The sequence below is a fragment of the Ictidomys tridecemlineatus genome, chromosome 16 (assembly GCF_052094955.1).
Source record: "Ictidomys tridecemlineatus isolate mIctTri1 chromosome 16, mIctTri1.hap1, whole genome shotgun sequence".
NCBI classification, from domain to species: domain Eukaryota; kingdom Metazoa; phylum Chordata; class Mammalia; order Rodentia; family Sciuridae; genus Ictidomys; species Ictidomys tridecemlineatus.
This window is the reverse complement of record NC_135492.1, coordinates 35,362,698-35,651,055: the sequence shown is the minus strand read 5'-3', so window position 1 is coordinate 35,651,055 and position 288,358 is coordinate 35,362,698. Positions and strand designations below refer to the sequence as shown.

The 288,358-nt window shown below is 36.9% G+C and overlaps 1 protein-coding gene, 2 long non-coding RNA genes, 1 other non-coding gene and 2 pseudogenes across 4 annotated transcripts; 2 read left to right on the top strand and 4 right to left on the bottom strand.

The window, feature by feature from the left end:
• Positions 1-73,081: 73,081 nt before the first annotated feature.
• Positions 73,082-76,821, top strand: LOC144371532 (uncharacterized). Its single transcript, XR_013431483.1, has 3 exons — positions 73,082-73,198; positions 76,460-76,594; positions 76,716-76,821. It is a non-coding gene; the product is annotated as an uncharacterized LOC144371532 (long non-coding RNA).
• A 4,890-nt stretch (positions 76,822-81,711) lies between these two features.
• On the bottom strand, positions 81,712-167,827 carry LOC144371531 (uncharacterized). Its single transcript, XR_013431482.1, has 5 exons — positions 167,619-167,827; positions 164,818-164,952; positions 163,507-164,467; positions 89,570-89,652; positions 81,712-89,421 (listed from the first exon to the last, which is right to left on the bottom strand). It is a non-coding gene; the product is annotated as an uncharacterized LOC144371531 (long non-coding RNA).
• Positions 105,909-106,011, top strand: LOC144371549 (U6 spliceosomal RNA). Its single transcript, XR_013431504.1, has one exon. It is a non-coding gene; the product is annotated as a U6 spliceosomal RNA (small nuclear RNA).
• LOC144371529 (TNF receptor-associated factor 4 pseudogene) lies at positions 122,528-123,737 on the bottom strand (annotated as a pseudogene).
• LOC144371528 (TNF receptor-associated factor 4 pseudogene) lies at positions 122,528-124,716 on the bottom strand (annotated as a pseudogene).
• Positions 167,828-172,081: 4,254 nt separating the features above from the next.
• LOC144371530 (uncharacterized) lies at positions 172,082-251,285 on the bottom strand. Its single transcript, XM_078033858.1, is given in 7 exon segments — positions 172,082-178,554; positions 178,641-180,562; positions 183,514-183,592; positions 188,658-188,784; positions 225,507-225,579; positions 244,148-244,210; positions 251,235-251,285. Coding segments are annotated over 6 exon segments (2,733 nt in total). The 5' UTR covers positions 244,153-244,210; positions 251,235-251,285; the 3' UTR covers positions 172,082-178,027.
• Between the last annotated feature and the right edge of the window lie 37,073 nt (positions 251,286-288,358).

Here is a 288,358-nt window from a genome sequence, read left to right as displayed (position 1 = left end):
AACACCTGGAGACTAAATAATATGCTAGTGAAGGAACAATGGGTTGCAGAAAACATCAAAGAGGAGATTTAAAACTTCTTAGAGGTGAATGAGGACACAGATACAACATATCCAAATATCTGGGACACTATGAAGGCATTACTAAGAGGAAAGTTCATTGCATAGAGTTTATTCCTTAAACAAACAAAAAGTCAAATAAATGACCTAAAATTACATCTCAAAGCCCTAGGAAAAACAATTAATCAACACCAAAAGCAGTAAAGGAAAGAAAAGAATTAAAATCAGAGCTGAGATCAATGAAATTGGAACAAAAGAAGAAAATAAAAATTGACAAAGTGACTGGGAATGGTATCAACATTTGACCCAGCTATCCCACTCCCTGGTCTAACCTAAAGGACTTAAAAACTGCATACTACAGGGACACAGTCATAATGTTTTTAGCAGCACAATTCACAAGAGTTAAACTGTGGAGCCAACATAGATGCCCTTCAGTGGATGAATGGATAAAGAAAACATGGCATTTGTACACAATGGAATATTACTAATCAATAAAAGAAAATAAAATCATGGCATTTGCAGGTAAATGGATGGCATTGGAGAAGACAATGCTAAGTGAAGTTAGCCAAGCCTGAAATAACAAATGCTGAATTTTTTCTCTGATATAAGGAGGCTGACTCATAGTGGGGTAGGGAGGGGGAGCATGAGAGGAATAGATGAATTCTATTTAGGGCAGTGTGGTGGGAGGAATAGGGAGGGGAAAGGGATTAGCAAAGATGGTGGAATATAATAGACATCATTATCCAAAATACACATATGAACACACGAATTGATGTCAACCTACTTTATATACAGAGATATGAAAAATTGTACTGTATATGTGTAATAAGAATTGTAACATATTCTGCTGCCATATATTTTAAAATTTTAAAAATGAAAAGTTGGCTCTTTGAAAAACAAATACATTTGATAAAACTTTATCCATGCTACTGTAGAGAATGAGAGAAATACTCCAATTACTAAAATCCATGATGAAAAAGGAAATGTCAGCATGAACACTAGAGAAATATAGAAGATAAGTAGAAATTATTTTGAAAATTTGTACTGCAATAAAACAGAATACATAGAAGTCATCAACAAATGTCTAGAATCATGTGACTTACCCAAACTGAGTAAGTTAAACAGATCATTTTCAAGCAATGAAACAGAAGATACCATCACAAGCCTACCCACCAAAAAATAAATAAATAAATAAAGCCCAGGACTCAATGGATACAAGACTTCAAAAAAGAACTAACACCAACATTCCTGAAATTATTCCATAAAATATAAAAAGAGGGAGCCCTTCCAAACTCACTCTATAAGGCCAATATCTCCTTGATGCTAAAATCAGACAAACACTGAAAATAAAGTGTACTTTAGAGCAATATCTCTAAAAAGCAGAAGCAAGAATTCTAAATAAAATTCTGGCAAATCAAATACAAAAACATATGAAAAGGATGGTTCATCATGATGAAGTGCTATTCATCCCAGGGATGCAAGGTTGGTTCAACGTAGAGATATCAATAAATGTAATTCATCACATCAGCAGATTTAAAAATAAGAAACTTATGACCATCTCAACAAATGCAGAAAAAGTATTTGAAAAAATACAGCACCCCTTCATGTTCAAAACACTAGAAAATTTAGGAAAAACAGGAACTTATTTCAACATTTAAAAGGATCTCTATGCCACGCCTCAGGGCAACATCATTGTAAATGGAGAAAAACTGAAGACATTTTCTCTAAAATTTAAACAAGACAGGGATGCCCTCTCTCACCCCTTCTATTCAATATAGTTCTTGAAACACTGGACAGAGCAAGTAGACAGATGAAAGAAATTAAAGAATAAGTATAGGCAAAGATGAACCTAACCTAGCACTATTTGCTCATGATATGATTCTGTACCTAGAAGACTCAAAAAACTCCACTAGAAAACTTCTAGAACTAGAATTTAGCAAAGTGGCAGGATAGAAAATCAACACCGGTAAATCAAAGGCATTTCTGTATATCAGTGACAAATCCTCTGAGAGAGAAATGAGGAAAACTACCCCATTCACAATATCCTCAATAAAAAAGATACTTGGGAATCAACAAGAGGTGAAGGATCTATACAATGAAAACTATGAAACACTAAAGAGAAATCGAAGACCTTAGAAGATGGAAAGATTTAACTTGATCTTGAATAGGCAGAATTAATATTATCAAAATGGCCCTACTACCAAAAGCACTCTACAGATTTAATGCAATTCTGATCAACATCCCAATGGAATTCCTCATAGAAATAGAAAAGCAATCATTAAATTTACCTGGAAAAACAAGAGACCCAGAATAGCTAAAGAAATCCTTAGCAGGAAAAGGGAGGCAGGTGGCATTGCTATACCAGACGTTAAACTATACTACAGAGCCACAGTAACAAAAACAGCATGGTTCTGGCATCAATACAGGCTGGTAGACCAATAGGCCAGAATAGAGGACACAGAGACCAACCCACAAAACCACAATTATCTTATATTAGACAAAGGTGCTAAAAATATGCACTGGAAAAAGAGAGCATCTTCAACAAATGGTGCTGGGAAAACTGGAAATCCATATGCAGCAAAATAAAATTGAATCCCTCTCTCTCACCATGCATAAAAGTTAACTCAAGATGGATCAAGGGTCTAGGAATTAAACCAGAGACTCTTCAAATACAATAAAAAGTAGGCCTTATCTCCATAATGTGGGATTAGGATACAACTTCCTTAATAACACTCCTATAGCACAGGAATTGAAACAAAAAAACAACACATGGGATGAATTGAAACTAAAGATTTTTATCAAAAAAACTCAATAGAATAAAGAGCCTACTTTATGGGAGCAATTTTTTTACCCCTCATACATCAGATAGAGCACTAATCTCTAGGGTATATAAAGAACTCAAACGTCTTAACACCAAAAAAAAAAATACTAATAATCCAATCAATAAATGGGCCGAGGACCTGAACAGACACTTCTCAGAAGAGGATATACAATCAATCAACAATTATATAAAAAAATGCTCATCATTTCTAGCAATCAGAGAAATGCAAATAAAAACTAAGATATCATCTCACTCCAGTCAGAATGGCAGCTATTATGAAGACAAACAACAATAAGTGTTGGCGAGGATGTGGGCAAACACCCCATCAAAATTTCACCATGATTTCCTTTTTATTGAAGAAGGGTCCAAAGCAAACAGTTTGAAAATTCTCCTGGAAGGTTGAATTGATATGAAATTAGCCAAGAATTCTGAACTCTAACAGTAAAAGCAGGAGCTATCATTACCAGGCACTAATGCATGTTATAAAATTATCATATTGCAGTAATTTGAGGACCAAAAAAATCACAATGCAGAAATTTCATACGTGACTCCATATGTATGTAAATGTCATTATAAGTGCAATGAAAAGGCCTAGATAAATGTCACCATCTCCAGCAGAGGATTTGATGTGAATGAACAAGACAACTCAACGTGAAGGGAGGTATGGGAAATGGAGGCGCAGAGCACTGGTAGGGCTTGGGGGCAGGACATGCGTGGTACTGGATTATACTCCAGCACCCCGAAGAAGCACATATTGAGGAGGATTATGTTTCAACATTACACAAGAATAGGAGGCTCCTGGATTCCCTTCACACATGGATACATCAAATAAACACCTACTTCTGTTTTGAGTCCCTCTTAAATAAAGTTATAATGGACTGAGAGACCTATGCATTGGACCACTCAGAAAATATCTACCATCTGAAGTGCAGGCAAAGTTGGTGGACACTTGGGCATTAGTCCTGCCTTGAGCGATGTGCCACATAATTTGGACAGAATACCCAAATCCAGTGTCACCCAGAGTAGATGAAGACTGATTGGGGTCACAAATGGAGCACATTGGACACTAAATAACTTGTCGCTGGAAACACAATTTGTCTGGTGCTCATAGAAGAACAAACTAGGTATACACAAGTATCAGGACTGGAAAAGGGATGGTTTTCTATGGCTGTGGAGGGTCATGAGCTTTATCCATGGGACAAGGGCAGAAGGGGAGCGAGATCAAGGGTCCCAGTTTATCCCTAGAAGGGATTTGCAGCATGATCTGCAAACTGTGGTTGCTAACAGTTGAGCTCCTCTCTCGCCAGTCCCTAAGGGTAGACAGGACCAATGCAGTCCACCCAGCAGCCCTGCCTGAGCCCTCTCCCCCCTAACTCAGTAATAACTCCAGGTCTAACCAGTTCTTTCTGGAAGAAGGATCTCCAGGCACTCAGGGTCCCAACATTTTCCCCATCTCATGGACTCCATCCTAACCCACCAAGCTCTGGGAGCAGTGGCAACTGTGCATGTGCAAATCTCCCTGGATCAAAAACAAGTGGCTTCACACTGATGTGCAAGCACTTCCAGGGACTACTATCACCCCCCACCCCGGAGTGAAGGAAAAGGATGAAATCCACAACTCCCTGTTTCTTTCTAGTATAGGCTCACACCATCTTCTTGCAGTGAGCACAGGCACCCGAGGTTCTAACCAATTGCATCAGGAATTCAGTCACCAGCCAAGTAGGACAGCTTCTCAGTCTGAGCCCAGCTTTGGGGAAGGCTCCTATCAAACAGGTGAAGGAACTAGTCCTGCAATGACATAGATATGGAACAAGAGACAGGCGGATGACATGGGACTAGAATATAAGCTTAGTGCAGACAATTTTTTAAAATACCATGGAGTTCTTTAAAGGCTAACAGAGTAATGACCACTCTGGACGCATTTCCAAAGGAACTTGAACCCGTGTGTTCATAAATGGCTGCATGCCCATCGCTGTTCCAGGATTTACAGGAGCCAGGACGAGGGAACTTCTGAAGTGGCTTCTGGATAAGGAGACTCCTCCCAGTCACAGGGCCATCTTCTACTCCCCTGAGAAACTACTTCCCCTCAATGCAACTGCTCATAGGTCCACAGGTGGCTGATATGCACCAGACGCTCAGGAGACCTCAGATGAGCCAGGTGTGGGATCCCTGTGTCAGGCAGAGCCAAACCAGGACCAGGAAAATATCACAGAGGGCATGAGACCCCAGGGACATGCAGTCCACAGGGGGGACACTCAGCGCAAAGACATTCTGAAAAGGTGTCTGGCCTGGGAGAGGAAGGGAGAATACACACACGCATGCATTTTTACAAATGTCAAGTGGTTTTTAGTGCACTTTTCTCTCATGTGAAATGCTCAAACAGAAAACAAAACTTTTGCTTCTTATTTTATTACATTGGGGAGGAAAATTGTCACTGGAAATGTGGACAGGGGACTTGAATTTGAGGAATTCATTGATACATATGTACAGGTTTCATCGGGGAGACGGGTTCTGGTTCTGACTCTTTGCTTCCCTTACATTTAGAACTTTCAGGGGGCCCCAGGCAGGAGGACCACACCTGTAATCCCAGCCACTCAGGAGGCTGAGGCACATGTTCAAGGCCAGACTCAGCCTCTGTCTCAAGATAAATGATAAAAAGTACGAGGGATGTAGCTCAGTGGAAAAGAAGCTCTGCATTAAATCCACTATGACCCCCTGCCCCCCAAAAAAGAAAAGCTGAGGAGGAAGAAAAACCTGAGACCCCTGCAGATCCCAGCCCCCTTGGGTAGGAAAAGGGCCCATGGAGTGGTGATTCTCAGGGTCCCAACACTCTGAAATCCACCACAGAAGAAATTCAGGGAGGAGACTTGAGATGGCAATTTGTCCAGGAGATACCCATGTGTTCAAAAATAAGAATAAAAAGAATCCTACATCTTTAGAAACCTGAGAAATGTAAACTAAAACCCTATCACAGAGAAAAATAAAGTATATCAATGAAGATAGGAAACAAAAGAATTCTAATAAACTCAAGGAGTTTAAGTGCTTCTTAACTATTTGTGGAAACTGTTTTGCTATTAAAGACACATGAGAGTCCCCCACCACAGGGACTTGCTGCAATCAGTTCATATGACCGGGATAATACATTACTAGTCATGGTACATTCAGCTTAAAAATAGTATAAGATACCATGGGTAAGTTTTACAGGGTGCCATATGCAGGTGGTGTTATGTATAACTCTGATGCACCAATAAACAATCCAGCATGCTTTACTCTTAATGGAAGCACCCAATCCTAAATTTCATCCACAAAGTTAAATATATGTAAACTTAACCAAGAGACTTTTGAAGTTATTAGCTAACACGTGCATTGTGAAGCTGTTCTGTTACAATTGTCATCAAGGAATCACGACGTCAAGAGAGTCCACCCACGAACCCACGTGGTTGTAAAAATCATACACTTAATTGCAATGGAAAAGTCATTATCAATCAAACCCTAACAAGCCCAATCTCAGCAACTTAGCTAGACCCGCGGTCAGAATAAAAACTAAAAACTACCAGGGAGAGAGCTCAATGGTAAAGCACCCTTCTGTTAACTATCAAAACAAAAACAACAAAAAAACAAAACAAAACAAAACAAAAAAACAATAAACTCCACAAAACTAGCTTAGGAATAGGCAAGGTCCCTGTTCACCGCAGCTTCCCTCCTGCAGGAAAATGGTGTTTGGAAATTTGATTTCTTTTTTTTTGGGGGGGTGCTGGGCATTGAACTCAGGGGCACTCCACCACTGAGCCCCATCCCCAGCCCTATTTTGCATTTGATTTCGAGGCAGGGTCTCCCTGAGTCTCTAAGTGCCTCACCCACTTGCGGAGGCTGGCCTTGACCTTGCAATCCTCCTGCATCAGCCTGCACCCCCAGCCGCTGGGAATGACAGGTGTGCGCCATTGTCTGACTTGGAGATTGGATTCTTCTTATGGTCCCACCTGTCAATCACCACAGCCCGGGAAGATGCCAGGCTGCCGCGCTCACCTGCCAGAGAGATAGGGCTTGAGCAGGGGCTGAGGCTGCCCCAGGGTATGGGGAGGCTGCCAGGAGTCTTCGCCATGTTAACGCTCTCCACTCGGCTGGCCAGGGGGACAGAGGGGCACTGTCCGCAATGGGCTCAGGCCTGTGGTTGCAGAGAGCCCCCTGAATCAGGGTCAGCCAACTCGGGTTCCCCCCACAGCCGGTCCAGCCAGATGGACTCCCTGCCCCGCCTCCCTCTGGAGCCTCCCTCTCCAGGCACCAGGTGCCACTGCACACTCACCATCCCCTGGTGCCCAGCCCCCAAGCCAGCCCTGGGGAGTTTCGGCTCCTGCATGGCAGAGCCACCCGGGATCCTGGGCACCAGCGAAGCCTGAGTCCAACTGCAGGAATCTGAGTGGAACCGCGGACCGCGGAGAAATAAATCCCATTCTGAGCGCGGAGGCCCACCCCCTGCTGCTGGCTACGCTCAGGATTGGTCAGCGCTCAGCACGGGGGCTTCTGATTGGACAGGGAATCAGTCAGTCTCCGCTCTCCGCAGCCTGAGCCCAGAGAGCCTTCTTTTTGAGTGACAGGGGGTGATATCTGCTCCAGGCAAGGAGGAAACAAGAATGGCAGGGTTTGGGTGCAACTTTTTTCTTTTCCTTTTGAGGTCTCGGCATTGGGTTAGGGTCAGGGTGACCAGAATTCTAAGTTCTGTTGGGTTTTGATGTTAGGAAATTGAAGTCATTTCTTGAAAGTTTCACCACCTGGGCCTCCTCCTATAATAAGACCACCCAGAGCGTCTTTGGGTGCTGACTTGTCCTCTGTTCATCTGTGCAAAATTCTCCAAGCAGAACTGGCCTTTCGCCCCTTGGGAACTGCACAGTGGTGGTGGCTCTGGACTGGGCATTGCAGGCGCCCTGGAGGAGGCTCCGACCAGGTTGGCAGCATGAGCGCTGATGTTCCTCCAGCTGAGTTGAATCTATCTGGAGCCCACGTTGAGGCTGGAGGCAGAGTAAAGAGATCAGCACAGAAGAGACCCTGAGAGCGCAGACCTGGGTAAACCCCAGCTGCACCCAGGCTCCCACACTCTCTGGACACTGGGCGTTGAATTCAGAGGACTTGACCTCTGAGCCCCGTCCCCAACCCTAGTTTGAATATTGTTTAGAGAGACAGGGTCTCACTGAGTTGCTTAGCACCTTGCTTTTGCTGAGGCTGCCTTTGAATTCCCCATCCTCCTGCCTCAGCCTCCCCAACCGCTGCAATGACAGGCGTATGCCACTTTTTTTTCTTTCTTTTTGAGAGAAATACCTGCAGTGGCCACAGGATAACAGCCTTGCACAGATCAAGGCCATCCTGGGTGCTCTCCCTGGTTCCCAGGCAATGGGATCCTGCCTCCTCCAAAAACCAGAGACACCCTGTCCAGGTGTGTATCCTTAGTATCAGCTGAATATGCTGCACTTATCAAGAAAAAAAAAAGAAAGAGACCCTACCTGCTTGTCTTGATGCAAACAAAGCTGATGTGTTTCCAAAGAGAGCTCTGGTCTTGTCCCACCAGTTCAGTGGTGCAAAATGTCACATAATACAGAGAAGACTTCTCCTTAAGAGGGGCTCAAGGGTCTCTCTCTTAAGGAAAAACAATTTGCGTTTGACTGGGAGTCCAGAAAAGACAACTCCAGATTTTCCTAATTTGGAAAATAACTCTATAGACTCAATGCAACCTGCTCCCCTCTGCCTTAATTAATCATGGAGGCCTCGAGGTTACCTGCCCCCTGGGACACCTGCAGATGAAGAGGGGGTCCTATCTTCTCGATGCAGCTCCCTGAACCTCCACCTTCCCACAGGCTCCAACACCTTTGACAGCATCCAATGGGGGAGCGGTTTAGAAAATTCTGGAATGTACCTAAAGACATTTTCTCATCCGGCTATGATGCTATCAATTTGGTCCCATGGTCCTTTTCAGTACTGTTTATCTTCTTGTGTTTTATTGGTTCATCTTAGAAATACATGACCATAGAGTCCATTGTGGTAAACTTATCCAAACATAAAAATATACCTTATTCTCCTTAGGACCCCATTCGTGTGGGTGGCATGATGGGTGGATTCACTTAGGTATTTTCATACAATTAAATAGAAACATTATGGTCACTTCATGCTACTCTCTTTCCTGTTCTTATGTCCCCTCCCTTCCTGTTGCTCCCCCTTTCTCACATCTAGTGAACTTCTCTTCTTGACCCCCATTCCTTGTGAGGTAGATAACACATATCAGGAAAAACATGTGCCCTTTGGTTTTGGGGGATTGCCTTATTTTACTTTAGCATGATAATCTCCAGATCCATTCATTTACTGGCCACTGTTATGAAGTCATCCTTTTTTAAAGCTGAGTAATATTCCTCTGTGTATACACACCACAATTTCTCTATCTATTCATCTGTTGGTGGGCATTTAGGCTGGCTCCATAGCTTAGCTAGTGTGAGTTGTGCTATCATGAACATGGATGTGGCTGTGTCCCTGTAGTATGCTGATTTTAAATTCTCTGGACATATTCTGTGGAGAGGTATAACTGAGTCAGAGGGTGGTTCCAGTCCTAATTTCTTGAGGATTCTCCATCCTGCTTTCCAGAAGGGTTGCACCAATGTGCAGTGCCTCCAACAAGGTGTGAGCATTCCCTGTCCCCCACATCCTCACCAATTTATTGTTACTGTATTCTTGATAATTGCCATTCTGACTGGAGTGAAAGAGAAGCTCAGTGTAGTTTTAATTTGCATTTCTCTAATTGCTAGAATATGATGCCTTTTCAGTATTTTTTAAAAAATCTTTTTTATTGGAGTCAGACACAATACATTTATTCTATCCGTTTATTTTTCTGTGGTGCTGAGAATGGAACCCAGTGCCTGCACATGCTAGGTGAGCACTCTATAGCTGAGCCCCAACCCCAGCCCTCATTTTCAGTATTTTTTACTTTTACTTGTCAGTAACAGCAGCCCAGGTATTTGGGGGACCAGTTTTGCTGCTTTTTTGAAATGGGAACATTTCTCTTGAAGGAAGACTGAGAAGGTCAAGGCACATGCCCACTATTCCAGGGATGAGCAGTACATGGTTGTCTTGTCCAGGATGAGGAGAAGATTATGTGGCTGAGAAGAGGGAAAGAGCTGGGGACACCCTGAGGCCAGAACCCTTCCTTCCCCAATGAGGAAAATGGTTAATTATTCTTGCTGTTACTTTTCTTCACCAAAATGTGAAATTTCCCTAAACTACCAGTTCCACTAAATTTAGGTCTCTGGATGGAGCTCAGATTTGTCTCAAGAAGAAAGGAAAAGTGAATAACCAACCCAGTGGTTTCAATAACCAACAAGCTAGACCTTGGGCTCCTTTGAGACAAAACACTGAGTTTTACCCAATAATTAACCATCCAAAAGCACCCGACTCCCAATTAATGGGGGACACAGAATTGGATCAGTGGGTGTGGGGGTCTGTGGGTGGCCAGCGGCAAGAGCTTGCCTCTGGGGTGCATTCCTTGCATCTGGGAGGTTTTTCAACACCAATGAGATAAATAAAGTGGTGAGAACACAAGCAAAACCCTCTGCAATATTCTAGTCAGGAAAATTCATAAGCACTTTAAAATCATCTTAATGTTTACCCTCAGTCAAATGTGCCTCAATTGGAATGAAACCATTTAAAAAAAGTTGTCAACATGAAAAGTTTCTGATATCTGCTGGTTGTGGATCACTGCAAATCCATATGAGTCCATGGCTAAATACATAAGTAAAAATAGAAATCTAATAATGAGCATTTTCTTAAAACTTCTATCCTGAATACACTGCCCTATGTGCTTTGATACCTAAATGATCATTTAATCATTCCTCTAGCAACACTTGAGGTCCATAAAGAACTGTGGAACACGTCTGGTTGGGGCAGAAATGTTGAGACCAAAAAGAAAGTTACTCTGAACCTCAAAGGAAAAGATTCATACATCACCAGAATGCAGGAATGCCCAAAAATATTTGAAATTAAAAACAGGGTACTGGGGTTGGGGCTCAGTGACAGAGCACCTGCCTAGCACCTGCGAGCCACTGGGTTTGATACTCAGCACCACATTAAATAGAAATATGTAAAATAAATGTATCCTGTCCAACTAAAAACTATTTTTAAAAATAAAGATCAGATTTATGAAAAAGCAACTCATTGCAATGCAGCATTTCTTTTAGACCTGCTTCCTGGACCCCCAAATACGAGCATGATGTGAGCAAGGTTAGAAAAATGGGTGAGAAATTGCAGAAGTCTGATCTGGCCCCATCCTTAGTCCAGCTCCACTTAAATGTCTCTCTCCAAATAGCAACACCTCAGACCACGTATTTGCTGTCTCTGTCATTAGGTCTTTCTCACATTTTTTTCTTTCTTTCTTCTTGTGGTGCTGGGGATTGAACCTGGGACCTTGTGCATGCAGGGCAAGAACACTGCCGACCTAACTGAATCCCCGGCTCCTCACGTTCTTTCCTGAATGTGGATCTGCTTTTCTAAATAGGTGTATCCATGCGCCTGACAAATCAAGTTCTATTCTGCCATGAAGACCAAGGAACCTACTTTTTCTGAGCTGATGTCTCTCTCTCTCCCTGGAATCCCTTTCCATCACATAACCTCTCACAGCCAGAGTCAGACTTGAGCTTTGGAATTGTGTGGGTTTTTTATTGTTTGGGGTATGATATCACACACATCACTGGAGGAAGGTAACCAGCAGCCATGTATTTGTTTAATAAGCAAAGGACAAGGTTTGGAAGCACATGTCTGTAAGGCCAGGTATTTAGGAGGCTGCTGCAGGAGAATGTAAAGTATGAGGCCACAGTTGGCCTGTTCGCAAGACCCTGCCTCAAAATATAATATTCAAAGTTCTGATATTGGGTGAGTCTTCATGAACAATGAAGGGTCAGCTATTATGAAAACAAACAACAAGTGTTGGCGAGGATGTGAGAAAAAAGCACACTCATACACTGCTGGTGGGACTACAAATTGGTGCAGCCAATATGGAAAGCATTATAAAGATTCCTTGGAAATCTGAGAATGGAACCACCATTTGACGCAGATATCCTGTGCAGCCAACCTAGATGCCCTCCAGTGGATAAATAGATAAAAATTATGCATTATTTATACACAATGGAATTTTATACAGCAATAAAAGAATAAAAACATGTGTGTGGGGGAGATTATGGTCTTGTTCTCTTGGTTTCTGACTTTTAGGGAATAGAGTTTTTCTGAGATTCTCACCAGAATCTTTGCCTTTGTCAATGGGGTATTGCAACTTACTTCTGTTTCTTGCTGTCTAACTGTCACGACCCCCCTTGCCCACAAGGAAGACGCGACTCAGGAATCTTCTTTCAGCAGTTTATTCAGGCCCTTGATATTCTTCTAATGATTCTTCTACTACCCGGAATAATAATTGGATGCCCCTCCCAGCCTTAATAAAGCACCTCGAACCCCAATGCAAAGCTGCCACGTGTACCCTTCTCACAGGGTGCTAGAAAATGACACGCCAACTTTCTCTGATAAGGAGCTGGGAACACGCCAACTCTCTTTGATATGGAGTTGTCCTTCACAGACCACAACGGAGCCAGCGCCATCATGTAATGGCGACCACAGTCCGCAGGAACGGCTCACCACAGCTCCCCCTTTTTGTTTCACTAAGACAATACAGGCGAGAGTAGAGGTCCTATCCCACTGTGCAAAAGTGGCTGCATAGTATGGGCCAGCCCCAGGGGGCGCCTTCCCCAGACCTGACACCATATCAGCCGACGCCTTTTTTCGTGGGGCGGGGCGGAGACACGTCAAACCCGCATGCAATAGGACATGCTCCCCTTGAGGTCCCTCTTCTCAATGGATCACTCAAGTGCAGTGCCTTGCCTCGCATCCTGTATCGTGATGATGGTGAGTAAGAGGGAATAGCTGAGGTTGAACTGTGGCCATGCAGAAGTACAACTACAAACAAGTTGGCAGCACCCTGAAAGAAAGGCACGGACTTTAAAGTGATAGATAAAGACCAGTGTGGAAACCCTTCTGCGTGCAATGGCAACAAGACCCGCAGAGTGCAAGGGCTTTCCAGCACTAAGAGAAAGACAAAAGAAGGACATGTCGTACCCAGTGCAATGTTATAATAACTTGGGGTGCAACGACCATGTCAAAGGCACTAGTGTAGAAACCCATCTGCGTGCAATGGTAGCAAGACCGGCAGAGTGCAAGGGCTTTCTGACACTAAGAGAATAATGAGGAAAGACATGTCAATCCCAGTGCAATGTTATAATAACTTGGGGTGCAATGACCATGTCAAAAGTTTAGTGCTTAAGATGCGCAAGCCAGACCTGTGGCGAGTTGCCAGTTTCTAAAGCAGCAAGAGCTTGTATGATCATAGCCTTATCTTGAGCACTACGAGCCTTAAGGCGACAGAGTAACCACAAACAGAGGAACATACCAAAACAACACAGTGCACCAAAAATGCCTACTCCCACCCACTCTTTAAAAAAAGAAAAAGCAGAAGATATCCAATTGGTGAATTGACCCAGAGTCACGGGATCGACACGGGTACTAGTCAAGACAGCTATCTGGGTTAGTTGAGACTGGATCATGTCTTTCGCTTCCATGGACCAATTCCCGGCCAAATATCCACCAATGATGTGGGAAGCATTCCTGGAATCATTAAATCTGACAGAGGTTATACATAAATGTGCACGTTGGTCAATGCAGCCTAAAAGTACTAGGTCAGCCAATTCTTCTACCTGAGCTTGAAGAAAATCTATTCTTTGGTTGGTAGCTAAAATCCCTGACAAAATATGTTGATTAATCGCATTTTGCGATTCAAGTATAGTGGACGTTTGTTGAACAACTTGATTAATAATGGCAGCAGTTTGTACTTGACTGGCCACGGCTACTCCGGCCGTAACTGCTGCAGCAGCAGATGCCGCCATGGCTGTCACTATAGCTGCCGTGATTCCAAAATCTCTGCGGACTCTAAGTAGCTCTACAATAGGAAATTTATCTGGATCCGCAGTGACTGGTATTGGTACAAAAGTTGGAATTTTCATAATTACTGCTACAGTCCAAGAACCATTCCAACACTCAGATAAGAAACAGGGTAGTATGAGAACAATCCAGCATCCCCGACGAGGTGTGATTAGCTAAAAGGAACAGGAACGGGGATTGGATACAGACCATTGCAGGAGGCAATGTGGCATAATGTAACAGAGAGTTGAACGAAACAGATGTAAGCCTATTACCTCGTTCACTCTCCTTAGTAGTGCCAGAAACATTAGCCAGCCAACTTTTGGCTCCTAGTAATTGAGCCAATGTGGAAATATCGGCTGAAGCCCCCTTCTCATTGGAAATGAGCCATTGAAACCAGGACCAACCTGTTCCTGTAGAGGAGTTGGCATTGTTGTTAAAGTTATAAACATATCTCTTCAGAGGGGGGGAAAAGGAGAAACTTTAGCAACTTGATGTTTCTCCCAAGAATGATCCTGACAAGGCGTAAATGTCGGGGGAAAACCAAAATTAGGGGTACAGTAGGGAGAGGCCTTGAAATGAGTGGCATAGCAAGTACTATTAGAAGAAGGAGGCATTGGGATTAATACCTCGGAGAGAATAGCTAAAGTAGTTATGTTTAAAACAGAGCTAGTTGCGGGGGTCCCTGAGCCTGATTGCTTCCCTGAAACTACTTGGCTCAATACAGCACTGAGAATACTCCCTGAGACTCGACTGGACCGCAATGGGTCCTCCCAATTAGTCAAATTTTTGGTCTTAAGGCTAATACAATTAGTGTTCCCAAGGCTGAAACAAAAAACTCCTGTGAGATTAACTTGAGACTGATTAAAAATATTTTCCATGTCCCCTCTAGGAGAGGTACAAGGAGCAGACATCTCACATGAGGTATAAAAAAGAGTGGGGAGGACACTAGAATTACTATGAACTGGCATTGGCATTGGCCATGCCCGTGCCACTGCCCACCACTGCATTGGTGCCATCTATACCGTTGGCACCAGCATCAGAGCCAGAGCACTCATCAGAATGAAGCTCCTCATCATGGGACTGTTGTGGCACCTCCTGCTGCTGGTTAGTAGATCTCGAGACTCTTCTTGTCAGGCGTTCAGGGATCCACAGCGGCTCCGTGCGATCCTGGGGAAAAACACATATAGATCCTCGTGCCCATGTCAGCACGGGGTCAGGGCCGTTCCATTGGCCCGTAAGAACATCCTTCCACTTAACATAGCCAGTCACAGAGGGCTGAGGGGACACATGTCTATCGGCCGCAGAGCGGCCATGAATATCCAAATTCAAAAAATTAATGGTAAAAAGAGCTAAGGACAGGCGTTCTTTAGGAGTGTGGTCAACTCCTATGCCCCCTTTTTGTTTTTCTAAGGTTTCTTTTAAGGTGCGGTGGGCACGTTCAACAATGCCTTGCCCTTGAGGATTGTAAGGCAACCCATGAGCAAGTTGTACTCCCATAGTAGAACAAAAGGATGTAAACTGTCTGCCAGTATAAGCAGGTCCATTATCAGTCTTAAGGGATGCAGGTGCACCCCATGCTGCCCATGCCACTAAGCAATGAGTAATAACATTACGTGCCTTTTCTCCCGATAAAGCAGAAGCATGAATAATTCCAGAGTATGTGTCAATAGAAACATGTACATATGTGAGGTTACCAAAGTCAGGCACGTGAGTTACGTCCATTTGCCAGACGACCAATGGCTTCAATCCTCGTGGGTTTACACCATAAGTAGGAGGATGAAGAAATGTGACACAATGGGGACATTGTAATACTATCTGACGAGCATCTGCTCTGGAGATGGAAAAACGTCTGCGCAGTGTCAGAGCATTGACATGAAAGTTGTGATGAAACAATTTAGCTTTTTCTAAGGAGGAGGCCAAGCATACCAACTGGCTTCTAGTTGCCGAGTCAGCACAGGCATTACCCTGTGATAACGGGCCAGGAAGAGAGGTGTGAGCCCGAATGTGCATTGGATACAAAGGGGCAGTATGGCTACGGATAAGCTGTTGAAGCTGATTAAAGTAAGCAGACACAGCATGGGTGTCACTAATAGCTCCTACAGCCTCCAGAATTTTGAGCGCCTGCACCACATAGATGGAGTCCGAAATGAGATTGAAAGGAAAAGAACACTGTTTAAAAACTTTAATGACAATTTGTAGTTCTACCCATTGTGGATTTCCAGGAGCAAATTGATGCTGGACAGGGGGAGAGTCATTAATCACATAAGCTCCCATTCCAGACTTAGAGCCATCAGTAAAAATATTAACAGCCCCCGGAATTGGAGTGGGTGAAGTTACTTTAGGGAAAATGATAGGATGCTCTTTAACAAAATGGAGTAATGGATGAGAAGGGTAATGATTATCAATATCCCCTTGAAACGAGCAACATAGAATGGCCCAGTTGTCTAGAGTAGCACACAAAACATTAAGTTGAACTTTAGAATAGGGTATGATAAGAGAAGAAGGTGCTTGTCCAAAAAATTGAATGCTCTGTTGAATCCCTCTAAGTGCTAACGCTGCAACAGCATCAGGATAGTATTCTAAAGATTTTCCTGGGGATACATGTGGGTGGATCCATAGTAAAGGCCCATCTTGCCACAGTACTCCAGTAGGCTGCCGCATAGTGGCAAGCACACATAACTGGAAAGGTTTATCACTCTGGAGCCTGCATAGAGTAGCATGTTGTATAGCTTCTTCTACTTTTATAAGGGCCGCTCTGGCCTCTTTAGTGAGGGTATGAGGGGAAGTAAGATCTGGATCACCCTTAAGAATAGCATACAAAGGCTGGAGCACGATATTAGGAATATGTAAATAACCTCTTATCCAATTAATATCTCCCAACAGTTTTTGAAAATCATTTAAAGTTTGGAGATCTTGAGTTCTTATAGTAACTTTTTGTGGTTTTAATATGTCATATCCAATCGTCGCTCCCAAATACTTAATAGAATCCCCTGTTTGAACCTTTTCAGGTGCAATATGTAATCCATACTGAGCTAACAACTTCACCAAGTCTTTATAGGCCTCATAAACTGACTGTTCTAATTTGGCTGCCAATAATACATCATCCATATAATGAATAATCTTGATGGAAGGATATTGTTGTCTGAGAGGTGCGAGTGCCTTCCCTACATACATCTGGCAAATCGTAGGACTGTTAGACATTCCCTGTGGTAAAACAACCCACTCAAACCTTTGATCTGGTTCCTCGTGATTACACGAGGGAAGGGTGAAGGCAAAACACTGTGAGTCCTTAGGATGCAAAGGAATAGAAAAGAAACAGTCTTTAATGTCAGTAGCAATGATATGCCAGCCCTGAGGAACAGAGGAAAGCAACAGCAGCCTGAAACACCCCCGCCATACGGAGGCGGATCGGGAGGCCGCCCATTCCCGAGCCCTTGGTTATCTCTGTTCCCTCTACCTAAACTCCCTAACTGCCGGGACAGCGTTCTTATCTCCTCCTCCTCAGCGTCTTCTGCCTCTGACCCACTTTCGCATGGGGGCGTGCGCAGCACACTGAGATCTGGATACAGTCTCCTCCCGTTCTCCACGCCCCGCACACTCCCCTCTTCCTGAGACACTTCACTCTCTGTTGTTTCTGATTTTTCCTCATGCAATTGTTCTAAAACCTCCTGCCCTTTAACAAGCGCTTCTTGGCATCTGCCATCCGTAAGGCAACTACGGACCATCTTCCAGAGGGGTATCACCCCGCCCTCTAGCATGCCCTGCTCACGAGCAAAGTCAAGGTCTTTGCCTAATTTATCCCAGCTGGGTGTAGTGAGGCTGCCTGAAAATGCAAACCACGGTGCAGCGACATCTACTCTCTGTAAAAATCTCTCTAAGGTACTGCGTTTCACCTCCAGTCCCTTGGAACGTAAAAGGCCATCGAGGGCTAGAAGGAGTGGACTTGAAGTCACAGCACCCATAACGCAACACAAAAAAACACAGAAATCGAAAGTGAAAGTACACAAAACAAAACGAACATACACAGAAAGAAAACAAAAATTCAGAGTGCAATTGCTATGAGATGTAACGCCCTCTCTTTTTACAGAGGAGCAGGTACCTTTTAATGCTCCCTCTTTATGTATAGAGGAGCCTCCGCTTTTTAACAGCGGGTCCCACCTTACCTGGGACTTACCGGCGCGCCTCCCTGACTGCTGAAAGTTCTGGTTCCTGGGTGTTTCTTTGTTTCTTTTCTCCCGGGTTTCGGCACCACTTGTCACGACCCCCCTTGCCCGCAAGGAAGACGCGACTCAGGAATCTTCTTTCAGCAGTTTATTCAGGCCCTTGATATTCTTCTAATGATTCTTCTACTACCCGGAATAATAATTGGATGCCCCTCCCAGCCTTAATAAAGCACCTCGAACCCCAATGCAAAGCTGCCACGTGTACCCTTCTCACAGGGTGCTAGAAAATGACACGCCAACTTTCTCTGATAAGGAGCTGGGAACACGCCAACTCTCTTTGATATGGAGTTGTCCTTCACAGACCACAACGGAGCCAGCGCCATCATGTAATGGCGACCACAGTCCGCAGGAACGGCTCACCACATCTAACGTTTGTGGTTTTCCAATATGAGGTATGAGGTTGAAGTGGATTTTAAGTGGATATTTTTAATGTAGGGGTTCACTAATTACTATTAGAAGCAACAGATGAGCTCAGAACAGTAATAAAATTTAATATCATCAGTTATTTATGTGCATAAGAAAATAAGTAGCAAACATAAAATTAAAGACAGTTCTAATGACCATAATATCAAAAGCAAAATCTTGGGAATTTTTAAAGAAATGTGAACACTTGAACATTTAACATGGCTTGTTTTTAGAAAATATACCATTATCCCTAAGCCACCTTCTTTTTTGTGGTGACCTTAACTCATAGAAAAAAGATAGGAATTAAAACTTTCCCCTCTGATCCTGAGGACAGGACTTAGGTATGGTCTACCAGTGAGCTCTATCATCATTCCATTTTTATTTTTCTTTGAGATATGGTCTTGCCAAGTTAGTGAGGCTAGACTCAAAGTTGTGACACTCAAGGCTCGACTTCCAGGGCAGCTGGGGTTAAATGCATGTGCCATCACAACCCTGGTAGGGATTAGTCTTTTTTGTTTTCTTTAGTTGTAGTGGACTCAGTAACTTATTTTATATATTTATTTTTATATGATGCTGAGGATTGAACCCAGTGCCTCACATGTGCTAGGCAAGTGCTCTAACCCTGACTTCAGGCCAAGAAATTAAATTCTTGACTTTAATATTACAGGTTTGCTCAGGATAATATCTAGGTTTGCAAACGTGAATAATGTCCCCATTTTGTGAGTACAAGGTAGAGGCCACAATGAGAGAAAATGTCTATCCTTATCCTTGGAAGAGGAACATCAACTGTGGATTCACCTGCAACTTAGTATTTGAGGATTTCCCAGATATTAAAAATATAAGCAAAAGAGACATGAGGTAAAGCCTCTGAGGAAGGAGGGATAAGTATTTCAAATTGTGAGGCATCAGATTGAGAAATACTATGCTAAGGTAGCTTTGTATGGAGAATAGGGTCCCACACATTTAACTGTAGGATCCCAGAAGATATAGAAGAAAATAAACCATTTACTGGGTACATTTTAAAAAGGTTATCATTGGTAGGACTTGGTCAGAAGTCATCATTATCACACCCAACCCACACACCCACACATATTACTTCCCTTTTACCTCTTCCCCACTTTAGCAGTCAAGTCAACATCCGCTCCTCAAGGTGCATCCTTGCATTAAGAGAAAGGACTGAGCCACAGTACTTTGGGAATCACAATGGGCACATCTTTGCCTAGCTTATGGCAAAAAGTAGTAAAGGAATGGCAGAGTTCAAGAACATCTCTGTCTCCTTTTTCTCACAAAAAAATAACTAGAGATTTCAATTATAAATTGATGGATGAAGTGAACTTGGAAGTACTGGGTCAAATATTTGGAACACTGAAAATGTAAATGTTCAGCAGCCTAATGTCTTATTTCTTTTTTATCTTTGTTTTTGTTTTTAATGCTGTGGATTGAGCCCAGGGGCACTCAACCTCTCAGCAACATTCCTGATCTTTTTTTGTAACTTAGTTAGAGACAGGGTTTCACTGACTTGCTTAGTCCTTTCCTAAGTTGATGAGGCTGGTTTTGTATCACCCTCCAGAGACACTGGGATTACAGCCATGCACCACCACACCTGGCTAAGGTTTTATTTTATTATTTGCACAAGAGCAGTTTTTCATGTAATATAACCTACTGAATGCTCTCAAAATATTGCACTGTGTGAAAGATTCTAAGAGAGAGCTTATTAACTTTATATTAACAAACTTAAAGAATATTTTTCTTATGCCTTTGCTTCTTTTCACTTGATAAAATCAGGTTAGGACATAGTTTTCTAGTTTCTTTATTTTTTGGGGGGGGTATACTAGGGATAGGTCCTATCACTCAACCACAAAGCCACTTCCCCAGTCATGTTTAATTTTTTTGAGAAACAGGGTCTCACTGAGTTGTATAGGTCCCTATTAATTTGCTGAGACTGTCTTTGAACTCGTGAATTTCCTGCCTCAGCATCCCAAGCCTTTGGGAATGCAGGTATGTGCCCCCACTCCCAGGTTCTTCTTTCTTTTGTAGATGTTGCTTTCTTTTGTTACATAAATTCAAGTTGAATAACAGTATGTTTAACAATATAGATATAGAGAAAAAGCCAGTGATGTAGGTAAGCAATTGAATATATCCACCAGAAAGTACATTATATATTCACCATGGTGTATTACTCAGCCATCAATACAAACTCCTCTAACGGTCAGCAAAATGGATGAAATTGGATGATGTCATGCTAAGTGAAAAAATACACAATAGTGTCACATCTCATATGTTAACTAATATAATATCATGTGCAAGTACAATAGTGATTAGTATGGCTGAGGAGTGTGTGGGGGCATCAAGGGCAGAAGAGGATGTTTGGATATTATGAATACATGTATATGCATATATATAAACATCACACTGAATCCCATAAATATTAGCAATTGCTATGTGATGATAAAAACCATCATCTCTCATAATTATCAAATTCTGCACTAAGAAGACAATCCTACTGTCTTTTGGAATTTCCAGTATATGATTGGATATTATTGATGATGCTCCCTGATAACAACCATGCTCTCCCTACACATCCATTCTATTTTCTTCCAGGCTCTGAACATAGAGTATACAATGTATTTCTGCATCTGAATCATCTCACTTAGCCTAAAGTCCTCCAGTTTGTCTGTGTTATTGGAGAATATTCTTTTCTTTCTGGGGTTTGGACCCAGGGTTGCCTTACCTCTGACAGAGATCCACCATCATTATCTTTTTCAGTTTTAAGACAGAATGATACCAAACTACTAAGGCTAGCCTTCAAATTTTGGCAACACTGCCATATACACCATCCTTATTTTAAAGTTGAGTAATAAGTGAGGTGTGGAGGCACATTTCTTTTGTCATGCTAGGGACTCAATAGGCTGAGGGAGGAGAATCATGATCTTGGAGCCAGTTTCACATCTTGGTGACACCCACTGCAACTTAAAAGACCTTTTCTCAAAATAATTTTTAAAAAACTGAAAAGGTTATATATGTATGTTGATACATTTGTGTGTAAACACAATGATAAATCTCTTTCTCTATTATCTGTAATATACCATAGGTTCTTCTTCCCAAGTTACTGTTTGGAAATTTAAGTTGTGGATATTATGCAGTTAACTTTGGAGGGTAGATATTCCTAAAGATGGATTTTATTTTCTTCAATTGTTGAAGTGGTTAATGTCAGATGTTCATTTGAGTGGATTGAGATACCCAGAGAATTGGTGCGAAAGTCTCTCCAGGTGTCTGTGAGTGTGCTTCCAGAAGGCTGAGTCATAAAGCCTGGGGAATACCTGTAATGAACCTATATATTGGTGTTCAATAGGTTTGATTTGGAAAAACGCTAGAGAAGCAGTCACATGCTTATGCTCCAGGCTTCTTGAAGTCCCCTTTGGGACTTGCACCATTGGCTCTACCTGAGTCTTTTTAAAATTTTTTATTTGTTTTAATTAGTTATCCATGACAGTAGAATGCATTTATATACTTTGATATATCATATAGATGGGATATAATTTCTCATTTTTCTGAGTATACATATTGTAGAATCACATGTGTCATACAGTCACATACATACATAAAGCAATAATGTCTGTTTTATTCTTTCTTATCACCACATCCCCTGCCTTCCCCTCCTTTCACTTTCCTCTACCTAATGTGATTCTTTTTTTCTTTTGCATTACAATTCTTAATACACATATATACCACAATTTTTGTATCTTTTTTATGTAACATATGTTGACACCCAATTCATTCTTCATACATGTATTTTGGATGTATGGCTTATTCCACCATTCTTGCTAATCCCCATCCCCCTCCCTTTTCCTCCCACCCCTCTGCCCTATCTAGAATTTATCTATTCCTCCTATGCTCCTCCTTCTTACTCCATTATGAGTCAGCCCCCTTATGTCAAGGAAATATTCTTCATTTGAATCTATCCATCCACTGAAGGGCATCTATGTTGGCTCCATAGTTTAGCTATTGTGAATTGTGGTGCCATCAACTTTTATGTGGCTGTGTCCTTGTAGTATGATGTTTTTAATCCTTTGTGCTTAGAATGAAGACAGGGATAGGTGGGTCAAATGGAGGTTCCATTCCCATATTTCCAAGGAATCTCCATACTACTTTCCAAATTGGCTTCACCAATTTGCAGTCCCACCAGAAGTGTATGAGTGTACCTTTTCCCCACATCATTGTCAACACTTATTTTTGTTTGTCTTCATAATAGCTGTCATTCTGACTGGAGTGAGGTGATATCTTAGAATTGTTTTCATTTGCATTTCTCTGATTTCTACAGATGATGAGCATTTTTCATATATTTATTGATTGTATATCATCTCCTGAGAAGTGTCTGTTCAGGTCCTTAGCCCACTTGTTGATCAGGTCATTTGTTTTTTCATCTACTGGGATAATTTAAGTCCTCTTTCCTGGACCACAGCTGCTTCATTTGTTTCCTCATATTGTGAAGCTTCCAGCTTCTTGGACTGAGCTCTTACCAGTTTCCCAGTGTTGCCATCCTGCAGGCAAACATTTGGTAACCATTACTCCCATGAATATGTGAGTAATAAAATAAGCTCCCTTCTGTATACACATGTACAATTTTTGTGTATTCTATTTTTCTGAAAATCCTAATAATACAGGCATATTCTCAATGTCTGGGTCATATTGCATCTCTAGTTATAATTTTTGGAAACATCCCCTTAGTTTTTTTTAATGTCTATTCAAACTTATATTCCTAGAAAGGATGTCCAAGTGTTTCTTTTTCTGTATATCTACTGCAGTATGTGTCACCTACCAACATTTTGAGGATTGAGTCCACAAGCGTGTGGTTATATCTCATTGTGATATAACCTGAAAGCATAAAAATTCCAGAAGAAAATGAGAATTTTTTTGCCATTGGTATTGGCAATGGTTTTAGATAGAATATGCAGAGACTGTGCAAGGAAAAACGGCTGAGACTATATAAAGCTAAAAATGCTTCTATACAGCAAAGGAATCAATCAATGAAATGTAAAGTCGACTGGGTTAAAGAAAACCGATTCTAGCCCCATGTCTGAAAAAGCTCAACATCCAAAATATAAGAAACTTACACAACTCACCAAAATTTAATATAAACCCCTCATAACCTAATTTAAACATGGTAAAATACTTAGATTCTGCCCTAAAATTAAACAAGTGTGTAAAGACATATGAAAGTTACTCAAGATCACGTATTAGGCTACATAAAATGATAATTTAGTGTTTCTGCTTTATTTGTCTCACAGGATTATGGGTGCACACTCTCCATCCTTCACGGGGCATTTGAGATCAATTAGCAAAATGCCAGGTTCTCATTTTCCCACCTCATGCTTCCTAATTATTCCATGTTAACTGCCAAGAAAATCTCGAGCCTGGAAAACAACAAAATATAGATAAATTGCTAGATAATTATCAACTTTGAAAATTACTTCAGAAGTCAATAGAATACATTAGTAGACCCAGATGTGAAGAAATGTAAAACAGAACTACAAATCAACATTTAACTTTACAGCTGCTCAAAAATACATGCAGTTATGCTGATATGGGTGCATATGCCACTAGTCTTGACTACCTTGAGGCCACAGGAGGAGGAGGATTTAGGCTAAGGAATTTGAGGTCAAAATGGCAAAAACCTAGCTCTAAAAATTGACCCACATAAAAACCAAACAGTAATCACATTTTTAAAAAGGAGCCTTCATGGGTGATTTCTATGAAACATGTAATTAGGATCAGTAACAATAATTCATGATCATGTCTAAATGTAGAAGAAGAAAATTGACTAATTCTTTCCTTAAGGTGAGAAATACCAGCTAACACAGCATAAGAATGGAAATTGCAGACCATCTTTTTATAGATGTTGATGCAGATATTAAAAACCCCTAGGAAACTGAGAACAAAAACAAAAAGAATGATTGGACTTCATGACCAAGAGGGACATTGTCATATGGGAAGTTTCCAAAAATCATTTTGATAGAGCAAAGCTCTGGCAAATCACTTACTAAATTACTGTAAAACCTATGGCCAATTATGACCAGAGGAAAATTCTTTTTCAATCCACTTAACGGCAGCTATGAACTGTTTTTATACTTAATGGTGTGAACTGAAGTATTTATCAATTTATTTTTAGGAAAAAAAAATGTATGCTTTTCTAACTTATAAATATTGTTTGAGAATATTAAATGATATTTTATAGATCAAAAATAAAATAGCATATGCAGATGATATTATTATTTCTATAATGTTTCTAAGAAATTTCCATGAACTAATGAAACATAAGAATTACTTGAATAATGTCATGGGTTAAATGGTCAACATTGAATCATTTAAATTATATACAGTAGCAATGAGCAGTGTTAAAATCGAGGCACAATCTATTCACAAACATAGGGAAAACAATCTAAATGAAAGTATTAACAAAAGAATTGTTAACTACAAAGTAAAAAATTAAAGTGAAAGTAAAATACAAAAAAGATCATGGAAACAAAATGGGAAAATTGTTAATATTCAATAATTAAAAGTTTGATTTTGGGTTTTAAGGGTTGATAGGCTTCCTCCAGATTAACGCATGGGGTGGGGCCAGGCTTCCTCCTTTAATCTGATATGTATTCTATATATATATATAAGTTAAGTTATTGTTTTATTGAGCTCTATAGTTTCTTTATTCAACTTTTGTTTGGAAGATCTATCCAGTGGTGACAGAGGTGTGTTAAAGTCACCCCAGATCACGTTGTGGTCAATTTGACTCTTGAACTTGAGAAGAGTTTTTTTGAACATAGGTGCCCCATTGTTTGGGGCACATATATTTATGATCGTTATGTCTCGTTGGCATATGGTTCCCTTGAGCAGTATGAGATATTCTTCTTTATCTATTTTGATTAACTTTGGCTTGAAGTCTACTTTATTTAATATAAGTATGGAGATTTCTACTTGCGTTCAAGGTTCATGTGAGGGGTATGATTTCTCCCAATCTTTCACCTTCAGTCTGTCATTTCCTGAGTCTCCTGGAGGAAGAATATGGATGGATTTTTTTAAAATCCAGGCTAATAGCCTATATCTTTTGATATATCTTTTGATTGGTGTGTTTAAGCCAGTAACATTTAAGGTTACTATTGAGGCATGGTTTGTATTTCCAGCCATCCTTGTTTATTTTTTTCTACTTGACTTGAATGTTAATTATTGTTTAATTTTTAATTGGTGTCTACATATAGGATCCAGCATTTTAATCGAACATGTGTAGTGATCAAATCTGTGCAATTTCTACCTTCTAAAATATCATTTTGATGTTTGAAACCTGTGAACTCTTTTTAGAATGTCCACAGTCTAATAATTACTTGTCCGATTCAAACTATGGGCTATAAAACCTAAGAGTTACTTTTCCCTCTTAACGGCTTCTTGGCATTCCTTGCCATCTGTCTCTTAAAACAGATATAAAAAGCTTTTTTAGTTTCTGGTTCTTTGTGATCAACTTTTTCAGCTTCAACATATAAGTGCAAACATACAGGATTTGTGAAATATGAAAAATCACTAGAAAAAGACAGTCTCCCATGGTAAATCCAGAAAAAAGAATATAAATTTAAAAATTGTAGACTATAATCCCAGTGCCTTAGGAGGCTAAGACAGGAGGATAGTGAGTTCAAATCCAGCAACAGCAAGACCCTGAGCAACTTAGTGAGATGCTGTCTCTAAATAAAATACAAAATAGGAGTGGAGATGTGGCTCACTGGTTGAGTGACCATGAATTTAATCCCTGGTACCCCCCCAAATATATTAGGGTTCACGTTTAATCACTAGGCCTTAGTTATTTTGGGGTGAGATCTATATATAAATGGCATATGCAAATTCTTATGAATTTATTTTTTGTAAGTCAAATATTATATGTTTTTATACTATAAGCTTAAATTGATCTATATTAGCATGTAAAAAATAACATAAAAATGCTTTTAGGTGTAGCTGAATGCCTGCAATCCCTTCAGCTCAGGAGTCAGAGGATTACAAGGCCAAAGCTCAGTAACTTAGCAAGATTTTCTCACAATATAAAAAATGGCTGGTGAGATAGTTTAATGACTAAGTTCCCTGGGTTCAGAGGGGCGACACCATCACCCAGCACGTCTGTTGCAAAACACACCCTCCAGTAACATGACTAGCAAACCCTGGGAGAGACTTGACTGAATGAATGGCAGCTCTTTTCGAGAAGTAGATATGAGAACCATGGGTTGCTTTTGTAAATTGTCAGGATTTGAAAATACAGCTCAGGGTTAACACTTACAGCTATGATATTTATATTACAATCATTTTAAGTTTGTCCTGAGAAAAGCCACTAGAAAAGAAATTGTTCTTTAAAGTCAAGAAAGAAGAAGCCCCAGAGGCGCTTCTCTGTGGGCACAAGTGCATGGAGTACTGCATACAGGGCATAGGTTAAGGGTGTCTGCGTGGCAGGCCACTTCTCATGCTAGGCGTGTGAGTGGTAAACTGCTTACCCCATCGGCACAGCTCTGGGCATGAGGCCATGTGTTGCAGTCCCACTCCTTGATTGTTCACTGCAAGAAAGATTAGACATTGCATTGGTGGCCGCCTATATTTTGCTTAGGCACTGCCTGAGTACATATACATGGTAACTGCACAATAAAATCAGGCCTGCTTCCTGATTGGTCTCTGGAGGTCTTGATTAGAGACTCCACAGCCACTCTCTCCTTTACCCTGTTCTGTGGACCTTCTCAGGGATGAGAGAGCCCAAGCACTTCTCTGCAGACCCCAAGCTCTCATTCTGGAATACCTACATGATCCTGCAGGAGGGTCTTTTTCCCCTGACTGAATTTGCGATAAAAGAGTCAAGTTCAGCTTTCAGCTTTCCTGCGTTATCTTGCTCTGTGTGTCTAGGGTCACATTTATCTGTGCATGGTAATGACATGAAAAAGTGAATTTTGGAAAAAACTCTGAAAGTGACCAGGGCAAGATGGGTTTCAAGTGTCCTGAATGTTCCTCTAAGAAAAATTGAATTTACACATTTCCATTATTAGATATTTCAAAAGGTTTTTAGTGATTAAAAAAGAATGGACTAATACATAAAAATATTCTTCCAAATTCTTGTGAATTATATTCACAAGCCTATAATTTGGCACCATGAATTGGAACTTACCAATATATTTATTTGATTTTCTAAAATATTTAATGTACTTCTTTCTGATTATGGTCTCTTGTTTGACACTTACCAACTGAAAATTCTTAACCATGGGAGATTCCATTCTATAAAATGAGGTTTTGAACATAGAACCTCATTTCCCTCTAAAGATTTCAAAATGTACAATTACTCAAACCATAATTGTTCTATGAGTTATGAAGATGACCAAAGCAAGATTATCAATCAAAATATTAAAACTTATTAATTTCATGGTAATAAGTATAAAATTAGTAGTGTTTAAAATCTCTACATGACATACCATATGTCATGTCCCATGAAGTTATTAAATTGAAAAATGAAGAAGTAAAACTGACATTCCCTATAAGAAAAATTGACACATTTTAGCAGGATCTCAAAGAAGCAAACATATTTAGAAGACAATATCCTCATTACACCACACAGAACATGATCCTCTGGGATCCAACAGTTCTAATAAGCCTAGAGGACAAGGTTCTGTGTGGTGCAATGAGGATATTGTCTTCTGAAGATGTTTGCTTCTTTGAGAAGCAAAGAAGCTACTGGAAAAGCTCACTAGGAGATTGAATTCTCTCCTTCAATGTTCTTTTTAGAATGCACACTAACTCTGCTTCTGAGGACACAGAGGTACTTTGTCACCTGAATAAGCTGAGCAGAGCACAAACACTTGTAAGTTTTTTGGAAAAGATATGTTTAAGTTTACTCTCTGCAGATTTGTAATTTTAATGTCTGTAGAAAGGCAAAAAGTTCCCACTGGAGAACACAGAACTGTGGCTTCCCCAGTGGGACATGTCATCTCTCTTAATTTTATTGTCTTGTCTGATGGATAACAGCAATCCAAGAGATCTGGGCTTCAAACCCTTAAAGTTTGCTGGACAGATCTGGGAAAGGATCTTGATTGAGATTATTTTCTGATGTTGATAAGGAAACTTAAATTACTCTAATTCTGGTCCTAAAATTAAATTAGTCCAATCCTGTCCCACAACCTATAATGCCTCTACTGTGATGTGAGGGACTTCTGGCACCCCCATAATTTCCCTGAAGCTCTGAAATGTGTGATGGGCCCCTCTTTTTTAGTATGTACATGGAGAACACCTTCTTGGGGGTAGTGATGGTTTGGTACGTCATCCTTTCGAAAGTGACAGTCCTGTGGCTCAAGCTCTAAGTGAAATATTAAAATTAAGAAAAAAAGAGGAAGACCTATAGGTAACATGTTGTAGAAATCACAGGCAGATGGAATCTCGTTAGAGCCGAGGCAGAGTTTGAGCTGGAGTCCACTCTTAGAAACCTACATGATCAACTCCACCTTCTCTGAGAGAAAACCATGTAAAAAGCAGGCTCAGTCTCCTGGGTACTGTATATAAATATACATAAAAGCATTAAAGCACTGTATTAAAAAAGGATTCCCACTATCTAGAGTCAAAAGAATGGACAGTCATTTCAAGCAGACCCACTTATGTTCCAGTTGTAGAAATCAGAAGATAGTTCTTGAACACTGCCATTATCAACATGTGAAGGGTAAGTACAAGCATTATAGTGAATTAAACATTTATTTTTTCTAGAGGTAATGGAAATTTAGACTAAATGGAAATATATAAAATGAAAACTAATATCCACAGACAGAAATGAGGGATGAGAGAGGTTGGAAAACTGAAGAAGAGAGTCACAATAATTGCCAAAGCAGGAGACCTTCAAAGCCACATGAGAGGGAAACATAAAACAGGAAAAGGGTACAAGTCATTGAACAAGTATTTCAGCATATGAACAGTTAGAAAAGATACATCAGGGGTGGAGGAAAAGAATCCCCTCATGCAGCCCCCATTCTGGACCAGCCACATTAAAGTTTTGTGCCTTCAGTAGATTGGGCTCTGCCTTACTCACTGGCATAGCCTATTAATCACCAATGTGCCACCTGGAATTCTGTCCCTCATACACACTGACTTCCTTGGAGGCTTCTGAATGCGCCATGGCAGAAGGTTGGCCAGTACTCTCAACTTTGTGGAGCCAAGGAGAACTCTTTGGAGAGGTGAAGAATTGCATACCACACCTTTTTTGTAATGTGGACATGCTCTGTAATTACGTGTTGTTGAGTCCAGTCTCTTGGTAGCCATGATTTTTCATAGAGAGGAAAATAATTTCATCTCTAATTGTGAGGATTAGGCCAAAACATACTGAACAAGTGGGTTCCAACCAGTTGAAGAAGGATCTCTGGGGAGCTCACATGGTGGTATTTGCCTGTAATCTCAGCAGCTTGAAAGGCTGAGGAAAAAGGGTCGTGAGTTAGAGCCAGCCTCAGTGAAAAAAATTTACTAAGCAGATCAGTGAGATTCTGTCTCTACATAAAATAACAATAGGGATGTGGCTCAGGGGTTGAGTGCCCCTGAGTTCAATATAACCATTAACAAATATATGAAAAAAACATTCCACCTATCTAGCAATTAGGGAAATGTAAATCAAAATTACTTTAAGATTTTATCTCACTTCAGTCAGAATGGCAATCATTAATAATACAGGCAACAATAAATGTTGGTGAGGTTGTGAGGAAAAAAGAACATTCACACATTGCTCATGAGATTGACTCCAAATTGGTGCAACAACCATGGAAAGCAGTATGGAGATGCCTTGAAAAACCAGAATGGAAACATCATTTGATCCAGCTATCCCTCTCTTTGGACTATACCCATAAGACTTAAAAACAGCATACTACAGGGAAACAGCTGCACCAATGTTTACAGCAGCACAATTCACAATAGTTAAACCATAGAACCAACCTATGTTTTCTTCAACAGATGAATGGATAAATAAAATGTGATATATGTATATATATACATATAATTTCCCCCACCAATGGAATATTACTTAGCTTTAAAGATGAATGAAACTATGCCATTTGGTGGTAAAAGGATAGAGTTGAAGAATATCATGCTAAGTGAAATAAGCCCCACCCCATCCCCCTACACACAGAAACACAAAGGCCAAATGTTCTCTCCAATAAGTGTATGCTAATTCACAATGGGGGTGGGGAAGAGTAGTTATTTAGATTAAGTAGAGAGGATTGCAGGGAGGGGAAAGAATATGGGGATAGAAATGATAGTAGAATGAAACAGACATTACATATAATACATAATATACATAGATGCTAAAGCACTCAACAAGGGCAGGGGAGAGAATAGAAATTCAGTGGATTAGACAAAGTTGGATTGAAGAAAAGAAAAGGGAAATAGGAATACAAATGAGAGTAGAATGAATCAGACACAACTTTTCAATGTTTATATATAAATACACCACCAGGGAAGGTCCACACCATGTACACCTCAAGAATGGAATGCTAACTAAAATGAAATTTACTCCATGTATAATATGTCAAAATTAGCTCTACTATCATGTATACCTAAAAAAAATAATAAATTTTAAAAATGACAAGGGAAAATTTGTAAACCAAGAAGTTTTGTCAGTTAAAAACTCTTCAGTGAATGGTAATGTCATTAAGGTTAAATAAAAGTATAAAAGAGTACCTTGAGCCCATACAAAACAACAATGGTAAATAGAGTTGCTCAAGTCAGTCTGCCCAACTATCAATTACCCCAAAATGTTTGGTTTACACCTTTTTTCTATTTGTTTTACAATTCATCATAAGAACAATACTAACAAGCTGAGCAGAGAGGAAACATTACATAGCAGTGTTAAGAATACTATTAATAGTGCTGTGTGCACTGAAAGCATTCTAAATTTCCTCCCCCATGCAATAAAAAATAATGCAGTTGAAAGATACACTACTTACTGACTACATAACACATACATGTGTTTGTGACATTCAGTATGTGGGCAGCTGCTCAACTTGGCAGGTCAGATCCAATAGATAAGGAAAACTCTCTTCACACCAGACAGTGTTTCCTTGAGTAATACTATGAAAGCAAGAGAGAAAGCCAAAGGGAAAGACACAGGACACTGTATTGCCAGACTAGGAAAACCCAACCACTGAACCTATGTACTGGGGAGTCCCAAAGAGCTTTTCAGGGTCCCAACTAGAAAGTGCTGGGCAGAGCATCCTGTCCACAGGTGACAGTTTTAACTCTTGTTTTAAATTGTATTGAAAGTGAGGCCGAATAATTACAAGTTAGAACAAAGAAAACTTCATTCTAACATCTTGCATGACCTGGTGATCCCCTGAAGAACACCAAGTCCTCCCAAGAACAGGTCAGATCCTAGAAGAGGGAGTGATAGCCTTGAGATGACTAAATAAATTGGGATTCCAATGAGTGAGCCACCCAGCCACATGCATTGAGAAATCCATTCTTTATCTATTTCATCAAGGACTGCAGACACCATTCAATCACGAAAAGGGAAGATCTTTAGTATTTTCCTTAGACCCTTAGAACTGAATCTTCCCTCCTGGCCTTATAAATAGTTTAAACTCTCATATGTAAAATGCAGCCAGTTTTCTACATAAAATAATGTAAATATAAGCAAGAAACCTAGATATTTTACACTTTGAAATAAATAATGGTGTGAATATTATTCTCCTAGAACTTATCATTATATTTCAATAGTTATTTTCCCCAATAAAGTTAAATGAAATGTTGGTGAGTGGTGTTTTGTTGACCAAAAAGGCTCACATATGAAAAGAATATTGTGTTTTTACTTTCTGAACAGGACTTGTAGATGAGAGTCTAGAGGTTGATTTCAATCAATATTGTGTTTCTCTCTCTTTGGTGTAATGGGCTCTTGGAGCTATAAGATCTGAGGAGGGACATCGTTAGTTTATAGTATCTAATAATTACTGGGTTGCAGAGGGTTCTGGGAGACCATGACAATATTAACACAAACAACAACATCTATCTATGATAGATATCTATGCTATCGTATAATCCAATAAGTGTAACAAACCTTATATTGTAAATTATTAAGTAGAATTAAAGGGTCACTAAAATCAAAATATATAATGAAATAAAAAATGTGGGGGCATAAATGCGCCTACAGTATGTCTTTTTCTTTTTACAGTCATCATTTTACATGTTTCTATTTAAATTTTCTACTGGGTATCCAAAACTAAAGAGGTGGTACCAAATTGTGATGTTTTTCCTACACTAGAGGTGAGTATAGTCACCTCAGTGATGAAAGTCATAGAATTCATGAGGAACTGCATGGTTTCTTCAGTCCAAGAGTCAGGATGGGCCTATAGACCATGTGGATTCCCCAGGAAACATTAAGACTCTTTCCCCCTTCAGCAATCCTCTTTATTGCCTGAATACGCATGTTGGCTCCTAGTCTCTTGGGTCTTTCTCCTCTCCCTGATTGGGAGCTTGTATAACTCTCCAGAGTTGTAGATCCCTTAGGGTGTACTGCTACTCTATAAGGTGAAATGTTAAACTCATAATTCAAACTAGGGATATCTGGGCATTATTTTAGTATCCCTAGGTCCTTCCTATAACTCTCTTAATTTTCCCATAATTACAAACAAGAGAGTATATAATTTACATGAATAATATTCTCCAAATAATACTTGATTAAACATATAAAATAATTAATGGAGACTTTATAGCATTATTTACCCAACAGAATGTTTTACTATTGCATCCATCCATTAGCAAAGTGAATCGTGAAAGATGTGTGACCTAATAACATCATTAAATGCATGACAAGGTTAACATTAAGAAATTAACACTTTATTTAGCAACAAATTGCATCTGTAATGAAATATAAGTAAAAACGCTCTGTAAAACTTGCATGGTGGACCATGCTGTGACCCTAGGGATGTGAGAAGTTTGCAAGTTCAAAGTCAGGCTCCATAATTAGTGAGGACCTATGCAACTTAGCAAACCCTATCTCTAAATAAAAAAAGAAAAAAATCAGAGGATGTGGTTTACTGATTAAGTGCCCCTAACTTTAAAGGGCTCTGAAAATTTTAAATTTTGAATTTTAAATTTCATATAAATCTTAAGAAACTTCTGAAATAATCAACTCTGAGAATTATTATTTCTCCAGTTGTGAAAAATGAGACTCTTTAGTAATTTTTGATTTATACTAAAATTATATAGTTTTAGGGATGCACAATTCTATACTTTTATTTCCTTATTTCTACAATATCAGCTAAAGATGCTAGAAAAATTTCAGCAAATGTCCAAAGCAATTACCCATTTTCTACATTTAAATGATTTTTTTCCTCCTAGGTCCCAAATACTTCAAGGGATGGGCTATAGATAAGAAACTTACTACAATTTTTATATTTGTCAAGGTGTTTTTGTAAATATTTTGCTGTTATCTAAGGTACACACTTTGGACAAATGCTACTCCACATTTGCTACAGATATGAGGTCAGTAATTAAAAAATGTTGGAAATTTGAATACAGTCTTGGACACAATCTTTGGGTTTCTATATGCTATAAATCCTCCAGTGTTTTAAAAATGATGGATCAATGGCCAAAAGCTTTACAAAAATTTTTCCACATGTCCTCTCACTCGTATGAATTCTGAGGTGCTGAGTAGGGTGTGAATAATTATTGGAGACTCTGTCACCTATTTTATATTTATATGATTTCTGTGCTATCATATCTCTGGTGTGAAATAGTATTGAACGACTGTAAAATACGGTTGATTCATCCTTAAAGACCTTGATGCAATGTTTTCATTGTAAAACTTCTCTCCAGTATAAAATCTATAATATTTAGTAAGATGTGATCTTCAATATTAAAAGATTTGCCATTATTCATATTTATAGGACTTCTCTCTAGTATGGGTTCTCTGGTGTCGAGTAAGTGATGATTGTTGATTAAAATCTTTGCCACATTCTCTACATTTGTAGGGCTTCTCTCCAGTGTGGATTCGCTGGTGCTGAGTAAGTGATGATATTTGATTAAAACTCTTGCCACACTCTTTACACTTGTAGGGCTTCTCTCCAGTGTGTATTCGCTGGTGCTGAGTAACTGATGATTTTTGACTGAAACTCTTGCCACACACTTTACATTTGTAGGGCTTCTCTCCAGTATGAATCCTGTTGTGGCTATCAAGATTTGGGTTTGTATTAAAACTCTTGCCACACACTTTACATTTGTAGGGCTTCTCTCCAGTATGAATCCTGTTGTGGCGATCAAGATTCGAGATTATATTAAACCTCTTGCCACACACTTTACATTTGTAGGGTTTCTCTCCAGTGTGGATTCGCTGGTGCTGAGTAAGTGATGATATGTGATTAAACCTCTTGCCACATATTTTACATTTGTAGGGCTTCTCTCCAGTATGAATCCTGTTGTGGCAATAGAGATGTGAGATGCTATTAAAAGCTTTGCCACACTCTTTACACTTGTAGGGCTTCTCTCCAGTGTGGATTCGCTGGTGCCGAGTAACTGATGATTTTTGGCTGAAACTTTTGCCACACCATTTACATTTGTATGGCTTCTCTCCAGTATGAATCCTGTTGTGGCGATCAAGATGCGAGTTAATATTAAAACTATTGCCACACATTTTACATTTGAAGGGCTTCTCTCCAGTATGAATTCTCTGGTAATTTTTAAGCCTTGGTTTTTGACTGAAACCTTTGCAAAATTGTTTACATATGTAGGGGATAACTCCAGGGTGTGTCCACGGGTGACAAATTAGATTGGAGCTTTTATTAGAAGTTTTGTCACATTCTTTGCATTTGCATGGCATATCTCCTGTATGAACACTGTGATGTTGAGTAAGGTTTTTGCGTGCATTGCATTCTTCACATTGGTAGGTCTTCTCTGCAGAATAAATATTTTGGTGTTGAGTAAGGGTTGAAAACCTTTTTAAGTCTTTCCACACTTTTTACATTTACAGGTCTCTCTTTCAGTATAAATCCTCTGATACTTAACAAGTTGTAACTTTTCACTAAAATTCTTTAAATTTGTAGAATTTATCACTGTTATACTATCTGCTGTGTTTAAAAAATATATCAAAGCATTTGCCTGCTCAATATCTTCTATACTTATCGGGCTCTTTTTCTCTATAAATTCTCTGTATTAAGCAAGCTCTGCACTGTGGTTAAGAGCCCTTTCACATATCTTACACTTGCAGGTTTTGTCTTGCCTAAGAATATTTTAATGAATACTAGTTTTTGATCACTGAAGCAAGACTTTCCTACATTTTTCATCTTGGTAAATTTTCTTTAGAAAAGAACTAGGATTTCTCTATATTCATAATTTTTATCACCAATTTAAATATACTGGTCATTACTCAGGGTAGAGACATGGCTTATTATGTTACTTCTAGCATTATCTATATAGTGCACTTTCCAGAAATCTGTATCAAAATTGTCATTGAGCAATAGTGGGGAATTAGAAATTTTTCTACATTTTTTAATATTTTGCCCATTTGGGCACAAGGAGAAATTCAAATTTTGTTTCAGAAAAATGGACATTTTATAAAGAAACTTTCAAAAGGTTCACTTTTAAAAATATCTTTTCTGTGCAAATGTTTGACTGTAATTTTAACTCAGTGCTACTTTTATAACTGACCAAGTTAAAAACTGATGCATGGACTAGATTTCAAATTTTCCACTTTGCCTTTCAGTTCAAAAATGGCTATGAATTTATTCTTAAAATACATATAAAACTCCTCAAAATAATTGGAATACATTGAATTTTTGTTTCAGATATTAATTTTCTCTGGTGTCTTTTGACCATAAAATTTTTATCATAAATAGGGACTACTGATTGATTTTGTCTATTATAATACAGTTTTTGAACTTTACTCTCACCTATATTTTCCCATTGTTTTCTTGGTTGTATATAGTCAAAGTCACATTTTCCATATCTTCCCTCTCTCTCTTTTATTCCTTGCTCTGGTAAAATTTTTCGAGGATGATGAGAAGTCATGGCTGTAATAAATGAAAATAACAAACATGTTCACTTACTGTACTGGGCTGAGTATATTTTGCATACCTAAGAAATTAAAGCAAAATATAACATCAGCAGGGGAGTGGGTTATTAAATCAAAGTCTATCATTACTGTAGAAATATAGAAATCAAATAAAAATACACACAGAAAATTACTTTGAAGATTTTCCTAATCATCTTTGTGTTCACAGTATCCAAGATGAGTACATTATTATGGAGAGTAATATAGTAGAGAAAAATACATTGTGTTACACAAAGATTTTCCTCCTTTAGAATATATTTTAAAAATCTACCAACTTACTTCTGTTTCATTAAAGATAAAAATATGAAACATGTGAATATTTGGTGACTGTTCAAAAAGGGGTTTCTGCTTACCAACAGAAAAATAAAACATGGCTAAATCAACTGTAAGCAAAGTTATGAATCACTCAAAGGGAATAGTGAATTATCATTTAAAAGAAGTTTACTGAACTAAACCAACACACAAAAAACAGAATAAAAATTCGTCAAGAATTGTTAATAGTAATAATCAGAAAATGTATGTTGAAAGACTTTCTTTAGAAAAGATCTGAAAGAGTCAAGGGTGGTTGTACATAGCAACATAGGAGGTTGAGCTAGAGGATCAAAATTTGAAGGCCAAAGTAAAAAATGCAAAGTGTTAAATCACCGTTTATTTCTCTTTCCAGTACTAATAAACACATCTCAGAAAATAGAAAATATGAAACATCCAAGCAGCTCAGTTTTCTCCAAGTTGTAAAGACTCAAAATAGGTTGTAATCCAAGTTTAAAAACTCAGGATACCAAGAGCATCCAAGAGAAAAAGATGGGTCACCTAGAAATGTGTAACTATATAATTGTGAAATTCTTAGTCAAAACTTCACCAGAAAGGAAGGAATTCGAGTCTATCTATATTCAAGGGATAAAAGAATAAAATTACCAACCAAGACATTATATTCACAGCTACTATCTTTCAAAAGAGAAGGAAAATGAAGGCTTTAAACATATAAAAATATACACACTATTCATCAACACTGGATCTGTTCTCCAAAAAGTACTAAAGGTAATCTTTCATAATAAAATGTAAGTGCACACCATCATAAGTCATATAAAATTTTAAACATTTCTTGGCAAATACAATTCTATTTTATCGTAATTATGGGTCTCAAAACATGTAATTTTGCAATTTGAAAGAAAAAACATAAAAACAATACTGTTAATAGGCATATATACCTGTAACAAAAATATAATCTTAAAAGGACACATAAATATATTCAATTTTTTAATAAAGTGAAGTCAAGTTGATACTCATACAAAGTATGAGAAGGAGATTCTTCATTTTTAGAGATTTTTTTGGCAAATGCAAGATTACAAAATTCTGATAAAAACAAAACTTGGATATGTGAATTAACTCTAAATATTGCAACTGTAGGTACTCTACAGGATAATCTAAATCTAAGAACACACACATACTGAAAGCAAAAGTATATAATATTGACACAAAAGTGATCGAACAAAACCTGGGCTGTCTAAATTATAGTACACAAATCATAGTTTAAGACAGTTATAGGACATAGAAGACATTTTAAATTTACAAAAAGAAACTTTAAAAAGAGGCAACAGAGAGAAAAGGACCCTTTCCCTAAGTTCTGAATTAAGAGTAAATACATTTGCTACATACTTCATACTTTGCGAACACACAAAGAAAACACTGAGAGGGTTGAATGAAAACAAAGAATCACTGTCATACATAGAGACATAAATCCCCACTTACTGAAAAGGGAAATACAGTGAAGCAAAATGGTAATTGCAAAGCATAAGACTGAAAATATTTTGAAACTACTATAGACTTATAGAATCCCTGTTCTTAATCACAAGTGGGATATTATGCTGGTTAGATCAATTTTATATATTAAAACAAAGGTTAATAAATATTTAAGTGATAGTTATTTTGTAACCAACATGGAATAAATATTTGAAATCAAAAGTGGTAGGGATTTTAAAAAATCCCTAAGTATGTGTCAGATGATCGAACACTCTTTTGCATGGTGTTGTTCAAAATTGAAAGATTAAATTTAAAGATGTTTATACTACTTAAAGTTAACTAGAGGCTCCATGTAGTATTCATCAACCTCCTATTGTTAAAAAAATTTTCCAGACAAATCTGTCCTTTAAATTGTATGAATATCTTCTAAATACAAATAAGACTATTTCCCTGCTAAAAAATATACTAAATGTTACAGTATTCAATTGTAAATGCAAACATGGAGTCAGGTAGACGGAGTTTTTGGTGAGTGTGGCAATAAGCCCTCATATCAATAGCAAATTAAAAAAATTGCACACCAGTGTTGTTACATTGTTATTCAACAGAGCCATCATGGGGGACACAAACAAAATATCCCTTGAAAAGAAAGATGAGCCATATTGGAATATAGAAATTATAGAACTTTGAAGTCAAAGAATTTATTCTAATTATATATTTTACAAAATGTATGTACACTAGGTTAACTGAAATGTCACAGAAAGAATACTGCAGAATTCTATGAACATAACATCTCTAAACTAAAAATGAAGCTTTCTGAAAAAACAGAATAGTTTTGTGATGAAGAGACAGAAATAAGCCCTTGCTTCCTAGGCATTTTTTTTTGAGATGTAAACTTTGTAGAGATATATTGCATAACAATTTGAATTACTGTTACTGAACTGTATATTTAAAATTTTGGAGACAGAAGGTTTTATTTTGTGGTTTTGATTACAATGAAAATTAAAAGAAAGAGAATTGCAACATTTCTCAAAGCTACATTTAAAAGAATGTGGTCTTTATCCTTGAAATAAGAACAAGCTTATCAATATACAAATGATGAGCATGCAAGTAATCTCAGCTACTCGGAAGTCTGAGGAAGGCGAATTGCAAATTCAAGACATCTTCAATAACATAGTGAGAACCTCTCTCCAAATATGAGTGAAGAGGAGCTTGGGGTGTACTTCAGCATGAGAGTATCACTTTCATCAATCCCCATTACACTTGTACATAGAAAACTTCAATTTCTATGTACATGGGCAAAAAGAAAAGCCAATCAACATAAAATTTAAAGAAAAGTCATCGACAAAAGAGGTTTAATATTTATGAAAGCAAAAGCACATATAATATTATTGGCAATACAAACATAAAAAATACATATTTCAGTTTGTGAAGCAATTAACTGATATAAGGAAACCCAGTCCTTAAGAGGGAACCTACTGTATACAATTAAAAAAGAGAAAAAACAATAATATTGTAAATATCTACCAATGTATTATTTTACAAATCCTCTAACTCAAATAACACTTACACCATCTCTCGAAACAACAGTCTTTGTCCAACTTGACATTCATTCCATGGCAGATAATTTCACAGAAAGTCCATTACACATATCAGAAAAAAAAACACTGATAAGGAAAATTTAGTGAAAAAATGTACAAATAACATTAGAGAAACTGACTTGTGATAGTAATGTATTACAATGGGTGGACCTAGAGGTCTTCACAAATGTGCAAAACATTCCTGCAAATAATGGAAGAAGGGCTGGAGTTGTAGAGTATTGTTAGAGAGCTTGCCTAGCATGTGTGAGGCCCTGAGTTCAATTCTCAGCGCCATATATGGATAAATAGAAAATTTATTAACAACTAAAAATATTTTTAAATTATGGAAGAGCTGTCAGATAATATTGACACTCAAAAGGCAAGGGGAGTGTTTTGTTGTTAATTTGAATGTATGGAGGAAAAGCAGGATACTACATAATTTTAAAGCACAAAACACAGGACAGGGTTTTCTATGATAACAAGAGAAAGAATTCAAAGCTTCTCTTAAATATTTTCTGCTGGATAATGTCTCAATGAACCTTTCTGAATTTACGCTTCCTCCCCTACCTCAACTATGTCCTCTGCTATATGTGGGCCACAGGATTTGACATCACTGCATTCCTCTAAGTCAACCATATGTCAAGTGACAGATATATATCATGCCACCAAAGGAAAACATCATTAACATTGTCTTGTCAGCACCAAAAACTACCCCATCTTCTTTATTGAAAGCATAAATCTGCAACACATTCTTGTGGAGATGTTCCCAAAAGATATACTTCAAGGGAAGAAAACTAAATAATGATAATTAGGAATTTTGAAGGAAAGTTATGCTCACCCACAAAGACTAGGTTGCTGTAGTTCTCCAACATCACTTCTCTATATAAATTCTGCTGAGCAGGATCCAGGCATTCCCATTCCTCCTTAGAGAAATCAATAGCCACATCCCTAAATGTCAATGGCTTCTGAAATATAAATTATTATATCAATAGAACATGGACCAAAACATTATTCAGTTTTTAATATAAATTAAGAGTTAGTAGAACTGACTGTCATGTAGGAGAGTGAATTTAATTATGTAATAAGATACTTTTCATTATATAATTCAGAGGAAAATACATAAGTCTAAAAACAGTTTATATATTCCATATCAGAGTGAAGTGAAGGATCTATACCATAATCCAAGCACTGAATAAAAGCCCAACTCCTAACTTTTCTGCCATCAGTGAATGTGAAATTTGGCAGAAATTCCAAATGCAAATCAGACTTGTCAAAGATATTCTCATAAGGTGATTGTGCACAAGGGAGACAAAAAGACTGGTAAAAATGCTTTTGAAAACAGCCTGGTTCCTATTTTTTCTGCTTTCTATTCATAAGATAGATTGAAGTCCCCAATACAATTAGTTTCAAGTATCATGCATGACACATTCCCAATGTGTGAAATATTCATAAAATAACAACATTTGAAGGCAAGTAAAGTGACACTTCCACCTTGTGAATAGACAAACTTGAATTATTTCAAGTTCTATAAGCAGTTCAACTAGTGAATCAATTTGGTACAATAGAATGAACAATGGGTTACAAAAGACTTCAAGGAGGAGATTTAAAAATTCTTAGAGGTAAACAAGAACACAGACACAACTTATCAAACTCTCTTGGACACTATGAAAGCAGTACGAAGAGTAAATTTCATTGCATGGAGTTCATTCCTTAAAAGAAGAAAAAGTCAATAATTGATCTCATATTTCATCTCAAAGCCCTAGAAGAACAAATCAACAGCAAAAGCATTAGATGGCAAGAAATAATTGAAATTAGAACTGAAATTGAATTAAAGGAAACAATTAGACCTTGACAAAAATTTGGTTCTCTGACAGACCTTATGCTAATGAAGACAAAGAGAGAGAAAATTCAAATTACCAGCATACATGATGAAAAAGGCAATATCCCAACAGACACTAGAGAAATAGATAGGATATTTAAAAATTATCTTGAAAATGTATACCCGAATGAAACAGAAGACACGGAAGGCATCAACAAATTTCTTAAGTCATATGATATGCCCAGATTAAATTAGGAAGACATACATAATTTAAAAAGACCAATATTAAATAATGAAATACTAGATGCCATCAGAAGCTTACCAACCAAGAAAGCCCAGGCCCAGATAGATACACTGTCAGTTAAACAAGACCTTTGAAAAAAAATTCAAAAATACCAATATCCTTAAATTTATTTCAGAAAATACAGAAAGAAGCAGCACTTCCAAACTCATTCAATGAGGCCAATATCACCCTGATCCACAAACCAGGCAGGGACAAATAAAAGAAAGAAAATTTCAGGCCAATATCTAAAATGAACATAGATGAAAAAATTCTGAATATAATTCTGCCAAATTAAATACAAAAACATATTAATAAGGTCGTGCACCAAGATCAAGTGGGGTTCGTCCAGGAATACAGGGTTGGTTCAACATATAGCAATCAATAAAGGTAATTCATCACATCAATAGACTTAAAAATAAGAATCATATGATCATCAAGAGACATATAAAAAACATTTGACAAATACAGCACCCTTTCATGTTCAAAAAATTAGAAAAACTTGAGATAACAGGAAAATACCTCAACATCCTACTAGCTCTCTACATTAAGCCTAAGGACAACATCATTCTAAAGGGAGAAAAACTAAAGGCATTCCCTCTAAAAACTGGAACAAGACAGGGGTGCTCTCTCTCACCATTTCTATTCAACATATTTCTTGAAACACTGGCCAGAGCAATTAGACCGATGAAAGAAATTAAAGGAATAACTACAGGAAAAGAACTTAAATTAGCACTATTTTCGGACAATACGATTCTATACCTAGAAGACCCCAAAGCACCACCAGAAAAATTCTAGAACTAAAAATGAATTCAGCAAAGCAGCAGGATATAAAATTAACACACATTAAAAAAAGGCATTTCTATATATCAGTAACAAAGGCTCAAAAAGGAAATAAGAAAACCTACCGCATTTACAGTAACTTCAAAAAAAGAAAACATTAGATACTTGGGAAACAACTTAACGAAAGCGGTGAAAGATCTATACAAGGAAACCTACAGAACCCTAAAGAAAGAAATCAATGTAGACCTTAGAAGATGGAAAGATCTACCTTACTCCTGCATAGGCAGAATAAATATTATCAAAACGACCATACAACCAAAAGCACTATACTGATTGAATACAATTATGAACAAAATCCCAATGACATTTCTCATAGAAATAAAAAAAGCAGTCATGAAATTCATCTGGAAAAATAAGAAGCCCAGAATAGGTAAAGCAATTATAAGCAGGAAGAGCAAAGCAGGTGGTATGACTATACCAGACCTTAAACTATACTACAGAGCAATAGTAACAATAACAGCATGATATTGCCACTAAAACAGGCCAGTAGACCAATGGTACAGAATAGAGGACACATAGACTAACTCACAAAATTACAATTATTTTATATTAGACAAAGGTGCCAAAAACATGCATTGGAGAAAAGATAGCCTCTTCAACAAACGGTGCTGTGAAAACTGGAAATAAATTTTCAAAAAAATGAAATTAAAACCCTATCTCTCACCATGCACAAAACTCAACTCAAAGTGGATCAAGGACCTACAAATTAAACCAGACACTCTGCATCAAATAGATGAAAAAGTAGGCCATAATCTTCATCACATGGGGCTAGGCCACCCCAACTTCCTTAATAAGATGCCTATAGCACAAAAATTAAAACCAAGAATCAAAAAATGGGATGGATTCAAATTAAAAAGCTTCTTCTCAGAAAAAAAATATCTGAGGTGAACAGAGAGCCTACATCCTGGAAGTAGATTTTTACCCCTGAGACACCAGATAGAGAACTAATATCTAATATATAAAGAACTCAAAATGCTAAGCACCAAAAAACCCAATAATTCAACCAACAAATTGGCCAAGGATCTGAACGGACACTTCTCAGAAAAGGATGTAGAATCAATCAACAAATATTTTAAAAAATGTTCATCATCTCTTGCAATTAGAGAAATGCAAATCAAAACCACTCTAAAATATCATCTCACTCCAGTCAGAATGGCAGCTATCATAAAGACAAACAACAAGTGTTGGCAAGGATGTGGCAGAAAAGGCACACTCATACACTGCTGATGGGACTGCAAATTGGTGCAAACAACATGGAAAACTGTATAGAGAGTCTTTGGAAATCTGGGAATGAAAACACCATTTCACCCAGCTATTCCTCTTCTCGGACTATTCTCAAAGGTCTTGAAAACAGCATACTATAGGGTCACATCCATGTCAATGTTTATAGCAGCACAATTCAGAATAGCAAACTGTGGAGCCAACCCAGATGCCCTTCACTGGATGAATGAATAAAAATATGGGGCATATATACACAATGCAATTTTACTCAGCAATAATAATATCATGGCAATTGCAAGTAAATGGATGGTATTGGAGAAGTGAAGTTAGGCAAACCCAAAAAATAAATGTTGAATGGTTTCTCTGATATAAGGAGGCGGACTATAGTGGGGTAGGGAGGGGGAGTATAGGAGGAAAAATGAATTCTACATAGGGCAGAGGGGTTGGAGGGGAGGGGAAGAGGCAGGGGATAGCAGTGATTGTGGAATGTAATGACACTGTTATCCAAAGTACATGTATGAAGACCCAAATTGGTGCCAACATACCTTATATAAAAGCAGAGATATGAAAAAGTATGATATATATGGGTTAAGAGTTGTATTGCAGAAAGAAATGACTACATATACAATGGCATAAATTAGCATGAATATACTTTCTGTACAGAGATACAAAAAATTGAGCTCTATGTGTGTAATGAGAATTGTAATGCATTCAACTGTTGTCATGTATTTAAAAAAATAAATTTTTTAAAAAAGAAAGGTATTGAAACCCATTGGGGAAACGATGAGCCTACTTGGCTATATATCTTAAAAACACAGAGCTGGAAGGGAAGATGCATGAACAACATGAGAAACCAAGAAAGAATGTACCCCAAACAACGATGCTACATTATTAGAATCCATGGTCAGAATAGCAGGATAAATGGGAGAAGGTACATAATTTTCTGTGAATTAAAGGATGATATGAGAGACAATACAGGCAGCAAAGGATCATTTTTATAAAGAGCTACATAAGGAAATACAGAAAGAAAAAGATTTATTCAATAAAGAGATAGAGGTTTTGAAAAATAAAACACCACAAAACAGAGATCCTTGAAATGAAGGAAACGGTAAACCAAATTAAGAACTCAATAGGAAGCATCTCCAACAGAATAGATCACTTGGAAGACATAACCTATGACATTGAAGGCAAAATATATAATCTTGAAAAAATAAAGTTGACCTCAGTGAAGATGGTAAGAAACCATGAGCACAAGATTCAAGAATTGTGAGACAATATGAAAAGACCAAATTTAACAACTATTGGAATAGATGAAGGCATAGAGGTCTAAACTACAGAAATGGACAATCTATTCAATGAAATAATGCCAGAAAAATTTCCAAACATGTAGAGTGAATTGGGAAATCAAATACAAGGATCATATAGGACACCAAATAAAGAAGATCACTACAGGTCTACACCAACGCAAATGATAATGAAAACACCTAGCATACAGGATAAGCAGAGCATTTCAAAAGCACAAGAGAAAGGAATCAAATTACGTATGGGGAAAACCAATCAGGATCTCTGATTTCTGAACTGAGACCCAGAAATCTACAAGATCCTGAAACAATATAAACCAAGCTCTGAAAGAAATGGATGCCAACCAAGAATCATACCCAGCAAAATTAAATTTTGATTAGCATTTAGATTTTGATTCAGATGTTATTTTATGAGAAAATAAAAACCTTCCATCATACACAAAATTAAAAGAATTTACAACCAGAAACCTACACTATAGAACACCCTTGGCAAAAGGAGAAAATTAACAACAATAAAAAAATCAGAAAAGGGTAGTTTCACTCTAAAGGAAAAACCTATCAAAGAGAAACTGACTTAGTTAAATACCAAAAATAGACGAAAATAACTGGGAATACAAATGTTGTCTCAATAATAACCCTGAAAGTTTAGTTACAACTCAGCAATCAAAAGACAGGCAGATTGGATTAAAAAACACCAACAATATGCTGCCTCCAAGAGACTCATATCATAGAAAAAGACACCTACACAATGAAGGTGACAGGTTGGAAAAAATATATCACTCAGGCTAGGGCTAGGGCTTAGTGGTAAAGCACTGGCCTAGCAAATGTGAGATCCTGTATTGGATCCTCAGCACCACATAAAACTAAATAATAAAGGTATTGTGTCCATTTACAAAAAATAAATATTAAATCACATAGTACCACTCACATGGACTGTTGCAGCAAGCAGGGGTTTCCATTCTTATATCAAATAATGTGGACTTCAAGTGAAAGTTAATAAAAAGGGATAAAGAAGGACACTACATACTGCTTAAAGGAACCATACACCAACAAGATAGAACAATTGTAAATATACACACCCCCAACACAATGGTGCATCTATGTTCAAACAGATGCTTCTCAAGTTTAAGGGCCAAGTAGACCACAAGACAATAATTCTGGGTGACTTTAACACACCTCTTTTACCACTGGAAAAATCTTCCAAACAATATCCAGACAGAAACTATAGAACTCAATAATACAATCAACAACTTAGATTTAACTGACATACATAGACTATTTCATCCTTCAACAGGCGAAGACACTTTCTTCTCGGAAGCAAATGTATCCTTCTCTAAAATAGACCATATGTCATGCCAAAAAGGAACTCTAAGCAAATACAGAAAAGTAAAGATACTACCGTGCATTCTGTCAGATCATAATGGAACAAAATTAGAAATCAATGATAAAAATAGAAGCTACTCCTATACCTGGAGACTAAATAATATGCTAGTGAATGAACAATGGGTTGCAGAAAACATCAAAGAGGAGATTTTAAAATTCTTAGAGGTGAATGAGGACATAGATACAACATATCCAAATCTCTGGGACACTATGAAGGCATTACTAAGAGGAAAGTTCATTGCATGGAGTTCATTCCTTAAAAAAAGAAAAAAGTCAAATAAATGACCTAAAATTACATCTCAATGCCCTAGGAAAAACAATTAATCAACACCAAAAGCAGTAAAGGACAGAAAAGAATTAAAATCAGAGCTGAGATCAATGAAATTGGAACAAAAGAAGCAAATAAAAATTGACAAAGTGACTGGTAATGGTACCACCATTTGACCCAGCTATCCCACTCCCCAGTCTACACCTGAAGGACTTAAAAACAGCACACTACAGGGACACAGTCACAATGTTTTTAGCAGCACAATTCACAAGAGTAAAACTGTGGAGCCAACATAGATGCCCTTCAGTGGATGAATGGATAAAAAAAAACATGACATTTCTACACAATGGAATATTATTCAGCAATTAAATAAATAAAATCATGGCATTTGTAGGTAAATGGATGGCATTGGGGAAGATAATGCCAAGTTAGCCAAACCCAAAATAACAAATGCTGAATGTTTTCTCTGATATAAGGAGGCTGACTCATAGTGGGATAGGGAGGGGGAGCATGGGAGGAACAGATGAATTCTATTTTGGGTAAAGTGGCGGGAGGAATAGGGAGAGGAAAGGGATTAGTAAGGATGGTGGAATATAATAGACATCATTATCCAAAGTACACGTACGAACACATGAATTGTTTTATATCTCAGTATATAACATACATTATATACTGAGATATGAAAAATTGTGCTGTATATGTGTAATAAGAATTGTAATATATTCCACTGCCATATATTTTTCATTTTTAAAAAATTTTTAAAATAAAAAGTTGGCTCTTTGAAAAACAAATACATTTGATAAAACCTTATCCATGCTACTGTAGAGAAGAAGAGAAATACTCCAATTACTAAAATCCATGATGAAAAAGGAAATATCACCATGAACATTAGAAAAATACAGAAGATATGTAGAAATTATTTTGAAAATTTGTACTCCAATAAAACAGAAAATATTGAAGTCATCAACAAATGTCTAGAATCATGTGACTTACTCAAACTGAGTAAGTTAAACAGATCATTTTCAAGCAATGAAATAGAAGACACCATCAAAAGCCTAACAACCAAAAAAAAAAAACACCCCAGTTTGTATACAAGACCTTCAAAGAAGAACTAACACCAACACTCCTCAAATTATTCTATTAAATATAAAAAGAGGGAGCACTTCCAAACTCACTCTGTAAGGCCAATACCTTCTTCATTCTAAAATCAAACACAGAAAAGAAAGTCTACTTCAGACCAATACCTCTAAAAAGCATAATCAAAAATTCTGAATAAAATTCTGGCAAATCATATACAAAAACGTATCAAAAAGATGGTTCATCATGATCAAGTGGGATTCATCCCAGGGATGCAAGGTTGATTCAACATACAGATATCAATAAATGTAATTCATCACATCAGTAGAATTAAGGTTCTTATCTTTATGATCATCTCAACAAATGCAGAAAAAGCATTTGACAAAATACAGCACCTCCTTCATGCTCAAAACACTAGAAAAACTAGGGATAACAGGAACTTATCTCAACATTTTAAAGGCTATTTATGCCACGCCTCAGGCCAACATCATTCTAAATGGAGAAAAACTGAAGTCATTCCCTCTAACATTGGAAACAAGACAGGGATGCCCTCTCTCACCCCTTCTATTCAATATAGTTCTTGAAACACTGGCCAGAGCATTTAGACAGATGATAAAAATTAAAGAATAAGTATAGGAAAAGATGAACCTAACCTAGCACTATTTGCTGATGATATGATTCTGTACCTAGAAGACTCAAAAAATTCTGTACCTAGAAGACTCAAAAAACTCCACTAGAAAATTTCTAGAACTAGAATTCAGTAAAGTAGCAGGATATAAAATCAACATCCGTAAATCAAAGGCATTTCTGTATATCAGTGACAAATCCTCTGAGAGATAAATGAGAAAAACTACCCCATTCACAATATCCTCAATTAAAAAGGATACTTGGGAATCAACAAGAGGTAAAGGATCTATACAATGAAAACTATGAAATAGTAAAGAGTAATCAAAGACCTTAGAAGATGGAAAGATTTAACTTGATCTTGAATAGGCAGATTAATATTATCAAAATGACCATACTACCAAAAGCACTATACTGGATAAAAAAAATGTGGCTTATATACACAATGGAATATTACTCATGATTAAAAAAAGAACAAAATCATGGCACTTGCACGTAAATGGATAAAGTTGGAGAAGATAAATCTAGGTGAAGTCAGCCAATCACCCCCCAAAAAAATGCTGAATATTTTCTCTGATATAAGGAGGCTGACTCATAGTGGGTTAGGGAGGGAAAGCATGGGAGGAATAGATGAATTCTAAATAGGGCAGAGGGGAAGGGAGGGCACAGGGGATTAGCAAGGATGATGGAATGTGATGGACATCTTTATACAAAGTTCATTATGAAGACTTGAATTGAGTGTCAATATATCTTATATACAAAGAGAGATGAAAAATTGTAATATATATGTGTATTAAGAGTTGTAATGCTAAAAAGTACATGTATAATGGCATAAATTGATGTGAACATACATTATATACAGAAATATGAAAAATTGTGCTCTATGTGAAATAAGGATTATAATGCATTCCACTGTTGTCGTGTATTTAAAAAAATAATAAAAACCATAAAAAAACATGATCTAAAAAACATCTAGAAAAAAAGAAAACAAACAAACAAACTAACTAACTAACTGAGATAGGATGCACTTGGTGCTACACACCTGATATATCCAGTGGTCTGGAGGCTGAGGTAGGGGGATCACAATTGTGAAGCTTACCCTAGCAACCAAGAGAAACCCTGCCTAAATTTAAAAATAAATAGGCAGTAGTAATTTTAATAAATTAAGAAAAAATTAAAATTTTTAAATGAAAATTTTAAAAGGACTGAGGATAGTGTTCAGTAATAGGGCACCCTGGTTCCAATCCCCAGTTTCACAAAAGGAAAAAAAGAATGAAAAAAAGGTCCATTACAAAGTTACAGAAAAAATATTTTTAAAGTTATAAATTGTATCTATAAAAACAAAAATTCTATTCCTCAAATGACACCATTAGAGAGAACAAGGAGAAGTGACAGATGAAAGAAACAAATTGCCTCACCTTTAACCAAACTCTTCTAAGAAAGAAGAACAGAGACTGTGAGAGAAACACAGGCAAAAGCCGTGAACAGCTCCTTCAAATAGCAGGTATCTAAATGTCCCTTCATCACAAAGCAATCAACGTCTTTAGAAAGGAGGGACTGCACCATAAAGTCACAATGAACACAAATTGAGACAGTGTTGAAGAACATGTGGGGTTATCATGAAGGTCCACAGAAACAGATGTGGACCCTACAGCACCTGTCCATATGGGGACACAGCACGCTCCTCAAGAGTTGAGACCCAGGGCCTGGTGACAGAGAATGTCCATTTGGTAATAGATAAATTATAAACTATGAAAAATAACTATTTCTGGCAATCAGCCACATTTTGTTTGCCATACTGCATACAGTTTGACCAATACTATGAAACACCATGTCAGTTTTATATAGCTGTCACATAAATGTCACATTTCACATATAAGCATACTTAAATAGTACATCTGCAGAATTTGAAAAAAATACAAATTCAGATAAGCAAAAGACTGAATTACACATCCTGAGTATAGATGATAGGACTCCTCATTATAAAGAGGACGGCTTTCCTCAGGTTCATCTATGACAACACCCCATCAAAATTTCACCATGATTTCCTTGTAATTGAAGAAGGGACCAAAGCAAACAGTGTGAAAATTCTCCTGGAAGGTTAAATCCATATGAAATTAGCCAAGAATTCTGAACTCTAAGAGCAAAAGCAGGAGCTATAATTACCAGGCACTAATGCATGATATAAAATTATCATATTGCAGTAATTTGAGGACCAAAAAAATCACAATGCAGAAATTTCATAGATGACTTCATATGTATGTAAATGTCATTTTTATTATGAAGTGAAATGAAAATGCCTAGATAAATGCCACCATCTCCAGCAGAGGATTTGATGTGAATGAACAAGACAACCCAACGTGAAGGGAGGTGTGGGAACTGGAGGCGCAGAGCACTGGTAGAGCCTGGGTGCAGGACGTGCGTGGTACTGGATTATACTCCAGCATCCCAAGGAAGCACATATTGAGTAGGATTATGTTTCAAAATTATACCAGAATAGGAGGCTCCTGGATTCCCTTTACACATGGATGCACCAAATAAACACCTACTTCTATTAAGAGTCTCTCTTAAATAAAGTTATAATGGACTGAGAGACCTATGCATTGGACCACTCAGAAAATCTCTACCATCCAAAGGGCAGGCAAAGTTTGGGGACACGTGGGCATTAGTCTTGCCTTGAGCAATGTGCCACATAATTGGGACAGAATACCCCAATCCAGTGGCACCCAGAGTAGAGGAAAACTGATTGGCGTCACAAATGGAGCACATGGGACATGAAATGACTTGTAGCTGGAAACACAATTTGTCTGGTGCTCATAGAAGAAAGAGCTGGATATACACAAGTATGAGGATGAGAGGAAAGGGGTGGTTTTCTATGGCTGTGGAGGGTCACGAGCTTTATGTATGGGACAATGGCAGAAGGGGAGTGAGATCAAGGGTTCCAGTTTATCCTTAGAAGGGATTTGCAGCATGATCTGCAAACTGTGGTTGCTAACAGTTGAGCTCCTCCCTAGCCAGTCCCTAAGGGTAGACAGTACAAATGCAGTCTACCCAGTAGCCCTGCCTGAGCCCTCTCCCCCCTACTTCAGTAATAACTCCAGGTCTAACCAGTTCTTTCTGAAAGAAGGATCTCCAGGCACTCAGGGTCCCAATATATTTTCCATTCCATGGACTCCATCCTAATGCACCAAGCTTTGGGAGCAGTGGCAACTGTGCATGTGCATATCTCAGAAAGGAGGGGCTTCACATTAGTGTGCAAGCACTTCCCTGGACTATGATACCCCTATCCCAGGAGGGAAGCAAAAGCTGTCAAAAGCACAGCTCCCTGTTTCTTTCTAGAACAGGCTCACACCACCTTCTTGCAGTGAGCACAGGCAGCCTGGGTTCTAACCAATTGCATCAGGAATTCAGCCCCCAGCCAAGTAGGACAGCTTCTCAGTCTGAGTGCAGCTGTGGGAAAGGCTCCTATGAAACAGTCAAAGGAACCAGTCCTCCAATCAAATGGATATGGAGAAAGAGACCCGCTCACATGGGGCTAGAATATAAGCTCGGTGCAGGCATTTTTGAAAACAGCAAGGAGTTCTTTAAAAGCTAACAGAACACCAACAACTCTGGATGCATTCCCAGAGGAACTTGTATCAGTGTGTTAATAAATGGCTGCATGCCCATCACTGTTCCATGACCCACAGGAGCCAGGATGAAGAAACTTCTGAAGTGGCTTCAGGATAAGGAGACTCCTCCCAGTCACAGGGCTATGACCTACTCCCCTGAGAAACTACTTCCCCTAAATGCACCTGCTCATAGGTCAATAGGTGGCTGATATTTACCAGATGTTCCAGAGAACTCAGATGAGCCAGGTGTTGGATGCTCGTGTCAGGCAGAGCCAAAACAGGACCAGAAAAATATCACAGAGGGCATGAGACCCCTGGGACATTCAGTCCACAGGGGGGACACTCAGCCAAAGACATTCTGACAAGGTGTCTGGCCTGGGAGAAAAAGAGGAAATACATACACACACACACACACACACACACACACACACACACACACACACACATTTTTTCAAATGTCAAGTGGTTTTGGGTGTACTTTTCTCTCATGTAAAATTCTCATAAACAGAAAACAAAACCTTTGCTTCTTATTTTATTACAGTGAGGACAGGGGACTAGAATTTGAGGAATTCATTGATAGAAGTGTACAGATTTCATCTGGGAGACGGGATTGTGGAACTGACATTTTTATTCCCTTTCATTTAGAACATTCAGGGGGCCCAGGCAAGAGGGCCAGACCTGTAATCCCAGCCACTCAGGAAGCTGAGGTATAAGTTCAAGGCCAGACTCAGCATCTCAGCATCTGTCTGCAGATAAATGATAGAAGTATGAGGGATATAGCTCTGTGGGAAAGGACCTCTGAATTCAATCTACTATGCTCCCCATGCCCCCCCAAGAGAATGAAAACCTCAGGGGTGAGAAAAACCTGAGACGCCTGCAGATCCCAGCCCGCTTCGGTAGGAAAAGGGGCCACGAACTGGTGATTTTCACGGTCCCAACACTCTGAAATCCACCACAGAAGAAATTCAGGGAGAAGACTTGAGCTGCCAATTTGTACAGGAGATACCCATGTGTTTAATAATTAGAATAAAAAGAATCGAACATCTTTAGAAACCCAAGAAATGTAAAATAAAGTCCTATCAGAGACAAAATTAAATAGTATCTATGATAATAGGAAACAAAATAATTCTAATAAACTGAATAAGTTTAAGTGCTTCTTAAATATTTGTTGAAACTGTTTTGCTAATAAAGACACATGATAGACCCCCGCCACAGGGACTTGCTGAAATCAGTTCATAGGAACAGGATAATACATTAATAGTCATGGTACATTCAGCTTAAAAATAGTATAAAATACCATGGGTAAGTTTTACACTGGTGCCATATGCATGTGGTATTATGTATAATTATGATGCACTAATAAACAATCCAGCATGCTTCACTCTTAATGGAAGCATCCAGTCCTACAATTCATCCACAAAATTAAATATATATAAATTTAACCAAGAAACTTTTGAATTATAAGAGAAAAAGAGTTATTACCTAACATGTACATTGTGGAGCTGTACTGTTACAATTATCATCTAGGAATCACGACGTAAATAAAGTCCCCCCATGAACCCACGTGGATGAGAAAATCCTATACTTAATTGCAATGGAAAAGTCAGTATCAATCAAACCCTAACAAAGACAATCTCAGCAACTTAGCTAGATCCGCAGTCAGAATAAAAACTAAAAACTACCAGGGACATGGCTGAGTGGTAAGGCACCCTTCTGTTAACTACAAAACAAAAAAAACAAACTCCACAAAACTAGCTCAGGAATAAGCAAGGTCCCTGTTCACCATAGCTCCCCTCCTGCATAAAAAGGGTGTTTGGAGATTGGAATTTTTATTTATTTATTATTTATTATTTATTTATTTATTGATTGATTGATTGATTGGTACTGGGCATCGAACTCAGAGGCCTTCAACCACTGAGCCCCATCCCCAACCCTATTTAGAATTTTATTTAGAGGCAGGTTCTCCCTTAGTCTCTAAGTGCCTCACCCACTTGCCTAGGCTGGCCTTGACCTCACAATCCTTGTGCATCAGCCCCCTATCCCCAGCCACTGGGATGACAGGTGTGCGCCATCGCCTGGCTTGTAGATGATTATCCTCTGGTTCCACCTGTCAATCACCACAGCCCAGGAAGATGCCAGGCAGCCAGGCTCACCTGCCACTTAAGACTGGAGCAGGGGCTGAGGCTGGCCCAGAAGATGGGGAGCCTGGAGGGGTCTCTGCCACTGTCACGCTCTCCACCCGGCTGGCCACGGGGACTGAGGGGTGCTGTCCCCAATGGGCTCAGGCCTGTGGACGCGGAGAGCCCCCGGAGTCGGGGTTGGCCAACTCAGGTTCCACCACAGTGGGTCCCACCTGATGGCCTCCCTGCCCCGCCTCCCTCCGAGCCTCCCTGTCCAGGCACCAGGTGCCACTGCACACTCACCATATCCTGGTGCCCAACAGACAAGCCTGCCCTGGGAAGCTTCAGCTTCTGCATGGCAGGGCCAACCAGGATCCCGGGCACCGAGCGAAGCCTGGATGCCAACTGCTGCCTGTAGGTAAACTGCGCAGACCAGGGAGAAATAAATCCCATCCCAAGTGCGGAGGCCCGCCCCCTGTTCGCTGGAAGCGCTCAGGATTGGACAACGCTCAGCACCGGAGCTTCTGATTGGACAGGGCGTCAGTCTCTGCTCTCCGCAGCCTGAGCCCAGCAAACCTTCTTTTTGAGTGACAGCGGCAAGAAGGAGGCCAGAATGGCGGGGTTTGGGTGCAGCTTTTTTTCTTTTCCTTTTGAGGTTTGGGCATTGGGTTAGGGTTAGGGTGACCAGATTTCTAAGTTCTGTTGGGTTTTGATGTTAGGAAATTGAAGTAATTTCTTGAAAGTTTCACCACCTGGGCCTCCTCCTATAATAAGACCACAAAGAGCGTCTTCGGGGTGCTGACTTGTCCTCTGTTCATCTGTGCAAAATTCTCCAAGCAGAACTGGCCTTTCGCCCCGTGGGAACTCTCACGGTGGTGGTGGGGGGGGGCTGGCAGGCGTCTTGGAGGAGGTTCCCACCGGGTTGGCAGCATGAGAGCTGACTTTCCTCCAGCTGAGTTGAATATGTGTCTGGAGCCCACATTGAGCTGGAGGCAGAATAAGGAGATCAGCACAGAAGAGACCCCCAGAGCACAGACCTGGGTAAACCCCAGCTGCACCCGGGCTCCCTCTCCCTCTGGCCACTAGGGGTTGAATTCAGAGGCCTCGACCTCTGAGCCCCTTCCCCAGCCCTAGCTTGAAGTTTAGAGACAGGGTCTCACTGAGTTGCTTAGCACCTTGCTTTTTGCTGAAGCTAGCTTTCAATTCGCCATCCTCGTCCTCAGCCTCCCTAGATGCTGCAATGACAGACGTGTGACACTCTTTTTTCTTTCTTTCTTTTTGAGAGGAATGCCTGTGGTGGCCACAGGATAACAGCCTTGCACAGATCAAGGCCACCCTGGGTGCTCTCCCTGGTTTCCACCAGTCCCCTGGATCCCAGGCAATGGAATCCTGCCTCCTCCGAAAACCAGAGACCCCTGCCCAGGTGTGCATCTTTATATCAGCTGAATACTCTGCACTTGACAAAAAAAAAAAAAAAAAGAAAGAAAGAAAAAAGACAGACCCTACCTGCTTGTCTTGATGCAAAAAAAGACAATGTGTTTCTAAAGCGAGCTCTGGTCTTGTCCCCCAAATTCAGTGGTGCAAAATGTCACATAATACAGAGAAGACTCTTGTTAAGGGGGCTCCAGGGTCTGTCTCTTAATGAAAAACAATTTGGGTTTGATTGGGAGTCCAGGAAAGCCAATTCCAGGTTTTTCTAATTTGTTAAATAACTCCATAGATTCGAATGCACCCTGCTTTCTCTCTGCCTTAATTAATCATGGAGGCCTCGAGGTTACCTGCCCCCTGGGACCCCAGCTCCTGCAGATGAAAGCGGGGGGTCTTTGTTCTCCATGCATCACCTTGAACCTCCACCTTCCCTTCAGACTCCAACACCTTTGGCAGTATCCAATGGGGGAGCGATTTAGAAAATTCTGTAATGTACCTAAAGACATTTCCTCATCCCAGTGTGATGCTATCAATTTGGTCCTATGGTCCTGTTTAGTATGTTTTATGTTTTTCTATTTTGTTGGTTCTTCTTAGTTATACATGATCATAGAGTCCATTCTGGTAAAATTATCCAAGCATAAAATATACCTTATTCTCTTTAGAACCCCATTAATGTGGGTGAGCATGTTTGTTACTGTTTTCTGGATAAATGTCATTTTGACTTGAGTGAAAGGGAATCTCAGTGCAGTTTTAACTTGCATTTCCCTAATTACTAGATACATTGCCTTTTCAATATTTATTTTTTAAAATATATTTTCTAGTTGGAGTTGGACCCAATACCTTTAATCTATCCATTTTTATTTCTGTCGTGCTGAGGATGGAACCCAGTACCTTGCACGTGCTAGGTGAGCACTCTATGGCTGATCCACAGGCCAAGCCCCCATTTTCAGTATTTTTTACTTTTGTTTCTCAGTAACAGCAGCCCAGGTCTTTGGGGAACCAGTTTTGCTGCATTTGTGAATTGGGAACATTTCTCTTGAAGAAAGACTGAGAAGGTCAAGGCACATGCCCAGGATTCCAGGTATGAGCAGTACACAGTTGTCTTTCCCAGGATTAGGAGAAGCTAATGTGGGTGAGAAAAGGGAAAGGGCTGGGGACACCTTTGGGCCAGAAACTCTCCTTCCCCCATGAGGGAAATTATTCTTGCTGTTAGTTTTCTTATTCCAAATGAGAGATTTTCCTAAGCTACCAGTGCCACTAGATATAATTCCCTGGATGGAGCTCAGATTTGTCTTGAGAGGCAAGGAAAAGTGAATAACCAACTCAATGGTTCCAATACCAAAAACCTAGACCTTGGGTTTTTGGGGACAAAACCCTGGGGTTTACCCAGTAATTAACAATCCAACAGCACCCGACACCCAATTAATGGGGGACGGAGAATTGGATAAGTGGGTGTGGGGGTCTGTGGGTGGCCAGCTGCAGGAGCTTGCCTCTGGATGCATTATTTGCATCTGGGAGGTTTTTCAACATCAATGAGACAAACAGAGTGGCGAGAACACTGGCAAAACCCTCTGGAATATTCTAGCCAGGAAAATTCATAAGCACTATAAAAGCATCTTAATGTTTACCCTCAGTCTAATGTGCCTCAATCCGAATGAAACCATTTGAAAAGAGTTGTCAACATGAAAAGTTTCTGAAATCTGCTGGTTTGTGGATCACTGCAAATCCATATGAGTCTATGGCTAAATACATAAGTAAAAATAGAAATCTAATAATGAGTATTCTCTTAAGACTTTCATCCTAAAAACACTGCCCTATTTGCTTTGATAACTAAATGATCATTTGATCGTTCCTCTAGCAACACTTGAGGTCCATAAAGAACTGTGGAACATTTCTGGTTGGGACAGAAATGTTGCGATACCAACAAGAAAGTTTCACTGAACCTCAAAGGAGAAGGTTCATAAATAACGAGAATGCAGGAATGCCTACAAAAACTTGAAATTAAAACCAAGGGCCTGGGGTTGTGGCTCAGTGAGAGAGCACGTGCCTATCACCTGTGAGGCACTGAGTTAGATCCTTGGCACAACAGAAAAAAGAAATATATAAAATGAAGGTATCCTGTCCAAATAAAAACTATTTAAAAAAATAAAGATCAGATTTAAAATAAAAAAAGAAAAGCAACTTCCTGCAATGGAGCATTTCTCCTAGACTAGCTTCTTAGACCCCCATATACTAGCATGATATGAGCAAGCTTAGAAAAATGGGTGAGAAATTACAGAATTCTGCTCTGGCCCCATCTCTAGTCTAGCCCCACTTAAATGTCCCTCTCCAAAAAGCAACACCTCAGACCACGTATTTGCTATCTCTCCCTTTAGAACTTTCTCAAATTTTTTCTTTCTTTCTTCTTGTGGTGCTGGGGATTCAACCTAGGACCTTGTGCATGCAGGGCAAGCACACTACCGACCTCACTGAATCCCTGCTCCCTCACGTTCTTTCCTGAATGTGCATCTGTTTTCTAAATAGGTCTGCTCATACACCTGACAATGATGAAGTTGTTTTCTGCTTTGAAAACCAAGGAACCTACTTTTTCTGAGCTGATGTCCCTCTATCTCCCTGAAATCTATTCTCGTTATACAACCTCACACAGCAAAAGTCAGACTTGAGCTTTGTAATTGTGTGTAGTTTTTTATTGTTTGGGGTCTGATATCACTGGAAGGAGGTAACTAGTAGCCATGCAGTTTTTTCAATAAGCAAAGGACAAGGTTTGGTAGCACATGTCGTTAAGGCCAGGAATTTGGAAGGATGCTTCAGGAGGATATCAAGTCAGAGGCCACAGTTGGCCTCTTAGCAAGACCCTGCCTCAAAATTAAATATTCAAAGTTCTGACACTGGTGAGTCTTCATGAACAATGAAGGGTCAGAATTCCTGTTTTAATAGTCTCCCCTTAGGATGCTGTGTGTAGGTATGTGACTGTTACCTTCCAACAGGACCTAGAGCTATTGCGGGTGTCCACCTGTATTAATAAATAGATCAAATGAAGTGAGTAAATAAGTAAAGCAATAAAAAATCTAACATTGTTGCTGGTTGTGATCCAAGAGATACAAAGGTTATGTTGTGTTTTTTGGATCTTGTGTTCTTGCAAGAGAGGATTTTAGATAATACATAAAATGTAATCAAAGTAGAGCAAAGTTTATTGGCCCAGAAATCACTATCAAGAAGGTGGGAGGAAAACAGTGAGTCTTCTCTGACATCTCTAGGCCTCACACCCCTTTGATCCTCGAGTTTATGGGAGGTGCTGTGGGTGATTCCACAGGCCTGCCCATGGACCAATTCCTATTCTTAAGTGGCAGTAGGATGACACCGTGTTTGTAGGTTCCTAGTCCACATGGTCTTGTCCAGAGACACTAAAGCAAAACCCGAGTGTGTGTGTGTGTGTGTGTGTCTTTGTGAATTTTACTATAATAAAAATTTTATTATGGCAGCTATTATAAAGACAAACAAAAACAAGTGTTGGCGAGGATGTGGGGAAAATGGTACACTCATACACTGCTGGTGGGACTACAAATTGGTGCAGCCAATATGAAAAGCAGTATGAAGATTCGTTGGAAATCTGAGAATGGAACTACCATTTTACACAGTTATCCTGTGGAGCCAACCTAGGTGTCCTTCAGTGGATGAATGGATAAAAAAATATGCATTATATATACACCATGAAATTTTATTCAGCAATAAAAGAATAAAATCATGTGAGTTTGTCGGAGATTATGGTCTTTTTCTCTTGGTTTCTGATTTTTAGAAAATAGACTTTTTCTGAGATTCTCACCAGTATCTTTGCCTTTGTCAAAGGGGTATTGCAACTTACTTCTGTTTCTTGCTATCTAACTTTTGTGGTTTTCCAATATGAGGTATGAGGTAGTAGTGAATTTTAAGTGGATATTTTTAATGTAGGAGTTCACTAATTACTATTAGAAGCAACAGATGAGCTAAGAACAGTAATATAATTTAATATCATCAGTTATTTATGTGCATAAGAAAATAAGTAACAAACAAAATTAAAAACAGTTCTACTGACCATAATATCAAAAGAAAAATACTTGAAAATTTTTAAAGAAATGTGAACACTTGAACATTTAACATGGCTTTTTTTTTTTTAGATTATATATACCATTATCCCTAAGCAACCTTCTTTTTTGTGGTGACCTTAACTCATAGAAAAAAGATAGGAATTAAAAACTTTCCCCTGTGATCCTGAGTACAGGACTTAGGTATGGTCTACCAGTGAGCTCTATCATCATCCCATTCTCATTTTTCTTTGAGATATGGTCTTGCCAAGTTAGTGAGGCTAGACTCAAAGTTGTGACCCTCAAGGCTTGACTTCCAGGGCACCTGGGGTTACATGCATGTGCCATCACAACCCTGGTAGGAATTAGTCTTTTTGTTTTCTTTAGTTGTAGGGGACAGAGTACCTTATTTTATATATTTATTTTTATATGGTGCTGAGGATTGAACCCAGTGATTCAGCCTTCTGGAAGCACACTCACAGACACCTGCAGAGATCTTCCACACCAATTCTCTGTGTATCTCAATCCACTCAAATGGACATCTGACATTAACCACTTCAACAACTGAAGGAAATATAATCCGTCTTCCGGAATATCTACCCTCCCAAGTTAACTGAAATACTATCACACCCTAAATTTCAAAAGAGTAACTCAGGAAGAAGAACCTATGGTATATTACAGATAATAGTGAAAGAGAGATTTATCATTGTGTTTACACACAAATGCATCAACATACATATATAACCTTTTTAGTTTTTTTTTTTTTTACGTCCCCACCTAGGAGCACAGTGGAACATCTCACCACCAAGGAGACCAGTGGCACATCTCCCCACCTAGGAGAACAGTGGGACACGCCCCCAACTAGGAGGACAGTCGGACACGTCTCTACCTAGTAGGTCAGTGGCACACCTGCCCACCTATGAGGACAATGCGACTCGTCCCCATCTAGGAGCACAATAGAACTTCTCCTCACCTAGGAGGAGAGTGAGACACGTCCCCACCTAGGAGGACAGTGGGACCCCCCCCACCTACCCACATAGGAGGACAGTGGGAAACCGCTCCACCTAGAAGGACAGTGAAAATCTAACCAACTAGGCGGCCAGTGGGACATCTCCCCACCTAGGAAGACAGTGGGACATGTACCCATCTAAGAGGAATGTGGGACATCTCACAACTTAGGAGAACAGAGGGACATCTCTCCACCTAGGAAAACAGTGGGACATTTTCTACCTAGGAGGACAGTAGGACATCTCTTCACCTAGGAGGACAGTAGCAAATATCCCAACTTAGGAGAACAGTGGGACACGTCCCCACCTAGTAGGACAGTGGGACACCTCCCCACATAGAAGGACAGTGGGACATCTCCCCATATAGGAGGCCAGTGGGACATTTCCCCACCTAGGAAGACAGTGGGACATGTCCCCATCTAGGAAGAATGTGGGACATCTCCCCACCTAGCAGAACAGAGGGACATCTCCCCACCTAGCAGGACAGAGGAACATCTCCCCACTTAGGAGGAGAGTGGGAAACATTCTACCTAGGAGGACAGTAGGACATCTACCCAACTAGGAGGTCAGTGGGACACCTCCCCACCTAGGAAGAAAGTGGGACCCCTCCCCACCTAGAAGGACAGTGGGACACCTCCCCACATAGGAGGACAGTGGGAAACTGCTCCACCTAGGAGGACAGTTGGACATCTCCCCAACTAGGAGGCCAGTGGGACATCTCCCCACCTAGGAAGACAGTGAGACATGTAAACATCTAGGAGGAATGTGGGACATCTCACCACTTAAGAGAACAGAGGGACATCTCCCCACCTAAGAGGAAAGTGGAACATGTTTTACCTAGAAGGACAGTAGGACATCTCCCCACCTAGGAGGACAGTGGGACATCTCCCAACTCAGGAGGACAGTGGGACACGTTCCAACCTAGGAGGACAGTGGGACACCTCCCTACCTAGGAGCACAGTGGGACACCTCTCCAACTAGGAGGCCAGTGGGACATCTCTCCACCTAGGAAGACAGTGGGACATGTCCCCATCTCGGATGAATGTGGGAAATCTCCCCACCTAGGCGGACAGAGGGACATCTCCCCTCCTACGGGGACAGTGGGACACGTTGTATGTAGGAGGACAGTAGGACATCTCCCTAATTAGAAGGTCAGTGGGACACCTCTCCACCTACGTGTAAAGTGGGACACCTCCCCACCTAAGAGGATAGTGGGATACCTCCCCACCTAGGAAGACAGTGGGACACTTCCCCACCTAGGAGGAAAGTGGAACATATCCCCAACTAAAAGGACAGTGGTACCTCTCCCCACCTAGGAGGACAGTCGGACACGTCCCCACCTAGAAGGACTGTGGGACACCTCCCCACCTAGTAGAATAGTGGGACACGTTCCCACCTAGGAGGACAGTGAGACACGTCCCCACCTAGGAGGACAGTGGGACAGCACCTGACCTAGGAGGACTCTGGGACAGCTTTCGACCTAGAAAAAGAGTGGAACACCTCCCCACCTAGGACAGTGAAACACCTCCCCACAGAGGAGGACAGTGAGACACCTCCCCACCTAGCAGGACAGTGTGATATCTTTCGACCTAGGAGGACAGTGGGTCACTTCTCCACCTAGGAGTACAGTGGAACATCTCCCAACCTAGGAGGACAGTGGGACATCTCCCCACCTCAGAGGAAAGTAGAACATCTCCCCACCTAGGAGGACAGTGGGACATGTCCTCACCCAGAAGGAATGTGGGACATCTTTGCACCTAGGAGGACAGTGGGACACTTCCTCAACTAGGAGGACAGTGTGACATGTCTCTACATAGAAAGTCAGTGTGACATCTTTCCACCAAGGTGGACAGTGGGACATCTCCCCACCTAGGAGGATAGTGGGACATCTCCCCACCTAGGAGGACAGTGGGACATGTCCTTAACTAGGAGCAGAGTTGGACCTGTCTTCATCTAGGAGGTCAGTGTGACATCTCCCCACGTAGGAGGACAGTGGGACACGTCTCCACCTTGGAAGACAGTGGGACATCTTCCCACCTTGGAGGACAGTGGGACATCTCTCGACTCAGAAGGAGAGTGGGACATCTCCCCACCTAGGAGGTCAATGGGACACGTCCCCAACTTGTAGGACAGTGGTACAACTCTGCACCTAGGAGGACTGTGGGACACCTCCCCACCAAGGAGGACAGTGGGAAACCTCACCACCTAGAAGGACAGTGGGACACGTCCCCAACTAGGAGGACAGTCGGACTCGTCTCCACCTAGAAGGAAAGTGGGCCACCTTCCCACCTATTGGGACAGTGGGACTTGTCCCCAACTAGGAGCACAATGGAACATCTCCCCACCTAGGAGAACAGTAAGACACATCCTCACCTTGGAGGACAGTGGGAAACCTCCCCACCTAGGAGGACAATGGGACATCTCCCCACCTAGAAGGACAGTGGGAAGCCTCTCCACATAGGCAAACAGTGGGACATCTCCCCATCTAGGAGACCAGTGGGACATCTCCCAACCTAGGAAGACAGTAGAACATGTCCCCATCTAGGAGGAATGTGGGACATTTCCCCACCTAGGAAGACAGTCGGACTCGTCTCCACCTAGAAGGACAGTGGGTCACATCTCCACCTAGAAACACAGTGGGACATGTCTCCACCTAGGAGGTCAGTTTGACATCTCCCCACCTAGGAGGAGAGTGGGACACATCCCCACCTAGGAGGACAGTGAAACACCTCTTCACCTAGGAGGACAGTGGGACATCTCTACACCTAGGAGGACAGCAGGACACCTCCCCTACTAGGAGGAGAGTGAGACACCTTTCCACCTAGGAGGATAGTGGGAAACCTCCCCACCTAGAAGGACAGTGGGACACGTCCCCACCTAGGAGGACAGTGGGACACCTCCCCACCTAGGAGGACATTCGGACACCTCCCAACCTAGGAGGAGAATGGGACACCTCCCCACCCAAAAGGTCAATAGGATATCTTCCCATCTAGGAGAACAGTGGGACATATCCACACCTAGGAGGTCAGTGGAACATATCCCCACCTAGGAGGACAGTGAGACATGTCCCCACCTAGGAAGAATGTGGGACATCTCCCCACCTAGGAGGACAGTGGGACACTTCCTCACCCAGGGGGACAGTGGAACACCCCCTCACCTAGGAGGACAGTGGGACACGTCCCCACCTAGGAGGACAGTGCGACACCTCTCCCCATAAATGGACAGTGGGACATCTACCCACCTAGGAGGCCAGTGGGACATCTCTCCATCTAAGAAAACAGTAGGACATGTCTTCACCTAGGAGGAATGTGGGACATCTCCCCACCTAGGAGGACATTGGGACACCTCCCCACCTGGGAGGACAGTGGGACACCTCCCCACCTAAGAGAACACCTAAGAGACACTTTCTCGCCTAGGGGGACAGTTGGACACTTCCTCTCCTAGGAGGAGAGTGGGACACGTCCTCACCTAAGATGACAGTGGGACACCTCTCCACTTAGGAGGACAGTGGGACACCTCCCCACCTAGGAGGACAGTGGGACATGTCTCCACCTAGGAGGTCAGTGAGACATCTCCCCACCTAGGAGAACAGTAGACACGTCTCCACCTAGGAAGACAGTGGGACATTTCCCCACCTAGGAGGACAGTGGGACACCTCTCCACTTAGGAGGACAGTGGGACACGTCCCCACTTAGGAGCACAGTGGGACACGTCCCCACTTAGGAGCACAGTGGGACATGTCTCCACCTAAAAGGTCAGTGTGACATCTCCCCACCTAGGAGGACAGTAAGACACGTCCCCAAGTAGGAGGACAGTGGGACATCTCCCGACCTAGGAGGACATTGAAACATCTCCCCACCCAGGCGGACAGTGGGAAATATCCCCACCTAGGAGATCAGTGGGATACCTCTTCAACTAATAGGACAGTGGGACATCTCCCCACCTAGGAGGACAGCGGGACACCTCCCCACCTAGGAGGAGAGTGAGACACCTCCCCACCTAAGAGGTCAGTGGGACACCTCCCCACGTAGGAGGACAGTGGGACACGTCCACACCTAGGGAGACAGTGGAACACGTTCCCACCTAGGCGGACTGTGGGACACCTCCCCACCTAGGATGACAGTGTTACACCTCCCCACCTAGAAGGACAGAGGGACACCACCCCACCTAGGAGGACATTGAAACACCTTCCCACCTAGGAGGACAGTGTGACATCTTCCCACCTAGGAGGACAGTGGGACATCTCCCCACTTAGGAGGACAGTGGGACATATCTCCACCTAGGAGAAATTTGGAACATCTCCCTACCTAGGAGGACAGTGGGACACCTTTTCACCCAGAGAGACAGTGGAACACCCCCTCACCTAGGAGGACAGTGGGACACGTCCCCACCTAGGAGGACAGTGAGATACGTACCCACCTAGGAGGACAATGGGACACGTCCCCACCTAGGAGGAGAGTGGGACATGTTTCTACCTAGGAGGTCATTGAGACATATCCCCACCTAGGAGGACAGTGGACGCATCTCCACCTAGAAGAACAGTGGGACATTTCCCCACCTAGAAGGACAGTGGGACACCTCTCCACTTAGGAGGACAGTGGGACACGTCCCCACCTAGGAGCACAGTGGGACATGTCTCCACCTAAAAGGTCAGTGTGACATCTCCCCACCTAGGAGGACAGTGAGACACCTCCCCACCTAGGAGGACAGTGGGACATCTTCCCTCCTAGGTGGACAGTGAAACATCTCCCCACCCAGGAGGACAGTGGGACATCTTCCCACCTAGGAGATCAGTGGGATACCTCTTCAACTAATAGGACAGTGGGACATCTCCCCACCTAGGAGGACAGCGGAACACCTCCCCACCTAGGAGGAGAGTGAGACACCTCCCCACCTAAGAGGACAGTGGGACACCTCCCCACGTAGGAGGACAGTGGGACACGTCCCCACCTAGGAGGACATTGGAACACCTTCCCACCTAGGAGGACAGTGTGACATCTCCCCATCTAGGAGGACAGTGGGACATCTCCCCATGTAGGAGGACAGTGGGACATATCCCCACCTAGGAGATCAGTGGGATACCTCTTCAACTAATAGGACAGTGGAACATCTCCCCACCTAGGAGGACAGCGGGACACCGCCCCACCTAGGAGGAGAGTGAGACACCTCGCCACCTAATAGGACAGTGGGACACCTCCCCACGTAGGAGGACAGTGGGACACGTCCCCAGCTAGGAGGACAGTGGGACACGTCCCCACCTAGGAGGACAGAGGGACACCTTCCCACCTAGGAGGACATTGGAACACCTTCCCACCTAGGAGGACAGTGTGACATCTCCCCACCTAGGAGGACAGTGTGACATCTCCCCACCTAGAAGGACAGTGGGACATATCGCCACCTAGGAGGAATGTGGAACATCTCCCCACCTAGAAAGACAGTGGGACACCTTTTCACCCAGAGGGACAGTGGAACACCCCCTCTCCTAGGAAGACAGTGGGACACCTCCCCACCTAGGATGACAGTGGTACACCTCCCCACCTAGGAGGACAGAGGGACACCTTCCCACCTAGTAGGACATTGGAACACCTTCCCACCTAGGAGGACAGTGTGACATCTCCCCACCTAGAAGGACAGTGGGACATATCGCCACCTAGGAGGAATGTGGAACATCTCCCCACCTAGAAAGACAGTGGGACACCTTTTCACCCAGAGGGACAGTGGAACACCCCCTCTCCTAGGAAGACAGTGGGACACGTCCCCACCTAGGAGGACAGTGGGGTACGTCCCCACCTAGGAGGTCAATGGGACACGTCCCCACCTAGGAGGAGAGTGGGACATGTCTCCACCTAGGAGGTCAGTGAGACATCTTCCTTCCTAGGAGGACAGTGGACACGTCTCCACCTAGGAGGACAATGGGACATTTCCACACCTAGAAGGACAGTGGACACCTCTCCACTTAGGAGGACAGTGGGACACATCCCCACCTAGGAGAACAGTGGGACATGTCTCCACCTAAAATGTCAGTGTGACATCTCCCCACCTAGGAGGACAGTGGGACATCTTCCCTCCTAGGTGGACAGTGAAACATCTCCCCACCCAGGAGGACAGTGGGACATCTTCCCACTTAGGAAATCAGTGGGATACGTCTTCAACTAAAGGACAATGGGACATCTCCCCACCTAGGAAGACAGCGGGACACCTCCCCACCTAGGAGGAGAGTGAGACACCTTCCCACCTAAGAGGACAGTGGGACACCTCCCCACGTAGGAGGACAGTGGGACACGTCCCCACGTAGGGGGACAGTGGGACACGTCCCCACTTAGGAGGACCCTGAGACACCTCCCCACCTAGAAGGACAGTGTTACATCTCCCCACCTAGGAGGACAGAGGGACACCTCCCCACCTAGGAGGACATTGGAACAACTTCCCACCTAGGAGGACAGTGGGACATGTCCCTACCTAGGAGGAATGTGGGATATCTCCCCACCTAGGAGGACAGTGGGACATGTCTCCACCTAGGAGGAGAGTGGGACATCTCCCCACCTTGGAGGACAGTGGGACAATCTCCCCACTCAGGACAGTGGGACATCTCTTCACCTTGGAGGTCAGTGGGACACCTCCCCACCTAGGAGGACAGTGGGACACCTCCCCACCTAGGAGGACACTGGGACACCTTTCCACCTAGGAAGACAGTGGGACACCTTTTCTCCTAGGTCCCACGTCCTCACCTAGGAGGTCCATGAACCCCTTCCCCACCTATTAGGAGAGTGGGAAACGTCCCCACCAAGAGGACAGTGGGACACCTCCTCACTTAGGAGGACAGAGGGACATCTCCCCTCCTAGGAGGTCTGTGGACATCTCCCTACTTAGGATGACAGTGGGACATGTCCCCACCTAAAAGGAATGTGGGACATCTCCCCATCTATGAGGTCAGTGGGACACCTCCTCACCTATAAGAACATTGGGACATGTCTCCACCTAGGAGGTCACTGTGACATCTTCCCACCTAGGTGGACAGTTGGACATCTCTTCACCTAGGAGGACAGTGAGATATCTCCTTACCTTGGAGGACAGTGGGACATCTCTTCACCTCTGAGGTCAGTGGGACACCCCCCCCACCTAGGAGGACAGTGGGACACCTCCCCACCTAGGATGACAGTGGGACATGTTCCCACCTAGGAGGACAGTGGGACACATGGATTCCACTTCAGTAGATCTTCGTGGGTGCCCTGGAATGTTCCATGTGGTTCTAGAATCCACATTCCACCCAAGTTTCTTGAATCTCCTGACTTTGGTCTTTTCTCAGATCCTTGCCCAGTGGACTAATGGGAGCCCCTGGGGAGTGTGTGGAGAATCGTGCTGATCTCAGCCCGAGGATTGGGAGAAGTGACCCAGGAGGAGGGACACCTCCCCACCTATTCGGACAGTGGGACACCTCTTCACCTAGGAGGACAGTGGGTCATCTCCCTACCTAGGATGACAGTGGGACATCTCCCCACTTGGGAGGACAATGGGACACCTCCCCACCTAGGAAGACAGTGGGACATCTTCCCACATAGGAGGACAGTGGGACACCTCCCGACCTAGGAGGACAAGAGGGCACGTCCCCACCTAGGAGTACCGTGGGTCACCTCCCCACCTAGTATAACAGTGGGACATCTCCCCACCTATAGGGACAGTGGAACACCTCTTCACCTAGGTGGAAAGTGGGACACCTCCCCACCTAGAAGAACAGTGGGACACCTCTCCACCTAGGAGGACAGTGGGACACCTCCCCACCTAGGAGGACAGTGGAACACCTCCCCACCAGGAGAATAGTGGAACACCTCCCCATCTAGGAGGACAGTGGGACACGTCCTCAACTACAAGGACAGTGGGACTCCTCCCCACCTAGGAGGACAGTGGGACACCTCCCCACCTAGGAGAACAGTGGAACATCTCCCCACCTAGGAGGACAGTGGAACAACTCCCCACCTAGGTGGACAGTGGGACACCTTTCCACCTAGGAGGACAGTGGGACACCTCCCCACCTAGGAGGACAGTGGACATGTTCCCACCTAGGATTACAGTGGGACACCTCCCCACCTAGGAGGACTGTGCGACACCTCCCCACCTTGGAGGGCAGTGGGACACATGCCCACCTAGGAGGACAATGGGACACCTCCCGCCCTAGGAGGATACTGGGACACTTCCCCACCTAGAAGGGCAGTGGGATACCTTTCTAGGTAGGAGGACAGTGGGACACCTCCCCACCTAGGAGTACAGTGGTACATCTCCTCACCTAGGAGGACAGTGGGTCACCTCCCGACCTAGTAAGACAGTGGGACCCCTTTCCACCTAGGAGGACAGTGGGACACCTCCTCACCTAGGAGGATAGTGCTGGTCCCTCCCATGGATTCCACTTCAGTAGATCTTTGTGGGTGCCCAGGAATGTTCCAAGTGGTTCTAGAATCCACATTCCACCCAAGTTTCTTGAATCTCCTGACTTTGGTCTTTTCTTAGATCCTTGCCCAGTGGACTAATGGGAGCCCCTAGGGAGTGTGTGGAGAATCGTGCTGATCTCAGCCCGAGGATTGGGAGAAGTGACCCAGGAGGAGTGACACACCTGTATTCCTTTGACCCACAGAACTCTGTGTTTGCTGAACAAACAGCGCTTGTGACTTCTGAACCTGCCTGTGGGCGTCGACCAGCTCCTGAAAGTTGACGCTCCACTGAGGGCCCGCCTGGGTCTTGAAGTTAGAGTCCTGACTGTGGAATGAGCTTTTGTGGAGAGCTCTGAAATCACCAACACTGGGTGTGTTTCACTCACCCTGACAGTGACCATGGGGTTGGTGTCTCCCCGTGAGAGGGGACCGAGGTGGTGGAGACCCTGGGCTTCTGGGAGCACACAGGGTGTTTGGGTCCAAAATCTGCTGGCTCTGGGCTCCATCCCACCTCTGAGACAGGGCAGCACTGCAAGTTGAGTGGCACCCTTTTGCAAGAATTTATTTCTTGACTCTGTAGTGCGTCCACAAGACCCAAATTCAGAACTTGCAGTGAGAGTAGCATCCCAGAGCTCTGTGTTATGGTCCCCACCTACTGGCCTCTTAGCCACAGTGTAAAGTTTCACTCACACCAGCACACAGCTTCTGCTCTGAAACCTAGAGTTGCCCTCTGCCCTCCCATTCCACTCCAGGATGCCCTGTTCCTGTCTGTGTGTGTGTGTGTGTGTGTGTGTGTGTGTGTGTGTGTGTGTGTATTTCCAGTGTCTTGTGGTAAGAAGGTGCTACAGTGAGTGGCAGGTGGCATCATGCCGTGTGGCAAGGCTTCGGGAAGCAGACTGCTATCTTGGAAGGCTGGGGCCATGGTTTTGAGAGACTTTGGTGGTGGCCTTCCTGAGCTGCGGCCAGTTCTCCTTTCTACCAGGCTCACGTACGCTGTGTTTCTGCAGCCTGCTGTGGCCACATGACGCTCTGGGCAGGCTGTCCTGACTCCAGGCCCTGCCACAGCGCAGTAGGTGCTCTGCATACCCTTCTGCCTCGGGAAGCTTCTATGCCTCTGTTGCTGCACCTCTCTGAGGTGACACTGTTAGACGTAGATGTCACCTCTGTCCTGCAGGTGAGAAAGTGATGTCCGAGGGAGGACACCCAGAGCCTGAGGGCCACAGATTGGCCAGGATCTGATGTCTCCAGTCCTCCCGGGGCAGACGGGGCAGAGGTGCAGGTACCTCCTCTCACCTGCCACGCAGGGCTGTGCGCATCCTCTGGAGGCAGCTGGGGGCAGCTGCGAAGGTCCTCCGGGCACCTCTCCTCCAGGTGCAGTCTGTCTTTCCACCACCGGAAAAGTGTTCAGAGGAGTGCCGAGCGCTTCAGTTCTCCTCACTTGACATTCCACGGAAGAGAATCTGGAGTGGGTTTCCTTTTCCCTGGCGAGGGTGTCCTTCCTGCAGGAGGAGGTGCCTGAGCGGTCCCGCCCACGGCAGGGATTGGGGAATTGTGGTGGGAGCCTGTGTCTGGCTCCATCTCCCCTCTGGAGGTCTCACCATAGACACGTGATCTCCTGGTTCCGCTGCCTCCGTCTGCTTCTGTCTACTCCAGTGAGGGCAGCTCTGGGCAGTCGTACCTGGACTGTTGGGTGGGTGGGTCAGGAGTGTGCTTCCGCTTGGCGGGGACCCAGCTCTGCCGTTTATTAGCTGGGTGGACTCAGGCAAATCTCTGAGTCTGCCTGAGCCCCAGTTTCCTCACCACAGAGGGGGATTCCTGGCACCACCCCTACCAAGTGGCTGACAGAGGCTGGAACTTGCTGGCGTTTTGTGACCGCTTCGTGGAGGCCCCAGCTTGGCCTACCCGAGAGATCTCCTTCACCCCCCATCTCAGCAGGCCGAGCTTGCTCATCAAACCCTGGAGAGTTCCTAAGTCCTTGCAACTGAAAACAATTAAGATTCACAGACACTTTAATTTTGGCATGATTTTTTTGTTGTTGTTGTTTTTGCTAATATATGAACTATTTGAGCCAGCAACACAAGAATTGAAAGCATTTCCACAGAGAGCTGGCTGCAGAGCTAGACTGTGTGTGCCATCAGTGTGCAGAGAGCTGGGAAGGGCGGCCACCCTTCTCAGTCAGCCCCTCCTGCCCTTCCCGACCAGCAGCATGACCCAGGCACTGGCCTCCAGGAAGCACCTTGGTCCTGGATCTGATGCTTCTACCTCCCCACTACTTGGAGCCAGCTGTGGATGCCAGCTTCCCTGACTGCCCAGCAGGCAGGACGCTGGCCCAGGACAGGAGCCTGTGGCCTGCTGCACACTGCTGTCCTCTCCTGACCTCACCAATGCTGGCCTTGACTGTTCCCATTACTGCAGTGGGTGGCAGTCTCTTTTATCTTGGGAAATCCTCCTGGCTCTTGATGGCATTTTGAAAGTGTTTGTGGCATTAGCAGGTTTGTGCAGAGACAGTCCTGAGGTCTGTCTTCCCACGGCTCGCCTCTTTCTAGTAGGAGTGAAGACAGTGAAGCTCCCATGCCCACTCTAGTGCCCCTGCACGTCGTATGTGTGGGTAGGTTTCTGCATCTCATTCCATGGCATCCTTGGAACCTGGGGGGCGGGGAGGCTTGGGCAGCAACTGGTGGTCCAGTATCTGGGGTTCCCTGCCTTGCTCTGGCACTATCTCCCCGCCACTAGCTGTGATACCTTGGAGCACAGAAGGTCATCTCTGAGCCTCTATCTCTTTATCTGTGAATGGGTGCCTGAGCTGCCCACTTCCTGGGTTGGATTCGGCATACATGGATGAGCACCTGCAAAATGCCACTCACTACCTGCCGCCACTCAGCATCACACTGAGCTTGTACGTGGGCCTCAGATCCAGGAGTCGCAGTCCGAGGTGGACATTCCCAGCTAGGCAAAGCCTGTGAGCTCCTCTGAGCCCAAGTCTCTTCTGACAGTGTAACTCAAAGGCAGGCCACCTCAGTTCCCAATGTCACAGCTTCTCACTTCAGACCACGGCTTCTTGCCTGCAGCCACCACCTACCTGAGCTGCTCCCTCCTTTCCCTCTGTCTCCAAGCAGGCCTGGACCCACTAACCAGCACTGCTGACCACTCTTCAGAGCAGGCACTGGGGAGCACTGGGGTCTGCCTTCTCTAGTGCAGAAAGGGAAAGTCACTCTTGGCACCCAGGTGTCCTGCCCAGAGCTGGCTCCTGAAGGGACTTGCAAGTGACCTGCTGGCTCAGCTGGCAATGAACTTTCTGGGGTTCCTTGGGAGAGTGGGGGGATTACTGTATTTTCCTACAGGGAAATGGGCTGGGGGCGGGGCATCCCACCTTCCTGTGGGCTCAGGTGGCCATTGCAGCTGCAGGGGTGCTGGGGAGCTGCCTGTGTGTGGGCTCCTGGGGTCATGGTGAGGTGAGGCAGGGGCAGCAGACTGTCCTTGGGTCCTGGGGTGGTTGGGGGAACCTGACTCACTATCTTTTCTTGCAGAGCTTATGACCACGATGGTGTCTCCAGCCAGCTCAGAAGCTCAGGTACTGAAAACAATTTTAAAGACGACTTGATCCTGTGAGAGTGAACCTGCGTTGCGTAATGGACACTCTGACCGTATTAAGTCCTGTAGCTGTTCGTCAAGGCAGCCCTCCAACCAGCACTCCGCCAGGTGACCCTCACAAGCCTGTGTTCTTTCAGGTTCCTGTCCTGTGAGTGTCCAATCCCAGCCGGATCTCAGCTCCCCCCAGCTCAGCAGCCTGAGCTCAGCAGACAGACTTGAGGCTTCTGCACCAGACGCCAGGCACCTGTGGTTGGTGAGTGATGGTCTTGTGGGGACCTCTTGAGTGAATCTTTATGATGTCTGAACACCAGCTGGTGATAGGGAGACCCAGGCTCCATTCCTGGGGTCTGGCTGGGTCTGGACTTATCCCCGAAGCCTCGGGTTGTGCTGCTGGTGCTGTCTGGGACATTGGTCTTTGCTGCCCCCTGCTGGGGCACATTGGCACTGTGACCCCAAGGAGTGTGTGAGTTGAGGCAGCTGTGAGCCCTGAAGGCTGCTTCCTGGGTCTTCTGCGTAACCTACATGCTGAGAGATGAGACCCTAACCTGGCCAACATTTCCCTGGTCTATCAGCAGAGACCATGTCTGATGCAGGGTGGTGCAGAGATTCTGCCTACCCCTGTTCTGAGGCCCCTGCCCCAGACCTGTCAACATATGATTCTATCAAGCGAGGTGACAGAAATGAATGAAGCTTCAGAGGCACTCAGGCAGGTGGAGGGGTGCTGGGTGTGGTGGGCAGCAAGACACCCCTCTGAGAATAGGTGTGGAAATGCTTTGAAAAGTGTTCTGTGTGAAAGGAAGGCAGTGCTGTTGATTTTAACTGGACGGTGACCCTTGTCCCTTCAGGGTTAGTTACTGTTCCTGCATTAACATTCCTTCTCAAGCTGCACAGGCCCGTAACCCCAGCCATGGGAGGCTGAGACAGGAGGATTGCAAGTCACAGCCAGTCTTAGCAACTTAGTGAGACCCTGTCTCAAAATAAAAAGTAAAAAGGGCTGGGAATGTGATTCCCTCAACTAGGGAGGCTAAGAGCGTTGGGTTCAATTCCTGGTACCAAAATTTTTAAAAATAAACAAACAAATAAATCAATAAACAGGTAGGTGTGACTTAGCATGTGCAAGGCCCTGGGTTCGATCTCTAGTACCCTACTCCCCAAACAGTTATCCCCATTTGGCTTTTTAAAAATTAACATTTAGGTGCTGGGGTTGTGGCTCAGTGGTAGAGTACTTGTCTAGCACACATAAAGCACTGGGTTTGATCCTCAGTACCACAGAAAAATGAAATAAAGATTGTTTGTCTACCTACAACTAAAAAATGGATATTTAAAAAAAATTATGTGCTGGGTTGTGGCTCAGCGGTAGAGAGCTTGTCTAGCACATGTGAGGCCCTGGGTTCAATCCTCAGCACCACATAAAAACAAATAAACAAAATAAATGTATAAAAAATTAACATTTATTGTCAAGTGTGAGGGCTACACCTGTAATCCCAGGTGAGGCAGGAGGATCACAGTTCAAGGCCAGCCTAGATAAAGTGCACATACCTATAATCCCATCAACTCAGAAGGCTGAGACAAGAGGGTAACAATTTCAAGGCCAGCCTCAGCAATTTAGTGAGGCCATAAGCTTCTTAGCAAGACCTTGTCTCAAACTAAAACATAAAAAGAGCTGGGGATGTGACTCAGTGGTTAAGCATATCTGGTTTCAAGTCCATATACATATATCTAATATATATATATATATATATATATATATATATATATATATATATATAATTAAAAAAAGGCACAGTAGTGCATACCTGTAATCCCAGCAACTAGGGAGGCTGAGACAGGAGGATTGTGAGCTCAAAGCCATCCTCAGCAATGGTGAGGCACTAAGCAACTCAGTGAGACCCTGTCTCTAAATAAAATACAAAATAGGGCTGGGGATGTGGCTCAGTGGTCCAGTGCCCCTGAATTCAATCCCTGGTATCCCCACCAAAAGTAAAAATAAAAATTAAAAAAAGTGCTAAAATGTAGTTCAGTGGTAGAGCGTTCCTGGGTTCAATCCCTAGTACGCCCCCCCCTCCAAAAAAAAAAAATCAATATTTGTTATTCCTTAAAGCTTCTGAATGTCATATCCTGAAGCAGCCCAGCAGGGCCCTGGCTGTGTCTTCCAAGCTTGCAGTTGGGTTATCAGCAGGGGCTGCAGTGTCATTTGAAGGCTGTCTGGGGGCTGCAGGAGCTGCTGCCCAGACAGCTTCTCTCATGCTAGGGGTATGCCACTCAGAGCCTTGGGGACCACTGAACATCCTCACCACATGGTGGCTGCGTCCCCCAAGCAAGTGGACCAGGAGAGGGCCAGGTGAAAGCTGCAGTGTATTTGACAATCAGGTCTCAGCCATGCTTCCACTATTAATTGCACATGAGTCACCAGATCCAGCCTGTTCCCAAGGGGAGAAGAATTGAGAAACACTTCTTGGTCCAGGAATCAGAGACATGTTTTAAAATTCAGCTTTAACATTCTGGAACTGCTTCTCAAAAGTTTGACTATCAAAATCAGAGCTGGTGGCTGCCAGGCTTGCTCTGGCACACACGGTGCCTCCCCTGCCTGCAGGCCATGGTTGACCTGAAGCAGAACTCCTGGCCATGGCAATGGGCACAGAGCCTGGACCCAAAGCCAGAGGCTCTAGGCCAAGTGGAGAGGAAAGCAGGGTCCAGATCCCCTCCCCTGCCACGAAGCCCCATACGGACGACCTGCTGAAGACCCAGACAGGACGCCCTCCCAGCTCTGTCTCTGGCACTCACAGGTTGGGCCCTGGGAACACAGCTGGCCTTTTGAGCTCTGTGTGCCCAGCACCGGGCTATGGGCTTTATATATGTTACCTCAAAGGAGCTGAAATCCACCCCATGGACAGAGGAGTGAAGCTCAGTGAGGTCCACAACGAGTTCCATGCTGAGCACTGGGAGGTAGCACCAGGCTGACTCTGTGCCATGCTGGATGGACAGGGCACCTACTGCGTGGTCAGTGGAGAGGAAAGAGAGCTCAGTTTGAAGACTTCCAAGGGGAGGAAGATTTGAAATGGACTCTGGCAGTCTTTTGGGGGGAGGGGGGTACCTGGGGTTTAATTCAGGGGCACTGGACCACTGAGTCACATTCTCAGCCCTATTTTGTATTTTATTTAGAGATAGGGCTGAGTTGTTTAGCGCCTCTCTCTGCCTGAGGCTGGCTTTGAACTTGCAATCCTCCTGCCCCAAGTTTCTGGGATGATAGGCATGCACCACAGCCTGTCCTCTGGTGGTGTGGATAAGCCCAGGGTGTGTGTTTTCAGGCAACTAGGGAGCTGGGGAGCATGGGCAGCCAAGGGTGGGGACCGGGAGCTGGAGAGCCAGCAGGGGAGTTTTGCTGCAGCAAAGCATCCTCAGAGAAGGTGGGAGCTGTCTGACTTCAGAAAGCCACAGAGTGCTTGGTTCCAGGGAAGGGATGCAGCTGGTGGGGCCCTGCTCTTGGGCTGCGTGAGCAGGACCCTCTGTGCAGGAGTTCCACCACCCCGTGGAGAGCCTGGCCCTGACTGTGGAGGAGGTGGTGGGTGTGCGTCACGTGCTGGTGAAGGCCGAGATGGAGAAGTTCGCCCAGGACTAGGAGCTCTTCAGCAGCCTGAAGAGGGGGAAGGTAAGGCCTGGGGACAGCTAAAGGTGGATCTCTCCTGATGGGAGGTCAGGGGCAGGCCAGTGTGGGCAGGACCATGGTTGGCCGTGAACACAGCTGAGCCCCAGCATGCCTTCCCTCACAGATCTGCTGCTGCTGCCGAGCCAAGTTCCCACTCTTCTCCTGGCCGCCCACCTGTCTCTTCTGCAAGAGGTGAGCCTTCAGTGCACCTGGCTACCAATTAACAAGGAGGAAGAGGAGTGGGCTTGCGTTGGGCAACCCACGTGATGGTGGGATGTTCTGTCACCTGCCGTGGCTGTTGAGTCCTTGAGCTTTGTCAGTGCCATTGAGGAGGTTTCTTTCCTTTGCATCTGTTAGGGGTGGATTTGTGGGACTCAGCCTCCCCCCATGGATTCCCACAGTGGGCTTCCTGGGCAGAGCAGGAAGGAGCTTCAGTGGAAATAGGGACTTGTCTTTTGAGCATCGATTTCCTTCATGTGTTGTGGGAAGCTAACTGGGCTCTTAGCCAGACACACAGGGGCCCTCTGGGCAGGAGTCTGCCCTTGACCTGCTTGTGGTGGCTCTGTGGGCAGGTGGGTTAACCCTGGACCCTCCTGGTGGCCTAGGAACTCTGTGGGCCTTTCTTCTCAGTAGCAACGCCAGCCTTCCTGTAGACCTGCATGTATGTGCTGAAGCAGCATCTCCTTGGCTTCTCGAGGCGGGCAAGACACATGTGAGGGTTTCTCCTCCTCCCTCCATGCTCCTCCCTGTGACTAAAGACCAGAAGATTGTAGTCTTGGGGAAAAATAGGCTGAGGAATGGAATTTTGAGTTCTATTTAAATTAAACATAAATAACGAGTGCCGTTTTTGACTGAGTGGAATTCCTGACCATGGTGAAGAACAGAGATGCTAGTGAGTAGGAGCCAGCAGGGACCTGGGCCACTTCAACAAGTTTATACATGAAACAATGTAGAGGAAATGAATATTTTGGGTACATATGTGAAGATTCTATATCCCCTTAGGAATTTCGATTGGCATACGTACTATTACATTTTAATATATTAAATATATAGTATGGATTTGCAAACATGAAATATATGTGTCATATACTACCTTGATTCTTTCATGTCCATCTGTGTGGATTTATAATCAACTTTTCACAAGATATTTCTCAGAAATATTCATTTTCTTGACATACATGTTCATTTCTGAGTACTCAAACTGAACTTTGTGAATATTGAGTACTAACCCTAACATTTCTACAGTAAGTGACCCAGTTTGACATCAATGAAAGTATATTCATACGGGACATGATATGTATTTTGAAGTAAATTTTCATTCAAAATTTTTAAATTCCTATTTCTTCAGAAATGATACATAATAGGATGTATCATTTCATCCAATATTCACAAATTGATATGCATATGATTCACTTTCAGTCACTCCCGATATCAGAACCCAGGGATTTCTCCATGTTGCTTTACTTGCTTTTTAATGAGATTTCTTTAATAACACATTACTTTTGAATTCCATCATCATTTTTGAAGCAAAACTCAAACACAGTTTGGTGTAATTAGTAACCCTAATATTACCACTAGATGTATGACTACTTGGATTTAATGTGACCCCACACTTAACACAGACTCCAACAGTGCTAGCTAGGTGCCCTGTCAATGTTTATGTCTTATTTGGCATTAGAAGTGAGAGGAACAGGCTTTCCTGCTCAGTGAAAAAGGCATAAAATCAAAGATCTGGGAAATAATAAACCAGGGAGTGGAGGATTATACCAGATAGGGGAGAGAAAATGAGATAAATTTGACTAGAATAAAGGATTTTGCAGTATTCTTAGAAACTGGCCAAGTTAAATCCTTTATAAAAACAGTTAGTTCTCAAAAGCGGGTTAAACATTTACCTGAAATATCTTATTCATCGGGTGCATTTACTTAGTAACCCACCCTCCATAGATAACACAAATTGTGAAATGTGCTCAGATTCCTAAGGAACAAATGCATACCAATATATTCTCCACGTTTAAGCAAGCTTTTTCACTTTGCTACTCTATCTTTCCTTTTTTGAGTCACACGAGTCAGTGATCCCAAAAGGACCCTGTTCTGTTCATGTTCTAAGAGCTGTGATGCTGATCTGAGGACAAACCCTTTGCAGAATTCAAAGGGAACCCTACCCTCAGATATGCTCTGTGGAATTGCATAGCAAGATAAGAAACAACCTCTTACATGGGAATGCAGATATGTGTGTCCTAATTAAATAATACCCTGTGCAGCCTCTGACTTAATCATATCACAAAATGTGTCCCAAATGTCATCAGCCCCAATGCACACCCAGGCATACGAGGCCAGGACTACAGGGTGAGGCCAAAAATGCACAGTGAAAAAAAATGGCTTCTGAGTTATATCCATGCAGTGTATTTCTGCCAAGGATGGCTGCCAAGCCTCACCTATCTGGTTTGCTCATCCTTTGAAGGTCTGAGTTAATTAGGCAGATGATGGGGGAGTAAGGCTAAAGCAAACCGAAGACATTAAGACTCTGTATGTCCCTGCCAATGGATGACTGCACAGAGATTCCATCCCAGGCGATAGCCCAGGATGCAAAGAACTCATCGAGAAACTCCATAAATTGTCCTGATTATTTAGCATATGTCAAATATGTGAAATCACCATAATAGCTTCAGTTTGCTGAAGTCCTGCTGTAGTTCAGGCACTTGCTAAGATTTCTGCAGTCCTGATCTCATCCTCATAACCAGACCCACAGGGTTTTTCCTACTGTTATGCCAGTTATCAAGCTAGGGAGTGAGGCTTGGTGAGCTCAGTCACCTGCTCAAGGTTCTATGCCTCCTTAGTGAAGTTCAGTTTTATGGCTGGCCATCTCTGGAATTAGTGTGTTCCACCACTACCAGAGATCACAAGGAACATTATGGATGTCCTCTGTATTGTTTGATTCAGTTTCCTTTCAGTCTGCCAGTGTAGCCATTTTTAAGTGTCCAGTTTGGTGACATTAGGGACATTCATACTGCTGTGCAACCCTTATCACCAGCCATCTCCAAAACGTTTTTATTGTGCCAACCTGAAACTCTGTATTTATTTAACAATGACTCCCATTCTTTCTCCCCCCTGCTAGATGCTTGTAATCAATATTCTACTTCCTGTCTCCATAAATTTGAACACTCTAGGCTCCTCATATAAATAGAAACATAGCACATATGTTCTTTTGTGTCTGGCTTATTTCACTTAACACGATGTCTTCAAGGTTCATCCACGTTGTAGAATATAACAGAATTTCTTTCCTTTGTGAGGCTGAATAAGATTCCTCTGGGCCAGTCACGGTGACACAGTTGTGATTCCAGTGGTTCAGGAGGCTGAGATAGGAGGATCGCGAGTTCAAATCCAGCCTCAGCAACGGGGAGGTGCTAAGCAACTCAGTGAGACCCTGTCTCTAAATCAAATACAAAATAAGGCTGGGGATGTGGCTCCGTGACTGAGTGCCCCTGAGTTTAACCCCCAGTACCCCCTACACACACACACACACACACACACACACACACACACACACACACATACACACAGATTCCTCTGGGCTGACACAGAACATTTTGTTTATCCTTTTAGCTCTTGATAGACATTTGGGTTGTTTCTACCTTTGTCTATTACTAATAATGCTGCTAGGAATATCAGAGTATAAATATCTTTCTGCATGCCTTACTGTCAATTATTTTCAATATATACCCAAAGGGGAATTTACTACAGTATATGGTGATTTTATATATAATTCTTTTTGAGGAACCTCCATACTGTTCTCCATAATGATTGCTCCATGTTGAACTACACTAACAGTGCACAAGGGTTCTAATTCATACACATCCATGTCAACACCTGCTATTTTTCAGGATTTCTTTCATTCTTTCTTTAATGCTGCCAAGGAATTGTTATTTTTCAAAATGACCATCCTGATGATGGTGGAGTAATATATGATTTTGAGTTTGAGTTGCATTTCCCTAATGATTAAGGATATTCACCATCTTTCCATGTATTTCTATGTCAAAAATATAACTTTTTTAGAGAAAAGTCTGAGTCCTTTGTCTATTTTTTAATTGGGTTATTTGGATTTTGTTTTGTGTTTTTGTTGAGTTGCAGAAACTCTTTATATATTTTGAATATTAATCACTTATTAAAAACATGATTTTCCAGTATTTTCTTCCATGCTGTAGGTTGCTTTTTTACCCTGTCAGTATTGTATTTTGATCCAAAAGTGCTAATTTCAATTGCATTTAAATGAAAAGTTGTCACCTGTGCAAACAGCATTGTGATCAGGAAGAGATATGAGTGACCGAGATCTTTTATATCAGAGAGCCAAGCACATAAGAGGCAGAAGGTGATTAAAGACACAGGGATATTAAAAAGTGCTGAGAAAAGAGGACAGGAGGAGAGGTGTCTCATATCAACAACAGAGACCTGGAAAGATTTCCAAATAGAAGAATGTGGGAAAGAAACAGAACTGTGATGACTACCCAGAAACACCTTAAGGGAAAAGGATCAAGACATAGCCAGGACACTGAGAAGTCAGAAAAAAGGAGAAGCATCTGCTGATTGCTGTAAGATATCGCTAGGTACATTGGGAATGTTTTTTAAAAGGCTCAAGTGTCAGAAGACCAGCATGAAAATCCCAGCTCTACCCAGATACCAAATGTGGGGTCAGAAATAAGTCATTTAATATTTCTAAATGTCAGTCTTTTTCTCTAAAATGGGGGTAGAAGGAGCTGTCCTTTCTACATTCATATCTGCTTTAAGGGTTAGGTGAGTTCAGGTCATTGTCATAAACTGCAATGAACCGCTCTTGTAGAATTCTAAAAGTCAAGAGATATCAAGCAGAAGGTCTTATTCAGCTGTTTAAAATTTGACCTAATATCTGAGAATTTAAGACATACATGATGTGGCAATCTGGAGGTCCTCAGTGTCCAAGCAAGTCTTCTTAGGGGCAGGGGAAGAATAGAAGCCATTTATCTTTCTTTTTTTATTATTAATTGTTCAAAACATTACAAAGCTCTTGACATATCATATTTAATACATTTGATTCAAGTGGATTATGAACTCCCATTTTTACCCCATATACAGATTGCAGAATCACATCGGTTACACATCCACTTTATTACATACACAGAAAAATCATTCAACAAAGTACAGCATTCCTTTATGTTCAAAACACTAGAAAAACTAGGGATTACAGGAACTTACCTCAACATTGTTAAAGCTATCTATGCTAAGCCTCAGGCTAGCATCATTCTGAATGGAGAAATTGAAGGCATTCCCTCTAAAATCTGGAACAAGACAGGGATGCCCTCTATCACCACTTCTATTCAATATAGTTCTTGAAATACTGGTCAGAGCAATTAGACAGATGAAAGAAATTAAAGGCATAAAGATAGGAAAAGAAGAACTTATATTATCACTATTTGCAGATGACATGATCTTATACCTAGAAGACCCAAAAGGCTCTACAAAGAAACTTCTAGAGCTAATAAATGAATTCAGCAATGTGGCAGGATATAAAATCAAGATGCATAAATCAAAGGCATTCCTGAATATCAGCGACAATTTTTCTGAAATGGAAATGAGGAAAACCACCCCATACACAATATCCTCAAAAAAATAAAATAAAATACTTGGGAATCAACCTAACAAAATAGGTGAAAGATTTATACAATGGAAACTATAGAACCCTAAAGGGAGAAATAGAAGATCTTAGAAGATGGAAAAATATACCCTGTTCATGGATAAGCAGAACTAACATAATCAAAATGGCAATATTACCAAAAGTTCTCTATAGGTTTAATGCAATGCCAATCAAAATCTCAACGGTATTTCTTGTAGAAATATATAGCAATCTTGAAATTCATATGGAAAAATAAAAGACCCAGAATAGCAAAAGCAATTCTAAGCAGGAAGAGTGAATGAGGCGGTATAGTGACACCAGACTTCAAACTATACTACAGAGCAATAGTAACAAAAACTGCATGGTACTGGTACCAAAACAGGTGGGTGGACAATTGGTACAGAATAGAGGACACAGAGACCAATCCACAAAATTATTATTATCTTATATTTGACAAAGGGGCTAAAAGCATGCAATGAAGAAAGGATAGCATCTTCAACAAATGGTGCTGGGAAAACTAGAAATCCATATACAACAAAATAAATCTGAATCCCCTTCTCTCGCCATGCACAAAAGTTAACTCAAAATGGATCATGGAGCTTGATTTCAAAACAGAGACTCTGCGTCTGATAGAAGAAAAAGTTGGCTTCAATCTACATATTGTGGGGTCGGGCTTCAAATTAGTTAACAGGACACCCATAGCACAAGAGTTAAAAACAAGAATCAACAAATTGGACTTACTCAAACTGAAAAGCTTTTTTCTCATCAAGAGAAACAATAAGAGAAGTAAATAGGGAGCCTACATCCTGGGAACAAATTTTTACCCCTCACACTTCAGATAGAGCCCTAATATCCAGAGTATACAAAGAACTCAAAAAATTAAACAATAAGAAAACAAATAACCCAATCAACAAATGGGCCAAGGACCTGAACAGACACTTCTCAGAGGAGGACATACAATCAATCAACAAGTACATGAAAAAATGCTCACTGTCTCTAGCAGTCAGAGAAATGCAAATCAAAACCACCCTAAAATACCATCTCACTCCAGTAAGATTGGCAGCCATTATGAAGTCAAACAACAAGTGCTGGCGAGAATGTGGGGAAAATGGTACACTTGTACATTGCTGGTGGGACTGCAAATTGGTGCAACCAATTTGGAAAGCAGTATGGAGATTCCTTGGAAAGCTGGGAATGGAACCACCATTTGACCCTGCTATTGCGCTTCTGGGACTATTCCCTAAAGTCCTTAAAAGACCATACTATAGGATACTTCTTCATCATTGTTCATAGCAGCACAATTCACAATAACTAGACTGTGGAACCAACCTAGATGCCCTTCAATAGAGGAATAGATTTTAAAAAATGTGGCATTTATACACAATGGAGTATTACTCAGCACTAAAAAATGACAAAATCATGGCATTTGCAAAGAAATGGATGACATTAGAGCAGATTATGCTAAGTGAAGTCAGCCAATCCCTAAAAATTAAATGCCAAATATCTTCTTTGATATAAGGAGGGCAACTAAGAACAGAGCAGGGAGGAAGAGCATGAGGAGAAGATCACCATTAAAAAGGGTCAAGATGGGGAAGGGATTGGGAGAGAGAAGGAAAATTGCATGGTAATGCAAAGAGACCCTCATTGTTATACAAAATTACATATAAGAGGAAGTGAGGGGAAAGGGGAAAAAACAAGAGAGAGAAATGAATTACAGTAGATGGGGTAGAGAGAAAAGATGGGAAGAGAGGGGCAGGAGGAGAGGAGGGATAGTAGAGGATATGAAGGGCAGCAGAATAGAGGCCATTTGCTGCTGAGTGACTGGGAGAGGAGTCACTTCTGCAAAAATGGGGTGTGTTTTCAAGTTATTTGACTGGCAATTGGGGAGGTAAAAGGGATCTTGGTACAGTTGCTTTCCCCCAGTAGTGGATGAGTCATCGCAAATCCAAGTCAGTTGGCGTGATAGAAGGACCCTTTTCTTTAGAACAACTTTCTTTACTAAGGAACAGCTTTACTGAGATTAAAAATTTACATACAATAAAAAAATCATTCTATTAAAGTCTACTCCTATACAATTCTTAAAAGAATATTATGTCCTTATTGCAACCTACTCTTTTCCCTTCCACCATCCCATAACCAAGGTCATTAGTTCTGATGGGGATGGCAAATGTATATAATCTACTCTCCACTGATATTCTAGGGGCAGGTAGCCATAAGACTTAGGGCTGGTGCATCAGAATATCCTGTCCATTTATCTACAGTGGTTGACTCAGGATAAACACACAAGCCAAACCAATCCCGTTAATGAGTACTGTACTTGCATACACTGGAAGACAGAAGAGGCACTTCTTCCTCAGAGGCAACCCAAGTGGACTGGTAATACTGTAGTTCTCCCTGTGGACCTCACTCCCTGCCCCTCCTCCACTCACCTAGTCACATGAAGGAAGTCCATCTGCACTGAGAAAGAAGAAGATCAATCAAAAATAAAATGGACAGAGCCAGGTGAGAAACACACACATAGACACCAATACGTAATGATCAGTCTTCAGAACACAGTTCACCAAATCAACACCCGCCATGGAACCCAGCCCTTGCCCTGTTTTTGCACAGTGAATGAGCTAAGTGTGGTTGTACACATGTATGTGGCTAGAAAAAAATCAAAAGAATATTAATAATTCGTGACACATTAAAATGATATAAAACTCCTATGAGTCTTGCCCATCAGTGAAGTTTTACTGAAAGACCACCAGGCTCATTTCTTCACATCTTGCCAGTGGCTGCTTTTGTGCTTCAACATCAGAGTTGAATAGTGACAACAGAGGCCAGAGAGCCCACACAGTTGAAAACATTTACTGCCTATTTCAGAAACAGTGCATTGATCATTGCTCTATAGTAAAACCAGTACAAGCTCTGAGACCCTCAAATTCTCTTTATTGTCTATACCAGTAGGGGTTGGATCTCTGCCAACATGGATATGTAACCGGAGTAGCCAGCCAGGACCCTGTGCTTAGAAGGGTCTGTGCTTGGTGTAGTGGCCTCTTATCACAATCTTGAGATTCTTTTAAAAATTTGGACAAGAGTTCTTGCATTTTTGTTTTGCACTAGGCTCTACCAATCAACAGCTAGTCCTGGTGCTACCCATGCCATCTCCCCAATCCTTACAAACCTTTCCCTATACTAACAACATTTGACTTCAACATTATAATTTTCAATCACCCTAACACATTAATATTAAATAAACTGATGTTAGAGCAGCCTCCGTGTTTTAATTCCAACATAATTCATAGTCAAAAGCACACATTTTCCCACCTTTATAACCAAATAAAGATTCTCCAAGGTTCATGTAAAATAGCTATAATTTTCTTTTTCATGTGATTTAGTCATTCTCCTTTGTAACTGTTTCATATTTATTTTGTATTTCACTTGTGCCCTGGGAGTGGTGTGACAGTGATTATGCAAGTTCATAAATTGTGAACAAGATCTTAAGGATGGTGCTTGTTATTGAATCATTTGGTTTTGATGATACTTGAAATGAAACTATATATAATGTGCTTTGATATCCCCAGAACAGAGCCATGTTTGGGTCAAGTAATTTATAGCACAACACAAACCACATTGTTTAGGTGATTAGTCCAACCTAAAACTCTGCCCAAAGCAATTTATTATGCTAAAAAATAAAGATAAGAAATACAAGAGGAAGGAGAAGTTAAATCACAAGGGACAATAATGCATTTTCTCCAACATTAATTTATTCATTTTATGTTAGATTTTTCATGTTACCTGGGCTCCTCATTTGTCTTAGATTTCTAACTATCTTTTACTTTTTTTGGGGGGGTGATGTTTACCATTTTTATAAATTACCAAAACAATACAATAATAAAATTGTTTATTGTAGGATTTTTTTTCAAGGAAAAGTAAGAAAAAACATGAACATAAAACCACCTATTGTTTTACCACCCAGAGATAACTATGGTTAACATTTTCATTGCTAACATTTACAATATGTCTTTTCTGATTGATTTTCTATGCACACAGAAAACTTTGAAAATTGGAAGTTCATTGTATACTCTATTAGGAAAGAGTTTGTGTTCCTTTCCCCACTTCTTCATGAGTGTTCTGTATTCTCAGCTTAATGTCTTCATTCTAGAGCATCTATTGAATAAATCCCTATCATTGGACATTGGGGTTGGATCTAATTTTCAGACATTCAAAACAACACTTCAGAGAATTTCCTGACAGTTATATTGATGTGTACACCTGTTTATTTTTTTTATTTCATTTTTTATTAGAAACTAAGAAAAACAATCTTCCCAACATCCATATCATAAGGTTTTTGAATTAATACATATGAAGTCTTAGACCTTAGTTGTTGATATACTTATCCCTATGTATGACTTAACAAATGGCTATGTCAGGAATTATACATGTGATCAACCCTGGCGGACAATAGAGGTAATGTACTAGAACATTTTTCCTACAAACTATTTGGGCATTTAAGTCTCCCGTGTCTTTTCATACCTTTTGTTGGAGGAAAATTTGTTGAATTTTATTCTGGGAAGTTTTAAGGTTGTAAGGTTGTACTTCCCTAAGGAAAGGGGGGTGTCAGAGAGCAGATAGTCCTTCCCTGCCACTTCCGGTGGAGTCCTTTTACTGGTATATCTGTTTTACAGTCTGCCTCTCATGCGAGCATTTCCTTGACCAAGTTTTATGACTAAGAAAAAAATTCAGAAACTCCAAAAGCAAAGAAGTCCCTATTAAATCATCATTATGTCATCTGAAGAGACACTGGGGTTGTTTTTCTTGAAACAGAAAAGCTGCAGGAGGGACAACGCCAATTCTCCTTGGACTTCTGGAAGGGTCACCCTGTGAGTCCAGAGGAATCAGCCAGGGGCACATTTTCTCATGATGTATAGAAGAAGAAAGATGTTTCTAGCAATTCATTTTGGGGCTGGGTTGCCTAGCTTTCCCTTTGAAGATGTCCCAGCAATGACTTTAGACTGTCAGGGACAATACTGAGGGGATTCCCTCAAGAGTATCATGATGGACTGTGACTGCCAAGATGACATCCCAGCTCAAATAGCATATGATCCTTTGTAACACAACAAGCTATTAATGTGTTGCACCCTATTAAACTTCTTGGTGAATTTTTCTTTCTTTCTTTTTTTTTAACCGAACATATTAGATCCTAAGAGCCTGGCTTTAAAAGAATGTGACATAAGTCCACTTAATTGAGAACTAAAAAATTTGAGATTTACAGAAAAATTATAAAAATAGTTACAGAAGTTCCTCAGTAACACTCACCCTGCTTTTCCTAATGTGAACATCGTACATAACCATGCTTAGAAATTGGCCTTGATAGGATGCTATTAATTAGATTAAAGACCTTCTTTTTGATCAGTTTGTTCACTAAAGTTTTTATTTCTAACAGTGAGAAATCTGGTTCTTATCATCTATAATATATTTAGTTATTTGATCACTGCTAGTAGAAACTACATAAGGTAGTTTAAGATGTATTGACATATATCCTTGTGAGAAAACCATTTCCTCGCAAAATTATACCCCTGTTACCCAGAATGACAGAATTTTAGATTTTAAAATGAATTTTAGATGTGTTTTAGTCAGCTTTTTTGTGACTGTGACCAAAGCACCTAGCAAAAATAACTTAGAGGAGGAAAAATTTACTTTGGCTTATGGTTTCAGAAGTTCAGTCCATGGCTGCCTGACTCCATAGGTCTGGGTCCAAGGTTGAGCAGAATATCATGGCAGAGGGGCCTGGCAGAGGGAAGCAGTTCAGACATGATGTTCAGGAAACAGAGATCTGCCTACCAGGGACACAATACAAACTCCAAAGTCATGTCCTCAGTGACCTACTTCCTCCAATCATACTCGACCTGCCTACAGTTACCCCTCAATTAATCTACTGATAAGTTTACAGCTCTTACAATCAAATATTTTTACCTCCAAATATTCTTTCATTGTCTCAAACATGTTTTTTTGGGGAGGATACCTCATATCTAAACCATAACAACATATAATCTCAGCAGTTCTGGCCCTTTATCCTCCTATTGAAGGATTCCCTTATTAATGTCCTTGACAACCCATCTTGCAGGATGAAACTGCCAAGAGGGGATCCCTTCAGGAAGGGTTTTTGTTCACAACATTGTTGTCACTGATTTATCACATTTGACATCTAGCTACAAGCATTTTTCAGGCACTAGGGACATATGAATAATAGGTATCACTCTTGCCTTCAGTAAGAGAATGAGTGACAAATGGATAATTAGAGTATAATGTGGGATAGGAAAGAGAAATCAAATTATAACAACATTGCATGGGATGAATGCTTTGGTAGGGATAAATACTCTGGGGGTGTAGAGTGGGTACCTCGACATGTGGAGTATCAGGGAGATGTTCTGGAAAAGAGGATGGGTAAGCTAAGTTCAGAGGGCCTGGATCCCTAGATTCAATCTTTTACTGTCTCAAAATATTCCAATCCCAAGGAATCAAATTCTCAAAGTGACCAGAGAATCTTCCTAGATATTAAGTGAGCTGATGTGTTGCATATATAAGCTATCTTTGCCTATGATTACCCTGGCTCCTTATACTGGCCTTGCCAGATCTACAGAGAAAATGATATTTTGGCTGTTGTGCAGAGAAAATGTGTAAGAGGGCAACAATGAAAGCTATGCTTCAGGCTGGAGATCATAGAGCTTGGACACACACACAATGAGGAATAAGACTTCATTTCTGTTGTCAGCTGGGTTCTAACTAGCAATCTGACCTTAAGCAAGTTACTTAAACTCTCTGAGTCTCAGTTTCCTCATCTGTCAAAAAGGAAGTTAGGTACCTGTTTCATAGGATAAATGAAAGTGTTAGAGATAATTTATGAAGTGAAGTCATGCAGTAAAAGGATGGCTGCTATTCTCCATATGTGTGTTTGTCAGAGTCCCAGCAGGAAATAGATGGTGCAATCAAATTACAATATTGAATAAAGGGTTTAATTAAGGGATTATTTTCAAAGCTATCAGCAGGGTTCAGGGAAACCAACAAAGAATGATTCTTTAGTGTGCTTTCTATTGCTATAATAAATACCAAAGATCATCAACTTATAAAGAGAAAAGAATTTTTTCAGTTCACCGTTTTGTAGGTTCCATTCCATGATTGGTGGCTCCTGTGACATTTGGACCTGTGGAAAGCCAAAAGGGATGGGGTTGTGGCTCAGTGGTTGAGTACTCCTGGTTTCAATCTCCCATACCAATAAAAAGAAAAAAAAATAAAACAAATTTGAGAATAAATACTAGGAAGTTTCATTGTCATTAGAAGCTGTTACTTACAACTTTTATTATAATGTATGCCTCCAGAGAACAGTGTTAGTGATCTTGTAGCATCGCATGAAGGCAATTCCAATGGTAATCATCTGTAAATGTAATAACAGGGTAGTCAAGATTTGTGTTCTAAAACACATTCTTGCACAATTACTTCCCCATTAAATTTGAACAGAAAGCTGAGGTTGGAAATCAAGATTGATATCCCATTCCTACAAAGTGGCTGTTTAGGTAGAAAGTGAAAATTGTGCTAAGAGCTAAAATCTGCTCTTTGACAGAATTGACAAAATAGTAAAATTCCAATTGATCTAATTCCAAGGGATTGGTGCTCTTATAATTCTTCTTAACAAAAACTATGATTTGGGAATTATGGAGCGATCTCTCAATCACTGATCAGGTGGTCTGGATGGAACAATTCTGATTCAATATAATTCTTAAATTTTTAACTAACTGAATTTTAGAATGCAAGAATATATTAAAGAACATGACTTGAAGAATTTTTAAAGTCAACTCTTAACCTTGTTTTAACATAGGAAATTTAGGCCTCATTTTTTCCTAAGGCATAATAAGTTTTTTATTTTTATAACAGCTTTATTGAGATCTAATTCACATGCCATAAAATTCACCCTTATAAAGTGTTCATCTCATTGATTTTCAATATGTTAACAAAGTTGTGCAACCATCATTACTCAATTTTGGTAATTTTCATCTCTCCCCATACCCATGAACAGTGGCTTCCTATTCCGCCTCACCCCCACCTTGGCAACCACTAATTCTTCTATGTATTTCCCTATTTAGATATTTCATACATATGGAATCACACAATTGGAGTTTTTGTGACTGGCTTTTTTTGCCTAGCCTAGTATTTTCAAAATTCATACATGGTATACAAAGAGATATTTTTTTTCTTTTTTGCCTGATCTTGAAGGACCTTGATATAGTGGGGAGGCTAAAGTTTCCCTGAATCTCTTCGACACTGCTTAATCAATCCATAGCCCACATTACAGAATGATTTCTTAAATTGCACATCCGTGGATGGCCCATCCATGTGCCCTTAGCATGACCCCCCCAGATCCTGATTGACCTCCCGAGATCAATCAGGTTTCCTGACTTCTCATTTCAGTTCCCAGTTCTGTTCCCCCAAGCTCAGTGCAGTCCCTCCTGTCTGGCTGTTCTTTTGTCTCTTTTAGTTAATTTCTTAGATTCCATCTTCAGATCTCAATTCAAGTGTCACCTCCTCAAGTCTGGGTCATGTTCCTTAATTACTTTTCTGCACAGCATTTATTCAACTTGTTATTATACCCCCATCAGTGTGACTATTTCATTAATTTTTATATCCCCCAAGTAGATCATAAACTTTCTGAGAATACAGTTCATGACTATGTGATTCATTTTTTTAAAAAAGTCCATACTTCCTGGCACTGAGGAGGTGGTCCCTTTGTCTCAAAGAATGTCTAAAATATTTTAGTTCAGTTTTCATAAAAAACTTTGAATATTGGAAACTCTTTCAACCAGAATATTGGATTGACCTTTGTTTGACCAGGCTGTGTAATTGAGTTCACTGTTCTTTGTTTAATGTTGACCAAAATGATCAATAGTAGTGGGTAAAAATTATGCAGAGAGCAAAGGAAATAGGGGGTTAACAGAAAAAGGCCCTCTCCCCTATTTAGATTTAAACAGCCCTCATTTCTTTTCTCTCTCTCTCCCTCTTTCTTTTTCCTTCAAATCCTCCCTCTCTCCTAGACAGAAGGAGAGCAGTTTTCAAATTAAATTATAGACCTCTTTTTTTTCCATATGAGAATTAGTATATATATATATATATACTAATATTAGTATAATATATATATATTATATATTATATAATATTAGTATAATATTAGTATATATATACTAATATTAGTATAATTAATATTATATATACTAATATATATATATATTAAACAACCTATATTTTTATAGAACAATAAATGACATGATATCATCTTTTTACAAGGTAATTATATTAGAAAAACTCTTAAAAGTTTTACATAGTTCATTTAAAAATGCTTTAAAAACATATGAAAAATTATGGAAGATCTGTTCTTACACAGAATAATTGATATCCTGGGGGATTAAATAAAATATTCTAGGAATCCTTGCCTTTAGTGCTGTCATGAAATTCAAAACTGATGTTAAACATCAGTCTATGCCAGTGGGCAATCCCACCCCTCCCGGCACTCTCATCTCCATCCCTGACCTGGCCAGGGGATATTTGACCAAATTTGGAGAACTTTTTCTATTATCACAAATAGGGGAGCGGGGAGCCTCTGGCATATGGAGAGTAGAGGCCAAGGATACAGCTTTTGCCATAAAGGGTAACCCAGCTCAAATGTCCGTAGTTCCAAGGTGAGAAACCCTGGTCTATACCAAACAAAATGATGATTAAGTCACAAAGAAATGGTCATTTATTCCTTCATGTGTGAAAAATTTATGGGAATTATTATTTTTTCTTTTTTTGATACCAGAGATTGCACTCAAGGGCATTCAACCTCTGAGCCACTTCTCCAGCCCTTTTAAAAAATATTTAGAGACAAGGTCTCACTGAGTTGCATAGGGCCTTGAAAAGTTGTTGAGGCTGCCTTTAAACTCGTGGTCCTCCTGCCTCAGCCTCCCCAATTGCTGAAATAACAGGCATTTGCCCAGCTACAGGAATTATTGAATCATAAAAGATGACTTCCTGTGTTTACTCAACCTGCATTTATTTAGTAACTATTTCTTGCCAGGGACTAGGATATGCACTACAAATACATGGTTCAAAATATGCAGTATTTTTCACTTAGGTGCTTAGATTTAGGGAGGAGGACACAATTTAAGCATGCTTTGGGATACTCAAAGAGCTTGGTTCCCACAGACAAAGAATACTTTGCCTCATCTGGGAGTCAAAGAGGCGTTCTGGAAGACATAATGTCTGCCTGGACTGTATGTTAAAGTTAATAAAAGTTAGGCAGTAGAACAGAGGGCATTCTTGGCAGAGGGACTAATCCAACAAAAGAAGAGACACAAGAACCAATATCTGCAAGCAATTTGATATCAGTAGCATAGCATTAAAGGAAAAGAGAAGCAAGAGATCAAATGGAAGGAGTGTATAAGACAGATGAAGGATGGTCTTGTGAGCAGGTTGAGGGGCTGGAGGGATGGGGTAGCAAAGCACAGGTTTTAACAAGCAGAGCAACAAGATCCAATTTGCACTTTAAATCACTTCAGTTACCTGGAAGTTATGGACTTAAGAGGTCAAGAGGTCAAGTATGCAGTGGGACCAATTAGTGGTGCCCCAGGTAAGAGATAATGAGCACTTGGATTTAAGCAATGGCAGTAGGATGGAGAATAGGACTTGGATTGACAGTTATTAATGAGGCAGAATCAGCAGGGTGGTGATTGGATGTGAAGTCTGAGGGAGAAGGACTCCCAGAAATGGGGTGTTCCTAGGCAGAGCAGTCTAAGTACAGGATGGAAGTGGAAAAGGAGAAGCTCATGATTTTTTTTTTTTGTGTGTGTGTGTGTACATGTTAAATGATCCCTCCATCAGGTGGCACATTTGAACCCATTGAGAGGTTGGGACTAGAGGTGTCAATGTGGGAAACTTTAGCACAGAGGGAGAAACTAAACTCATGAGAATAATAAAACCATGCAAACACAGCAGGGCTGCCACAGCAAAATAACATAACAAAAGGTTTAAACCTAAGGAGTTACTTTCCTTAACAGTTCTGGAGGCTAGAAGACCAAGGTGCCGTAGGATTGGTTTCTCCTGCAACTTTCTTCCTTGGCCTGCAATGGCTGTCTTCTTGTTATGTCATCAACTTTTCTTTGTGTGCAAACAACACTCTTGCCCCTATCTCTTTTCTTAAAAGGACTGCTGCATTAGGGCTCCACCCTTTTGACCTTATTTAAACTGAAATACCTCTTTAAAGGTCCTCTGTTGAATCACTGCAATGGACTGATTTTTTATGTGCCTCCAAAATTCACATATTGAAATCTTAAACCCCAATGCAATGGTATTATGAGGGGGCATTTGGAAGAAAAATGGATCATGAGGGTGGCACTTTTATGAATGGGATTAGTGCCCTTACAAAAGGGACACTGGAGAGCTTTCTTATCTTCCTGAGGCTACATAAGCATTCAGGAGAAATTTTCTCTGTGTCACCTGGAAGAGGACCCTTACCAGAATCTGCCATGCTGGCACTCTGATCTGGGACTTCTGAGCTCTAGAACTTTGAGAAATTGAAATACATGTGTTTGGGATTTAAGCCATTCAGTCCATTTTTTTAAATAGTTGCCAAAACTGACTAAGCCATTCACCTTGCCCACAGTTCAGTATGTAAATTTGAAGGCACAAATTAGTCCACAACACAGGGTGGGTAGAAACATAAGGACAGTGACTCAGGAATAGAGATCTCAGTAATTCAGGACAGAAAGTTACAAGGCACTAATTAGCATATAACTGTAAATATATGGGGGTGCTTGTGTGCCTTCTGATATCTGTATTTTTTTATATTTTTTTATATATGTGATGATTGTTAGATTTAGAATAATAAACAAGGCATAAATATGAAAAGAAAATGACCCATTCAGGTTTACTGCTAAGATTTATTTTTTTAACACCTAAAATAGTTTAAAAGTAAGACATAGTGCTGTGGGTTGATTTGTATTGTTCAAAAAGATATGTTGAAATTCCAACCTCTGCAACCTGTGGCTGCAAGCTTATTTGAAAGTAGGGGTCTTGGAAGATGTTCTTAATTCAGAGGAGGTTATCCCAGATTAGGGATGTAGGACCTAATCCAAAGACTGGTGTCTTCATTAAAGTGAAAGAAATTTAAACAGACACACAGAGAGGGAAAGTCATGCACAGACAGAAACACAGATAAATTACCATGTGACTACATGAGCAAAGACCAAAGCCAGGCAGGTGTAAGCCAAGGAATACTAAAAATTGCCAGGAATACAAGGAGCTAGGGGAGAGCAAGGAGGAGATTCTCCCTCCAGCCTCCAGAGGAGCCTAACCTGCCACTGACTTGATTTTGGATGGCTAGTCTCCAGAACTAGAACAGAATAAATTTCTGTGATTTGGACCTTCCAGTTTATGGTACTTTTTAATGACAGCCCCAGGAAGCTAACATATGTATCCATGGGAAGAATATTTTAAAAATTTAAAAAATAATAGAAAGCAGATAATAAGTAAAAGTCCCTTGCTTTTAAATTTTCATTATATTTTGGAAATCTTTCTACATCAGCAAATATAGAATAGTATCTTTTTTTAAACCATTGTGCAATGGGAAAATGAATGTCTGGAGGTTAAGTCAGAGAGAAAGGAGAAGACAAAATCTTCAGAGAGATTGGAGGAGAATTGGCCAGGAACAGCAACTTGGAAAGGGGAGGTTTCTAGAAGACCCTAAGTAGGTGCAATAGAGAAGTAGACCCAAGGAAATCAGGATTGAAGAATGTTTTGTCAGGGGTACCATATGAGTCCTGAACCATCCAGGTAAGAATCTCTCAGTAGACCTAGAGAAGCCAGAGCTAATGTTAGGTTAAAGATCTCTTCTCAAGCACCCATTCTCTAAGACAAGGCAATAAAGTTATGCAGAATAAAGCTGGTGCCGTGGTGTTCACCTGCAGTCTTAGCAGCTCAGGAGGCTTAGGCAGGAAGATCACGAGTTCTAATTCAGTCTCAGCAATTAGCAAGACCCTAAGCAACTCAGTGAGATCCTGTCTCTCAATGCAAAGGGCTGGGATGTGATTTAGTCCTTAATTCTCTCTGGGTTCGATCCTTAGTACCCCCCCCAAAAAAAGACAGAATGATACATAGTGAATGTTAGATACAACAGTGGAATAGAGGTAGGAAATGTGATACTTTTTATATCTTATGCAATTATTTCCTATCTCTATTGCACCACTGTACCTAACATGCAATTATATTATATATACACACATATTACATACTATTTATATATATTTCCCCCACCCTTTCTGAGATTGAACCCAGAGCCTTGTGCATGCTATCTATGCAATCCCTCTACCAACAGCTTTCACCCTCAGTCCTGATGTTATATTTTAATGTGACTTCAGAAGTCAATATAGATGTACACTCAGCTTGGGCTCTGTTTGAAAAGATCATTAGTAAAGGTACGAAAAGAAAAACAACCTACTAGACTATTACATTTCATTTCTCACAATGTTGCTTATAATCATGGTCAAGTACAATGTTTTATAACTGTATAAGCATATAGGAACACCCTAACATCTCCTGAGAACTTACATGCTACACACAGTGTCTTACAATTACTGCGTGCTAACCGATTGCTCCACTGGAGCTCCTATACATGGTGTCTTAAGTTTACCTCATTTAATTCTGAAAACTGCCCTCTGAAGTGGGTTTTTGGTACTTTCGTTTTACATTTTAGGACACTATTGTTCATGTAAATTACTTTTTCTAAGGTCACTCAGAAAGGGGAGGGATCACAGTAAAGATACCAGCTCCTGTGACTACTAGGAACCATGTGAGAAGAAGGAGTTGCCCTCTCATTATTGAACAGTAAATCGGTGATAACTGGAACACACTTCTAGCTGCATGGTGGACCCCAAACAGTTGTTCAATCAAAAGGGAAAATGGAGGAGCAAGAAAATAGCAGAGGAGGAAAACTTTTTGGTCAGGTTTGGTCTACTACCTGTAAAACAACAATCAGTAGAGCCACCCTGCATGCTGAAAAAATTTAAATTTGTATCTTAATAAGTAATACTTTCTCACATTCTTACTGCCTCGAAATAAAGGTCAGCTGGGACTGGAAGAATTGATTTTGAATTAAGACTCAGTACAGAGGCCAGATTCTTAGCCTAGATAGACCAAGGTCTAAACATGGTGAGAGGGGCTTTGGGAGTTCAGAAGCTTGTGGGACTCCTGATGCTGTGTGTCCACTTCATTTCATAAGATGAGTTGAAATGTTCCCCTGATCAACATGGCTCAGTGTGAGCCCTGTACCCCTAGAGGATGCTTCTGCTCTCCATAATAAAAGAGCACACATTGAGATCCAGCTAGTATCTTTAAAAGCAAATTTATTGACTCTGCTTAGTATACTGCTAGCATTCAATAAATGTTTTTTTTAATTTGTATTTCTAATAAGACCTAGAATAAATAACACATGTATTAGTTTTTAAAAACATCTTTGAATTGTTGTCAATGGACGTTTATTTTATTTGTTTATTTTTAGGCAGTGCTAAAAATTGAACCCAGTTTCTCACACATGCTAGGCAAGCGCTTTGGCACGGAGTTACAACCCCAGCCGCACATGTATTAGTTTTAAGTTAAATAGAAACACATGCTCTCTCTAAACAGGACAATTTCTCTCCTATCTTTTCCTCTTGATTTTTGATCTTTTGAAGGCTAGAGAGAAGGTTAAATATGAGAGTTAAAAAGAGGATAAGGAAATTAAAAGCAGTGCTTTTATTTATTTATTTTTCAATATTGTATTATTTTATTAAATTCTACCAGATAGTATTTTGAATAAGGTTAAAATAATCTATGGAAATCAGAAAAATTCTTACTTCCATGTTGATTATAATTTGAGTGGGTACAGTGGAAGTTTTTTTTTTTAATTGATTTTATTATTATTTTTTAAAATAAATGACAAAAGTGGAATGTTGCACATAGTCATTGGGACCATGTCTTAGAGTTACCCCTTGTCCTGGCAAGTCAAAAATTATTTGTGAGAAAATGTCCATTTCAACATAGTAAAATAAATGTATTTATTGCTATTTTTTTCTGATTAAATGTTTATAAAGAAAATCTTACTGCCAAGGTAAGAAAGAGTGTCCTTGGCTTTTGTAATATTGCTAATTCATTTTTTTTTTTGATTCTTGTGAGTCACCAGAAATAGCCACCATGCAAATAGTGTTTCTCTCTGGATCCATGAGCCCTATTATAAAATAGTAGTGGAAAGAGTGTTAGATAAATCTTGGAGTAATGAAACTTGACATACAAACCCTACAGGTTTCTTGACAGGAGAGCATGAAATAATGGATGTGAGTGTGTTTTAAAAAAAGTGTTATAAAATTCAATATAGTATTTTTGTATGCCTTTGTTGCAATATTATTTTCCATTGTCTTGTTTATTGATTCTTCTCCACATACATGCATATGAAAAAGAGCATTCATTGTTCTTTTTTTTTAGTCTCCTAAATAAAAGAAATTGGAATTTCTTCTCTTTATTAAAGTAGTATCACTTAGATTTTAATAAAAATTTCAATTTCTCATTTGTTGTTTCTACACATTCCAGGGTGAGCTTAAGATATGCACATCATGTGCTCTCTGGAGCCTTATAATCTTTGAACATATCTAAATGGCATAAATGAAAGGATTTCTTTGGGAGTGACATCTGCAGTTCACTTCCAACTCCATGTATCAATCTGTAGGTAAATTAATACAGTGATATGCCAACATATTATGTCACCCACATGGATACTAATGTACCTGCACTTAATTTATAGATGTCTTCTTTTTTTCTGAGATGGAGGCTGAAATGATTACAGATGCCTCATTCAAATGTATTCTGTTAGTCTTTTTTCTGAGGCATCATTATTTTTTTGAAGCCTAGCCAGTAAATTCTTATATATCAGACAGCCATCCATTTGCAAAAGAAAGATTGAAGAAATAATGCAATAATACATGTTTGAATAGTTTTCATTTTCGAACGATGTATAACTTTTTGTAAATAAAACCAAAGACATGAAACTAGAAATAAAATTAAAATGTGGGCTATATATATTTGCCTCTGAATGCTGCTTGGATAAGAAATGAGTCCCAAGATGAAAGCAGTGTGAGTAATTTCAAATCGAACAGCCTCATATTATTATAAAATTGCATTGATGTAGTTGTAAATACCCATGAAGAATTCTATAAGAAACTTTTGATCTTGGAGGATGCCAGGGCTAGGGATACAGACTGAAGGGGGAATATTTAAGATTTTTTTTAATCCAGTAGATTCTGCAACATAGTCACATCTAATTTACTTAAAATGGAGCAATTAGATTTTTAGGATAAAGTATTAAAAAAGAGATTTGAAGACAAAACTAATTATATTTCCCTACATGGAATATTAGAACTGCAAAAGGGTTGGCATCTATTCTAGGAAGAGATATTTCCACACTCCACTTTTGTTGCTAATTAGTCCCTGCACTCCTTCATCTAAGCCTCTATATGACCTCAGAATTCCTCTTGGCACAGTCCTTCAGGTAGCTTTTAATTTAATTTAATAATTTAATTTAATTTTTTTAGTTGTAGACGGACACAATAACTTTATTTATTTATTTATTTTAATGTGGGGCTGAGGATGGATCCTAGTGCCTCACACGTGTGAGGCAAACACTCTTCTGCTGAGCCACAAACCAAGTCCCTCCAGCGCAGCTTTAATAGACAATTAGAGGTGACATATAATTGACTTTTGTATTTAATCTTCCTATGGAACTTTTCAAATAATCATCTTTAATTTCCTTCAAAACTATGTTGCAACTATTTCTCATGAACCATATGTTCCAGATATTGGGCATATACCCAAATACAAGAAATCTGAATCCTGCCTTCAAAGGATTTTCTGTTTGGGAAGAGAAAAATAGAAGTTAATGGGATTTAACAAAGTGTACTAAAAGAAATGATGAGGTTTGTTATAGTTTGGATTTGGTGTTCCCAAAAAGCTCACGTGTAAGGCAAAGCAAGAAGGTTCAGAGGAGAAATGTTTGGGGTATGAGAGCCTTAACCCAACCAGTGAATCATTCCCTGATAGGATTAACTGGGTGGTGGCTGGAGGCAGGTGGGTGTGGCTGGAGGAGGGGGCATTGGGGGAATGGCTTTGGGGGTCTCTATTTGTCTCTATTTGTCTCTGGAGTGTGGAGTCTCTCTTTGCTTCCTGATCACCATATGAGCTGCTTCCCTCCACCACACTCTTTTGCCATGTTGTCCTGTCCCACCTTGAGCCCTGAGGAATGGAGCCTGCTGTCCTTGGACTGAGACCTCTGAAACCATGAGCCCTCAAATAATCCTTTCCTCATCTACAATTGTGTGGGTCAGGTCTCCTTTTAGTTGCAACAGCAAAAAAGCTGACAAAAAGAGAAATATAAATAGAATATAAATGTAATATAAATATAAATATTTATGACAGCCTCAGAACCTGGAGCTGAATTAAATTTTTTTTCTTTATACAGGATGCCTGTTTTTGTCTTATAACAAACAGAATTTAGTCAGGCAAAGTTTGAATGTTCTAGAATAAGTCATCAACTTTAAAAAAAAATCCTTGGAACACTTTACAATCTTTTTTTTTAGTTGTAATTGGACAAAATACCTTTATTTTTACTTGTTTATTTGCATGTGGTGCTGAGGATTGAACCCAATGTCTTGCATGTGCAAGGCGAGCGCTCTACCACAGAGTCACAACTTCCACGCGCCCCCCACTTTGCTAAGGATCCCTTAAAAAGTGTAGCAAAACTACTAGATGATCTAGTAACTCCACTCTAAGGTACATACCCCAAAGTATTAAGAGTACACATGTAAATAGATTCTGATATACCTGGATTCACAAACATCATTCACAGAAATACCCATTAGGGATCTGTCACTTCATAGCTTACTCTCTGGCTCAGTCCAGCTTGTCCAGAACCTGGGACACAACAGCATCCCTAAAGAGGAGGAAGAACTTGATGAGGGCTATGCAGGGGTTGAGGACAAGGAGAATATCCCACCTTCCCACCTGTTTCCCGACTCCTCCCATCTTCATCTGCTTCATCACCTGTGGCATTGATTAATATTTGCAATGTTCTAGGCACCACAGTAATATTGCATACACACTGATGAAGAAAACTGGCAATGTTTTTTTCTCATGGAAATTTAATTTATGCATGGGATTAGGTGGGGGTGACAAGTGAGAAAAGTGAAAAAATATACTCATTATTTCATTGTATGGCATTACTAAAATATGTTCATTCACTTCGCTTTTGAGGGAGATTTGGGCTCTTTCCAGATTTTTTGAGTTATTCAGACTAAAATTCAAACTTTTTTTGGTGTGTGTGTGTGTGTGTGTGTGTGTTGCTGGGGATTGAACCCAGGGCCTTGTGCTTGCAAGGCAAGCACTGTACCAACTGAGCTAGATCCCCAGCCCCAGACAAGAATTCACAGGAATATTTGTTGACAAGTCTTTGTCCTAGTTCAGGTTACTGTAATAATGTCCCTCAGACTAAGTGACTTAGACAATATTTTTTTCTCATAGTTCTGGAGAGTGGAAGGCCAAGAGCAAGGTGCCAACAGAGCAAGAGCAAGGTGAGGTCGTTTTTCTGGGTTGTCGACTGCTAACATTTTCATGTATCCTAACATATTAGAAAATTGGATGAGAGCTCTCTGGGTTCCCTCTCATAAGAGCACTAATTCCATTCCTGAGAATATACCACCTTAATGACTTAAATGCCTCATATCCTCACACCATTATATTGGAGGTTAGGATTTAAACATAGAATTTTGTTGGGAGACAAATATGCAGTTCAATGCATCTGTTTTCTAAAATTCCAAAGTAACAGGAGGCAGTTTGGTCCTCTGGGACATTTAAAAATGTTAGAGGATATTTCTTCTAGTCATGACTGTGAGGGTTCTACTGGCATCTAGTAGATAGAGGCCAGGAATACTGTTGAATATCCTACAGTGAATGGGACACTCCTCTCAGCAATGACTATCAGGCTAATGTGTCCAAGCATTGAAGGTGTGAAACTTGAGTTAGTTGTATGTTTAACTTTCTTTTTTTCTGGGTGGTAGGGATTGGACCCAGGGCCTTATGCATGCTGGGCACATGCTTTACCACTGAGCTACACCACCAGACTGTGTTTAATTTTTAAAGAAGCTCCTAAAATGTTTTCTAAATAGCCAATTTTGCATTCCCATTGGCAGATCATGAGAGTTGCTCCACATGCTTGTGAATACTTTATGTTGTTGGTCTTTTTAATTTTAGCCACTTCACAATGATAATGCATTGTGGTTTTAATGTGTATTTTCTCATTGATTAATTTAGTTGAACTTTTTTTACTTTTCTTTTTTTATATACCAGGGATAGAACTCAGGGATGCTTAACCACTGAGGCACATTTACAGCCCATTTTACTTTCTCTTGGGGAGGGGGTGCAGAGATACCAGAGATTGAACTCAGGGGCACTCCATCCAGTGGCCACATCCCTAGCCCTATTTTGTAATTTTTTTTTATTTAGGGAAAGGGGCTCCCAAGTTTTGTTAGGGCCTCAGTAAGTTGCTGAGGCTGGCTTTGAACTTGTGATCCTCCTGCCTCAGCCTCCCAAGCTGTTGGAATTACAAGCTTGCACCATCACACCTGGCAATTGAACATCTTTTTTCATGTACCTATTGGCCATTTGAATATCTTATTTTGTGAGATGTCTGTTCAATTTCTTTTTTTGCCCATTTTGTTTTTTTTAAATTGATGTTTTAAAAGTGCTTTATATATTTTACCTTTTTATTGCAAGAAACATATTTAACATAAAGTGTATGAATTAATCATTTTAAGTGTGCATTTCAGTGACACTTTATAAATTTTTGATTCAATATCTTCATCAGATATTTTTATCCAGTCATCTGCTTTTTAAATTCTTCTCCAAGATCATTTGAAGTGTTGATATTTTAAATTAGTTTGTTAATTTTTATAATTTGAGACATGATGTTCTGGTCATGTCTAAGTTTTTTTTTTTTTTTGTAGTGCTGGGGGGTTGAACACAGGGCCTTGTGCATTTGATGCAAGCACTCTACCAACTGAGATATATCTCCCGCCCCAGGGGTTGATTTTTATTTAACTTTTTATACAGTATACATTTAGTCCAGAACAATTTGTTGCAATAATTCTTCTTTTTGTTTTGAATTATTTTGCCACTTTTGTCTTAACTACTGCAGGTTTATAGTAAATCTTGAAATCAGGCGATATGAATTTTTCAATTTAGATTTCTTTTTTGTTACTGTTGTTTTAATTATTCTAAGACCTTAGAAATTCTATGTAAATTTTAAAATTACTTTCTCAATTTGTATAAAAAATCTTGATGAGATTAAATTGAGCTTGCATTGGATCTATAGATCCATTTGAAAAGTTGACATTTTAATATCACTGTTTCTTTCAATCCATAAAGTTCTGTCTCCAGTTATTTGTATTTTCTTTAACTTATGTTAGCAGTTTTGTTATGTTTTCAGTGTAAAGATTTTACTTTTTTTCTAAATTAATTCCTAAATGTTTATATTTTGTTGCTATTATTAATAGCATTTCAAAGTATAATTTTCTGATTGTTGCTAGTATATAGAAATATAATTAATTTTTGTGTACTTACCTGTATGCTATAATCTTACTAACTTCACTTAGTAATTAGTTTTCTGAAAAATGGATTGCTTTTGATTTTCAGTGTAGATGGTGAACTCATCTGTAAATTAAGACTTTTACTTTATCCTTTTCAACTTTTATGCTTATATCTTTTTGTAGGTTAATTGTACAAAGACATTCTGTACTAGCTTTAACAGAATAAGCGAGAGAACCATTGCCTTCTTCCTGATCTTAGAGACAAAGTGTTAATATATTAATACATATTGCATTTTTCATAGATACCCTTTACTTAAAAAAAGAATTTTAATATATTAATACAGCTGTACGTTTTTCATAGACAGCCTTTACAAAATAAAGAATTTCCTTTCTATTAATAATTTTCTGAGTGCTTTTCATACCAAATAAGTTTTGTATATTTGTTGTGATGATCATTGGATTTATATTTGTGTTAATGTGGTAAACTACATTGATTGAATTGATTAATAATTGAATATTGAATCCCACCTCCCCCTTTTTTGGTACTAGGATTGAACACAGGTGCACTCAACTGAACTACATCCCTAGTCCTTATTTATTTTTTATTTTGAGACAGGATCTTGTTAAGTTGCTTAGGGCCTCATTAAGTTGCTGAGGCTGGTCTTGAATTTGTGATTTTCCTGCCTCAGCCTCCAGAGTCTCTAGGATTACAGGTGTGAGCCATCATGCCTGGCACAGACTTTTTTATGTATTTCTAAATTCAACTTACTAATACAGATAGGGTCATGTCTTGATAAATCAATTGTAAGTTGAAAATGCATCTACTGTTTATAACCTACTGACCATTCCAGGTTAGCAACATAGTCCACTGCAGAATGTCCCATATCACCCTCACAATTATATGGCCGATTGGGAGCTGAGGTTCCTTACTGCTGCCCAACATTACAGAAGACTATTGTACTATACCGCATATTGCCAGCCCAGGAAAAGATCAAAATTCAGAATTCTAAGTATGGTTTCTACTGAATGCAGAGCCTTTGTTTGTACCATCACATATATATATATATATATATAGATAGATAGATAGATAGATAGATAGATAGATAGATAGATAGATAGATATATGAAGTCAAACTATCCTTAAGTAAGAGACCATTTATATTTTGTTGAAGATTTTGACATTAGTAGGCATGAGGGATATTAGCCTGGATTTTCTTTTCCCAAAATGTCTTTGCTAGGTTTTGGTATCAGAGTAATCCTGGCATGATAAAAAGAGTTGTGAAATTTTCACTCCTCTTCTATTTTTTCAGTTTCAGATTATTTTTTTCCCTTAAATGTTTGATAGAATTTGTGTGTGTGTGTGTGTGTGTGTGTGTGTGTGTGTGTGTGTGTGTGTGTGTATAATTTCGATCTGGAGTTTTCATTGCAGGAAGATCTTTAAGTTATGGTTAAAATTTACATTCTTAGCTGGGTGTGGAGGCACATCCCTGTAATTCCAGTTACTTGGGAGGCTGAGGCAGGAGGATCACAAGTTCAAATCGAGCCTCAGCAACTTAGTGAGGCCCTAAGCAACTTAGCGAGATCCTGCCTCTAAATAAAATTTTTAAAAGGGCTGGGGATGTGGCTCAATGGTTAAGTGTCTCTGGGTTCAATAACTGGTACCAAAAAAAAATTCAGTAATGTGCTTCACAGTCCAATTAAGTGTCAGGAGTTTTCCTGAAGACGACCTCAAAGGCATATGGCATGTGTTAGTTTTACTAAAAGCCAGTGGTGCAACCACTCCACCTCTGATTGGCTACCATGTTGTCCTGTTGGAAAAGCATAAGAATATGAAAATAGTGACCAAAATTGAAAGAATGTAAGTAGGCATGGGTGCAGTAGCTCTGTCTCCAGAATTGGACGATGGTCTTTATGTAAAAAAATCTGGTAGATTCTGGCTCAGTATATCCATTTGTCTATTAGAAGCTGTTTGAGATCGAAGGGCATTAGTGGAAATAAGCAGATAAAAATCCGGTTAAAATATTTTTGAACATTTAAAACATTTACTAAAATTTGCCATTTAAAAAAAATGTGAAATAGAGTAAAATCTCCCCACCCATCTTACCCTTGTATTCAGTTTTATCCATTCTTTCCACCAGAACCACAAATTCTTTGGGTATCTTTTAATTTCTTTATGAATATGAAAGTAATATTAATATATATTTATCTTTTCTCCTATGGAATATTAAGGAAGTATATTACACATCATGTTCTTTGGGCTTTTGTTTTGTTTTTAGTACCAGGGATTTAACCCAGGAATGTTTTTACCATTGACCACATCTCTTTCACTTTTTATATTTTATTTAAAGAGAGGGTCTCACTGTATTTCTTAGGGCCTTGCTAAGTTGCTGAGGCTGGCTTTGAACATGTGATCCTCTTGCCTCAGCCTCCCGAATCACTGGGATTACTGGCACGTGTTGGGGTTTAAGTGTGCAGAGTTTAGCTCCCTCAGCCTGACACTTTGCAAAGAGCTGTGGCTGTGATTTAGGTCAGCTGAGGCAAACCTCAGCTAGGAGAAGGAAAAGTTCTCTTCCCCTTATCGCAAGCCACAAGTTCTGCATGGTTTGGCCTAGAGGAAGAAGCTTCCTGCATACTGGACCTGGGAACAGTACATTCGAGGATTAGATAATGTCTGCAAAGAACTTTGGGAGGGTACTTATCAATGAACAGGAACAATCTGAATTTAGCTCTGTGTACCTGCTGAAAATGATGTTTGGGCAATGTAGATGAAATGTTACTGAAGAATTAATTGCTTTGTTAGAAGAAGAATATAAAAGAAACTTGCAAATAAACCTCAGCATGCAGTTGCAATTGCTGCCTTGGCTCTGCATCCCCTGTGTCCCGGTGATTTTGTGACCCTTACCCAGGGACCCAAATGCACTAGACGTTCACAGGCGTGTGCTACTATACCTGGCTATAATGTTCTATACTCTACATTTCTCCATTAAAATTATATTCTGGCTGCTTGCTTCAGCAGCACATATACTAAAATTTGAATGATACAAAGAAGATTAGTATGGCCCATTTGCAAGGATGACACGCAAATTCATGAAGTGTTCCTATATATATATATATATATATATATTTATTCTGGAATCTTGTCTAGTTGTATATTTTCCCTTGTATGGATTACTGTGCATAATATTTTATATATCAATCCTCTATTGATGAACATTTAGATTTAAAAATTTCTTTCCTTTTGAAATTAATGCTGTGATGAATAGACTTGTACATATATTATTTATCTGTAGGTTAAATTCCCATAGATGGGACTGCTAGAACAAATAGTATTTGAATTTTTAAGTTGTTAGATATTGCTAAATTGTTCTCCAATATCAAACCCAAATATTTCAAAGGTATTCATTTTGAAAGTCCTTTACAGTGTTCGACTTGCTATAAAGATTTTTCTACACTAGTTCAGAGGAAGGAGGAAGAGGTAACATTTTTGAAATCATTTTCATAAGCAAACTCAAAATTCTTTACTAAATGAAAGAAGGAAATAAAAGCAAATTGTTTTACTATGTATCATGTGTCATTCTTGATTATTTATATAGATGAATCCTCCCTACCATTCTGAACTTGGTTTTATTGTTCTTACTCAAAAGTGCAATGAAAAGTCTCAGAAAGTTTAAATTAAATATTCTATCTAAGGTTTTGCTAAAGTTTGCTCCACAGAATCCAAAAGCTTTTTTTTCCCTTTCTTGAGGGGAGAGACATGTCTCTAGCTGCAGAGATGCTGTCATCATCATCAGACTCATATGAGCAGTGATAGTCAATACATCTTGTCTCTGATTCTTGTGTTAAGATGAAGAGCCAGGATGATATATGTTGACCATCACGTTCTGATTCACCCAAAACTTAGCTAACCTGTGAGACTCATTTTCAGAAGATGAAATCAAGTTAAATTCTCTGGAATAGAGATTTTTCATAGTCCTGTAGAATATCTTATCTAATAATAGCATTTTCTGTTATACAATATAAGATAAGGCAATCAGATCATTTGCTTGAGGATATAAATTAATTGCTGGCAGAAGTTAGTCAAAAGAAAGAATATATGTTTTGACTGGACTCCAGTGATCAGAAAGACTTAATTCAAGCAAACTATTGCTTTCTAGATAACCCAAGGCAAGGAATAACCAGCCCTATTTCAGCCCTCCATCTGCAAAATGGAGATGTTCTTTTAGAGACAACATTGATCACTAACAGTATACTTGGCATAAAATTAGTTATGATTTCTGATGCTGTATGAATTATGTATTTGGTTAAAAAAATATTAACTTTGTAGCCAAATAGACCTGACTTGGAACTCATTTCTTTGTATTGAGTATGTGACCTCGGGAACTTCATTTTTTTTTTTAAGTCTTGCTTTTACCTGAAAAAGTAAGGATTTCAGTGATAACCACCTAATAGATTTATAGTGAAAATTAAATAAATTCACATGAATAAAATGCTTAGCACTGAGCCTGGGAACATAGTATGTACTCATTAAATAGTAGTTGCTAGTCATGGTAGGACTCTATTTCTATCTAAAGATCTCTATAGTAGTAGCTATTGGGGCTGATTTCTGTGCTGTGAGAAACAACTTTGTATGTTTAATATGGCTTCATGCTCAGTTAAATCAAAACGGAGGTAAAGCTCCACCTGACCTAGTCAGTGATTAGCTTTTGCCTTTTCATGTGTGAAATTTTATTATCTTTATCATTGTCTTAGCTTGTGTTACCTACACATCATAAAATTATACCAACTTTTTAATAACTTGTCAGAAACATTTATCTTTTTGACCTTCAGTTGAATTGTAGTAGGATTGCCTGCTGTTGAATACATCTATCTATCTCATGTAATGTGAATTTGCCAGTGTTCAAGTTTAATATTTATACCATGGCCACTTAGGTATCATGAGCTTTGATTCATCCTTGCCACTAGATGGCACTATAATAGAACACATTTGTATAGTTATCCTTTCTTGTCTAGGAAGACATGCCACAGAAAAAGGAGCTGAGGAATGGCCCATGTGAAACTGAAGAAGAGAGGGCTTTGTAATAGGGATATTTTTTAAATGGGGGAATTTAGTATTGGAGTTATATATGGAATTTGAATAGTTTGCTATAGGAGTTTGCTACAGGAAAACTGTGTTGGGGAGTATGTAAAGAAGAAATTGTATTGTAGTGGGAGTCTGGAGAATTTGGGATCTACCTGTGATGTTGGATATATCTTTTAGATTACCTTAAGATAACTTTTGGGAGCTCTGTGTCTTTATTGGGAGAAGATAGCTATCTATCCATCTATTTCTCTATATATAATTATGTTTGGGTCCCTCCAAAAGTTGGTCTTGGAAGTAGTCATAAGAGAGGAGGAAGAATGAGATTGAAGAGCAACAAAGGAGAAACATAAGTCTGATATTTTAACTTGCTGTTGGCAATAAGCTTCAATTCTATTAGAACTTACTAAGTAGCACATAGACTGCCCCCTCTCCCAATCTTCAGCACAATGGCTGGGAGGCAGGAGTGCATATCAATTAGCTCTTGTTTATTGGTCAAGATGGGACTCTGTTCTTTCTCTTCATATAAGTATGGGTTAAGAGAATTTTTTCAAGCTTCCAAGACAGCCATGGGGCAGAAAGTAAAGATATTCAGTAGGGACTAGAGATGAAATCTTACCATCTGAAGCAAATCATAAATTACTATTCCAACCTGGTCAAAATCAAATGTAAGGCTAGGTGGATATGATTCAGAGCACCAGATGTGTCTGCTACAGCTACCTAATAAATCATGTACTCAGTAAATTCTTCCAGTTGAAATAAACAAAAAATTCTAATGAACCATCTGCATCTCCAAATCCTTGGGAGCTACCTAATAGGTAGCCTAGCAAATGCTTAGTGAATAGAAATCTAAATGGCTATTACATGAAATTAAGAAGAAAATATCTTCCCCTTTATATCTTAATATGAAAGAGTTTCCAAATCCTTTAATTCTTATGTACTAGGGTATAGAAGCAGGAGGTAATTATTGCTGTAGGAAAAGGAGTTTGCTATAGGAAAACTATGTGTTGGGGAGTACATAAAGGAGAAATTGTATTGTAGTGGGAGTCTGAAGAATTTGGGATCTACCTGTAATTTTGGATATATCTTTTAGGTTACCTGAAGATAATTTTGGGAGCTCTGTTTCTTTATTGGGAGAAGATAGCTATATATCCATCTATTTCCATATATAATCTCTAATTTTCCTTAAAGTTTCTTCTAGCTCTAAGATATTATGAAAATTATATATGTAGAAGAATATTTGACTTTTTGTGAATGGCTTTTTGTACTCAAATGTATATTTACATTTGCATGCATGACATGATAAGTTGGTAGACATTGGTATTGATTTAAAGATGAGCAAATCTTGATTTTTTAAAAATAGAAGTTTCTTTGGTTTCCAACAAATAGTATGTCATATACGCAAGTAAACAGAAGAAATATTAATATTAAGATATGCATATGTACTATAAATTAAATCTTTTTATTCTGCATATTGTTTAGTCAAGTGAAATTTTCATTCTGAAAAATGGAGTAATTAGGCAGGCAAGGATTTTACAGAAAGCAGAGATCTAGAATTTGCAGCAATATCACTATGATGAAGAGATCAAATTTGAACTTCAGGGCTAGTGAAGGAGAAAGAACTTACAGGAAGTCAAGATCCTGAAGAAGAGTGCTCTTAAAATTCCTTACAAAATTTCTCTTCAAGGCATTAGCTAATTTCTGAACTATGCATGAATGGAGTAAAAGGCTAAGAAATCCAGAAAAAAAATTAAAATGTTAAGAGGCTAAAAAGTTTATCAGAGCTTTAGAAGTCTGGGGAAGAAACAAACAAAAATATAATTTAGAACCTGCCAAAAGTGAAATTTCCAGGCTTTTAGATGAGACTTCTAAAGTGTTATGGCTGATGCTAGGGATAAATCAGTAATAGATAAGCTTTCACAAATTCTTACTAATATGCTTCCATTGTTGGGTGTGATGGTTCATGCCTGTAATCCTAGAGGTTTGGTACGTTAAGGCAAGAGGATCCTTAGTCAGCCTCAAAATAGTGAGGCACTAAGCAACTCAGGGAAACTCTGACTCTAAGTAAAATACAAAAAAAAGTAGGGCTAGGGATGTGGTTTAGTAGTTGAGTACCCCTGAGTTCAATCACTGTACCCTCCCCATAAAAGACTTCCATTATATTAATCCCTGATTCTATCAGGGTTTCCTGTTTCTCAGGAAGAGAAGAGTAACATCTTCTCTGAAAAAATATAAGATCATCCAGAATCTCTGCCACCTCTCATGCGTAATGTCAGTGCTCAATCTAAAAGACAATGGGTGCCAGAAAACAAGACCAAATGACAAAGCTAACAGGATAAATACAAAACAAAAAAAATAGCAATAGAAATAGCTGGTATAGATTTGGGGGTTAACAGAAATATAATCTTTAAAATAATCAGTAAGTTTAAGAAAGTAGATTCAAAACAAAAGAATGTCATCCAAACATTAAAATGTACAAAAACACCATTAAATGGAAATTTTATAGTAGAAAAAAACAAGAAGTCAAAATATAACTGCAGATGAGAAAACAGAATAGAATTAGGGAGCTGAAAATAGAGAATTGAGAAACTGGAAGTTGGTAAGTAGCAAATATTATACTTGAAGTTCAAAGAAGAAAAATGAATGGAAAAATATAGATAATAGCATATAGAACTTGATAAAAATGTAGTAAGGGTAATCAATGTTTAGTTGAAGTTCTAGAAGAAGAGGAGAGAGGAAATAAAACAGGAGAAATAGTTGAAGATATACTGGAAAAATATTTTTTGAAACTGATCAAGGATATCAGACTCAAGAGTCATAAAGCTCTATAAACCCTGAACAGGTTAAAAATAAAATATTCTAAATATAAAATAAAGGGCTGGGGTTGTGGCTCAGTTTTAGAGTGATTGCTTAGCATCTGTGAGGCACTAGGTCCAATCCTCGGTACCTCATAAAAATAAATGAATAAAATAAAGGTCCATCAACAATAACAAAAAAAATAATAATATATAAAATAAAATAAAGCCAAGTCCAGATACAAATAAGAAGAAAAATAAACAAACCCATAATCTTTATAGTGAGAGTTCTTTTTTTTAAATTTCATTTTATGATACTGTTAGGGAAGGAGTCTAAGGCCTCACACGTGCTAGGCAAGCACTGTGCCACTGAGCTATGTCCCCAGCTCCATAGTGAGAGATTTTTTAACATATCTTTCTTGTCAAAAATTCAGTAAAGTGGGGTTGTGGCTCAACGGTAGAATGCTCACCTAGCACGTTTGAGGCCCTGGGTTTTATCCTCAGCACCACATAAAAATAAACAAATAAAATAAAGGTTAGAAAACCTCAGTAAAGCATATAATATTTGAGAAATACAGTGAGCAAATGTGTGTATGTGTGGGGTTATATAATATTGTACAAAAAAATGCCAAGCATTCCACATTCTTTTTTATGGACACATAGAACATTTATAAAAATAAAAACTATATGCTGGGTCATCAAGCAAGTGTTGACAAATGTCAAAGCATTAAAATCATATGGAGTATATTCTTCGATGATACGGAAGATAAATAGTACATGTATGTGAACAATATGAGGTTCATATCTTGAGTTCATTAAAACCGTAGATCAAAAAGTAATGATGTCCAGTTTTCACTGGATTTAATGACTTACTTCCATGAAATAGTGCATGGAAAGTGAAATATAATGACTTACCAGAGGAGCGGGAGCCTGATTAAACATCACCTTACCCAAGAACTTAACATCATCAGGATGAGTTATATGGCTATTCAGTAACCCTGATGGGATAAGATGAAAAGGGCCCTCAGGCTGTGTGTGGTGTTCTTTACAAAGTATGTAATTCCCATCTAATCACATACTCCCATCAAATTCAAATTGAGGGGCTATGTTAGTCAGCTTTACATAGCTGTGACCAAAATACTCAAGACCAAGTAAGAGGAGTCAAAGTGTATTTGAGGCTCACAGTTTCAGAGGTTCAGTCCAAGGTCAGCGGGCTCTATTGCTCTGGACCTGAAGTGAGGCAGAATAGAGGGGCAAAGGAAAGCTCCTGAACTCATGGCTGCCAGAAAGGACAAGGGTGGTAAGAGAAACAACCCACAAGTAAGTCACCAGAGAAATATAACCTGAAAGGCATGTTAACCCCATCACCTACTTCCTACAGCCTACAGTTACCACCCAGTTAGTCCATTAGAATCATTAATCCATCAAATGAATTAATCCAGTAATTAGTTTACAGCCCCCATAATCCAATCACTTCACCTCTGAACATTCCTACTCTGACAAGAATTTCAGGGTCTACCTCATATCTAAACCATAATAGGGACATTCTATAAATTCTATCAGGGATATTCTATCTTGCTAATGTGAATACATTTTTAAATTGTCAGGGTCACAAAAAACAAGGAAAAAAACTTAGAAGTTGTTCTGGACCAGAGGAGACTAAGAAAGAATATTGACTAAATGCAATGCAATATTCTAATTTGAATTACAAAGTGAAGAAGAATATTGTAGTGGAAAAAATGAGAAAAATCCAAATCAATCCTGAAGTTTGGTTAGTAATGTATCAATGTAGGTTTCTAATTTTTAACAAAGGTGCCATAATATAAAACATTAAATAGAAGTGCATGAGGGGTATACAGGAATGCCCTGTATATCTGTAAGTCTAAAATATTCCCCTAAAACATTTATTAAAAATAAAAATGAAAGAAAGATAGGTAGCTCAAATGAGAAATGGGAAAAACTACTTGAGAGGAACATTTAAAAAAAAAGATATTTAAATGCACAGTATAGAAAAGAAAATAAGTCTATTTTCTTTATTGACTATGAGAAAAATGTAAACTAAAACTAAACTAAAACACATCATCACTGTAGATGCTCCATCATAGCTAAAATGGAAAAGATAGAGAATACCAACATTGCTAATCTGACGATGTTGGAAGATCTAAACCGATACACTGCTGGTGGGAGTATAAATTGATAAAATTATTGCATTAAAATTTAGGGGTTAGCTGGGTGCATGCCTGACATCCCATCAGCTCAGGAGGCTGAGTCAGGAGGATCAAAGTTCAAGAGCAGTTTCAGCAACTTAGTGAGGCCCTAAGCAACTTAGTGAAACTCTGTCTCTAGAAAAAATAAGTAAATAAAAGGGACAGGTGTGGTGGCACAGCCTGTCATCCCAGCAGCTCAGGAGGCTAAGTAAGGAGGATCATGAGTTCAAAGCCAACCTCAGCAAAAGCGAGGTACTAAGCAATGCAGTGACACTCTGTTTCTAAATAAAACTATAAAACTAGGGTTGGGGATGTGGCTTAGTGGTCATGTACCCCTGAATTCAATCCTCAGCACCACTCCCAAAAAAGGAACAGGGATGTGGCTCCATGGTTTAACATCCCTGGGTTCAATAGCTGGTACAAAAAAATAGAGAGTAGTGTTAACTAAAACTAGACACTTGACTAACCTACTACCCAGCAATTCTGCTGTAAGTACACATTTGCTACAAATCATGGACAAAATATTCAGTTACTTTATGTATCATATCCCTGAATGGAAACAACCCAAATGTCTATAGATAGATCCTTGTGACCCAGGCATATGATTGAATACTCTGTTGATTAAAAAAAAAGAAAAGAAACTATTCCTACAAACAATATGTATAGATGAATCTCAGACATAAAGACACAAAGATGAGAGGAAAATCTGGACAGAAAACAGCATATACTTTTATGGATTCATTTATTTGAAATTTGAAAGTGATGAAATTAATGGGTGTTGATAAGGTTGATGGGACTGGTAGTGACTGGGAGGGGCAAGAGGGGGCCAGTACTGACTCTGGTAGTGTTCTGTATGTCCAACTCCTCTGTGGGACAGGAGAACATTTGCCATGTCAGAATTCCCAGACTGGTGCCTGAAGACTGTGCACTTAACTGTGCGAACATCAGAGATTCATGAAAGAGTCAAAAGCACAGGTCTTCCAGAAACTTGGATTTTAATATCAAAACATGTTTCCATCCTGATTTATAATGCAAACTATAGTTAATTAGTATATGTGTATTCTTTAAAAATCAAATAGCTACATAGAATGTTATTATTAGAAAACATCTGCACAATACTTTGATAAGTAATTAATTTGTTCTCTGTGCTTTGGGATTTATTTTATTCACTGCATGAAGGGATCCAGCGAGACCAGTTACAATTATCGTACCAAGTACGACCAAATTAGGCAATAGACTCTCCTGATGTTCTAATATTTTGAAATGTAGAGAGGAATATTTGAATACCTAATAAGGCTTTTATGAAATTTGGGGACTTCATAAGCACAGCAGGTTAAGAATACACTTTTATAAAAAATATATTCTATGTTTTAAAAATTTGCAACAGCTATAAAAGATAGTTGGTATCCTCCCATTTCACAGATGGAGGAACTGAGATTGAAAGAGATTAAGTTGCCTTGTCTATTCATAGAAGGGCCATGATTCAAACTTAGATTTAGACTGACTAAAATCCATACTTGGATTCACAATTATCCACAGCAGTGTTTTTCTAAGTATGAGTCATGAGCCATATACATTAAAATCATGTCAGAGGTCTCTCAAGTGTAAATCTCCAGGAGGCCAGGGCAGGCAGAATATTTGGAATTAGAGCCTCATTTTTTTTTTTGTAAAAGGCCCTGAGGATTAAGAAGCACTGCTTTTTGCTCTAATGACTTTGAATAGGAAGGTGACATCTTATTCAAACCTAACCTTCTAAGTTTGGGGTTTACCAGTATTACACATAATAGAAGAGAGCCATGCTCCTTGAGTGTGTACATACAGTTTGTCTGGTACAATCTCTCTCTCCTTCACTATTATTTCATAAAATTTTTAACTAGAAAGCCTATTTTTCTTGCCATAAAATTAGCATTTTAATTCTTTTGTCTTCAAGTTTGTCTTCTTTTTTCTTTTTTCAGGCTTTATTTAATTATGGTGTATTATTGAAAATAGACTAGAATTATGTTAACCTGTGTAAATGTCTTAGAATGTCTAGGGCTAATTGGGTGGTAAACTCAAATTTTGAAAATGGGTGACTCCTTCTAAGTTAAAGGTGCTGTATTGTCTCTTTAAGTCTCTCTATAAAAGCAGTAAAATTTTTAAAGGGTAAATAAATTATTTTTTAAGCATTGTCTCTATTTAATACGAATATGTCCCAGGGAATTTACTGTTCTCCAGACTGTCAGACTTGTCCCTATTGTGTGTTACTGGGACATGGTTAAGATAAATCTTTTATAAAACTGTTTTTGAGATGACCATCTATTTTAAGGTTTAGATAAGTAATATATATTTGACATAAATTTTGAAAGATACACTATATGAGTTTGCATTTTTTGAAAGTCTCTTTTAATTTCTTTTGGTCTATATTAAGTTTGAGATGTTTCCTTCAATTTTAGTTTCCAGTAGGCAAATTTTAAAGGTCCTCTTTATTAATAGTAATTGATGCTAGTTATGAAGATGAGACATCTTTTATTAATTACTGTAAATTTTTTGTATATAGGATAGATGATTTATTTTAATATTAAATGTAATTTGACACTTTAAAAGGAACCCTCGATCTCTTTTTGAGAGAAGGTTTCAAAATATCTTTATCTCTTAGAATATCATCCTTTGAATAGGTGCCTCTTGATTGTCTTCTAGAAAATATGATTCAGGTAACTTTCAGTGTAGAAAGTAGTATATACATATTACCATATTTTTATGGATAATAGGTCCTGTCAGAGAACTTATGTAATGCTAATGAATTTCCAAAAAAAATTGTAATTTTTGTTGATTATAACTAACATGGGACTTTAATTTGGAAAGCATCAGTCCTAATAAAATGTTCTCCCATATCTTACAATATCCAACAAACAGAGGTAATACACAAGAATCAGCAGTGACTTTGAATTAATCAAATTAGTCTTCAAGGAGAATTGTCAAAATTGTAATCTAAGTCAGTCATTTACTATATTTAGGGTTTAATCAAAACATGATTTTTTATTAAAATTAACCCATCTTAAACAGTAAGAATCATTAGGCAATAAAGTCATTCCTTAAAGAAAATAAGCTTAACATTTTAATAGGTCTTTATTATGTCAAAATATGTTAAAAATCTTAGCTTATATCAGCATAATAAAATCAAGGAAATAAACTGAAATGTCCTTGAATTACTCAGTTTATATTTTTATAATTGGGCCAGTTATCTGTTTCTCAATTGTTTTAACTTTCTACATAATCTGCAGAGATAATGATATAGATTTTTCTAATTCGGAAAATAATTTTATTATTAAAATTTAGAATATAAAGATCTTGTTTTAATCAAAGATGATTTATTTCTTCTCTGTGGAAGTATCTTCTTTTCCCTTTAGAATTCTTACTGGTTATATTATGGAGTAATTTTTGAAAATCTTAGAATATAAACAAATTATTGTACATTGATAAAGAGAAATAAAATACAGTTAAATTTTAATTAAAATACAGTTAAAGCCCTTAGATATTTTTGTAGGAATAATTACATTTGTTTTTCAACTTATAAAATTTGTTGAATGATTTGAAAATTAAAAGTCACTTGATTATCTCTTGAAAGTAAGTCTATAGTAAAATAAATTTATCTTAAATATTTCTAATTATAGAGAACATCAGATATATATATATATATATATATATATATATATATACATATATATATATATATTTACTGTTGAAGAAAAATGATTAGATGAATATATATTAACTGAATAATTAGACATGAATGCAAATTATTTTCTGGATTAGCAACTATTTGTTATCCAATACCTAGAATAATACATATTGAGAATAAGTGCATAATTTATAATTGTATTAACTTTTTTTAACAACGTGTTTCTTAAGACATTTGAGTCCATTACAATTTTCTTTGGATTAGTAGTGCACTTTTTTATATTTGTGAGGTCACATAATAAGATATTTGTGCATACATATACTTATTTTTCTAATTATATAGTCAGTGATGAAAATAGCATTTTTTTGCTCATCACAGGGCATGGCTGGCTTTATTTTTTGTGGTGAACAAATGCTTTCTTTTAACCTTCAAAATTGAAAGTAAAATACAAAGAAACATATGTTTGATGCCTCTCATCAATAAAAAAATTATTTAGTAACAACCATATAGAGGAAAATGAAAGATCCTAAAGGAAGCTGTTGAGGGATAAAAAACAATCAAGTTGTTTAGTCTTGAGAGCAAGTCAGGCTTAGGGCTGCAATGTAGAAATCTGTGTAATTAAATTTTGCCTAAAAATTACATTTTGTTAGCATTTACAGGTGGGAATTCATAAAAATGTAGGCTCTATGTAGTTTCAGTAGCAGGTCTGTGTGAAACTGAAAGTACAGGTTAGTGACTGGAGGCAAAATCAGATGTCCTGGTTGAATGACAGGAGAAAGACCAATGGGTAGCACCCAAAAATGGGAAAAGAGGAACCAGGAAGACTAATTGGCTAGCCATGCTTCTTGCTGTTACTGTGGTGATGGAAACAGCTTGGAGCTTTCTGGGGAAAAGGCTTCAAGAGCAGGTTTCATTCTATTTGATTTGTTTGTATTTATCTGACTAGTGTGCAATGGCTTGCTTTGTCTTAACCACCTGTTCTTGCAGTGTGTGTTGTCTTTTTCTTTGTATTTTTGCTTGCAGCACATGGGCAATTTAAAGCAAGTTTTAATGGCAGATGCCAGTGTTACTATCAGATCTTAGGGCAGTTTGCATTTGGCATCCAGGCCAGGTTGTTTAATGGTTAAAAGCATTGCTGGTTGTAGGTCTAGTTACAGACCCCATAGGAAAAGCAGCTAAACTCTTTTGTCCACAGAGGCTGGGTTACAGCCATTCTGATAGGGAAGGACAAGAATGTGGTAAAAAGGTTTAATATAAATTGTTAGAGAACCTTTGTAAAACAGCAAAATAACTAAAAATTAAAAAAAATAAGTTCCCTCTCAAGAAGTAGAAATTCTTTCTTATGAAGTCTCATCATAAATAATCATAATCATAATCATAATCATAATTCTTTTTTCTCTTACACTTTACAAGCATGGATTTCTAACATATAAAACCCTAAAATCTTTACCTATTGTTTTTTAAATGTAAAGATTCACAAAAACAATCCAAAAAGTCCATAAAAATGATTTTCTCATTGGAGAGGACTGAAATTAACAATATATTCTATTAATAATATTAATAATACTTTAAAATTTTAAGGTCTCTAACATTGCAAATTTTTTTTATCTTTCTAAAAATAAAATATTGCCAGATATTTTTTAAAAAGTTCAACATCACAGATTTTTCTTCTAATTTCTTACTTTCTACAATATTGTACAAAATACTCTGAAACCTTAAGTGCACTTAACTTATGAGAAGATTCCAAATTCATTAAATTTCTTGAATGTACCCTGGAGACCCAGTATGGGCCACCAATTGTCAGGTCTAAGGACTAAATGCTCAAGGTGACTCTAGGTGAACTGGGCTGCATGAAATAACCACACAGAGACAAAGAAATACATTTTTCTTTGCATCCTGTGATGGCTTATCTGACCTATGGGGGTCCATGGATACAGAGAGAAGTATGTGCTTAGTCCTTTTATTGGGAAGAAGCCATTCAAATGAGGAAATGGGTAGGGTTACAAAGGAATAGGTGAGTGTACCTCAATACCCTTGGTTATGACTACACCTGAACACCAGCCTTGCTATCAGAGCTGGGAGAATGTCCAAGTCAATAAGAAATGTATTGACTGGTCAGAGCCTTGTGCTTCAGTAATTGAAGGTGTGGTCATTAAGATAATTTCTTCAGAGTAGAATGCTTGTTTCACATGTGTGGTGCACTAGGTTCAATCCTCAGCACCACATAAACAAAATAAAAAAGGTAGTGCATCCATTTACAAATAAAAATATTTTAAAAATAATTTTCTTCTAGCTACCTAATAAGATTTGATGGGTATTCAGCAGGATAATTTGTGTAAGTAACAGTGCTGGAACACATTAAATAGAGTTTTGTCTGATGTTATAAACAGAGCTGTTAATGAAAAGAGTAACTGATATTTGGCATTGGGGCAGCCCCACATTTTTTTTCTCCATTTTTTAAATAACATAACCCTTCCACCTGTGGAAGATAAATTTTTGGACTTTAGTAGTAACTGACACTATCAACCAGAAGCATGGATCAGGGCCTGTGAATCAATTCTGTCCCAATAGGTGGACACACCCATGGCTAGTTTTGAGCTTCCCCTATATTAGTTAGCCAAAGTTAACAGCAATGACATTTCCTTTTACAGAGACTAAAGTGAGAAGGAGAGAGTACTCTTGGACTGAAATCCAAGGTTCTCACATCACCTGGTCTTGGCTAAGCTACAATCTACAGAAGCTACAGAAATTACCTTCAAGGAAGCCATGGCCTGTGTAGCTTTTGTGATAGAATTGAGTACAATAAAAAGAACAAATCTGAAAATTCACGCTTTACTTGAATGAGAAAAGTGAAGAAATGGACTAAAATGGTAGAATAACGAAGGACCCACAGTTATTAAGGTAAATTACAATCACCTCAGTGCAGAGAAACATGGCTCCCTCATAGGAAGGAGGTCTCTTTACCCTGTCTTCATGCCAGAATATCAAAATACCATTGGTCATGAATTCCTTCCTTTTTTCTTAATTTTCTTTCCTCTTATCTGTTTTTCTCCTACCTATTAACTCCTTTCATTTCATTCTAGAAGTAGTTGTCCCAATCCAGTCTCTATATTTTCTTCTCACAACCAAAGCATTTAGAATTTAAATCTCACTGTGAGGTATATAAATTGATAATGGGTGTCTTACTCTGAGCTGTTTTTTTTAAAATTTTATTTATTTATTTATTTATTTTAGGAGACACATGTGATGACTTCAATTGGTTTGTTATGATTAGTACCCACATTAAAAACCTGGGGTCACTTACCTTGGAAAATGAAAAGTGCAATCAAAATTTTTATTCAGATGGTGCTTGTTTATAACAGAATGAAAAAAAAAGTTTTCTCTTTTCCACTAGGGACTCCCTCTCTGTCTACAGTAAGACAGGTATTCTCAAACTAAGATTTCCAATCTACTGAGATGAGCTAAAGCTATTGGTCCCATGTAACCCCATCCCGAAAGCCTCAGCTACAAATCTGGACAGAGGGGAAACAGAGAAGGCTCCTGGGTAGGTGCTAGAGGAAGACATTTTCAAGTCTATTACTACATCTTATCCAGAACACAGGTATTTATTCCCAACATGCTACAAAATTTATTTGAATTAAAACTTATTCCATGTTTTATAGAATTACTTTTGTTATTACTATAATGTATAACATGAAAATATTATATTATATAATTAAATTATCTTACAGAATTGTTTTATCCTAATGACTCACAAGTAATAGAAATTCAAATGGCCAGTATATCTAGACTTATATAATTATCTATAACTTGAGATGTTCTGGGCTCAGGTTGTATCTCAGTGGCAGAGTGCTTGCCTAGCACCTGTGAGGCACTGGGTTTGATCCTCAGCACCACATAAAAATAAATAAATAAAATAAAGGCATTCTGTCCATCAAAAAGATGTTCAAAGTACTTATTCATATTGAAATGGTGAATTCAATAACAAAACATATGAGAGCAGATTCAGAAAATAGTCTTATTTTATAAACTGAATTGTACAGAAACTCTGTGTAGAAAAATGGTGTGGTCCATATGAAGTGTGCTGTGTGTAGAAAAGAAAATTACATGCATGCAGGGCACCACTGAAGTTTCAATGCACTAGCAGCATGTTGGACCATCAGATTAAGATAAAATCCAGCATGTAGTATGTTTTAGCAAATCAAGTGCTTCTGTTGTTTTGTTATGAAGTGTTGATATGTGACCTCAGGCTTTATACATGCTGGGCTATACCCCCTTCTCCTGAAAAAATATAGTTTTATTGGAATTCCAACAGGCATTAAATTATTATATTTTGCAGATTTTAGGCTATGACTGCATCGAACTTCTGATCCACACAGCCTAAAATCTTTATGATGTGGTCCTCTGAAGAAATATTTTGGAAAATCCACTGATATAATTTTAATACCACCAAATATATTGACAAGTTTTTGGAATATGGATCCTGATGTGCAATCCCCAGCAGCATTCTAGTTAAATTGGGAGTCAAATATTTCAGCATTTATCTGCTGGTAATAAAAATCTAAATCTAATTATGAGTAAAATTGAGGTAACCAGGTAGAGTGTTAGTGTAGCAGGAAGCTTCTTTCTGCATCTTGGCAAGTTTTTAGAAATATTAGAATAAAATAAATTTAAGATGTGTTATCACACTCAGTGTTTTATTTTATTTTATTTTTATTTTATTAGTTAATTTAATCATTTCAACAAAATCTAGAATTGAGCAGAATTCATTCCCATGCACCTAAGAAACTTGCCATTTGCAAGCCCAAGTGTATTGCCAGAATTGGAGCTACATTTCCAGAGTTTTCTGGAGTTTTAGCTCAGTACATCATATAGGTAGTATGCACAAGGATACCCAGCACCAGGGTAAAAAGAGAAATTCAGCCCTGTCTTAGACCAGCTGAAAGAGTACTGATAATTCACTAATGTTCCTTGCTGGTAAATTATGGGTCACTGCGGGTGGCCACTGAGGCCTATATGAAAATAGACAAAAAAGTTGAAGTTTCTTGTATCTCTTTTTTTTTCTTTTAGTTGTAGAACTTCGTTTTCTTTATGTTGCTGAGGATTAAACCCAGTGTCTCACACGAGTGCTCTACACCACTTTCTTACAAAAGCACTCTACCACTGAGCCACAACCCTAGCTCGCCTTGTACATTTTAAAGACCTCTCTATTCACTCCCCAGGTATAGGCTTGCTTCAGTTAGGTTAACATTTGTTAAGCACTTAGAATAAGTGTCAGGAACTTGTATTGTCTCATTACCTTCAATATGTCCCACTTAAGACAGGTCCTTTAACTGTGATGTAAAAGTTAATTTTAACTTGACTGCTATATGGAAAGAAATATTTTTCATTAAGTTCTCAGCAGTGTCTGTAACCAAAAAAATACTAAATAAATGGCAATTTTCAGCAGGAGCCTGGCTTGATGATATAACTCAGAAGGCAGAGGATCACAATTCAAGGCCAGCCTCAGCATCTGAGTCCCCTCTGAATACAAAAGGGTTGGGGATGTAGCTTATTAATGGATTGTTCCTGGGTTCAATCCCCAAACCAGAGGCTTGGGGCTGGGTCTTGCTTATGTCATAGCATTCAATTTTTGGTGAATAAAGAACTGGGGATTCCAGCCTTATCCTGCACCTTTTCCATTTAACCACCAGGAGGCAGCAACAGGTCTTTTCCAATGCATGCTTTGGTTCCCCCTGGTACCCACCAGGGGGCGACCCAGCGGGCAGCTGATCTTGGGGTCATAGTGTCAGCACTTCTTCTCTCAGTGGTCCTTTGCATAGTTAGCCCCAACCTCCCAGGGCCTTGACTAACTTGGAGGAGACAGGCATGAACAAAGTTAATAAATACAATTCAAAATTTATTAAAAATCACGAATCCCCTGTTGTGCCTTCCTGTCGCTAAGGAAATAAATAAACAGAAAGGACACAGCTGGGGAAAGAAAAATCAATCTCAAGACAGATTTTTTTAACTACCCCTTACTTTTCCAACCCCTCCCCCTATGGCTCTTGGGACATAGCACATGAGCAGGTACCTCAGTCCATGTAGAATGTGGCCGGCACCAAGGCAAACCTGCCCTGCCCAGGAGGGGAGACAGGTCCTGGGATCATTTGTTTTCAGCCCTTGATAACCCAGAGACCTGCTGCCTGCAGAGGCCAGGGCTGAAGCACCAATTGGAGGCACCTGAGGGTATTAGTGGTAGGGGGAGAACAGGGTAACAACCCCGGCAGCATAAGCAGCTGAAAGGGGGTCCAGTCCCCTTTCCAGGTTCAACCAATGCCTGATAAATTATGTCCCATTCATTCCCCCTTCTCTCCTTTAGCTTGCAAGCTCTGCACTCAGCTGAGGATCTTCCTGAGCAGTTCAACAGAGGCACCAATGAAAACTGCATCAGGTCGCACATAGTTTCTCTTTTGGATATTCTGGTGGGAGATGAACTTGGGGTATCCAAAGCCGAGATAACTCTCATCCAAGGAGCCTCACCACGTGCCTGGCTTTTGGAAATTTTTCCAGTTTGGGTCAGAGTGGAAAGTCTCAATGACATACTATGGCTTAGCAAGCCCTGGGTCGCTCTGATCTAGCAGGGAGAAAGTGACACGACGATCAAAAGGCCACTCAAGGAGATAATCAAAAGTGCCTGGTAGCACACGAATGTACAGACACAGATGTGTGCTCTCACCACTGCCATTGCCAATGAGGAGTGCAGACACTTGTAGCTTGTAACCATACTTATGTATATAGAAGTCTGGGCTGTAGCACTCGAGTTGGGCTTGGCCTTGGCCTCTTGTAGCCTCTGACCATAGCGGTCATTCTTCCAGATGAACACGCCATCACTGCCTATTGATAGTCCCTACAGCTCTCTATGCAGATCCTGCAGCTCCTGCCACTGCCGGCTCACCAGGGCACACATCATAGCCAGATGTGGCTTCACACTCTCCGCCATGTACTGCAACATTGCCAGCTTAGGGCACTGTTGGCAAAGCCCCAGGAAATGAGGGAAGGGAGGACTGTTACCAAAAGGGGAAAGCTCAGAGGTAGCAGGCGCCAAACTCTGCATGAGGAAGACAGGGTGCTAGGAAGAACCTGCAGCTGAACAGCAGGGGGAATGACTCAAAGAACTAAACTGCCAGGAAACCTAGCCTTCATCTAGGACTTAATGGGCTAAAGAGGGGTTGACAGGAAAAAGGGGCATCTCACCTTGTGCTTGCAACCGGAGTCTTTGAACAGGCATAGCACCAAGGCAGTGCTACCTCTGTCCTTCAGATGATTTTGCAGATCCTCCCGAGCCACAGTGCCCACACCACATTGGTTAGGCAGGGAACAGGCAGCCTAGGGCACTGTACTGGTGACTCTGGATGGTGTTAAAGACAAATTTCTTTGTGCAATAGGTACAAGGCTGGGTGCACTTGAGGCACTCAGAAGTGGCATCTCGGACCAGCAGTCGCTGTATCATGTGGGCACCACACTTGCTCTCACAGTACACACTCTCTTGGGGGCACATACCCTCATGGCTCTCATAGTCTTCCCCACTGAAGTCACAGCCACAGAACTTGCACTTGAGGTGCCGCTTGGGCCAGTCGTATTGCAAGTGTGCAGGCAGATCACAGCGACTCAGCTTGGCAAGACAGCCATTGGGGCAGGGAACCACATTGAAGCTGCAAGTAGTTAGGTGTCCCTGTAAATGACGAAGTGGCCCACTCCAGCGGCAGCCCTCCTCACTGTGGATGCAGCAGATGGGCACACCTAGCACCTGGACCTTCAGCTCTGGGACTGGGTAGATCTTGGCATAGTTCAGGGAAAATTGGTCCTCAGGACATTTGAATTCTCCTTCACTGAGGAACTCTTGCAGGCTGGTGTTACAGAAGTGGTTGCCCCAGGTAGAAACCTACAGGGGCTCGCACATTGGTTTCCGGCACAGCGGGCACAGCCTTCTGAAACTTGTAGTTGAAGCCAGACATGGCAGGAGAGTGGCGGGCATGGACAAGTGGTGCTGGGCACATAGTTGCCCCGCAGCCTGTACCTCGCCCCAGCCGCATTCTCGACTCTGGGCAGCTCCAACTGGCAGCCCCAGCCAAAGCCACTAAGTATTTTAAATATGCTTTATATTTGAAATAGTATATACTCTATAAATCTCTCTTCATTTAAAAAATGATTGCATCATATGTTATTTTACAGATATAAAAACAGAATTCTTAAAGTGTATTTGGACTATTTCTAATTCATAAGAAAATTCTGTAACGAATATTCTTTACATTTATATATGTAATATATCAGTATAAATCATATTATATATAAATATTTATATGCAAAAGCAGGATATATACAAGAGATTCTTTATGCATGTTTTCTATATGAAATATGCACATTTTGGACTGGGGTTGTGGCTCAGTGGCAGAGCACTTGCCTAGCATGTTTGAGGCACTGGGTTTGTTTCTCAGTACCATACATCAATAAAGAAAATAAAGGGTCATTAGCAACTAAAAAATATTAAGAAGAAAAAATATACACATTTTTATGTTATATATATATGATAATTGTCCTTAACATGAAAACCCCAAATGCAATTATGATAACCATCACAAATACTGGTCAGACACTTCTCCTCAAACAGAGAAGAGAGCTTCTAGGATAAATGGTTAATTACAGGTCTGGAACAAGAAAATAAATGATGTGCTTGAAACATCTTTTTTTTTGTGAGAAAGTGAAAAGTAGTCCAGGATGAATGGGAACAAATCCAAAAGATGTGTAATCATCTTTAAATGGCAGCTGATGTTTATATCTGGGGTATGTGAGTACCAAAATGAAAAACTTCATCTTCTTGCTCACTTATAGTTGTTTTTGCTATATTTGTTTTTGTAGAATCAATGAAAATATCATCATTTGGCCACCACATAGTAATAATTTGACACAAGGAGAAATCATCTATAAAATATTAATTCTAGTGGGTGAAAATTTAAGGACCAACCAGATATTTTAAAAAGTCACAAATATCACCACCCCAAATATTTATGAATTATAAAGGGAAAACAAATACTACGTTTATAATGGAGCAACCTGGCAAATACTTCTTAACCAAATAATTAGGCAACACTAACCAGTGATGGAACAAAGTGACATTACATACTTCCACAGTCTCTTGTTCCTGTGTTATTGAGGCCCCAGATATTTGCTTACTCTTAAGTGGAGGCTAACTCTAGATCCTAGAATTTTTCCACCATTAATAGAGGCTGACCATAGCTTGTTACCATGTCTGTCAGTGCTGCCAGAATATGCTCTAGTGTAAGAACTAGGCATTGTATGAATGATGGTCTTCCTCTAATGGCATAATCTGAATCCACTGATGAGAAAACATTGTATGATTCTAAACTGAAAGAAAATTTACAAAACTACTACTGATGTACACCATTCAAATCATAGATATCATAAATAGCCCAGAAAAACTCAGTAATTGTCTCAGATTAAAAGAGACAGAAAAAAATGAGACTACTGGACACAGTGAATAATTGATATTAAAATTTCCCAAAATTGGATTTATTTTGGTTCAAAGACAATTGTTGAAATAACTGTCAAATTTGGAATAAGGTTTGTAGAGTAGATATTCATAATTTAATTTTCTTATTATGTACCTTTTTTGAAATGGAGAAAAAGAGATAAAACAAGTTAATAAAATAGTAACATTTGAGAGATTCCGGATAGGGGAGGAAGATGGCGGTGAAGGGAATGCATTATCCCAGTGCGCTGCGTCACTGAGTGGGAGAAAGACAAGGTGAAACGGCTGAAGGCTAGTGTGTTGGGAATTTCCAGTGAAATTGAGGTGCTCTAGAATCTAGTGGACGGATTTCCATCCTGTGAGGTTCGGCTGCGGGAGCCCGGTCGAGGGCGATTTCTCCGCAATTTCTCCACACAGAGGGTCGCATTGCCTGATCGGGGGAACGCCCGGAAGCTCGAGTCTGCTGCGCATGTGGGGAATCGGCGAGGTGCCAGAGCAGGGGTGCAGCTCCCGCCAGTGGTACAATGGCCACGCTTAGTGCTGAGTTCCGGCTTTGAGACAGAGGAGAGAAGTGGTCCAGTTCGGTTCCCGACACCGGTCGGACCACGGAGGAGGACAGCAACCGCCATCTTGGAGAAATGATGTAATCATCCCTGTTTTCTACTGACCTCAACGCATTCAGCTACAGAACAGGTGATTTCAGGCTGGTATTTGCCTGCGTCTCCCAGACAGATCGCTCAGGCTTGGGGCTGGAGAACCTGTAGAGAATACTCCTGGGGGCTCGTTCCTGGCAAGGCGTGCACCGGGCTCTGAGTGGCCGGATTCTGGTCCCCAGGGCTGCCTTGGCTCAGGGTTAGGGAATCTACGGAGACTGCGTGTGGAGGCCAGCTCCAAGTGGAGTGTGCACTGAGCTTGGGGCGGCTGGGTTCTGACTCCCAGAACAGTTTTGGCCAGGGGCTGGGGAGCCCGCGGGGACTGTGTCTTTGAGCCTGTGCCCAGCGGAGCGTGCACCGAGTTTGGAGAGCATGGAGTGGCCGGGCTCTGGCTCCCGGAGCTGCTTTGGCCTGGGGCTGGGGAACCTGCGGTGACTGCTTCTCGGTCAAGGTCCTGCTGGGTGCTGTGGGGGCTGGGGGGGGGGCAGAGTGGAGCTGCCGCCTGTGCCCAGAGCAGGCCAAGTGACCCACCGGCGTGGTATCACGACACCCCAACTGCAGCTGGGGCCGAAGAGATTAGCCGCCCACGCCTAGAATAGGACCAGCGACCCGACGGCGCGGTAGCCAAGTAACTCTATTTGGCGTACGGGCTGTGCAGAGCTGCCATTTGAGCCTGCAAGGTAGGCAGACCTGCGACCCACTGGCAGGACAGGCCTGGTAGCCTGCCAACGTGGAGGACACGCAGCACCAAGGCAGTCACGTCACACTGGTTGAAGTGGAGGTGGAACAGGGCCGCTGCCCGTGTCCGGAGGGGGCTCAGCGACCAGTTGGAGAGGCAGTCAGGTACCCCCATTGGGAGTGGGGGCTGTGCAGAACTGCTGCCCGAGCCCACAGGGTGGGCAGACCTGCAACCCACCGGTGGAACAGGTCTAGAGGCCTGCCAGCGTGATAGACACGTCACACCAATTGGAGTGGGATAGAGCAGAGCCGCCGCCCACATCCGGATCAGGACCAACGACCCGAGGGTGTGGTAGTTACGTCACCACAATTGGAGTGGGTGAGAGCAGAGCCGCCACCCGCGCCCGCAGGGAGGTGGCAGACCTGCGACCAACCAGCGTGGTAGACAGACCACCCTAATTAGAGGAGGAGCACAGCCACTGCTCACCCTGCAAGAGAGACTTCCCAGCTATACAAGAGCAATATAAATAAATAGGGGGTAAATTTCAAAAATACAACAGTTTTACCAAGCAGAAAAAAACGTGAGCAGTATGAAAAGACAAGGAAAGAAAGGACCACAAGCAATGCAGGTCAACTCAACTTTAGAAGAGGTAATAGCTGCAACAGATGGAATGTCAGATAAAGAGTTCAGGATATACATGCTTCAGATGATCTGCAGTCTCAAGGAAGACATGAGACAGCAAAATCAGACAATGAAAGATCACATTGACAAGGAACTACATAAACAAATCCAGGAAGTAAAAGATCAATTTCACAGTAAGATAGAGGTAATAAAAAACAAACAAATAGAAATCCTAGAAATCCAGGAAGCAATAAACCAACTTAAAAACTCAATTGAGAATACTACCAGCAGAGTAGATCACTTAGAAGATAGAACAACAGACAATGAAGACAAAGTATTTCAACTTGAAAAGAACATAGACAGCTCAGCAAGTCTGCTAAGAAACCATGAGCAGAACATCCAAGAATTATGGGATAATATTAAAAGACCAAACTTAAGAGTCATTGGGATACAGGAAGGCACAGAGCTCCAAACCAAAGGAATAAACAATTATTCAGTGAAATAATACGAGAAAACTTCCCAGACTTGAAGAATGAGACAGAATCCCAAATCCTAGAAGCCTACAGGACACCGAATGTGCAAAATCATAAGAGATCCACACCTAGACACATTATAATGAAGATGTCCAACATACAGAATAAGGAGAGAATTTTAAAAGCTACAAGAGAAAGGAAGCAGATTACATTTAGGGGTAAACCAATCAGGATAACAGCTGATCTCTCAACACAGACTCTGAAAGCTAGAAGATCCTGGAATAACATATTTCAAACACTGAAAGAAATGGGTTCCAACCAAGAATCGTGTATCTGGCGAAATTAAGCTTCAGGATGGAAGATGAAATTAAAACCTTGCATGATAAACAAAAGTTAAAAGAATTTGCAGCTAGAAAACCATCTCTTCAAAAAATACTTGGCAAAACATTACAGAAAGAGAAAATGAAAAATAACATTGAAAACCAACAGTGGGAGGTAGGACAGTAAAGGGGGGAAAGTAATCAAAGAGGAAAACAAATCAGGTTTAGTAACATTAATAAACAAATATGGCTGGAAGAACAAAACCATATCTCAATAATAACCCTAAATGTGAATGGCTTAAACTCACCAATTAAGAGACACAGGCTAGTTGAATGGATCACAAAACAAAACCAACAACATGCTGCCTACAGGAGACGCATCTGATAGGAAAAGATATACATAGACTGAAGGTGAAAGGTTGGAAAAAATTATACCACTTATATGGACTGTGGAAACAAGCAGGAGTGTCCATACTCATATGTAATAAAGTAGATTTCAAGCCAAAGTTAATCAAAAGGGATAAAGAAGGACACTTCATACTGCTCAAGGGAACCATACACCAACAAGACATAACAATCATAAATATATATATGCCCCAAATAATGGTGCAGCTATGTTTGTCAAGCAAACTCGTCTCAAGTTCAAGAGTCTAATAGACCACCATACAAAAATCATGGGAGACTTCAACATACCTTTCTCATCACTGGACAGATCGTCCAAACAAAAGTTGAATAAGGAAACTATAGAACTCAATAACACAATTAACAACCTAGACTTAATTGACATATATAGACTATACCACCCAACATCAAGTAGCTACACTTTTTTCTCAGCAGCACATGAAACCTTCTCAAAAATAGATCATATATTATGTCACAGGGCAACTCTAAGACAATATAAAAGAGTAGAGATAATACCATGCATCTTATCTGATCATAATGGAATGAAACTGAAAATCAATGAAAAAAAAAGGAAGGAAAAATCACGTGTCACTTGGAGAATGAACAATAGATTACTGAATGATCAATGGGTTTTAGAAGACATCAAGGAGGAAATTAAAAACTTCTTAGAGTTAAATAAAAACACAGACACAACATATCGAAATCTATGGGACACACTGAAAGCAGTTCTAAGAGGAAAACTCATTGCTTGGAGTTTATTCCTCAAAAAAAGAAAAAACCAACAAATAAATGATCTCATACTTCATCTCAAAATCCTAGAAAAAGAAGAGCAAAACAACAGCAAAAGAAGTAGAAGGCAAGAAATAATTAAAATCAGAGGTGAAATTAATGAAATCAAAACAAAAGAAACAATTAAAAAAATGACAAAATTAAAAGTTGGTTCTTTGAAAAAATAAATAAAATTGACAGACCCTTAGCCATGCTAACAAAGAGAAGAAGAGAGAGAACCCAAATTACTAGTATACAGGATGAAAAAGGCAATATTACAACAGACACTTCAGAAACACAGAAGATAATCAGAAATTATTTTGAATCTTTATACTCCAATAAAATAGAAGATAGTGAAGGCATAGATAAATTTCTTAAGTCTTAAGATCTGCCCAGATTGAGTCAGGAGGATATAGACAATCTAAACAGACCAATAACAATAGAGGAAATAGAAGAAACCATCAAAAGACTACCAACTAAGAAAAGCCCAGGACTGGATTGGTATACAGCAGAGTTTTACAAAACCTTTAAAGAGGAACTAACACCAATACTTTTAAAGCTATTTCAGAAAATAGAAAAAGAGGGAGAACTTCCAAATACATTCTACGAGGCCAACATCACCCTGATGCCCAAACCAGACAAAGACACTTCAAAGAAAGAAAACTACAGACCAATATCTCTAATGAACCTAGATGCAAAAATCCTCAATAAAATTCTGGTGAATCGATTCAAAAACATATCAAAAAAATTATACACCATGATCAAGTAGGATTCATTCCTGGGATGCAAGGGTGGTTCAATATAAGGAAATCAATAAATGTGATTCACCACATCAATAGACTTAAAAATAAGAATCATATGATCATCTTGATAGATGCAGAAAAAGCATTTGACAAAGTACAGCATCCCTTTATGTTTAAAACTGTAGAAAAATTAGGGATAACAGGATCATACATTGTAAAAGCAATCTATGATAAGCCACAGGCCAGCATCATTCTGAATGGAGAAAAATTGAAGGCATTCCCTCTAAGATCTCGTACAAGACAGGGATGCCCTCTCTCACCACTTCTGTTCAACATAGTCCTCGAAACACTGGCCAGAGCAATTAGACAGACGAACGAAATTAAAGGCATAAAAATATGAAAAGAAGAACTTAAATTATCACTATTTGCAGATGACATGATTCTATACCTAGCAGACCCAAAAGGGTCTACAAAGAAACTACTAGAGCTAATAAATGAATTCAGCAAAGTGGCAGGATATAAGATCAACACTCATAAATCAAATGCATTCCTGTATATCAGCGACAAATCCTCTGAAATGGAAATGAGGACAACTACTCCATTCAGAATACCCCCCCAAAAAATAAAATACTTGGGAATCAACCTAACAAAAGAGGTGAAAGACTTATACAATGAAAACTACAGAACCCTAAAGAGAGATATAGAAGAAGACCTTAGAAGATGGAAAAATATACCCTGTTCATGGATAGGCAGAACTAACATTATCAAAATGGAGATATTACCAAAAGTCCTCTATAAGTTCAATGCAATGCCAATCAAAATCCCAACAGCATTCCTTGTAAAAATAGATAAAACAATCATTAAATTCATATGGAATAATAAAAGACCCAGAATAGCAAAAACAATGCTAAGCAGGAAGTGTGAATCAGGCGGTATAGCGATACCAAACTTCAAACTGTATTACAGAGCAATAATAACAAAAACAGCATTGTACTGATACCAAAACAGGCGGGTGGACCAATGGTACAGAATAGAGGACACAGTAACCAATTCACAAAACTACAACTATCTTATATTTGATAAAGGGGCTAAAAGCATGCAATAGAGGAAGGATAGCATCTTCAACAAATGGTGCTGGGAAAACTGGAAATCCATTTGCATCAAAATGAATCTGAATCCCTTTCTCTCGCCATGCACAAAAGTTAACTCAAAATGGATCAAGGAGCTTGATATTAAATCAGAGACATGGCATCTGATAGAAGAAAAAGTTGGCTATGATCTACATACTGTGGGGTCGGGATCCAAATTTCTTAAGAGGACACCCATAGCACAAGAGTTAAGTAGAATCAACAAATGGGACTTACTCAAACTGAAAAGTTTTTTCTCAGCAAAAGAAACAATAAGAGAGATAAACAGGGAGCCTACATCCTGGGAACAAATCTTTACTCCACACACTTCAGATAGATCCCTAATATCCAGAGTATACAAAGAACTCAAAAAATTAGACCATAAGATAACAAATAACCCAATCAATAAATGGGCCAAGGACCTGAACAGACACTTCTCAGAGGAAGACATACAATCAATCAATAAGTACATGGAAACATGCTCACCATCTCTAGCAGTCAGAGAAATGCAAATCAAAACCACCCTAAGATACCATCTCACTCCAGTAAGATTGGCAGCCATCATGAAGTCCAACAACAACAAGTGCTGGAGAGGATGCGGGGAAAAGGGTACACTTGTTCATTGTTGGTGGGACTGCAAATTGGTGCAGCCAATTTGGAAAGCAGAATGGAGATTTCTTGGAAAGCTGGGAATGGAACCACCATTTGACCCAGCTATTCCCCTTCTCGGTCTATTCCCTAAAGACCTAATAAGAGCATGCTACAGGGACACTGCTACATCGATGTTCATAGCAGCACAATTCACGATAGCAAGATTGTGGAACCAACCTTGAGGCCCTTCAATAGATGAATGGATAAAAAAATGTGGCATTTATACACAATGGAGTATTACTCTGCATTAAAAAATGACAACATCATAGAATTTGGAGGGAAATGGATTACATTAGAGCAGATTATGCTAAGTGAAGCTAGCCAATCTTTAAAAAACAAACACCAAATGACTCCTTTGATATAAGGGGAGTAACCAAGGACAGGGCAGGGATGAAGAGCTTGAGAAGAAGATTAACATTAAACAGGGATGAGAGGTGGGAGGGAAAGGGAGTGAGAAGGGAAATCACATGGAAATGGAAGGTGATCCTCAGGGTTATACAAAATTACATATAAGAGGAAAGGAAGGGTAAAACAAGATAATACAAGTGAGGAAGAAATGATTTACAGTAGAGGGGGTAGAGAGAGAAAAGGGGAGGGGAGGGGAAGGGAGGGGGGATAGTAGAGTATAGGATAGACAGCAAAATATATCAGTCACTATAACGGCAATATGTAAATCAATGGAAGGGTAACTGATGTGATACAGCAATCTTTATACGGGGTAAAATTGGGAGTTCATAACCCACTTGAATCAAACTGTGAAATATGATATATTAAGAACTATGTAATGTTTTGAACGACCAACAATAAAAAAAAGGAAAAGAAAAACATTTGAGAAATGTTTCCTAGGGATTTTTTGCACTACTATTATAAATTTTCTATAAATCTGAAACTGTCAAAAGAGAATATTTGTGAAAGAAAAATATTTCTTTAAAATGTTAAAAAGTAAAGGATACTCAATAAAATAAACTGTGGATCTCTACAGGTATAATTAAATAAAAAAATTAGTGGTGGATGATTACAAAGATATTGATAGTCTCAAACTCTCTCCCTACAAAAAATTTAATTACAAAGTAAAATACTGCAAATATCACCTTAATAACCAATATTAACATCAGCAGTAATGAGGATATTATATGTCACATGATGTGACTCAAACAGAAAATAAGAGAATTGATTTTGTGATACACTTGACAAAAAACGTGTAATCTAGATTCAATCATAAAGAAATCAGAAAATCTATTTTAAGCACATTCTACATGCTTTCTTCCTGAAAAGATTCAAAGGTAAAGAAGAGACTAAGAACCATTTGAATCTGAAGGCATTTCTAAAATACAACAATAAATTTCATTTCATGCCTCTGAATAAAATATTTTGCCATAAAGGACAATATCATGTTACTAGCAATGAATGAAAATGATTTGAGGATTAAGTGGTTGAAGGCATTGTGATAGAATGTATTATTATTGATTTGAGAAAAAGTAATTGCTTAATGTTTTTTGCCTTTTTTCTTCATATAATCTTGAAATATAATAGTAAATTTGAAGGTTCTAATAAAAGTACTTTTGTCCACTGAAACATTTTAAAGTGAATTGCTGACATATGACATCATCCATGATACATTTAGTTTTTACTACAATCAGATCATGCTAGATAACTACAATACGGCATTTTTTTATAAAACTGATATGATTAACAAGTATTCTGTTTCTTGGTAACATTTGAAAAACACATTCATAAGGAATGAAGGTTGTATTGTAGTTATGTAGCATGTTCTGACCTATAGAAAATACTAAAAATATCATGAATGACAGCATATGTCAACAATTCACTTTAAAATTATTCAGTGAACAAAAGTACTTTATATTAGAAACTGAAACTTCACTATTATTTTCCAAGATTGTATAAACAACGAGAAAAGAAAAAAAGTATTAAGCAAACACTGATTTTATTAGAAACAAGTCTTAAGTCAATGCTTCAAATTAATGCTAAAAATTGAAAGGCTGTGTGTTTGATGGCAGTATAATAATTCTAATAAATTAACACATTAGTGAATATAGTAATGGAATACCAAAGTAATGTTTCCTAAATTTTTGGATCCATATTCAGGGATACATTTTATAAAATACAAATAATCTATCATTAATGTGATATTTAGATTCACCAAATTAGTGTTGACCATTTGCTTGTTGAATGAAGTTTAAATGTTAGCATTTAGACAGTTTGAAAACATCTCAATAAAAACTGAATCATAGAAAATGGGTGATGCTGTTGTTTTCCACAGAAGAATTTCAGCATGCAGGGTGAGAGTTTCTTAGTGGGGCAGAAGTGAAAAAAGAGGGAGTTTCAAACTTACGATCTTTTATACATTGATTTTCAGACTTGGAAAAAATACATAGATCTTTAATTGTAATTGATTTCTTCTCAGAAGTTATGACCAAAATTTTTGAAGCATTTGGTTCATTATAGGTGTGCACTTGATGAGAAATGTGTGAAAATATGTCAACTCTTGTATAAGTGTCATTATGTAGAGTGTTCTTTGTATAAAAGTTGTTCACTTATTAATTCCCCAAACAGGGTCAGAAATAGATTACTGATCATAGTATTATATTGTAGTGATAATAATAATGTTATACCCAATTCCTTTACACATGAATGAAAACAAATGATTTTTATTGACAGAATTCCCATTCTTGTTTTTCTTTTTTTTTTTCTTTTTTTAAAGTGAAATTATTTTAAACAAAATGCTTACTGGTGCATTTAATTATACATAATAGTGGAATTAATTATTAAATATTCACAGATTCACTTAAAAATAATTTGATCTTTATCTCTAGTACATTTTTTCCCTCTCTTCCTCTCCCTTTACCTTTGAAGGCATTCTACAGTGATTAAGAAGACATATTATTGTATCTTGATAGAACAGTGTTTTTTACACTCTCTTATTAAGGCTAGCATGGTATGGACAATTAATGTTCCATAAGAAAATCTAGAAACTATTAAATTAATTTTTAAGTAAACTAGTTTATTAATAAGTAAAAAAATAAACATCACTTTCTCTCAGAAATTATTAGACAATAATTGATCTCCCTTTGCATTGTTTCTACATTTACACACTATTTATCACTGTTTTGTAAAATAATCAATTATCTCATTTTTCTGGTAAGGACTAATAAGAACAACTTATACTTTGTAGCCTGCATAACAACTGAATTTTATTGTCTTTTTGTACATGGTCATTCAATTTCATGAATCTCAAGCACTTCAAATCTGATTCTTTCATTTTTTTGAAATATATTTATGTAAACAAGATAACACATATATGTTATTAAATTACATTCTTTTTTTGTATTAAAACTTAATTCTTTCTGTCAAACCTATTGGAATGCAGCACTTTCTTTATAAAATTTAGATTTGTTCTGTGATTTTTTTTAGGTCAACAATCCAAATAAGTGATTAAGGTTGAGGCCATATTTAAAATAGACATGCATGGCTTCACTGTGTTTTATGAAGACCAACAAAATGCCATGGAAGCAGGGTGTGCTATTGATCACCTGTAATCCCAGTGGCTGAAGAGGCTGATACAGGAGGATCTTGAGTTCATGCCAGCCTTAGCAACTGTGGGGCTCTAAGTAACTCAGTGAGATCCTGTCTCTAAATAAACACAAAATAGTTCTGGGAATATGGCTTAGAGGTCAAGTGCCCCTGAATTCAATCCCTGGTACCAAAACAAACAAACAGACAACATCAAAAACATCATGGAAACTCTAAATGAAGAAGCCATAAAATGAGTATTATAACAATAATAACACACAATGAAAGCAAGAGGCTTTTATTTTTTATTTTCAAACAGATATTTTATTATTGTAATATTTGTCCTGATTAAAAAATGATTAAATATTATGGAAGTATCTTTAAATGGGTTCAACATAATTGAACATTGTTTTTCTTGTCAGCTTTTAAAAAAATAGCCCATCATTGTTGATATAAGATTTGACATCCCCACATGAAATCTTAAAATCAAGACAATCCCATAGATATACTGAAGGGCTTCTGTTAAAAAATGCAACCCTAACTCTAACCCTAATCCTTACCCCAAACCAACCCAGAAATTTGGGGAAAGAACTCAATGTTGAATAGTGGAATGAATCTAATAATTTTTTTTCTTTGTATGCATATGAACATACAACACTGAATTTCATCTTCATGTATATCAATAATCCACTAAAAATGCAAATATCTATAGGATAGATCAGAAGAAGAAAGAGATAGAGAAAAAGAAAGAGAACACATGGGAAGCAGGGACGATAAAGTGGAAGTACTGGTCATTGAATTGGAGCACTTTATAGTTTTTGCTTGTTAAATTATGTCAAAATTAACCTCAATATTATGTGTATCTAAATACACTATTAAAATTTTCATCAAAAAAAGAATAATTTAAAAGTTGCCAGAAGAGTTAGTGAAAGTATTGTGGTGCAGTTTTAGAGTACATGCCTAAACCTGTGAGGCATTGGATTCAATCCTAGCACCACATAAAATAAATAATCAAAATAAAAGTATTGTGTTTATTTACAACTAAATAAAATATCTTTAAAAAAAGCAGGTGGAGGGATTCCACCATGGCGGCGGGCATGGAGAGATCAAGTCTCTGACCTCTTCAGCTGTGCAGGCATAGGGAGTTGTAAACAGCCTAAATCTGTTTGCTCAAGATCACTAGGCAATGCTGAGCTGACGTGGATCTGGGTCGAGCAGTCTAGGCCTCTCAGAACACACACTGAACCCGGATCAGCTGAATTCAAGCTCCCGATTGCCTGCTTCCCGCAGACAAACAGCTGTGACTCAGCACTAATCCATCCAGCTGAAACAACCGGTCAGCCCTTCTGATCCTACGGAGGTAAATGCCAACCGAGCCTTCATAGGTAGTGGCCACAGGTTTGAAACGGGGCTTGGGAGAGACAGTAAGGACCCACCTGTTGCATTGGTCACCCGGCAAAGGGAAACAAACTGTCGCCATTTGCAAGAGATACCACCATGGCAGAGAACTGACGTCATCAGACTGCGGCTGAGGAGATAACTTCATTAAAACCTGCGGCTACAGGTGTGTAATTCCCTAGCCTTCCCTCTCCACACATCGGGGAAACCTTAAGGGCCAATTCCAGCTCTCCCGTAAGGGCCCCTCCCAGTTCTCCCGTGAGCATGGTAGCCAGACCGAGGGAATTAGAGGTGGCGCGGGACCCGCGGCTCGGAACTACCACTCCCACCAGTGCTGATAGCTGAGGTCTCTTGCACCAGCTACCGGGGGTGTGGCTACCGGAGGGACAGTAAAATTCGCTGAGGATTCTCAGCCCCAAGCTCTACAAACTTAGGGTCTGAAGGAATGGCAAACTGGAAGAGTGTGCCCAGTCATTTATGACAACAGGGCTCCCGGGAGCAACAGACCTGGCGTGTAGCCAGTATTGTGGTGAGCAGCACCGGTGACAGGGGCCTGGCTGGAGGAAAAGTGGGGAAGTGACTACACACAAGAGGAGGCCCTACGCACCCAGGATTGGAGACTCGCCCAGTCTGGAAGGAGGAGCTGCTGCACAGTGAATGGTTCGCACGTATTGATAGGAGAAACTTGGCCTGGTGGGCACAGAGCCACCTACTGAAAGAGAAGTTAATCAAACTCTAAGACTGCATTTATTAGTTTTTGTTGTTGTTGTTGTTGTTGTTGTTGTTTTAATTTTGATTTGGGGTTTTCTTTCATTTTTATTTTTGTTTTTTGTTTTTTAAATTTTTTTAAATTTTTTTTCTTCCAATTTTAATTTTAATTTTTTTTAATTATTTAAAAATTTTTTTTTTCTTTTTCTATTTCCTATTTTTTTTCTTCTTTTGTCTTTTCATTTCTTTTCAATTATCTTATCCCCCCTTCCTTGAATTCTACCTGCTTACTCTCATAATCTTTAGTGACTTCTTCCCTTCCCTTCTAATACCTTTCCTCCCAAGCATCAAATAAATTTATAGGAGTAAACAGTAACTCAGCAGTCAAACAGAACAGGAAGTAACATGAGCAGCTTTAAAAACCAATGAAGAAAAGGAATACAAACAATGCAGGACAGCCTAAATATTCAGGAAAACCTAGAGTCATCAGAAAAATGGTCATATAAAGAACTCAAGGAACACCTTAGACAGATGGAATGGAACCTTAAAGAGGATACGAGACAGCAAATTCAAGCAGCAAAAGAACACATTGAGAATGAATTACATAAACAGATAAAAGAAGAAGTTAAGCATCTTTATCAGGAGATAGAGATTATAAAAAAATAATCAAACAATAATTCTAGAAATAAATGAAATGATAAACCAAATTAAAAACTCAATTGAGAGTATCACTAACAGAGTGAAGCAAGTAGAAGCCAGAACGTAAGATAATAAAGACAAAATATATCATCTTAAAAGAGTCTAGCCAACTCAGAAAGGCTGGTAAAAAATCACGAGAAAAACATCCAAGAGTTATGGGATAACATAAAAAAAACAAACTTATGAGTCATCGGGATAGAAGAAGGTACAGAAATTCAAACCAAGGGAATGAGTAACCTGCTGAATGAAATAATTACAGAAAACTTTCCAGAAATATAAAAGGAAACAGATATACAAATTGAAGATGCATACAGGACACCGAGCACACAAAATCACAGTAGACCAACGCCAAGACACATTGTTATGAAGATATCCAATATACAGAACAAAGAGAAAATATTAAAAGCTAAAAGACAAAGGAGACAGATTACATTCAGGGGTAAACCAATAAGGTTAACAACGGATTTTTCATCACAGAAACTGAAAGCAAGAAGGTCATGGAACAATGTATTTCAAACACTGAAAGACAATGAATGCCAACCAAGAATTCTCTATCCAGAAAAATTAAGCTTCAGGTATGACAACGAAATAAAAATCTTTTATGATAAACAAAAGTTAAAAGAATTTGCAGCCAGAAAACCAGCATTGCAAAGCATTTTGAGCAAAACACTACACGAGGAAGAAATGAAAAACAATAACCAAAACCATCAGAGGGAAGTGCCTCGGTAAAGACAGAGAGTGAGGGGAAAGATAATTATGGAGAAACAAACTAAATTTTTTAAAGAAATAATAAATAATCAAACATGGATGGAAGTACAAACCATATATCAATAGTAACTCTGAATGTTAATGGCTTAAACTCTCCAATAAAGTGACATACGCTGGTATCATGGATTAAAAAAACAAATCCAACAATATGTTGCCTCCAGGAGACACATCTGATTGGAAAAGACATACACAGGCTAAAGGTTAAAAGATGGGAAAAAATATACCACACACACGGTCGTCATAAGCAAGCAGGGGTGGCCATCCTCATATCGAATAAAATTGACTTCAAGACTAAGTTAATCAAAAGGGATAAAAAAGGACATTATATACTGTTAAAAGGAACCATTCACCAACAAGACAGAACAATTATCAATATTTATGCACCAAATAATGGCGCTGCGACATTCATAAAACAAATTCCCCTCAAGCTCAAGAATCAAATAGACCACAACACAATAATTATGGGTTACTTCAACACACCTCTCTCACCATTAGACAGATCCTCCAAACAAAAGTTGAATAAAGAAACTATAGAACTCAATAAAACAATCAATAACCTAGACTTAACTGACATATATAGAATATATCAACCATCATCAAATGAATATACTTTTTCCTCAGCAGCACATGGATCCTTCTCAAAAATAGACCATATATTATGCCATAGGGCAACCCTCAGTAAATATAAATGGGTGGAGATAATACCATGCATTTTATCTGATCATAATGGAATGAAACTGGAAATCAATGATAAAAAAAGGAAGGAAAAATCCTACATCACATGTAAAATGAACAATATGTTACTTAATGATCAATGGGTTACAGAAGACATAAAAAAGAAAATAAAAAAATTCTTAGAGACAAATGAAAATACAGACACAACATATCGGAATCTATGGGATACAATGAAAGCAGTTTTAAAAGGAAAATTCATTGCCTGGTGGTCATTCCTCAATAAAAGAAAAAAACCAACAAATAAATGAGCTCACACTTAATCTCAAAGCCCTAGAAAAGGAAGAGCAAAACAACAGCAAATGTAGCAGAAGGCAAGAAATAATTAAAATCAGAGCGGAAATCAATGAAATTGAAACAAAAGAAACTATTGAAAAAATTAACAAAACTAAAAGTTGGTTCTTCGAAAAAATAAATATGATCAACAGACCTTTAGCCATGCTAACGAAGAGAAGAAGAGAGAGAACTCAAATTACTAACATACGGGATGAAAAAGGCAATATCACAACAGATGCTACAGAAATACAGAAGACAATTAGAAATTATTTTGAAAACCTATATTCCAATAAAATAGAAGATAGTGAAGACATCGATAAATTTCTTAAGTCATATGATTTGCCCAGACTGAGTCAGGAGGATACACACAATTTGAACAGACCAATATCAATGGATAAAATTGAAGAAGCCATCAAAAACTACCAACCAAGAAAAGCCCAGGACCAGGTGGGTATACAGCGGAGTTTTACAAAACCTTTAAAGAAGAATTAATACCAATACTTTTCAAGTTATTTCAGGAAATAGAAAAAGAGGGAGCTCTTCCAAATTCATTCTATGAGGCCAACATCACCCTGATTCCGAAACCAGACAAAGACACCTCAAAGAAAGAAAAGTACAGACCAATATCTCTAATGAACCTAGATGCAAAAATTCTCAATAATCTTCTGGCGAATCAAATACAAAAACCCATCAAAAAAATTGTGCACCATGATCAAGTAGGATTCATCCCTGGGATGCAAGGATGGTTCAATATACGGAAATCAATAAATGTTATTAACTACATCAATAGACTTAAAGATAAGAACCATATGATTATCTCAATAGACGCAGAGAAAGCATTCGACAAAGTACAGCATCCCTTAATGTTCAAAACACTTGAAAAACTTGGGATAATAGGAAGTACCTTGACATTGTAAAAGGTTTTTATGCTAAGCCTCAGGCTAGCATCATTCTGAATGGACAAAAGTTGAAGGGATTCCCTCTAAAATCTGGAACAAGACAGGGATGCCCTCTATCACAACTTCTATTCAATATAGTTCTCGAAACACTGGCCAGAGCAATTAGACAGACGAAAGAAATTAAAGGCATAAAAATAGGAAAGAAGAACTTAAATTATCACTATTTGCAGATGACATGATTCTATACTTAGAAGACCCAAAAGGGTCTACAAAAAAACTACTAGAACTAATAAATGAATTCAGCAAAGTGGCAGGATATAAAATCAACACGCATAAATCAAAGGCATTTCTGTATATCAGCGACAAATCTTCTGAAACGGAAATGAGGAAAAACACTCCATTCACAATATCCTCCAAAAAAATAAAATACTTGGGAATCAACCTAACAAAAGAGGTGAAAGATTTATACAATGAAAACTAAAGAACCCTAAAGAGTGAAGTAGAAGAAGATCTTAGAAGATGGAAAAATATACCCTGTTCATGGATAGGCAGAACTAACATTATCAAAATGGCAATATTACCAAAAGTTCTCTATAGGTTTAATGCAATGCCAATCAAAATCCCAATGGCATTTCTTGTAGAAATAGATAAAGCAACCATGAAATTCATATGGAAAAATAAAAGACCCAGAATAGCAAAAGCAATTCTAAGCAGGAAGTGTGAATCAGATGGTATAGCGATACCAGATTTCAAACTATATTACAGAGCAATAGTGACAAAAACAGCATGGTACTGGTACCAAAACAGGCGGGTGGACCAATGGTATAGAATAGAGGACATAGAGACTAATCCACAAAGTTACAACTATCTTATATTTGATAAAGGGGCTAAAAGCATGCAATGGAGGAAGGATAGCATCTTCAACAAATGGTGTTGGGAAAACTGGAAATCCCTATGCAACAAAATGAAACTGAATCCCTTCCTCTCGCCATGCACAAAAGTTAACTCAAAATGGATCAAGGAACTTGATATCAAATCAGAGACTCTGCGTCTGATAGAAGAAAAAGTTGGCTCCGATCTATACATTGTGGGGTCGGGCTCCAAATTCCTTAATAGGACACCCATAGCGCAAGAGTTAATAACAAGAATCAACAAATGGGACTTACTTAAACTAAAAAGTTTTTTCTCAGCAAGAGAAACAATAAGAGAGGTAAATAGGGAGCCTACATCCTGGGAACAAATTTTTACTCCTCACACTTCAGATAGAGCCCTAATATTCAGAGTATACATAGAACACAAAAAATTAGACAATAAGATAACAAATAACCCAATCAACAAATGGCCCAAGGACCTGAACAGACACTTCTCAGAGGAGGATATACAATCAATCAACAAGTACATGAAAAAATGCTCACCATCTCTAGCAGTCAGAGAAATGCAAATCAAAACCACCCTAAGATACCATCTCACTCCAGTAAGATTGGCAGCCACTATGAAGTCAAACAACAACAAGTGCTGGAGAGGATGTGGAGAAAAGGGTACTCTTGTACATTGCTGGTTGGACTGCAAATTGGTGCGGCCAATTTGGAAAGCAGTTTGGAGATTCCTGGGAAAGCTAGGAATGGAACCACCATTTAACCCTGCTATTGCCCTTCTCAGACTATTCCCTGAAGACCTTAAAAAGAGCATGCTACAGAGATGCTGCCATATCGATGTTTATAGCAGAACAATTCACAATAGCTAGACTATGGAACCAACCCAGATGCCCTTCAATAAATGAATGGATAAAAAAAATGTGGCATCTATACACAATGGAGTACTATGCAGCAATAAAAATGACATAATAATAGAATTTGCAGGGAAATGGATGGCACTAGAGCAGATTATGCTTAGTGAAGCCAGTCAATCCCTAAAAAACAAATACCAAATGTCTTCTTTGATATAATGAGAGCAACTATGAACAGAGCAGGGAGGAAGAGCAGGAAGAAAAGACTAACATTAAACAGAGACATGAGATGGGAGGGAAAGGGAGAGAAAAGGGAAATTGCATTGAAATGAAGGGAGACCCTCATTGCTAAACAAAATTACATATAAGAGGTTGTGAGGGGAATGGGAAAATAAACAAGGAGAGTAATGAATTACAGTAGATGGGGTAGAGAGAGAAGATGGGAGGGCAGGGGAGGGGGGATAGTAGGGGATAGGAAAGCTAGTAGAATACAACAATTACTAATTGGGCATTATGTAAAATTGTGGATGTGTAACCGACGTGATTCTGCAATCTGCATTTGGGGTAAAATTGGGAGTTCATAACCCACTTCAATCTAATGTATGAAATATGATATGTCAAGAGCTTTGTAATGTTGTGAACAACCAATAAAAAAATAAGAATAAATTAAAAAAAAAGAGCAGGTGGAAATTCTAAGTAGACACTGAGATTACAGTAAGGTTACACACAATATAAAGAGTGAGAGAAGAGGTAATGCATGCAATTATATGTTTTTACTTACTCAAAAGAATTGTACATAATTCTAGGAAGGCTTCAAACTTGTAAGTAAAGCAATGTAGGTGGATGAGAGACAGCAATCAGAGATGTATGATTTTGCAAGTAACAATACTGCCTCCTTGAAAGACTCTCTTTGGAAGATTCTTGAGGATGCCATTAGAAATAATGGTATTTTAAAGATAAATAGAGCAGATGATCTATACCATAGTTTATTTGAATACCAAAGCCATTTTAATATGTTGAAAGTGTATTAAATTATCATGGTTTTCTTAAAAATATGCAACCAGAAAATTTTAGTAAAGCTAGAAACTTCATATTTAGAGAAACAGTTCAAGGACTTAAAGATGTTTTTAAGCATTTACTACTGCCATATGTACATTCTACCCATTACCTAGATAAATTAAGCATTTGGCACTGAGCCAATTCAGAGCAACAATCACTGGTGCAGAACAAGATAGTTGGGTTGGTGATCAAGATAGATTAAAGCTGCTGCCAAGAAAGTAGGCTCAGGAATTTGTTACCAGGGGTTTAAGAGACTCCTGCCTATTTATTCTGTAATTTACAAGACCCAAAACTGACTATGAGAATATTTTTAACCACTTTTTAATTTATATTTCCCTTTATCCTGTGATTATCTTTCCCTTTTTCACCAGTATGACAATGTAGAGAGGAAAAAACTATATAGAATGTTTTGTTTCTAGGTATCATCTAAGGATAATATCAAAGATTAAAATAAAAGCAGTAAATCGATCAGGTGTCAGAATTTGCACAGAGTGTAGTTATAGCCACACTGGAAACTAAGGGTTTATGTTATAATCATTTTAAAATCATTAAACTTGTTCATGTTTCCATGTAATGGAATACTTAGAAAAATTTTGGTCAAAATATAACCATCTGAATTAGAAAACTTCAAAAAGTAGACCAGATTTCACATAGGAGAAAACTAAGGAAAAAAGGTTGATAGTTCACTTAAAAATGTAAAATGCAAAGTGGGGTGAGAGATAAACTTTCTATACAAATATTTCAAAAATACACTCATTTCCTAACATTGCTTCAACAAATTATATGGTCTAGTTAGCTTTTGTATGCTATTGATCTCAGGAACCTGTCTCAAAGTTATGCACTAGAGACAAATTAATGAGATTAGGTTGCTATCTTTTATTCTAGGTTTTGAGATACTTATAAAATTCGGATTTTTCTATACAAATGTGCCTATATTCTTTCAGTTGTATTTCTTAGAATTTTCCTTCAGATTCCAGATTGCTAATTCTGATGTGCATCTAACTTTTTATTGAAGCAAAATTAGTCTTTCTTAACTACTCTGTAACTTCTGCAGCTGCTGCTTGTGTCTATAGAAAATAAAAATAATATATTTTAAAATCAATTAGAATCCAAATAATTATTATGTGTTTGTTTCATTTAGTTCTGAGTCAAAAATTCAGACAGCAATTTTAAATGTGAAGAAAAAAACATGCTAGACTTTAAACTTCTGTCATCAGTATCAATTACACTAAATCTGAACTAATAATAATTGAGTTCTTCCTCTCCTCCTTTTCTTCTTTAACCCCTGCCCCCCTCCTCCTCCCCATCCTCCCTCCCCCTCTTGTCTTCTCCACCTCCCTTCTATTGTGAATGGAACCCAAGGCCTGGCACAGGCTAGGCTAGGTATCTACCATGAAGTGTGCTCTCAGTCATGAATCATTCTCATGTAAGTACTGAGATCATCTGACAATTTAAAAAATAATAGAATTATTTCAAAATATAAAAGTTGAAAAATTTAATCTAACAATTTAAAAGTATATTATATTTCTATATCACATTTTTTCTTTTCTCATCATAGTCTTATTTATGCCCACTATTATCTAATATCACATGATTATTTTAAGAAAATCATTACTCAGTTAAAATTAGCTATAAGAATAATGTAAACTGAGATATTAGAAGGGGGCATCAAATGTATTCTTCCTTTTAGAAATCTACAAAACATCTTTCCTCAAGAGGTATAGAGTATATATATAATGTATATATCCAAAATACAATTTAAAGTGAAATGAATTAAAGCACATTACAGATAAATAAGATAGCCTGTAAAACCGGAAGTACTCATTTTGGCTTCTCCTCTAAATTCCACCTCGCTTGTTTTAAAAATCACATATGCATGGTACTCTGACATCATTCTACTATTCTGCTCCCTTTGTGCCTTGGGAAGTTTCCGACATTTTCTTTCTACTTGTTTTGATTTCTGTCTATCTTTTTCAAACATATGTTGTATATTTTAAAAAATTCAAAATCAGAAATATATGATTTTTTTTCTACATGAGGTGGGGTCTGTGGCCTGTAGGTGCCTTAGTTTTTTCCTCTTCCTGAGTTTTCTTATTCTTTTTGGGAGATCATGGTATTGTATATTGAATCCAGATTACCTTTACCACTTAGCTACACTCCTGGTACTTTTTGATTTTTTTTTTTATCTTGAGACTATTGATGAGTGTGATATTGAATTTGTGCCCCAGTCTCCCGAGTTTCTGGTGCTATAGGTTTGTGTCACAATACTTGCATACTCTTGAATGTTCTAAATTTATGAGAAGCAAAATTTCAAATCTAGAACACTGTCTTCCAGACTAAATATTGTGTGTGTGTGTTTGTGTGTGTGTGTGTGTGTGTGTGTGTGTGTGTGTGTGTGTGTATGCGTGTGCCCACATTCCCAATGACAACTTCACATTTTCCGGGTATTATCAATTACTTTTTACATATTAAATACAAAATGAGCTCAGTATTTTTATTTGTTTTTACTAAAAGCTGCATGAAATGTTTTATTTTATTTTTTTTTTTTAAGAGAGAGTGAGAGACAGAGGGGGACAGAGAGAGAGAGAGAGAATTTTAACATTTATTCATTTTTTTTCTTAGTTCTTGGAGGACACAACATCTTTGTTGGTATGTGGTGCTGCTGAGGATTGAACCCGGGCTGCACGCATGCTAGGCGAGCGCGCTACCGCTTGAGCCACATCCCCAGCCCCTGCATGAAATGTTTTAAAGGATTGATTTCCTTGTGGGGTGCAATGACAAATGCATATAATTGCACAGATTACATTTTCAAGGTCAACATGAGAAAGTTAGACAATGGGAAAGTTAGAAAGACTTTTCTCAAATTTTAAAACAAGGACTGGATATGTACCTCAGACTTACCATGCTTCTTTTTCAAATTCCCAGTATCCTAGAAAAACTCAACATCCAATGTTTGATTTTTTGTTTGTTTATGAACATTTTACATGATAGAAAATTGGAGAAGAATCACTTAACCTTTGAAAAAAATGTGTCTCTTTGTTTTTTCTTTGTCTCTCCAAAAGCAGTCACATTGTCAAAGTGTCTTTGTTCAGAGAATCCCTCTTGTGAAATTTATGTCAGAGTGTTCTCATTCCCCATTCTGGTATTTTCTTGGTACTGTATTTCAGAACTTTCTGATATGAGGATCCCACAGCTGGAATATTTTATGTCTTTTGAGAGTCTTGTTCATGTCAATATTTGGATCTTTTCTTGTTAAAGATAAGTCTAAATATAATAGGTATATTTTCTCAGAAAAGTAGCTGAAAGAAAATTTCAAATTCCACTGCTTTAAAAAAATGTCTCCACTAAATTACTATTCTCGTATATTGTGAAAGTGTTACCTTCTTCCACATTCATATAATTGTTTAACTTTTATATAGTAGCCATTCTAACAGCTGTGCTTTGGCTACAGAAGATCTTACACTTGGCTGGTGCACTAAAAATTTGTTGCTCTTAAAAATAAAAGTGTGATTTATATGCATATGAGTTTATCTATGGTGATTTCTAATTTTATAACATATATTAGTGTCAGGTAAAGACAGCTGGTACTTTTGCTCTTATATATCAGAAAGTCATTGACAAATTTTATATACATTTAACCTTTTAAGAGAATTTTAAAATTTTTGTTTTGACTTTTTTTTTAACAAAAAGCAAAGTATGGTAAAATTTTGATGAGGTATTATAGGTTAACCTGGGGAAAATGGTCTTCTTTATAATGACAGTTTTATCATCTATAAATAGGGTGTACATTGAGTCTTTTGTGTGCTTTCTGTATTTTGATTTTCTCAAACTGTGCACATTTCCTTTTATAATATGCTTACATATAAAATGCAACATTCATGTGACATCTACAAAAAATGTACCTGGTGTTTCATATTTTTTGTTAAACTAAATGAAATATGATAAAAGTATCTGGCTTCTATAGTCATTATTTTCCCCAATATATTATTTATTTCTTCCTAAATGTACATTCACATTAAACATGCCCTGGGTTTTAAATCTGAAGGAATATAACTGTATCCTCATATGTGCAAGTTTTATAAATTTAGTTTCTGTATGCGGTAGGAGTGTATCATGTATGTTTAATAACAAAATTTTTCTAAAAGTTGATAATAAGAGTTTAAACTCTATATTTTTTTTGAGAATGCATTTATTTCATATGTTAATCAATAATATTTGTGTAAATGATGTGATTTTATTTTTTATTATTTTTTGTGATATTGGGGATTAAATTCAGGGTGTCCTATTAATGAGCTATATACTGAACTATTTTTATGATTTTATTATGAGATGGGGTTTTGCTCAGTCATGTGGTTTTACTTTAGAATTGTGATGCTCTTGCTATTGGTTTCAGAGTACAGAATATTTCAGGTGTGCACAAAATATAAATTGTATGTCCCTCTTATTTATGTTAACTTATGAATTCTTTGTGTTTTCTTTTCTATTAAGGAATATTTATTATTAATTCTTATATTCAATATTTAGTATGTGAAAATAAGCTGTTATGTGGTATTAGTGAAGGGCACAATAGCATTATGTTATCACACAGATGTCTCAATACTCTAACATCGTCTTTTGGAATGAATGCCATTTTTCTTCTTCCATACACTATAACATCTATGAGGTACCACTGCCTAAATAGCAAGAAAGGGTTTTGTCGGGAGTTCTCCACTTATCTATTTTATTATGAAGTCTACACTTAAAAAATGAGTCACATCCCCAGCACTTTATTGTATTTTATTTAGAGAAGAGATCTTGCTGAATTTCTAAGTGCCTCACTGAGTTTCTGAGACAGGCTTTGAAATCATTATCCTTCTGCCTCAGATTTCTGAGTCATTGAAATTAAAAGATTTCACCACTACTGTGGCTTATTTGCTTTTTAATTTTTTTAGCTGTTGATACAGCTTTATTATATTTATTTTTATGTGGTGCTGTGAACTGAACCCATTACCTCACACATGCCTGGCAAGTGTGCTTCTACTGAGGCCCAGGCTCATCCCTGCTTATTTGCATTTTAAAAGAACCAACATTGACGTTCTTCTCATGTATGTTAATTTTCAATAGCTTCTAATTTTGCTCTATTGTTTAGATTTTCTTTCCCCTTAGTTTTTTAAAATGTACTTTTCCAAATATTTAGATAAATAATTTACTAACAAATTCCTAGTCATTTTATGGCTTACTAATTTATGTTTTTTTTTAAACTTGACTTTAGAGGCATGCCACTTTTGACAGCCTTATGGAGGTTTAATTGGCACATATTTGTCTGTATATATCTTATGTGTATATTTTTATCTTATTGTATATGTACAAACCCATGAAACCAGCATCAAAATCAACAAAATTATCATGTCCATTACTATGTCTCCTAGAGTTACTTTAAATCCCACATTTTAATCTCCTTTACAATATTTTACCTAATAAATCTGATATTCTTGAACACAGTAAGAATAGGCAAACATAAAACTGATAGGGATCCTGGAATTATCACAAATTAAACAAACCATGTATTATTCTCTACATCAAGAAATTGAACATTAATGATGTTCTGAAAATCACTTCATTCTCTCTTCCTCTTAAAACCCCTCCATAATCCCCAATGGTGATTACTCTTTTTGTTTTCTATATAGGGCTATTCATTTCTTTCAAAAAAGCAAATAATAAAAAAGAAGGGTTACTCCTTTTTTACTCAATATAAAAAGAGGTAATCTGTTTGGTTCTTTTAAACCCTGACCTCACATCAGCCCACTGTTCTCTGATAGAAGAGGATTGAGGTAAATCCTGATATGTAGAAGGAGGAGGCTAAGGTAGGACATAATGCTGGGGCCTGCTAAGAGAGGATCCAAGAGAATAAGTGGTAGGATGCAGAAAAAGAGAAAAGAAGAGGAGAAAGGAAATTGGAAACCAGGGTAAAGCTCAAATGGAACAGGTTAGCTGGTGTAACAATGGTAGAGCAAGCAGGTGAGCATTTAGATAGGTGAAAATAAAAAGCCTGAATTTTAAAAAGTGTCATCTCTGGAGCAGCTATCCAAGCTACAAGCAGGTAAAATGTTCACACTTTTTTTTTCACTCTCATTACCCAAGAGGAACCCATTCCCAAACCCACTGGAAGGGTTCTACTACTGTCACCACAGTTTCTAATTTATGCCAACTGGGCTTCAATTTATCTTCTTACTCACCTTCTGTATCCTATTTATTCCCTTCTACATCCTTATCAGACATTTTTTTTCTCCTCATTCTCATTCTCATTCTTTATTTTGGTCTTTCCTGCTTGCATTATTCTTCATTTTCTTATTCTTCAGGTCCCTGGCATTAAAAGAGCACTACCTGTTGACCTTCTCTGACATTGTGCTAAAGTGGTGTTTAGATTTGTTTGAAAACTAGGTCTCAGTGTCCAGGTTGGAGAATCCTAGACAGAAGAGTGTGGTGGAAGCTGGCAGATTAGTTCCCAGTGGTAAAGGCAACAGTGATGGGGGTCAGTTAGAGCATTTCTATAGAATGCTTGTTCCACTTCAGTTCTGTGTGGGATTAGAATTAATGGTCCATAGTATATGCCTTAGTAGATAGTTTACCACCCCATTTTCAAAGTGTCATTAACTTTTACCTTGCCAGAGCAGGCTAGACAATTCCAATCACTTAACATGTCTGTTACAATTAGTCTCTTCTGTGTGTTTTCTTCTTTTTTTTTTTCTTTCTGGTAAGTGTACAATAGTCTCTCTGTTGGCTTAAATTTTAGCTCCTCAAATAGTGTTGCTTTGTACTCGTGTTCATATATTTATGTATCAATTGAATATTTCCTCCTATGTGATTTTTAAAAAATTATCATTTCTGCAGTACTCTGTTGATATGTATTTTACCCCAAAGAAGTAGTTGAGAGTGGGTTTCTCAATATTTTGTGCTATTAAAAATGTGACAACTATACCCCAAATTAAGGAAAACCCTTTTTAACTGTATGGTCAAGGTCTTCTGACACATAGGTTACTGATCACAGTATGTCTTTAATGTTTGTATGAGATCTTCAAAAAGTATACATTGTTTCTCATATGTATATAGCCTTACCATTTTATATGTGCCAGACTAGCCTATGGCAGGTCCTGTCATGATGCTATTTTAACTTTTCAAAGGAATTTTGAAATTCTGATGCAGAGTCAACACTTTATCTGAACTTTGTAAGGCCTTGCATAGATTGCCTATTAGTCTAAAATTAGGTACCCAAATATGGAAGCATCTTACTGTTTTATTTAGCTTTTATATGGCTGTGACTAAAATTAAGTACAAGAAAAATTTTAGAGGAGGAAGAGTTTATTTTGGGGCTCAAAGTTTCAGAGGTCTCAGTGCAGACATGGCTAACTTCATTCCTCAGGGTCTGGAATGAGAAAAAATACAATGGCAGTAGAGGGTGGTGGAAAAAAGAAGCTGAAAAGATGTTGCCAAGAAACAGACAGTACTTGGCTCATTCGAGAGAAAATATAAACCCCAAAGACCTGACACCATGGACAATTCTCCTTTTGCTATTCCGTTCTTGCCTCTAGCTACCACTCAATCCTTATCAGAAGATTAATTTACTGAATAGGTAAAACTCTCATGAACTTATCATTTCACATCTAAACCTTCTTGCATTGTCTCTTACATAAGCTTCTGGGGGAAAATTAATATCTAAATCATAACACTTATATTTCCAAGAAGCCACGTACCTATCTCTGTTTCCTGAATTTTATGAGGCTTGAGATAGCCTGCTTAAAATATGACATTATAATTGAGATTCATTGGCCAATTTGAAATCCCAGATAGGTGACTTGGTTAGAAAACTAAGTCATTTTATGGACATCTCATGCCTGCATGACATGAGGTGGTTTAATGCAGCAATACATTATTTGAATATCTTTATTCCTAGTTGGGGTTGGGTATAAACAGATCATCTGAATATTGTGAAAAAAATTTCTTTACAGCTAACAATTTAGATATACTTGTATTAAAATAATTATAATTTTTTTTCAAATCCCTGATGTAATACAACTCAGGAAAAAATATATGGCTACTTTTGTATTAAAGTCCTCCCAGTCAAAAGCAGTAATTGTGAATTCTTTATCATAGGAATACTAAGGAACACATCTCTTGAATTTTGTACTTTCAAATAGCCATCATTACATGGCATTGCCATTAACAAGTTTTATGGATTAAGTACCATGAAATAAATATCTAAAACAATGTTATATTTAGATCTCAGATCCTGCCCAAATTAGTATCCATCATTTTTTTTATTATTAATATCATTTATTTTTTAAAAAGAAAAAAATTTTGATATTGTTTTCTGTTATAAATTGTAAACATTACATAATAGCATAAATGACATTTGAATGCTTGCTTGAGACAATATTCTAAAAAATGGATGCATATGTTTTCTAAAACATTCAGCAAAAATATTTGTAGCTCAACTCAAATACAAAACATTTATTTCCACAGAGATGATCAAATTAACTACATCTACAGAGGAAATATTTTCTTGTTTGCAGCTAAAATACATGTTCTGGTTGTCAAATCATTTCTAAATAAAGGTACTTAATTTGGTGAATATATGCCCACATAGACATAGACTCAAAGAAATTTAAAATAATGTATAGACTTATTAGGAAATAAAAATAATAACTTCCAATTACTTGCTTACTTCACAAAAAATAACTGAGACAAAGCTTTATATTGATAACCTATCATCATAATTATTATTAAAATGAGAAGCAGATAGATAATCTGAAGGTTAGAGAAGTCAAACAATTTTTTCACAATTTTACTAATAAGACTATATATTATGTCTGTTTCATCTAGTCACAGGCAACAACAACCAATGGTTTTAAAAGTGTTACAAAAATATATATATATATATATATATATATATATATATATATATATATATATATATATAATAAAACACTTAATATAGGTAGCCTAGGAGCAAGAAAGCAGCTGTGGCATGGCTGTGGAGAATTCTGCCTTGCCCTCCTTCTGCTCCACTTCACCTAGCCTGTCCACATGCTCACTGCTATATCATTATGGAGGGTTATCAAACCAAAAACATCTCACCTTAAAACAATTTAATACAACTCAACCAGAAAATGGAGGAGGAAAACACATGCCACAAATCCTCAGGTGGAATGCAAACCAAGAAACTGAAGGATGTGTCTGTCATAACTTTCTTAGATGAGGGTCAGCAAATATGTTTCACAAAGAACCAAAGAGTAAAGAGCTATAATTTTCAGACTCTATGGTTTCTTCCACTTACCCAACTCTAACCATAGGGCTGAAAAAGAAGGAAAGCCAAGGTGTAAAGAATCAGTAAATGCAGTCAAAAATAATGCAGAAGGTGGTGGCAATGGTAAATTTGCCTATTGGGTAATAGTTTGAGTAGAGAATGAGTAGTGATATTAGAGGTAGAACTGTAGGAGTAATTGTGATTTTCACCTGGGGTGGGTTGATTACAGTTCTGTTCTGGAAAAGAAAATTGCAGTCTTATAGAAAAGCAGAGGGAAAAGATATGGATAAGCAGTGAGATATATGTGCCTTGAAACTGAGGCAGAGGCAAGATACAAATTGAAGCCTGTGAGACTCTAGCCTGTGCTTTCAGTCATGGCTTTATTGCCTCTAGAAAGTTCACCTTATAATCCAAGCATTTGGAACCAAGAAACCTGTTGACTTTTCATGTACTAAGACATTATGAGATTCCACAGAAGAAAACAAAGTTATGGAAGGCTAAGAGACTTTCTACAAATCACAGTTATTGAAATGAAAGAAGAACTATATTTCTTGGTTTTCCTGCACCACTACTATAACTGCTTCAAATAATAACTGAATAAAAGTTGGCATCTACAAAGCACTCATAGAATGCATTTATTGTCTCAATTATTCTTCACATTACCCTGTAGAGACACAACTGATTTTTCTGATCTCGTGCTACATTTAAGAATCAATGCCAAAAACCATAACTGATTTGCCAAAGATTATACTACCCAGAGGAAATAGAGCTAAGGCATGAACCCTGGTGTGGTGTCTGAGCCCAGGCTCTGCACCACCAGACTGTACTGACTACAGATTCCTTTTCACTCCACTGCTCTTTGGGGCAATGAGACAGCATATCACATTTCTAAGAAATACTTAGAAGCCTCTACATTTTGAAAGAGTACTAATATGCTAAACATGGTATGTACAGCATCAAACAAAAAATTAAGCAGTAGCTGTGCTATCACCACAATGAGTATCCATGGTCTCAAAGTTCTTAATACACTGCCTGTCAAGGAACAGCTATAAAGAATTTCTAAAGGAGTTTCCTTATGGAAACCATCCAGACTTTGGTAATGAAACATTTTCCTTATTTTTTTGTAGTTTTAGATGGACAGAATGCCTTTATTTTATTGCTTATTCATGTATTTGGTGCTAAGGATCAAACCCAGTGCCCCACACATATTAGGCAAGCTATTTTGCCACTAAGCCACTGACCAAACCTGGAAATAAAACCTTGCATAATACTGATAGCAGGTTTAATATTTCTCTTCCCATTCCCTGTGTCTAAGCTCTTGACATAATGACAGATTCACAGGTTTTTTAAGAAATAATAATTCACAGATGATGCATCCCCTTTACCAAATTTCCTGAAATGCGAACATCCTGAAAAATAATAACCAGACACCTGACCAGAATGCTGCTGTGAAACAGTCAATGCAGAGTATTTTCATGGCCATAAGGCTCCATTGGGCTCTTCTTCTCTAGTCCACTAACCTTTGGCTCTCCCCTACCTCACTAACCCCCAACAGCCTGTCATCTTCTAATTTTAATAATGTTATATAAGTGGAATTTATAGTAAGTTCTACTGTAGGGATAATGGTACATTACTGAGAATAATACTTTGGAAATAAATTCAGTTTTATTCACAAAATATTTCAGCCTTGCTTAGCATTGAACTTTCTATAGTTCCTTGGAAATATAGAAACTTTGACAGTAGTAAATAAAAGACAAATACAATAGGGCAAGTTATATAACCCAAGAAACAGTGAACAAGAAGTGTGGCCAACCACCTTGACATTCCCAGGGACTAAAAAAATATTAACCACTGAAACAGGGACAATGTAGGGCAAAATAAATTGATCCGGTTACCCTACACTCACATGTGCAACTTCTAGACATATGGTCTAAATGGTCTCTCTCTCTTCAAGATATCCTTTGTGGTAATATAACAATGCTCAATATCAGCAGAAACTTCTAAGAGAACAGCTTCAAAGAAAGTAGAGCAACAAACCGTGAGACCAAAGAAATATATTCTGAACCTAAATCCTACTTCCATGAACGTTTTTAGTTAAAAATGTTAATAGGATGATCGGTATGTATGAAACAAGATTCTGCTTTTATTCTTCAACTGAAACTACCACACTTGGAAAAAAAACATGTATGTTCACTTTTCTGATGTGAGATATTTTATTTTAATTACAAATCTTTCTCTAGCTGGGGATATAGCTCAGTTGGTAGAGTGCTTGCCTTGCATGCAAAAGGCCTTGTGTTCAATCCCCAGCACCAAAATAATAATAATAATAATAAAAATCTTAGTCTAAAAGTTAATATAATGATTTTACTTGAAACATGGACAAGAATCAAAGCTTTTTACCCTGTAATAAGTTAAATATATGGAAATGAAATAATCTGATTATTTAATCATCAAATTGAAATTATCAAGTCTAATTATCAAAGTTCAGAATGAAATAAAATGGATATACTGGCTGTCTGATACACATATGCACATCTGTGCAAACACACACACACTTGAAGATACATTACATAGTTTTACCATGTAAAATGAGATGCATTTGGAGGATGCAGAGGGCAAAATATCTGTCATTGTTACTGTGCACCTCCTTCTCTGACCTAGACTGTGAGGGCGGGACCCTCCCTTCAGCAGGCATTTTAAGCAACATTTTTTTTTCCTCAGAATAACAAGAAATAAGGTCTGGATCACCAGCACCTTCTCTGTCTGCTAAAACAGGGTCTTGAATGATGGACAGCACCTTTGAAGGGTTGTCCACAGAATGGGTTTTACTTTCAGGGTTAATGTGTAAGGTGAGAAAAGGAAGCAAAGAGAAGATGTGCTTTTCACTTCCAGTTTCATACGAAGAATCAAGCCAAGAATTTTCTGTAACCAAGAACAATGTCGTTTGAAAAGCACTGTGAGAAATTTGGATAGTAACTTTAAAACCTGCATAACTAGTGAGCAGGGAGGTATGCACCGCCTGGTAGAATCCCAGCTGCAGCCACACATCTCTCTACAGCCCAAGTAGCTTAGCATCCATGCCAGGGTACCCAGTCACTCACTGCCAGCTCCTCTCTCTGCCACTCCTCTGGGCCCAGACCATGCGCTCCTTTGGGCGCCTCTGGAACAGCTCGCTCCCTGCTTCCCAGGGGCATGGACTGTTTGACAGACACAAAGGCCCTTGGGCTGGGATGGCGGGCCGGAAAGGCCGGGGAGGCTCTGCTCCTGGCACTCCTGCTGACCCTGATGGTGCCCCAGGCAGGCAGAGGGGGCGCTGCAGGAACCACCTCACTGCAGCACGCTGGAGGCGGAGCTGGAGCACCTCTGGGAGAGCCTGCTGGCGCGCTTGTTGGTTGCCTCACAGCACATAGAGGCTGCCATCCAGAGTGGCACCAGCAATTACCTGCTAGGCATCAAGCGGCTACATCAGCTATACTACAACGTGGGAATTGGCTTCCACATACAGGTGCTCCCAGATGGTCCCATAGGTGGCTTGCATGCAAACACCAGCAACAATGTGCTGGAGCTCTCCCCAGTGAATCAGGGCATTATGAGCATCTTCAGAGTGGCCAGCAGATTATTCCTCAATGGGAAGGATCAATATTTCATCACTATACTCAGAATAGCACATATTTAAAACTCATGAATTCTTTATTTCTGGAATTTTCCATGCAACAACTTAGACCTGCAGCTGACCTAGTAACTAAAATTATGGAAAGGAAACTGAATAAGAGGGACCTCCTGTGATAAGAAAAAAAAGAAAAAGAAAGAAAGAAAGAAAAGTTATGATGGTCTTTTCTATGACCTACTTAAGGCCCAAAGATTTACATATTTCTACACATTTTTCAACAGGTATCCTACAGCAATCCTGACACAGGCATTATTATTATGCCATCTTTACAGAAAAGGAAAGAAAAATCCTGAGATGTTGAGTAGTGTGCCCAGGCTATGTGGCTGTGCCATGGCAGAGCCAGAATTTGAGCCCAGGCAGTCAGTCAGATTTCTAAGTTCACATTCTTACCTAACATTTTGCATTACCTCTTTTCAATTTGTAACTATTATATATTCCTAAAGACGTTAATAGTAACAACACAAAATTGTATTAAATAAAGGATGTTTTCAATGAAGAATTCAGAATTCTTTTATATTTTAATTACTAAATGCTTTTCAAAATTACCTGACAGCGAATATTCTTTATTTCATCACAAAATCAGATAAATTATTAATTTGTACCCATGGCATTTACAATTTTTCAAATTCATAAACAGTCTGGTAGCTGAAGGCCAAGCTCTAAATAACTAGATAGTCCACTCACAAACAAGGATCAGAGATCAGCCAAAGGCAGGTTGCCAATATCTTTTTTCACTTCAAATTGAATTGACACAAGTACATTTCAAATTCATTTCTACAAAATTCTTAAATTTAGCTATAATTTCACTAAGTAACTTTAGTCCAAATATGGCAGCTTCTATCCAGACTGAAATTAAGAAAAAAAATGTTAATAAATGTATCAGGAGTGAATTACTTTTCCAAAGTTCTTGGAATGATGTAGATTTCAAAATTTGCAAATTCTAAAAAGCACTGGTAAATGATAATTTAGAGTACTAAATTAGGCAATAATGGGATGTCAATGATTTTTATAGAATCAAAAAACCAAAACCAACACTGTGACTCCAAGATAAGAGCTTGCCTAATGCAATGGGAGTCTCTGAGCTGGACCTATTGCCTCACATGTTTTAAAGGTTTGTAAAAAAACTTTAAATTTTATTAACATGCCAAAATTAACCTAGATACCTTTGCTTACTTTGGATTCAATACATACAACTCTCTAAACATTCACTAAGAAATATATATTTCAAATTTCAAATGTCCAAAATAAACTGCATACACAACCATCAATACACACACACACACACACACACACACACACACAAACAAACTTGCATCTCAAAATAATTAAACAAACAAACAAACAAATAAATAAATAAATATAAAAAGGGTCTCATCATTTCAGAAAAAGATCTATCCTATCAGTTGATCAGGCCAGAAATCCTAAGTGTTATCCATGGCTGCTTGCCAATACCATATCAAAAAATATTATTGATTATAGTTTTGAATTACAGAAATAACTGACACTGCTAAACAAACTGAGGTTAGTCTAAATAAAACCTACATAACAAGCATAAAATTGTTTTATTTTGCACAATGAACTTTTGGTCAAATGTTTCAGAGTTTTTAAAAAAATATCTAGTGGTGCAGAACACAGCTGAAGCCATCTGATTTTTGCCTGCAAACCATTTGGGCAACAGTAAAAGTAAAATGCCTTTCCATCTTTAGCCAAAAGTGAAATTTTTGTTTTCAAATTGAAAGCCAATCTTCTACACAAAAGAAGAAAAAGAAAAACAATATGAGAAAAAATTATCAAGAGCATGAAAAAAGTTCAGCGAGAAAATTGTAAAGAAGAATTAGGCTGATGCAGAAGAGAGCATGGTGTGTAGACCTGGGTTGGAATCCTAGCTCATCCTTTGTGCTCTTGGGTAAGTTATCAGCTCTAATCTGCAGTTGTGAGGATTCTAAGTGAAACTAATTATACTTGCCTCAGAATCCAATTGGAGGAAGTAAAAAAGATGTTTCAAGAGGTCCTCAATATATAATAGCCACTAAAACTATTAGTAGGCTATATAAGTAATTTTTCAAGTTGGAAAATAAGACTTATGGTTTCTCTTTAAACTGAAAAAAAATTACATGTAAGCATAAAAGCTCAACATGAGATAACATTAACAAGTAGTAGGAGTGGAGAAGAGGTTCCTCTTTCTCGATAAAAATCTCTCACTCTTGTTGTGTCTGCAAACTGAGGAAATTTAAAGCTGATGCAATCTTTTAATGTGTAGGATGCTTCCAGACAAATATTCCTATTGCCATGCAATGGAGCTGGTGACGTATGCTGTGTTCACAACTCTGACTATTTCAAAAAGTAAGAAAATGGTAAAAGAAGCACATAAGACAAAAAAAGATACCATTATACACTTTGGGATGGCTCTCCAACCTTTAGTTTCCATGGAAAGAGAAAGAGCCACTTGAAATTTTTATTCTTTTATAGGGGACACACAAGGGGAAGTTCCATGGAGCATTTTATCCCAAAAAGTGCAAAGGGATAGGATTCCTAAGGAACAGGAGTGTGTAACTCAACCTCACTGAGTGATTTCCAAAATTGGAACCACACCTTATTATTGGAGTGAGGGTAAAAATCAAATATATTGTGGGGTGCAATAATCATTCAGTACCCCTTACTCAGAACTTAAATGTGTGTACTGTCCAGAGAGGTTCCCAACATCTTTCAGGCTAAAAAGCACCTCTGCTGGTACAGAACACATCTGATGACATATGATTTTTCCTGTCAACAATATGGGCAGGAGCAATGCAGGACTGTCTTTCCATCTTCAACTAAAAGTAGAATTTCATTAGAAACAAAAAACTATACATCTTTGAGTAACACATAAACTTGTAAAAAATGTCTTGCATATGCTGATTTATAATATCTTACACAGCTAGCCATGTGGAGCATGCCTTTAATCCCAGTGGCTCAGGAGGCTTAGATAGGAGGATCACAATTTCAATGTCACCCTCAGGAATTACAAGGCACTGAGCTACTCAGTGAGACCCTATTTCTATATAAAATATAAAAATGGGGTTGGTTGTAACTCAGTGATTAAGTGCCCCTGAGTTCAATCTTCAGTAACTCTGAGTGATATTTGCCAGAATATTTCTATAAAACTCTGCACTGCCATTTGCTCAGCCTAACAATTTTCTAAGGCAATGAGATATTGAGTCTTTCTTTCTTCCTTCCTTCCTCCTTCCTTTCTTTCTTTCTTTTTTCTTTCTTTCTTTCTTTCTTCTTTCTTTCTTTCTTCTTTCTTCTTCTTTCTTTCTTTCTTTCTTTCTTTTCTTTCTTTCTTTCTTTCTTTCTTTCTTTCTTTCTTTCTTTCTTTCTTTCTTTCTTTCCTTCTTTCTTCTTTCTTTCTTTCTTTCTTTCTTTCTTCTTTCTTTCTTCTTTCTTTCTTTCTTTCTTTCTTTCTTTCTTTCTTTCTTTCTTTCTTTCTTTCTTTCTTTCTTTCTTTCTTTCTTCTTCTTCCTTCCTTCCTTCCTTCCCCTTCCTTCCTTCCTTCCTTCCCTTCCTTCCTTCCTTCCTTCCTTTTCTTTCTTTCTTTCTTTCTTTCTTTCTTTCTTTCTTTCTTTCTTTCTTTCTTTCTTTCTTTCTTTCTTTCTTTCTTTTTTTCTTTCTTTCTTTCTTCCTTCCTTCCTTCCTTCCTTCCTTCCTTCCTTCCTTTCTTCTTTCTTTCTTTCTTTCTTTCTTTTTTGTTTCACCCAAACAAAAAAGGCATCTCTTATGATTGAATTTGATATAAAGTTTATATCTTAATTACTTTTCATAAAAAATAAAAATGATAGCAGTTACCACATTTTCTAAGGTAATTAATACTTTTAGAATTTTTAAATATGACTTTTACATATATTTCAGGATTGTTTTCCTGTTTCAATAACCAAAATGGAAATATTTGCTAAATAAGCTTAAAAATACTATAGATTCAAACAGTCTTTGGAGGCCAAGGTGGACAAATGACCAAACTGGGCTTAAAGAGAAGATTTCATTGGTGATTCATTATGGGAGAATAAAAGTTTATACCACAGTTACTTTCATAATTTTAATAAAATCTATTCAGAAATTTGTCTTAGGAATATCTGCTTTCAACAATAAAGCACAACAAAATCTTTTTACACTTACATAAAATTTCTTCATTTAAGTGAAGCCACTTGGCTGCATAAATATATTTTAATCCAAGCTTTCATGATTCTTTTGAAAATTATTATTTTTTAAAACCTTTATAGTCAGAATATTGTCTTTAGATTAAAAATACAATCTTTTAAAATGTATACCAAATATTGTTGTTAACAACTTAAATCTCAAAATAAAAAAAAACCTGTCTGGCATTATAAAAATATCTTGAGTTAGAGATAGGAAAGAAAACCTTGAAATAATGCTTAACCAATCACAAAGAGACTATTCTGTAATAGATTGCCTTTAATTAGACAAAAGTAAATAAAATTGATAAGATAAAATTGATAAGATTGATAAGATAGAGAAAGTGATATCAAATGCAGCTCAATAAAAAAAAAAAAAAAAAACGAGGGAAAGTCCACAGCTGTACAAGTAAACAATAGGCCTGGCCAAATTAATACTAGAAGCTGGACACAATTCAGGGGTAAGAGTGACACCTAAACATCTATTGAAGAACAGAACTATGAGCTGCAAAGAATAATGTTACATGGGCACTGGCTGAAAAATAACAAAGCTATTCTCAAAATAGCTGTTCAATAAAGACTGAGTTACGACTCTTAAATGAGGATATTCTTTTCAAATTATTGGTAATTTATTTGGTTCACTTAATATGCAAATGGTGCCAGGAGGTATGATCAATTGTATTTGAAGCTTTAATGTTTAGAGCAACCTACTTTCTAAGGACACAGAGAAGCCCAGAAAAATGTCTTGCAAACATGGAGACAGAAGATGGCAATCTACATCTCAAAAAGTTGGTCTCAAAGGAAATCATTCCAGCAAGTATCTTGATATAAAAATTCAAGAATTAGGACAAATAAATATTTGTGTAACTCAATCTATTCATTGTCTAATGAGATCCCTGTGACACTGATGCAGCCCATTAGGATACACATATACTGTCCCTGCCCCTTGGTTGAATGAATGTACAATTGGATCAAATCACATTCCAACAGCATTGAAAGGCTGACCTGCTGCAAAAATAAATAAATAAATAAATTTCTTACTAGAATATTCTAAAGGCATTCAAGGACATAGCTTCTTACCGGATGGGGCTATAGAGACTTGTTTTCTGGTATGGCACATCCATAAAACAATATAGACTACATTTACCTCCTTTGTTTGTGTAACTCCCACTTCTCTTTGTGTCAAAACTTTCCTAGTAAGGATGTTCATATATAAGTTTCATAAACGATTAGAAGGTGAGTGGAGTTGACTGGTACATGGGCTACCTGGGGCAGGTAGTTAAAACAAAAACAGTAGCAACAGAAAAGAAATATAAGTGCCCAATAAACACTGACAACAAAGTGAAAATGATTTCTCTGTTATTTCTCCACGTATATAATCTGAAGATTTACATGTATTATGTTGTAAGGGAGAATAATACAATCTAGAATTCTTTTGAAATGGGCATGTAGACTATTCAAGTGGAAAAATTCTTAGAGTTTAGGAGATTCCTCATCATGGGTATTTGTTCTGCATATTCTGGCCATCTCCAGCTTTTTTTTTTTTTTTTTCTCTTGAAGAGAAAATTCTCCAGAAGGCTTAGCTAACCTTGCAACACAGATATCACTGTGAGTTTTCTGGTGCACTTCATCTTTCCCCAGGAGACAGAATTAACAAGTAGCTTCATTATGGTCTACAAGGAGCTTGGCAAAAATTTTGTTCTACATGTAGGACAATAATTAATACTGGCTGTTTCCAAAGATGACATTCCTACCGAAAAATTTTTTAGACAGATTATAAATAGATGAATATATGCATAGACCTCCACACATTGGATTACAGAATAAGGTCTTTGAATAGTAATTTCAGTAAAAAAAAAAAAAAACTAGGACCCAATATTTATATATCCACCTTATCACCCATGTCCTGATATAACCTATTTCTTCCCTCAATTACTCCCCCACACACACACACACACAAGGGGAATGTCAAAAAACTTACCAGCTGTGATCCCAGATGAGGACTTATCTGGATTGGTCTTCTCTGAACTTCTCTCTTTTACCCATAAATGCCTTCTGATAAATAGTCATAGGTCCTGCTGTGACGGCTGAGCCAATGTGCAAATGTGGTTTGGACATATTTCTGCCTAGAACCCTGAAAGGTTTGAATACATCATGAAAACATCTCTTTATCTTGTTCATCTCCCTTTACATGAGATAAATAATGCACCCTCTATGGAATGTGTGTGCCTGGTTACCAGAGTTCTAAGTTCTATTTGGTTCTAATGCTAAAAAATTGAGGTTGATTTGAAAGCTTCATTACCTGGGCCACTTCCTATAAGACTATCACAAAGCATTCTTTGGAGTGCTGACGTTTCATCTTTTATATATTTAAACATATGTAAATGAATATGGCCTTTTATTTTGTTGGAAAGTTGTCAGTACATCTTGTAAAATTACTGGAAGGCCAGTAGAATTGACTGATACATGGGCTACCTGGGGCAGGTAGCTAAAACAAAAACAGTAGAAACAGAAAAGAAATATTCAGTGCCAAATAAACACATTGCCTTTTGCCCACATTGGTGAGTGCTTCCAGCAGCCTTTACAGGTGCCCTGTAGTAGACTTGGATGTGGATGTCAGAATTAGAGCCTGGTTTTTCTCTAAGTGGTTTATTCTGGAGGCAGAATAAGAAGATTAGCAAAGAAGAGACATCGGAGAGCACAGACGTGTAAAATCCAGCTGTCCCTGGGCTCCCTTGGTCACTGGTGAGACATTTTTTGAAAGAAATACCTATGGTGGCCACATGATGGCAGCTTTCCACAGAACAAGGCAAACCTGGGCAATCTTTCTGCCTCCCACCACTCACCTTGATTCTGGGACCTGGGTGCTCACCTGCCTTCTTACAACAGTCAAAAAAGCCCTGCCAAGGGGTGCATCCTTAATTGCATCTGGACACTCTGTACTTTACAAAGAAAAAAAAACAGCATTACTTACTTCTCACCTCTGCCTGCTTGTTTTGATAAGATTCAAAAAAGAGATCTGTATCTTTCTCCCCAAACATCAGGGGTGCAAAAAGTCATATAATACAGATGAGACTTAGTGTTAAAAGAGGGTCAAGGATCTCTTTTTTCAAGGAAAAAACATTTGGCTTTCATTTGTAAATCCAGGAAAACTAATTTCAGATTTTTATAATTCTATATATATCTCCATGTATGTGCCATTAAATAAACATATAAACAAGCACCTTGCTCCTCTCTGCCCTAGTTAAACATGGGGGACCTTGAGATTATCTTCTCATTTGGATGCCTTCACCTGTATATCAATGCAGCAGGGGTGCAGTCCCTTCTTCTTCTCTTTGCAGCATCCTGAACTTCTACCTTTCTTTCAGTCCTGAATACCTTTGGCAGACTCCACATAGGGAGAGATTCAGAAAATTCTGAAATGAACCTAAAGACATTTAATCATCAGACTTTTATTCTATCAATTTTGTTTTATGTTTCTATTTCCTAGTTTTAAATTTATTTTAGTTGTTATTCATAAGTTTACATGGCACAGAATCCATTTTGATAAAATTATACAAGCATAGAAACTCTCATTTATAATTCATAATTTTTTCGACCTGGGAATATAGTACATTGGTAAAGTGCTTGCCTCACATGTAAAGATCTGGTTCAGTCCTCAGCACCATGAAAATAAATAATGATATCTTGTCCAGTTAAAAAAATACTTCATAATTATTTTAATTATTCATTTTAATGTCTTTCCTATTTCTATCTATTCTATCTTTCTTGAAGGTTTCTTTGGATAATTTACTGAACTTCTCCCATTTTCCTCTCTCATTTATTGTGGTTTAGCCTCCAATTATCAGCAAAAACATTCCACCTATGTTTTTTTTTCTTCTTTTGCTCACAATGAGTCTCCATATCCATTTAATTACTGGGATATGTAATAGAGTCATTCTTCTTTATGGGTGAGTGATATTTTATTGTTTATATATACAACAATGTTTCTATCCATTTATTAGTTGATGAGCATCTAGCTTTGTCCCATAGCTCAACTCTTGTTAATTGTTTTGCTATAAATATTGATGTGACTTTGTAACACTGTATTATGCTGATACCAAGTCATATATATATATATATATAAATGTGATATTTGGTTCAAAGTCGGGGGGTTAAATACTAGATATTTGTTTTTTTGAATCTCCACAATGCATTCCAGAGAGTTTACACAAATTTGCAGTCTCACCACAATGTTTGAGTGTTTCCTTTTGTTTTCCATATCCTCACCAAAATCTGCTTTTACTTATATTCCTGATAATTGGCATTATAATTGGAATGAGATGGTAGCTCAGTGTAGTTTTAATTTGCATTTCTCTAAATGCTAGAGGCGCTGCCTTCTCAGTGTTTTTGACTTTTGTTTCTTGGTAGCAGCATCTATGGCATTTTGGGAACCAGTTTTGCTTTATTTATGAAGTGTGAACAAGATTTCACTTGAAGGAATGACTCTGAAGCTTAATGCACATGACCATGAGTCCATGGATGACTTTTACATTGTTGTCATGACCATGATTATGGAAAAAATGAATATAGGGTGAGAAGAGGGAAAAAAGTAGGGAGCAAGAAAGAGTTTAAACATATTGGGGACAAAGAAATATATCTTCCTCAATTAAGTGTAAGTGAATCCAAACCAGGCCTGGTCCTCAGATGTATAGGAGAGGGATGGGCCATTTCTCCAAAGACCAGTTGCTTAGCTAAGCCAACCTGAGATTGGTAGCAATGTTCCCAAGATGCTCCCAGCTATGGTGTGCCATGTATCTCTGGAAGTTACAACTTGAGGTAACTATCCTCTTGAATTTTCAAGGTTTAATTAATGCAGACACCCCTTTTGGGCACATTGGTCCAAGAGATGATATTAATGCTGGCACAGACTCTTGGTAATGGCAGACATGACCCACACTCCCCTTGTATTTTCTGACCAGTAGAGGTAGTAGCCCCAACAAGGAAGCTCTAGTTTCATCCCAGTGTTAACAAGAAACATGCCAAATATGGCTTTACATAGTGCTGATGAAGAAACTTTCTGTGGGATCCTGTTGAAAAAAATGGGCAGCAAGAAGAGACAGAGAAACAGACACGGAGAACTGTGGTCATGGTACTTGACAGGTACTAGTGACCTTGAGTTCTCTTACAATACTGGAGAATGAGCAAGACCTGTGAATAGTCATCTTGAATTGTAAACCCCCTGAGTTTAGGGTCAGGGCTCAATCCCCAAGCAACACTGACACAAACATTCTCATAGGAATGTCCATTCCAAGCCTTAAATTAAAAAAAAAATTCCTCAAGACCACATGCACTCTGCAAAATACAGTGTCATGCTTCTTTGTGTGGTACCTCCTATGAAGCAGGACAGGTTTGGTACCTGGATGAGCTTCCTAGCATAAATTCTAAGGGACAGCTGTACAGGGCATGCAGGCCAGAGTTGAGTATCCCAGGTCACTCTGAGGCACTGAGTGGAAACAGGGATTATACTTCAGTCATGTATTTCTATATTTGTATGCACTAGCACGAAGTTCACTAGGACCACTATAGTTGTATATGGGTTGAAATATTTTGCTCAAGAAATGCAGCATCAACTAGCACAGTAGTAATCTCATCACACACACAATTAACTATTTGTTTTTACATATGAACATTATCTGAAATAAATCATCCATACTTTTAAACCATCATTCTTAGGTCTGCATAAGAGCTTGTAGAATAGTTGCACCATAGATACCCAGCCATATTACTATTTGGGTGATTGGGTTTCTTATTGTTTTTAGCCATTCTAAAAATAATCATAATAAACATCTTATGCCAAATAATAAAACAAGAAGTGAGTGTAGAGAAAATATTCTTGGTTATGGAATTATTTCTTTCCTCTCCCTTCCCTTTTTAACAAGACCAGACTTTCTTGGAAGTCTAGGCTTTTGGGATAATATCTGTCCTTAAATTGTTTGGACCTCTACTCCTTAGACTCTTTGTGTCTCTTACCCATACTCATCTTTCTTTCTGGTTTAGTTGTACTGATTTTGAGCAGATGGGATGTATTGACCTCCTAAGGATGACCCTTACCAGCACTGAGAGAGTAGCCAGACTGAAACCCAGTTGTGAAACATGGCTGAGCAGAAGGGAGCTGAGTGGCCAACTGTGAGAGAAAAGAGTTCAAGCTACAATGACTTCATATTGCTTTCTGAGACAGAGGAAATGTACTTTATGTGCAGCCTTCTGGTTTATGCAATCACATGAAGCCTTCTCCATACACAGGATAAAATGTCTTGGAGTCTTCAGGATGAGGGCAAAGTGTGGTGGGGCTCTCTATATCCTTTTGTTTTTCCAAGTTTTTTTTTAAATTTCTATTTCTATAGGATCATTAGCTTCTAGGAGGTCACATGGTTCATCTCCTAAGTGAGAGAAAGTCATTATGACTACATGGCTGTTCCACAGAGACTAGTCAATTTTAAAATGAGAAGTTTGCACACTCTGTTCTCAGAGAAAGGAGATCAATGTCATTCGTGATAGAAATAATGTCAGTTGAATAAAAGAAATCCTTGTGCAAGGAATCAGGGGATATTGATCAAATACAGCTCTGTCCTAGTGGTTTGTGCAAGATTGTTAGACCAGGTCCCTGAGGACTGACTTTTTTTCTCTTCATATTGACTGGTATTTGTTCTTACTCTCAAAGGCTCTTCTTTATTCTGAGGTAGGTAGCCTCTCTGTCTTCTCCTGAAAATTCGTCTAAGACAGACATTTGTGCAACAGATAGGCAGAAAAAAAGTGGAAAAAGATGTGCAAGGCCTAGCACGGCCTGGCTTCCTGGATACACAATGCAATCCTGTTGACTTCTTCCAAGGGCACTTAAGCAATAATCACACTAAAGGTAAAATGGGAGTTACAACATGATAGTATTCACACAAAATAATGCTGGAAGAAACCAAGGCCCCTGAATAAAATTATTAACCTATAAACTATGTGTTGAGAAACTAGGGAGTGCAGTGGCCAGAATCTAGTGCCTGAGGAAATGTGTGGAGACTTGGCCACATTTGGAGTAGGGTAACCTGGAATCTTGGTTTAGAGGACCTGGTACTTCCTTAGACTTGCTCTTAAGAGTGCAGAGGATAATACAGGAATGGAAAACTGCATGTGGAGGAGAAGCATAGTGGTCATTTGTGTTCTGGTGTGACCTGGTAGCTCTAATTATTCAAATTGATTCAGAAGACCCTACCTCAGTTGTGGGATGATATTAAAAGGTGAACAGATGGCTAGTCTTTTATTTAATTCTTTCATGGAATTTTAATGTAATTTTTATTTGAGGCAAGCATTACTCATTTTGATTTAAAACTGCCACAAACACTTAAGGTTTTGAGGACATTTCTGTAAGTATACCAGACAAGTTGACTTAAGAAAAATAAGTGAACAAAAAAACAATATGAATGCCAAAATTGGAAAGGTGATGTGGAAATATATATGTTTATTAACCACTACAAGATATTAGTAGGCAGGAAACCTCCCAAACTCAAGAACAAACTTACCAGTACAGGGTCTATGTGAAGTTCTATCAGGGGATCTTTATCTTTCCTGCCTCCCCTCTTCCTCCTCTATGTCAATGATAATCATCTTGTACTTGATGGAGAGTACAGCCTTGAGCAGGGATTTCAACACTGATTCAAAACAGTCTGGATTTGTCTTCATATTCAGGTCTACAACTTTCAAGGCCAGTGGCATTTGACAGAAAGTTTAAACTCCCTGTGAGCTCTAGTCTCCTCATCTATAAAATAGAGATGTCCTGAGCCCTGAGTGCTTAAACAGTGTCATGAACTAAAATAGATTCTCAGCTTTACAGTATAGACAATGGCTTTCCTGGAGAACAGAAAGGAGTCGGATTTGTTATTTATCACCAGTGACTCTTTTCTCTTCTTCCAGAAGTTGCTTGTGTTTTTTTTTTCTGGGAATCCCCTTCTGCTGTCCACTCCATGTGGGGTGAGTCAGACAGGTTACTCAGACCAGGAAGTCATACCATGAAGCCCCCTGAACAAGATGCTCTTAACCTGCAAAGTGGGTTTGAGCTGGCCTGAACATACTCATCCAGAGGGCCACAAATAAAAATAGAAAGTGAGCATGGAAAGCTTATTGCCAACTATGACTACAGGGCCAGAAAATAAAATGGGAAGTGAGAGATGAAAAGACACAGATTCCTGATGTCAGCTGTGCCTCAGTCAGAACTACCCACAGATATTTTATGTGTAAAAGAAAACAAATTTGTGGCCAGGTGCAGTAGCACATGCCTGTAATCCGAGTGGCTCTGGAGGCTGAGGAAGGAGCATCCTGAGTTCAAGGCCAGCCTCAGCAATAACGAGGTATTAAGCAACTCTGTCTCTAAATAAAATACAAAATAGGGCTGGGGATGTTGCTCAGTGAATAAACTAACTCTGAAAGTGTTGTTTTTTTATTTTACTGTATATATATACATTCATAACCAATAATTTGTTTCTAGTTTCAGGTACATTATTTTTTTTTACTAGTTCTGCAATGCATATTAAAACCATATCAACTGAGATACATTTCTTGAGTGAGTAGAACAGGTAGAGCCATGTTATGGATTCCAGTTTCTTGAGTGTCCCTTGAGCAGGGATAACTTCTGATTGGCTACATGTACTAGTGGTTTGAATAGGCTGAGAAGAATTTGTGGGTGGAGATCAGACTATTGCTTATTTCTAAACTAAGAGTGGTTTATTGAGCCAAGCATTTACCAGAGCCCTTTATGCTGGAGATACAGGATGGAACTGATCCTCTGATGAAATTCTTCTGGTTCCCCAGTGCACAGGCTTACCATTTGTTTTGGTGAGTTTCTAGCATAAAACACCTCACATGCAAATCTTTATTTGAAAGTAATGAAAATGCACATGTATCTTGTGAAAACATCTCATATCTGGCCTCACATACTGTGGATGATGACCATTCTAACCTCATTGGTAATTTGGATGCAGAAGTGGGAAACAAAGGTCTTTGTTGCACAGGAACTGGGCTCAACCTTATCTCCTGGTGGTCCTAACCACTAGAGTGTGAGGAAAAAGACAGTCACACCATTTAAAAATGGTAAAAGAAAGAGCTGGAGACTACAACTTTGTAAATCTTGAAAATGTAGCTGGAGCAAGCTTAATGTATATCATGAGAACTTTGTAAATGTTTAATTATACAAGGTTCGTGACTTCAAATAAACTGAGAGAGTAAGAAGGCCCCCTTTCAAACTCTAATTTTTGTAACTAAGTCAGAAAGATTTCAGACATTTCACTCAGAATAACAGGCATGAGTTTATTGAATAGATAAACAAGGAAAGGGGACACTGTCATAGTAGATCATGGGTCCTCTGAGAGGGGAGAGAGACAGTGTGCCTTTCATGCAATCCACTTTTGTTGGGTATCCCAGAGAAGTTTCCAGAGAGTCCCACACAGGCCTACTACTTAACTTTGAACTGACTGCTGGATGCCATCTCACTGTCAAGTCCCCACTGCTAAGATAACGTTAAGTCACCTTGGCCAATGCAAGTGATTCGAATTGGATTCTTAACTATAAATTCTTGTAGATTTTAGAGCTAGAAAAAATATTTTTATCTCTCTGAGTTTCAGAAGCTGGTATGTGGAAAGAATCAGAAAAGTTTCCTTCTTAAAGGTAACATGGCTTCCTATTATGGACATTTATTTTATACCTGTCTTTCTCCTGCAGATAACAGACAGTTTACTGATAAATGTGATATACCCTGTCCACTTAAGGCAGGCAGGGTAGCAGGTTAATTTCTTCATGAAAAGAAAAGCATGGGGGGGGTGAGCACAGTGACCCCCACTTTATAGAATTATTCTCTGAACCTCATGCTCTCACCACTAACATCTGTCCCCTATCATTTGGCAAGAAGTAGTTTTGCCTAACTCATACTGTTGTTGATCCTACATCACAAAGATTGGGCCCCAGACAAACATCAGTTTTATCAGAGTACTGGATAGAAATGTGGGTTCTCAGGTTGCAGCTCAGCTTTATTATATGAGACTCACAGTGGCTCACAAATCTTAATTTTTATGATCTATTCAGTTGCCTGGTTGGGGCTTACAATCTATGCCCTGATTTGGTCTCTCTTCCAAGAACAATTTTTTTTCTCCACTTTACAAAAAAAAGTTATTCTGACCTCACTAACTTATACCTTAATGACATGAATCCAAAATTGTATAGTTTCAGCCCTGGTGGAGCGACCCTGAGATGCAAGGGCCTGGGTGCATGGATCTCTACTGCTGAGATGTTCACAGAATACTGTTGCAATAACCTTATTAAGACCTTCAACCACAACACCCAGAGCTAAGAGTCAATCCCTGTAAACATTTTAACCTTTACTTCTCTTCCAGAGATTAAAGTGATACCTAATCTCGTGTTTAAAAACTAAAGGGGGCTGGACTCAGTGGAAGAGTGTTCTCATAGCATGCATGAGGCACTGGATTTGATCCTCAGCACCACATAAAATAAAATTAAAAAAAAATACATCCACCTCAAACTAAAAACAATTTTTTAATTGGTTGTTCAAAACATTACAAAGCTCTTGACATATCATACTTCATACATTAGATTCAAGTGGGTTATGAACTCCCCTTTTTACCCCATATACAGATTGCAGAATCACTTCAGTTACACATCCACATTTTTACATAATGCCATATTAGTAACTGCTGTATTCTTCTACCTTTCCTATCCTCTACTATCCCCCCTCCCCTTGCCTCCCATCTTCTCTCTCTACCCCATCTACTGTAATTCATTTCTCTCCTTGTTTTTTCCCATTCCCCTCACAACCTCTTATACGTAATTTTGTATAACAATGAGGGTCTCCTTTCATTTCCTTGAAATTTCCCTTTTTTCTCCCTTTCCCTCCCATCTCATGTCTCTGTTTAATGTTAATCTTTTCCTCCTGCTCTTCCTCCCTGCTCTATTCTTAGTTGCTCTCATTATATCAAAGAAGACATTTGGCATTTGTTTTTTAGAAATTGGCTAGCTTCACTTAGCATTGTCTGCTCTAATGCCATCCATTTCCCTTCACATTCCATGACTTTGTCATTTTTTAGTGCTGTGTAATACTCCATTGTGTATAAATGCCACATTTTTTATCCATTCATCTATTGAAGGGCAGCTGGGTTGGTTCCACAGTATAGCTATTGTGAATTGTGCTGCTATGAACATCAATGTGGCAGTATCCCTGTAGTAAACTCTTTAAGGTCTTCAGGAAATAGTCAGAGTAGGGCAATAGCTGGGTCAAATGGTGGTTCCATTCCCAGCTTTTTCAGGAATCTCCATACTGCTTTCGAAATTGGCCGCACCAATTTATAGTCCCACCAACAATGTACAAGAGTACCCTTTTCCCCACATCCTCACCAACACTTGTTGTTGTTTGACTTTATAATGCCTGCCAATCTTACTGGAGTGAGATGGTATCTTAGGGTGGTTTTGATTTGCATTTTTCTGACTGCTAGAGATGGTGAGCATTTTTTCATGTACTTGTTGACTGATTGTATGTCCTCCTCTGAGAAGTGTCTGTTCAGGTCCTTGACCCATTTGTTGATTGGGTTATTTGTTATCTTATTGTTTAATTTTTTGAGTTCTTTGTATACTCTGGATATTAGGGCTCTATCTGAAGTGTGAGGAGTAAAAATTTGTTCCCAGGATGTAGGCTCCCTATCTACCTCTCTTATTGTTTCTCTTGCTGAGAGAAAACTTTTTAGTTTAAGTAAGTCCCATTTGTTGATTCTTGTTATTGACTCTTGTGCTATGGGTGTTCTATTAAAAAATTTGGAGCCCGACCCCACAATATGTAGATCGGAGCCTCAGGTATGACAAGAAAATAAAAATCTTTCATGATAAAAAAAGTTAAAAGAAATTTCAACCAGAAAACCAGCATTGCAAAGCATCTTGAGCAAAACACTACATGAGGAAGAATTGAAAAACAACAACCAAAACCAACAGTGGGAAATACCTCAATAAAGATAGAGGGTGGGGGGAAAGATAATCATGGAGAAGCAAATTAAATTAAAAAAAAGATAAATAATCAAACATGGCTGGAAGTACAAACCATATATCAATAGAAACTCTAAACGTTAATGGCTTAAACTCTCCAATAAAGTGACATAGGCTGGTCACATGGATTAAAGACACAAATCCAATAATATGCTGCCTCCAGGAGACACATCTGATTGGAAAAGACATACACAGTCTGAAGGTAAAAGATTGGGAAAAAAATATACCACAAACACGCTCCTTGTAAACAAGCAGGGGTGGCCATCCTCATATCAAATAAAATCGACTTCAAGACTAAGTTAATCAAAAAGAATAAAGAAGGACATTATATACTGTTAAAAGGAACCATTCACCAACAAGACAGAACAATTATCATTATTTATGCACCAAATAATGGTGCTGCGACATTCATAAAACAAACTCTCCTCAAGTTCAAGAATCAAATAGACCACAACACAATAATTATGGGTTACTTCAACACACCTCTCTTACCATTGGACAGATCCTCCAAACAAAAGTTGAATAAAGAAACTATAGAACTCAATAAAACAATCAATAACCTAGACTTAACTGACATATATAGAATATATCAACCATCATCAAGTGGATACATGTTTTTCTCAGTAGCACATGGATCCTTCTCAAAAATAGACCATATATTATGCCACAGGGCAACCCTCAGTAAATATAAAGGGGTGAAGCTGATACAATGCATTTTATCTAATCATAATGGAATGAAACTGGAAATCAACGATAAAAGAAAGAAGGAAAAATTATACATCTCATGGAAAATGAACAATATGTTACTGAATGATCAAAGGGTTACAGAAGACATAAAGGAGGAAATCAAAAAATTCTTAGAGATAAATGAAAATACAGACACAACATATCGGAATCTATGGGACACAAGGAAAGCAGTTTTAAGAGGGAAATTTATTGCCTGGAGGTCATTTCTCACAAAAAGAAAAAACCAAAAAATAAATGACCTCATACTTCATCTCAAAGCCCTAGAAAAGGAAGAGCAAAACAACAGCAAATATCAGAAAGCAAGAAATAATTAAGATCAGAGCAGAAATTAATGAAATTGAAACAAAATAAACTACTGAAAAAATTGACAAAACTAAAAGTTGGTTCTTCGAAAAAATAAATAAGATCGACAGACCCTTAGCCATGCTAATGAAGAGAAGAGAGAGAACTCAAATTACTAACATACAGGATGAAAGAGCCAATATCACAACAGATACTACAGAAATACAGAAGATAATTAGGAATTATTTTGAAAACCTATATTCCAATAAAATATAAGATAGTGAAGACATTGATAAATTTTTTAAGTAATATGATTTGCCCAGACTGAGTCAGGAGGATACACACAATTTGAACTGACCAATATCAATGGATGAAATAGAAGAAGCAATCAAAAGACTGCAAACCAAGAAAAGCCCAGGACTGGATGGTATACAGCGGAGTTTTACAAAGCCTTTAAAGAAGAATTAATACCAATACTTTTCAAATTATTTCAGGAAATAGAAAAAGAGGGAGCGCTTTCAAATTCATTCTATGAGGCCAACATCACCCTGATTCTGAAACCAGACAAAGATACCTCAAAGAAAGAAAACTACAGACAAATGTCTCTAATGAACACAAGAATGCAGGTGAAGTCCTCAATGACTCACTATTCATTCTTGGAAAAGAAGACGTGGAAAGACTGCTTATTGAATGGGGTTTCTGCTAAGGAGAATCTTGCCTGTTGTTCAAGTAGGGGCATCTGGCTTGATACTGACAACTGACGCAAGACTGGTAAGTTTTAGAAGGTTGGTAGAACTCTTTGACAGAGTTAGTAGCAACACAATCAGGCCCAAATTAATAATTCTCCTGCCTGCAGGCTTTATGTTTCTTCTTATAATATGCTGTGTGTTTCCTTCTGCTCCTTCTTTTGTTTCTTTCTTCCCTTCCTCACTACTGGGAGACAATCATTGTGCTTAAAGCACTGGGAGAAAAAATAAATTAGAGAAATATCAGTTCTTTTTTCAGCATATATGATCTACCCTGAGCCTCAGCATGGTAATACTTAGAGACCAAAGCTTGTTTTTGGTAAGGGGCTTGCCCATCATGATGATGTTTAGTAATCCTATTCCCTACTTGAAAATAAAAAATGCCTCTAGAATGCCCAATATCCACTTGGTGTAACCATTGCCATGGCTGAGAACTACTTAGCAGTGAGGCACAAAAACTAGGTTCACACCTGCAGTGGAGTTTGCATGGGTGTCTTTGTGCCTTCTTGGAGTCTGCTTTATTTAGCTTCATAAGTTTCTAAGCTTTGCCACATCATTGATATTTGAATGGTTTCTTCCCAGTTTGAGTTTTCTGGTGTTGAGTAAGGCATAATATTTTCTTAAAAGCTTTCCCACCTTCTTTACATTTGTATGGGTTTTTTTCCAGTATGAATTCTCTGGTATTGAGTAAGGCATGATTTTTGAGTCTAAATTACTGAAACTTTCAGGGATTTAGTGCACACCTGTTGTGAGAGAGTAATTGAACAGATGAATCGCTCCATCAACAGAGGTACCATATTAATATTTGGGATTATCATGGAGGTATTTCTGTGACAGTAAAAGTTAGTGGAGGTATCTCTGCTTTATAGTACTATGGTGATCACTAAGTAACTATAGTTAGTACATTTTTTTAAAAAAAAGTTTTTAAATAATGCAATTGTTCAGACTTATGTACAGCAAAAACTGAGTCTGATGACCACAAGACCTGAGCATCTTTGTCTTTTTTTTTTTTTTTTGTACTTGGGATCAAACCAAAGTGCTCTCTACCTCTAAGCCACATCCCAAAATCTTTTTATTTAGGGTTAGGATCTTCCTAAGTTGCTTAGATTCATGTGAAATTGCTGAGGCTGGTTTTGAAACTGTGATTCTCCTTCCTTGAACTCCCCTGCTGCTTGGATGAAAAGTGTGCCCAGCCTTCCAGAATCCTGAGAGGACCTGAAGTACTTCAGTGGAAGAGATTTTCTCATACTTTATTAACTGTTAAAAACATCATTTACTTGGAAGAAGCAATTTGAAGAGCCAAGGATGGGTCCAGGAAAAGATGTAACTTTCTGAGCTTTCACTGTGTGGCTTGGGACAGACTTTTTTCTGAGTGACAGAGCTGTATCCTTGTAAGTATTACTGGAAGGATGGACTCACTAGTTCAAATGCTTTTCATTGACACCATTTTTAACCATTATTATTATTTTTCAACTGTAACAAAATTTTTGATTTAAAAAATTTGCAGGGCTGTGGTTTTCTATTAAGAGAAAAAAGGGCAACTATGTTTTATCAGGTACTGTCTCAGTGTTCTCTAAAACAGATGTCATATATATGCAAGCAGAGCCACACTTTGCTACAAAGACACACAGTGCTTTCCCTGGTCTGTCTAGTAAAAGCTATAGTATGTCTAGAGGTGGGAAAATGTAGTGTGCTTCTTTCTCATTTTTGCAGACTCTCTGGAGGCTCAGGATCCTCAGGGGTCATGGACAGGCCTCTTGATGTCTATTTAGTGTGAGCATTCATACCCACTACATGTGTGGATTTAACCACAACATATGTTGCATTTTACTGTTCAATATCTTTGTTTCTCAGCCACCTGGTTTCAAATTTGTGATCTCTGCATTTGATGTAGAAAGCTAAGATGTTTCATGCAGGACATTTCAAAAGCCAGAATCTGATGCCTGAAGTGTGACAAAACCATCTTTTTATGGACATAAAATCCTGAGTAAAATTTTTTAACTAACTACAAAGCAAAAGACATTGATTTCTGGGTGCAGGGATGCATGCCTTGTATCCAAGCAGTGAATGAGCCTGAAGCAGGATAATCACAAGTTTAAATCCAATCTTAGTAGTAAAAGTGAGACCCTAAGAAACTCAGTGAAATTGTGTCTCTAAATAAATACAAAATAGGGCTGGGATGTGGCTTAGGGGTTGGATGCCCCTGAATTCAATCCTCGGTATACAACCAAAACAAAATTAAATAAATAAAATAAGACATCGACATAGGACCATGCTGTCCAGCTGAGATTATGGGGAATAAATTGATGTGACCATAGACTTCAGGCATAAGATAATTTTATTAATGTGTTGGTTTGGTACAAATAGGCCTGTAAGTCCAGATATAGCTTTTGAAAAAAAAATGATTTGATTTCAATCAATACAGAGAAACTGAGGAAAGGACAATTGAACCTGGAGAGGTCCACAGAAGGAAAGAAGGTGAAGCATCCAATCATGCTTCCTGCCCACTTCCATGGGCTAATGAGTAATGGCCATTTGGGCAAGGGTTGCAATTTTATGGAGTCAATGCTACAGAGCTATTTCTGGGCAATTGTAATTGTTCTTCCCAGTATGAAGTTTCTGGTGACCAATGAGGTTTGATATTACAGGAAATGACTTTTAAGTCTATGGCTTTTCTCGAGTATAAAGTCTCTGGTGTTCAGTCAGGTGTGATTTTCGATTAAAAGCTTTTTCACATGCTTTACATTTATATGGCTTTTCTCCAGTATGAATTTTCTGGTGTCTAGTAAGTTGTGATTTTTGATTAAAGGCTTTGCCACATTCTTCACATTTGTATGGCATTTCTCCAGTATGAAGTCTCTGGTGTTGAGTAAGTTTTGATATTTGATTAAAAGTGTTGCCACATTCTTTACATTTTTATGGCTTTTCTCCTGTATGAAGTCTCTGGTGTTGAGTAAGGGATGATTTTGTATTAAAAGCTTTGCCACATTCATTGCATTTGTATGGCATTTCTCCAGTATGAAGACTCTGGTGTTGAGTAAGTTTTGATTTTTGATTAAAAGTGTTGCCACATTCTTTACATTTGTATGGCTTTTCTCCAGTATGAAGTCTCTGATGTTCAATAAGGTGTGATTTTTTCTTAAAAGCTTTGCCACATTCTTTACATTTGTATGGCTTTTCTCCAGTATGAAGTCTCTGGTGTTCTGTCAGGTGTGATTTTCGATTAAAAGCTTTTTTAACATGCTTTACATTTATATGGCTTTTCTCCAGGATGAATTTTTCTGGTGTCTAGTAAGTTGTGATTTTTGATTAAAAGCTTTGCCACATTCTTCACATTTGTATGGCATTTCTCCAGTATGAAGTCTCTGGTGTTGAGTAAGTTTTGATTTTTGATTAAAAGTGTTGCCACATTCTTTACATTTGTATGGCTTTTCTCCAGTATGAAGTCTCTGGTGTTCAGTAAGGTGTGATTTTTTCTTAAAAGCTTTGCCACATTCTTTACATTTGTATGGCTTTTCTCCAGTATGAAGTCTCTGGTGTTCAGTCAGGTGTGATTTTCGATTAAAAGCTTTTTCACATGCTTTACATTTATATGGCTTTTCTCCAGTATGAATTTTCTGGTGTCTAGTAAGTTGTAATTTTTGATTAAAGGCTTTGCCACATTCTTCACATTTGTATGGCATTTCTCCAGTATGAAGTCTCTGGTGTTGAGTAAGTTTTGATTTTTGATTAAAAGTGTTGCCACATTCTTTACATTTGTATGGCTTTTCTCCAGTATGAAGTCTCTGATGTTCAGTAAGGTGTGATTTTTTATTAAAAGCTTTGCCACATGATTTACATTTGTATGGCTTTTCTCCAGTATGAAGTCTCTGGTGTTCAGTCAGGTGTGATTTTCGATTAAAAGCTTTTTCACATGCTTTACATTTATATGGCTTTTCTTCAGGATGAATTTTCTGGTGTCTAGTAAGTTGTGATTTTTGGTTAAAAGCTTTGCCACATGCTTTACATTTATATGGCTTTTCTCCAGGATGAATTTTCTGGTGTCTAGTAAGTTGTGATTTTTGGTTAAAAGCTTTGCCACATTCTTCACATTTGTATGGCTTTTCTCCAGTATGAAGTCTCTGGTGTTCAGTCAGGTGTGATTTTCGATTAAAAGCTTTTTCACATGATTTACATTTGTATGGCTTTTCTCCAGTATGAATTTTCTGGTGTCGAATAAGGTTTGATTTTGTATTAAAAGATTTGCCACATTCTTTGCATTTGTATGGCTTTTCTCCAGTATGAATTTTCTGGTGTCCAGTAAGGTGTGATTTTTTATTAAAAGCTTTGCCACATTCTTTACATTTGTATGGCATTTCTCCAGTATGAAGTCTCTGGTGTTGAGTAAGTTTTGATTTTTTATTAAAAGTGTTGCTACATTCTTTACATTTGTATGGCTTTTCTCCAGTATGAATTTTTTGGTGTTGAGTAAGGCAATATTTTTGATTAAAAGCTTTGCCACATTCTTTACATCTGTCTGGCTTTTTTCCGATATGAAGTCGTTGGTGTTCAGTAAGGTGTGATTTTCGATTAAAAGCTCTGCCACATTCTTTATATTTGTTTGGCTTTTCTCCAGTATGAAGTCTCTGGTGTCTAGTAAGGTGTGAACTTTGATAAAAAGCTTTGCCACATTCTTCACATTTGTATAGCTTTTCTCCTGTATGAAGTTTCTGGTGTTCAGTAAGGTGTGATTTTTGATTAAAAGCATTGACACTTTTTTTACATTTCCAGATTTTCTCTCCAGTATGATTACTATAGTGTTTAAAGAGGTTTGACCAACACTTAAAGACATTTTCACATTTCTTTAATTTGTAAGGTTTATCTCCTTTGTAAAACCTATTGTTTTTAGTAACAAATAGAATTTGATTAAAATATTTTTTACATTCTTTACTTATGGAGGATTTATCACTGCTCTGATAAAGAATTGAGGAATTTTTAAATGATTTTACATATTTTTTTAACTTGTAGAGCTTCCCACCAATATTAATTTTCTGGAGTTCAGGAATTCTTCTAGTTTTATTAAAAATGCTTTCACATACCTTATATCTGTAATTTGTCTCTTGATTATAAAAGCTTGAATAAATAAATTTTGGGTATGGATTAAAAAAATTTACACTTTTCTCATTGTAAAGCTCTTTTAAACCATGATATGGGTGATTTCTAGAATTAAAAAAAAAAGAAAATTTTAATTACTTTCACAGAATTTACATTGTTTTACACCAAATCTATTATATTGCTAATTACCTAGGGTAGAGACTGTCTATAGGTCCTAAAAGATTTATCGTAAACATAGGTCTTTCTGAGTATCTACGTCTACTTTTAAATTAAGCAATATTAGGTAAGTACAAATACTCTCACATTCATTATAATTTCATGCATTGCCACAAGGAGAAACTGTTCATTTCATCATTTTTGTAAAGTAACAGTCAGACAAACTAATAAAACTCAGAATTTTTTTTTTCTTCTTCTTCTCCTTCTTTTTCTTCTATCCTGTCTAAAGAAATATTTGTGGATATTTACTCAATAGTGCATTTTTAATTATTCCAGTGACTAAAAAGCATGAAATAGACTCCATAGGAAATGTTTCATTTTCTAGAGGAAGGGTATAATTACAAAATGCTGTGCAAATATATTTAAAAGCACACACAGGTCCTCAAATTGTACTGCCATATGTGTTGTTGTCTCTCTCCAGCTTAGCCAATGCCCCACATCCCTAGAGTTCCACCTTGCCTCCAACACACTATTGTCTAGTTTTAATTTGCTGGCAATCCTGCAGGCACTGGGACATAATCATGGCCCTGATGTGCCAGAGCATTCTTCATTAAGCCAAAGAGCAAACTCCATGTGAGCTGAGCTGCTCAACTTTCCAACAAAAATATCTATCATTGAGGGTGTTTTTAAAATTCTTTCTATGTAACTAGCTTACTGAAATTAATTAGAGAATACTTTTGATTTGTTGAAAACATATTCCTTGAGATGCACAGATAAGTAGTGCTTGGCCTCAGAAAAATCTAATGGCAACAGGATTTAGTTCATTAGGGACATGTATAGGATCCAGAAAGTCTCTGTTTCTCACACTTGGAATGCTTTTTCCATTCCACCCCAAACCACAAAGTCCAAAGATCTTTTGGAATATTCACTTGGAGTCTTGTCAAAATCCCTGTTAATATAAAAGATGAAGCAGTGCATGTCAGATGGAGCTGCTGAAAGATATCTATAAACTGCATGAAATTTTTTTAAAAAGCATGGAAGCCTTTAGGGAAAAAAATCTGGTATCTGAGAACTCACAGTTGAAATCCAGCTGGTTTAAGACTATCCAGTACATGTTATGTACTACCTAGTTTTGTCTAAATTCAGCATGGCATTGGAAATGGTATCATCCATTGGAGCCACATAGCATCACAGAGATGGTGAGACATGTCAGAACGCGAATCAACCTGTCTCAAGAAATACTCTTCCTTTTGAAATCTTATTCCTACTTTGATGCACACTTCCTTAAATAAAGAACCGGAAAAATTATCTAGAAATTATTTTTCAGAACTTATGTGGTCTAGGGAATCTATAAGATGTTTTACCTCTTTTAACATAAGTTCTTGCCTGGTCTTATATTCCTTTACTAATTATTTCAGATATATATTTTTTCAGATGGCTCATAACCTTCTAAAAAAGAAATTTCTCAGGTGGGATGCTTGATGTCCCATGACATGGAGTTATTATGCTAACTTATGAGCCATAAATATATTGGTAACTACACAAAGACTGCTTCAAGTTGAATTAAAATTATAAATAATTATTTACAAGCACCTTTGACTCAAATCAAGTTTCATGGAGAAGGGTCTACAAAAGTGGGCTTCTGCAATGATAGACAGAATCATGAAATGACAAAGAAATTATAGATCTTTTTTTTTCTTACAGAGGTTAAGTTTCATAGTAAGCCATTTCTCATTCAAAGGTGGTCTTACCTCACCACTGTGGCTGCTTTACTTTTCTCAAAGAGTTTTACAATTATTAGCTTATGCCCTTCATTGTTCTTCATTTGCCCCACACCGGCCCTAGTACTTCTGTCCCAGGCATGTTTTCTACCTCTTAGCACGAGCCCAGAAAAGTGTCAGAAGTCTTCCACAATTCCCACAAGACCCTCATCTCTGCTTTTGGGGTGTGATGCATTCCTGCAAGCCATTTGGGCTGTGGGTTTTCTGGGAGACTGTGCTAGAAGTTCCTGAGACTTTCCTGTGTTTCGATTGTCATACATGATAGATGAGCTGTATGCTTATTTGATGTGTTTTAGAAAGATTAAACTGTTTATCTTCTTCTTCTCTTTTGCTTAACTATTATTGCATTTAAACACAATACCTACCAAACTTTCCCTGTAAGCACATTTAATTACTGAATTGTTCTTTTCAACAGAAATATCTTAGTAAGACTTGTTTCAGCATTTCCTTAATCAGCATGTATTTCTTTTAAGTAGAAATACTATGCATGTGTTTAAATTAGACAATCTGTCTATACTGTGTAGAAAATCTTTTTATTACTTTATAAGAAAGACAGATTAGAATGCTGCAACTTTAAAATAATGATCTGTACACTTTTCTCTATCCTGCGCTTATGTCAAGATTATTAAAAGTTTTTAAAACATAACTGACTATAAGCATTTTATAACTTTTTGAGTTTTTTTAATTAAAATGCCTATTTCTATTCTAATCTTATTTCTAAAGCTGAGCAAACTGGTTGTCTTTATTTTTCTAAAGGTATTTTTAAGATACAGCTTCATAATGCCCTGTAAACATTGTGTAAATGTAATTTGATACATGTTTTTGCAATTTAAAATATTGTGTATTGCAAGTGGTTTTACAAAAAATACTGAGTAGTAAAAATTTTACAATTACAATAATGTAATTTAAAGTTTTAACCAAAGAAAACTGAATGGCACTAGTTGAGTAGTCAGTCTTCTGAGATGTTTGTAATAATATAACCTGATGAACTTGTAATTTTCTGAATAAATAATTTTCATGTATTTTTTCCATTCATTAAGACAAATTTTATGAACTTCCCTCTCTTTCAATTTCAATTTCTTGTTTAAAACCAAGTATTAACTGTCCTGCTTTCCATACCTTTGCTTTTTCAAGTTTTGCAAAAAATATTGTATTTCTTGCTCTCCTGAAAATTCTTGGTTTTGATTAGAAGACATACCTAAAAAATAACAGGAAGTTATTTCACTTACTATGGTGAATAACTCTGCAATTATATAAAACTTTATCAAAGTGAGACGAAATAGCCACAGAACAGTATGATTCAAGGATATTATTACTCAAGAAACATATAGAATTTACTACAACATGATGACAAAAGCCTTGAGAACTTTGAAAATTATCTTAAGAAATTATAGCACCACAGATGAGGACAAAATGCAAACTGACTAATATTACTACAACAATGTCAAATCATAGCCCTTCACTTCAACATATTCAGACTCCACCTGTGACTCAAATATTTCAGGAAATGAATATCTCTTATTTTTTTATTTATATTTTATCTTTGGGGGGATTATTTCATAAGAGAACACAGGGGTATTCTATCACCAAACTAGATCCACAGGCATTTCTATGTTTCTATATCTATTTCTATATTTCTATATCTATATACTTTTTTAAAGACAGTTTATCAAAAAGATGCTAAAAATTATTTTAAACTGGCATTCCACTGTCTCAGCTTTCCAGTTATATGGAATTAAATTTATATATCATTGCACATCACCTTTTTTGTTTACTTTGTAACTTCCAAATATTTTCCAAAATGACTATAATGATCTAGTTGAACAGATTTTAAATAGAAAAATCCCAATGAAAATAATAGCTCACACAATAAAAAGTATAATCAACTCAAGCAAACAATGTAATACTAGTAATTGAGATTTCAAAAATTGATGTTGTTAATTATCTAACTAATGCCAGAAATCCACCTGAAATGTATTTAATAAACTATCAATGTAGAAAATTTAAAAAAATAGAAAAAATAGCAACATAAAAGTTAGAAATTATATACTAAAATATTTTTTAAAAACAATGTCTCAGGCTGGGACACAGCTCACATGTTTGAATTCTTGCCCCACATGCAAAAGAATATGCTTAGTCCCCAGCAGCGCACGCTGTAACTTCAATCATATTTTTTTATATATATAAAGAAATCACAGGAAAAAATTCAACAGCATAAAAAGAAACACAGTAATAGTAGGATACATCAATCTCCAGTTGATGCAAATTAAAAAAATATATATCACTTCATTAGTACCCAGAAAATAGAAAATCTTCAAAAAGCATTAAAAAATAATTAGGTTTAAAGAGACAATCTTCTTTATAGTGTATGGAATATTGTTCCAAAGAGATCGGGTTAAAAATACAAAACAAATGTTAAATATATTAAAATATTGAAGTTGCTTTATAACATAAAATAATAAGTTGGAAAGCAAAAGTGAAAGTGATATTCAAAATTTATGAATAGGAGTTTAAAGCCAAATTCAGCAATTAAGCAAGGCCCTAAGCAACTTACCTAGGCACTGTCACAAAATAAAATATAAAAACAGCTGCCAGCTGGGCACAGTAATATACAACTGTAATTCAAGCAGCTTGGGAGACTGAAACAGCAGGATTGTGTTCAAAGCCAGCCTCATAAACAGCAATGTGCTAAGCAAATGAAGGAGACCATGATTCTATTTAAAATTTAAAAATTGGGCTTGAGATGTAGCTCAATGGACAAGTGCCCCTGAGGTCAATTCCCAGTACCCTTCCCCAAAAAGAGCTATTGATGTGGCTCAGTGGTTAAGTACCTATTTTAAAAAGAAGTGCAAGTAGCACCCAAAAAAATCTAAGAAGACTATGTAATACCAAACAATCAATATTATTTTGTGTAATCCAAATAAGTTATTTGAACAATTCTTTGGAATATTCTTGGTACATCAATAACTACACATAATAAAAAAATTAAAAGTACTTCCTGATATAAAATAATAAAAGCTACAATATTCAATGGAATGAAGTTAAGTGAGAAAGCAATGAGTAATAAAATTGAAAGTATATCAATTAGCCCTCAACTTGATGGTCAAAATATATTTACAGACCTATTCTCATTAAACAACATTCAAAAGAGAAAAATGTGGCAACTTAATCAAATATCATTTCAAATGACTATATGAAGGCAATTTGGAATGAAAAAGTTAGAAATCTTTTCAAATATAATAAATTATATAATATCTACAATGATCAACATTCAGGAGAGTATGTTAAGTAAAATAATAATTCACCTCCCCCCCCAAAAAAATAAAATAAAAAATAAAATAAAACAAATACCAGGTAATTCAACTTCTGAGAGATATCTGCTGTAGCCAAATATACAGACCAAAAGGAATGGCATTAGGGATGAAAAAGTAAGACAAAGGAGCACTTGTTTGAAGAAAAAATGTGATACAAATTTTCTAGAAAAAAAAAGTTACAAAAAAATTGAATGAACAGAACTGACCAGTAAATTTAAAATATATGAGACAATAAGTTCAGAAAAGATATACAGTTTTGACCACAATTACAAATTTGACAAATATATAAAAAATAAAATAATTGTAAAATCTTCATGGTACCTTTAAAAAGCTCAAGTCTTACTCCTAGACAAAAGAACAGATGCATATATGGAGAGATGATGAATATACCATTAATTCTAGCTAGTTGGAAGGCTGAAACATGGAAATACAATTCCAACTTTAGCCACTTAGCAAGAGTCTATTTTAAACTAAAAGTCAAAAGGGGTGATGATGTAGCTCAATATTATAAGAACCTCTGAGTTCAATCTGCTGTTTGTGTGTGTGTGTGTGTGTGTGTGTGTGTGTGTATAAACAAAATTTAGATACATTACATGATTAAGCACAAAAGCAGAGTAAATAATCAAAGCACTATATACAATTATATATAAAACAGAGGAAATATTTATACATGTAAGTAAAAGCATAGAAAACTTGATTGAGAATTAGCAGATGGGTCACGTGCAGTTTAATTTTACCTAATGTTGTCCTAAAGTGACAAGTCATAATAATTTCTATTTAATTATTACATATAGATATAAAAACAAAAACAGTATCACTAATGTGATAAAACATAATGAACACTAAAGCTCTCTAAAGAGTGAGATTCAAGAAAGATACAAGAATTAGAGAAATGTTGCCTACAATAATATGAATAATTGTATTATAATAGAAATCTTTCCTTTAATTTTTTGTAGCTATAGATGGATAGAATGCATTTATTTTATTCATTTATTTTTAGGTAGTGCTAAAGATGTGTGAGGCAAGCCTTCTGCCACTAAACTACAGCCCTAGCCCTGAAAATTCTTCTTTGAACCACATTGATCAGCTATACTTACATAACCACTAGGAGCAGGTATTGTGAAATACTGCTATTCATTACATGGCAGAAAAACTTCACAGAATATTCAATATAAGCATTCATATAAAGTTCTGATGAGAAAAATTTGAATAAATAAATATTTAAATTATATTAAAGACACTCTCCTGTAATATTAATATCTTACAATGGTTTAACCTAGAGATATTTGGAAATGAGCAGATTTTCTAGGGACCCCCCAAATGCAAATAAATGCCAGGTTATGCATATCCTCACAGTCATTGTGGAATAATTTGTAGGGATTCTGACTGTGGAAATATGCAGAGAAGCATTCCTCTGGTGAGAAAACTCCCAAGGGTAACAGTACTTTGTTTCCCTGCCTTAGAATTCCCTGCAATTTTCCCTAGGAACTAGTCAAGTAATTAAATACATGTGCAATGTCAAGCTGCTATGGCAGTGCCATGCTTGAAAAGGTTCTGCACTAGAATGTTATCAGCCTCAAACATAATCTCTGGCACACAACTTCTTGGAATAAAGAAACTCTGTTTTTTACAAGCACAATGTTTCACTGAGCCTAAACCTGTCCACAAAACAGTAAGTTTATAAAATGGACTTTCTTGAGAGCTACACAAAACTCCCAACACTGCACTTTGCAACTTAGTATATAACTGAGAAATAAGCTGCATAATGTTGCTAAGTTTGTAACTTGCCTAGTAATAAAATAAACAGTATGTACTAGTGATGCCAATGACCTAAATTAACCTGTTGATATAAATAAAGCTTGGCAGTTTGGCCTCTCTGTACTATGTCACATTTCCTGTCTCTTGTCTGTGTCTTCTTTTGATTTTCTTTTTTTAAAAAGAGACAGGGAGAGGGAGAGAGGGAGAGGGAGAGAAAGGGAGAGATGGAGAGAGGGAGAGAGGGAGAGAGGGAGAGAGGTAGAGAGGGAGAGAGGGGAGGAGAGGGAGAGGGAGAAGGAGAGGGAGAGGGAGAGGGAGAGAATTTTAATATTTTTTTTCCGGCAGACACAACATCTTTGTTGTATGTGGTGCTGAGGATCGAACCCAGGCTGCAGGAAATCATGCTACCACTTAAGCCACATCCCCAGCCCCTCTTCTTTTGATTTTCCTACAATATGTTAATTTAAATGTAGGGAGATCACTGAAGAACAAGAAGGAGCAAAGGAGCTTAAATAATTGATATGCATGGTAAATGGAGAGAATGAAATGCTCTTTAATGATTGCAACTGAAACAAACCTAGGCTTGAAAAAATATTTTCTGTCAGATTTTAGCTTATCAATTAACATTTTTAAATGTGAATTCCTCTTTAATTTTGGACCTTTTATCTGTAATCTTTGCTTCATTGATTTCTACCCAATTTGATATGTCTACTGTCACTTTTCTCTTCAAATCCCAAGGTTATTTCATTGGAGATCAAATGGTGACCAAAGATTACATAGAGACATCAATATTTTTTGATGTAATATGTCACGTTTTGTTATTTTCTTGGAAACTAAAGAAGTCTTTTTAATGTTACCCTTATTAGGAATAAAAAGAAAGAGAAAATATCCTATAAGAGTCTACAAAATTATTTTCTTAAACATTTTTTTCTAGACAAAAACTCTAAAATACTTTGAAACCATTTTCATTCTCTACATTGTGAGCACTACTTAGAAAAGATAAGTTAAACATAAAAAGAAAAAAAAATCTTTAATATTTCCTTTTCTACATAAACAAATTCCCAATCTTTGTACTAAAAACAAGAAACAAACTTTTTAATGCAGAATAAAATCTATCATAAGATACTGTATAAAGTTAGAAAAATAAATATTGGTTTTGAATTAAAAATTCTGAATGAAATTTAGGCTTACCAATAAAGAGTAGGTTTTTATAGATCTCTAACATCACATCTCCATATAAAGTCTGCTGAGAAGAGTCCAGGAATTTCCATTCCTCTTCAGAAAATTCAATGACCACATCACTTAATGTCAATGGTTCCTGAAATAAAAATGAAGAAATACATAATACATAAATCATAAGATTAATGACATAGTATTTAATTTCATACAAATTTTAATGAGAGTTAAAAGAGGTGGGTTTCACAAATGGTAGTGATATCAACCATTCAATAAGATACGTTTTTTTGTGGTGCCTGGGATGGATCCCAAGGTCTTTTGCATGAAAGGCAAGCACTCTACCAACTGAGCTATATCCTCAGCCTCAATAATTTAATTTAAGAATTAAAATTGGTGGATAATTTTGTTATAATAAAACCCAGGGAGCAGCACATGTAAAGAAAATCAATGAAGCAAAAAAAGTGGAAAAAAATCCAACAAAATTCCAAAGGATAAATAATAGTTGCAATTAGTTATTGAATATTCAAAAGAAGCACAATGAAACAAATCAATGATACTTGAAATATGCATAGCAAAATTGTAAGTAATAACTATACTCATATGACAGTGGTCACCTTAGTGTATAGAAGACATAAGAGATCACTAAAGACACACCAAAACTTTCAACAGTCCACATAATTATTTGAATGTTTATCACCAAAGTTGTCTATCTTCTCATTATTTAAATATAACATAAATCTATACTGTATTTAAAAGAATTACTTTTACAAAATCACAACTCACTTCTAATACAAAAGAATAAAATTTTTAACTATCAAACTATTACAAAACACTTAGGTACTTGGGTGAAATTGAATCACATGGCACAAAGTTATAACAAAATATAAAAATAAAAAAGCAAATTAAGTGAATAGACTGTTACTCTCTCAGTTCATAAGGAAACAGACATATCAGGTTTACCATTCCCAGATTTGTAAAACCACTCTCACTGTGAAACTCTATCCTCACTTGGCTCATTTCAAAGTAGAAAGTGAGAGAATAATAAGCAGTTAAGAAAAAAATTCTGAACGGTTCTTGTACCCTAAATGCCTCTCTGACAGCTTGGAAATACTCCTTTTACCAGGGTCTCAATTATCACTAGTGAACAAACACATACATGAAGTTAGTTTAACATTCTGATCTGTGATGTCTTTTTTCTGAAACAGCATGTTTTTTTTTTTGTTGTTTTGTTTTGTTTTTTTTAATTTAGAGATTTAATCCAGGGGCACTCTACCCCTGAAATGCATTTCAAGAAGTTTTGTTTTTTTTTATTGTGATAAATGGGCTTACAATGTTGCTTAGGGTCTCTGAATTACTGAGTCTTGAATCATATTTACTTTCTTACTACCTTATCTTTCCACATCACTATAATTACAGGTTTGTGCCACCGTTCCTGACTCTGCAACCACTTTTGATACCAAATGTGTAAATTTGCTCAACAACCAATATTTCAACAACTAGTTGTCCAATAATTCAGTTCTGATACCATCTAGTACAGATCCCAAAAGTTTGGTGTTCGCTCCTATCAAATTTTACTAAATGAAGTGCCAGTTTCAAGCCCCAGAATAGAACGATATTCATATTTATAATCAATTTCCTATAAATTAGGGGACTCTACATTTACTCACTCAAGTAATTTATTCTGATAAAAAATAACACAGTTATGTATACCAGCTTGAGATAAATTATATAAATATGGAAGTTGACAATTGAAACCTTGCATAGAATATAAAAAAAGTCAGAGAAAAATGGGACACTATATAGGCCATTTTAAGAAATAAGTGGTTGAAGATATTACCTCCAATTTTTATGTAGTGCCATAGAAGAGCCCTTTCCCAATGTGATTTAGAAGATCCTAACTATTTTAAATATGCTGATTCAGATACTCATTCTGAATATTCCCATTGTTTTACATAAAATAATATTTAATTGAACACTTTTACATTCAGTGGTAAGAACAAAATATTTGTTTAAAAAAAAACAGGTTGGTATTCTTTAGATAATTTCCTTTATATGAAACCCTTAGAATACTGAGCCATCTCATGGCAGCCCAAACCAACATACACAGAATTTTCTTAAAACTCCTAAGTATTCATTGGCTTCAGGGAAAAGGATACTTCATTTGGAATTTTGATTTTTTTTTGGTACAGGGGTGTTCTACAACTAAGATATATTCTAGGCCTTTTATTTTTATTTTTTGAGATAGTCTCTCACTAAGTTGCTACACTAAGCTTCAGCTTTGATCTTTCTTCTTCAACCTCCAGGTTGTTGTGATTTCTGGCATGTTACAATATGCCCAGAAAAATATGAATGCTCTAACTTTCTTTGGTCCATTTTCATTTCACCTTATTTATTTGCTATTTCTTCTAAAAAGAAAAACTTGACAGCCTAAGATTTTGGATGCATCCATATCTTATATTTGATGAATTTGAAGTATTGCAAAGTAGATTTAAAAAAACAAAAGCTACTTATTACCTATCTCTTAATTTTTTTCCAATCTGACATTCTAGAAATAGCTCCACAGCAAAGAAAATTATAGCCACAGATACAACTAAGATCTTACTTAACCTTCAATGATGTTCTTTTTCAGGCTCAAAAAATTACCTTAGTTTGAGTATAATTTTATTTGAAATTTGCCTGTATATTTTCTCTTTGGCAACTTTTCTTAATCTTTCAAATATTAGTGATAAATTGCATTTTATAGGTAATAAAAATATTAGACTAAGTGAGACATGCTAAATCCACCATCCTATTTATTTAAATATTTAGTTACCACCCCAAACTTGAGGTATTACATTATGTCTTCCAATTAGCATATACTGAGTTTTTCCTTGAAGACGTGTGCACAAAAACACTAGGATGTTGTTTTTTCTAAATTCTTGCTACAGCTTATTCTCATTTCAAATTCTGGCCCCTTATACTCAATCTTCCCTGCATGAGAAAGAAAAAGGAGGATAAAAATCAAATTTTCCTTTCTTTTCAGTTACAGAATCAATAGATCTGTAGATCTGAGCAGTAATGTGTTTCTGGGGAGCTGAACCTAACATTTGGGGAAAATAATATTAATATTCCAATATCTGAAGTATTTAGATGAAACCTATAAAGGATATTCCTGTAATCTCTAGAGTATCTAGAGTATCCAGCTAGTCCAACAAGGTGTTCCATTCTCTGACCAAAAGCTGCTCTGTAGGAAGAGAGGATTACACACAGGTTAGCATTCTCTAGGAAATTCAACAAACATGGAACCTGATGAGACCTTGAGTCAGCTTCATGTAATTTTTACCCCAGAGCCACTCAAAGACAAGGCAGATACTGAAGAGACATCATATTCTAAACTTTCTTAAGGGAGACCTAAACTTGCTGTCTATGCTTACGAAAGACAAATAAACAAAAGTTTAAAGATTTTTTTTTATTTTAATATCAAGGATTAAATTCAGCAGTGCCTACACACTGAGAAACATTCACCTCTCCTTTATATTTTTTATTCTCAATATATTAATTCTCTCACTTCAGCCTATTAAAATGTTGAGATTATGAACTTGCATCTTCACACCTGACATTAGGTACAAATACTTTTTAAAGAGTTTCAAGTTATAACCACACGTTCCTCTCATGTAAAAGTACAACCACACAAATGCACACACACACACACACACACACACACACACACTCACTTTTTAAAATTCCATACAAAGCTAAGAGAAAAGATGAATTAAAACTCTGTGTAATTTGAAATGTTCCAGGGAACAATACTTCATAATATACAGCAGAGAAAATATGGCATTTAGGAAAATCATGCTTGCCTACATTGGAAGATGCATTTAAAAAAGTGGGTGCCCCCTGATAAAAAAAGAGAAAATGAAAACTCCTTGGACCACAACTCCTCTCAAATATGAATTATTTATATGAGTCAAAATTCTCATGTCCTGATCCTGTATTTAACAACCACTCTGAAGGGGTGTAGGTAAGAAAGTACAGAGCTGGTTTCAGGCCAGACAGAGGTCACCATACAGAGGACAAAAAGTAGAATCCTGACTGTCAACCCCATGGGACAGACATGGCAGTATATTGAGCTCTATCAAATTTAGACTAGGGTTAAAATATTACAAAGGTGACCTCAGGAAAGTGCAGTTCTCACAATTAGTTTTGAATACTTTTACTCAGCCCATTTGTTTTTATTTTATAATGCCCAGCCCTGAAGACTTCTTATTTTTAAATACTCTAGACCCTGAAAGTCAGAAGGAAAGGGTCCATTACAGAGCCATTCATGCATCCAAAAACCTGGAGGTGTATCAAGAGATTTGCCTGAGACAGAGATAAATTGTTTCCCAGATTTTGAAGCCTTACCTCTATTCTTTGTTTTTCCCTCTGATTCAATAATTATCACCTCAATGATTTTTATTTTATAATTTTTACCTGAATAGAAAAAATACCATGCTTGGACCCCTATGCCTCTGAGTGCAAGGTGAATAATTTCAATTCAGGCTGTAGGACCCAAAAATAACAAAATGTTAATTATACTCCTTCTCAGACAGAGCTTTCTATGTGCAAGAATACCTGGCCATAAAAGGGGACATAAGTATTTAATGTTGAATATAATTTTATATCAATTATCAATGACAGTAATACCAATGACTGATTCACAAATGCAAATAATAGAGCGAGAATTACTTTACATTTTTGGATTTCATAACCTTCATACTCTGGCTAAATAAGGCTTTTTGTTTGTTTGTTTTTGTTCCAGAGATAGACCCCAGGGATGCATTACTGAGGAACATCTCCAGTTGTTTTCAAAATTTATTTATTTATTTATTTTTTTTGCCAGAATCTCACTAAGTGTTTGAGGCTGTCCTTAAGCTTATGATTAACTTTCTTTAGTATCCTGATGCACCAGCATTACAGGTAATCAACAACATGCCCAGCTCATGTTCAGAAATTTTGAAGCAACTAGATTTTATAAAAAGTAGACAATCTTCTACAGCATCATAGTTGGAAGAAATAAAATGATAAATATACGTGTAACTGAACTTTTAGGGTTTGTAAGGAAAACAAAAAAAATAAATAATTATAAGAATGTATAAATAAATTCCTATAAATTCTTAGAACCTATAGGTTATTACAAATAATTGGTACTTTATAATAATTTAAGTTATAAAATAATTAAACATTACATTATATAATAAAATCATGATTATAATTTCCAAGTAATTTTTTATATTTTAACCCAAATATTCATAATTTTATCATTCCAATATAGAAACAATGAAAATTGTTTGCTAACTTCATGTATTTTTCATTAATTTTTTCAAATCTCACACTTCTTTCCACTTCTAATACTTCTCAATGAAGATCAACCACATTCCAAGAACTCATTAGCCACATGTGTCAAATGGCTGTCACATCACAAGTGTATATCTGATATGCTGTGATTCCCTGGACTGCAGATAATTGAATGACTAAAACCCTTCTTTCTTATCAGAGGTGAGGAAATGTGTCTTCCTTAACAATATTTCTTCTTTAAACCAAATGAAAAAGAAATGGTATTTTTAGACCCAGGAGTGTGCTATAAGGTGAGAGTTGCCTGAGGCAGGCCATTCTTCCAAACTGAAAACTGTTAAGGTCAGTAGCCTTTTCATATATTAGACAGAAAACAAAGGATGATAAAAATCCAGGGAAAAGTATTCTCATGTCTTGATATCTGTCAAAACCTTGAAACTGAAATTTAGTTGTGAACAAAAAAATCAATTTTTTTTTGTTTGTTTTCTCATTGGACCTTCATCCTAGTAATCCAGCTATGGTTGTCTGGTTTATATTTGTTGCAGAGTATGCTGTGAGTTAATGTACTAATAACATTTTCATGTCTACATGAATTTTGGCATTACTCAGTATAATTTTATAGGACTTTCAACATTAAATCAAGAAAAATAAATTCAGTGCTTCTTCCAAGCCTAAATCTATGCAGTTAACTTGAAATTAGCATGTGTAAATTCTGGCTTTCTGTTTCTATTAAATGTATTTAAGCTATTAAGTATTACAAAGCTGTTAAGTATCACAAACTACCAGCCAACTAATTCATGATTCAAATGAGCAGTTAATGAGCAAGCCAAATTTGGACTGGGTTTATCTGGGCTATTCTGATTTCAGCAGATATTTTACAAGTGTAAGCTCAGCTACTTGACATGGTTACCCTGTTTCTGGAAGAGAGATGGCTGTCCACTCTGGTCTTTTCATTCTCATCCACATAACCTCTTCTCCTTCATAAGCTTAATATGAGCTTCTTCTTTTTAAGATGATGAAGTTTACAAAGACAAAAACAGGAAGAATTCAAGACACTTTAGATCTAAGCACAATACCAGTACATTTGCATATTCTCTCTCTTCTACTTGGTGTAATATAATAGCTATTTTTAAATTCACATATTGGCAAAGAGATACTGCCTCCTCATAAGGACAGTTATAAAAGAATACGGACAATTGCTGGGATACAGGAAAGGATATGGAACTGGAGATATTTTTGCATTTTATGCTTTTTTTCTTACTTAGAATCACAACAGCCTGCCTCAAGAATTCAGATTTTCCCCAGGTCACAATAATCATGAAACTTTTCTAGGGCTCTTGATATAGTTCAATTGAATGCAAAAGACCCTGGGTGTAATTCCCAGCACAAAAAAAATCATAAAAAATTGTTCTAAGAATTAAGAAACTGAAGAATTACACCTATGTTATAGAAGCACAATTTTTTAAGCCTCATATCCTTTACTATTTTTTCCTATTCAAACACTTTTTAGAACATTCAAGTTTGTGTGCATGTGGGTGTGTATGTGTGTGTGTGTGTGTGTGTGTGTGTGTGTGTGTGTGTGTATGTGTGTGTGTGTTTAGTAGGGAATAATTTGGGTAAATCTATTTGGACTATGTTTTGAAATTAAAGCTAAATGATTCATTTTTACTTTTCATCATGAAATAATAGTAAAAATGTGCATAACGCATAATGTATCTTCAACTTAGTTTATTCTTTTTTTTGGTGTTCATAGTCTACTTATAATTTTTAACCTAGAATAACCCTAGATATTATTTTTAATTAAAGAGTTTCTTACCATGAAAGCAAGAGAACAAGATAGGTATACTGAAAAAAATATTTCCTCCACAACTAGTTTGACTAAACAACTGAAGACATATATATATATATAAAATTCTTTGATTTTTTTTCAACATGGCAAATCTATTCTCTATATACCCCCACATGCAAGGCTGAAGTGGGCCACTCTACACAACACACGAGAAAACCACACAGAGCTAATGTGATTTCAACTATAAACCAATGGGTCCTAGTTCTGGCTAAAATGTACAGTCACCTAAAGGGCTCCTTAATTTCCAAAAATAAAAATAAATAAATATTGCATTAAAACAATGTAATCCATATCCCTGGAGAGAAACCCAGGCATGTGTGTCTTTGAAAGATATGAAATAAATTATCATGTGTAGTAAAAACAAAAAACTACTACTTTAAATTAACATCTTTTGATGAATGAGTTGCAAAGACATATAAGATATGTGCTCATTACTTTGGCCACCCAATTTCTCAGTATTTTTTGTTTTTGTGGTTTTTTTTTTAGCTATGAAATATACTTGTGATAATCAACTAACAAATAAAAAATCTTATTTTTAAATCAAAGTTCTGGAGATTATGGTTGATAAATGCTTGGTGTTATTCCTTTATGTTTGAGGTGAGTGAGCACATTATGACAGAAGCCCATGGCAAACAGAAGCACCAGGTATCAACAATTCTTTTCAAGTACATACTGTACAATGAACTAAACAATTCAAATATGATTTATTTTTGCAAAGTTTCCACTAAATAAAACACCCTTGAAAATAAACCGTAAATATATGGACTATTATTGGGCAATTATTCAAACCAGAGTGCCTGTATTATATTATTGATATCCTTTGCATATACGGATCATTGATATTCATTTTGCCAATTCAACTCAGTTAAAAATTACTGAAAATACACCAGGCACAGTTTTAAGTGCCTTGATTATGAACCACATCATTTTATCAAATAATTTAATTGGAGAAAATTATTTTAAAAATGTGTTAAGCCATGTGTTGTGCTGCATGCCAATAATCCTAGCAATAAATGTAACTTATGCTTTTGGATTGCAAGTTCAATGACAGAATTCATAACATAGTATGGTGTCATTTCAAAGGAAAAAAAGTATATTCACAAAGTGAATATTTTACCAGTGAATGAATGAATATATATATATATATATATATATATATATCCACTGGTGTGTGTGTGTGTGTGTGTGTGTGTGTGTGTGTGTGTGTGTTTGGTGATACTTACTTCCACCCTGTGTACTGTGGAAAAAAGTGAATAAAAAATAATGTTTACCAAATGGTTGCTGAATTAAATAAATAAATAAAGTTACGTCCAAGTGTTAGAACATGAATAAATGCTTGAGAATGATAAAATATTAAATAGAAAGAAAACCAATTTGAGATTTATACCAAATCATAAATTGTTACTAGTATTCTGAGAAACATAATTATTTCAGAAACATAACTTTTAAAATTTTCATTAAAGTATGATGCACATATAAAACCACATAAAGCATTTATGAAAAGATTCAGAAGTTACTCAAAAGTAAACACATTTTGTATCAGCCTTGCTCAGTAAAGTCTAAATAAGTTTTTTCATCTACTATCCCAAAGAGAAAAAAGGTTCTTAATAACTAGCATGGGAATGTCTTATTACATAAATGTAAAATGCGTCTTAAAAAAGTAAATATTTTACCAGTTACCCAGATTTAATACCTGTGTATTGTATGCCATTTTTATTTTTTTATGCTTCTACCCATTTCACAACATAGGCCAGCCATCCTCCTTGTATATTTATTTTTCAGTGAGGTCATATGTACAAATCTTGAATGTCATAGAAATACATTATACAGTTTTAACAAATTAGAATGTTAAAAACCTTCACTGCTTTTAAGCACAAAGTATTTACATCATTGCTCCCCCCAAAAAAAAATTTCTTTTACATGCAACTTTGTTTTCCCCAGAATGATGTTACTGTAATGTATTATAAAAACTATAATTTTATTTTGCCTGTCATAATGCAATATAATTTAAATACAGCTGCTGTAAGAGTCAATAATCATGTGTGCATTAGTAAAGTGTTCCTTTTTATTGGTGACTGCTTTTGTATTTTATAGATGCACTACAAATTGTTCATTTCAACATTCAAGAATATTTGAGTTATTTCTTATTTTGGACAATTAGGATGAGTGGGGCCATCAATAATTTTAAACAAATAATTATTCCACTCAGCTTATTCTTTCCTAGTATTTCAATGACACTATATTATATTTTTACTGGTTGCTAAGAAAATTATAACTCCCATCTTATCATTTCAATTTACTTAGAGCCAATATTATATGAGTTTACTAAATACAAAATAAAAACCTTACCACAGACTATTTATTTTCTCGTACACTTTGTGCAAGTACTATAAATGTTTATGTACACATTATACATCCCAAAATACATTGCATAATTTTTGTACAAAATAACCATAGATTATTATAAAACAAAGAGAAACAAGTGTCAATCTTAATGTTGCTAATATATGTTAGCCATGGTGGTACACACCTATACTTCCAGTGACTTGGGTGGATGATGCAGTACGATCATAAGGACAAATAGTGCCTCTGCTACTTAGCAAGGCTCTAAGTCACTCAGCAAAACACTGTCTCTAATAAAAATATAAAAAGGGCATGGGAGCACAGGATTCGTCTCAGTGCTTAAGTGTACCTAGGTTCAATCAATGGTACCAAAAAAAAAAAAAAAGAGAGAAGATTTCTAATATATTACAAAATTTAGGCAGTGTGGTAAAACTTTGACAATAATGCACCACATACAGAATTTAATAGATAATACTGAGAAATTATAAAATGTTATTAGTGACATTTTGGCTGCAATATTAATAGGTATGTAGTTTTTGGTAAATTTTCTTTGCTATGTGCACATATTTCTAAGTATAGATTTTTAATATCACTATTTATAGGTTGAGATACCATTTAAACAACAGAACTTTTATAATGATTGTTTTATGTTTTACAAGATACTTTTTCTCAGCATTTTAAAGTTTTCAGGAAAGTGAATTCATAAACGATTTCAAAGTCACTAAACACTACCCAATAAGGAGTATAGAGATTCTTTAATACCCCTGGTAAAAACTCTAACACACATTAGAGATGAAAAACACTTCTATGTGACCATTCTGAATTTAAGTCTTCACTCTCAAATTTTTATGTACACAATGACAGCACACTTTAGATAACATTCAGCGAGAAATCTACCAAATTAGTCAGAAGCCCAAGTGCATATGTTTTGTTGACTATTCCATTTTGTCTAATTTTTTTCTATTTTTACACACTTCATTTATGGTGACCTTGAAAATATCTACTTTTTTAGCTCTGTTGTAACTCATTTTGGGAAAAAACAAAATTAAATAGCAAGAGACACAAGTAAGCTACTTGGTATATACCTTACTTTTACCATATTAAAAACGTTGGTTCGAATCTCAAAAATCTACAATTCAGAAACAAAACAAAACAAAACAAAACAAACAAACAAAAAAACAAAACAAAACCACCAAAGAGAAACAAATACATCCACTCAGTGAAAGAAGTGAAAGAAACATGAACCTGTAAATTTTCTGTTCTCAATTAAGTAGATGAGAGAAGCAATAAAGAATTCCTCCAATTTTTAAAAATAAAAACATTTTCAGAAAGTTTGTCACAATCAGCCCTACACTTTTGAAAACTGCAAAAATAAAATATATTAAAAAGTATTTTTGAACAAAATATTTTATAAAGAATAAGTAATGAGAAGTTATATAAAAGATAGAGTAACATCTGCAGTAAACAGCAGCTAAGATTTTAAATAAATAAATAAATGAAATACTGAAGAATTTGCCTTACCAAGCTCATTCTGTTTCTGAAAATATGCTAGGCAGCTTTCAATTAAACTTGCAAATATATATAAACAACCTGGAAAACCAGTATTTATATTTGATACCTACCACTTTAGGAGGATTCAGTTTGGTTACATTGTCAATTAAACTTGCAAAAAATTCCTAGATTCCTATTGCTACTAAAGGAAATAATCACAAATATAACAGCTTAAAATAATAGAAACTCATTCTTTTATAGTTATGGATGTTTTTATTATCAGGATAGAGGATTAATAACAAATTTTAGCAAAGACACACTCCTTCAGAAACTCTGGAAGAAAATCATTACTGCTTTTAATGGCTATTAGTATTTTTTCTGTGGTTACAAATGTTTCCCTTCTTATAGTACTAATACAGCCTTCAAAAGAATAAATAGAGACTATACACACACACACACACACACACACACACAGAGAGAGAGAGAGAGAGAGGGAGAGAGGGAGAGAGAGAGAGAGAGAGAGCGAGAGAGCGAGCGCAAGAGGGAATGGTGCTGTCATAACAAGTTACAACATTCAAGCCTCATAGAATCTGAGAATTATAGCAACGTAGATGTTAGATCCTCCATTGAGCTTATTTTTATTCTTGCACAGAGTATTTGACAGAATCACAAAAAATAAAATTTCATGCACAGTGGATGAAGGAAGAGAGGGGACATTTATCCATGAGAACATAGCAAGACAGGTTAATTATGCACAAAATTGACTATGATAGATTAAATTATGACATAATACATTGTCTCCAGATGCAGAGCAGAGGACAGAGCTGTGTACAGAGTGGAAGTCTTATTTTTTTCTTGAAACCCTGTAAACCCTTTCAATTACATGGAGCTTTGGATTATTCCAACTAATACTCTATTTATACTTTCTGCCTGTCCTTGGTCATCCTCTTACAATGAATGTGCATGGTACTTATTTGAATACTGTGAAAAGAGAAACTATATAAGTGACCTATATTACTCAATTTTTAAGACCCTTTCCTGTTTATTTTCATGGATTTATGTATGTGAAGGCCAATTTTTAATACTGTAGATGAGGAACACTCAGGTATCCAAGCTAAAATATAAAGTGAGAGAAAATACTTACAAAGTACATATGTAGCAAAAAGTTGATGACAGAATGAAAGTGGTTTATATTTGTGAGGAAAAGAAGGCATACCAAAAGAGTATGTTTCAGTCAAAATATTTCTAAATTCACTTAATTAAAGAGAAAATATTAAACCATTATGTAAATTTACAAAAAGGAGTATAAATCATGACTATTTAGACAAGTTTACAAAAAAAGCAAATTTACTATTGCATATCAATCAGGAAGGAGAACATGAAATAGAATGGCAAAAAAAAATGACTGAAATTACAAGCCTTGTGGAAAATTGATTTTATACTGCCTACATAGGTATACCTCAATGAGTCATCAGTTCTACTCTTGGACAATAAAATATTCTGAATTTTCCAACAGGTTACTGCCACTGCTGTTTTCATCATGAAAATACAGTGCTTCTGCCACCATCTTCCACTGACTAAATGAATGAATCTAAGGAGGATGAAGAAACTGCTAACTGTGTATTAGATGAGAAAAGAGTTTGATCCCATGGGGAAAAAGACAGGGAATATTTTGGCAGCCAGATACTTACCCCAGTGGCCTCATATTTGGACAGTCCTAAAAACCATAATGCTGTAATCAATCAAGTTATTCCACACACCTGGCTTCCTGCTCTTAGAGCTTTACCAGAAATGTCACTCTCATTTTTTTTCAAGACTTCGAATTTATCCCTCTCCAGGCACTGCTCATCCAACTTAAAACTGCTGGTCCTCTACTTCTGAACCTGTTCTGTCTGAGCTCCCTCAGATTGTCTTCAGTAACTCATACCTAATCTTTTTTTTTTCTTTTTCTTCAAACCATCCCACCAATCCTTAAACTCAGGTAACCTCTCATAATTGAACACTTAATGCTCCATCCCTGACATTTTGAGCTACCCCTCTTTTTTATGACTCCTGAATCACCCTCATATTTGCTCCACCAAAAAAGCTTCAGGCATAATTGGTGTAAGATTTTGTTTCCTACACAAATAGATACATATTTTACTCATTTCTTGTACAATTAATAAAATAAATAAATGGTCCCACTTGTTTTTTGTTTGTTTGTTTGTTTGTTTAAAGAATAATACTTTAAAATAACTAGTTGAAACAAAAAAGTTGAAGTTACCACTAGGGTGACTGGAGTGTATAGTGAAAGCAAGAGGACATGAAGCTGTTCTCTGTAGCATCATTAATGTTCTATTTCTTAATAGAAATAGTAGTCATATAGTATGTTCCTCTTGTAATAATTCATTAATCGGTAGAGTGTGATGCTGATCAAGTATTTGCATTTTTAAATATAATCAAATTAATTTCATAAAAGTTGGTGGGGAAGAGCATAAGGGAGACTAAAAAATTAGGCTACTAGAAATTACACTATTAAATGACTAATTCAAAATTAAAGTAAGAATTCATTCACTAAATATCAGTCTCAATATTTTGAGAAAGGGAATTTTTATAGGTAGAGAGTATAGGGAAAATACTAACAAAGGAGTAATACTTGAACATATTAACAGTGAATATAGCATAGAAATTATCAGTAATTCCAAATGTTGCATTGAGAACACAAGTAAAATTAAAAGAGCTCTGGTAAATTTTATAAGTAAAATTTTTATATTATTTATATATTATATACTTGTAAAATGTATGGTATGTATAATGATGCCTCATTTAATTATGTTGATACATTATAGGAAACACACCATAAGGGGATTCTGTTATTTTACTAATGATGCAGGGTACTAACATAATTCTACATGCTATATACCACTACACAACTAGGTTATAATTTAGCCATTGGAGTACATAAATTCCATCATTAATGAAAACATTGTGCTACATATGACTATTGGATTTAACATTATAGCAATCAATATAGATATCATGATGAGGTGAGTTATTAGCCCTGTGGAACTAAAAACAGAATACTTAAGAAGACTCTGGCCACTTAGACAATGATATAACACAGAAACAGAACTACCATGAAGGAGAAAAAAAAAAGAATAAACTTTCCAAAAAATCTGCTTAAACAATGGAGTATCTACATAACAAAAGATGCCATTGTATCATTTCCTGTTATTACTTAATAAATCATTCACTGGTAAAATACACCTTAATATAAAAGAAAAATATAAAATATGCCAAAGTTTTTACAAGAAAGAAATTTATACAGTGTACTTAATGGTTGGTGACTGTAATACCAGCTACTTGGAAGAAAAAGAAAGAAATATTGCAAAATTAAGATCAGCTTAATCATCTTAGTGAGATCCTTACTCAAAATAAACTTTAGAAATGGCTGTGAATGTGTCTGAGTAGTATGACACACCTTTTTTTAATCATGAAGAATGAAAATAATAATAACATTAAGAGACAGAAATATGGTTGTTTATTTTCAAAGTTAAATGATACCTTCATTTATTTATTTATTTTTGAGAGAGAGAGAGAGAGAGAGAGAGAGAGAGAGAGAGAAGAGAGAGAATTTTTTAATATTTATTTTTCAGTTTTCAGAGGACACAACATCTTTATTTTATTTTTTTGATGTGGTGCTGAGGATCAAACCCAGCACCCCACAGATGCCAGGTGAGTGCACTATGGCTTGAGCCACATCCCCATCCCCTAAATGATATTTTTATAACAAACCAGGAAAATACTTAAATGAAAATCATATTTATAATATGATACCATTAAAGGGTACAAACTGAAGTAACAAATTGGGGAAAAAACTAATTGCCTCACATATAAAAAAGGAGTAACAGAAGCTAGGACAAGAGTATCCCAAGCCATAGCAACACATCCAAGCCCATAAGCAAATTAGAGACCCTTTCTAAAACTTAAAAAAATAAAATAAAAATATTAGGGGATGTTGCACAGTAGTTAAGAATCCCTGATTTTAAAACTGGGCACTAAAATAGTAAATAAAAACACAGAGACTCCAAAATAGAGAAAGTAAGAGCTATGATTGGTGGCAGATTTTTATATTCCCAGCAGCTCAGGATACAAAGGAAAGAGAATTGTGAGTCCAAACACAGTCTCAGAAGTTTAGTAAGGGCCTAAGCAATCAAGTGAGACCATGTATCAAAAGAAAATATTTTTAAAAATCTAGCATGTTGTTCAGAGGTTAAGTGCCTCTGAATTCAATTCTCCGTGCCAATAAAAGGAAGGGAAAAGACTTCAATAGCCACCTTTGAAAAGGAAACATAGTGTTCAATAAATATAAAATAGCTCAATAGCTTTAGAAATTTGAAAATGACAATTAAAATCATATCTGTGGCACAAAAATTAAATAGTATATATAAAAACATGGAGCAAGAAAATTTTCAGAACTAAAGAGAGAGTAAAAATTGTTATTTCTTTTAAGAAATGGCTATTGAAATACATGTCTATTCCACAGCAGAAGCATATGCTTATTAAAATTACTGCATATCTGAACCATGACAACATATAAGGATATAGCTGTATTGGCCCAAACAGCTGAAATCCAGGACATGGAGAAAAAGCAATGTACACTGAGAAAGATTTAACAAGAATAAGGTTAGAAAGGCAAAGGGAATACAGTGAGAAAAATGATTTTCAAAACCCATTTTCATCATAACATATCTAGTTTGACAAATATGTGAGTCATCACATAATTTTATGTCGTACATGTGTTATTTTGCATTCATGCGTGTATAAAAATATGTAGTTTGAGAAAACAAAGATATACAAAAGAAGATAAAAGACTTTATCATACACATCATTGTGTACATGATAAAACTTATCATTACCAAGATGTAAAATTTCCCCTAAATCTACAATATCACTTAATTAAAATATTAGCATATTTTACTTTTAATGAGAGAAGCGACCAGAGAAAAAATTCTAAAATTCATCTGGAATGTTATATGTTATATATGAAACCAGCAACCCCCAAATTCTGAATTTAAAGAAGAACTTATTTTAAAATAATAAAAAACAAAATCCATAGATGAATGTATATGTATGTAAAACTTTATGTATACTTAATAGAAATTGAAAGGTCAACATAAATCTAAACACCTCAAGAACAACATCACATGTGAATGGTTGACATGGCCAATCTGAAGAAAGATCGACTTGGGAGAAGAATTCACTGGAATAGTTTGTGTACAATCTGCAAAACACAGGATTAAAATAATAGCCCAATAATAAAAGGCATACATTAAGTGAGGGCAATGTTGGGAATATAAATAAGTAGTAGCTCCTGACTCACTTTCCATTAATGAGTACATTAAATGGAAATATTATATTTTATGTTCCTCTTAGGCAAAGTAAAAAATGAGTTGAAAGATTTATATAAACTCTACAACTTGGAAAATGTCTACACTTTGATGATTTAAAAAAGCTAGGGTAGGCTGGGATTTTAGTCCAGGCTTAGGCAATGTGCTATGTAAAAGGAACAGAATTACCAACAGCTAGTGAAACCCCAAGAAGAGGAAGATTGGGACCATATATATAACACCCTACCTCTAAACTGTTTTCTGTGCTTTAGATCTTAATTTTGCTTGTGCTGAAGAAGGATGCTCACATTAAAACTACTAAGAATACAGAAAAAAAAATGATAGTTCTTGCAAGGGCATCCATGGGCTTAAGACCCTGGGATTGGGACAGAGAAGTTAAATCACAAATAACTTGGTTTATGCATTTATGGGTGTTCAGCACACAAAGAGCTCCAGTCTTCAGCTTGCCCCTCTAAAAATTCCATGACAGCCAATTTTTCCCAGCAGAAAAAAATTTTTGTACTGACTGATGTATCTCAACATCTTCCATTCAATGGAAGAAACTAGTTTCCTCACATATAAGAAAACACTCTAGAGAAAGAAAATTAGGAGGCTTAGGCAGAGGACCCCAAATAAAAAGCCATTCCATATGTTCAAGTTCTGGGAATAAAGCTTACTGATCATATGCAAATCTCCCCTAGATCACAAAATTTTTTTTTTATTATTGATTTGCAAGCATCTAAATGGGCTTCTAAAATCCCAAGCAGTAGTTCAGATAAGGTGTTTAAAGCACATATATTTGTTAATTCCCAGAAAAGATTTCCACACACTCTCTCTGTGGATACTTGACAAATTGGACTCCACAATCTTCCCTGACATATTTGATAAACAAGTCAAATAATGGACACTTGTATACTGAACACAGGTGGTAGAGTAGCTTTCGTCACCAGCCACAGTTGCACATGCCTGTAATCCCTGCAGCTTGGAAAGTTGAGGCAGGAGGGCCTCAAGTTCAATGCCCAGACTCAGAAAAAATGAGGCACTAAGCAACTCAGTTAAATTCTGTCTCTAAATAAAATACAAAATAGGGTTGGGGATGTGCCTCTGAGTTAAATCCCGAGTTCCTACCCCCCAAAAAGAAGAATAGTTTTGTCAATAATCTAATACCAAACAAAGAGACAAGAAACTATGGATATGGAAAAAAAGAAAACCCTTGCACTCTGTTGGTGAAAATGTAAGTTTAAAAAAGTCATTTGTGAAAATAATGTAAACTTGAATTATTTAAAACAGAAATAACCTATAACATGGTTAAATTAATTCTGGATATAAATTCAAGGAGTTAAAATGAGTAAGTAAAAGAAATGACTGCATGCCCATTATCATGTAGCAGTATTACCAATAGTCAAAGAAAAAAAAAAGACTTAAGCGAACGTTGTTTCAGGAGATTTATTTCAGGTGCAGGGCATCCAACTACTCTCCAGATAATCTCCACACAATATTTCAGAGTGCTTCTCCCTTTACTGTGTATAGATACAGTCTCAATACACTGCACAGTAACTATTGCCTGGCTTTCAGGGTGACTTGCATTTTCCCAATAGATTTTTTTATTATCTAGGTGGAAGCAGAACCTCAGTCTCCTGATCACTGTGAAAAAAGCCTAGAAATTAATCTGAAAGAATGACAAGCTCCATAAAATAAAACTCGATCAGATAGTGTAAGTCATAGCTTTTGTACTTACCATATGTTGGATTAAACAATTATCATCCAAGAGCACCCGATTGGAAACTGCTGCTCTCCTAGTCTGAATCCACTGAGCCTACTATCTAATAACAGTAGATGGCATCAACTCCAGGAATGAAGGAAGCCAGAATGAGTCAAGAAATGCATGTTCTTGTGTGCATTTACTTCATTTTTTAAAAGTGATTATAATTGTGTACAGACAGCAGCTTTTTTTAAAAGGAGAGTTTATCCAAAAGTTATGGAATCTAGCCTGGCAATAGGATATTTACATTAAGCCTTTTATATAGGATAATATCAATGTATGAATTAAATGCATACATACTGTTAATTACTGAAAACTATATAATGGGCAATAATTTTTTTTTAAATTAAAGTCTCTTGATCTAAGACAGTAAGAGCTCTGAACTGGGAAGCACTCCCCTAATCTCCAACTACAAATAATATGTTAGGCACAGGTGTAGATTTAACTATTTTAGTATATAAAATAAAATAGACATAGTTGAAATTTATTTTAATCACAAACTGAATATATCTAGAGTATTCTTATTATGAGACAAATATAAAATTACTAATAAAGAATAAATATGTATTTAGAACTCTATCCTCACAACTCCCTCAATTTTAATGCTCTAGCACAAATTAATTCATAATGATCACATTCCATTTTGAGAATATGGCTTCCCTGTCCTTGGGGAGTCAAAGGGTGTGGACCCCTGCATTCCATACAAGAGATATGAGAATACACTTTATAATAAATGCTTTTTCACAAAACCAAACATCAGTAGTGGCACTGCCCTCAGAAAGAGAAGGAAGACCAAAAGACAAAGTATATAAGATAATGATTTCTTTTTCTATTTGATGCTGGACACAGATTCATTCTCATTTCAGATGTCAGATAGCAAAACAGAGAGTTCCAAGAGTTGGATGTCTCATTTTGGTATATCTTTTCACAGCCTTGACTCTAAAACTTAAATATATTAAAGACAAATATCTTATTTTGTAACTTAGCCTTTGACCTAATGCCTACCTAGGCTGATATTTTTTCCTCAGTTTGTATGAGGTATTGTGACAGTTTTTGCATCAATCTGATGTATACATGTCTGCATAAGCTAAAAGCACCTCAATAATGGTCCAGACTTTACTTAGGGAAAATAGAAAACACTACCAATAGGCAACTGCTGTTTTCCACAGAATTTTCTCCAAGTATGTGACAGAATCTTGGTTTCCAATTATAAATGGTGAATGATTTATAATTGACTCTAGAGCTTATTAGATTATGATTGGGCTGCTTTATTAATTCAAGCTGGGCTTATCTGGGTTTTTCTGGTAGAAAAAGTTAGCTGATGGCTGGTGAACTTCAGAGGGTTAGCTATCATCCTCAAAAGCAGCACCTTGATTCTCTGGTTTGATAATTCCTCCACTAATGTATTCTTGTTATTTTGGACACAATAGGATTTGAAAAGTAAAATCAAAAGAAATCAAGATCTTCTGAGTGTAGGTACTATACTATTCACTTTCATCTTTACTGGTTCCTATGAGCCACAATAAATTTTAAAAAAATGCAAATAACAGTGGTGCCTGAACTTAATACAAGTGTCTCAATACAAGTGTTAATACTGTGGCTGGAGAATTCTTAAAAATATTTAAACTGAGCCTCAGCAATATTGAGAAACTAAAAAATCAGGGAGACCCTGTCTATAATAAAATACAAAATAGGGCTGGTGATGTGGCTCAGTACCCAAGTGCCACTGACATCAATTCCTGGTACTCCACCCCCACTCCAATTAAAAAAAGAAATAAATATTAGATAGACTTAGTAATTTAGATTCTGCATTTTAACAGGTGAAGATGAAAAACACAATACGTACTTTATAAAGGCAGAAAATAAGGAAGAAATGCTGATATCAAGCACTCTATATCATTCAACCCTATTTTATACATGAAGCTTATATAATGGTTTGAAGGGAAAAATGTGTTTGTATATCCACAGCTATTAAGCTTACCAGGTAGAATTCAGAATCAACTATGCATGACTCCAAACCCAAAGATTTTCACTAAACCACATACTACATGCAAATTTGCTTACTCTCTTAGGGTTCGGACAGAGACATACCAAAAAGAGCAGGATCTGTATCCATATTGTGTACATCACCAGTGGGGATAATATACTCAAGAGTGTACTTCTGAGCCTTCTAAAAAGAACTTGGAATAATTTTGAGTAATGGCTGATGTCTCAATTAAAAAAAAAATCATTTATCAACAATATATTCTTAATTTCTTACCATGTGAGAAATATGAAAATGCTACAATGCATCCCACAGGCATGGCGTTAAAATATTCTATGGAAATTTTAGAAAAAGAATACATCATCTGTGTCCCAAAATTGCTAAAAATGAAAATTTAAAAACCCATGAAAGAGTGTAGAAGAACACAGCACTTTTAAACAAGATACCACGGAATACACTAGAATCCCTGATGAGATTATTATCTGTGCCTTTCTATATGAGAACATAAAGCTACATGGAACTTGTGTCAATACAAAAGGATTTCAAATAGACATAATTGGGAAATGCATTCCATGATTATGATATATATGCATTGATAGAGCACTATTTTAAATTTAATTGCAAAAATTATTTTAAATATAACAAGAGAAATCCATATATGAGTTAGAGTAAAAAAATATAAATGAATAGAAACCCAAAAATAATTTAAATAAAAATCAATTCTAAGAGAAACCTGAGATACGTAAACCCCCCTCTGTCACAAGAGTAATCCCTGGTATACAGATAAAAATTCAGTTCCAGCTATTAACTAAAGAGGCCACATTTATCCTAAAGTTTTCTGATTATTAACACTTCTGTGAGAATGATTTTCAATAATGAAAGTTAACAATATTTCATCTTTATAAAATACAAAAACTAACAAAACATGATGGCACATATCTAAAATCCCAGTGGCTCAAGAGGTAGAGGTAGAAAAATAATAAATTCAAAGTTAGCATCAGCAACTTAGTGAGGCTCTAAGCAACTTTGAGGGGTTCTGTCTCTAAATAAATATGAAAAGGTATGGAGATGTGGATTAGTGGTGAAGTGCCTCTGACTCAATCCAAGGTAAAAAAAAAAAAAAAGTGTTGTTTATTTTTTCTAAAAATGTTGTGCTTCATTTTTTTCTACTAGTTGTTCTTGTTAATGTCTCATAAAATTAAGTAAAATTGTTCTGTCATTACATATTATATCTAACTAACATTGACATATCTTATTACCTTAATCATTATAATTATTTGAATATTCAGGGAGTATATATACAAATAAGATTGAACAACACAACAATAGAAGAAAACTAAAAGTCTATAAGTAAACTTCATATCTCTGGTCAATTTAATTTTGACAATTGTGTCAGAAAAATTAAATGGAGAATAAGTAGTCTCTTCTTTAATGTAAATTGAAATAAATGCATGTTTATGATTTAAGTAATGTTATTAGATTGTACATGAAATTATGTACAATATTTAACAAAAATGTGTTTTAATTCTAGAATATAAGAATTAAAACTAAAAAATTAAGAAAAAAAACAATTACATATTTATAAATCAGATTCAGCTGTGGAGTCTTCATTATGCTTCCAAAGTAAAAATAAAAAATAAGAAATTGGACTTGAAAAAACTTCTGTACAAAAAATAACCTCACCATGAAAGTGAAGACATAATTATAAAGTTTTCCTTTTTGTTTGCTAAGAACTATCTTTTCCAAGTTTTTAGCCTTGGCTAGAGGGCAGTCATTCATCCTTATTGAGAGGATGATTGAGCCCAGAGCCCAAATAATTACCTTTTAGACTCTCATACTCCAGTGTCAAAATGCACCCTTCATAATTACCCAACAATAAGGGACTAAACCATTGAAAAAAAAATGTTATACATCCCAGAGACCCCCAAATTTTTAAGCTGTTAAGTCAATAAAAATTCCTAAAATCTAGATGACTTCATAGTACATAGTATATAGTACAGAGTACATAGAACTGCTACCACAGTTCTAATATGTCTTTGTTATACCTTTGAATGAACAACTATGTGTTTATTTTTGACATTATTCTTTTGTTCCTTTTGTCTATCTAAAGCAACTGTTTTATATTATGTAAAAAAATTATAAATATTTGCAAAAATACCCTAAAACAAAAAACAATATGGAAAAGAAAAAATGTAAATATGCAGAATATTGAAAATTCCATGCCTCTCTGATACAAAAGTAAAATTACATTGATGGTTTCTTGGTAAAATAAAGAAGTACTAGATGAAGAAGCATTTATTTCTGAAATATACCAAAAGTAACTGGAAATTATTGAGACTGTCATTCATATAGGAATATTTATAACTGAACTATTCATAAGAACCAATATATAAAATCAATTCAAGGTAAAAAGATAAATGGAAACATGTAAATCCTCACAGTAGACTGTTACTCAGGAATATTATACTCGAGTTGCTAGAAATTGAACTCTGGGCCTCACACAGGCTAGGAAAGCACTCTACCTCTGAGTTATTATCCCAGCCATATTGAGCAAATATGATTCATGAGAGCACTAAATGTTACAATGACTGTGTACATGGAAACCTTTAGGTAATTGAAAGTAAACAGAGAAACTGTAATGTGATTTACAATTAATATTATATTTAATTTTTTGCACAAGTAAATTCATGAATCCAAAACACATATAAGTCATTACCTAGAGCTATGTGAAAAATACAAAAAGGAAAAACTCCTAGTGGGCACTACTTTCTTTTCATCTAAAATAGTTTCTGAAACTAAATTCTGGGGATGGTAAACATGTGAATATACTAAATGATAAAGAATTACACCCTGAAAATATTTATAAAGTTAATTTTAAGTTCACATGTGCTTTCTAGGAATGAAAAGATAAATAATTTATGGAATTCATAAAGCAGCCAAAATTAAAGCCTGTAAAATGGGGAAATAAAATTGTAACTTATTACTGTTAAAAAAAAACCACTGAGTTTTCATTATGAGATCCACTTACATTTATGTGAATATACTGTGACTTTTAAAATTTTCATTTTTACTTTATAATTTGTAATAAGTATATAAGAAAACTATGTCTATACATCAACCACTATTGTAAAGTCATCAGTTTTTAATATTCTTATATGAATTAATATTCATTTTTGTGTGTGTGTGCATGCACCAATGGAGATCAAACCCAAGATTTTGCACAAGCATGGCAGGTGTTTGACTGTTTTGCCACAACCCATGTAAAATATATATTTTTAATCTTGGTTGTCTCTGTCTCTGTCTGTCTGTCTCTCTCTGTCTCTCTCCCCCTTTCTTTCTGTCTTTCTTTGTCTCTCTCTTAGCCCGTCACTCTCTATCTTTCTCTCATTCTCTCTGTTTTGTATATTTGGTCACAGATGGCACCCTGGGGTCATTTACCACTGAACTACATCCCTAGTCCTTTTGATTTTTTTGGCAGAGAGTTTTTCTAAGTGTATTAGGCTGGCCTCTAATTTATAATCCTCCTGCCTCAGCCCTCAGTCCTGGGATTACAGGCGTGTCTCGCTATATCTATTTTCACTTATTGAAAAGATATCTAATGCCAATTTTCAACTGTATTATATATATTTCTTATTGCAAAAGTAAACATTTATTATGTTCTAATTAACATTCTGCTAATACTCTGTTGATTGTTGTTGCTGTTTTATGAAAGAGTAAAAATTTCACATGATTAACTAGTATCTTCTAATACTTCACATATATGCTTTCTTGTATTGCCTATTTATTTTATGTTGAATATAAACTTGATCTCCCTGCTGATTAGTGTGCTCAGTCTCACACAATCCTCAGTTCTCTGGGCTCCTCAGCCTCCTCACTCCTGCTTTTGCTCTAGTTCAGTGTTGGCAGTCTCTCTTATCTATGCTCTTGCATATGTCATGTGTCTTACTCTAACATAGCAAGGAACAAGTCTGCATTAAAACAAACAAAAATCATCCATAATTCATAGCCATGTTTTCAGACAGAAGAAACTATGCATAGGGACAGTCAGATTTATGAAAAAGGAGTCACAAGGCATTTACTAAAAGACAAAATGAAACCTGAGAAATAAGATCCTGAGCATAAAGTTTCCTGACATGTTATTTACACATAAGTTATATGAGTAATTCACAAAGATGCAAATTACACAATTTATCATACATTGGTAAAACTGGCAATTTTGGAGGCTGAGGTCAGAGGATTACAAATACAAAGCAAACTAAGCAAGGTCATTCTATTTCCAATTGTCCTCTCTTAAAATCTAATAACTTTAGGGGGCAGTGGAACACTACTGTAATCACAGAAATGTTGAAGTTTGAGTCCGGAGGATTGCAAGTTGGAGTCCAACTTCAACAACTTAGTGAGATCCTATGCAACACAGAGAAACCATATCTTAAAATTGAAAATTCTCAGGCTGTGACTCATTGGTAAAGTGTCAATGGGGTCAATCACCAAAACCCTTAAAATGACTAATATCTGAAATATACTAAAAATTAATTATCTAATAGTTCTTTAAATTACAAAATTAGCACTTAGGTGAAACAAATATGGCCTAAAAGTTTTTTAGCCTCTACTTTAATTTGTATTTGAAGGAGATAACTAACAGTTGCAAATCAAAGGAACATGATATATATTGTAAATAACTGATGAACTGTAATCTCCTGAGACCAGGACATATACATTACTTTTAGTTCATTATTCAGTTTCATAAAGCTTAATTATAATAGTATGGGTTTAATAACCAGTTTTATTAACAAATATTAATTTAGTAATAAAATAAAAAATAAATGTGAAGTAAGTATCTTGTTGTAGATGGACTTTTAATTTTTATTTACTTATGTATATGTGATGCTTAGAATTGAACCCAGTACCTCAAACTTGCTCAGCAAGCACCAGGCATGACAGTGTACATCTATAATTTAATAAGTTGTGATGGTGAGGCCAACCAAATAAGTACAAGATTCCTCGTTACGATGGTGAACTTCTGTAATACCAGTAGCTCAGAAGGAAAAAGCAGGTAATTCTCAAGGTTAAAAGCAACCTCAGAAATTTAACCAAAAAAAAAGTTTTTCAAGTAACTCAGTGGTTAAGTTCCTCTGGGTTTAATTCCTGATACTAATGAAAGTACAAACCTAACTGGGCAATGTAGGCAGAGATGATTTTGCTCAATTATAAAGCACTGCTAGATTTTATCCCTAGTACAAAGAAGAACAAAAATAAGAAGAATAAAATAAAGAGCCACACATTTACTTAAGTCAATTTCACAGTAAAATTAAAAAATAAATAATTAATTAATCAGTGCCTTTTGAGGACTGATTTCCATTGGTGAATAACTAATGTGGCACTAAGTACATGCTAGACTAGAAGATACACATTCTGAAATATTTGGTTGCACTATGGAAAAAAAGTTCAAATTAGTAGAATTAAACAAGGATTTTTGTACCAAGCAAAATGTATGTGTATGGGTGATGAAAAAAATGTTAAACACTTCAGTCTGAAGATACTCTCTATTTTTTTACATGTTTTTCCTTTAGAAACCTCAAAATATGTGTCAAACAATATAAAGAAGAATACTAAGAATGCTTACCACATAGTGAAAGGTTTTTTTGTTTTTGTTTTTAGTTTTGAGTGTAGGGTTTTTGAGGAACTAGGGACATATATTCTAAATATGCAGTTTTATATGTTGCTTTTAATATCCATTAAGAAATTAGAAAATGTTTATTTCTATTGCCTTTTATACTTTTGTTTGTACCTTTACTTGTCTATTTTCTTGAGCTACTTTTCTGGACCAGCAATTATAAATAGTTGGATTTTTTTTTCTGTTCACTAGTTCTGCTGGGCTAACTTTTCATGAATATCTTCATGCTGTCATGCTAAAGGTCTCCCAAAATATCATATTTTAATGAATGTACACTGAGTAAATTATGAGCTGTTTCTAATGGACATATTGTGGTAACATATTAATTACTAAAACAACTCACAATCACCTATGAAGTAGTCACACTACTATTTTCTTTATAGGCTTATCAGATGTGATGATAACCTGAATAAATACAATTAAATATTGATTTTTTGAATGAAACTAAATTTTGTCATTGGCATACTCATCATAAAATGACAAGTTTGAGTACAAACAGTAAAAAGTATGTCTGAAACTAGCTACATTATGGTCATAGAAGATTGAAGAAATATGAGCTTATTCATTTTTAGTTACTACATAACTACAAAAATAGTAAATGTTGTAAAACACTGCCAATAACATGACATTAATATGATATATATATTTAATTTAGTAAGTACAACAGAATAATTAGAGAGAAACATTACCCCCCCCAAAAAAAATTGCTACCACAATAATAGTTGCATAATGAATGGAAATATATTTCTGTAAGTGCAACATAGTTGTATTTGCAAGTTTAAAATGACATCAAATTAAAACGTGCAGGATCTAGCTGGGTAAGGTGGCTTAAGCCTAGAATCCCAGTAGCTCTGGAGACTGAGGATGGAGGATTTCAACTTCAAAGCTATCCTCAGCAGCAAGGCACTAAGCAAATCTGTGAAGCCCTGCCACTGTATCAAATACAAAAAAGGTCTGGGTATGAGGCTCAGTACTCCAGTAGCCCTGAGTTTAGTTTCTAATTATCCCCACCACCAATCAGAGACTTTGATGGGAAACTTTGAAGAAACCAATATCAATGAGGTAGATAAGTAGAGAATGGGACCATAAAATTAATCAAACTACATTCACTTGATGAAACAAATGATAGGAAACTAGCCAACAAATTGACCAAGTTTAAACTGAGTAAGTTAAAAAGCTGAAAATAAAACAGCCAATCACCAAAATATAAAACTAGAATGATCACAATATATATATATATATATTATATATAAAACAGTAGAATATATATATATATATATATAAAACAGTAGAAAACCTCCTTTTGTGAAAATCATTTTTTAGTTCCAAATAATAAAATGTATCCCTATAAGATTCATAAGAAAATAAAAGTTAAGGCAGAAGTTATTAGAAGTAACTAAAAGCAAAGAGAACATGTGAGTATCTAACACGAAGAGAATGGTTTAGCAAAGAATACCAATAAGTTACATCACAAAGAAACAGGTCTTCTCTCCCCTCTCTCTCTCTCTCTCTCTCTCTCTCTCTCTGTGTGTGTGTGTGTGTGTGTGTGTGTGTGTGTGTGTGTGCGCGCGCTAGGGATTGAACCCAGGGCCTTATGCATGCAAGGCAAGCACTCTACCTACTGAGCTATATCCTCAGCACTGGAAACTAGTACTGAAAAATGAATCACAAATAAACTTACATACTATTCAGAAATTTAATGTTGCTTTATCAACCTGCTTCTTACACTCAGAAAAGGCAGGGAAGTTTCAATCATATTTTATAGCAACTTTGTTCAATGTTCTCTTAATTCCTACTTAATTCTGATCATATTATCATGATGAAAATTTGAATACATAGATTTGATTTTCAGTAATTTCTGATTTTTAATATGGCTAAGAAAATTAAGTCACTTATTGGAATGAAATAACCAGAAATTATTACTTACAATTATGGATTATTTAAATACAAGACTTTCACAGTGTTAATGACTGTGAGTATATAAATTTTTATCAAATTGATGAAATAGCCATACTTCCTATAAAAGTCTAAGAGAAAATTATTCCTTGCATTTTCTCAAATCTTATAGCTTCTAGTGTTCTTTAGCTTGTGACCACAAATACTTCTCTTCTGAGTTGGTGGATTACAGTAGATAGATAAGCCTTCTCACAGGGAAGATGATAGTTAAACAGCAGGGAACTACCCTCAATTCCCACAGGGTCTGAGAACCATATTATATGATATGGAAAACCCTCCTATAGACTGACTATTCCAAACATTGTGTGCAAAGATATAAAAAAGTCAGTTCATTGAACAAAATGAGTGAAGTGGGTTTGTGCCTCTGAAGATGAGAATAAGTTGTAAAAAAAGCAGCAAAAGTGAGTTCAGGACTGGGCATTACAAGACTTAGCTTACAAAATCCTGAAAACAAAAGAAAACAAAAATTCAGAAAGCACTTTACCCACCTAAGCTTATTTGAGAGAATCAAATTCAGATGAAAAGCAGAGGAAAGAGGAATACCCAAAGGGATATAACAGTATCTATTTTTATTAAATTTTTATTATTATTCCCCACAATTATAGAGTTCTGAATCACCTCAATTACTACTTTCTTCATCTTTTAAGTGTTATCATTACCTTGTACATACAACTCATGCTGTTATCACTACCTTGTACATACAACTCATGTACACTGAATTTACCCTTGCATTTATGAGCTTATCATTTATCTTTTTCTCTGTATAACTGTATGTGTATATTTTTATCTAACATTTCCAGGATTCTGCCATTGAAATTTCTTTGATACCACCTCCATGAAATGCATTTTTGTCACTTCAGTTCAGTACATCTAAATGTTCTATTCCATGTAGTTGGGAAAGATGGGGCTATTGCAAGGTCTTTCTTATTTTACTAATTATCTGCTAGAATTAAAGATCAATCTTGGTGTCTCCAGAGGATTTAATTCTCATTCACCTTTCTTATATATAGTGTTTTATTTTGTATACAAGCAGCAATAACTGTATTTAAAAGGTGAATAAAAGATTCTAATATGGACATGGGGCTTTGGAGGTCCCCAAATCCCTAGGGTGGTGTTCTGACACCACCTTACCACTGAAGCATCTTGATTGCATTCCACCTTGGACACTGGTACTATGCTTCCACTGAAAGTGATTCATTAGTTATGAATATTGTTCTTTTTCTGCTCTCAATACTCTTGGAAATGTTGGGATTCTTGATAGGTTTAGAATCATAATTTTCAACACACTTATCATAGACCCATTTGATAACAAGAGACCACACATATCTAAGAAGAAGAAAGAAGAGGAAGAAGACCATTTATCAATCCTAAAGAGGTAACAGAATAAATTCTGGGAATAAAATAGTAGTCATCTAATAAATTTGTTTCAAAAAATATTTTAGATGGTAATATATTACTGCATTAGAAGAGAGTGATGTAAATGCAATTTCAATTATTAGAGTTGTGACTGATTATTTTAAAGAGAGTATCAAAAGCTGTGTGCAGTTGTGCATGCCTGTAATTCTGGAGTCTTCTGAGGTTGTGGTGAAAGATCACTAATTCAAAGCCAGCCGTCCTCAGCAACTTAGTGAGTCTCTAAGAAACTCCACAAAACCCCTTTTCTATATAAAATATTTTATAAAGGGCTGAGGATGTTTCTTAGAAGAAAAGCATTCCTGGGTTCAATCTGTAATATGAAAGAGAGAGAGAGAGAGATGTGGGGGTAATCAGTGAAACTTTCAGTGTCAAGGATTTAAACAATTTAAAAACAATAGTGGGTTTGTTGATGAAAACTCATCTATATTTATTAAATGCTACATTCAAAAATTAGTATGTTCTCAAACATATACAAGTGAGAGAGGAGTCCTATTGTAAGGTGTAAATAGGAACAAAGAAAATATTTGACACAGCTTTTAATTGACCCAGATGCCCACTTTAGTTTGTGATTGGAATCATGCTCAGGAGATAGATCCTTAAGCTGTTTAAAATAATGTGTTTTTATCAAGTATTTATAAAACAAGATTAAGATCTAATATTAATCAGGCTTGGCAAGGGGGAAATTGTTCAAATAATAAGTATATACCTAAACACATAAACCAATATTAGAGAAGTTAACATTCGGGATATTTATGCCATTATATAATCACTAGTAATATAAAAACAATGACAAGAAAAAGTGAGTAAATAAAGAAAAAAATAATTTAATGAATGAATGAATAATTTAAAAGTACAAAGATGTAATGTGACTGCAATTGTAAAAGAGAGCTTGTAGCCTTGAAAAAGTGTAAAGGTACTTCGATATGGTGTTCTATTACTTGCTGAGACATACCTCATGAATTGTAAATTCCACTTATAGATGGGAAGAGTTAAAAACAGAACCCACTCAACTGGCTCTCTCACTTGGGAATAGTGCAAGAGTTACCTTTTTGTTTCTTCCCAAATTTTATTTCTGCTTCCAAGAACACTACCCCTCTAACCTCATGATGCCATTGTAGACTTGTTGCATCTGAACCCTTCTGCTGCTCAAGTTTTTTTTTCATTATCTTTTCCTTCCTACCCCCATATATTCCACAATTTTAATGTGTTTATTTTCAGTTGTAGTTGGACACAATATCTTTATTTTATTTATTTATTTTTATGTGGTGCTGATGATCAAACACAGGGCCTCTTATGTACTAGGTCAGAAATCTGGAGCTAAGCCCAGCCCCTCCACCAATACTTAAAAAAAAACAATGTCACCTACATACTTAGCATCCACCAGTCTTACATTCTGATCCATCCATTTCCTGCTTTTTGCATAAATAATTTTGAGATTTTTTCATTCAGACATCAATAGTCCAGAGTGCTAAGAATTGGGGGTAAATTTTACAGAATATTAGAGGTCAATTACAGAACATTAGAACTTTATATAGTGGGAAGCACCTAAAGCTGAGGATAAAAAGAAAATCTACAGACTTCAATAGTTAAAAGGTCTAAAATTCAGGAAAATGTATAATTTTGAAATGACAATTTCATAAAAAGGAGAGTAAAGGGCAGAACATACTAAGCAAAAGCAAAATTGTCTCACCACAAAAAAATGTACATCTGCATAGAGTGTCATGTATGGGTGTTTCCAGAAGACAAATTAAATTGAAAGAGATATGATTAATTTGAGATGTAGCAATAAAATATTAATTGTATATAATAGTAATATATATGTACCTGTACCAAATATGCCTCATTTAATAATAGGTATACATTGCAAGAAATGAACTTTAATTTTTTTTAACTTTTTTTAAAAATTTATTTTATTTATTTTTTATATGTCATAGTGAATACTGACATCTAGAATTTTGTATTGCCAAATGTTCAGGCTACATATTATATTTACTTGAAGTACATCACTGAACAACAGATGAATTTTAACACACATTGTTGTACAATATGAACTTATAGAAATAATTACGTACCTTATAATAATATGAATAAATAGATGTAAGTAACAGAGAACCTTTATTAAGAAAAAGAAAATGAAACAAAACAAACAACAAGAAACTTGAAATTTAGAGAAAGTTTGAAGTGCTTTGCACAAATAGAAATATGACATTCTTTCCAAAAAGTCATTGGGTCAAGAAATTATTTTTGGGGAAAACTATATTATACACTTTCTTAATACCAGAAGAAACTCATTTTCAGAAGTATTATATACTTCAATATAAAAATAAAATAGAGCTGTGGATGGTATTACACAAATAATCTCAATGACTTGGGAGGTAGAGGCTGAAGAACCAAAATTTCAAAGAAAGCCTTGTCAACACAGGAAGGCCATGACCACCATGAGGAAGTTTCTGTCTCAAAATAAAATATTGAATGGCCTGGGTATATGGCTGTGACTTAAGGGTATACCACCCCTAGATTCAATAACCCATCTATATCTGTCAAAAGTTACTATGACAAGGAATTATGATAGATGTGGTGGCACATGCCTCCAATTCAAAACTCTGAAGACTGAGGTAGGAGGATTGTGAGTTAAATGCCAGCCACAATAAAAAGAGTCACTAAAAAGCTCAGTGAGACCCTGTCACTAGATAATATATAAAATAATCCTGGGAATGTGATTCATTTGTCAGTTGTCCCTGCATTAAATCCCCAGCATGAATAAAAGTGATTTATATTTAAAATGTCATAGTACTCTCCTCTAATGTCATCTATTCAGAAGACTAAGGCAGAAAGGTTAAAATTTCAAGGTTAGCTTGGCCACTTGCCAACAACCTGTCTCTATATAAGACTTTTAAAAAATGCCTGGGGATGTTGATGAGTGTAATGGCAACTTTGGTTTAAATCTCAAGAATCACAAAACAGAGCAGTTATTTATTTTCAGAAAGTTACATAAATATGTTAAAAAATTATAAATTGAGCAACATTAAGAAATAAACTTTTTTTTATTAAGTAGTACAATGATGGGCTGAAGTTTTGGATCAGTAGCAGATTACTCACCTGGCAAATGTGAGGCCCTTGGTTCCATCCTCAACACCACATAGCAATAAATAAATAACATAAGGGTATTATGTCCAGCCACAACTAAATAATAACATAATTTTAAGAAAAGGTATAAAGAGAAGTGGGAGAACTTATGAGCTCACATAAAAGTTAAGAATATTTAATAAAAAAGAAAATGACACTTATGGTAGGAGAAATGTTCAAAAATTAAAACCTCTTAACACCTTAACAAATTATAAAAATGCAAGTGAATATCTGATGCCAAAAAAAAATTACACAGTATTGATGAGGACAAGAAACAATTTCTCTTGAATTAGAGAAAGAATATAAATTGCTATTATTTTTCATGTAAAGTGTTTATTTAATATATATGATATTCCTCAAACAGTAGCAAAGCCTATATAAAATACTGTGTTTCTGATCCTGATAATATGTAGTTATATGATAACATAAGGCTACAGATATGTTTGTCCATGCTGTTGAAACCAGAAAAAATAGGTGAAAAGAGGAGGTATATTCAAAATAAAGTAAATGCTGTAGATTGAAAAAATTGCTTTCTTGGCATTAGATACATTTTTAGTTTCACTTAAGTGGCTCCTGTTTTCTCCAAATTGTCTCAAAATAAAACATAAAAAGGACTGGGGATGTGGCTCTGTGGTTAGAACTCCTGGATTTATCTCCCAGTGCCAAACAAACTAAGGTGTACAATTTCTGAAATATTATAATTATGCCAGTGTACATATACATGTAAAAATATTAGTGAAAATTTAAAAATTAATAAATATATTTTTTGAAAAAAGTGTTAAGGTTCTTCCAAAGCTCAAGATAAAAATGACATATAATTCACTAATAATAATTTTGGGTAGCAAAGCAAGGCTGCACATGCCCATGCTCCAGTGGCTCAGGAGTATAAGAAGGGAGAATCTCAAGATTCAAGACCAGTCTCAGCAATTTGGCAAGGTTGTAAACAAATGGGTGAGATGCTGTCTCAAAAAAGGGGTACAGGTTGGTGTATAGCACAGTGAAAAAGTGCCCATGGGTTAATCTATAGTGCCTAAAAAATAAAAATAATAATGATAAATCTGGCTAAAAAGTGCCATACAATCTAGTAATAATATTTCTAAATGAATTGGAAAACTTTTCTCAAATAAATAACAGCAATTCCATTTTTATTGTAGCTTTATTCATAGTATCTAATAAAAAAAATGAAATGCCAGTCAGGCATGGTGGGAAATGCCTCTAATCCCAGGGGCTTGGGAGTTTGAGGCAGAGGATGGAGAGTTCAAAGCAGCCTCAGCAATGGTAATGCACTAAGCAACTCTTTCCAAAGAAAATGTAAAATAGGGCTGGGGATGAGCCTATGTCGTGGAGTGCCTCTGAGTTTAATTCCTGGTATGCACCTCTCCAAAAAACATCCTTTTAGATGAAAAAAATATCAAAAGATTTCTTCCAGCTTCACAGCATTGAACTACTCCCCTTAGATGCTACACACTTATAGTTCAAACTGATCTCTAGAAGACAAGACTCAGATAATGATATTTTCTAAATAGGGTTAGAGACATTGATAACAGTGGACACCTTATGTCAGACTGTTCTAAAACTAAGGACTGGGCAAATATGGGACATTGGAATGAGAACACAACACACAGTTAAGTTCTTCAAAGGGGAATCTTAACTCAGACACTGTGATATCTGAAACCACAGTTGGAAATAAAATTAGATTCTTTGCTTCACTGATTTCTGGGTTATTAATTCAATCCAAACAGATATTGAAAAAGTATTAAGGCTACTGGTTAATGTCTATGTAAAACATGTTATTAAAAATGTACAAAATTAGGGCTGGAGTTTCAGCTCAGTAAAAGAATGCTTGCCTAGCATGGGTGAGGCACTGGGTTCATCCTCAGATCCACATATCAGTAAGTAAAATAAAAGTCCCTTGATAACTATTTTTTTAATGTACCAGGTTTCTCACATGGCTTTTTATGTTCAGATTCACTATGTACTCTAGTCTTTATGATTAAACTTCCTTATAGTTTAAATCAAGTCCAGTCCCATCTTTATTTTCCTCCACACTAGGACAAAGATGTTTCCTGGAAATGTTTGGAATGCTTCTACAGGTCATTTTAATAAAGTGGTCTTACATATATTGAGGGAAAAACATCAACTAAGGTCCCATTACATTTTTAAAAAGTCTTTAATTGGGACCGTGAGGATGGCCTTAGCCCTGAGCTTAAACAACTCCATTTTAAAAACTCCAGTTTTAAACATGCAGTGGCACCAGGCACACACACAGAATACTCCAGTATGGCCTAAAATAAGTTACTTCCCCTTAACTTTATAAACAGAGTGAAATATCTGGCAGGCTACACTTGCCTGATAAGAGAGAAAGACAAGAAAATCAGAGTGGAGACCACAAGACCAGAAGTTTCTGACCCCAGGATAAATGATGTCATGGAGAAATCCCATGATAGCTAATAAGAATTGAAAGAGAGGTTAAAAGCTCCCAAATTTAGTATAAATAATAGAGCTAATGAGTGGGGATTTAGCCAGCAGAAACTAGCATGCACTCAAGCTGAAGAGCCTGAAGAGGACCTGACATCCCATCACTTCTCATTGTTCTTCTGATCCTCTGCATGAATTTCTCATCTCTCAAACTCTACCACTTCATCTGAACTTTGGTGAAAGCCACAACTTCTCCATAGGTTCTCTCCTCAACCTGTTGTCCACTCTAAGCCAGGAGAAGCCTGCCTTGGTTCTGGACCTGGTCACCATCATCTGAGTGAGTGTGCATCTGCTGGACTAAAAGCCTAAGGCTTAAAACTTTTGATCTGACATTTAAACTTAGCACACAGAGGAAATGTCTGTCAATAGCCTGTCTTGATTAGGTGAGTTTTTCAGTGTTTAGAATTAATCTAGGATTGTTAGCAGTAAATTAATCAACCTATTTTTTTGCTGTGAATGGATTGTTTATTGCAGTGCCTAGCATGCAGGATTGTTATTTTCTTGAGTAAGAACCTATAGAGTGCAATTTGAGTGAATAAAGCATTGAAAGGGCAGAAGCATGGGGACACATTTTATTTCTCTCCTTGACTGCATATGTCACAATTTTGAACCCTGGAAACTGGGACACATGGACTACATTATTTTATTTAGAAAAAAAGTCATTATTTTTAATGTCATCTAATTTTCCCTGCTTTTTTCTTATGTGAAAGGCTCATAAAGATAAATCAAAATCTTTTAAAACTGCCCTCCAGTTCTTAGAGAAAATGTTACAAATAAGGCATCCCTTTAAAACAAAACATGGGAAAAAAATAATTATGTTGAAACTGAAGTTTTGAGATAAAACCAAATTTCCCATTTAACCAATTTTCTCTGGGATCTTGTCTCACAAGTTTTGAAGAATCAAATCTATGGACACGCAGGGGAGGTAATAGTAAAATAATAGGATTTATTTTAGCAAGAAGAAATATAACTCCCACAATGTGGTAGAGGGCATGAAAGCAGAAGAACCCCCCCCCCCTTTTTTTTCTTTTTGGTGTCAGCTTCAAAGTTTATTTCTGGTTTTTGGCAGAGCATGGGGAAAAATCTATTTTACATAAGTATTGAAAAAGGCATTCTTATTACCAACTGGGTTCTTGATTGTCCTTTCTGTAACCCATCCTTCTTCCAGTGACTTCCAACTGGCTGCACCCCAAGGACAAAGAATTTGGTTGGATGTATTCCCACAAGTGAGTCTCAAGTGATTTTTAATTTGAATAGGCCTTAATGGTGCTCATTAACATATCTATCCATTATCCTCCAGGTGTGGTTAAATAAGATGTCCATTATGCCGCTGCCTGGTCATTTTACTATCTATTTTATTTTATTTTTTTCTCAATCAAGGTGAGCAGGGAACCCTGCCTTTGAGAATGTAAAGAGAGCTGGAAATTTGAGATTTAATCTCAGACCTATAAATAGCTAAACTATCAGATAGCCATTCTGGATTTTAGATACTTCTTAGTCTGCATATAGAAAGCTCAGGAGGCATGAGGATGTTGAGTTCAAAACCAGCTTGAGCAACTTAGTGAGGTTCTAAGAAACTCAGTGAGTCCCTATCTCTGCATAAAAATATAAAAAGAGGTTGAGAATGTGGGTCAGTAGATAAACATCCCTGGGAATAATTTCTGGTCCAAAATAAACAAACATATAAACAACAACAATAAACAGGAGGAATAAGAACAGGGGTCCTGAAAAACACCACAGCTTCTCTCACACAGGAACACAATGGATGAAGTTGGGGTCCTCTTCTGATGATTATCCCAGACTTCACCACACAATCTAGGGACATGGACATGCTGAGCTAATGCCACACAGATGCCCACATAGAAATTCATGAAGGCCCTGAAAACACCATTCAATTATGGAACAAAACACTTGAGGTCTCAAATACAGATCTATGCTTCACTAGACTAGTCAGAGAGAACTGAAGCCTGAGCTGCCAAGAGAGACCCTCTAGCCACCAGACTCTGGTGACAATTATGAGGAGTTTCCAGCCATCATTGCAAATCCCACTGGCTTCAAACAGCCTCCCTACCCAGTCTCAAAATAAGAACACACACTTACCATTTCCTGGCTTTCAAGATGCTTAGTGTTCCCCATATATATATTTTTTTCAGCTCCAGTGTAGCACAGAAACCTGGAAGCAGAGAAATGGATTCAATGAATAGCAGGCTCCAAAAACAAAAGGAATAGAAAACCGGTGGGCTGAAGGGGGAATGGCAGGATGGAGTAGACAAGGACACATTTACAATCTTATAGCTCCCTGTAGGGAGGGGAAATTCCTGAGACAGGTTACCTTGGTAACAGGTTGAAGTGGGGCAGTTCCTAGATAATATCCCTCAGGGGACAGTCTCCAACTTCCCAGATTCACTCAAAATTGGCCTCCTAGATTCATCCTGACTCAATTTACCTATCTACACTGACTGCCTAATTCAGTAGGCCTACTGTTTGAGTAATAGTAAATTTCATCCAGATCACAATCAAATAAGGACACAAAGACAGGTTTTTGTCTGCTGCTTTATTTCTCAAACACTGGGGATCTACCGCATGCAGGGGTGCATGCCTATAATCCAAGCAACTGGAGAGGCTGAGGCAAGAGGACAGTGAGTTCAAAGCCAGCCTCAGCAATGGCGAGGCACTAAGAACCTCACTGAGATTATGTGTTTAAATAAAATAGAAATGGGGCTGTGAATGTGGTCTCAGTGGTAATGTGCCCCTGAGTTCAATTGCCAGTAGAAAAAAAAATACTGGAGATCAGACCCATGGGTATTATTCACTACAGCATCCCAGGACCACAGATGAATGGATTGATGAATTGATAGAAACATACACAGAGTCCTGGGGAAGGGTCACAAATTCTCCTCTGATGGCTTTTCAAGTAACTGATATTACAATATTAGAGGACTGCTCCACAGCCTTGGAATCTTTTTATTTTATTTACTTTTATTTTTATTTTTTTGCTGTGAATTGCATTAAGTGCCTCAGGATAAAATTATTTCATGACAGAGTTTCATCCCAATATTTAGATCTAGTACAGACAGAAGTGCATTTATATAAAAATTAAATATCACAATTACTTTAAATTTTTATTTAATATTTCTGTTCTCTGGCCTTATGAGAAAAGAGCTTGAGACTTCAACTCATAAGTAATTCCCTGAGGCAGCACTGTCCCTACTCCCCTACAAAAACTGGGGCAAAAATAAAATTTTAAAGTTTCTAGCTTAATAAAATAAACAAGAGGTGAATGGTGCCAGGTCTCTAGATCTCTCAGTATTCCAGAACCTAGAGTATAAGGAATTAAAAAATAAAGTATTTGCAATTTTGCCTTGAGCATAATAATAGAATTATGATGTCTGTTTTTTCTTTGGTATGGGGTACTATGAGAATATTAGCACAAATCACAGGCATTATGTCTATATATATATTTTTTTTCTATAATTCAATATAGCCCATCAACAGAGTCAACCTCAAATTTAAATGAAGAAAATTTTAATTATTATTGCCAGGGTCCATCCCTAGCAGGAATCCAGGGGTCCTGAGTATGAATGACATTGGATACTGAAGGATATGTGGTCTCAGCAAAAAAAGAGGAGACAGGATAACAGGTTGCAAATTACAAGCAGCCTTCAGAAGGATCTGATGCCCATAGAGGGGTGTTTATTTTTTTTACCCTTTTTAAAGGTATTTATTCATGTGGTTAAAATAGCATCAAAGCCCAAAACTTTTTTCATTTACATAATTTTCAAGAGTTGCAATCTTTTCTGACATATATTAACTTCATAAGATATTGAACAAATTGTTTAAAATATGTTCCTGTAACCTTTGCCAATCATGATTAAGCTTTTACATTTTCACTTCAATCACTAAGTACTAGACTATGCAACTTGACTACCTGTATCATGACCTATTAACTTTTAACTTTAAAGCACACATATGATTATTGGTAAGCTTTTTTGCTTCTAAACTAAAGTCCTAATAATACACACTTAAAACAGTGAAAGCCTATTACTTAAAAGCCTACTCCTCTGAACTGACTCTAAAATATACCTATATAAAATTTTACATTATTCTGTTTTTCCAAAGTAATTTTCTTTTTTCACATGACCTATTTAACTGATTTTTAAAGAGTTTCTTTGATCCTTCATCAAATTATGAATTCTAATGTCTTTATAATTTTTAATTAAAGAGCAGGCTCTGCATTTCAACTCATTTGCTATTAGTATTGACTATGTGTTTCCTATTTTCATCATAAATTCCTGTGTAGGGAAAAGAAGGCTCTGTTAGTAAAGGGAATGTATGTTGCATAGGTTGTGGCTTTAGAATGAGGGGCTTAGTATAAATTGTTAAGCTTTTCTCAGGAACCTTGATTTGCAATCTTTTCCCTGTGAATTTCTTAAAAAAAAAAAAAAACACTATTGTTTGTATTGTCAAAGATACTAAAATACATCTCAGGTCGTATCCTTAATCCCATTCTGGGAATTTTCCTGCAATCTCAGGCAACATGGACTTTTATTATTGATTGTTGTATGCCCTATTATCTATCTCATGAGTATCATAAACAAAACACTTAACATTCCCCATGGTTCTGGGTTCCAGGTTGTGCAGCCCTGCCACAGAATCCCCCACACTGTGACCCTGTCAGACAGGATGTGTAGGAACATCTGATTTGAAATTCCTCCTTTAAGATTTTCCTGTGTGATGTGTCCTCATTCTAACCTCCTACATTGTCCTACTTGTGGGTTTCATAAGTGCTTAACAAAAGGTTTGAAGAGCCACCATGTCTAAATTCTTTTGGAGTGTCTAGTGAATATCATTCCCTGGGTCTCTCCACCATGTCTAAATTCTTTTGGAGTATCTAGTGAATATCATTTCCTGGGTCTCACCCTCTAGAGAGCAGTATAAACTATGAAGTAAAGACACTCCAGGGAGTCTCTGATAGCCCTTCAGCTGGCAAGGATCTTTTAGTGATACAGGGCTGGGACACTCTGAAAAATTGAGGTAGAATGAAGACCACTCCCTTCAAATGCAAACTTTTTTTTTCAATTAAGACATAACTTTCCAAACTTATCAATAAGAGTGGCAGGCAATGAGTTTATTAGAAGTGATGTGAAGGAAGAACAGGGTGACACTGTGACAGAAGAACGTGTGTTCTCTCTGAAAAGATAATAGCATGACTTTCTTGAACTTCAGTTTTTTTGAAGATCTAAAAAAAGATCCCAAAGAGTCCTGACCAGGTACACTTCTTGACTATGGACTGACAGCAGGATAACATCAAACTCTCAAGTATCCTCTGCCATGACAACTTTAGGTTAATTAGGCTCATGTTCACCATTTCTAATTGAATTCTTAAGCATAAACTCTCACAGATTTTATGATTAGTAAGAATTATCTTTATTTCTCTGAGTTCCAGAATCTGGCTTATAGCAAGGTCACAAAACTCTTCACTTCAGGGTCACTTAAGTTGCTCTTATAAACATTATTTTGAAACTGCATTTCTTCAGCAGATAACAGTTTGTTAAGGAATGTTACATATCCTGTCCAGTTATGCCAGAATTTTCTTGGAAAATAAAGCATGGGGTCAACATTTTAGGCCTATTTATTTATATTACTACATGTTGAAAACAAAGCTAGTCTACCACTGAGCTACGTCAGTGTCACCCTTGCCAAAAATAAAGTTCCATGGGGATGCAAATCTCTCAATAAGGCAAAGGCAGTATCTAATTGACATCATATTCTGGAGCTAAAAATCATAAAAGAGGGTTCCTTTCAAATGTGCTATGCCACTTTTCATTAGATGTGGTTTAATTACTATTTTCACTAATTCCAGGAATCCACTTTGAAATTACAAATTATATTTACCTTCCAGTCCTCAGAGAGTCATGTTCTCATGTAGATCCTCAGCACCATATAAAAATAAATAAATTAAAGGTACTGTGTCCATCTAAAAAAATAAAATAAAACTAACAGCGGAAAACTGGGCATACAGGTGCAAGCCTATAATCCCAGCTGCTTGGGAGACAGAGGCAATAAAATCATAAGTTCAAGGCCAACTTCAGCAATTGAGACCCTGCCCCAAAATAAAAAAGGCTGGGGATGTAGTTCAGTGGCAGAGCATCCCTGAGTTCAATCCCTGCCACTGCAAAATAGTAAAAGAAAGTGACAAAAAAAGTAACACTTAGGATTTGTTCTCAGAAATGTTTCCACAGATGTCAACAAAGTAAGGTACCTCAGACATTAGTTTCTCCTAGTTCCTCTTTTTTTTTAATCTATATTTATTTATTTTTAATCTTTATTTATTTATTTTTATGTGCTGCTAAGGATCAAACCTAGTGCCTCACATGTGTGAGGAAAGCACTCTACCACTGAGCTACACACTACTCTGTGCCTCAATATTGTTATGTCTCAGGGAGGGAACAATTTAAATCATAATCTTCAAAGAACCATATTTTATGTATAAAAATTTTAAAATATGGCAAAAGAAATAATTAAATTACATGTAGAGAGCAAATGAGGAAGAGAAGTAATGAAGAAAGAGCAGAAAGATGAATAAATAAACAACAAAAAATAGAGAAAATACAGAATAATAAACTAATTAAATTCTGGTTCTTGGGCTGGGGTATAACTCAATAGTACAGTGTGTGCTTACCATGTGTAAGGCCCTGTCTTGATTCCACCCCCACCCCCCCAAAAAAAAATAAAATAAAATAAAATAAAATAAAACCCAAAAACAACCACTGGTTTTTTGAGAAGACAGAAAAAAAATTGGAAACCTCCAGTTGGGCTAATGAGAAAAAAAAAAAAAGAGAGAGAATATACATATTACTAAAATCAGGAAAGAAAAGATGATATCACCATAGTTTGTAGAGACATGAAAAGGATATATGCCAATAAATCCATCAACCTAAATGAAGAGAACAAATTTTCTAGAAAGATACCACCAAACTCACCTAAAATCAAAATCTGAATTGAATAGTCACAGGTTTATATTTAAGAAAATTTATAGCTTGAAAATCTTCTCTTAATTTTTTTTTTTCAGATCCAGATAGCTTCACTAGAAAATTCCAATAAACATGTAGGGAAAAAAATTATACAAATTCTATAAGAAAACTAAATAGGAGGAAATACTTCCTAACTTATCCTGAGGCCAGCATTAACCTGCTATCAAGGGCAGACAATGACATTACAAGAGGTTCGGATACCCCTCATTAACCCAGGTGCAAAATCCTATACAAAATTGTGAGGGGGTGGGTGGTTGTGAAAAGGGATAGAACCCTGAGCTTCACACATGCTAAGCTAATGCTCTAATGTGGCTAGGCTAATGCCACATCCTCAGTCCTTTTTATTTTGATACAGGATCTCACTGAGTTACCCAGCCTATCTTTGAACTTGTGACCCTCCTGCCTCAGAGTACCTGGAATTATAAGTGTATGCCAACACATCCAATTCCCAAGCAAAATTTTAATGAATTAATTATAATAATATATAAAATGAATAATACCTCATGACTAAATGAGATTTATGCTAATATTGTGAAGCTTGTTTTCCATTCAAAACACAATGCACATCATTATATTAGCAAACAAATAATAACAATCCAATACCCATTCTTAGTTCAAAAACAACAACAATAAAAACCTTAGGAATAGAACGAACAGTCTCATTCTGATAAAAGGAATCCAAGGGGGGGGGGAACCCTAGAGTTAACAGCACACATAATTAAAAAAGATTGAATGTTTTTCTCTTAATATAAGGAACAAGACAAGGACGACCACTCCCATCATTTCTATCCAACAATATATCAGAGATTCTGCTTAGATTAATAAGGCAAGAAAAACTTGACATTCATCATTTTATAAATGATGAGATTATCTATATAGAAAAATCCGATGAAATATGCCCCCAAAAAAGCTAGTGCAAGAAGGTGAGTTTGGCGAAGCTGCATGATACAAGAGCTAGATACAAAACTGAATTCTTGTTCTATGTTAGTAATGAAAAATTTTATATTGAATTTTTAAAACATACTTTAATAACACTAAAAATGTCAAATATTTAAGACAAATTTGAAAGGGATATGCAAAACTTCTACTTTAAAAGATTGCTGTGAGAAATTAAAGAAAATCTAAACAAATGGGAAGAAATAACATGTTCATTTGTTGGAAGACTCAATGATGTTAAGAAGTCAGTTCTCTCCAAGTTGATGCATAGATTCAATATCTCAGAATCCCAGCAGGCTGTTTTGTATAAACAGGTAAGCTGATTATAAACTTCCAATGCATATAAAAAGGACCCAGAGCAGTCCAAAAAACGTTGCAAAAGAAAAAATCTGGAATAAAACACTATTACAAAGGTAAAGTAATTCAGACAATGTGGTACTGATATAAAGATAAACAAGTAGATCATGATACAAAATAGAGGCCAAAATAGACCCATGTACACAAAAAAACTGATTTTTGGCAATGGTACAAAGGCAATTCAGCAAAGAGACAATGTTCATTTTTAACAAATGGTGCTAGAACTAAATACCCATATACAAAAACTTATGAATTTTGACTGCTGCCTTGCACCACATACAGAAATTAACTCAAAATGGGTCATATACCTAAGTGTAAAACCGAAAACAATAAACCTCCTCAAGGAAACAGGAGCTAACTTCTGTGACTTGGGGTTAGGCAAAGAGTTGTTAGATATGATACCAAAAGTGCATTAAAGAACAATTCATAAATTGAATTTCATCAAAATTAAGAACATCTGTTCTTTGAGAGACACTGCTAGTGGAATGTAAAACATGACAGACTGGGACAAAATATCATAAATCTAATAAAGAATTTGTATCTAGAATATATAAAGAACTCTTAAAACTTAATAAGAAAAACAAATACATCAATAAATAATAACATACAAGATTTAATACTTTACCAAGGAATGGCAAATAAGCACATGAAAATATGCTCAACATCATAATCAGCCAATAGGAAAATGCAAATTAAAATCACAATGAGAGGCTGGGGTTGTGACTCAGTGGCATAGCACTTGCCTGGCACATATAAGTAACTGGGTTCAATCCTTAGAACTGTATAAATATAAATAAATAAAATAAAGGCATTGTGTATATATCCAACTAAAAAAAAATTTAAAAATCACATTGAGGTAATACTATGTATTTTTTAAAGGACTAAAATTTAAAAAGACTACCACTGTAATATTTAAGATAGAGACTTGGAGCAACTGATTCCTCATTCACTGCTGTTAGGAATGTAAAAGGAAACAATAACTTGGAATATAGTTTGGCAGTTTAAAAAATTAAAAATACACCTAGCACATGATCTACTCATTTCACTTCTGGGTATTTAACAAAGAGAAAAGAAAGCCTAAGTCCACACAAAGATCTGTAATACAGTTGTTCAGATGGGTTTTAGTTCTAAGAGCCAAATGCTGGAAACACCCAAATGTCTGTCAGTGGTGAACAGGCACATCCATGCAATAGAATACTTTGAGCACTTAAAGGAACAAACTACTGATATAATCAGAAACAGAGACAAATCTCAAAATAATTACACTGAGGGAAAGAGCAGAGAGAGGCAGAGAGAGAGAGAGAGAGAGAGAGAGAGAGAGAGAGAGAGAGAGAGAGAGAGAGAGAACACATGTTTTATAATTCCATTTACATAAAACCCTAGAATAAGCAAATTAACCTACAGTAATAGTGGATCAGTAGGTTGGTGGTTGCCTGGAGAAAGGGACAGAGGACCTTGAGGATAGAAGAACAAAGAAATTTGGGGTGGTGATGGATCTGTTCATTCTCCTTATTGTGATAATGGTTTCTTGGGTGTGCACATGTGTCAGAACTGATTAAATCATACACTTTAAACACGAAGTTTATTGGATGTCAATTAGACTTCAATAAAACTGTCTTTAAAAAGAGCAACCTGAATTTATAATATAAATTTTAAATTGTCCCTTTTCCATCAGCATACCAAAAATCTTTCACTGTAGCAAACTTACTCATGTAACTGCTTCAAATACACCTTTTCTTTTGACATTTACTCTACATAAACATGATTGTAGAAGTAAATTACTGGCTGGGGATGTGGCTCAAGTGGTAACGTGCTTGCCTGGCATGCGTGAGGCACTGGGTTCAATCCTGAACACCACATAAAAATAAAATAAAGATATTGTGTCCACCAAAAACTAAAAAAAAAATATTAAAAAAAATTCTCTCTCTCTCTCTCTCTCTTTCTCTCTCTCCCCTCTCTCTCTTAAAAAAAAGTAAATTACTATTGGATAGAAAAGTTAACAAATTGGTCTCCCTGGATTGCACAGTTGTCTGTTTACTGGCTTCAAATGAAGTCTGAATGTTTAGCTGAACTACCAGTACTGAAGGCTCAGTGATTGAATACTGACAACATTACTTTTGCAAGCTGCCCTAAAACAATTTATTAATTCAAATAAATGTTTACTGCACATGTGCTCTCTGTATGCCACTGTTGAAAGGGCTGGATTTCATGCAGAATGGACAGTACCGAACTACAAAGTTATTCCATGTCTTCTTTTGAAATAATTTGTAAGATTTAGAAACATTTAAATCACATGATGAAAGAATAGCAATGGAAACAGGCCACAGACAGCCAAGAACAGTGACTCTCCTAATTAAAGGTTAAAATAATAAATTTCAATGATAATATGACTGAAGAACTGTATCCTAACAGCTTAATTCCAAAATTACAAGTATTTCTCATATCTTAAGTGAACTCAGAACAAAGATTACAAATTACTTTCTCACACAGTGAGTATGAAGTCTGCCAGCTCTAAGAGGTCATTCTGGCTTAGAAATATGAAAGGATGTGAAAAGACAGACCCCAAATGATTTTTAACACCAATAACAAATAGGATGTTTTAAGTGAATTCTCTAACAGCTGGTATCAAAGATAATACTCTGTAGCAGCATATTCTTCATTACTGAGTTCAGTTAGCAGGACTAAGTATGGAAATTACTATATCTTATAGAAGATACAAGCTTAATTATACATCACAAATAAAATCATCCATAGCTCTGCCACAATATACAAGACATTTTACAGCTTAGCAAGGGAATCCATTTGTAAATCTTCCACTATCTTTTTCCCTTGAAATGATACTATCCTTTAAGGTTGTTTCTCTAAAAGAACCCTACATATGCTCCATTTGTATACAATGAATTTAAGCATTTTCTACTGTCATGTATAACTGATTATAACTAATAAATAATTTTAAAAAAAGAATCCAAAGAACCCATGCCAGGTACACAAAAATCTATAAAAATCAATTGTTAGCAATAACTATGGATGGCATGTGCTTCTGATTCGCTTAGAAAGTCACTCTTCTAAATTTCTTCAAGTTTTTCAGAATTGTCATGTTTTGTGTTCTCAAAGATAGAGTTTTGCTAAACAATAAGCTTTTAGTAAATTTTGACTGACAGGATTCTTCTGCATGTGTTCTAAACACATCATACCCAAATTCATATCTACATTAAACACTACTAATCCTAAGTGTTCAGTAACCATGGAATGCAGAACATGAGTTCTGAAAGCACAATATTCAAGAATTCTCATCCTCATGGAGAAGCAATATTCACTAAACAAAGATGAAACAAACCATAGTATTCAGTTATTGCATCTTCTAATTATTGATTTTTGGAGTTTTACAAATGTAAATGGTTTGCTTTAGGTAAATTGGTGAAAAAAGCAAAAACATTTAACCACTTTTAATTAAAATTATGAAGCTTTACATCTTACCTCTGATACTTATTTTAATTAAAATTGTGAAATAATACCTGCTACAGCTTGAGTTCCATTGAAGCTAAGAGCCAAATTGTGGTTCCTCATGATACGTCCAATGTCAATTACTGCCCTCATGCTGCATTTTACCTTGAAGAAAAACACTGTTTCATGGAGTAAGATCTACTTGTAATTTGTAATGTGCTTGGCACTGTGCTTACCAGTTTATATGCAGCAGCTGTGCTCATCCTCAATCCAATGCTACAATGGAGAATATTTTAGAAAGGTAGAGTGTAACTGACCTTAAATAACTTGTCCAAGGTCACTGAGCTACTTCCCATTACTGACAACACAGAGTATATCTTGAACCTTTTAACAAGAGGGCTCCAAATTGCACCAAACCTGCCAGAGAAATTGGATTCATCCCATCATGAGTAACTCCCAATTTAATCTCAGTACAGTTATTTTTCTCGAATTCACCTTAATCTGACCATCTGCTGTGGCATGGAGGAGAAAAAACATAGTGGCAGAGCTGAGTGTGTGCAACAATTTATCTTCCGAGTTTTGGCTTTCAGCTAACCTTTATTGTTATATCTTGGAAAGTTAGGCAAGATCAAGATCCTTAGTAAAATGACATCTATAGAGTGGCCTTACCAGGATTATTATTATTAATCCTGACCATGTTTAAAGTTACATTATATATTCAAGACAATTCTGATCTTAACTGTAGCAGTGTTTATCACATAAGCAAATGATTCATGTCATGTTATAACAAATAAGATATATAAACGAGTAATTTATACTTCATTCCTCCAAAAATGACTTTGTATTTCATTAATGAAAACATAGAACAGTGATTTGTTTGTGGAACTGAGTATTAAACCCAAGGCCTCACACATGTGAGGGAAGCCACATCCCCAGCCAAGAATGCTTGTTTTTGAATGATGCTGTTGGTGTAACAGTGTAGTGCCAGTCCAGCCTTCCACTGTCCTCTGACAAAAATTTCTATTTAACTGCTAAACACACTGATGTTTCATGGATAACATCAAGAAAAGTAGTTTACAGAAACCACATAACTTCCACCCTTTTAGAATTGCTGTACAATATTGTGTTCTCTTTGAGATGCATAAAGAAATTTAAATTCACACTTCACTAACATAGGAGCAAGAACCAGTTAAACCGCATCTACTGTTCTTTGTCCATTAAGAAAGATTGTTCAACCAGGTTGGTGGAACACACCTGTAATCCCAATGGCTTGCAAACCTGAAGCAGGGGGACTGCAAGTTCAAACACAGCCTTAGCACTTTAGTGGGGCTCTAAGCAACTTAACAAAACTCTGTCTCAAGAGAAAAGAAAAAAGAAAGTTGGGGATGTGGCTCAGTGGTTGAGCACTGTGGGCTCAATTCCTAGTACAAAAAAAGGCAGAAAACAAAAAACTCAATAAGCTGCACTGTATAAAATGAATTAATTTTTCTAGAAGCTGAAAAGGGTACCTCTAAAAATCCATGCTGGAAAGTCATAGCAAAGAAAACAACCAGTCTCTAGAGGGGAATAGTCACAAAAACATAACATCTGGACAGTCACATCCAAAACAAAACTGGTCTAAAGGTAAACTCTGTTTATTTCCTGCATTCTTGTCTACTCACTTGTGAACCTTGTTCTTGCACAGAAATGCTGTAATCGTGGGCTATCCATGTCACAAACTTTTGAACTATTCTCAACTTTCCTCTTCAGATCTCAACAATTGGCCAAGCCAGCTTGAATTACCAAAGAGAAACAGATGGTTCTGTTCCACAATCCTTCCCCTCTTCTTGGAATGCTAGTGATGATGGCAGGAACTCCCATCAAAGCTTCTGCCTGAGCAGGGGCCACAATATCCAAGCTAAGAGTGCTCTTGAGTGCTGTTGTTTTGGCTCAGTGTTAGAGCACTTGCCTAGCATGTATAAGGCACTGGGTTTGATTCTCAGCATCACATAAAAGTAAAAAAAAATAGAGTTCATCAACAAGTAAAGAAAATAATATATATATATATATATATATATATATATATATATATATATATTTTTTTTTTTTTTTAAAGAGTGCTCTTAGGATTTTAAAAAACACAGATGGGAGGAGACTCTCTTTCATCCCTCTTGTGGGAGAGCCTGAAAATGGCCCCCTGCTATGTCACTTTTTACCCCCAAGGGCCTAAAATCATGCTGGCTTCTGTGGCATTTTATTCCTTTAATCCTTCTTCAGAAATCTTCCTTCTTCAATAATCCTCCTTTTAATTAATGATGGTTGATTGCAGCAAAGCATCCCAAATTGCACCTTCTAAACATTTCCAGTCTGTGTATCCACCTCTATCATCTGTGCCTTAGCTTAGGTCCTCATTGGCTCTCATCTGGACTAGTCCAACAGCCCCACAAATCTCCTATCTCTAGTCCTCAAAACCATCATCTGTGTTACAGTTAACAGGAGAGTCCATGTTCCCCACATATGCCCAAACTCATCAATGGATCTCCATTATTAAAGAAAGATCTAAATTCCTTAACAGGACTCACCCCACTGTCTATACACAACCTTCTCTCCATCCAAATAGCTGTTCCTCCTTGACTCACATTTTAGCTCTGATTACCCAGAACTGCTTGGGTTTGGGCTGGAACTCAGATACACACACACCCCACACTGAATTAATTAGTAAGTAGGAAGTTCCCATTCTTGAAAACCTGGAGAAATCAAAGAAAAGTGGCTTTCTTCAGGCTTTCTTCTATGTATCAAAGTCATCATATTGATATTTACATTTTATTACATCAATATCCATAAATATTGCTGTTATATAACTGGCACCAAGGTACACAACACACACACAACAGCAAGTGTCTGAAAAAAGAATCGTATACTATAACTAAAGGTTCTGATCACCCACACATCTCTGCAGACAGAATACCAGCACTGACTCCCTGTGAGGCTTTCTCACCCAGACAGTGCCCCTCTTCCTCCACTGGTGCCGCTACACTCCATAGAAATCTGTAGCCTGGCACATGACCTCTTGTTTTTTAAGGACAAGACCATGTTCCCAGCATCCCTGGATCTCCAAGCCCAGTCAAGTCTTCAGAATACATTAGACATTTATAAATGTTTACAGAATAATATGTGCATTCTGAGCTAAGCAGAACACTCAAAGACATTTTCTGATTAAAAAAAAAAGTACACTGGATATCAGGTTTGAAAACTTGGGCTTCACCCATTAAATTTGAAGAAAATATTTGAAAACACAAAATATTTTCTAATATCTCTAACCTATTTTGTACTTAAAGAAATGATCATAGTTTCTGTAGAAAAAAATTTTAATAGCAGATGTTGAGAAATAAGGTCTTTTTTTAACTTATAGAAAATTTCAGAGAAAACTGCATAAGCAGTCAAAAAAAACTGGTAAATTGGACTCCAACAAAAAATCTATTTGCTTCATAAGAAGTGAAAAGACTATAGAATAAGAAAAATTTTATACTTCTCACATCTCATAAGAGTACATTTGTGTATATCCAGAATACATAAGAACTATTACAAATGATCAAGAAAAAGACAGCTCAATTTTAAAATGGGCAAAGAATCTGAATAGGCATTTGTCTAACAAAGATAAATAATGGCTAAAAAGTACATGAAGATATTCAATATCATTAGTTATCAGGGAAATGCAAGTCCAAACCACAATGAGATGCCACTTCATACCCATTAAGATGACTACTATGAAAAAAAATACCATGGCAAACTGTTGGCAAGAATATGGAGAAATGAAATCTTCAAACATTGCTGATGGGAATGTAAAATGGTAGAGTCATTTTATAAAACAGTCTGGCAGAGTTACTTATGATCCATTAATTTCACTCCTAAATATCTACCCAAATAAAACATAAGTCAAATAAAAAACACAAATATTCACAGTGGCATGATCATAAGAACCACAAAGTGTAAGTCATCCAAATATCCAACAACTGATAAATGGATAAACAAACTGTAGTGTATCCATATAAAAGAACACTATTTAGCAATAAAAAAGGAATAAAATTCTGATATGGGCTACCTCAAAAATAGGCTAAGAAGCCAGACACACAGGGCCATATATTGAATGATTAAATTTATATAACATATCCAGAACAAGTAAATCCACAAAGAGAAAAAGGAGATTCATAGATACATGAAGCAAGAGTGAGCGGAGAGTGATGACTAAAGGGTATGGGTCTTCTTTGGAGATGACAAAAGTGTTTCAGAATTAGACAGCAAGATAGGCACACAACCATGTGAATATACTAAAACTCAGTGAATTGTACTTTTCAGGAGTGATCTTGATGGCAATGTGAATTATATATCAATAAAACTGTTCTTTTTTAAAATGATTGCACAAAGTCATATAGTAACACCTCTGCATAAGGGTCTGGTTGAATCACTCTGCCTGTGACAGAATATTCTATCATAAAAACACACAATGTGTTCAAATTGGGAAATAATCTATGTTCCTACCAATAAATTCCTATTGAAACCAACCATAAAACCAGATCCAAAGTAAAAAGAGCAAAGAACAAATGAGCATGCAATTCACAATTAGCTGGCAGGTTACAGAATGAAACTAACCAAACACTACAAAAGAAAAAAAATGTTTATTAGGAATGCCCACTTCTTTTCAATTACATCGATTTAAACAAGTCAAAATCCATTACATTTATAAGAAAATCTTCCAGATTCTTTATTAGCACATAGAAAGGAAAAACAAGCATTCTCTCCTATAACCAAATTAACAATCCACAGAACATCTGTTTGTACTTGGCAGCATGAACTTTTCATTTTGGAGTGCTGCTAAATTATACAAGCCTATGAGCCAGACACCCTGGCATGCTCCTAGACTTCATTAGTTGATGCTGAAGAACATTAAAAATAAAGAGGATAGTATTTTTTTAAGAGAGAGTGAGAGAGGAGAGAGAGAGAATTTTTTTCATTTTTTAGTTCTCGGCGGACACAACATCTTTTGTTGGTATGTGGCACTGAGGATCGAACCCGGGCCGCACGCACGCCAGGCGAGCGCGACACCGCTTGAGCCACATCCTCATCCCAAGAGGATAGTATTAATAATGGCAGTGGTGATGACAGAATAAAGTTATTGTCAGTCTTTTCAACACTTCCATTATCTAGACTACAACCATGGAAACATTCAAACAACTTTCTCCTTTTTTTTCTTTTTTTTTTTTTTTTTTGTGGAACTGAGGATTGAACCACACAGAGATGTACAACCTCTGGGCTACATCCCCAGACCTTTTTATTTTAATACAGAGTCTCACTAAGTTGCTGAAGATGGCCTTATACTATCTATCTTCCTCTTTCAGCCTCTGAAGTCGCATATAATTCTCTAAGCTTCTACCAATACCCCTTTCTGTATCCATAAGAAAGCACTTGATCTTAGAGATAGAGAGAACTGAATTCAAGTGACAGTTTTTTGTTTGTTTGTTTTCATTTTTTTAAAACATGCTTGCTACATGCCCAAGGACAAACTTCACAATTTTACTGAGTCCTTGCTGTATTGAGAACAAAATGAAGTAATGCACACAAAGAGCACAGTGCAATGCTCAATCCACAGCCCACCACAAAAATCCTCACTGTTTACAACTCTTCACAGCAAATACTCATTTCAGAACTTATATCAGAGTAGGGATGGATGATTAACATTGGCCATCCTTCTAACTTGTGGACATCTAAAGATCTATGAAGATTTCACATTGAATGAATAATCTTTCTCCTTCATCCACCTCCCACATAGGTTTTTGAAAACCCTATCAATAAGATCTCTTTTAAACATATTAAATCAGGGCATGACACAAAGCATTCATTCACCTAAGAGGTATTTTCAGAGCGCTGAACTGAGAGAGAAAGAGAAAGAGAGACATGGAGAGAAACACTCTCTATTACAATGAAATGACTATTTTGCAGTGTAATAATTGGTAAACTTTCCATAAAAAATGATACATTCTGATTATAATTCCCAAGTGTCTGTTATCTGCTCTTAAAGTAAAAGAAAAATGAAGTGGGATGGTTTCAAGCACCAAGAGAAGATGTGGGAACATATCCTTTCCCATTGACAGCAGTTAATGTTTGAGTGATGGCTGCTAGAATGTTCATACTGAAAAACTTTCTTATATTAGAAAAGACTGAGGGCTGAGGATGTGGCTCAAGCGGAAGCGTGCTTGCCTGGCATGCGTGCGGCCCGGGTTCGATCCTCAGCACCACATACCAACAAAGATGTTGTGTCCGCCAAGAACTAAGAAAAAATAAATAAATATTAAAATTCTCTCTCTCTCTCTCTGTCCCCCTCTCTCTCTCACTCTCTCTTAAAAAAAAAGAAAAGACTGAAATATATCTAAAACAAAACACATGGGGTTTAACATACACAAACAGAAGCTTCACCAAGGTGTCCTCTCTGTACAAACCAAAGAAGGAAAAGCTTGTGTGAAATTTCAATTGCACTGCTATAGATAAGGTGTGGGGAAGGTGATAGTGGTTTGCAGCCATACTCCCATGCTGGATTGCTGGATGTCTATTTAAAGACACCATCTAGACTCTGTAGTAATAGACTCACTCTGCATAGCTCCACACAAATTTGCATCATGCCACACACTGGAAAAAACTTTCAGTGTTAGAAGAGAGGAAATTCCTCAGAGGGATGGGAATTTCTAAGAACTTTGAAATATCCCCAAAGAGTTTCACTAAACTCTGAGCTCATTATGGACCTTGTACCCCAAAGCTACTGCTCTTTCCTCCCTTTTCTAAAACTCCACCCATAAGACTTTGAGTTAACAGTGCCCCTGGGGGAGACCTGGTCAGTTGCAGTGTTTACAGAAGGAAACCCTGAGCAGCTCTCATCTACACTGTACATCAGCACTTGGCATCTCTCCTCCAAATGCAGCTCAGTACTACCACCCTGACTGCATAGCTGTTCCATCTCAAAGGGTACAAAGTCTTAAATTGTGCACAGGAAGACCGAACTTCTCTGTCTACCCAAATTTCCAATTAAATGATCACTTACTATGCCAGTCTAAACTAAGCTTTATGCCTAATATAGGAAGAAACTGTTCCAAATGCACAAAATTCAACCCATTTAACATGTAATAAAGTCTTTTTTTGGTAGTTGTAGATGGACATAAAAGCTTTATTGATTGATTGATTGATTGATTGATTGTGGTGCTGAGGATCTAACACAGTGCCTCACACATGCCAAGCACTGAGCCAAAATCCCAGCCATGTAATTATGTCTTAATATCTATTTAAATGTAGTATAAAAAATTTTAACAAATGAAGGTAACAGGAGAAATAAAGGATAAAGAATTAAGGTGGACACAATACCTTTATTTTATTTTTATGTGGTGCTGAGGATCAAACCCAGTGCTTCATACATGCCAGGCTTGTGTGCTATGACTTGAGCCACATCCCCAACCATCAAGTTTTCAAATATTAATAATAAGTTAAAATCAAGGCAAAAGACCTAAAAACAACTCAATATGTTTAAATATTTTCATTACATTTAATACCTAAGAATATATCACAAATAAGAATCACAAGTATGTTCTTAAGGATTAGAATTCTTTATGTTAATAAGAATATTGAATAAAAGAAGTCTTTGAATAATACAATGTTTTCTTCAATAGTTGGGTACAGTGGAACACACCTGTAATCCCAACAACTCAAGAAACTGAGGCAGGAGGATCAAAAGTTCAATGACAGCCTCAGCAACTTAGCAAGGCCCTGTTTCAAAATAAAATAAAACAAAAGGTTCTGGGGATCTAGTTTACTGGTGAAGTGCCACTGGGTTCAAACTCCAGTACCAATAAAAAACATGTTACTTCAAAAATGCTCTTTTTTTCCCTATTGGATTAGCAAAGATTAAAAAGATTAATAAAACTTGGTATGAGCAAGGGTTTTGAAAATAGTATTCTCATGAAAATTGAGGGGGAATAGTTTTTACAGATAAAAGCTTAGCCATATTTATCAATATTTAAAATGTATAATGTTTGACCTGGCAGTTATACCTCTAAGAAGATAAATGAATAAGTATACTGTCATCAACATACCATTACTCACAAGAAAGAAAAACAAGTAACAATCTAAATGGTTATCAAAGGAGTAGATACATAAAGTATGATGCCTCTAAATGATGGACAGCCAGAGCTAGGGTTGTAGCTCAGTGGTAGGGGACTTTCCTGGCATGTGTGAAGCACAGGGTTTAATTCTCAGCACTATATATGTAAATGAAGATCAATTGACAACTAAAAAAAATAAAAAAATAAAGAGGCAGCCAGTAAAATGATCACAGATGATTATGCACATCAGTTTCAACTCACAAATAGAGATATATAAAACACATTAAAAATGACCACATAGCTTCATATATATAGAGAGAGAGACTGAATTTTATTTAAAGTCCTATATATACTCTCATATACATCAATAAGTTTACAAAAGTGTGTTAATGGTGGCCATTTCTTTGTGTAGGAGATGAGGACTTACTTTTGTCATTATGTTGTTTCATATGGGCAGAAATTTTTCTAATTATTATAATAAAAAATCACAACAAACTTTTAAGATAAAGAAGTGCCTCTATATCACCAAAATTACTTCAAATACTTTCAACTTCCTAGTTAAAAGAAAAGAATTCATTGAATGTTGCAAGTAGATGTAATACAGGATCTCCTTCTCAAAACCACACTTTAAAATGACAAGATAATAGAAATTAAAATATTAGAGTCAAAGAGATAGAGAAAGGCAAACATCATTATTCAAACAGCCCATATTCCTGGCATTCACCTTACCACCCATAGGTTCTATAATTTCAAACACTCCTAAAACAATATCCCTTTTACACCTTAACGAACCACACTAGACAAATAATAATTAAAGAATTTTTTAAATGTAAAATCATAAAATACTTACCACATTAAAAATATTTAGTTGTTTTCCGGCCTTACATTTTTTCTTATCACCTTCATTAGGAACCTGAAAATAGAAAAGTAAAGATTATTTTCTATCAAACACATGCCAGCATCCAAGGCAGTTAGAGAAATCCTCCTGGAGAATGTGAACATGTGAGATCAATCAGAACAAAACAGAAGTTAACAGAATAGGACAATTGGGAAGTAAAGTTGGGCACTATTACAAATCTAACCTATGTAAATGATTGCATTCAGTGCATATGTCTGGGGCACCATGGCACGCTCATCTCCTGCACCTGGAACCTGCCTCTCCCACTTGCCTGTGACCAAGGGCAAGTCATGTCAGCCCCCCTCTTTGAGTCTGTTCCTTATATGTATAATAGCAATGCCCATAAGGAAGATTTCTAAGGAATATGAGGGATAATCCACATCAGAGGCTCTAAAATAATTCTTAGAACAAACTTTCAATGTTTTAACATTATAGCCTCTCACATAATTAAAAAATCTGCCACTCACCACATCCACCCCTATTATTTATTGTATTTCTTATAACTCTTATTGAAAAGAGGCATAGTCTTTGTATTCTACAAAGACTAAAGTGTAATGGGTGAGAGGAGCTACCCAGACATGTAAGGCGAAAAGTCCAAAGTGAATTCTTCATTTGTTCATTTAACAAACATCTCAATGTGAACATTGTCGGGTATTTTGCTGGGTTCTGGCATTCTCTCCTTTACAGAACAGACAACAGTTTCTCCCAAGGAGTGTCCTATCTACCAAGGCTCACACCACAAGATAGGAAAGCTGCTTGAAGTGACAGACACTGGTTTTTACTTGGCTGGAAGTATAACATATCTTAAGTGGCAGAATTCGGTGTGGAAGATTCTGGGTGGAAAGGATGGCATCATAGGACACATGGGGCTTTTGGGAAATGCTGGGTAGCACTGTTATTAGGGTGCACACAAGAGAGAAATAAACAGGAGGGACTTGAAGACAAGACTTTTTGTTTCCTTTCTGAAAAGCAAGAAGGAAAAACTAGTTAGTTTTTTATTAAAACTTTTATAAAACCAGTAATGTGATACTGGCACATGAAGAAAAAGACTAATAGCATACAAACCCAGAGACACTTCAGGACATCCAAAAGTTAAAAATACAATAAGAGTGTTCAAATAAGGGCTCTAAAACCAACAGATGAAAATAATGGGCACACACACAAAAAAATTAAGTTGAACCTACACATCATTCTGAACACCAGAATAAATCCTGGTTTGAACATTTAAATGTAAAAATGATGCCATAAAAATACTAAAAGAAACCATGGGCAAATTCTAAAAATCTTGAAAGAGTTTCAGTGACTTAAATCTAGATACCATAATAAGTAATATACACTGTGAAATTCAAAGAAAAAAATGTAAGACTTCTGTATACTAAAATATGTGAATGTAAATGAAATAAGTGAAAATCTGGGGAAAACTACAATTTATATCACACAAGACTAATCTCTCCAAATTATAAATTTCTAGAAATTGAGAAGGGAAAAAAAGAATCCAAAACAAAAATGTGCAAAACACATGAACAGAGAATTCACAGAAAAAAGAAATACAATTAGTTTTTAATGCTCAGCCTTATTAATAATGATAGCAATGCACATTAAAACTACTCTGTATTGATAATTCTCATCTATCAAACTGTTAACAAATTCAAGGGTTGTAAACATAGTACATTGGAAAGGTGCCAGAAAAATAGGAACTCTCTCATACACTGCAATCTGCCCTCTTGTATCTGTGGTATCCAGACTGGATTCGACAATCATAGGTGAAAATATTTTTTAAAAAATTGTCATACTGAACACACACCAACTTTTTTCCTTGTCATTAGGCCCTAAACAATAACAACTATTTACAAGTCATTTACATTGTATTAGGTATTCTATGAAATCTAAAGATAATTTAAAAGTATGTAGAGGATGTGCATAAGTTACATGCAAATACTAAGCCTTTTTATAAAAGAGACTCAATCATCCTTGAATTTACGTATCCACAAACAACCAATACTCCATGGATAACAGGAGAAACTGTTCTTGTGGGAGTTCAAAATGGTGCAATACTTAAAAAAGAAAATATTTAACAAAAGTATAAATGCAATGCCCACTGGTGTAGTGATCCCACTTCTAGGAATGTATCCCACAAATGTACCTGCACATGTATAAAATGATATGTATACAAGCTATTTCACCACAGTATGGTCTGTGATAAACATAGAGATGACCAAAATACCCACCAAGGGGGCTGGTGAAATAAACAATGTACTTAATAGATGCTGTTTAAACAAAGCTATTGTTAAAAAGTGTTTTCTATAAACAAATATTATATTCTTTCTAAATAAATATTAAAAGAAAAATATCTCAAGAGCATATAAAGAAAAAGCCATGGAACAGAATTAGTTACATAGTATGCTACATTTTATATAAAAAGAATATAGTATACTGGCATTTCTCCTACGATAAAAGGAAACAATTGACATCTATGAGAAATAAATTAAAAGAGGTTGTCTAAGAAAGAGGAGTGAAGGGGGGGTGGAAGCTGTTTGAAATCAGATTTTCCCAAGCATGCCTGTGTCATTTTAACTTTTGAACCATAAAAATATGTTATTTATATTAAAAGAATTTTTAAACATTAAAAAGAATACTTACAGAAAGAAGATAAAGAGACACCTATAAATAAGACTTAAAGCCAAGCTTTAAAGAGATTTTCTGTCCCGAAATTAGATGCTGAAAAGTAATCTTGGTATGGTCATCACAAAAAATGTTTTTCCCCCTTTCAATCAAATTAAAGGATATGATAATCTGTTTTTAAAAAGCTATTTGAAGGAGTAAGAAATTAGGAAAGAGGAGAGAAATGTATAATGAGGGCCCTCTAGTATAATGGTTCTTCATGTATCGTTCCTGTACCAGTAGCATCAGCATCATGTGATAACTTGTTAAAATTAAAATTTTCAGGCTCACACCCAGACAACTGAATCAGAAACTTTGTACTAGTCCAGCAATGCTGGTAATACCCTCAAGCATGAGAGTCACATATGTTGTCTGGTGCTTCTCACAGGTTCATAACAGCACCAGTCTGCATTTCAAACAAGCTCCAGGACCTCAGACCACACTTGGATAAGCAAAGCTGAAGTTCTTCTAGGGAAAAAGGTATGTAACCTTCATATGGTTGAGTTTCCTATGAAATCTGTCCTCAGTATCAAATGAAAAAAGTCCTGTTACAGGCTTCCTAGCCAATATATATCATGGAGCTACTTTCCCACATAAACTATGTACTCAGAGAATAAATGTTTTCAAATACATTCTTATAAAATCAATAGCAACTATGAATCATCAAAATCCAACTTAAGGATGTCTTAAAAAATATAAGTGAACCTACAAGCTTTCAGAAATAGGAGAAAGAAACAAAAATAATCCATATTTCATAAATTCTGCTTGTGTTTTCTGAGCAACTTTACCTCAAATGAATTAACTGCCCACCATGTGCTCTCCATGAAAAAGCACCAAGAAGTTTGTTTCCCTCAAACACTTTTCAAAATAAAAGGTACTCATGTTTATGAACACTGGTCTTCCATTTGTTTTACATGAGGACAAAGATTTCTATAGGAATCATCTAAATAAAGAATTCTAGTTTAGACAGAAGTATTTAGAAGTCAAATGTAGTGGCACATGCCTATAATCTCAGCATCTCTGGAGGCTGAGAAAAGAGGATCTCAAATTCAAAGCCAGCCTCAGCATCAGTGAGGCACTAAGTAACTCAGTGAGACCCTATCTCTAAACAAAATATAAAATAGGGCTGGGGATGTGGCTCTATGCCCCTGAGTTCAATCCCTGGTACTCACCACCTCCCCCTCAAAAAAAGAAGGATAAAGAAATGTGTATCTTCATTTTGCAAGTCACCATTGAATAGTTTTTGGTGCTAAAATTAACCAATAAATTGACATTTTTATATATTTCCTATTTCATTGCCTCTGAGATGCCATCACCTTTAAGACACTAGAACATTCTTATTCTATGTACCACTCAGAAGAAAAACTGCCATGTGGTTAAACCATGCCAATTTTAAGATTCCATCAATCTCAGATGGGCATCTTAAAAATCAATAAAATGCCTTAATTATAAACCACAGAATTGTAGGGTAAATTATTTGATTTCCTCCTAGCTAACTCTTATGTCTCTCACATGTAAAACACCATAAAGTCACGCATGTTTTGTCCATTGAAAACACATCCACTATGCTTAGAAACTGAAACATTTTCAAAATCATTGTAATTTGTTATTTATTTAGTTTATGTAGTAACATGTGAATATGAAAAAAAGGAATGATTTTTAACAGTATTTTTAACATTACTGACTTCTTTTACTCTGGAACATTTTACTTCCTCAAAATAATAAAAATAAATTATTTTCAACTTGGCTAACTTTTCATGTTAAAGAGATTCAATATATCTCTAGACAATTGAAAATATATCCTTTTCCAAGAAGTCTTTACTTAAATATTTGTTTTCATAGCACGTTTCAATAGTAATAAGCAAAAGACACCTTACAAGATTTTTTTAAAAATCAAAATATATATCCTTTTTAGACTTAATCAAGTTGAAGAAATTTTTGTTACACTTTAGCTAGTTTAAGCTAAACTTTAATTTTTCTCTATCATAACTAGCAGTGTTTCAAATGAAAAGATAATTTGTAATGAGTCATACCACGAAGACTGGTATATCTACATTTATCTACATTTCCCAAATTTGCTAATATGAACACCAGTAAGTAGAAAGGGTTATTTTAAAAGTGATTACAGCTGGGCATGTTGCTGCTTGCTTGTAATCCCAAAAATCTGGGAGGCTGAAGCAGAAGGATCCCAAGTTTGAGACTGCTTCAATAGCTTCAGAAGATCCCATTTCAAAAAGGGGGAAAAGGGCTGGAATTCAGTCGTAGATTGCCTATGGGTTCAATCCAAACTCTATAAGTAACCCAGCCCCTAAGTGATGACAAAAATGTATATTCTACTAAACTCAGACCTGCTATCATACACAGTGCTGTCACTTCCCAACTCTTTTCTCACATCAAACTGATAAAATTGTTCTAGAGTTTAGTTGTCAACATTTCTAATGTGAATTCTCATCAAATACAGACAAAATTTTATGACAGGAAATAACCTTGCCTCCCACGATTCTAGAATAATTGACAAAAGTGTCACAAACCAAGACCATGTCTTTGTTATATGTTAGACACTTCAGAAAAAATGATAATTTTCCCAGAAAAAAAATTATCAAAGAGTTTGGGGGACACCCTGGGGAATCTAGTGTTTGGGGGCCAGGATCTGGGCTTCACACAATCTTTGGGTAGGATGGATCTGCATCATCAAGATTAATCCTGGTCACAAGAATTTTGATCTTTAAAATGGTTTAATCAAGCCCACTTTAAATGAGCATTTCTTTAAGACACAATATTTAAAAGTTTTCATAAGAAACCCCACAGATTGCCTCAAATTATGTAAGACAAACTAATAAGCGATGCTTCAGGAGAATAAGGAAATTGAAAATTAGTGTTCATTTCTTCACACTACACATTAACTCAACATAAATTTAAAATTATAACAAGTATACATAGACTAGTATATATGCTAACAGTAGGAGATGGCAAATAAGTTGCACCCTAATGAATCCAAAAATTTCAATCTTGTTAATATTTACTGTTATTACTAACAACTGAATTCATTACTGTTCCTTCAAGTAGCAGTACCTCAAAGCACAAGACACAAAGGATGTGTTGCAACATGGTGGGAAATAGGATCCATGCAAGGGCCATAGTATGACCTGTGGATAGACTGAGGCAGCCTGTAACTGACCTTGGCATGTCATCCCTACTTCAATCTAGCCTCTGCTTTTTATTAGCTTAAATAAGATTATCCCAATGTTAAATGTTTTCTCCCTAGTTTCCATCTTCATCTCCCTCTTTGATTTTTCTAGATCCTAATACTTTTTTTAACCAACTCAAACTTCTTCATTAGCAGCAGTTTCAAGCACTTGAATGCATGCTGTCTTCCACCACAGCTGAAATTTCTGGTTATAAGTGAGACAGCACTGCATATGATCTCCCTTTATTTCTCTTCTACATGTAACTGAAAGTATCATACCCACTTTCACTTATGTGTGTAGGCAGGTTCTGTTATTTAAAAACCTCACTGCTCAGTAGCAAAGTAGGCTCCTTAAACGTTCAACACCAAGGAGAGGAGCCTTGATTTTGTGGTTGACAACAACCTGTACCAGACTAGAATTACTTGCTTCAAAGGGAATCAAAGATTCCTTTGCCTGAGGCAAGCCTTGGGCTCCAGTGTTCCACTTTCATTGGGCTACTGACCCCACCCCTAGCACACAAAGGTCACTCTAATCCCACCTCTGCTCTCTCACACAGGGCAAAACGATAGTTTAGGGGTGGAAGACCTTCTGGGAATCAGACAAAAGGCAGGGAAAATCCTGTCCCAACAAACTCACATACCATTGCTGCATCCAATTTCAGAGTAGGTCCCAGACACACGCTCTGAAGCCCCACCAGGAGCCCAGGGAACCAGCTGCAAGCACTGCTGGGAGTAAAGCCTGATACAAGGAAAGGGCACAAGCCTGCATGGGTGTTGGAAGCCCCATCCCACCACATCCCAGCAGTGCAACTTTGGGCAGGGTGCTGCACCTCTCTGGGCAGCCAGAGCATGGAAGTGCACAAGTGCCTGGCACACAGCAAAGTGGAGCTGCCATGGCCAGCATTGCCTACCAAGCCACCCTGGGAGACTGACGTGGGACCGGGGTTGCACCAATCCTGAGGTCTGACTGGGCAGGGGGACTGGCCTCTGGCCCAGCTGCCCCACCTCCACAGGTCTGGGATGGCGCAGACCAGGCGGCCGCTGCAGCCACGGGGCGTGGGGGACTGCCTCCAAAGATGCTGGTCACCCGCCTGCCCAACCGGTCCCCCTCGCCAGGGGCCTTGGTCTCTGCTGCTCTCACCCTCCTCAGCCCCCAAGGGCCACCACGCCACCTACCAGCCCGCTGCTCACCTCTCATGAATCCTCCTCCGCCGCCACGACCGCCAACGCAGTGAGATCTCGCGAGACTTTGGTCCTCTCCTCACTACCCCGCCCTCACCGCTGAGCAAACCCGGCCTGGAACTAACTTGGCCCCTCCCCTTTAAAGTGCCAATGGCGCCTGATGGTCAGGACTAGCTGTTCTTCTGACCTCCTATCCACAGCAGCGCCCCTGAATCCACTCTGCCCACCCCATAAAGGATTAAAACCCAGGTGGTAGGCAGCTCCTCGGTCTCACATGGCCTCCAGGTGTTTGTGCGCATTTGCCTGTCTAGGCTCTTGACCTGGGAGCCTCAGCCCCAGCTTGGAACACAGTAAAAGTAGTAAAAATAGTAATCATATCAGCTGAAGTCTTTAGACACCCAAGGATCCTCACAACTGCCCTAAGAAGGTATTACCATCCTCCCTATTTTACAGAGGAGAAATTGGAGTGGCAAGATTAAGCAATGGTCTCCAAGTCACAAAGCTAGGAAGTGGCAAGAGACAACATTGGAATCTGGGCTCCTCTGGTGTCCATACCAGTGCCCTCCATGACAACCCCCCAGGCCCTCTCCCTGCTTGCATCAAGGGCACTGCCTCTTAGCCCTAGTCTTTATTCCCCACCCCATCCCTGGCCCCAATGTTCACCAAGGTGAACAGAGACACACCTAGGAGGTCATCTGCTACAATACACCTGGTCTGGATAAAATTGTTATCAATAAAATGTTTCAGCTTCATTGCATGAATTTCCTAAGGCCTCCCTGTGATATTTCTTGGGCAGGATCCAGAAAACGATGAGCTTTAATTTGGTTTAAAATTGGCATCAGTGGTCTTTTCTTTGCATCGTGTGTTCAACAGTAGCACTCTAACCTCATTTCTTTTCCTATTCTCTGCAGCCATCCACCTTTCAACTTCTGTGTCTTCCTATACCAACTGCTCTCATCTCCTGTATATCTCTGCTCAACCTCCTACACATCAACCTGTGTAACCCTCAAACACAATCTCTTAGAGGCTACTGTGTAGCCCTCCACCACTGCCTCTCTCTGCTTCTTGTTTATGCATCAACATCCTTCTCCTTCCCCACTCTGTATAACTCTCTACCAACTCTTCTCATCCCTTGTGCAGACCTCCATCATTTCCTCTCATCTTTTCCTTTCATTCCTTTATGATTTCTTCTCATCTGTGTAGCCCTATACCACCTCCTATTATCTCTGTCAGTGTAAGCTCCACAACCTCTCTTCATTCTCTACTGTGGATTATACAACCACTGCCTCACGTATATGGCATGCCCTACCCTTTCTTGTCTCACAGCCCCAGTTAACCCCTTTACCACCTCTTCTCACATCTTCCAGCATAGCTCTTCATGGATACTGTCATCTCCCATGTATCCCTAGACCACTTCTTCTACCTCTTCCTGTTTAGCACTACCACAACTCATGGGCCCTAGAAAGATCTCCCCCACCTTCTTTCCCTCTGTGTAATCCTGGTTAGATTACATAAAATACCCAGTAGATCATAACAACATGTAACAGGTTAAAGAGTAATGACAAGGAAAATTTATTTTTCACTATTTTCTTTAAATTTTTATAAAAAATTAATGTATTCTCCCATCTTTTTCTCTTTGGCCTAGTAATTCTGCCTACACCACCTCTTCCCAAGGGTGCTGAAATCCCTCCCCTACCTCCTCTTTGTCTTCCTGGTTAGCCCTCCAGTATGTCCTCTCACAGCCCCTGTGTATTCCTCCACTACACCACCTCCTCCAAACCCCCCCTCCTCTTCTCTCATGGCCTCCAGTGTACTCATGTGTCATATAATCACATATTCTATGCAGTGCTCCTCATCTCCTTTTGTGTTTCCCTCAACCATTTTTTTTTTGCCTTCATCTTCTGTTTTGCTCTCCATCACCTTATATCATACCCTGTGTAGCCCTCACCTCTTCCTTTTATTTTGTATGTCAATCTCTACCATTTTATTTTTTGGACTTCTATGTAACTGTGTAATTGGCCTAATTATGAAGCCATTCCCCACCTCCTCTTGTGACAAAAGTGTCCTAGAAGATCAATCAGCCTCAACTCAGCTTTTTCTGGATTTTGACGTATACTGGAAGATTTTTGTTGTTGTTGTTGTTGTTGTTTTTTACAATTCTTCATGTTTTCTAATGACTTGTCAATGCAAATTGTTTTTCAGTATTTCATTTATTTTTTATAAAAATAATATATTTATAATAATTTGAATTTAATTGTAAAATGAAATTACATAATTATAATTTACCAAATGAAACTACTATTAATGCTCTTAATATCCAACTTGCTAACTAGAATGATTAAGATTAAATCTCTGAAACAGTTTAAACTCACTAGCTTGTATTATTTCCTCTTTGCCAATGAGAATACAAGGGCCAGACTTAGAAGGTATTGCTGGAAGCAGAGTTCACCTAACCTTTTGCAGAGGGTCAGCATCACCAGAAATCTGGCTTTTAACTTCCAGCTTGAATGGGTTCCAGAATCCCCATTGATATCAAAGCCCCAGGGATGCTTAAGTCCTTCATATGAAATGTCATACTAGTTGCATGTACTCTTTGTATATCCTCCTGAATACATTAAAACATATGTAGATTACATAAAATACTCAGTACAACATAAACAACATGTAATAAGTTAAGCAGTAATGACAAGAACAAATTTACATTTATTAGTACATTTTATAATATGTTGCAGCTAAGTTTAATTGAATATGAGAGTGTAACACCTGCAAATATGGAGAACCACCTGATCCCTAAGCTCCTGAGAGAGTGAACAAACATTTAAACCTGGCCAAACCTGGAGGAGTGACCACAGCCTCAGAAAAATGATGGTGACTTCTCTCACATGATGCTTAACTAGCAATAGAGCTGTTGCTGAGTCTTGTCTCACAAAGAATCTGCAAGTTTTAGCTGTGGCTGAGGTGTGTGATGAAGTCAGGTGCACACACCCTCTCATTTTCTAGTGGGATGATTTTTTGCATACCCATGGGCCTTTATGCCACTTGACTGGAAGCTCCTGTACAGGCTCTTACTCCCTTTAGCAAAAAATCCTGGGTTGTTTACAACTCCATAAGAGCTTAGCATTGTTCCACTTCTTTGTGCACCCCTGCTCCTACTCTGTCTCTCCTTCCCTCAGGGTTACTTTGAAATTAACCACCATTTGTAATCTAGTTTACTATCTAGAAGACTGAAATTCAAGCTAGAAGAATGCTCCTAACTATCAGAAAGTTCCAGCCAATAACATCAGGGAGACAAAAAAAAAAAAAAAGACAAACACCATCTGCAACCTGATAGCTGACTTTGTAACCAATTGGGCTGTTTGTATACTTGCATCTATTTTCTGTCTGAAAGTTCTGCCTGATAGTATGCCCCTACTATGGTATTTTATGAAAATAAAAATCCAAATCCTATGAAGATAAAGATATCACCATTAGGTCTTGCAAACTCTGACTGAAAACTAAGCTTGAACTGGTGGACTAAAAAAAAAATATGGATATTAGCCTCTAGATTTCAAGTTTCTGTTACTGACTTCAGCAATTTTGAAGCCAAATTTCATTAGCACTGCACATTTTATAATTTCTCATATTTTCTTTCAGGGGATTGGACCCAGGGCTACCACAGAGCTACACATCAGCTTCTAACTTTAACTTTTATAAACATTTATGCATTTTGTTAATATTGCTTTCTACATCACTGGTAGTTTCCTGTTTCATATTTTAAGACCTATTTACAGCATGTCAAAAACATGTTTTTATAGGCATATGCACCTGATGTCAAAATTAGACAAGCAGTCAGTGTGGATAGGTAAATCAAGTTAGGTCATTTAACAAGCCAACTTTGAGTGAGTCTGGGAAGTTGGGGACTTGTCCCCTGAGGAATCTTATCAAAAACCTGCCCCTGCTCCATCCTGATGCCAGGAATATCCCCTCCCTACAGGGAGCTATAAGTTTGTTAAGTAACCTTGGTTACTTGTCCTGCTCTTCCCCCTTCAGAACTACACTTGCCCACTTGTTTCCCACCTTTGGGCATCCAACTGAGCATTCCTGCACCTTGTCAAGTAAGCAGAAAGAAGAAAGATAAAGGGGGAAAGCAGGAGAACAAAGGAAGCCTAGGATATATAAAAAGGACAGAACACCTCGATTCTTGGGATATCATGATACCAGCTATGGCCACCTTCTTCCTCGTGGGAGAAGTCTATGTTACCCCTTTTTATATAAATCCTGATTCATATGCTTGCCTCTGCATGTTTCTCTAATATTAAAACTTCAACATGTGGGGAAGCAGAACTCATCAACTATAACTGGCGATATCACACCTACAATGCAATTGAAATAACTTATAAAATTATGAAGCATAACTGGAAAGAATTGGAGATTACATAAGCAGCTCTGTAAAAGTATTCATTCTTAAATAAGCCTGAGTATTAATTGCATATAATAAGATCACCAAGTTACTGCTCTAATTTTTAAATGTTGGACATAACAGTTTGTGAAAAATCAAGATGAACAATGTACACAAAAAAATTTTTTGTGTGTGTGTTTCTTGATCTTGTTGTTTTATTTTATTAGTTTGATCTTGAATCAATTTGCAATTATCTACTCTCTAGGCAAATGATATTTGCAGCAATTCATGTTCCTCTAGGTTGGCTTTTCAGAGTTTCAATGAAATTACAAAAAAAAATTCAATTTTTAAATTCTGTTACATTAGAAAACAGTGATTTTGCTATTTATGTAATTTAATTTAACTTATTAAAACAAATACACCCATGTAAAGTAGATTTAAATATTCTAGACTCATAAATTGACTGTTCTATTTAAAAATATTTTTATTAAGCAATGTCAGAAGACTCAAAATCTTTTTCAAATCATAAATATGTACAAAAATTTTGTAAACTTTGTGATAATATAAAATCAAGAAAAATATGCTTCCAGGAATAGTAATGGCAAGATATTTCAGAAATGTATACAAAAGACCCTTCTTTATGTTTTTTTATATGAAATGTACACATTTTGGCCTGGGATTGTGGCTCAGTGGCAGAGCACTTACCTAGTATGTGTTAGGCAATAGGTTTGATTCTCAGCACTGTGCATTAAAAAATAAAATAAAGGGACATTGACAACTAAAAAACTATTAAAAAGAAAAAAATACACATTTTTATATTATATATATGATAAATGTCCTTAACATGAAAACCCCAAAATAATAATGACAACCATCACAAATACTTGTCAGCTATTTTTCCTCTAAGAGAAAACAGAGCTACTAGAAAAAAATGGCTAATTCCAGCTCTATAACAAGAAAATAAACGATGTGCTTGAAACATCTTGTTGTGCAAGAAAGTCAAAAGCACTCCAGGATGAATAGGAACACATAAAAAAATCGGTGTAATCAGCTTGAAATGGCAGTTACTGTCCATATCTGGGGTATGTGAGTACCAAAATGATAAGCTTTTTCTTCTTGCTCACTTTTGGTTGGTTTTGCTATATTTGTTAAAGTAGAATCAATGAAAATAAATTGTCCGTTGGCTACCATCATAGTAATAATTTGACACAAGGAGGAATCATCAATGAAATATATTAATTCTAGTGGGTGAAATCTTAAGGACCAAGCAGATATTTACAAACTCTCAAAGTATCTCCACATAAAATATTTATAAATTATAAACACAAATAAATACTATGATTATCATGGACCAAACTGGCAGATACTACATACCCAAATAATTAGTCAACAATAACCAGTGATGGAGACACTGTATACTTCCATAGTTTCTTGGGCTTATGTGAATGAGATATTTGTTTACTCTTAAGTAGAGGCTAATTCTAAATCTGGGAGGATATGTCCACCATTACTAGAGGCTAATCATAATTTGTGATCATGTCTGTCAGTGCTGCCAGAATACAATCTAGTGTAAGAACTAGGCATTGTATGCATGATGGTCTTCCTCTAATGGCATAACCTGAATCCACTTATGAGAAAACATATGATTCTAAACTGAAGGAAAATCTACAGAACTACTACTGACAGACATCATTCAAAAATCATAGGTGTTATGAATAGTCCAGAGATACTCAGGAACAATCCCAGTTATAAAAAAAATAATAAAAAAGAAACAAGGACACAGTGAATAATTAATACTAAAAATTTCCCAAAATTGAATTTATTTTTGTTTAAAGACAATTGTTGAAATAACTGACGAATTTTGAAAAAGATTTACAGACTATATAGTTATACTTTTCCTATTTTGATCATTGCACCATAGTTATACAAGATAATTTCTCATTTTTAGAAAATATTAGTATTTAGGAATAAAAATACATTGTGTGCATCTTGCATGGTGCAGGGATAAAAACTGTTATGTACCTATACTTATCTAGAAATGGAGAGGAAGAGATACAACAAGATAACAAAATAGTAACATTCTGGGAATATTTCTTAGAAAATCTTTTCACTACTACTTTAAATGTTTTATCAATATGAGATTGTAAAAGTAGAATATTTCTGAGAGAAAAATAATTTTTAAAATATTAACAAGTAATAGCATACTCAATAAAATAAACCATGAATCTGTATAGGTATAATAAATGAATAAATTTAGTGATGAATACTTAACTAAGATATTTATAGTCTCAAACTATCTCCCCAGAAAAAAATTAGAAATAAAAATCTGCAAATACCACCTTAATAACCAATATTAACATCAGCAGTAATGAGGATATTATAGGTCATATGATGTGATTCAAAGAGAAAATCACAGAATTGATTCTATGATACTCTTGCCAAAAAACATGTAATCTAGTTCCAATCATAAAGAAACCAGAAAATTAATCTTAAGCACATTCTATGAGCTTTCTCCCTTAAAAGATTCAAGGTCATGAAGGTCAAGAAAAGACTAAGGAATATTTAAATCTAAAGGCATCTATAAAATACAGCACTTAAGTTCATCTCATGACTCTGAATGATATTTTTTATAAAGGACAATATCAGGCTCCTAGAGAAACATGAAAATAATCTGAGGATTAAGTGGTTGAAGGCATTATGATAGAATGTATTTTTATTCATTTGAGAAACAGTTTTGCTTATTTTTCTTTTACTTTTTTATCTTTATACAATCTTGGAAAATAGTAGTGTTAGATGCTATAGTATGGATATAAAATTAATACTAAAATGTACCCAGATGTTAGTATTTTGGTTTCATAAGGTATAAAAAGAATGTTATGTTAATATTAAAAAAATCAGATATCTACTTCATTGGTTTTAGAGCCCATAATATGGATATCATATTAGTACTAAAAGCTAGAGTGGTGATATTATATTAGTTCAACATGCTAGAATATGACCTTCTCAATAGATTTGAAGTTCACACTACAGTGATTTTATTTATTTTAGATACTATAATTTGGATATCATATTAGTATTAAAGTTCTCTGAATGCTCTTATTTATGTATTTGATGTTTCAATATAAAAATCACACTAGTAGTAAAAGCCATACGACAGATATTTTATTAGTTTCCCATGCTATAGTATGAATATGGTAGAAATAAAGGCCTCCAAACAGTTATCATATTAGATTTAGAAGCCACAGTATAAATAATATATTAGTACTGAAATCTACAGAGAAGTTATTATATGAGTTTTAGATGCATACTATGGATAGTATATTTAGATGCATACTATGGATACTATATTTATATTGAAAGGCAAGTGTATTTATTATATTAATTTTACATGGTATATCATGAGTACTACTTTAGCATTAAAGGTAAAGGCCATAGATAATCTACTATTGTTTTTTCTGCATTTTAAAAATCATTTTTCTGCATTGTTTAGTATTCTTAATCAACATGGCTTTCAAAAAGCATTTGTTTAGAGCAGAGATGATGACTAAAGATGAGAATAATCCAAAGATTCTCTTCATGGCAATTTTGGAGTAGAAAAATGTGAATAAAGTTGAAGAAAGAAATTTCACATGATCTACTCAGTGAGAGGCATGCTGCTTTCTTCTCTTCTCAACTGCTGCCCAGAGTCTAGAGCAAGAACATTCACTTGAGGGCATTCCTTCTTATCTATCCACTAGTATCTAAATGCTCAAAGAAGCATATTGGAAAACCTAAATATGATGAATTGGAAACAAAAATACCCTTTAAAGAAGCTATGTGAAGTTTTCTCTCTCTCTCTCTCTCTCTCTCTCTCTCTCTCTCTCTCTATATATATATATATATATATATATATATATATATATATATATATATATATATTAGTTTATTCCTAAAAGATTTGATTTTATTGGTTAAAATAGGAACTAAATTAATAATAAAATAAAAGTGGATTGTTTCTCTGTGTTGCTGTGGATAATTTGTACAGTTTCCATATCTCAGACTTAATGTAAAATGGATCATTTAAGGTAAAATAGAATGTCAGGTTCTAATGCAGACAATATCTCAAAGGAATAAGAGTGGTCTGCCATGTGCTTTTTGTAAGTGACCATAATAGGAAAAAAAATTTTCAATGATATGAAGATGCTGGTACAGCTTTTCTATTACACAATTACTTACACAACCACATGCATTGTATTTGTAGGCAGATTTAAAAATTTGAAAAAAATTCTGTATTAAAATTATTACTTGTTAAATACAAACTGTAGTTCAACAAGTTATCTGATTCCTCATGCAGCTTATGCATTAATTATCTCCACTGATATGAATCACAAAAACACTTCTGAGCAGATCCTGCCAGATTTGGTTCATCCCATTCCATACACTCTGTGTGGAGCCTCAGGCCCACTTGAGGGTCATCACAGATCATGAAGCCTTGGGCTTCTGCTCCTTAGTTTTTATAAATCATGTGCCATAATCTTTGTATTCCTCTCTCATCAGTTAGGGATGTACAAGACCAGGCCTACAGTAATATTCAAGCCATTTTTCTGTCATCTTTGTGACCAGGGGTTGATGTAGGCAAAGAGAGCCTTTCTGCAGAGCAACCAGAATGGTGTCTGTGGCCATGCAGCCCCGCCAGTCTCTGAGCACTTTCTTGCTGTTCCTCATCACCTTGCCCAATATGCTCAAGAGCACTTAATTCCATGTTCTTACATTGTGCACATCCCAATGTGAGCTTTTTCAGGCAGACAGCTGGGCTTCTGTTCCAGCTCCTTTCCTCCTCTCTGTCCCCCCTGCTCCTCACTGTCCACCTTGCTCCAGCATAGCCTGCAGGCAGCCCAGTGCAAGGCTTGGTCTCCCTTGGTGAACCTGTCATGGCCCTCTGCTTTCTCTGCTCTTACACCTCATTCAGGTCATGGTCTGCATCTCTGCACCTGCTCCGTCCACCTGACTACCCGTGCTGAGGTAAGAAAAGGGGTTGGAGCAGAGACTGGTAGGGCAGAGATCACAGTAAAATAAAACATAAAGACATGGCTCTATTTTCTCAAACACATACTACTTTTAAAATTATTTATACAGTAAATTACTGTTAACTACACACTCAGCTAGTTGTCTATTATATTATGAAAATTTATTAAATAAAATCAAATTATTCAATCAAGGGCTAGGTTGAGTGCTTACTTCACCTGCACAAGGCCTTGAGTTCAATCCACAGCACCCAAAAGAAAATTAAAAGAATCCAAACTAATATATAATTCAAGATATGTGCCTCTTCTTTTACATATTTATGTGAAGTCATGACACATATGTAAATTATATATGTTCTGTCACTACATTTTGTGTATGCCTTCTAAGAATATGATCACTGGAATAAAAAAATAAAAGTCTATATAAATTTAATGGCTGAATTTTCTTAAAAGAGTGACTTTGTTTAAAAATATAATATATTGCAATGGCAATTTGGCTACTTGTGTCTGAATCATCACTCCCAAAGAAGTGTCTTTAATTTGTTTCTATGCCTATCCTTTAGCACTGATAGATTCAAATATTTGTTACTGTGACCAGTAGTCAAAAAAATATAAATAGGTTTGGTAATCACAAAAAATGAAACCTCCCAACAGAAGTGTTTAATAGAAAATAAATGTTCACCTCCTCTTGCTGCTCTGAAGGAAGTGGTGTGAGGAGAGCAGCATGGATGGCAGCCCAGGTGCTTTCTTATAAAAAATAATTTATGTTTTAAAAATCACAAGGAATTACTAGATGCTGTAACTCTTGAATGGTTCAAGACTCAATTGATTTGCGCCCACTCAGGGACAATGCCTGGTCATTTGGGGAGGGGGGATAGGAAGGGGATAGGAAGGGCAGCATAATACAACAGACACTAGTATGGCAGTATGTATAAATGTAGCTGTATAATCAATGTGGTCCTGTAATCTGTACTCGTGGGAATAATAAGAATTCATACCCCATTTGAAACAAATGTATGATATATGATATGTCAAGATCAATGTAATGTTTTGAGAAACAATAAATTTCTGATGTTTAATAAATAAATAAATTTTAAAGTAAAAAAAAGCCTTGAAACAAAAATGACCACTTAAGTTTTGGAGACCAAATGTACAGCATGGGGACTATAATTGATACTACATATTGTTAATAGACATAGTTAACAATGCATATTTGAAATTTGCAAAGAGAGTATTATCTTAATAGATATTAATTATATATTAAATGATCTTCCCATTAAAAAGAAAGTTAACTGTGAGATAATGACTATGTTGCCTTATCAGTTGTAGCAATCATTTCATAATGTATAAGGATATGAAAACATCACATGCTATAGCTTGAATATATCATTTTTATTTGTCAATGACACCTTAATAAATCAGGGGAAAAACCTCAATTGAATTTTATTCAATTGAATGTGATTTTATTATCAATCTAACTAGCCAAAAAGGTCATAATAACCAAAAGATTTAGAGAACTGCAGATGGAGCTCAGTAGAAGCATTAAGAATGCACTAGGCTAAACTCCCAGCACATAAAAGGAAAACAAATGGCCTTATTTGTATAATCAAATAAAATAATAATAATCACTGCTTTTAGGAAAACATGTTGGACCTGAAATACAGTTGATATTATCAGAATCAAAATACTTTCCTCTCATTAAATTGCATAGCTAGACTATGAGAAACTTTCAGTTTAACATTGTAAGTATGTTTACATTAAACACACCACCAAAACAACCAAAAAAGCTTTATTTTTTTACTTTTGGGAAATTAAAAAAAATGGGCATAGTATAGCTTAGAAAATTATTAATATACTGGAAACATGATACTGACATAAATACCCCAGGACACACCAGAAACTTTGACACTAGCCTGTCATCCCAGATACTTGGGAAGCTAAGGAAATAGGATTACAAATTTGAGACCTACCTGGTAATTTAGAAATACTTTGTCTCAAAATATACTTTATAAGAGGGCGGGGGATATTTGTACTTCAGTGCTTGCCCTGCATGTGTAAACCAAAGGTACAATCAACAGTGCAAAAAATTCTCAAGCTCATATATCTGATCACAGACAATCATAGAAGAAGTAGAATAGGGCAGAAGCCACTATGTAAACTTACAAAAAATTATTAAACTATACCTGAACTCACAATACTAACATGTCTAAACTCTGCTTTCAAAAATTCAAAAAAAGATAACGTTTTAAATATTATAAAAAGTATATGTTGTGGCTTGGGTTTTGGCTTAGTGGTAGAAAACTCACGTAGAATCTGTGAGGTGTTGCGTTCAATCCTCAACACCTAATAAAAATGAATAAATAAAATAAAATTATTGTGTCCATCTATAACTATTAAAAAAGAGAAGTGTGTGTGCTTTTCTAATGAATCCACCAAATACTATGAATGTACACTTGACTCTGCTCTAAAAGTGACCTTATAAGCACATGGAGGCACCAACATTAAGATAAAATATTATCATGGAACTTTCACAAGAAATAACCCTAAATAAACAAACAATCTCAAAGAAAAAATTCAAACTTCTAACACCAAAATCACAATTGGTGCATTTTTAAATGATATTTTGAAGAGGAGTGAAGCATAATAGAGTTCTACAACAATTATTCCTGATATCAATAAAGTTTGATGTTTATCAGAAAGCCTGTCTTTTTACTAGCAACCAATAAATAATTAACTTTCCAGTGAATGTATATTTTAATAAGATATAAGGATATTCTTTCTAAATTTTAAAATTATAAAAAATAATTATAAATAGATATAATAAATAGATTATTTAGAAAATGTATTTAAATTACAAAATGCAGCTCATGACTTATCTCTTACATATTGTAATAGTTTGAGTCCTGAGAAATTTTAATCTATAGTGGTTTTAAGTTTCATGCATTATAATAGTTGATATGAAAAATATCACCATCCTAGGTCAGAAAGTTGGTGGAATTAGGTGGATATCATTAACCTAGGTACATGTATAATTTCATGAATGGCATGACCATACCTTGTGTACAACCATAGAAGTGAAAAAGTAAGCTCCATTTGTGTACAATAAATTGAAAAGGATTCTGCTGTCATGTATAACTGATTAGAACAAGTACCTAAAAATAAAAAAAAGTTAAATTAAAACACACCATCCTGCTTCTATCTTCTAAAACTGATTTAAAAAAATTTGCTTAGAATAATGTCATCCAAATAAGAAAGATGTATTGTGGATTATGAGCACATATATGTACAAGCACATGATCTTTTTAACCATATCTCTAGATACCTCTTATGTTTGAGTCCTTCAAAGACATCTTCTGTGTGGATGTGTGGTGATGGGATCAAACCCAGGACCTCTCACATGCTAGGCAAGTGCTTTGCCATAGCTTCATGCCCAGCCCTTAAAGATGTCTAAATAAGCTCAACTTAATTAAAATAAGTCAATAGTACCAAAAGAATCTCCAAAAAGATAAGTCTTTTAATCAAAAATAAAGTAAATTAAAAGTATGTTTTTAAAATATTGTTGATAAAAAAAACAGCAAAAGTTCACAAGATTCTGTTGAAAACTAGAAAAAGAAAAAAACAAATGCTGAACTAGAAGACAGTTGGACATGGAGGATTTCTGAGTACATACAGACATTATAAAATGACTCTAAAATAAGGAAACTATAAACTGACCAATAAACATAGAAAACATGGACTGATGCTAAGAGATCTTTCACTGAAAAAGACCACAGAATCATCAGGGATCAGCATTGACTGTTAATTAACCTTTGACAAATTATGATTTTATTTTTGTAAAATATATATATATATATATATATATATATATATATATATATATATATATATATATATTAGCTGTTGATCGACTTTTATTTTATTTATTCATTTTTATTGCAGTACTGAGAATTAAACTCAGTGCCTCACACATGCTAGGCAAGAGCTCTACCTCTGAGTCACAACCCCAGCTGATTTTATTTTAATGTCTGTGATTAACCAAGTTGCTTGACAAATCAGGAGGAGGAGAATCAGGAATTAAAAGCCAGCCTCATCTAATTAGCAAGACCTTTTCTCAAAATTAAATAAATTAATAAGTAAAAAAGCACTGAGTCAGGGGCTCAGTGGATAGAAACCCCTGGTTTTGATCACTGGCACATAAATAAATAAATAAATAAATAGATACATAGATAGATAGATAGATAGATAGATAGATAAATATTTAAAACAGAAGGAGGGGATTTATTTTTAATTTGGTTTAATGCATATGAAAACCTGAGGTACTTCATCCATTGCAGGAGAGATGTCGATAAAATAGGCATTATTTTATGTACCACTGCAAAAACTGCCAATTATCACACTGAGGAAACACAGTGTGTAGCTGCTCCACCTTGCCCAGCAGGTGGTGCCAGGAGAGAGGTGGGATCTGGAGGGAAGACAGAGACAGGAGGACTGTGCATCTGGAGGAGAGGTGGGCCTGGGATGGGGTGGAATCTAGAGGGGGCTAGGATTTGGTGGAGTGAGAACGGGGTTGCATCTGGAGGAGAGGTTGGGTCTCTAGAATGGCCAGGGCCTGGAAAAGGGTGGGGTCTGAAGTAAGGGCAGAGTCTCAAGGAGGGCAAGGCATGGGAGAGTTGGGGTCTTTAGGAAGGGACATGTCCAGAGGAAGGGTTACAGAAATAGGTTCAATCTGGGTGGGATCTGGAGCTCGGTATCTGGAAAAGGGCTTGATCCTGAAACAGAGAACTTCTCTGAAGTAGGTATATGGACTTGAGGAGGGCTGGAGATTGGGAGAGGGGCAGGGACTGCAAATTTGACAGGATCATAGTAAAAAGTGGATATGGAAGAGTTGGGGAAATCAGGAGAAGAGATGGTGTGTAAAGAAGTGTTAGGGTCTGGAGGATGCGAGTGGGGTCTGGAGGAAGAACAGGATATGGAGAAAGGTGAAGATTTGGAGAGAATATATGGAGGATGGAGAAAGGCATTATGAGGATGTGAGGTCTGGAGAAGGTTCTGAGTGCCTGGAACTGGGAGCAGGAGGGGGCAGGAGGTGATGAAGAGTAGAGGCCTTGGTGGTCACTAACTTTCAGAGCATCTCAATCTTCAAACTTCCTTCTTGAAATCCCAATCTAGGTTATGCTGAGGCTGAGCTGAGCAGAGGCAGTGAGAGTCTGCCATACTCACCACCTTCCATAGTACTAGGTGTCTGCAGACATACTGAATCCAGGGACAGTTTTCCTTGGACCACCAATTAAAACTACCTATACTGTTCTAGCAGTCTAAAGATGCTAAGGAAGTGAAAGGGGTTCATTGCATAATGTTAACAGGGGAAGTTGCAGACATGGTGACAAATGCCTGTTATCCACCTAATAGGGAGGGTGAGACAGGAATATTTCAAGTTTGAGACAAGCATTGAAAACTTAGCAAGAGTGTGTCTCCAAATAAAAAAAAGAACTGGGGATATTGTTCAGTAGATAAGCACCTACCTAGGTTACATGAGGTCCTGGACTCACTCCCCTGTACTGAAAATGAATGAATGAATGAATAAAAGGAAAAAAGATAAAAAGGGAGAGGAATGCACGGCTATTTTAAAGTCATTTTCTTTTTTCAGCCTTCTTTTTCTTTATTCTTTTCATATATTTTAATACTCATGAACAATGAACTATATGGCAGAAGCTGAAGAGCATTTAAAAAGCAAAACGTAAAGTGCTATTTATTCTGTGTGATTCAATTCAAAATAATGGTGTTCTAAAATAAACATGAAAGTCCATGGAAAAGGCCATATTGGGCTCATAGAAAACTGATTCTTCAATATATTTTCAAGGCTCCAACTTCCTTGAAAATACCCATAAATTTCAAACAATAAAATTAAGAATAAGTAAGTGTCATGAATTTGAAGTAAAAGCTTTTGCTCAGCAAAAGAAACAGAAGTATAAAAAAGTCTACAGAATTGGAGATCTTTGGCAGCTTCTCTTCCAACCAAATATTAATATCCAGATAAAAGAACTCAAAATACTTAACATCAGTAACAAAAAAACTAAATGAAAATTGGCAAAATAAATAAATAGGCATTTCTCAAAAGAATAAATAAAAATGGCCAAGAAATACATTTAAAAAAGTTTAGTTAAACAGGTAAATGAAAATTGAAACTACACTGAAATTTTATCTCAGTTCAGTTATAATGGCAAACATAAAGAATACAAATAATACTACATGCTGGTGAGCATTGGGGGAGGTACACTTATATGTTGTTGGTAGAAATGCAAATAAGCACAACTCTGGAAAGCTGTGTTGAGATTTGTAAAAAAAAAAAAAAAAAAAAAAAAACATAAAATAAATATATAAATAAATAAAAGCTAGGAATGCAGGCTGGGCTTATCCCGGCCCTGAGATCTGAGGGAAACCTAGCTTGATCCCAGCTCTCTCCTTCACTATTTTGTACAGTATCACTGAAAATAAGTACCGTTTCTTGAGACTGTGACTCTCATCACTTAACACTGTGACCTCACTGGTTTCTGTGAACCTGCAGGGAATAAGCAGGAATGCTGATGGAGGTTCCTGAGCCTGAGGGGATGGGTCCCAAGTGCAATTAATTACTAGTTTTCTTTGATGTATTAATGTTGTTTTTTTTCCAGTGTTAAAGTATTAGAAAAAATATTGAAAAATTGAAAAGTGTGTTAAGATCACTAAGTTATTTGTTACCTTGTGATGACAAAACAGACCTGGTTGGAAAATGAAATGGTAAAAATACTATGGTAATGGGGCTGGGGATGTGGCTCAAGTGGTAGCGCGCTCGCCTGGCATGCGTGCGGCCCGGGTTCGATCCTCAGCACCACATACCAACAAACATGTTGTGTCCGCCGAGAACTAAAAAATAAATATTAAAAATTCTCTCTCTCTCTCTCTCCTCTCTCACTCTCTCTTTAAAAACAATACTATGGTAAGAAACCTACTAATAGGTAAGGTGTCAATTTCATTGCCATCTCTCAGTCTTTCTCCAGGAAGCCTGATTGACTGTGGGTCTCTACAACTTGGATTGTAGAGAACTTCTCTTGAGGGTCTGACCACTCCCCTTTGAAGTGTAAATGCACCTGTGCAGGCTTCAGGCCCAAGAACAGATGTTTATCAAAGGTATGGTAAGAATGGCCAGTTATTTCCCTAATCTGTAAAAAAGTTTCCCATTAAAAACTCTGTGCAGAATCATATATCGGGTAGACTAGAAAATTTATGAGGCTTGATAGCCAATAAATGTTGTGAGAAAGTGTGAATGGGTGTGCAGAAATTGGAGTTTTGTTGTCTTTTGGGATCCTCTAGAGTACAATATAATTTGGAGTTCTTCTCCTCACTAGTGCTGCTTGCTGCTCGTTTCTCAACCAATCTTTTCCCCTATGCCCCCCAATATTATCATTCTTAATAATATCAGCATTTATTAAAAACTTATTCCATTTTTTTGGAACTAAACACATCAATTACATTTTTATTTGGTTGAGAAAGTCTCAGTTTAATTGGCAGTGTATATATATTTTTCCTCATTTTAAAAGTTTTATTAGAGGACATTATTATACTTAATAGTGGGGTCCATTTTGACATGCGTACATGCATGGGATATAATTTGCTACATTTTATTCCCAGTACTTTTATTTTGCTTTTTTTCTCCTTCCTTTACTCCATGCCCCTTATTTGTCTTTCTTCCATTTAAATATTGTTTAATAAAATGGTGCTTTATAGATATACATGAAGGTGGAATTTACTGGGGTCTATTCATATACGCACATACATCATTTGGTCAATCTTGTACCTCAGTTCATCCCTTTTCTATCCCTCCTCACTCCTTTGTAATTATGCTGCACCCTATTTTGCCAAGGACATGGTATGACTGGCACTGTCACTGATTTACTGACCAACATTGAAAATGTTATAAAATCAAAGACTTGAGGTATTAAGTACAACTGCCATGGGAGTCTCCCTGACTATCATCTTTATTCTGCCATGAGTTCACATGCTTCTATTGGATATTTGTTTTTAACATTTATTTTTTAGTTGTAGGTGGACACACAGTATCTTTATTTTATTGAGAATCAAACCCAGTGCCTCACACATGCTAGGTGAGTACTATACCACTGAGCCCAAAAAAAACAGTCTTAGTGGGTAATTCTTCCGATTCTATATGTCATAGCTGACTGTGAGTACCTGGGAAAAATAATATGGACTAACTGTACTCGTAAATTTGAGATTTCAACAGACAAATGTGTATATAAATCCACGTCATTAAGTCTAAATCCATAATGAAATTTGGCCAAGACTAAAATACATCTTTCTGCACAGTCTCATTTGCTATTCTGCAATGAAAAATAAGTTGACTATCTATCAGTCATATAAAAGCAATTATATTTAATTTGTTCTCTAATTCAGTTTATGATACATAGTATGAATAATTGTGATAAGCCTTTGAATTAAGTGATATATAAAAAAAATTCTGATTTACTTACAGGAAGGAATAGAGGCATTATAATAAACATCAAAATAATGTGATCTCACTTTTTATCAGAATTATATTTCTATAAATTGGATTCAAGTTCTTATAACTTACATAATGTTTATAAAGTCTGTGTATCATACTAGTTCATTTATAACTTATCCAAAACAGACATGATTCTCACCAAAACAAAAATGTAGTTATTCCATTAATGTACAGAAGAACAAAGAGGATTATTCAAATACTGAGATTTGAGAAAAATTAACTATATTATTTATTAAACTCTAGAAATCCTTCAAGTGGGTGCTGCAGACCAAGACAGCATGTTCTGGCAAGTGTGATGTCTGTCTGTCTTTCTGGTATCATAAGTTCTGCATTTTTTATTTTTCTGCTTTGAGAGCAAACACATAGCCATATATTCCCAATAACCCAACATGTACAAGTTTAGGAAGTATTTTTTATCAATCATCTTTAACCTAATAACATTCAAAATACAGATATAATACCAAAAATAAAGTCAACATTTAGAATTGGAGACAAACATAATCTTTAGTGATAAGAATCCCTTAATTTTATACTTTAAAAATAATAACAACCTGTCACAGCGGGGCAAAATTGTGACTTATGAAGTCAAGGGAGAAATAAAGAATGTCCACATGTTTGTGCCCCTTTCAATGCTTTATTCATTCAAATTACTCAATATAATTTTACTCTATAGGTTCTTAATCAAGAAAACAGAAATCCTTATTGCTAGGCACTGCAATAGACATTAATCAATTCACAGCAAACAATTCTAGATTAATACTAAGAATTGCAAAGCACACTTAGTCATGAGAGGCTAGTGACAGACATTCTCTCTGCATGCTAAATTCAAAAGTCTCAAGTCTTAGGTATTATGTCTAGCATATGCATACTCACTCAAATCACAGTGATCAGGTCTGGAACCAAGGCAGGCTTTTCCCAGCATAGAGTGGATGATCAGTTGAGGAGAGGGTCATAGGGAGATGTTAAGTCTCTCAACAAGGTCCAGACAAGGCTGTAGAATTTGAGATTGATGAGGATCACACAGAGGATCAGGAGAATGATGACAAGTGCTGGAAGTTCAGGTCCTCATCAGGCTCTCCAGCTCAAGTGCATCCTTGTTTTTATTGACTGAATCCCTGTCCATTAGCTCTATATTTTACACTATATTTTGAGGCTTTTGACCTTCCCCTAGCAATCCTTATCAGCTACCACTGGATTTCTCCATGGCATCCCTTATCCTGGGGTCAGAAACATCTGGTCTGGTAGTCATTAAAACATCTGTCAAATTCTGATAAATGGTCTAACTTTTTATTGTTCCCAGCTTCTCTTAAATTCTAAATATCTTAATTTTCTAGTGAACCTGCTAGGAATTATCTGCCACAGCAGTTAAACTAAGGTGTGTCTATATAGTACTCCAAATTTTTTAAGCACACAGCAAAGTCTTAACCCTAAATTTAAGATTACTTATAACAATTTTGCAAGAATCATTAGGTTATTACAATCAATATATATCAAAATGTTAGCATCAAATGGAAGGCAGAAGTAATTTTCAATCAATGTCATAAAATGGTATTTTCAGTTTCCCAGTCTGTCTCTCAGGAAATCCAGGTGGGTGTTAACACAGATAACTGGGTCCAATTATATCCAAGTGTGCTGTAAAGTGCAGGTATTATTCATATATGTTACATCCACTTCTCCTTATTCAGAGGTGACTGTAGAGTGGTCCCATAGCCATCTAATATTACCTACATGTGTTTAAAGATCTTTCTGTCTTGTTTTAATATTTTTATTCCATTTAGCATGCATACTAAAAATTTTAAGGCTATCTTGAATATGCATATTAGCAGTGCATAGTGGAGAATTTCTTTTATGTCCTGGAACCATTTTGGAATGTGCCAGCATACTGTGTCAAACTTGAGGAGCTTATAGAGTTAATATGCCCAAGAGCATCATAATCTATTGACTACATTATGTTTGTATGATAAATAATCTGTTTTTATTATATGTACTACTGGTGAGATAATGTGATTTCTGTTATTAAGGTGTGCTATATCCAGTATTATTTGGGCATCCTGTCTTTGTAGTTGTTGTATAATATGTTAAGTCTGGTTTTGAAGTTGCTTCATACATTCCAATTGTATGTCTGGTTTATCCTCTAATTTTCTTCAAATACCATATTAGTTTGTAATGTGTGTTTTATCTGTATCTGTTGATTTGAGAAAGCTGTTATACATTTACCTGATTTAGTGTATAATGTCAACTTCCATGTGCTTCATGGGTTGTTTTACATTTACCAAAACATATATTGGTGTCAGAATATTCAGAGTAATAATAATAATAATCCTCACTATGGGAGTTGCTGTCAGATGTGTTTTGTGTCGTTGTAATTGTTTGTGTTTAGGGTATATGTGTTTACATGGATAGTTATGCTAACGGTATTAGGTGAACAGACAGCAAAAAGATTATTTCTGAATCGTATTACTTCTTCCTGTGCGTCAATTATAGTGACCTTAGATGTATGTAACTCATGATGGTTTATATGATGGTTTATGTATAGGTAAGTTAATGTGTCAATTGGTATCACTGAAACTTCCAGTAAAATTTTTCCATTGAGGCTAATTTATGATATTAGTGGTTTTATGTGTTTATTTAGTTCATTCTCTTATCCATTTTCTGTATAAAAGCATCATAATATTCTTTATGGGCTGTTAGTGTCAAAACTATAGTTCACCTCTGTAGTTCAGCTTGATGTATAATATCTGTGATTGTATATAAAGATCTGGAAATTATTTTTAGTCTATGAATTTCTTTGTCTCTAATGTGTTCCAGGGCTGTAATTCTAACATCCATGTCGTCTATGTTTTGCACTAAAGATTTATTCTAATGCTATAGCTGTCCAGCTATAGCTATCTATTCTAAAATCTCCCTTGTTTTTCTAATGTGTTGTCTTTGTATTGTTGGAATATGCATTGCTTTTTTTATGGCATCTCTTATATAGCTCCTTAGCATATAGTGTTGTGTCAATAGTTAATGTTATCCTCTGAATTATGGGATTTACAATTATTTGTAAAGGAATTTGTATATTTGGTATTACATAAGGTGATTGTTGTTAGCCTTGGACTTTCTCTATATAATTTCATTCCTGATGGGTAATGTGCTGAAAATAGTTTATGTGTGGCATTAATACCTCTTCTATCAATTATACATGGTTGGTGTTGGTCCCTGATGTAACATCTTTGAAAGGACATGGATAATACAAATAAATACATGTTCCTGTTTCTGCCATGATCTTTTAGCAATTAAAGTTCTTTTAAATAGAGCTGTGTGAGCCACAAAATAATATTGACTTAATTCCCATGGCTTATTCCATTTTTGTAGTAGCATGTAGAAATTGTAGGGCATATTATGATCTACTCTATATTGTGATACTCAATCAAAATTCATGGCTGCTGTTTTCCACCATGATTAAGGCCTTTTGTCTGCTGCTTTTATCTTATACCTGGGGTAGAAGTAGGTGTATTGAATTTTACATTGACTCCAGTGTAGAAATCCTATCAGTATGTCTGGTGTTACATAATCATCTATCCATAGAGCTCCACTTATGTTAAGTTTAGGGTCTTATCCTTTGTCTGGTTATGATATTATGTATGTTTGGTTTTCTGTTTTTATATATAAGGAAATTTCAAAGTCTAATCTGTTGTCCATGTGTATTGCACCTACTTGGTCACCCCAAAAGAATACAGATAATATGGATGTACATTTGTTGTCATCTATACTATGAGATGTATTCATAAATCTTGTTACTCTCATTAGTTCTTATAGAGACATGACCAACATTTTGTTATATGTCTGGGTTTCTGTTTGGAGATCAGATTGTGGACTATATGGTGTTATGAATGATGCAATAGGAAGTGCTCTATAGTCAAATAATGCCACTAGACTCTTTTCTAGAAGCATGAAATGTGGCTTAGTTGAGTTCCAATGTGTCACACTGTGTGTTTATGTGTGTTTCCAATTCCATGAAACATTATAAGTGTTCTCCTATTGTATGGTTTATTAAGTTGAATTTTATTCATGCTGATTCTAGTGTATAGTTTTCCTTCTTATTGTTGCAAGATATGATTTATTAGTATAATGTGTGAAATTATTGAAATGTGTGAAGGTGGTATTTTCTGCTATTTTTTCTTGAGAATTTATATTTGGTGTCAATAGCTTCAAGCACATCTCCAACGTTGTTTGTTTTTATGTTCCTATACATAGTTATTTTTTTATGATGGTAGTTAATGCAAGAGTATTCTAAGAATGCTTGTGAGTTTTTTGCCTCAGGATAATGTGGATTGATTATGTAATTGGTTGTGTAGGAGGTTCTTGGGGATTGTCCCCATTGAGGTATGTGTATGGTAAAATGCATTACTAATTAGTGATGCATATGCATGAAGATTGTGGAAACATGGATGAAAATAAGAGTGATAAAAATTTTAATTCTGTAGCACTTTTGTATTTTAATTCTGTAGGCATTTTTTCCCAGGTTCCAGGATGCCAAGCCTACATTCCCCTAGGAGAAAAGCTGATTCTGTCTCATGGTCTGCTCAGGCCATGCCTTGGCCTGGTGTGGGGGCAGAAGGCTGCCTCCTTGTTGTCCCTTTCCACATGTCTTCACACAAAAGGAGCCATATAACTGCCAACAGGACTTTTGGGTGGCTATACTGTGCTATGTGTGGCAGAAATTTGTGGTTGCACAACCCTAGTGGCTCTTATCTCATGGCAATGGAGAGTGCACCACCTCCATACTTCAGCAGGAGATAGGGAATAGGAGGTTGCACATGAATGGTTGTGCTCTGGGACAGACTGGGATCAGCTTGAAGCCAATGTGTGTTTTAGCTTCCTAGGAGTGAACCAGACCTCTGTGTAATGCTGAAATCAGTGAGAGGTTGGCACCAGGAGTGAGACCCAGGCCTGAATGAACCCAGGGAACCTGGGAGCTCAGGAAAGGGGTCTTAAGAGAAGGGTGTCTTATTATGGTATGGCAGTAGAAGGTCTGTGGTTTATCTTAGAAGGCGATGGTCATATCCACTTCCTAGGCCACAGGGTGAGGGGACTGGGGGGCAAGAAAGTAAATGCTATGGTGCCCAAAAGAATTAGGAGTGATAGGAGAGCTTAACATAATCTTCAATTATGTAAATTCACATCAAAATTTTATTAGGATTTTATTTCACCCCAAGAAGAAGTAGTATTATGAAAATTGGTGAAAATTTGGAAAAAATAAAATGTTTCTACAATGTTGGTGGATATATAAATTATTTTAGCCAGTATGGAGAAAAAAAAAATATATATATATGTGTGTATGTGTGTGTGTGTGTGTGTGTGTGTGTGTGTGTGTTATATGGATGCCAAGTATATAACCATATATGCAGAAGGATATATACTGCTGAGTATATATTTTTGGGAAATAAATTCAGCATACAAAGGAGATACCTTCACAACCATGTTTATTTTGGTACTATTCACAGTAAGATATAGAATGAACATAGATGCCTTTCAAAAAATGAATGTAGAAAGAATTGTGGCATATACACATGATGGAATTATATTTTGTCTTAAAGAAGAATGAAACATCTCATTTCAAGACAATATATGGAATTTTATATTACCATGTCACATAAAATTAGTCATGGAAACATTTGTACCATACAAATTCTCTCATTTGTGGAAATAAAAGAAAAAGCAATGAGGAGAGAAGGATAAGACAGATTATTTGTAAAACATAATGGGATGAGAGAGAGAGAGAGAGAGAGAGAGAGAGAGAGAGAGAGAGAGAGAGATTCATAAAGGCTTAGGTAAGAAAAAATGTTAAAATGTGATATCAATAGTTAAAAATGACATGGAATACTGTTACCCCATTATTTCCACAATAACCAATTCAAGTGCTTTATGTTATTATTGTTGGTGGTGGTGGTGGTATGTGTCTTATTTTAACAGCACCCCTTGCTTGTAACAGAGTTGGCTTGAGTCACATTCTTCTACATCTTATTCTAAAAACAGCCCAATCTCCTAAATATTGGAGTCTGCTGGAGCAGTGATTCCCTAAGTGGTCCCAATACCATCAGTTTCAGACTCATAGAATGGCTATGAATGCCCATTTACAGGACTTATCTGGAGTAGCAGTGGTAGTGGCCCTCTGCCTGGCCAGTTTCCTCATTAACCTAGAAGGTAAGAGGCATTCTCACAAAAGACACCTTAGGAGTCACTGACATTTACCTGAATGGGAGGGGGCCTCCCAGGGAGGGGTTTGAAATCCTGTAATTGGAAGAGTTCAGGTTCAACCTGGTAGATACTCTGGAAAGAATTCTTAAAAGTAGCACCTAATGGCTGTATATACACCACTCTATTTTATTTATTAATTAATTCTTTCTGGCAAAAATGTATATTGGAACACAGTTACTATCATTTATTTGTGGCAAGGTACTAGATTTTAACTCTAATTAGGTCATATTGTCTGTAATATTTGCACCTGGGAATTTTTAGAATATCATCATTCAATGTTTTTTGCTATTATGGAAATGTCCTCTGTCTATCCTATCTAATCTAGTAGCTTCAAGCACATGATATTTTGGCAAAAGCAGAGGGATGCCCTCTTTCACTATTCTATTTAACATAGTTCTTGAAACACTAGCCAGAGTAATTAGAGATATGAAAGAAATTAAAGGGATATGGGTAGGTAAAGAATAACTCAAATTAGCACTATTTGCTGACAATATAATTCTATACCTAGAAGACCCAACAAATTTTACCAGAAAACTGCTAGAACTAGTAAATGACATTAGAAAAGAAGCAAGATACAAAATTAATACCAATAAATTAAAGGCATTTCTGCATATCAGTTATGTATCCTCTGAAAGGGAAATGAGAAAAACTACCTCATTTACAATAGTATAAAAATAATAATAAAATATTTGGGAATCAACTTAATGCAAGGGGTGAAAGACTTCTACAATAAAAACTAAAGAATCCTAAGAAAACAAACATCAAAGAAAACATAAGAAGATGGAGAGATCTACATGTTTTTAATAGGTAAAATTAAAATTGTCAAAATGACCATACTACCAAAAGCACTATACAGATTTAATGCTATTTAACTCAAAATCCCAATGACATTCCTCAGAAATAGAAAAAACAGTCATGAAATTTATCTGGCAAAATAAGAGACCCAGAATAGCTAAAGCAATCCTTAGCAAGAAGATTGAAGCAGAAACCATCATTATAGCACAACTTGAACTATGCTACAGATCAAGAGTAAATAAATAAATAAATAAATAATAAAAAATAATAATAAAAAAAACAGTATGGTGTTGACACCAAAATATACTTGTAGACCAATGGTAGAGAATAGATGACACAGAGACTAATCCCCCTAATTATAGTTATCTTATATTTGACAAAGGCATCAAAACTACACATTGGAGGAAAGATAGTCTCTTCAACAGATGATGCTGGGAATATGGGAAATTTATATTCAATAAAATGAAATCAAACCCCTGTATCTTACTGTGCAGAAAACTTAACTCAAAATGAATCAAGGACCTAGGAATTAAACCAGAGACACACTGTGTCTGTTAGAAAAAAAACATAGGCCCAAATCTCCATCATATCTGATTATTCCACAACTTTCTTAATAAGACTCCATAGCACAATAATTAATATTAATTATCAATAAATAAGATGAATTCAAACTAAAAATGTTCTTCTCATCAAAATACACAATCAGTGAAGAGAATAGAGAGCCTTCTAATTGGAACAAATTCTTACCACATGCACATTTGATATAGAATTAATCTCTAAAGAACTCAAAAATCTTAAAACAAAAATAAAAGCAAACAAATAAACAGCAACAACAACAATAACAAAAACAACAACAGCAAAATAACCCAACCAATAAATGAGCCAAGGAACTGAACAGACACTTCTCAGAAGATGATATACAATCAATCGATACATACATGAACAATTTTTCAACATTCCTAGCAATTAGAGAAATGGAAATAAAAAATACTCAGTGATTTCATCTTACTCCAATAATATAAGAATAAGAACACAATGAGTGTTGGCAAAAATGTAGGTAAAATGCACATACTCATACAATGCTGGTGGAACTTCAAATTGGTGCAGAAAATCTGGAAAGCAATATGGAGATTTCTTGGAAAATTTGCAATGGAACTACCATTTGACCAAACTATTCCACTCTTCATTCTGTACCCAAAGGACTTAAAAACAGCATACTACATGGACACAGCCACATCAATGTTTACAGCAGCACAATTCACAATAGCTAAACTGTGGAACCAACCTAGATGTCCTTCAGTAGATGAATGGACAAAGAAAATGTGGGTATATATACACAATGGAATATTATTGAGCATTACAATAGAATAAAATCATGACATATGCAGGTAAATTGATGGAGCTGGAGAATATAATGCTACGTGAATTTTGCCAGTCCCCAAGAAACAAATGCCAAATGATTTCTCTGATTTAAGGATGCTAATTCATAACATGATGAGGGAGGAGCAGGATGGGAGGGTTAAATAAATTCCAGATAAAGCAAAGGAGAAAAGGGTATGGAAGGAAAGAAAGGAGGTATAGGTGTAAAAAAGAAAGTGGAATGTGATTTTTATCATTACCCTAAGTACATTTATGAAGCCACAAAGGATATTACTTTGTGTACAACCAGATATATAAAAATTTTGTTCTATACATGTAATATGAATTTTAAGGCATTCTGTTCTTATATATAACAAATTAAAAATTTTAATAAAATAAAAAAGAAATGCATACATACAAAAAAAACAGACAATGATTATTAGGTCTTCAAGTGGTATCCTAATTTAAGCCATCCCCAACATCTTATTCATACATATAAATTTTCTTAAAAATGTAATAATTCATCTTAAAAGGAAATTAAACCACTAAATTCAAATATACTATAATTTGTCAGGAATATATTTTGGTGGTTTAATTATTTTCTTGCATTGATAATATGACTTAGTTTGAACATGCAAGTGTTGTCTAGTGAAAGCACTAAGCCTTTACAGGTACTTTTTTTCTGCTAAAAAGTTATTAATTGTGAGTGGGGGATGGGTAGAGACAACTGTGTGGGAGAGTTTGCAGTAAGCTGGCCTAGATGGATGGCAACATTCCTACCCCAAGGCAGACAGAAATTTAAGAATAATGGGAGATTCAAAAAAGGGAGGTGTGTGTAGAGTAGGAATGTTCACTGGCATCCATAGTTCAACCCAGAGAAGGTGTAGTATGAGTTTTCAAATTGAGTCAAGAGAGAGCCAGGAGACTAAGGACAATATATAAAAGTACAGCTACAGAGGCTGGCAATTTTTAGGTGACTTGGCTTCCATACAAAAAAAGCCTCCCCTACACACAAGAGCATAGGCCAATCCCCTCTGCCTAGTTCCCTACACAAAGGTGTGTTTCCAGCTCTGAGAACCCTCACATATATACCTGCCTTCTGCTATCTATAACCTCTTGTTTCCCATTTCCCCAAACTAGAAAAAACATATCTCAGAGGGATACTATGCCATATTCTCAGAGTGATACTGTGCCAGGCTCTAATCACCCACACATGCTGATTTTGTTTTTGTAATTTTTTTAGTGTTGAAAAACTTTTATTTATTTAGGTGGTACTAAGATTAAAACCCAGTACTTCACACATGCTAGGGAAATGTTCTACCATTGAGCCATGATGCTAGCCCACACACGCTGATTTCAATAAGCTGAAGTCTACAGCCAACCCTACACACTACTTTATCTGCCACCTAGTCAACCTGGACCCAAGCCTATCTTATTATCCCCTTTATTTTTTGCATAGTCTAAATTTAGAAAATTATGATATCAACTCAGTTTTAACATGGCACCCAGGAATTTGATGGTTCCACCTGCACATCCCTGAAAACACAGGGTGGGGGACTCTTACCATTCTGTCCCCTGTCAGCTCCAAAGAGCATTATATTAGTTCTATACCCCCATCCCTTTTAAAGAAAACCAAAGCCTACAAAAATGAGAGTTCCACAATCTCAACACATGGAGAACACTAAATTGGCTTTCTTCCAAAAAATAATAAGGAAAGAATAAGTAAATAAGAAAAACCAGTATGACATGCTACCAGTATATTGCTCACCACAATTGCTTCCACAAGAAAACACTCTAAGGTTTTGAAGTAGTGGTGAAGATGGCATTCATAGCTCTGCAAAGAGCTCCAGTCCCTAACTGAGATACCCAGTGTGGTCATTGATTTCTCATAAACACAAGGTTTGTAGTGTCCAATTTTTTTAACATTGTTTTTCTCCTTTCTTTTTAGTTAAGTCTAGTGTGGCATGCTCGCAACTTGAGGAAATGTTAAAAGGTAGCTCTTACATTTGTAAGGTAGTAGTTGTCCACTAAGTGAAAAGTTGTTAAAATAACTGAAATGTTCCCATAGCTTCATTGAAGTATACTTAAAAGTATAAGTACCCATTTATTCTATGTAGGGGTATGTTTTGATGTAAATATACCCACATGGATCCATTTCCATATTCTCAGCAACCATGCCTCTTCTCCTGCTGACCTTGTATATTAAATTCAGATCATCAAGAACTTAAATAAATCAAACTACTCATTACTTTTTTTGTGTGTGTCTGACTTATTTTATTTAGTATAATTTTTTGATACTTATTCATCTTCTGAGTATTTCAGTAGACTCATTCAGTCTTCACTTGTGAGGATTCAATACTTTTTATCCAAAATTTTTCAAATGAGAATATCTAAAGTAATTTGGATATCATAAATTTATTTTAAAAGGGAGAGTGAGAGAAGAATGTCTTGTGGATGACATTCTAATTTACAAAAATTTATAATTTGCTGATAGCTTTTACAAATAATGTGAAGGTAATTTTATGAAATATTTTTTCACACCTGTGTTTTGACTGTGACCTGTCACATAAGGCCTGGTGTGGATCTTTCCACATGCAGCATCATGTTACCTCTCTTAATGATTCATATTCATGAACATTTTTGATTTTTTGATTCACAGTGCTTTTCTTTTAGAACATGGTTTATCATTTAACTTTCATGAGCATTTTGATCATTTCCAATTGATGTTTATTAGTGCAACCTTCTGTGGAATTTACTTAGCTCTGTATAGAATTATGATCCTATATTTTAGTTAGACACTTTTTTTGAGTGAAATATGAGTCTTATTTTATAAATTTATTTAAATTTTAAAGTATATGTTCAATTGTTTTACTTTAAAATGCTCCAAGATGTATTTATGAACTCTTTACCCTGGCCTGATGTCTATGTTCATATCTCAGCCTTGTTTAATGTTGTAAATCTTAACATGTTTTCCTGATAATTTTTTAGATCTATATTAAGAATGATGTGTGGATGCAGTGACCATTGCCCAGTGTACTTTAATTAACTCTTCTGTGAGAAATTGCCTGTGGGAAATCCATCTGAAATTGTCAATTCTGTAATCTTTTACACTTTAAGGCTTGTATAAGAAAAAAAAGATTTCTTGCAACCACAATTATACTTAAAATATAAACAGAATCATGTGTTTTAACTTGGTAAAGGCATTAAGATTTTTTTAAAATTTAAATGTATATATTAGAGCATATCAAATTATAATTTTTAATAAAAATAAAAATAATCTTTATTTGATGTATTTGTGTAAAAAGTAAGTATTAGTTTTGAATGCTGAGTATCCTACATTAAAAAAAATATAATTCCTACAAGTAAAAATTCACAAGTCACAGAAATCTGAATGGTGATATCATTGCATGCTTCTAAAATGGACATTGTCATGAAGTATTTATCACTCCCTGTGACTTAAGAATTGTTCCATGTCATTGTGTGGTTAAAAGTCTGCAAAAATAAAAATAGATGGTACATGTTCAGATGATTGCTGATAAGTGATAAAACATGGTATGTACAGAAAAATAAATTGTCTCCAGAAAATCTTTTGGATGTCTGAATTCTTTGACAGTTCTGATTCTTCTGTCCAGAGAGTGGTGGCCTTTTTTTTTAACAAAGATATCTTGTTTCTTACAGTACACATACAGCTTACCCATGGCATATGATTATAAAATCTTTCTTTCTTGCAATTTAAATTATCACTAACATTTTATAATTTATGAAGTGTCACAAAGAGGTATATAATATCAAGACTATATATGTATGTGCATTTCTATGAGGCTTGCAGGGAGCATAGCCCTGTTCATTTTATAATTTTATTGCAGTTTTGATTTCTTTATCTAGGACAAGTTTAGATAAGAAACATCCAAATGAAAGTACAAGCAGCCCAATTAGAACTGTCTAGACTTGATCTAGTTTTGACAGAAATTTGCAAGTGGCAAAACTTTAATATAAAACTTGTTTTTATATGTCTAGTTGCTTGTGTGTGGCATTTGAAAATAGAATGTGTGTATCAACAAAATGATTTTTAAAATGTAAATGCATTTGGTTGTTGTCATTTACATGATATTCAGTTTACCATTGGGGGAGGTCTGGGGTTAAACCCAGGGACAGTTAACTAACTGGGTAACATCCCCAAATTGGTTTATTTATTTATTTATCTATTTATTTATTTAAATTTTTAGAAAGGGTTATCATCAAGTTGCTTAGGGTTATCATGAAGTATGCTAAGTTTCTAAGCCTGGTTTTGAACTTATGATCTTCTTCCCTTGACCTCCCAAGTTGGTAATATGATAGGCATGCACTTGGAACTTTATCAATTTTGAGGGGATGAATAGTAGAGATTGAATGAAAAGGCACTAAACCACTGAGGTATATTTCCAATCCTATTTTGTATTTTATTTAAAACAGGGTTTTACTGAGATGCTTAGTGCCTTGCCATTGCTGATGGTTGCTTTGAACCTGTGATTCTCTTGTTTTATCCTCCAAAGCCACTGAGATTACAGGCATGCACCAACATGCCCAGCCAGTTTACCATTTTTTTAAAGCCTTAGAAATCTTTTATCCAATATAAAATTCATTATTTAAAAATTGATTAAGACATAACCATCAAAAAGTCAGGAATTCTTAAGAATAGTATATAATTCCATCCATTTCCCTGCAAATACAATTATCTTAATATTTTAAGTGCTGAGTATTATTCCATTGTGTATATATGTCACTTTTTTATCCATTCATCCACTGAAGGACATCAAGGTTGGCTCCAGAGTCTACCTATTGTGAATTGTGCTGCTATAGACATTAATGTGGCTATGTCCCTGTACTATGCTGTTTTTAGGTCTTTTGGGTATAGTCCAAAAAGAGAAATAGCTGGGTCAAATGGTGGTTCCATTCCCAGCTTTCCAAGGAATCTACATACTGCTTTACAAATTGGCTGCACCAATTTTCAGTCCCTCCAACAGTGTATGAGTGTACCGTTTTCCCTGCATCCTTGTCAGCATTTGTTGTTGTTTTTCTTTATCATGGCTGCCATTCTTACTGGAGTGAGATGGTATCTTAGAGTAATTTTGGTTTGCATTTCTCTGATTGCTAGGGATGATGAGCATTTTTTTCATATATTTGTTGATTGATAATATATCTTCTTCTGAGAAGTGTCTGTTCAGGTCCTTGGCCCATTTGGTGATTGGGTTATTTTTTTATTTTATTTTATTTTATTTTTTGGTGTTTAGCTTTTTGAGTTCTTTGTATACCCTAGAGATTAGAGATCTATCTGATGTGTGACGGGTAAAAATTTGTTCCCAGGATATATGCTCCTTATTCACCTCACATACTATTACCCTTGCTGAGAAAAAACCTCTATATAGGGAAAAGGGGTGGGAGGAAAAGGGAAGGATAAATGGCATTGCACGGATGATGAAAGGTGACCATCATTGTTATACAAAATACATGTATGAAGATGTGAGGAAAAAAAGAATAGTGGTACCTTAGATTAGGTAGAGAGAAGTGATGGGAGGGAAGGGGACGGGTTGGGGAGATAGGGAGGACAGTAGAATAAAACAGACATCATTATTATTACTGTGTGTATATATGTGAATGCATGACCAATGTGATTCTGCAACCTGTATACTCAGAAAAATGAGATATTGTATCCCATTTGATTCAAATGTATGAAAAAAATAATATAAAGTTAAAAAAAGGATAGTATATAATTACATAGGGAACAATTACTTTTAAGCTAACAAAAATACACTGATTTAAGTTTATCTTCTACTCTTGTAAGACAAAGAATTATAATTCTGTCAGAAGGACTCTGAAATTTTTTGGTGCTACTATAAGTGTAAATCAAAACTGTCCCATGAAGTCTGTAATATTACATATTTTTTCATAAATCAATAGTCTCTTTTCTTTTGATGTTTGTCATGCATTTTTGATAGGTCTTTATTTATATGTAGTGCTGAGAATCAAACTCAGTTCCTCACACATGATATGTGAGTGCTGTTTCTCTATGCCACAACCCCAACCCCTTTATGGAGTTGTTTATAAACAAGAAGTAATCATAAAATGTTATTTTCTGAGTAAAGATCAGTGAGGTTTTAATTTAATTTTTTTAAACATTTATCATTTAGTTATAGGTAAACATAATACATTTTTTAATTTATTTATTTATCTATTCATTTATTTATTTAGTGGAGCCGAGCATTAAATTCAGTGCCTCACACATGCTAGGTGAGCTTTCTTCTTCTGAGCTACAATCCCAGCTCCAAGTATTTTTAGACTTACCTTTGGCTCTCTGATTTTTGCTATAAAGTATCTAAGAAATAATATAGTCCAAATTTTTTTCATTTTATAAGAAATAAAAGAGAAACTCAGAGAAATGGCTTAATTATTTTGAATTGCATATCACATTAATGGAGGATTAAGTTCAAATACAAATAAATAAAAGAACCTCAAATAAAACAGCATTCTGTCTGTAATTTGATTATGTTCTCTTCCATATGATTCTGGAAAATGTGGCCTTAATCAGCATTTGAGCATAGTTGTACATCTGGAAAAAGTGCTATGTAGTCACTATGTATATAAATAATCATTTAATTAAAAATATTATTGGATAATTACTTTTCCAGGGAAGTATTGGTGACCCTTCTTTGATTTATTCTCATGTTTTATAGGTATCACTTTCAAAAATTTTCTTACCATGAGGTTGTTTAGATCCCTGTGAGGCATAAATTTCTGAACTCTCTAAAATTATGTGGCAGATTTGGCGAGAAAATTCTCAAAGATCAAATCCTCAAGGTCAAAATGTATTTTTATTCTATGGTTTTTCTCACTATTTTGTTCTTATCTTTTTTGGAAGATGTTTACTTTTCTCCATAAGCTAGTGCTGGTGCTACCTTAATTTACAATTAATTATTTATCCAAATAAAAATGTCAGATTGTTTTAACTATTTTATAGGTTGTTGTTTTTTTGTTTCATTTTAGATCGTTTTTACCTATCTATTAAACATTTTTCCAAGTTCTTTATGTACTTGAACACCAAGAAGTCAAAATGAGAAACTGTGTATTAAGGACTATGTAGTTTAGGATCTTGGTTCTGCCGACAATGGTGTGAAAAGTTTAGGGGAAGCATACCTGAAACTGCCGAGTCCAGTAATAGACACCATGTGAGTTTAGTAGGGCCTCAATGTCAAAGAAGAAAGAGGATAAGAATCTTGTGCAACTAACAATGTGGGTGAAGCAGAAGAATTGCAAGTTCAAAGCCAGCCTCAGCAAAAGTGAGGCACTAAAAGCAAGTCTATAAATAAAATGCAAATAAGGTCTGGGGATGTCACTCAGAGGTTGGGTGTCTTTGAGTTTAACCCTCAATACTAAAATAATAATAATAACAATAACAGTAATAATAATAATAATATAAATAAATAAATATTCAAAATAATCTAATCCTCGGTAATGGGCATTAATATGTCATTAGTTACAAATGTTTGTGCTTTTGTAGACATATAAATACTGCAAGAATGATCTGGTAAATCTGAGATATAATAGTCATATAAAAATTGTATCTATTGTTTCAACGTATGGTATGTGTACAAAAATGCCTCATTAAATGACAGGCATACACTCCAAAAATGCACTCAAAGTGATTTTGTTCTTTTTGCAAATATAATACTGTAAACTGACACTTAGACTGTATATTACTACAACCCTAAGCTATATAGTGTAGCTCTTGTTGTATATAATGTCCATCACTGACTAAAAGTTTATTATGCTACACATTATTGTATGTTATAAATTTAAACATGTACACATCACAATGTTATAAATAAATAGATCTGTGAAAATAAAGAGAGAATCTTATTTTTTATTTATTTTTTAGTTGTAGGTTGACTCAATATCTATATTTTATTTCTTTAATGTGGTGCTGAGGATTAAACCCAATGCTTCACATGTGACAAGCAAGCACTCTATCATTGAGCCATAATCCCAGCCCTAAAAAGAAAAAAGAAAAACAACTTTACAATTAGACAATGAAAAATGAAAGTTTCCACTAATGAAGAATAGAAAATATCCATCCTTTCTAAAAAATCTGCTGAAGTTATGGGATATCTGTGTGACACATAACAAAGTGATTATAATCTTTCTTAGCATAACATAATTAATCTTTCAGAGATAATTAACATGTAACTATAAAACAGTCAATAGTTACTATATAAAAAAGAAAGTTTTATCAGAGTCTGGGGTGGGTCAGCAGGAGACTGCTCCCAGCCACATTTCCACCGCTGCAGGGTGCTGAGTCCAGCCTGGGGATGGCTGGGAAGGCCCAGGGAAAGTAGATCAGGGGCACTAGGCCCTCTCTTTCCCTCTCCCTCCCATCCTCTTTCCTCTGGGGGGGGGAAGTGAGTGCAGGTGGGCGGAGATGGAGGGTTTGAGTTCACCTCCCACTTCCAATAAAAGGTGACATTTACTGTGAATGTGTTGGTACATGCTCATAATATCAACTGCTTGAGATGTTATGGCAAAACTAATCCCGTCAAAACAAATGCTGAATGTCTTCTTTGATATAAAGAGAAATATTCATAATGGGGTAGGGAGAGGGAGCATGGGAGGAGCAGACAAACTCTAGATAAGGCAGAGGGATGGGGGGAAAGTGAGGGGGCATGGGGATAAAAATGATGGTTCAATATGTTGAATGTCATTACTCAAAGTATATGTATGAATACACAAATTTATGTGAATATACTTTGTATACAGAGTTATAAAAAATCGTGCTCTGCTCTATATATGTAATAAGCATTGTATTGCATTCCACTGTCTCTTATAAATAAAAAAATAATAATAAGGAAAAAAAGAAATATCAAGAGGAGGATGAACAACTTACTGAGACTCTGCCTCGTATAACATTAAGACTGGGGTGTAGTTTTGAATAGAAGAGCACCCTTTGTTTCAATCATAAGAACCACACAGAAACGTGAAACTTATTTCTTTTCAAAGTTGCACAAAACAAAATGTTACCAAATTAATAAATTGGGCATTAAAATAATTAATCAATGAAGTCATACCATTAAAGGGTAAGATAAATTACTTGGCACATGATGAAATACATTTAATAAGAAAAGACAAGGACACCAAAAGAAGAACAGCCAAGAGACTTGAGTAGCCTCTTTATACAGGTGATATCTAAGTGCTCAGTACTCATAGAAATCTCAGTATTTTAAGAAATTAGAAAAAAGATTAAATATAATAAAACCAAATACATAAAATTAAATAGTATTCATGAAGATGTGGAGTGAAAAGTTCTTATAAATTACAGATGAAGTATAAGTTGCTGTCATTTTGTAAAAATTGTGTGCCTATTGAAGGACATGATTCTTCCCCACCAGTAGCACTAAATTACAGAAATTATTGCCCTTATAAACCATAACAACATAAAAGTAGAGCTGAATGGTCCATACAGTTGAAATCTGTAGGGTGGAGGAAAAGAGAATGTGCATATAAGAAGATACAAATAATAAAGTGCAAGTAAAATTATTTCTAAGGTTGAGACACATTTTAGCCACACTACATTCAGCCTAACCAACAGTACAAAACACCACATCAGTATTATATAAATGTCACATTTGTATACTACTTCACACAGTGTATATTGTTTTAAAAGAAATTTTGTAGTATTTATTGGAAAATAAAAACTTGAACAAGGGCATAAAAGGCCCAATTACACACATGTATTTAGATACTACACATCAATACAAAATTAACAATTTTCCCTGAATGTAATCTGTAATATTTTTCATGAAAATTTTAGCATGTGGGGTAGGGTTGTTGCTCAGTGGTAGAGTGCTAACCTAGCACATGTGAGGCACTGATTTTTACCATCAGCACCCCATAAAAATAAATAAATAAAATGAAGGTGTTATGTATAGCCACAACTAAGAAAAAAAAATTAACAAATTTCAGCATACCTTGCTTTTAAAGCAAAGAGGTTAAAGAAAAAAATACCTTGGAAAAAAACTGTATATAAAATACCCCTAAAACCTCTGCTTCAGAGAAGCAAATAAACTAGTAGTATCATTACGTGACACTGATGTATATTATAAAACTATACTACAATGATAAAGAGCAAGGAGTCATAGTATAAACCAAACACAAAGATGAATTCATATGCATGCATTTTTTTGTATTGTTAAGAGCAATTGAATGGTCTAAGCTTACCCATATCCAAAATAACACTCAAAGTAAATGGATAATAAAATACAATCTAAAGTTAGATGTTTGGGCTGGGGTCATAGTTTCCGGAGTGTTTGTGTGCAGAATATGTAAGGTACTTGTTCAAACTCATCACAAAAATTAGATGTTCAGATGAAGTAAAGTTAGAAGTTGTTTTAATCACCCTTTTTTACAACTATGACTATAGAAACTGACCAGAGAAATTATAGAGGAAAAAAGTTTATTTCCAGGCTTTCAGAGGTCTTAGTCTATGGAAGACTTCTCCATTTCTCAGGGCTCAAGGTAAGGCAGAATATCATGGAAGAAGGTTGTGGCAAAGGGAAGAAACTTACATGGTGATCATGAATCAGAGACAGACTCTGTTTTGGGGGAATATACAAATTTATACTCCAAAGCCGAATCTCCAATTTCCACTTTTTACAGTGACACACTATCACTCCAGTAACAACAGTTAATTTATTGAGGGATTAATTTACTGATTAGGTTAAGGCTATGACCAAATAATTTCTGCTTAAAACCTATCTGCATTGTATCACAT